This window comes from Panthera tigris, chromosome B2 (assembly GCF_018350195.1).
Source record: "Panthera tigris isolate Pti1 chromosome B2, P.tigris_Pti1_mat1.1, whole genome shotgun sequence".
Classification (NCBI taxonomy): Eukaryota; Metazoa; Chordata; class Mammalia; order Carnivora; family Felidae; genus Panthera; species Panthera tigris.
This window is the reverse complement of record NC_056664.1, coordinates 11,023,266-11,259,196: the sequence shown is the minus strand read 5'-3', so window position 1 is coordinate 11,259,196 and position 235,931 is coordinate 11,023,266. Positions and strand designations below refer to the sequence as shown.

The 235,931-nt window shown below is 43.1% G+C and overlaps 4 protein-coding genes and 1 pseudogene across 18 annotated transcripts; 1 reads left to right on the top strand and 4 right to left on the bottom strand.

Moving 5' to 3' along the window:
- Positions 1–16,837: 16,837 nt before the first annotated feature.
- On the bottom strand, positions 16,838–18,125 carry NHLRC1 (NHL repeat containing E3 ubiquitin protein ligase 1). The gene has a single exon (XM_007089781.3). It carries the CDS (start codon positions 18,123–18,125, stop codon positions 16,938–16,940), a length of 1,188 nt encoding a protein of 395 aa, XP_007089843.2. The 3' UTR covers positions 16,838–16,937.
- An 8,840-nt stretch (positions 18,126–26,965) lies between these two features.
- On the bottom strand, positions 26,966–52,597 carry TPMT (thiopurine S-methyltransferase). Of its 3 annotated transcripts, XM_042985640.1 has the most exons (9): positions 52,521–52,597; positions 47,753–47,936; positions 46,421–46,513; positions 41,793–41,925; positions 37,504–37,556; positions 36,599–36,673; positions 30,421–30,506; positions 28,067–28,111; positions 26,966–27,416 (listed from the first exon to the last, which is right to left on the bottom strand). In XM_042985640.1, the coding sequence occupies exons 2-9, from the start codon at positions 47,890–47,892 to the stop codon at positions 27,304–27,306; spliced, it is 738 nt and encodes a 245-aa protein (XP_042841574.1). In that variant the 5' UTR covers positions 47,893–47,936; positions 52,521–52,597; the 3' UTR covers positions 26,966–27,303. The 3 variants fall into 3 exon arrangements, with proteins under 3 accessions (XP_042841574.1, XP_042841575.1, XP_042841576.1); XM_042985641.1 differs by lacking the exons at positions 26,966–27,416; positions 28,067–28,111 and adding an exon at positions 30,099–30,196; XM_042985642.1 differs by lacking the exons at positions 26,966–27,416; positions 28,067–28,111; positions 30,421–30,506 and adding an exon at positions 36,141–36,484.
- Positions 52,598–52,814: 217 nt separating this feature from the next.
- Positions 52,815–121,300, top strand: KDM1B (lysine demethylase 1B). 8 transcript variants are annotated; one of them, XM_042985633.1, is made up of 23 exons: positions 52,815–52,920; positions 53,237–53,589; positions 56,397–56,496; positions 57,737–57,864; positions 58,892–58,981; positions 59,541–59,652; positions 65,308–65,427; positions 81,106–81,144; positions 85,141–85,345; positions 87,611–87,795; positions 91,101–91,277; positions 91,673–91,747; positions 94,939–95,076; positions 96,046–96,217; positions 99,073–99,200; positions 100,176–100,307; positions 100,851–100,925; positions 105,180–105,296; positions 106,029–106,154; positions 107,466–107,588; positions 109,450–109,602; positions 113,553–113,678; positions 121,282–121,300. In XM_042985633.1, the coding sequence occupies exons 3-22, from the start codon at positions 56,410–56,412 to the stop codon at positions 113,634–113,636; spliced, it is 2,466 nt and encodes an 821-aa protein (XP_042841567.1). In that variant the 5' UTR covers positions 52,815–52,920; positions 53,237–53,589; positions 56,397–56,409; the 3' UTR covers positions 113,637–113,678; positions 121,282–121,300. The 8 variants fall into 8 exon arrangements, with proteins under 8 accessions (XP_042841567.1, XP_042841564.1, XP_042841565.1 ...); XM_042985630.1 differs by lacking the exon at positions 121,282–121,300 and adding an exon at positions 118,214–118,408; XM_042985631.1 differs by lacking the exon at positions 121,282–121,300 and having other exon boundaries at positions 53,237–53,281; positions 113,553–115,407.
- Positions 115,962–146,376, bottom strand: DEK (DEK proto-oncogene). Of its 6 annotated transcripts, none has more exons than XM_042985635.1 (12): positions 146,192–146,376; positions 145,622–145,781; positions 142,312–142,413; positions 141,954–142,063; positions 140,881–140,975; positions 138,978–139,098; positions 134,382–134,570; positions 130,744–130,788; positions 122,158–122,293; positions 121,754–121,902; positions 117,864–117,932; positions 115,962–117,415 (listed from the first exon to the last, which is right to left on the bottom strand). In XM_042985635.1, exons 2-12 carry the CDS (start codon positions 145,770–145,772, stop codon positions 117,404–117,406), a joined length of 1,179 nt encoding a protein of 392 aa, XP_042841569.1. In that variant the 5' UTR covers positions 145,773–145,781; positions 146,192–146,376; the 3' UTR covers positions 115,962–117,403. The 6 variants fall into 6 exon arrangements, 5 of the variants coding, with proteins under 5 accessions (XP_042841569.1, XP_042841570.1, XP_042841571.1 ...); XM_042985636.1 differs by lacking the exon at positions 146,192–146,376 and adding an exon at positions 145,906–146,003; XR_006217477.1 differs by lacking the exon at positions 115,962–117,415 and adding an exon at positions 119,648–119,830 and having other exon boundaries at positions 117,865–117,932.
- Positions 146,377–157,941: 11,565 nt separating this feature from the next.
- Positions 157,942–158,045, bottom strand: LOC122238974 (annotated as a pseudogene).
- Positions 158,046–235,931: the final 77,886 nt, after the last annotated feature.

Sequence of the window (235,931 nt, the reverse complement as noted above, 5' to 3'; positions counted from 1 at the left end):
CACAAAAGGGTAAATATAGAAAAACCGGAACACTCTGGAAAGATGAAAGAATCCTACTCCGTGACCGTAGCTACACATCTTAATAAGGAAGGTGGATTCTTTTCGGTCCAAATACAAATGCCATCTTGGACAGAATGTCAGCTTGTCAGGAGAGAAAAGGCTAAACACTGAGCTGGAAAGGACTTGACTGTGAGGTTCTAGAAGTCAGGAGAGAAGTTTCTGATGACTGGGGAATGTGCAGAGATGTTTCACTGCCATCCTTGTGCCTGGGAAGAAGAGTGGGCTCAACAAGGGGGCAGAAGGTTTTGTGGCACTTCTGGGCAAGCCTTTGAAGGCATCTGTATGGGCGACTCTTTCCCACAAGCCCACCTTGGAGTGCGGGAATACTGAGCTAAAACTAAGTCAGGGGAGTGAGTCCACGCTGGTCAGTCTTCCTTAAATCCACCAGAGACATGGCCCCATGATATACCTCTTTATCCCCCAAATAAAGCCACACACAAAGAGACTGAGAAAGAGAACTAGCCACAGAGAAGCAGCCAAACATAGAAATTTGCACGAAAGTCAAGGGGGGAGGGTACGTCTAGCTGGATCAGTGGACGGAGCGTGTAACTCTTGATCTCGGGGTCATGAGTTCGAGCTCCACGTTGAGTGGTAGAGGTTACTTAATTTTTTTTAAATAAAAATTTGCAGAATTGCAAGGATGGGAGGAAGGATGCGAATTGAAGGAAAGATTTAAAAACCGGGGACTAGAAAGAAGAACACCAAAGAAAAGGGCAGAACTGAACCACGCAGAAGGGCAGCTGTTCAGCCTCGGGGGGAGCAATGTGAAAATTCATGTCTCTAATACAGCATTTCCCAAAATACTTAGACCTGTGAGCAGATGAGTTTGGAAAATTCATCCTATCTAACTGTATCCTATCTAACCACCCCCCCCCCTGGATTTTGCAATTTATAATGCAAAATAGCTTATTAATGGTTCTGAGAAGGGCTCCAATGAAGACACCCATTTAACTTATACATTTTTCTTTAAACACAGATCCTCTTTTTCCATATACCCCACGCTGGTAACATCCTCTAGGGCTAGAATCCTACTACGCCTTTGTTATATGCTGCTATGGTAGCTTCAGTAAATGTAGCAGCCGCACGTAAAGCATTTACTTTCCAGAAGGAAGGAGCGTGCTATGTTGGGAAAACCAAACTAGGTTAGGAGTCAGGAGAGCTGACATCAGCTGATGGCTGTCTCCAGTTTCTGCATATCTATGGAGGAAAAAAAATATGCTGTGTGCAGCTTATATTGCTGAAAATCCAGACTCAGGGAGAATTCAAATGGCAGCAAAATTCAGAATTCTGGCTTTTCTCCTAAGAAGATCAATCACTTGTCCACATTACTTGACATCTTCAGGTGTCCATTTACTCATTTAGAAAGTAGAAGAGCTGAGGGGCACCTGGGTGGCTCAGTCGGTTAAGCGTCCAGTTTCAGCCCAGGTCATGATCTCACAGTTCGTGGGTTCGAGCCCCGTGTCGGGCTCTGTGCTGACAGCTCGGAGCCTGGAGCCTGCTTCGGATTCTGTGTCTCCCTCTCTCTCTGCTCCTCCCCTGCTCTCACTCCCTCTCTCTCTCTCTCTCTCAAAAATAAATAAATATTTAAAAAATTTTTTTAAAAAAAGAAAGTGAAAGAGCTGGACATCAAGGTCTCTGTGATGCCACCAGACTTTAGAACCTTATGCATCAAAGGAGCTCTGATAATCCAAAAAACCCTTTCAACTGGTACCAGATGACTCTCCTCCCAGTTGTCAAAAAAGTCAAATGACTTATTAGTAGTTGGGTGTCCCATTCAAAACTCAGGGAACAAATTATTTTCTTCTGTTATGGAACTGAGTACGGACTGAAAACCAGCTTCATGCTGCCTTGACAGAAGTGTGAGGTTTTCTAGATACATCTGCCTTAGATTCTCTTAAGGCTCCTTTAGGTGAAAGTCACAGACACCTAGCTCGAACTTATTTAAAGAGAAAGAGGAATTTATCAGCTTAGATAACTAGGACATCCAGGGTCACATCTAGCAGTGGGGACGAAAAGTTGTGGGACCTGTCAATGTTACACAGATGCTGTATTCTTCCATCCCTCAACTCTGCTTTCTTTTCTGTGGGTTTTGTTGTCAGGCAGTCTCTCTCCCCCTGGGAACAAAGATGGCTTCCTGCAGGTCTAAGCTTCCTGATCATTAACTTCTTTGCTTAAAAAAAAAAAAAAAGAAGTATTGCCTTACCACAAATAGTTCAAACAAAACAATAACTGCTGTGGAAAACAGTATGGATGGTCCTCAAAAAATTAGAAATAGAAATGCCATGTGATCCAGTAATTTCACTACTGGGTATTTACCCAAGAACATGGAAACACTAATTTGAAAAGATGTATGCACACCTATATTTATTGAAGCATTATTTACAATAGCCAAGATGTGAAAGCAATCTAAGTGTTCATCAGTGGACTAATGGATAAGGAAGATTGTGTGTGTGTGTGTGTGTGTGTGTGTGTGTGTGCGCGCGTGTGTGCAGGTATATGTATGAATACTCTGTGGCCATAGAAAGGGATTTAGGATCTTGCTGTTTGCAACAACGTGGATGGACCTAGAGGGTATTGTGCTAAGTGAAATAAGTCAGAGAAAGACAAATACCGTACGATTTCACTCATACATGGGATCTAGAAAACAAAAAAAATGTGTAAACAAAAAGCAGAATCAGACCTATAAATTCAGAGAACAAAACTGACGGTTGCCAGAAGAAAGGGGGCTGGTGGGGGGGGGTGATGGGCAAAATGGGTGAAGGAGGGTGAGAGATACAGGCTTCCAGTTATGAAGTGAATAAGTCACAGGAATAACAGTCACAGCACAGGGAATATAGTCAATGACACTGTACTAGCTTTGTATGTGACAGATGGTAGCCTACACTTGCGGTAAGCATAACATAATGTATAGAGAAGTCCAATCACTATGCTGTGCACCTGAAACTAATGTTACATTGTGTGTCAACTATGCTCAAATTTAAAAATAGGACTATCTCAACAAAAGGGGGCACCTGGGTGGCTCCGTCGGTTAAGCATCTGACTTTGGCTGAGGTCATGATCTCACGGTTCGTGAGTTCAAGCCCCAAGTGGAGCTCTGCACTGTCAGTGTAGAGCCTGCTTGGGATTCTCAATCTCTCTCTCCCTCCCTGCCTCCCCCTCCCTCTCCCTCCCTCCCTCACTTATGAGTGTGTGCTTTCTCCCTCTCTCTCAAAAGAAAAGAAGAAAAAAGGGGAGCCTGGCTGGCTCTGTCTGTACAGCATGCAACTCTTAATCTTGGGGTTGTACATTCGAGCCCCACATTGGCCACAGAGATTACTTCGAAATAAAATCTTAAAAGAAAAAGAACATAATCTATAATGGTGATTTTTAAAATACCACCACTGCATGTTGCTTAAAACCATTTAAGATGAAACATATTAAAACTTAAACTTTCAGAATATTTTAACAAATAATAACGATTGCTAAGAATTATTGAGCACTTAACCTGTGTCAGGTACTATTCTAATGCACATGTATAAACTTATTTAGGCCTCACAACAACTCTAGAAAGTGGCTACTATGAAATCTCCATTCCACAGACAAGGACACTAAGGCTCAAGGCTCAGAGAGATTAGTTTGCCTACTTTCTGTATGTGTGGTCTTGGGCAAATTATTTGACCTCTCTGTGCCTCAGTTTCCTCATCTGTAAAAATGTCAGCAGCAACTATTTCCTAGGCTATAGTGAGGGTGAGATAAGGGTACACACTAGAACGGAAGGATAGTACCCAACATGGAGTCACTACAGTCAACAAGAAGCCAATCACTCTTGGCATCATTTCCACTTGCCCTTCTCTTACTCCATGACTCTTTCCCTGTAATGTCCAAAAAAATTCAACTTCATGCATGCCAAGATCACTAACAGCATTAGATAAGGTAGAAAGTGTCGTGATGGATCACACCCATGGAGATAAGGAAGGACACCCAAAGCCACAGAGCTAGACAAAGCTGAAAACCAGGATGTAGTATCCATGTTGGGATGATGGAGCTGGGGGAAAGAACAAAGTCAAGGCTGCCAATCTAGCCTAGGAGGGAGCCATTAACAAGGCCTATACCCTGGACGCCGGACCCCAGGGCACCAGACAGAAAAACCTTTAACTGGAAGCTTCTTATACCGCCCCTGCTGGGGCAGAAGCAGCTTCAGAGTGTGCCAGCGGGAGAGCTGCAGGTGGGAGCCCCTTCTCCCCACGTGTGAGATGGTAATGAGTTAGCTTGGCTCGAAGAGAGAGTATGGAACCCAAGGGAAGGTCATATCCTGACAGGAAGCCTTTCATTGATGGTGATTACATGAAGAGATGGGGCTAAATATTATTCATAAATTATTTGGCAAGTTTCACAAAGAAGATAGGATCTTATAGACACTTTCACATACATCCTGGCAAAGGATACTTCTTAACTCAGTTGTGAAATATCCCCTCAACATATTAGTGAAGGTGGTTTCCATTGGAGCGGAAGAAGCTGGTCTGGATTTCCTCACCATGTGATGGGTGCCTGGAGTCAAAACTATTGTAAGGCTCCATATTTCTCTGATGTTGTTCTTCAAAACGAATGTTTCTGACCTTGTTTTTTTTTCTTAAGTTTATTTATTTATTTTTGAGAGGGGAGGGGCAGACAGAGAGAGAGAGAGAGAGAGAGAGAGAGATCGAGAATTCCAAACAGCCTCTGTGCTATCAGTGCAGAGCTCAATGTGGGGCTCAATCTCAGGAACCGTGAGATCATGACCTGAGCCAAGGTCAAGAGTCAGACGCTCAACCACCTGAGCCACCCAGGTGCCCCCTGACCTCTTCCAACCTACAGTTTGCAATCTGTTGGGCAGAGCCACCAGGTGAAACCTTGACATCTCTTTGTCGTGAATATTTTGCCTCTACTTGGTCCCTTGGTCAGTCTGCGGGAGATATGCCATCTGAGTTGCTGAAGCTCGGTCAGGAGAGGACTCAAGTGATGCCCTTGGTGCCGAGCAAAGTCCCGGTTCCTCGGTGCCCATCGGCAGGTGTCAGGCATCAAGAGATGTGCAGAGCACAGGAGGGGATAGGAGGACACCTCCAACACACATCTCTGAATTGGGGAAGTATGTATGTCATTTTGACTCCTCCTCCCACAAAATCTGTGGTTGCCATGGTGATGGGAAAGGACTAACCATGGGAGAGGGTTATAAAATATTTCACTGTGGGAAGTACTTTATAGGAATGTAAATCAGCTTTGTTCAAAAGGGCACTTTCTTTTTTTACCCCTTCCCCCACCCTGTGGTAACCATCTGTTTGTTATATAGTTAAGAGTTAAGGGAACTTTTGACCTAGACGGATATTAATAAATTAGCTAGTATGATGTTTAGCTAAATGGGAAAATATCAGTAAATACCTTCAGAGGCTCTGACATAGCTATCATCTTGTCTTTTTTTATGTAGTCCCAGAGACCAGACTGGCTACAGATACAGATTCCAATGTTGGTAACACAGAGAATCGGTGCAGGCTTAAACACCACTGTTCACTTTTATATTTCTTAAAGCTTATTTATTTTGGTGGGGAGAAGGGCAGAGAGAGAGAGGGAGAGAGAGAATTCCAGGCAGGTTCCCCACTATCAGTGCAGATCCCCATGTGGGGCTTGAACTCACTAACTGTGAGATCATGACCTGAACTGAATTTGGAGGCTTAACCACGTGAGCCACCCAGGAGCCCCTACTTTTAATTTGTTTGGGATAAAGCAACCAGTATTTAGGACATTGGTCAGTCTGGAATTCTTTTTTTTTTTTTTTTTAACAGCTTTTTTTAAAAATCTATTTTTGAGAGAGAGCGAGAGACAGAGCATGAATTGGGGGGAGGGGCAGAGAGAGGGAGACAGAATCTGAAGCAGGCACCAGGCTCTGAGCTGTCAGCACAGAGCCCGATGCGGGGCTCAAACTGACAAACCGTGAGATCATGGCTTGAACTGAAGTTAGATGCTCACTCGACTGAGCCACCCAGGTGCCCCGATCAATCTGGAATTCTAGGGTGACATCATGACTTCCAACATGCTTTGGTAACCATTTGGGGTTATTTCTCCTTCTTCATAGTGCCCAAGCATATCCTCACATCGCACTAACCATTCAGTCCAGAATGCTGATTATCTTGCCCATCTCCGCACCAGATGATTAGTGCCTGAGGGCATAATCCTTATATCCCCACTGCTTAGTACATTGCTTAACAGAGAGTGAGCACAAAGGAAATATTTATTGAGTAAATTCTTGCCAAAAAAGAAAAATCAAAGAAATTTAAAAGGTTTTTTTGTTTGTTTTTTTGTTTTTTTCCTCTAATTGATAGACTTCCTTTTCCAGCATGGTTGAGTAAGCTCCAACCGGCCAATCTTTCTAGAGAAAACAGCTCTAATCTGGACACATACACCAACACCAAGAAACCTTGCTGGCCACAAGATTTCATTGGTAAATTCTACCAAACGTTTAAGAAGAAATAACATCAATATTATATCAAGTCTTTCAGAAAATAAAAGCAGAAGGAACATTTCCCAACTTGTTTTATGAGGCTAGCCCAACCCCGGGGCCAGAAACTGCCAAAGACATGACAAAAAAAAAAAAAAAAAAAAAAAAAAAAAGATAAACTCATAAACTTCGTACCTAATCAAAATGCATTTAAAGATTTATTTATTTTTGAGAATGAGAGCGCGAGTGGGGAAGGGGAGACGGTGGGGGTGGGTGGGGAACAGAGGGTCTGAAGCAGGCTCTGCACTGACAGGATTGACAGCAGGGAGCTCAATGTGGGACTTGAACTCACGAGCCGTGACATCGTGACCTGAGCTGACGTTGGACCCTCAACTGACTGAGCCACCCAGGTGCACCCAAAATGCATTTAGATAGCCTCATGTGTACTTGTACAGACAGTGCTTTAGCAAATTTAGTAAATTCATAGAAAGTATTTGTTGAATGTTTATTTATTTATTTTGAGAGAGAGAGAGCAGGGGAGGGGCAGAGAGAGAGAGGGTGAGAGAGAATCCCAAACAGGCTCTGCACTGTCACCACAGAGCCCGACTCAAGGCTCCAACTCACGAGCAGTAAAACCATGACCTGAGCCGAACTCAAGAGTCAGAGGCTTAACTGACTGAGCCACCTAGGTGCCCCCATATAAAATATTTCTTACTGATGTACCAGAAAATAAAAGGTGCCGACTTATACTTTAGTGTCTTCCAGGGGTGATAGAACCTTGTGGAAATTAACTCCAAAATGTAATGGAGTTGGCCCCTTGTATCATCAGTTTCACGGTTAGTCCAGATACATCCATCAGTGGTTTGAAAATGGAAATGAATTGCAGGGAGTCGTACATCTGGGGAGAAAGGTCATTTGGCTGAAGCCTATTTTGGAACACTTTGCTCATCAGAGTGCAAAAATGGCTAAAGAAATTGGAGCCAGAAGTCTCTCTGATTCTACCATGTGTCACCACACAACTCACAGCTCTGCTAATGTTGATTTCACATATTAATAGCAGCCCTTCTCGTCTGTTAAGCAGTGGGGCCGAATTGCCCTCATGATTGGCAGAAAAATGTATCCCGAAAACGTATGCTAACCTGAACTTTCCTAGTGCTAATGCAAACTTCGATATGACTGAAAACATTAGGTGCTGAATCAGAACCCACCTAAATTTTACTCTATCAAATCTAAGTGCAGTCTTTTAACTCTGTAAATGACAATACTTTCGTTATGAAACCTGAGACCTCTGCTTTACCTCAATGTACCTGTATCCTTATTTTTCCTTTGTTCTCAGCTCACAGAGAGTGAACTGCTTGCTCCTGGGTTCTGCTCACAGCTAGAGCTAGTCAGTCACGTGATCATACTGAACCGCACAGGCTGGGAAACATGGAGGATCCATGGAATATTTGGTGAGTACCCTTCTTTCTCCCTCTACCATGTAGTTTTCTCATGTTTTGGGATCTCCAAAATGGAACTTCAGTTGAATGCCACTACAGTTTACTTTGCAGAAGGGCTTGCAATTTACGTGATATGTTCCCTGTTTTGCAAAATCAGGGTCTCTGAAGTGATTTCCGGGAATACTGATTCCATAGTGATGAGTCAGCTCAATTCAAACATGCTAATAGTAATTTTCTCTAATTAAAAGTGATTAGATATCTTTTTAAAAAATGTTTTTTTATCATTTTTGAAAAAGACGGCACAAGCAGGGGAGGGGCAGAGAGAGGGAGACAGAGGATCCCAAGCCAGCTCTGTGCTAATAGCACAGAACCCGATGCAGGGCTCAAACTCATGAACCACGAGCTCATGACCTGAGCTGAAGTCGGACACTTAACCGACTGAGCCACCCAGGTGTCCCAAAAGTGATGAAATATCTGCATGCTTATTTGTACTTTTGAATTCTACTATGAATGTCATGTTACTTGTACAATTGGTGGGCCTAGTGGGGAGTGACAACAGCCACGAAAGAGGCACATGGCAGGAGGGAGAAATGAAAGAGAACATTGGGCCTCAGTGTTTGGAAGGTGTGGTCTTTGATAGGCCACGCCTCTGCCACCCACACTTGGCTTTGGAAGTTCCTCCCCCACTTAACAGTGAAGGTCTACATGGCACTCCACGTTGGAGCAGAGAGCTCCTGGCACGGTGGGCAGGCGGCTAAAGAATTATATCCTCTAACTTCTAAAACTAATGAGCACATTCATATTTCTCTAACAAATAAGTCTAAGGGAAACACTGAACTTGACTTCCTTCACTCAGGAGTCCTCCTAGGACCCAGTCAGAACTCTTGTTCTTGTCGTGTAAACAGGCCTCTCTCCACAGCACTTCAGAGAGGTCACCACCATGTGGATCGTGGGGCCCTCGGGAATCGACAGGACCCATTCGCATTAGAGGCTGGAGGTCTGAAACTCAGGAGGGTGGCAACGTTTCCCCCCAAAGAACTTGACCTAGTGCTGATACAAGTTGATGTGAACGGTAGATGTGAGCCCACCAAGGGACGGCTGGGCTTTGTTAGTTCTCTAGAGCAGTGGGACCCAACCCTGGCTGCACAGAGAGTCACCTGAGGGAGATTTAGAGGAAACACTTGTTCTTGCCCAACCCCAAACACAACAGGCTTTGGTGATGGAATCATGGTGTGACTTCATCTCTGTTAGTCTCTGCTTCTTTACTAGTAAAGTCTCCCTAACAATACCTGCCCTGTCTACCTCAGAGACATGGGGCGGGTCATGTAAATGAACAGCTTTGTGAAGCAATTTTCAAGTATTATGAAAATGTTAGTTATGTTTCAGTTTTTTAATTATGCTCCCTTGCAACCAAAGACTCCTTTTTATAACAAAGACCATGAAATATTTGGTGACCATGAAATACAGTGAAGCTATTTGGCCCCTTTGGGGCAGAGTCTCATGACTGTGGACTTATTAGGGCCTACTTAGGCAATGATAAAGAGACTGGCCTCATAGTTATGGTCTCATAGGTAATTTGGAATTACCGTGCTGTTTTCTTGGGCCAGCACACGCTCAAACCTGGGCGCTATTTGAGAAAGAAACAGTTCGAAATCCCAGTAGATACAGTGAAACAATAAAATACAAGCTGAGTTTAAAAAATACAATCTGACTTAAAGAAAGTTGGGGTAAAAAGGCCTATTTGTAAAGAACGTAAGAACTTTGCCAGGAAAAGATGTAGCACGGCACATAGATGCATGTGTGTGTAGCCCCAATCCTTGACCTTCCCATCTTTTCCTACAAGAAGGGTGGAGATGGAATATGGAAGGTCCCGTTTCTGTCCCAGATCTACCATTAATCACCCGTGTGACCTAAAGCAGCCCATTTTCAACTCTGTAGGCCTCCGGTGTTATTTGAGTCATTTTCAACTTTTTTCCCGGTCCTAAAACTCTATGGTTCGAAGCAGATTTCCTACAGTCATCCTGTAAGTGATTTTAGATTTTTGTTGTGGCTACCTTTAAGACATGGGTAGGCAAACCATTGACCGATTTGACCAGAGTCCTTTCTTAGGAAATCAGCCTCCTCTCGTATCATTATTTCTGAGGGAAAATACGAGCTGTTCTCCAGCTACCGTAATGGATATACCATATGTTATAATCTTCAGCCAGTCAGTCAACAAAAGTCAGTGGTTGGGCCGCCCATGCTGTGTGAGTGGTTCTTGGAAGTTAGATTCATTATTAGCCGCATTAACCCCGAGATGACTTCAACAGTGTCCCAAGCCCACCACCAGGTGAGGCGAAGAGGGGCACTTTTGGTTCCTTCACTCTGGGAGTTGATAGCATTGTTGGATATCAGAAAACCAGCACACTGGGGCTGTCTCTGCTCTTCATGACCTGACAAGAGATGTGAGTCAGGCAACTCCATACCTCAAAGTCCCGTGTGCTTGATGAAATTGGAAATGTGGTGACTGAGAACACCAAGTTCTTCACCCAATCGTAACCAAGGCTACCGCAATGGCACCATAAGGCTTTGTGACTCTCTACAAGTTACTCGGCAAATTCACCCCAAGTTGTTGTAATTCTAGACCAACTTCCCCAAACTACCCAGCTACTAACAGCACTTCCCTTTTATGGTGAAAGGAATACAGGGCCTAGAAAAATCCCTTTGGAAAAACATATATTAATTTGACAAATATTTTTGAGTGTTTACAATGTGTCAGGCAGTGTTCTGGGCACGAGGGATACAGCTATGAACACAAACAACTTTGCTTCCTGGAGTTTATATTCTAGCTGTTAGAGGCTGACAAAAAAACATGCTGTTTAGATTCTTCTTCAGAACTTTAATTTTTGTTTTAAGTTTATTTATCTTTTGTAATCGCTACACCCAATATGAGGCTTGAACTCATGACCCCGAGATCAAGAATCACATGCTCAGGGCACCTGGGTGGCTCAGTCGGGTAAGTGTCCGACTTTGGCTCAGGTCATGATATCGAGATTTGCGAGTTAAAGCCCCGCATCTGGCTCCATGCTGTCAGCACAGAGCCCACTTCAGATCGTCTTTCCCCCTCTCTCTCTCTGCCCCTCCCCTCTTGTGTTATCTCTCTTTCTCTCAAAAATAAGCATGAAAAGAGGCACCTAGGTGGCTCAGTCGATTAAGCGATTAAGCGTCCAACTTCAACTCAGGTCATGATGTGACATCCATGAGTCCGAGCCCTGCACCAGGCTCTGTGCTGACAGCTCAGAGCCTGGAGCCTGCTTCCGATTTGGGTCTCCCTCACTCTCAGCTCCTTCTCCACTCACAGTCTATCTCTGAAAAATGAGTAAGTGTTAAAAAAATTTTTTTAAAGAAACATTAAAAAAAAGAGAGAGTCACATGTTCTTCCAATGGAGCCACCCAGGCGCCCCTTCAGATCTTTTAAATATACTCTTATCATGATCTTTCTTTAAAATGTGGCACCCCAAAATTGAGCATAAACTTCAAGTATTCTAAAATGGAAGCTGGCTTTCCAGAGTGTAATGAAAGTGCATTTAAAAATGTTTTTCTTAATGTTTATTCATTTTTAAGAGAGAGAGAGAAAGAGATAGAACATGAGCGGAGGAGGGGCAGAGAGAGAGGGAAACACAGAATCTGAAGCAGGCTCCAGGCTCTGAGCTGTCAGCACAGAGCCCGACGCAGGGCTCAAACCCACGAACCACGAGATCATCTGAGCCAAAGTTGGATGCTTAACTGACTGAGCCACCCAGGTGCCCCTGAAAGTTTATTTTAAACATTTATATTTACCTTTGTCAAAGGAGGAGGATCGGATCTATTTTATTTAACAGTCTTTGGCTCGATTTGTAACTCAAATATTTAGGCCTGTGGCCCATGGGGCTCCACTTGAACTATGGTCTCAGGACCCACCAGTGTCAGAGGTGGGGGTGCTGATGAGAGTGTGGCCCCCTCACAAATCATTCCCTACTCTTGGCATCAATATTAGTAGGTTCAAGTTGTTTTTTCCAAACAAATCAACCACACGGTATAATTTTTGTTAGGTGTTTTCTGTTGCAGAAAACGAACCCGCACACATTAGCTTCTCTGGGTGCCTTTTCCCCCCTCAACTGCTACCTGGATTCCTCACCCTTGTGTCTTTTCTCTCCTCCCCCGCCCCTGCTGCCCCCAGCTGCTTCTCACTTGGGATTCCGGCTTGCTCACTGCTGCTCTGTGTTTGTCTCCCAAGGAGTATGTGCTTAGCATCCCCCAAGGCTTCCACCTGCCTGATTTGGTCCATACTTCTCAATTTATAACTTCAAGGACAAACTTCTAATCAGATCTTCTTGCCCCATTTTGGGAAAACTTGTTCATCCCAGGCCAGTTCACAGGCCAGTTTCCTGGTCCAGTCAATACATTTGGTGGGACATTGATAGATAGGCTGTGCTTTGTTGAGATGTGCAGCCTATCCAACCAGCTATTGTGGGAGAGGGTCATGCAGTGAACGCACAGTGGCCAAGGGCTGGCTCATCAGCAGGGCAGTGGGAGGGGGCACAGCAGATGCCAGGACAGTTCAGTGTGGTAGTTGTGGTGAGTCTCGGCAGCCTCCCTATCATATTTTTTTTTTCATTAGTAAAGATTTTTTTTAATGTTTTATTTTTGAGAGAGAGAGGGACAGAGCATGAGTGGGGGAGGGGCAGAGAGAGAGGGAGACACAGAATCCAAAGCAGGCTCCAGGCTCTGAGCTGTCAGCACAGAGCCCGACGTGGGGCTCGAACTCACAGATCGTGAGATCAGGACCTGAGCCGAAGTTAGACTCTTAACCAACTGAGCCACCCAGATGCCCCCTGCCTATCATATTTTCTACATATTCTTTTTTTTTTTTTTTAAGTTTCTTTATTTTGAGAGAGACAGACACAGCACAAGATGGGGAGGGGCAGAGAGAGAGGGAGAAAGAGAATCCCAAGCAGGTTCTGCACGGTCAGTACAGAGCCCGACGTGGGGCTAGAACCCATGAACCATGAGATCATGACCTGAGCCGAAACCAAGAGTCAGATGCTTAACTGACTGAGCCCAGGTGCCCCCCCCCCACTTTTTCCCCTACATATTCTTCGAGAAAAGAGTTCATGTCCCTTGTAACCATGGTTCACCACCATAGTGGCTCAGTATTAGTGGAACACTGACCACCAGTATGCATTTCTTCTTCTCCCTGTGGCTGGTGGTGTAAGGATGATTAAATCTTCATTCACCCGGGGTTTTCCTCACTTTTCTGAGATATACGGAGTACTGCTTCTTCCACAAAAGAGGCATCATTCACTAAGCGGGGTGCAGACCCCAACTTGGTGAGGAGCTGGGAAAGGGCTACGTAAGGCACTAGCAAATGGGTGATGGCTTGGGTTCTGGGGTCCAGAGTGAGATCCGCTAGGGAGGAGGTTTATACATCTGAACTCAAGTTCTTAGAAAATGCCAAGGAAAAAGACTGAGAAAACAAGTCCAGGTGGTAAGTCAGAGCAAGGTCAAAAACAGGAGACAATTCAAGGATCAGGAAATGGGCAAAACTAGAACAGATGGAAGATGATGTCACAACCGCTGAGACCAGAGCCAAAGTGTCTGTGCTTGCTTTTAGGGACTCACCAGGTGGCACAGAGGACGTGGGGCTGGCCTAAACGGACATGGTGGAGGGGGACATTCAGGAAGAGACTGTTATCCCCTACGTTTACTCCTGGTCACATTCTTTTGTCTCCAGTCTCTGGAGGGTCATTCCAGTTCTCCTCCATCACCTCTGAACCTTTTACTTCTTGCTGCAATCATTTCTTCCTGCCGGTCTCAGAGGCTCCAATCTCTTTAATAGCCTGGAGTTGGGTGGGGCAATACGGCAAGCCTTTTAACCAGCTTGCTTTAAGGAATGCAGTCCTGAAGATGAATATAGCTGCTGCGTTGCAGGTCACTGAGGCTGTTCCCTTAGCAGGTGCAGCCTGGAGACCCAAGAACAGCAAGCTTTGTGTCTTCCCCAGGAAACCCTGCTCCCCCATGATGCCACTCCTGGGAAGAGCGCCTTTCTCTTTAAGATTACTTGGTAATCGGGGCACCTGTGTGGCTCAGTCGGTTGAGCGTCCGACTTCGGCTCAGGTCACGATCTCACGGTCTGTGAGTTCGAGCCCCGAGTCGGGCTCTGGGCTGACAGCTCAGAGCCTGGAGCCTGCTTCGGATTCTGCGTCTCCCTCTCTCTCTGCCCCTCCCCTGTTCATGCTCTGTCTCTCTCTGTCTCAAAAATAAATAAACGTTAAAAAAAATTAGAAAAAAAAGATTACTTGGTAATCTACCAAGTAGAGGTATTACCAAGGTCATTCACTAGCACCTTGTGGTGTGATTTGCTCCCACACCATCTCAAGCACTCACACCCCATACTTCCGGTAGCGTAATGACAAGGTAACAAGTAATACCTTGACCACATACCTCCACACCTGCTGCACATCCTACACTTGTCCTACCATTGCTGTCTAAACCAGACACAAGCACAGCTCTCTAGTCAAAGATGATGCCACCAATAATTCCAAATAGGAGAAAGTCCCTTGAATTGTCTCCACTGACCCTGAGGTCATTAAAATGTCATTGTTCCTGCGGTGCCCGGATGGCTCAGTCAGTTGAGGGTCCAACTCTTGATTTCAGCTCAGGGCATGATCTCACAGTTTGTGGGTTCGAGCCTCACATTGGACTCTGTGCTGACAGGGCAGAGCTTGCTTGGAATTCTCGGTCTCCCTCTCTCTCTGCCCCTCTCCTTCTTCCTCTCTCTTTCTCTTTCAAAAATGAATAACTACACCTTAACAAAAATCATTGTTCCTGAGGAAAACTTTTTAAAGGTCAATCCACAGTTGTCCCACTTGCAAATGATCAAGCCTGAACATTTATCTCTGCCTGAGACAGCTTTTCTTGCTACACAACTGAGGGTATCAGTGAGGTCACTGACCTAAAGATGACTTCCAAATGTGGGGGGAAGGGGTCGTTATGAGAATCCGTGCTTGGAATGCACTTCCGAACGGTGGTCCAGTGTGCCTGAAATCTTAGTGTGGTGCATCGGAAGCAGTGAAAACACAATGGGCTTTTGTGGACTGGCACGGACCAGGCTCTCTCTTTTAGCTCCAACGGACAAATTGAACCTTCTGGAACAATTTAGGAGCTATCTCCGGTATCTACGTTGTATCTATTAAAACTGTATAATAAGGGCACCTGGGTGGCTCAGTCGTTTAAGCGTCCGACTCTTGATTTGGGGTCAGGTCATGACCTCAGAGTCCTGAGATCCAGCCCTGCACTGGGCTCCGTGCTGAATGTGGAGCCTGCTTAGGATTCTCTCTCTCTCTCTCTCTCTCTCTCTCTCTCTCTCTCTCTCTCTTCTCCTTTGTTCCTCCCCTACTCTCTCTCTCTCAAAAACAAAACAAAACCAACACTGTTTGTATAATAGAAACCTGTTGATAACATCAGCTATAACCTGAAGCAAACCCTCACCTTTCAGAACCAATACTTCCTCCCTGTGAAAAAAATGTATTTTGCTGCTGCTTCTAAGATGCCACTGATTTGGTACTATTCCAGCAGCCCTAAACCCTGAAATGTTTACACTAGCTTAAAACACATGGTTTATAATGAACCGGCCGCCTCACCTGAAATTTCCCCGTGTGCTCAATCGATTGTGCCACGAAAGCAGGTGTTATCTTGGTCAAAGCTAATTCAAGAAGTATTTAAGCGTTGACCAGTGGCCTGAAGGCTGTTGGAGCCTCAAGGGAGCTGGTTCCTGAGTATACAGTGTGTGCAATGGGACAAATTTAAATGGCACAGATAAAATCTCTATCACAAAAGTGACCAGGTTACCACTGATTAGGAAAAGCAAGGCAAATTCATTTCTGCCACCAACCGGCTGTGGTGACTTAGCTCTTTATTAACACAAACAGGTAGCAAGACTGCCCTTTAGCCTTCCAACCACTGGTATGAATGTAGAATGTTCTGTGGTCCTTTAGAACTTATGCCCAGGGGTGCCTGTGTGGCTATCAGTTAAGCATCTGACTTCAACTCAGGTCATGGATTTAAGAGTTCAAGCCCTGCATCGGGTTCTCTGCTGTCAGCACAGAGCCTGCTTCAGATCCCTCTGTCTCCCTCTCTCTCTGCCCTTCCCCGCTTACACTCTCTCTTTCAAAAAAACAAAAAACAAAAAACAAAAAAAAAACCCCACAAAACTTAGGCCCACACAGGCTTTTCTCCACCAGCCAACTGGTATTTCCTGAGTGCCTGTGGTGGGGGAGACACAGATATTAACAGACACGCTTGCCTTTTAAACGGGCAGTTCAACTGTTCTTCTTACTCAAGTAACTCAGGATCTATAGTTATCCCATCTAACGTGCCATCAAAGAAGCTGCATGTTGAACGACACCGATGCACATCACACAATCCTTTTTCTCTTGAACTCTCTAAAAAAAAGTCTCCTTTCTCTGCACATCCAACCAAAAGAAATAGCTACCTGTAAATAGAGTACACATAGTAACAGTATACATTCACGTATTCTCCCCTGCCCCCCTCCCCCCTCATCTGTTATCTTATTTAGGAGCAAGGGATTTGGGAGTCAGAACTCAGTTCCCATTGTGACTATCACAGTAAGTAAATGTGACCTTGGTAAAGTCTTTAAACTCTCTGGGTCTCAGTTTTCTCATCTCTAAAATGGGATTAATAATAGACATTACCTCCCCGGGTAGAGCTGTAAGGATAAAATGAGCTAATATTTGCAAATTTCTTAGCACAGGGAGTACAAACTCGATAAATGGTAGATTTAACTTTTATTCTTTAATAATTACCTCAACCTTTATAAGTTTGCCAGGCAGTTATAATTATCCCTGCTGGATAGATGAGATTAACTTATCCAGGGTTCAGCAATTCATTAGCGGAAGTTCCAGGCCTTCAGATTCCAGGTCCCAGAGCGCCCCCCTCCCCCCCATACCCTATTACCCCCAGTCAGCCTTGTAGACTTTTATAGAATGGGCTGCACTGTCCAGCACAAGAAGAGAGTTCTCCTTGGTGAAGGTCAGTGCCACAGGATGGGAAAGACCATGGGTGATCATGGGCTTCAGGACTGGAAACTCCTCAGGTTTTCCTAAGCATAGGACAGCCTGACTAGAAGTATCTGCAACAATCACATTCCCCTGGTGATCAAAGGTCACAGCGGAGGCAGTTATTCTCGAGGGGAAAAAGAGGCTCAGCCCAAAGGTATCCACCTGGCCCACGAGCTGCATGCTGGGGCTGAACACCTTCACCGTGGTGCCGCAGGCTCCGGTCCCCAGGCCGGGAGGGTGCTCTAGGACTGCAATGGCCCCGGTGAGCCACGACACGGCCACCCCTCTGGGATTGCTCAGATGAACTTGCAACTTCTCGGTCCTCCTGAGGACCCCTTCTGGAAAGTCGACTTCCAGCAGGTACAGGGACCCTGCCTCCGCATCAGTTACCACGACCCCATTCTGAGGGGTCGTCTCCACACCCCAAGGTAAGGAGAACTGGCCTCCAATGACAAGCTTGACCTGGCCAAAAAAATCAAACACTTTGATGGAGCGGTCGCCGGCGTCGGTGACAACCACATGACAGTCGTTGGTGACGGTGACATCAAGTGGGTACCTAATGTCCTGAGCGCCCTCCCCCTTCTCTCCAAACTGATGAGCACATCCTCCCCCGGAATCAAAGATCTTGACCCGCCTCCTGCCGTCGTGCGCCACCACGACCCGCCCGGTCTTGGGACACAGCGCCAGCCCCGTGGGGTTGACCAGGGTCCCCCAACCTCCGAAAACGTGATGGCAGGTGAAGGCCCCGGGGGCGCTGGGGGCGGCGCGGTGGGCGGCGGGGGCTGGGCGGAGCGCCGAGCCCAGGAGCTCCAGGAGGTGAAGCACCGGCAGGCAGTCGCTGGTGTCGCAGCCCCGGCAGGCTCGGCGGCAGAAGGGGCACTCGAGGGCCAGCGTCCGCGGGTGCGCCAGCGCAGCCACGCAGGCCAGGCACACCACGTGGCCGCAGGGCAGGTTGCGCGGGCGCCGCTGCTGGCGGTGGCCGAACCTCTCAAAGCACACCTTGCACTCGAGCAGGCTGATCTCGGCCTCGCGCACGAGCTCCTGCAGCGCCGGCCCGCTCCCCGACGCCTCGGTCCCCATCGCGTTCCAGCTGCGCGGCCAGCCGGCGGGGACCGACGCTGCCGCGGCGCCGCGCTCGGTCACGGTCACGGGGCGGGGCGCTGGTCCTGACGTCGCCGGTCCAGCGCGCAGCCGCTGGGCCGCCGCCTGCTGTTCCCCCTGGTGGGCGCGCGCGGCACTGACTCGGGAGGGCCCTATCGTGGACGCTTAACAAGCTGTAACCACCGCGCGTGGGCAGACCTGTCGCCTTCACGACAGTCGTGGGTGGGTCATCCCCACTTTACGCACGAGGAAGCACACCTATTGAAGAGGCACGAGCGGGTTGCTCCCGATCACCCAGGCTGTAGGTGGCAGAGCAAGTGGAACATAGCCTTCCATCCCCGGTACCCTGCACTTTCCAATCCGCAGCGCGGGGCGCTGGATCCCGCGGCTGGCCAGGCATGACGCGTGGTCCCACAGCTCCGGGCGCTTGAGATCTGACTGGGAAACACGCATGAGGGCATTTAAACTTCAAGGGGGTGAGGCCGGTATGCCTGTTTCTTCCATCACACCAGTAGTGAAGTAGATGCTTAGTGAATACTTGTAAAAGTGAATTCCTGTATGAACAAAGGAATGTTACAGGAAAATACAAGAAACCCGATCGGTGAGTTTCAGATCGGGGAACGATGGCTGGGAATGTCTTCCAGAGGAATATGAAATAAGAAAGCTGCTAATGAGGGGCGCCTGGGTGGTTCAGTTGGTAAGCATGGGACTTTGATTTTGGTTCAGGTGGTGATCTGCAGGGTAAGTGAGTTCGAGCCCTGGGTAGGGTCTGCACTGACAGCGCAGCCTGCTTGGGGTTCACTTTCTGCCCCCACCTTTGCTTGCCTGTGTGCGTGCGCTCTCGCTTTAAAAATAAGTCAGGGGCGCCTAGGTGGCTCAGTCGGTTAAGCGTCGGACTTAGACGCAAGTCATGATCTCACGCTCCGTGAGTTTGAGCCCCGCGTCGGGCTCTGTGCTGACAGCTCAGAGCCTGGAGCCTGTTTCAGATTCTGTGTCTCCCTCTCTCTCTGTCCCTCCCCTGTTCACGCTCTGTCTCCGTCTCAAGAATAAATAAACATTAAAAAAAATTTTTTTTAAAATAAGTAGGCAAACTGAAAAAAAAGAAAAAGAAAATAGCTGTTAGTCATAATCACTAGAGAACCTGATCAACGCCTACCTTCTTTTAAGTGGTTCACATAGATTACCTTATTTAAACCACATGACAATCCCATAAGGGCATGTTTTCCAGCCCCCCTCCCCCCTTTTCTGCAATAGAGTTCATAAAGGCTAAGTATCTTGCCCAGGGACACATGGCTAGCTAATGTCTGGGCGGTGATTTGAAGCCAGTTTGCACAGCCCACGCTCTTAACTATCCCAGAAATTCTCAAACTTGATAAATTTGGCACATGGTAAACACCTGAGTCTCATCTGGAGGTTTCTTTCATTCAGAGTGTGGTCTGGGCAGCTGGATTTTTTTTTTTTTTTTAATGCTCCAGGTGATTATAATGTACAGTCAAGTTTGAAAACCACTGCATTACAATCCTTTCACATCATCACCAGGTTCAATTCTTCCAACTTCAGTCAAAACTGAAAACAAACACCATGTACCATATGTTGGAAATTTTTCAAACAGGAGATAACACCATCTCTCTCAGGAATCCATTGTGCTACTACAATTTCTCATTTTTAGGAGTCCTCCTCACCCCCCCCCCCCAATGTCTTACATGGACATTGTCTTCGTAAGACCATATATCAGATCACTTCCCTTCACTTAAATCATCATTTTTTTTCATTTAGATCATTATTATGGTCATTCATCCTCTTATTTGCTAGACTTTTGCAAAAATGGGATTTTTATCCCCTGTTAAAACCCCTGAAGGGAGCTTTAATGTAACTGAAGTCATATCAAATAGAAATTATTTCCTGAAGTAATCTTTGAGTTAAGAAATACATTCAGGGGGTTCCTGGCTGGCTCACTCCGTACAGCATGTGACTCTACATTTCAGGGTGGTGAGTTGTAGCCCCATGTTGGGCATGGAGCCCACTAAAAAAGGGAAAAAGAAACAAAAAAGGAAGAAATACACTCTGGACACCAAAAATGGAATGTTTTTAGAACTAATATTGTCTAATAGAAATACAAGAGCCACATATATAATAGAATTATTAATTATCAATTAAAATTTCTAGGAACCACATTTTTAAAAAGTAAAAAGAAATGACTGAAAATTATTTAATACATATTTTGTTTAACCCCAAATACCATTTTGACATGAAATCACTATAAAAATTAATGAAATATTTTACAGCCATTATCTTTAGTACTACATAAAATCTAGTGTATATTTTACACTCACAGCACATCCTAATTCAGACTAACCCCAAGATGGGGGGCACCTGGGTGGCTCAGTCAGCTAAGCCTCTGACTTTGACTCAGGTCATGATCATACATTCGTGAATTTGAGCCCCACATCGGGCTCTCTGTTGTCAGCACAGAGCCCGCTTCGGATCCTCTGTCTCCCTCTCTCTTACAAAACAGAACAAAACAAAAAACAAAGACAAAAACAGACAATGTCAAATGCTCAGGATCCACATGTGACTGGCGGCTACTTCATGGAACAGTACAGATGTAGAGGAAGTCTATGCTGCAATAGATTGCCTTCCCAAGATGCTTTCCGGACTGATTTCATTGATCTGTGACTTTCTTCTAACTTGTCTCTACTCCAATGTTGTTTTAAGATGGACCCAAAGACCCCAACTCATTTCAAAGCTTCTACGGACCCTTCAGTGATATTCTGCCAGACTGTGTGGGACTCTCAGGCTGCCTTATAATCCTACTTTCTTTATCTTTTTATCCTTTGCTGCCCCTGCGGGGCAACCAGTCAAACTGCACCAAGAGGCCAAGGTGTTCGGTGAGGTAAACCAGAGAAAGCTTCAACACCATGTGACATATTTAAGAATGTGAACAGTAGTCGCTCTTCACTTGGTGGTTAGGCAGCGTGGCGGTTCTGGAAAACCCCGGGGCGCACACACAGACCATCCCTCCCAGCGACTCATACCGTCAAGTCTTTAATGGTAAATTTAAAGCATGGAAACCTAAGTTTGTGGCGTTTGATCGAGAGGGTTTTCTCAATGATACAAGGCTTCTGAACTAAGAATTGAGGCTCTCCCCATTCTAGCTGGGCGTCCCTAGACATCGTTTTCTTCATTGTTCTCTGGCTCTCCATGGAAAGAATCACAAACTATTCCAGCATCCCTACTGACCCAACCCAGTCATCCCTCCCTCCCCACCTGTCCCTTTTCTGCTTCACCAAGTACATGGAGTCCAATTTTGCTTTTTGTACGGTCTCAGAGTTACTCTTTATCTTCATCCCCTCTTTCTTCTGCTCTTATCTCTGGAAAAGAAAAACTATAAGCTCCAGGAGGGCGGGAAGCACGTCTTTTTTTTTTTTTTTTTTTTTTTTTGGCTAGACACTATTATCCCCCCATGTGCAGCATATACCTGACACACAGGAGGAGCCCAACAAATGTTTTTTTCGGATGGATGATTGGATGAATACTTAAAAGGATACAACTTACAGGGATTCAACCCAGATGTTCTATTCGTTCATAATTCTCTAGTATTACAGGAAGCGTTGTTTAAAAGGTAGCATTTATCCAGGACCCAGGCTGAGCATTTTGCTTCTCTCTAGAGGCAATGCTGATAGGTTTCTCAAATACCTTATCGGGTATAATCGTCGTACATACATACACAGGTTGATTAATAAAAGAAATGCCCTGAGTCCGGCTCTGACATTTTGAGCTTGCTCTGATGGATGTGGCCTTTCCTGTGGCCGAGTCTCCGTGGATTTCCTCTGTGCTTCTCTCTGACACTCCTCACTTACAAGGTCCTGGAATAGCCTGCCGGCACCTTCCTGCTTCCACCTAGAACAAGCCTTGAGGGTTGTGGGGGCAAACGATTTGAAGAGAAGAACTTGTGGTCAGTAGGTGACCTACGTGCAAAGTACCACATGGCAGAGGAGGGGAAACAGAGACCCAGCTCCGTCCGGGTGGTTACCGCAGAGGCGGGGCTGAGGAACCTGAGGAGGGGGAGTTAGTGCCCAGGCATGTGGACTCCTGGACACTTCCACGCGGTTTTGAAGGAATCCCAGAATGATTCCAATGACACTGCTACATCCCAGAATGTACTGACAGTGATTCAAGAGACAGGAAGAGAGGAAAGCCCATTGAAAAGAAGCATCTCTGGACACCTGAATGGCTCAGTCGGTTGAGTGTCTGACTTCAGCTCAGGTCATGATCTCGCGGTTCGTGGGTTCAAGCCCCACATCGGGCTCTGTGCTGACAGCTCAGAGCCTGGAGCCTCCTTCAGATTCCGTGTCTTCCTCTCTCTCTGCCTCTCCCCTCTTCATGCTCTGTCTCTCTCTCTCTCTCTCTCTCAAAAATAAATAAAATCAATTAAAAAAAGTTAAAAAATAAAAGAGGAGCAAAGACAGTGGGACCTTTTAGCAAGGGCTCGTGAGCCCACAAGAGCGAAAACATGCTCCCTTTGCCAACCTGAATCTCTTCTGCGCTGGTCAGGTTTGAGTTTCAGGCCAGCCTGTGATTCCTTGGACTCTATCCTCGGTTGTGGTGAAGGGGCCTGGCTTTGCCCTTCCCCAGGGCATCTTGTCTTCGAGCACCCACTCTGAGCACCTGTCTAATTTTGCAACTCATGTCCCATGTGTGTGGCTTCCCAGGGGTGAGGGATTTGGCGAAGTGGGGAAAGGGTTGGGTATCTTGAGCGGCTGCAGAGAAATGAGCTGGGGGATGTATGCTTGGAAATGAAAATCTGGAGATTTTAATTCTCAATTTGAAAATGTGTTTCTCAGGGTGAAAATGTGTTTCTCTTCTCCGCCCACCTGCTTTCCCTGAGCAGTGTCATCCTTGCTCTTGGTGTGAGTGGCCATTTCACAGCCCTAATGCAGCCTTACCACACTCTGTAGTAACATTCAATGTGCTGTCTCTTCACCTGGAGTCTATGATTCCTCAGAACAGGACTGCCTTCAATCATCAGTGGATTTCATCTCCTAGCACTTTCAAGAGTTTTCAAGGGTACTTACATTTGCGGACTAAATCTAATAATGGAAAAGATTACATAACCATGGTACCACCATATGGGAGAACATTTATGTAGCTATGAAAACATCTTGTTTTTAAAGAATACTTAGTGACATGAGAAACGGCTGATGAAATACCAGAGAAGATAGTAAAGATACAAGAATGTCTCCTTAATCGATCTCAATTTGCAGAAACATACACATATGTTTCATATGTGAATAGACAGAGAAAACACATTGCCGTTGTAGCACTAACTCTCTCTAGAGATAGGATTTGGTTGTTCTGGTCTTTCTCTTTAGACTCTCTTATGCTTTCTGAGTTTGCAGTGTGAAAGTATTATTTTATTATTATTTCAGTATAAATAAGTGTTAATATTTTATGGTGTATTTTATTTCTAAATACTTCCCTTGACTATTTTTCTTCTATCTCCTAGAGTTAACACCAATATTGAAACAAGTTTCTGTTAATATTCAGTGGTTGAGGATCATGGGTTTTAAGATACGTATTTTCAATTCACGCATTAAAGCTACACCCAATAAACAAATTGGGATGTGATTATTTGCTGCAAACCAGCAGGGTAACTGCCTTAAGGCACATATGGCATTCTATCCTGTCCCCATCAACTTAGCCACTCTGGTGAATTTGTAATGTAATGTTTGATAAGACATAAATCACATTGGCTAAGAAGTGAGGGAAAGTCAGAGGTGTAAGGATGAAAGACAATTAAAAAAATTTTTTTAAGCGGTTGTTTTTTTAAAAAGACCTTTAAAAGGTGTGTGCCATACACATAATACATGTTTGCATAAACATACTTTTAAATTCTCCTTCTTATTAAAATAAGTGACAGGTATACACTACAATGGAGTAGGAGGAAAATTATTTGGATTACTTTTTCTATGGGTCTTTTTTTTTTTATTTGTCCCTTCATTCTTTTGTCCAGAAATCCCCCTTATGTGATAGTATCTCTCACAACATACGTCTTTCAGGCAACCTTCTGTGGTGCCTGTACCATTAACCCTTTAGAGAACCAGATCTCCAGCTGGCCACAGGAGTGTAAAAGCTTTGGTTATATGCCTTTGTGTTTTTTTTTCCACATCCACCCAAATGGACTATTACACACTTTTCTTGTCTCGGCCTGCCTGCCACTGAGAACACGGAGCTTGTATACTCCTGTATTCATGCCTGCTACTTAGGCAGGGCAGGGCATTTCATAAATCACTGTTTTATAGAGGCTCAGGAAATCTATTATTTAAAACACAAAATTATGGGGCACCTGGGTGGCTCAGTCAGTTAAGTGTCCGACTTTGGCTCAGGTCATGATCTTGCGGTTGGTGAGTTTGAGCCCTGCATCCGGCTCTGTGCTGACAGCTCACAGCCAGGAGCCTGCTTCCGATTCTGTATCCCCCTCTCTCTCTGCCCTTCCCCCGCTCGCAATCTTTCTCTCATAAAAAAAATTTTTTTAAATACAAAATTAAAGGCATTTTTAGAAAACTCTGAGGACAATTCAATAGCTCTAAAATAATCTATATGTAATTTATCTCCCATCTTGAGACTTTTTATTTATTTAAAAAAATATTTTATTTTTGAAAGAGAGAGAGAGCGTGAGTAGGGGAGGGGCAGAGAGAGGAGAGACACAGAATCCGAAGCAGGCTCCAGGCTTCGAGCTGTCAGGTCAGAGCCCCACTCAGGGCTTGAACCCACGAACCATGAGATCACCATCTGAGCCAAAGTCAGACACTTAACCGACTGAGCCACCCAGGTGTCCCTTGAGACTTTTTAAAAAGTCAGTACAGAATATGTAAGAAAATCAACTACCTGAGGATATCTCAACTTTACTGTTTAAGATTCTTTGTGTGTGAGTTACAGAAATCAACCCTAGCCAGAGAAAAGAGGTATCACAGGGGCACAGGCGTTCTCCGCCCATGTGCAGCTGGGTTTCGGGACACCCAGAACACCTGGGGCCTCTCTCCAGCTCCCATCTCTGCTTCGCTTTCGCAGATCAGCAGTGTCTGGTTCTCATACCTGCATGATGGAATGTGGCCGCTCCACAGTTCTTGGGGTCACAGTTCACTTAGATACTCTAAGTATCTAACTTGCTTTTCTTGCCACAGTCCTAAAAATCCCTGAAGAGAACCGGATTGGCCCCATTCAGGTCAGTTGTCCATCCTTGGTTCATTCCACCAGCCACAGGGGTGGAGTCAGGCAGGCATGGCCTCTGGAAGCCCACACTCGGGACTGGGGCAGGTCTCAGAGAAGCAAGGACCACTGTGAGCCAGCAGACTCCAAATCAATAGCCTGATAAGTACTAGAATCAGACCAGGGCCCGAGAGCATCTAGGGTAGCAGTTCCTACATGGAGCAAAACATGTGGGGAGGTCAATTCTGAAGTCCAAGTAAGTTTTCAGTGTTCTGCCTATGACGTATTTCAGGGGAGAGTATCTACAGATTTCATCAATACTGAAGGGGTTTATAAACTTCTGCATTAACACCCTTTAATCCTGCGTATACACACGTACTGTCACACACAGAATCACACAATCTACTTTTTATAATATACACTATCCTATTAGCATGAGCTGACCACTCCAAATCATTTAGGTATTAGGTTGTATGGTCAGGGAGGAAAGTCTGACTTAACAAAGTGTGGTTGCGTATGAAAAACTGCGAGGCTTTGAATCATAATGAACAGCCAGGAATCCAGCCCTAAAATACACTGTGTTCGTAAGAGTTATCATTTAAATAAGATTAAATTAAGAGAAACAAAAAACTGCCAAACTCGGAGAAAAATCTTCTTAACTTTATTTTCACAGTTTGAGAAAAATGTTCTTTTCCATGTAAGTTGGCTTATTTAATAAATTTTAAAATATGCTTAATTTTTTTTTATTAAAAAAGTTTTTTTTTTTTAACGTTTATTTATTTTTGAGACAGATACAGAGCATGAATGGGGGAGGGTCAGAGAGAGGGAGACACAGAATCTGAAACAGGCTCCAGGCTCTGAGCTGTCAGCACAGAGCCGGACGCAGGGCTCGAACTCATGGACCGCGAGATCATGACCTGAGCCAAAGTCGGACGCTTAACTGACTGAGCCACCCAGACGCCCAAAATATGCTTAATTTTTTTTTAATGTTTATTTATTTTTGACAGAGAGAGCACGAGTTGGGGAGGGGCAGAGAGAGAGCGAGACACAGAATCTGAAGGAGGCTCCAGGCTCCTAGCTGTCAGCACAGAGCCCGACGCAGGGCTCGAACCCACAGACTATGAGATCATGACCTGAGCCAAGTCGGACATTCAACCGACAGCCACCCAGGCGCCCCATAAACTATGCTTCTTGATTCTGTTATATATATAAAATTGTAGAAGGAGAAAAAAAATGTGAAAAGGGCTGCTAGGATTGAGGATAATATGAGGGCTTCCAGTAAAGCTACATTTCATATAATTTCTTGGGCCACTATCTTTTACCTTGAACCCTATTAAAGTGTTACATGGCCTCAATGGTTCTAAATTTTCATAAAGAGGGTCAATTTTTAGAAAACTCTGGAAACAATTCAATTGCTCTAAAATAATCTATATATCCTTATTCTATTTAAGCTAACATGCATTGCATTTATTTTATTTAAAAATTACTTGTTATTTTTAATTTTACGTTTATAGAATTGTTTTTTAATTTTAATTAATTTATTTTTTTAAAGATTTTATTTTTAAGTAATCTCCACGCCCAACGTGGGGCTCAAATTTACAACCCCAAGATCAAGAGTCGTGTGCTCCACTGACTGAGCAGCAGGTACCCCTTTAAAACTTTTAATTTTTAAAATTATATAAGACATGCCGATTGTAAAAAATTCTTGTAATTTCTAAGCAAAACAGGTATATTCTTTCAACATCTCATCACACTCTCCTGTATAGCTACTTTACCAGCTTATTTATATGATTTTTTTCTACAAAGTTATACATACTTCTGAGCAAAGCTCTGTTATGTGATTTGTGAACAGCTTTTTCTCAAGAGCCATCCAGTATATTTTCGTGCCTTAGCATAACTATCAATTGCCCAAAAACATGTTGATATTACTTGTTTTTACTGGTCTCATTTACTTTTCCGTAAGTAGATACAACTTTTCAACAATGTAGTCAATTCCCCAACTTTTATGTCGTTCTTCAAAAACATCAACCTTCTCAAGGCAATGAATGTTGCATGTTGAACCTGAAACAAGAAAGGGGAATGAGTTTCTAAGTTGATGAAGAATGCGATAGGGAATCTTCTAAAAACACATCAAATGATTTAAAAGAAGTACTGAAGACGTTTCTTAGCCTTTGAATGACAATGGGGAAATGCTAAGAGCAAACTCTGGACTCTGAATCACCATCACTACTTACAACTCCTAAGACCTAAATTAAACTACCATCTCTCGGAAAGAATTCAATGCCTTTAACATAACACGCCGCTTAGCTAAAAAGGCATATCACAGAGATCTGTCCCTTTTCTAGGATAAAATAGTGTTCAATAAAATGGTTTGACTTTGATTTTATACACTTCTAGACACTAATTTGGGGCGCCTGGGTGGCTCAGTGGGTTAAGCGTCTGACTCTTAATTTTGGCTCAGGTCATGATCACACAGTTGTGAGATGGAGCCCCACATCGGGCTCTGTGCTGACGAGCCAGAGCCTGCTTGGGATTCTCTCTTTGCCTGTCGCTCTCTGCCCCTCCCTCTGCTCGCATGCTCTCACAAAATAAATAAATAAATAAATAAATAAATAAATAAATAAATAAATAAATATTAAAAAAATTACTAGACACTAATAGTTACCAGGTCAAAACAGATATTGATTTTATTTAAAATATAAGTAACTTACCAAACAAGTTTTTAATTTCAGCATCTGGAACATAAAACGGTGGGCCTAGGTGAAAGAGAAACATGGTAAAGAATAATTTCCATAGATCTAATTCTAAAGAGAAATTCTCAGGGCCCGCTTCTCAGTCTGTTTCCAGTGACCTGGGTACACTTATTCTATACACAACGTAATTTCCCTTACATATTAACACCCAGTGCTCATCACTACAAGTGTACTCCTTACTCCCTATCACCAATTAAACCCATTCCCCCACCCACCCCCCATCCAACAACCCTCAGTTTGTTCTCTATAGTTAAGAGTCTGTTTCCTGGCTTGCCTCTCTTTTTTTTGCCCCATATGTTTATCTGTTTTGTTTCTTAAATTCATATATAAGTGAAATCATATGGTATTTATCTTTCTCTTACTGACTTATTTCACTTAGCATAATACTCTCTGGCTCCATCCATGTTGATGCAAATGGCAAGATTTCATTCTTTTTCGCAGCTGATTAATATTCCATGTGTGTGTGCGTATTCCACATCTTCTTTATCCATTCATTAGTCAATGAACATTTGGGCTATTTCTATAATTTGGCTGTTGTTGATAATGCTGCTAGAAACAACACCGTGCACGTATCCCTCGAATCTGTATTTTTATATCCTTTGGGTAAATACCTAGTTGTGCAATTGCTGGATTACAGGGCTATTTTTAGTTTTTTAAGGAACTTCCATACTCTTTTCCAGAGTGGCTGCACCACTCTCATCAACAGTGCAAGAGGGTTCCCCTTTCTCTGCATCCTCGCTGACACCAGTTGTTTCTTTTTATTAATTTTAGCCATTTCTGACAGGTGTGAGGTGATACCGCATCATGGTTTTGACTTGTATTTCTCTGAGGAAGAGTGATGTTGAGCACCTTTTCATGTGTCTGTTGGCCATCTGGATGTCTTTGGCAAAGTGTCTATTCATGTCTTCTGCCCATTTCTTAATTGGATTATACGTATTTTGGGTGTTAAGTTGTATCAGTTCTTTATATATTTTGTATACTAACGTTTTATCCAGTAGGTCATTTGCAAATATTTTCTCCCATTCCATAAGCCGCCTTTTGGTTTTGTTGATTGTTTCCTTCTCTGTGGTCCAGTTTCATTCTTTTGCATCCTGTCGTCCAGTTTTCGGGACTTGGGAACTTTTAAATCAGAATGAAGCTGAGGAACAAATTCCTTAGTGTTTCCTTCATCTTCTGAGTATTGATTTTCCTTGACTCCAACGCTCACTCACACTGTACACATCCCTTCCACTTTGCTGCAGGCCATTTACTTTTAAGGAAATTGAGCTGCTGCCCCTTTCTGAGGTGTTGTGAGTCCCACCCTCAGATAGAGCCTGTGGTGTTCTGTGCCCAGAGGCCTGGCCTTAAGCCTCCTATTCAGGAATGGAATTTAAATCAGATTAGTAGCGCTGAGGTCTGTCTCCAATAATTTCTATTTCTATCTGATTGTTCCAGACTTAATTATGGACCCTAGGTCTCATTTTTTATATTATTATTTTTTTACATTTATTTATTTTTGAGAGACAGAGCACAAGTGGGGGAAGGGCAGAGAGAGAATGAGACGCAGAATCCGAAGCAGGTTCCAGGCTCTGAGCTGTCAGCACAGAGGCCGATGCGGGGCTCGAGCTCACAAACCATGAGATCATGACCTGAGCCAAAGTCGGATGCTTAACTGACTGAGCCACCCAGGTGCCCCCCAGGTCTCATTTTTTAAATGAGGTTTTAAGATCTGATTTACTCAAATAGAAAAAAAATACTAGCATATGTAAATATTTATAAAACGTCACACTTAAAACATCACTTTTCTAAGTTTAAAACAAAGATTGTTATTCAAGAATGCAATAAATTATAAAATTTTAGAAATTAAAAAATATAGTTTAGAGATTTTTCTGCACACCTCCGACCCCCCCCCCCCCCTCCCAGTATCCTCATCCTGCCCATCTTCCTGTGAGGATGTGTCTGGGCCCCTAACCCATCCCTACCACCAGGGATGACCCACATATGCTCTACCCAAAGCAGGGCAACCAATCTCTCTTCCTTCTACTCCAGAGCTCATGAGATTTCTTTTACATTAGGGCCATCCGTTCCTCCTCTCCTCTACAGTCTGAGCTGTGAATGGCAAACAAAATGGAATATGAGCGAGAAAACTTGTGGGAAGTGGAAAAAAACATTTACTGTTTCCATTAGCCCAAAGCAGACTTTTCTTCATGTATAAAAGACAGTATTCTTCCTGTGATCTAAATCAGGAGCATATAATGCTATCCATGTCATAGAATTAAATCAGGAAAAGAGGCAACATCTTTGAAAAAAAGAAAAACAACAAAAAACTTTACCTGGATGTTTAGTGGGATCATAAGAAAGAACAGCCAAGAGGTAGCGAAACCCTTTCCTCGTTAGGGACAGCATTATATCTGTATAGCTAAAAAGAACACAGCAGAGTAAGGTGTTACATTTCTCTTGTTTTTTTTTTCAAGTTTATTTATTTATTTTGAGAGAGAGAGAGAGAGAGAATGAATCAGCAGGCAAGAGGCAGAGAGAGAGAGAGGGAGAGAGAATCCCAAGCAGGCTCTGAACTGTCAGCACAGAGCCCAATGTGGGGCTCGATCCCATGAACCACGAGATCACGACCTGAGCCAAAATCCAGAGTCAGACACTCAAGTGACTGAGCCACATTTCTCTACAAAGGCAAAGCCTGCAGGGGGGTGAGAGGCAGGGAGGGAAATCAGGTTCACTTCCACCTACATTACTGAGTTAAATTCTTGTAAGGACTATCTGCAGTCGATTCGCATTCTAAATGTCAGAAACCGGGTCTGCAAATTACGTCACCCACCTAAGCTGGGAAACAGTGAAGCTAGGAATCAAAAGGAGGCCGGCTTCCAGGGCTCACCCGATCAGAAGATGTCACATAGAAGTGAGCAGAGGCTCTTTCTGGCCTGATGGGGTACTCGGAGGCCTGTCGATTTGGAACACATACTACGGAAGCGCTGTCAGCTCTGGGGCAGGGCCTCCCAGACCAGCTGGGTATCAGTCACCTGAGCACTTGCTGAAAAAAAGGCTGCTTGCACTCCATCCTTGGAGCCTGATCCGGTAGAGGTGGGGCTAGTGGGGGCCGGGAAGGCTGTAGTTTAACAATATTCCAGGTGACTGGGTCCTCTCCAGGGGCATAATATGTAAGACTGTGTACAAGACAAGACAATCCCTTTCCTCTACTGAGTTGGAGAGGGACAAGACTCACAAAGAGGCAAAAATTCAAGGGAGGGTGAAATCAGAGCCCTGCAGGTACAGCATGAATGATGGGTGCTATGGGCACAGTCCTTGCCATACATGTCCCGCCCGGCGAGCAGGGGATGCCACTACCCAGCCGCGTCTGGTCGGTTCAGAAAGGGGGCCTGACTCGGATGGGCCCCATCAGCAGAGTGACCGCAGTACAGCATGCTGAGTTGGGGCATCACGTGACTGCACTGGGGACCGGAATCGAGACACCCACAAAGGAGGTGCTGGTTAGCTGTCGTCATTGTACGGAAAGCTGGAGCTTTGGGGGGCTGTGCTGCGGTGCTGGTGCTGGGGGTTGTGGGAAGTCAGACATGTGGGAGCAGAAATGGAGGAAGCAGAGGAAGCTGAGGTCAGGTTAGGAGCACAGAGCAGAGGGGCACAGGGAGGTAGAGACACTGTGAGGGACAGGCAGACAGAGACAGACTGTGCAGCTCTAAGAGAGGCCCCCTGACTCTTGGTACAGCGGTTTCTACTGGGCTTGGATATACTGTAATCCCTGTGCACAGTTCTGGGAGTATCTGGGGAGGGGATCAGCATGGGGATAAGGAGCATGCACTTTGCCAGGTGTGTGAGCATGAAGCCCAGTTCCTGCACTTAGCGGCTAGGAAAGCTTGACAAGCTCTCAATCTCCCTATGCCTCAGTTTTGTCCTCAGTAAAATGGGGATAAGACTAGTAACTGACTCAGGGTTTTCCGAGTAGTCAGTGAGTTTATACACATGAAATGCTTGCAACATTGCCTGGGGTGTGGTAAGCACCCAGGTTAGCTTCCGTTATTCTCTTTAGTACACTCCCCCAGTTAGGGCGGGCTTGAGTGGGTTGTATGTCCTTGTAAGGAAAGCATGGGACCAAAGCAAACTTTTTTCTTTTAAAATTTTTTAAGGTTTTTATTTATTTTTGAGACAGAGAGAGAGAGAGAGAAAGAGAGAGAGAGAAAGCGAGCAGGGCAGAGAGAGGGAGACACAGAATCTGAAGCAGGCTCCAGGCTCCTAGCTGTCAGCACAGAGCCCGACGTGGGGCTCAAACTCACAAACTGAGATCATGACCTGAGCCCAAGTCGGACACTTAACTGAGCCACGCATGTGCCCCACTAACAGATCTTTACTTAACTTTCTGATTCTTGGTCTTAGGAAGGAAGAATTAACTTGTCATCCCCAAGAAGGGGATCAGTCAGACTGGTTTGGCAGGGTTTCTTAGGACTGACATACTTCATTCCTTTTGGAATGTGGACTTTCTCAGCCACTTTCAAGAAATTCAGAAAAATGACAGAGAGGTACACCCCGCTGATTCATGTTAGGCAGGAGACCTGGGAGCAGCCAACATCTCAGGACTTGCCTGTATGCGGTCAAAGCAGAAAGATGCCCAGTTTAATGACAAGAATGAGATAAGGTATTAACATGTTAAGTACAAGGACCAAGATAAAGAAAAAGATCTTTCTATTGGCTGAAAGTAAGTTGTTATTCTGGTAAGAGAGGCCAGCATGTTCTCAGGTGTACTTGGAGCTGTGATATCTCTCTCTCTCTCTCTCTCTCTCTCTCTCACACACACACACACACACACACACACACACACACGGCTGGGCTCGGAGGAAAGACAGCAGGGGAATCAGGGAACCCAAGCTAGGACTGGATTCCCTACTCAAGACTTCTAGATGGGGATCTCACTACTCTTTATTAACCATGAAATAACAGTCCAGAGGCCACTTAGATGGTCTTTAAAAAAATTTTTTTTTAACGTTTTTTATTTATTTTTGAGACAGAGAGAGACAGAGCATGAACGGGGGAGGGACAGAGAGAGAGGGAGACACAGAATCGGAAGCAGGCTTCAGGCTCTGAGCCATCAGCCCAGAGCCCGACGCGGGGCTCGAACTCACGGACCGCGAGATCGTGACCTAAGCCGAAGTCGGATGCCCAACCGACTGAGCCACCCAGGCACCCCAAGATGGTCTTTATATCTAGCACAGAGGAGGTGATAGTGGCTGGTAGGAAACAGTGTATTTTCTTTGCTCTGCATCTAGTTTGCTTTCATTTGTTTATTTTACAAGTATTTATTAAGCTCTGACTATGTGCTAAATATATACTCTGCCAGCCTGCGGGAAAATAACACAATGTGCATCATCTGTGCCCTCATAGTGAGCTCTGTGACTCCCAGTTTGCTCCCCACTGCCTTATGGATTTTAACCACACAAACCAAAGCCCCGAGAAGGGGAACCTCAGAGACGATGAACATCCTCAGGGCATAGGAAACACATACAAAGGCAGATGCTTAGCAGAATCGGGGTCAGTATACATATGTGGTGTATTATAAACAAAGAGGCTTCATGTGGTACTTTAAGTTGATAAAGCACACTGATGTCCCACAAGAAATGCAATGCAAACACTGGAATGTGATGCAGATGTTTGAGAGAAAGAACAGAGCTAGGAATATAAAAACGGTGAGGGCAAATACCATGTATGATTTTTTCCGTGATTTCCCCATATATATTTAGAACACAGTAGGAACTCTGCGCATTTGTTGAATAACTGAATGACAGTAAAAAAATTGATGTGCTCAGTAAAGACCAAGGGTAAGAGATAGGCAGCCACAAGCAAATGCTAACGATGGTCCCTTAGGGAATTACAACTTTTAGGTACATGAGGAAGGGGAAGGTTCCAGAAAAGAGGTGAAGGAGAAGGAGTGGCAAAGAAAGAGAGAGGGGAACAGACGTGAGAATTATCGCCTAATGGGGCGCCTGGGTGGCTCAATTGGTTCAGGCCATGATTTCGCAGTGCGTGAGTTCAAGTCCTGCATCAGGCTCTGTGCTGACAGCTCAGAGCCTCAAGCCTGCTTCAGATTCTGTGTTTCCCTCTCTCTCTGCCCCTCCCTCAGTCATGCTCTGTCTCTGTAAATAAACATTATCACTGAAGGAAAATATATATTAAGAAAATGTGGCATGGTTGGGGGGCTGGCTGGCTCAGTCAGTGGAGCATGTGACTCTTGATCTCGAGATTGTGAGTTTGAACCCCATGATGGGTGTAGAGATTACTTGAAAATAAAATCTTTGCAGTTACGCGGATGGAACTGGAGGGTATTATGCTAAGTGAAATTAGTCAGAGAAAGACAAATATCATATGACCTCACTCATATGAGGACTTTAAGAGACAAAACAGGGGCGCCTGGGTGGCTTGGTCGGTTAAGCGTCCGACTTTGGCTCAGGTCATGATCTCACGGTCTGTGAGTTCGAGCCCCGCGTCGGGCTCTGTGCTGACAGCTCAGAGCCTGGAGCCTGTTTCGGATTCTGTGTCTCCCTCTCTCTCTGCCCCTCCCCTGTTCATGCTCTGTCTCTCTCTGTCTCAAAAATACATAAACGTTAAAAAAAAAAATTAAAAAAAAAAAAAGGGACAAAACAGAGGCACATAAGGGAAGGGAAGCAAAAATAATATAAAAACAGGGAGGGGGAAAAAACCTCACAGGCTCTTAACTATGGAGAACAAACAGAGGATTACTGGAGGAGGTGTGTGTGTGTGTGGGGGGTGGGCTAAATGGGTAAGGGGCACTAAGGAATCTACTCCTGAAATCATTGTTGCACAATATGCTAACTAATTTGGATGTAAATTTAAAAAAAATTAATAAAAAAATAATTAAAAAAAAAAAAGAAAATGTGGCATGGTCTACTTAAAGGAGATTAGGTTTGGGGCGCCTGGGTGGCTCAGTCGGTTAAGTGTCTGACTTCGGCTCAGGTCATGATCTCGCGGTCCGTGAGTTCAAGCCCTGCGTCGGGCTCTGTGCTGACCACTCAGAGCCTGGAGCCTGTTTCAGATTCTGTGTCTCCCTCTCTCTGACCCTCCCCCATTCATGCTCTGTCTCTGTCTCAAAAATAAATAAACGTTAAAAAAATTTTTTTTAAATAAATTATTTTATTTCACTGATGTGCATGGAATCCTAGTCTGCCTCTAGGGGCACCTGGGGGGGCTCAGTCGGTTGGGTGTTCGACTCTTGATTTCAGCAGGGTTGTGATCTCATGGCTCCTGAACCCAGCCCTGGCACGGGGCTTCCTGTTGACAGAGCCTGCTTGGGATTCTCTCTCTCCTTCTCTCTCTGCCCCTCCTCTGTTTATGCTCTGTCTCTCTCAAAACAAATAAACTTAAAAAAAAAAAAAAAAGAGTCTGCCTCTACAGGACTAAATAATTCAACATTTATATGCTATCTCCAAGTAAGCATGTGAATGATATTTGAATTGGAAAGTACATAGGAGAGCCCATTACATAGTGTGCTTTCTCATATTTTATTTTCTAATAAGACGAGGTGCGATAAGAATGGGCAATAACAAAATCTCTGACATAATAGCAGCTAATATTTAGCAGTTATGGAGAGCAGACAGGCACTTCCCACATATGTCTTTCCTTTTAACCCCCACAAGCACCCTTGCAGATAGAATAACGTAGGGATCACGAGCGTGGGCTTTGACCAAACTCCCTCGGTCAGAATTTCAATTCTGTTGTGTTTTAGCTGCCTAACTTTGCCCAAGCAACTTAATCTCTTTGTTTGTTTTTTTAATTTTTTGTAATGTTTATTTTTTCCATTTTTGAGAGAGAGAGAGAGAGGGAGAGCGAGCGAGCGAGCAAGCGAGCATGAGTGGGGGAGGGGCAGAGAGAGGGAGAAGCAGGCTCCGGGCTCCGAGCTGTCAGCACAGAGCCTGATGCGGGGTTTGAACCCACAAACTGTGAGATCATGACCTGAGCTGAAGTCGGTTGCTTCACCGACGGAGCCACCCAGGCGCCCCAAAAAAGTTAATCTCTTTGACCATAATCTCATCTGTAAAATGGGAATAATGGTAGCATATACCCCACAGGATTGTTTGGTAGATTCCAAGTGTTGATAGAACGTTTCCAGCAATGGCTGGCGCAGCAAGTGCCAGACAGCGGCCACCTGGTGATGTCAGTGGAGGCGGACGGGGTGGTGTCAGCAGGTGAGCTGCTCTTGTGCAGAGTAAACTGAAACCTGGTGAAGGTGAATCCTTTGATCAAGGCAACACAGCTCAGAAGGGACGGTGCCACAAGACTTGCCCCAGGCCTGCAGGGCCAAATCCTACCCTTTCACACAAAGGGGGTTTTGGACGTAGGTCTTCTGATGCCGGACACAGTAAGCTATTTCAAAATAGTAAAAGTCTAATTTTCTGGAGCTCAGAAAAAGTACAGCGTATTAAATTAAGAAGGCCAAAAAGGAAACGCCAACATAATTAAAGAAACCAAATTACTAACCATTTACGATCGCCTGGGTTAACAGCAACTAATGCTCCTCTATCCCAGATCCTGTCGAATTTGCCAATGTTCACTCTGTCAGGAAGAAAAAGAAAGAATACAACAGCTTAAATAAGAAAAATCAAGTCTTGAACAAGATGAACAGCGCCCCCCGTGGTGCATGCTGGTACTTCGCCGGCTGTTAAGGATCTCCTGTCTGCTTTTTCAGAGCCTCCAGGGACGTGTTGATGCGGGTATGGGGAGCTCCTTCCAGTCGTAGGGGCCGGTGGCAGGAGCCTCCCCCTTCCACTCTGACCTGGGAGCACGAAGGAGGCCCCGAGAACTATGTGCGACAACAAATATCCGGGACTTTCCGGAGATGGGATGTCACCACCTTCTGCACTTCGAAATTCCTTTCTGTTACAGACCAGGTGTGAAGCGTAGACATTGTCTTGCTCTCCCTTCCTTTTCCCCTACCTGCCTAGAGTTGTAAGACTGTTTTCCATGTTCTGGAAGCTATCCAGGGACAAAGATGATCTAGTGTGCAGACACGTAGGCTGTAGCAAAAAGAATGGCAGAGCACAGATTCAAATCAATGCTACTGCAAGTAAATGGGAGGAATACAAAGACCTTCCCCCACCCAGTGCTGCCTGGCAAGCACTCAAGTTACTAAAGGTGCAGAGGTGCTGGGGCGCCTGGGTGGCTCAGTGGGTTGAGCGTCTGACTTTGGCTCAGGTCTTGATCTCATGATCCGTGAGTTCAAGCCCCGCGTCGGGCTCTGTGCTGACAGCTCAGAGCCTGGAGCCTGCTTCGGATTCTGTGTCTCCCTCTCTCTCTGACCCTCCCCCATTCATGTTCTCTCAAATGTAAATAAACATTAAAAAGGAAATTTAGAAAAAAAGTGCAGAGGTGGTATTCGGTCCTACCTGGGAAGATCAAAAAGGTTGCAACAGTACAGTGAAATGTTCCCTGAAGAACTCTGTAATGAAAGTCAAGGAAAAAAAAATCGGTTTAGTTAGGAGATAACTGAATGCTGAAGGAAGACAAGAGGGGCAAAGTAAAAGTGGTAGGGAGAGAATATGTAGTTAAATATGAATGTGGGGAGCCTGGGTGGCTCAATCAGTTGGATGTCTGTCTGCCTTTGGCTTGGGTCATGATCTCATGGTTCATGAGTGTAAGCCCTATATCAGGCTCACTGCTGTCAGCATAGAGCCTGCTTCAGATCCGCTGTCCCCTTCTCTCTCTCTGCCCCTCCCCCACTCTCCTTTTCCCCCTTTCCCTCTGTCCCCTCCCCCAAAAGTAAATAAACATTAAAAAAAAAAAAACATGAAGAATGTGGGGCTCCTGGGTGGCTCCGTGAGTTAAGCATCCAACTCTTGATTTCGGCTCAGGTCATGATCTCAGGGTTTGTGGGATTGAGCCCCTCATTGGGCTCTGCACTTATAGCGCAAAGCCTGCTTGGGACTCTCTCCCCCCCACCCTTCCCCTGCTTGTGCTCAAGCTCTCTCTCTCTCTCTCTCTCAATAAATAAATAAACATTAAAAAAATGAACATGAGGGGTGCCTGGGTGGCTCAGTTGGTTAAGTGACTGACTTCAGCTCAGGTCATGATCTCATAGCTCGTGAGTTCGAGCCCTGTGTTGGGCTCTGTGCCAACAGCTCAGAGCCTGGAACCTGCTTTGGATTCTGTGTCTCCCTCTCTCTCTGCCCCTCCCCCACTCACACTCTGTGTCTCTCTCTCTCTCTGTCTCTCTCAGAAATAAACATTAAAAAATAATAAACAGGAAGAATGGAATTGAACTGCAAATAATTTTTTTAATGGTGCTCTCATTAAAAAATGGTGCTCTCATGGTGCTTTTGTTTTTTTTTTTAAGACCTATATGGGTTCTTTTGGATCAACTCTAAGAGAAAAATCAGAGAGAAGTTAACCCTGAAGAATTAGTTAGCTATTATACTTTTCAGAGCTTGTTCAATCTAAACAGTATTTACTTTAGCAGACCCCTGATATTTTGACACTGTTAAAGATAAGTAAACAGGCCAACCGACTACCAGGAAGGCAGATAGAGAAAGGCCAGATTTAAAAAAAATTTTTTTAATGTTTATTTATTTTTGAGGGAGAGAGAGGGAGAGACAGAGTATGAGCAGGGGAGGGGCAGAGAGAGAGAGAGAGAGAGAGAGGGAGACACAGAATCCGAAGCAGGCTCCAGGCTCCGAGCTGTCAGCACAGAGCCCGACGCGGGGCTCGAACTCGCGGACTGTGAGATCACGACCTGAGCCAAAGTTGGACGCTTCACCGACTGAGCCATCCAGGTGCCCAGGTCAGGTATTTTTAACATCATTTCATGCAAAGTGCAGTTGTGTGGACTGACCTCGCCTTCCTCGCCCTTCACCCTCACCCCCACCCCCCGAGGCTTCTCACATCCCTGAAAAGCGGAGTCCACGGCATGTTACTCCCCCCTGGGCCACACCCCCAGCCCGCTCCCCTGTAATGTGAGCAGAGACATCCAGACACCGTTTCAGAGGCTGCCTCTCATTGGCCTTTCCCCGGGGCTGTCAGGCAGCTCCCTGTTGTGTCTTCTGGGTTCTCACGTTCTCAGGCACACAACCAGAACAGTACAGGCCATCCTGTATTCAGTGTTTAGACCCGCGAGGCTCTGCTCCACCAGCCTGTCCTCACTGCGGTCAGAGGCTGTGCCAAATTCACACCCGCTCTCTAGAACCCGGGATAGTTCTGTCCACAAGGTGCTCAGGCAATGAGCTGATGAATGAAAGAGAGAAAAACCAGGGGTCCACAGGCAACTGTCGGATTTTATTCTGAAATGACGCACCAACGGAGGCTTACAAATAGACAAGGGTCTCTAAAGACCAGTCTGGAAGCACCGTGGGGGGCAACCCAGAGGGGTGGGTGTGTCAGCAGGGAGGACAGCCAGTGAGTCTCAACTTTGGGAAGCTTTGAATAGTACTACTGATCCCCAGCCCCACCCTTAGAGTTTCGGATTTAACTGAGCTGGGCTGAACCCTCAGATGGGGAATTTTGAAAGATCCACAGACCTTTGCAAATGTGCCCCCGGGGCTGAGAACCACTCCAAGACTAGTCTCTGAACTGAGTAAACCCTGGGATTCTTAGATGACTTGAGAATGGGGGTGGGGGGCAGGGAGTGGGGAGGAAGCTGTAAAATGAAGTACTATCAAGCCTCCTACTAACCCACAATTAGTTTCAGTATTTAGAAAAGAGAGTACTTTGTGAGAGACTGAATGTAACAGTGGACAATGGCCAGACCATGTAGGACTAGAGAACTTGGACCCGTGACTTCTGTGGCCGCTAGCCTGGGAAACCAAAGCACAGCCTTTGCTGCGACGATGTGTCATTGGGTTCTAGGGGTGCCTGGGTGGCTCAGTCAGTTAAGTGTCTGACTCTTGATTTTGGCTCAGGTCGTGATCTCAGGGTCGTGGGATGGAGCCCTGTGTCAGGCTCTGTGCTGAAAGCATGGAGCCTGCTCGGGATTCTGTGTGTCTCTCTTTTTCTCCCTCAGCCCTTCCTTGCTTACATGCTTTCTCTCTCTCTCTAAAAAAGTAAAACAGGGGTGCCTGGATGCCTCAGTTGCTTAAGCGTCCGACTTCAGCTCAGGTCATGATCTTATGGTCCGTGGGTTCAAGCCCCACATCGGGCTCTGTACTGACAGCTCAGAGCCTGGAGCCTGCTTCAGATTCTGTGTCTTCCTCTCTCTCTCTGCCCCTCCCCACTTGCACTCTGTCTCTCTCTCTCTCAAGAATAAACATTAAAAAATTAAAAAACCAAAAAACCAAAAACCAAAAAACAGCCTCACTCATTCCCATTTGGGTGGTCTTTTATTCCCACATTATTATCCCAAGCAGACGAAGCTTTCTACTTGGCTCACTGTGGTCAGAGGACAAAGACCACTCCCAAATCCGTCATTTCCAGCCCAAACGTCGCCCGGAGACATAGAGCCATTTGCCAGCTACACCTTCACCATCGCGCAGGCCTCTTAAACTCACTTTTTTAAAAAAAGTAATCTCTAACAACCCGGAGATTAAGAGTCGAACGTTCTACCAACTGAGCCAGGCAGGGGCCCCAAACTCATCATCCTGAGAGGAAAACTCATTTGCTCTGCCCTTTGAGCTTGTTTCTCGTTTATTCTCTGCCATCCATTCCAGTCATCTGGGCTGAAAGGGCAAACTCAGCTCCCCCCTGATTCCCACTCAGTTAATCTTAAATCCTGCCAGTGTAACATCCTAAACACTGCTTTGAGCCGCCTGTTCCTCTATATGCCCTGTGGCTTTCCCGGCGCCAGCCTTCAGGAGCTCTTCCCTGGACCTCCGCACGCGGCCTCCCAGCTGGTCTCTCTGCCGGGAGGCCGCTTCCCTGACGCCACAAGGGTGGTTCGTCTCAAAAGAAAATCTGGCCGCATCAGGCTCCAACTTAAAACCCTTCCTGCACAGGATGAAGGACCAGCTTCACGGGGCATCTGAGAATGTGTACTAGACTGCCTGACCGTCACCACGCTTCAGCGAGCCCTGCGAGGCTGGGTTAGGGGACTCTCCTGTCTATTCCCTTTATACCCTGTGTCGTTACACTTAGCTCTGTGTGTGACAAACAGCTTCCTCTGTGTTTCTCTTGTCAGCTGACAGATTCTTTAGGGCAGGGACTATGTTTTGATCTCTTCAATGTCCTTTGCAGGGAGTGGCACAAGAAATTCTCAGGAATGCCTGTTTATAAATAAAACTAACAAACCCAAATCAAAATCATGATTATAGATAGGCTTTGACATCAGCTATTAAAAAAAAATTTTTTTTGTGTGTGTTTGTTTTCTTGAAAGAGAGAAACAGAGCACAAGCGGGGAGGGGCAGAGAGAGAGGGAGACACAGAATCCAAAGCAGGCTCCAGGCTCTGAGCTGTCAGCACAGAGCCTGATGTGGGGCTCAAACTCACAAACTGTGAGGTCACGACCTGAGCCAAAGTTGGTCACTTAACCAACTGAGCCACCCAGGCACCCCAACATCAGCTCTTTAATACATTTGTGCACATCTAGCTATCACCTTTCAAGCCCTAGTTCTTTAAACGCTATAGTGTCCTGGTGAATCTGATAAAGTGGGGTCACGTGACATCTGTACAGTAACTTAACTTTCTCTAAGAAAAACCTTTTCCTGGGGGTGGGGCGGTACGGAAATACTTATTTACCAAAAACAAAATATACCTTGAATACTTTGGCTCCAGGAATTTCCATGATGGGCTCTTCTGAGTAAGAAAGATTCTGCTCTGTAAAAAATTCCCGAATCCCAAGCTCACTGATTTCCACACCCACTACACAGTGTCCTCGGTCCGCAAACCTGCATGAAATCATGTTATTCACACTTAAAATTTTTATTTCGGATACATTACTAAATAAAAGAGCATACGCCAATAAACATTCAGTTCCCTTAATTTTAAGGGATTAGCATAAACTCAGGTTCACAGGGTTTCACAGAACTTGTAGGGAAGTGCATCTATGTATTCTCAAGCTTAGTGGTACCTGGAATTCTGAATAATTGATTTATATGACCTTAGGAAAAAATTAAAAATTTGAAAACCTATACCTTAAAACATTGGTCTGTTACAAATGGATCTGATTAGAAGAGTTTCTTATTTAAAAGCATTCTGTGGATTAGAAATGCTTTTTAATTTCTCTAAATTAGCCCTGTCCATTAAAACTTTCTGTGATGACAAAGGGGTCTGTACCTGTATTGTCCAATCCACTGGCCACTAAGCACATTGGCTACTGGGCATTGGAGATGTGGCTAGTGTGATTTAAATTCAAATCGTCACACGTGGCTAGGAGCCATGGTACTGGGCACAGGGCTCTGTGACGTTAGCGTCCATTTCTATAATCTTACAATTTCCATTTACTTACCATCAACACTATCCAGAAACGTATCGAATTGCCATATACAAATAACTAGTGTTTTCCTTCTAAGTTGTGTAATTACAGAATTCACAGCTGTGGGATCTTGACTCCGGGGGAAACAGCCCTAGTAGCACAAATATCTAGGCACAGTACTGATTCATGTCAAATTAAACAAACACATACAGTCAGTTCTGCTATAATGCAACATAGGCATCCCTAAAAATCACTGTGCAATGCAAAATTATGCAATAAAAATCGAAAGGCTTATGGGGAAAGTGCGGGTTGGGGCACAAATAAAAAAACTTTGTCACAGTGGAACATTATTCAGCCATTTGGCACGGAGCCTGCTTGGGATTCTCTCTCTGCCCTTCCCCTGCTCATGCTGTCTCTGCCTCTCTTAAAAATAAATAAATAAACTTAAAAAAAAAAAAAGAAATCTTGCCATTTGTGACTACATGAATGGACCTTAAGGGCATTGTGTTAAATGAATTAAGTTTAACAGAGAAAAACAAATACAGTATGGCCTCACTTATATGTAGAATCTAAAAAAAAAGAAAGAAAAAAAGGCTCATAGATTCAGGGAACAGACAGGTGGTTGCCAGAGGCAGGGGCAGAATGTAGTCAAAATGAGTGAAAGGGTCAAAATTCCCAGTTAGAAAATAAGTAAGCCATGGGGATGTAATGCATAGCATGTTATACAGTATTATAGTTAATGCCATACTGAATATTTGAAAGTTGCTGAAAGAGTGGATCTTAAAAGTCCTCATCACAAGAAAAAAAAATTCTCCCACTATGTATGGTGAGGGATGTTAACTACACTTATTGTGGAGATCATTTTGCAATATATACGAATATCAAATCATTATACACCTAAAACTAGTGCCATGTTATATGTCAATCAGACCTTAGTTTTTTTTTTTTTTGAAAAGCTGTTACACATTTGCCATAACTTAACTCTGTGACTCCGGATTTTCTCAAAAATATACAGTGAAAATTTAGAAACAAACTGCATAAATAATACATAAGAAAAAAAACAATTCTCGTCAGTGCCACACTATTAAAAAGACAAACAGAGGGTGCCTGGCCATCTCAGTCAGTAGAGCATGTGACTCTTGACCTTGGGGTTGTGAGTTTGAGCCCCACGTTGGGTGTAGAGATCTCCTAAAAAATAAATAACATCTTACCAAGAAAGAGAGAAAAAGAAGAAAGACAGGAACCTGATAGAAATGGTGGCACAGTTTTACGCCTGTTATATGGTTACAAAATATATAAATACTAGCGTGTGGCAATGTGACATGGAGAAAGACCTGAAGCTTACTCATAGAAGTGAATGTTGGAAGGGAGGCAACTTGTAAGTTATTGTGCACTGATACAATGGGGGTGACCGGAAAGTTCTAACGACAGCTGTGGATAGGAGTGGCTCACAGCACACAGGTGAACTGAGGTGTCCAGGAACTGTGTGGGGTGTGTGCATGGGTGTGTTTTGTCCCTTCACACACAGCTGCCTGTAGTTTTCCGCTCTTCCTTCATGTTTCTTGTAGAGGAAATTACACGTAAGTGAAGGTGAAATTCACGTCACGCTCAAATCGTCCCCTGATTTATCAGTGGAGTTAGAGTGAAAACAGCATTTTCGAAACGAGGTACAGCAGAACGGATTGTACCTATCGTCCACACAAGACTACCACTTTCAATGAGGTCAGAGAGTGAACTGTTTTACAGCTCTAAGATAAACATATGAATAACTGGTCTTTCATATTTCCTCCTAAATTCATAAGTTAATATACAGGGAATATTTTATTTTATTATTTGTTTATATATTAAACAATTGGAAAAAAAAAAGTTTTTTTACTTTTATTAAGTAGGTTCCATGCCCAATGTGGGGCTTGGACTCACTACCCTGAGATCAAGAGGTGCATGCTCTACTAACTGAGCCAGAGAATTCCCAGGTGTCTCCAGGGAATTTTTTTTTTTTTTAATTCTTCCTACAAAGTTATCCAAACTGGCTGTGAAGATTTTTATTTATATTTGACATATGGAAAACAAAATATAGCCTATTATAGACTGGCATAGGCTGGATTATATTGGAATATACCATCCTTAAAAAAACCTAAGAAAATGTCTTAAACATTTTATTTTAACACTTTTGGGCCTCGCCTCATAGTTATCTATTCACATCTGGTATCTGTACAGACCCTAATACACAAATTAGATACATAAATGAAAAATCTTCTAATATAATAACTTACTCGCAATTCTAACAGCTTAGTTGTGGTATTTTTTTTAATGTTTATTTATTTATTTTGGGGGGGGGTGTGTGCTAACATGAGTGAGGGGAGGGGCAGAGAGAGAAGAGGACGGAATCCTAAGCAGGCTCCGCGTGGTCAGTGCAGAGCCCCACATGGGGCTTGAACTCACGGACCGTGAGATCATGACCTGAGCCAAGATCAAGAGTCAGATGCTTAACCAACTGAGCCGCCCAGGCACCCCAGTTCTGGTATTTTTGTTACACATGACTTTGGATCCAAATATCTGACAATCACATTTAATTGTCTATTTACTCATTCCATTTCCTAATCTTGTCTCAAAACCTCTGCTAGTGCTAGATGGTTAGTACTTAACCACGGGGCAATAAGACCGTCTGTTTCTAGAGTTAATGCTTTTCTTGTAAGGAGTTTCCAAAGCAACTCTTCTGGTTTAGTGAGTTGGTTGGGGATATGTCTAGTAATACAGTTTAAATATTCTCAATGTCATGGCCACACTAGAATTTTAAGCCATGTCAGCCATGTCACAGGTGCTCAGCTACTACAAGTTGAGCCTGTGGGTGTGCTGGCTGCAAGAACGCCACATCTGTACTTGAAAATCAGCTCCAAACGCATTCATGTTTTGTGGGTCAGCCACCTACATTTTTATAGGAAATGGAGCATCTTCAAGTCACTAAATTTTTCATTTACTAATCTTTTTAATACTTTAAAATTTTCTTTCCTGCCTAATGATCAAAATTCTCAACATTCAAGGTTGTAAATTAAAAAAAATTTTTTTTAATGTTTATTTATTTTTGAGAGAGAGAGAGCAGAGCGTAAGCAGGGGAGGGGCAGAGAGAGAGGGAGACATAGAATCCGAAGTAGGCTCCAGGCTCTGAGCTGTCAGCGCAGAACCCGACCTGGGGCTCGAACCCACAAACCGTCAGACCGTGACCTGAGCTGAAGTCAGACACTCAACCGACTGAGCCACCCAGGCACCCCTCAAGGTAATAAATTAATGGTACTTCTTAGCAGGTCTGTGCATGATTACCGCAACTGAGTCATATATAGAAGACGATTGCCAGGTTTGTGTTTTTGGATAATCTACAGTAATAGTGGCTTGCTAATTAAAGTGAGTTCTCTCCACAGAGAATTACTTACAAGAAATACTTTCCTCATCAACAGTTTTGTAACAGATCCTTGAAAACAATTGCCTATGTGCTTGTAGTGGGAGGGGAGAGCGGAGTTGAACCGTGGGCTACATGTTGCATTGCCCAAGAGATGTAATTTGTTTTGAATTTTTCTGACCACCTCTAATCAAACTATCTAAAATTAACTCAGCCAAATTCCTAAACCACCTACAAAAATGAAACTGCACAAAGATGTCGCAGACCTAAGAGAAAAGGTTAGCCGCCTGCACGCCTTGAGACCCCACCACTGGTTCCAAATTATAATTATATTTATAGGATTATAAATAAATGATAATTTTTCTTAGAAACCCAATAAAGGCCACACCTCTGTTTCTGCTGTGTCTTACAGAGAATATTATCTCTACGAACCCAGCAGTAATAATCCACCAAAAATAAAGGATCCCTGTATATTTCCTGAGAGTGGAGCTTTTAAACCTGTATCTTTTAAAACATTCACCTAAAGTATTTGTCATCAAGTCAAGAAAGTGTGTTAATGCCCATCTGCTCTTACCATTTCATCTCAACTGCTTTTCCACAAAGAGGAAAAAATACTCTCAGAACATTCTCGCCTTTAAGGAAAGTATCCAAATGCTTCTTTAATAATCTGGGGAGAAAAAAAAAGATTTGTTTTCTTTAGCCTAATGCACAGAGGAAAGGATTACAATCACATGATGCTAAGTACTTTTCATGCACCATCTCACTTAATATTCCCTACGACTTTACAAAATAGGTAACATTCATTGTTACACTCTCCAGTTTACATAAGAAGAAAAAGAAGGTTAAATAACTTGTTTAGTCAACAGCTAGTAAGTCATCTGACATCTGACTTAACCCTGGAACTTTCCTCATTTGTAATTAAAAGTTATTTTTCTTGGTTGATAGGTTTTAAAAATTCTTTATTAATTCCCCAATGTATGCGTGTGTGTGTGTGTGTGTGTGTGTGTGTGTGTGTGAGAGAGAGAGAGAGAGAGAGTGAGAGTGAGTGAGAGAGAGAGAGAGAGAGAGAGAGAGAGATGGGGAGCCGCTGGACCCACTGAATTTTTCAACATTCATTTTATGAGAAGCTATCTAAATGTGTACTCACGTCTGAGACTCTGGAAAGTTTGATTCTGTAGTTAATTCCCTCTGTAGAGATGTGGCTCTTCTAAGGCCACCCACATGACAAAGATAACCCATATAATGGCTCTGGGAAGATGCCCCAACTACCACTCAGTGTACAAATACAGTGATAGTGATGATGATGATGATGATGTCGTCATCCCCTGGGAAGTCAGAGTAGCTGCCTAGAACAAGTCTGACCACTTTACTTAGCACTGGCCCATGATACATTGCTACTGCTTCAAAGCTTACCACTACTAACACATTGCTCAGCATCCTATTTCATGTATTAATTTTTCTCAGCTTCTTTTCCTACATACAGGAAGAAAAAGTATTATATAGATAACACTTTACATTTGAACACATGCTATTGGAAAGCAAAGTCAGAACATTGCCACCTTTCAGTATAAAGAGATACACGCGTTAATGTGGGCATCTGCCATATATATAAATGTGTATGACCAACATGCAGATGCTACAGGGGCTTAAAAAAAAGATATATTTCATAAATCTCAGATGCCTTCAATTGTAAGACACCATTATCTATACCCCCGGGAAGAGCTAACATTGCTGATAAACCTAAGACATGCCAGAGATGCGCTGTATTTCAGAGATGATAAAAGGTGAAAAATTAAAAACGTACACTTTATAATCAGTCATATATTGTGTACCTATATTATTATTTCTATTTCCAAACTCAGTTTCTGATGGAGCATTTCTCTGTTATATACCAAACATTTCTTACTGATGTCCTTGTTCTTGATGAAATCCAATTTTGCCGTCCACCCACTTTTCTCGCCATTCTTCCAGAGTTAGTACTCGGTTTTTCTGTACCTCGGTATCGGAGTACTCTTTAACATCAATTAAAGTGCTTGCATCATCCATAGTTTCATGCACACCTTTGCCTTACAAACAGATGCCTTAAATGCCTGCAAGGAAAATATTCACAATGTTGTCATTTAAGGGCATCGCAATTCTATCGATAAATGAAATAAAAACCCATTATCCTTATTCTCTGTCTCTCTGTCTCTGCACCTCCCCTACTCACAAGCACATGGCAGTGTTCTCTCTCTCAAAATAAACTTAAAAAAAGAAAACCTATTATCGTTAGCAATATGGCTTTTAAAAATATTTCAACATCCAAGGAAAAGCCATCCAAAAGATTACTTCTCAGTGAGCCTAATTGTAGAAGCATACCTCATATTGCTTATTAGGAAGGATCTTTAAATAAACTGAATCACATCTTTAAAAAAATGCTTATTTATTTTTGAGAGAGAGAGAGAGAGAGAGCATGCATGCAACCACACGCATGCAGGGGAGGGACAGAGGTAGAGAGAGAGAGAATCCCAAGTAGGTTCTGTACTGTCAGCATAGAGCCAGATGCAGGGCTCAAACCCATGAAACATGAGATCATGACCTAAGCCCAAACTGGGAGCTGGATTCTTAATCGACTAAGCTACCCAGATGCCCCAATAGACATGGCCTATTTTTGATCAAACATTTGGAGTGAACATTATTATGACTAGTTAAATACTATTCACAGCTGAACCACATAGTATTCTATGATTACTTTTCTGTACAACTTTTTATTTTCTAGTTAATAGCTGTCTTACTTTTTCATTTATATAAAATCCCTATGTACCTGTTACTAGTTCAACTCTAAGCTCTACCAATTGTCCCAATCTCCTATCAGTACACTCTCAATCTCTTATCAGATATTCTACCAATAGCATCATCTTGGAGGGGACTCTCTGGGAGCCTTCTGGCCTGAATGTTCCCTGTTCCCACTGCATAGCTAGCATTCTGGGATCACTCTTGTTCATCACCCTGAAGATCTCCTTCTCTTTTAATGATTCCCTTTCTTTTATCCTTTCTTTTCCTCTTTTTTTGGTTATTCACCCAAAAGGGTGAAGCACAACTTTCAACAGCTTTCTAAGAAAGGGTGCACAGGAGAAAAGGTTTTTGTGATTCTGCATGTACGACATGTCTTCATACTATTCCAGATCCTTGATGCATATAGTTTTGCTGGGTATAGAATTCTTGGTTAGAAATCTTTTCCTCTCACAATTTTGAAAAAAGTAGTTCCATTGTCTTCTAGCTTCCAGGGGTATTGCTTAAGTTCAAAGACATTCTGATCCTGATATTTTCCAGAAGGTCAATGTTTTGCTCTCTCTCAAGGCTCTTCTTTGACCCTAGTTTTTCCGATTTCATAATTCTGTGCCTTCTTTTGAATCTGCTTTCAACAATTTGGTTGAGTTTTTCAATCTGGAAATGTCATATCCCTCAATGCTGGAAACATTCTTGAATTATTCAGATAATAATTTATGTCCCTCTTTTGATTCTCTTTCTCTTTCTCAGACCTCTTTTATTTGGCTGTAGAGCCTCCTGACCTAGTATTGTAAATTTCTAGTATTTTTGTTCCCATTTTCCAGCTGTTCATCTTTTTGCTCTATTTTCTGAGAGACTGCCTTAATTTTTATCCTTCTACCTTTCTATTTAGTTTTTAAACAAAATTTTTTATTTGGTTTTTCTTTCCTGCTATCAAGTCTTTAATTTTCAATAGCTCATTTTTTGTTTCTGATGTTCTTTTTATATTACTTTGTTATTTCATATATAGAATAGATGTAATATTTTCTCTTATTTATCTGCATAGTCTGCTGCTTATGAGTCACTTTTTCTGTTTTTTTGTCTTCTGTCTTTCCAACTAGTGACTTTCCTTAAATGCCTAGCAATTCTTTTTATCTGCTCATATTTAAGAGCAGTACCAAAAAGCTGATTAGATGTTTAAGTATGTGGGTGGGTTCACTGACTGTAAGCTGCACCTTAAGGATGATGTGAGTGGATTTCATTTGGAAACCTAGATGTCACTATCTTTGTCTTTTTTTGACTGGGCAGACTTTCCATAGATGGATCTGTCAGTCCCTGTGATAAGGATCAAGTTCTTGGAAGCCATGGTTCTATACTCACATAAGAAAAGGACAGAAGTGAGAGGGCCCCAGCATTCAGTTTGCTTGTGTTCAATTAATCTCCATTCTCAATATGGCACTCAAATCCCCAACTGTGTATTTGTATCTCCCTAGTGCAGAGACTCCTTACCTTCTGCAGGGAATAAACTCCCCAAGTCTGCTGGTGTGGCAAGAGACAGACACCTTGTTGCAGGGAGTTGGTAAAGGGATCTGGAGATTTAGTCTTTTCTGAACCAGAATTTCAAGTAATGCTCCTAGTTTCAACCACACTCTCCCACGTCCCAGAGGAACCTGGTGCTGCTAATTCCTGAGCATTTGGGGGATTCTATAATTCGAATGGGGTTGCTTATTGGCTTTCCCCAACACTGGTTTATAGCTTAGCTTTCTTGAGGGGTGCGTGGCTGGCTCAGCTGGTAGAACATGTGACTCTTGATCTTAGGGTCATGAGTTCAAGCCCCATGTTGGGCATGGAGCTTACTTTAAAAAAAAAAAAAAAAGAATTTAGCTTTCCTCAGTCTGCAAAATCCTTTACCACTTGTCCATCTGCAGTTTTATGGTTTTTGTCTCACCTGTCCTCCCTACCCTATTGCTGTTTTGGTGGGGTTTTAGGAAGGCGCAAAATTAGATATGTGGGTTTGATATCCCATCTCTATTCCATAAGTTGGTGTTTTCAAATAATTTTTCTTGCAGTTTCTTTTTTGCACGGGAAAAGGCACACAATGGAACTGGGGGAAAAAAAAGACACTTGAATATAGCTGCAAGTCCCTCTGAACATATGAGGAAAATGCCTGTCCTTTCAATGTGAACGTTGTTATACTAAGGACAATGTAACACCAATAATTCTAACATTCTAACATAATTATTTGAATCATTAGTGAAACTATTTTAGTTTGGAGTATACTCACATGCTACTATTGGCGGGTTTAATTTAATGATTTATCAATGAGAATAGTAAACATTACATAAGAGCAGGTGTTTTTGGAAAAGTTCCCTTTACTGCAAAGTTTGGTTCTAGGGTGCTTAGGATTTACGGAGAAGGCACCTCCCTTGCAACTGGGAACATAAATTCACTTCTCAGCCAATATTTGTTAACAAATGCTTTTGCAAGGTCCTGCTGATGTCAGGAGGTGACTTTCAGTTTTCTGAGAGGTCGGGGGAAGTATCTGATTACATTGGGTACAGAAAAGCAAAAAAGAGGAGCAGTGTTGCCATCTACATTTTCAGCAAGAAACTCTGGAACCTCAGCTTGAGCTCTCATAAAGCAGTTCTCTATTTAAAACAAAAAGGAAACAGAATTTTATCATAAAACCAGGGCAATCTGGAATTGTACACTTTTATTCCTTTCACACAAACTTGAAACAAAAGTTAACATCATGTATATAACTTAACCACCTCTTAGCTGTTCTATGAGCATCTCAGTGGATACTTGCCCACATGCTTTTTTAGAGAAGTAAAACGTTTCTTTTTATAATAAGATAAAAGTGTGAATTATAGGGTTGCCTGGGTGACTCAGTCAGTTAAGCATCCAGAGTCTTGATTTTGGGTCAGAGCATGAACGGGGGAGGGTCAGAGAGAGAGGGAGACCCAGAATCTGAAACAGGCTCCAGGCTCCGAGTGGTCAGCACAGAGCCTGACGCGGGGCTCGAACTCATGGACCGCAAGATCATGACCTGAGCCGAAGTCGGCTGCTCAACCAACTGAGCCGCCCAGGCGCCCCTCAAAAATTTTTTTTAAGAAAAGTGCAAATTATAACAGTCAGGAAAGGCAAAATTCACAATTACTCCTACCCATACACAGAAACAGATGTGCTAGTTTGGCCCCCAAGTCCTCCGTGGGTGGACTCTCAAGTCTGGTTTCCTCTCTCACCTCTTCAAAAAAAAATCTTTCTACTTTCGATTTATTTTTATTATTTTTACAGAGAGAGCTCGCATATGAGCAGGGGAGAGGGGGCAGAGGCGGAGAGAATCTTAAGCAGGCTCCAGGCTCCTGACCCGGATGCCAGGTTTCATCTCACAACCCTGGGATCATGACCTGAGCGTTAATCAAAAGTGGGCCACTCAACCCCCCTGAACCACACGGGCGCCCCCTAGATTTATTTTTAAATGTTGCTAAGTTGAAGAATAACTTCTCTAAGGTGCAAAATTTTAAGAGTATGGCTCTTAAAACATGCATACAACGGTATAACAGCCTTGGAGCAAGACAAAATCTTTACGGCACCCCAGTTCCCACCCCCCTACCCCTACCCTCACCCCTGCCCTCGCCCCCAGAGCATCACTGACCATTAAACGAGTATTTCCCTTTTCTTAAAAACTACTAATAGAGGACGATGCTTTAGGGGCACTTTAAATCCTGGACTCAGAAAGGTCATTCACGGCGCGACCTCGTTATTCCCCAGATCCCACTCTGCTTCCTGATCCCGTTTCAGGGCGTACATTGCTGGGCTGCCCACGGTCGTCAGGATGCCCCATTCCGGAATCCGACCACAGGCTCGCACCCAGCAAGGCTAGCCATTTCTCCCGCACCCTCTCCGCGCGCAACAGAGCCTACCTCGCGCGCAGCTCGCAGCCGGGACCCCGCAGCTGGCTCCCGCGCCGCCTTGTGCCCGAAGGGCCGGGACTGCGCGTCCCGCCCCCGGGCCCGCCCCCTCCCCGGAGTTCAGACCCCGCCCCCCGCCCCAGGCGCCCCGGCTTGCGCAGCGGCGGAAATGGCCAGGGCGGGGCCAGCGCCGCGGCAAAGGCGAAGGCGGGGACCCTACTCCTCCCTGGTCCCGCCGGCTCCTCCCACTCCGGGTCACGCCGTGACAGGGGCGGAAGCGGCGGCGGCGGCGGCGGCCGAGCGGGGGCTGCGGCTCGCGGCGCGGATCGTGCTGTCCTGTGCGCGCAGCGCGCGGCTCCGGAGAGGCGCCGGCAGCCCGGGCCGGCGTGCGGCGTCTCGCCTGCGCTCCCAGGTGTGGGGCACGCGGCTCCGGGGGCGGGCGCGGGGGCGGCGGCGGATTTCGGGTGACAGCTCCGCACAAAGCGTTTTGGCTGGGGTGCAAGCTGCCTTTCTCCCCTCGTGCAGCGCCCCTCGCCCCGGTGGGAGGTGGACGGGTGCGCCGGGGGCTGCCGGCGCCCTCCCCGGATTGGAAAGGGCGTGCGGGGTCCGAGGACGGGGTGGGGGGGGGGATTCCCGGGCTGGAGTGTTGCAGCGACCGGGTTCCCGGATCCGTCGCGGGGTTGAGGGTCTCACCTAATCCCCCCCTACAACGCTTCCTTTCTGTGCAGCGGTGCCTTCTCCCCCCCGACTCCTTGCACCTTTCCGGCGCAAAGGTGAGCCCCGGAGGCTGTTGCTTCTCCGACTTTGGAGAAGAGACGAGAAAGCTTTTCGGAAAGCGAGGCGGCTGCAGCTGGCGCCGGGAACGTTGGGGGTCTCTCCTGGGGACTGTCAGAGCCCTGTCACCTGGGGAGCGTCTGCCGCCGGCGGCGAGCCCACACTCCGGGGGTAGGAGCTCCCTGGCTCGTCCTTCCCAGCCGAGGTGTGGCGGCGGGGCGCCCTCACAGCCCTGCAGGTGTTGTAGGAATCTTCCCGGCGCAGCCACCACGCGTTCAGACACGAGCGGCATTGCCAGGTTGCTGGGGTAACTGCTCCGGGCCCGGGGACCCGGTGGGGGCGGCCGGGGTTGGGGTAGCTGTTAGTCAACAGCCTGGCAGCTGGCAGGTGAAAGAGGAAGGAAGAGAGGCAGGCCCAGCTGTAGAAAGTTAGGGTTCCGTACTATGGAATCTAGCCAGCTGGAGGCCCAGCCCTCCCCGGGGTGGGGTGCGGGAGTCCCCAGACCACTCCATTTGGGGAGCTCCGTCACTCCACAGGTATGCACACCCAGGGCTTCTGCGTTTTGTTTGGTGGCTTTAAAAAAAAACAAAAACCAAAACTCTATTGTAGTGGAAGAAAGGGGGCGGGAAGAAGGTATCTTCAGGAGGTACACGAGAAAATGACTACCAGTAATTAAATGGTCTTTCAGGCGGTGAAAGTAGTCCCTAAAGCATTCAGGCAACTGGACTGGATCCATATTTCGGAAAATTTGATTGGCGTGGGTGCAGTAAGGTGCTAGGCCTACCTTGTTTTAAATGACCCTGAGGGCAGTTCTTGTTTCTGTTGCCTCTGAAGAAGTTTCTGGTAGTTTATCTTATTTTTAGAAATTGTGCTGATGCCGCTGTAAATTTTTATTTCAATCAAAAGTCTTTTGGATTCAGATTTTTGTGAATCCTGTGGGTTTTTTTTTTTTTAAATATTCAATAGACTACTTCAGAAAAAAACCTTGGGAATTTTTAAAATAGAAATCTAGACACTGATAGATATATCCATTTATTTATCCCTGCAAAAGCCCCTCACTTTTTTTCATCCTTTTGTCATGTTAAAAGAAAACCAAAGCAATAAATTTAAATTTAGAAATATATGCTTATGTAATTATATTAAACATGAAACAGATTGATAAAGTTAGATGTGTTTATCAGTTTGAAAAACCAGGTGAGAGCACTTTCAGCGTACTAATTCGTTAGCACTTGCGATCACTATTTCTAACATTATATTTAAAGCACAAAAGCTGTAGCCTTTCCAACTTAAAAAATTTTCCCTTCATCTTAAGCCTCAAGAATCCAGTAACAGTGAAGACACAGAGCTGACCATGTCAGAAAAGGACGAGGGTGTATCACTGTTAATTCTGTGATTAAAGTTGAAAATGTAGTAACACTAAAAAATCATCACTTATGTTTTTTTCTCGACAACAGACTTAACAATGGCTTTTATAGCCAGTGTTTTCATTTCCTCTTAACCATTTCTTGTATAATTTTTCATTGCAACTAAATACATATTTTCCAGTACACAGTTGGATTAAAATGTTTGTTGAAGTTTCCAGAAACTATACTTACTTTGGAGAATGCTGGTATTTCTAGGTGATAGAGCCAAATGCTGCATGGAACTAGGCTGATGATACTGATGTTCCTAAACCCGACATTAGACTCCCAATATTTTTGCTGTAATCCTTACATGTTCCATACGTTTATATATTCTATGTACATATTTACAAGTGCTTTATCTGTGGCTTTTTTTATGAATAACATAGGATGTACGTATTACATAAAGAGATTTATTAGCGTGGACAGCCTTTTGAAAATATAAACGTGATCCAGAAAGCTTTTGGGTATAAGAATTACAGGTAGACAGTAGTTCTTCTAACATTATTAGGGCGTTATCCAGTGGTATAACGAGTGGTGTAGAACCAAAAGGCAACTTATTTGATGCTTAACTGTAATGCATTTCAGAATATGTATAGAGATTATGTGTTCATAACTAATGGTTTTGAGAAAGTGAAGACCGAGTCAGAGGAAAGTCATCTGTAACACTGACGTCAAGATTCTTGAGAGTTGGTGTTGTCACACATGATGTTAGTAATCTGTGAAAAATGCTCTTATGAATGTTAGTATAATTCCCGGATACAAAACAGTAGGATTACAAGGCCCTCAAAGCTTTTATCCAAGATGAAGATTATGTTTGAGGAATTTGTATCTTATGATAACACTTTTCCACTTTCAAATTTCTTACCCATAGATATGTCCTATTTTTCATACTATTATTGTGTGTGTGTGTGTGTGTGTGTGTGTTAATATGATGGATCAGGGAAGGAATTGTGTGTTAATTGTAGAATATGTTATTGAGTACTTTAAGCATTTTTCATTATTTAATTAAAAATACTAATTTGATAATTCTTAATCTTTCATGATGACTATGCATTGTTTTTCTTAGAGACTTTTGTTCTTAGTGCTTGTTTAACCATGCTGTTATTAGACTAGTTTGAGAGCTCATAAATTTTTCTAGTAGAAGATACCAGTGACTGTTTAACCCAGATTCCTAAATGCAGTAATGACTGGACAGCGTGCCTGAGATTTTACTGAGAGGGAACCAATGAGTTTTCTTTGTGAAGTATAAGATCAAAATTCAGGAATTACTAAGAAGATATATAGTAAGGGAGAGAGGAATGGAACAGACAAAGTTCAGGTGGTTTTACTCACTGAATTTTACAAACAGTAGTGTAATTGGTTTATTGGTCATTGGTGTGTTTCTTATTTTTATACTTTGAAATGTATATGTTAGTAACGGACAACATTTATCGAGTACAGTACTTACAATATGCCAGGTCAGGTGCTTTAATAGATTATCTTAACTGCTCGCACCACTTCTGTGGGGTACACTCTTGCTGTGCCCATTTTATATACGGGAACACCGAGGCTAGGTCTTAGATTAAGTAGTTTGAAAGCAGTGGCTTCACACCAGGGCAGTCTAACTGCGGAGCGTATGCTCTTACCTAGTAAACTAGATAATAAATTTGCTCCGGAGGGTCAAAAGCGTTACTATTTACTCATTTAATTTTTTTTTTTTTTTTTTTGGAAGATTTTCTGAAACAATGGCGACCCCTCGGAGGAGGACAAAGAAAAAGGCATCTTTTGATCATTCTCCAGATAGCCTGCCTTTGAGGAGCTCCGGTAGGCAGGTACCGCTCATTTGTTCACTCAGTGCACCTGTTTGGTTGTAAGTACTCTCCACACCCGGCGTGGGGCTTAAAGTCACAGCTGCACGCTCTGCCAACTGAGCCATCCTGGCACCCCACGATGCACCTGTTTTGAGCACACGCGATTGTGACGATTTGGGCTGAAGTATTAGAGAGGAAAAGATGTCTTTTCAGTACTCAAGGAACTTGAAGCCTAGTGGAGAAATTCCCCTCGGAACGATCACAGCACAGTGTGATAAAGGGCTAGCGTGTAGAAAAACGGTACATCTGGCGGAGGAACTGCAAAGACAAAGGGGTAGAGTGTGAATCAGCATGGGCTGTTCAGAGAATCGCAGCTGTGTGGTTGCTCCCAGGATATGAGCTGCGGCCAGATCATGCTTGGCGTGGTGTCGTTCACAGGAACTTGGACTTCAGCTTGGAGCTGGTTGGGTGCCGTTGGCGGGTTCCTTGCAGCCATCTCTTTTCTACGGTCTTGTTTTGTCTTTAAAGAAAAATATTGAGTGATGCAATTCTTTTTCTAAAATTACTCAATTTTGGGGGGCTGGCTCAGTTGGAAGAGCATGTGACTCTTGATCTCGGGGTTGTGAGTTCGAGCCCTATGTTAGGTGTACAGATTACTTAAATACAAAAACTTAAAAAAGATAATACAATTATTCAATTTTTTTTTTATTGGCAGTGCTGAGGGTATATAACTGCTCTAATTAAAGAAAGCCTGAGAGTGGCTTTTATTTTGACCAGTACAGCTTTTCTTGAGAAAGGCTCACGTGTTTTATTTATTGTCTTATTTTCTTAAAATATTTATTTATCTTGAGAAAGAAAAAAAGAGAGCAGGGGAGGGGCAGATAGAGGGAGAGTGAGAATCCCAAGCAGGCTCTGCCCAACACGGGGCTCGATCTCATGAACCTCGAGATCACGACCTGAGCCCAAATCAAGAGTCGGCCGCTTAACCCACTGAGCCACCCAGGTGCTCCGGCTCGCGTGTGTTTTAGTTTTCTCCTCAGAGACCTGTCGTTCAAGTGCTCCTTGTGTATTTCTAGCCTGTCCGTGAATTACTTGCACTCTGCTGTCTCAGGGAAGTTGCTGTCTTATCAGCCCTTCCCCTGCTGCCAGGACGTTGTTGATTTTCATAAGGTGGAAGTTATTTCAGTAGTAAAAGCCTTCTACCTCCTTCACTCCTCGCCCTTCTGGGGAAATTGTAACCTCACAGCTGGTTCTTCTTCAGGCCAAGAAGAAAGCAACAGAGACAACAGACGAGGATGAAGACGGCAGTTCAGAGAAGAAATACAGGAGATGTGAAAAGTCAGGCTGCACAGTAGCGTGTCCCGTGTGCTTTGCAAGTGCTTCTGAAAGGTCGGTGTGGATGGGGTGTGTCAGCCTCCCATTCCTGCTCAGGAGAGCATTCTTGGTGGGAACATCATCTTCCAAGATGGTTTTCCTAAAGATAGAGATAGGTAGCATAAGTCCTTTAAGAATAGAGACAGTCCCCCTGTACGCTTCCTCTGCTCGACCTAGATGTAGAAGCTCTACGCAGTGGCCAGTGTCCTCGGGTCCCATGCACCATGGCCGTATTGCTCCTGGGGGTTGAGGGTGGGGTGGGGACCCTGGAGGGCAGACCATGGGCTCCCCTGGGAGCCCAGCACATGGTTACTTTCCCTGTGCTTCCTCTCCTCCTCAGATAACCTGTCTCCTCTTCCAGCAGACATATACGGGTCTCACTGAAACCATGAAGCCACCAGCACTCTTGCCATTTTTATTAGGATGACCCAAGCATGACCTTTTACTTCCAGAGAAGAGTCTTCAGATAAGGCTTCAGATTCCATAAAACCTGGCAAACAAATCCCCATTTTTATTTTCTAGTCACACAGAGGTGCTGGTGTTAGCGTTCACTGCAGCATTGTATTTCATTCTTTGGCGACATTATTGGCTGTTTGACAGGTTACGTTTGCCAGATACGTTTGCTTGATGGTCAGATTCCAGCTGGCCGGATTTGTTCACTACTCGGTATTGGGGCCATATGTTATTGCCAGAGACTGCACTTGTCTCCTTCATACACGTGAAGCTTGCAGGAAGCACAGTGACACCCCTTGTATCATGTCATAAAACTCTATCATTGCTCCGGGGAGTCTTGGTAAAACTTCGGAGCCCCGGCTCCTTCTGGGGTCTGGGTTAGGTAACTGTGAATCTGAGCCCCTATGCCCTCACCGTGTATCATGGATGAAACATCCTTTCAGTTTCCCCTGTCATCAACTCTTGGTTGTTAGGATTCTAAGTGGAGATCGCACAAAATGGGCTTGTAGAATGTGCTTAATACACGTGTTTAAAAAGGGAGAAGAAATGCTTACTCATCACCAAAGCTGTGCGTCTTTGCTATTTTCAGATGTGCCAAAAATGGTTACACGTCCCGATGGTATCACCTCTCCTGTGGGGAACATTTCTGTAATGAATGCTTTGACCATTACTACAGAAGGTTTGTTCACTAATTGTTGGAGGTTTCCATGGTGGAGGGCACGGTGGTGGGAGTGGTGGTGATGGGGGAGGCAGAAGGGGTCAGGCAGTTAAGACGGAGCCCACAGGCTTACTGAGTTACTCCCCCGTTCCAACCATGCCAACTACAGCCGTGCCAGAATTTCGATGCAGTAGTTTGCTGTGTGCGTGCTTATGTGCATGCACACTCAGGGCTCAGAAAGTATCTGCTGTGAGATAGTCATTGTTTTCACTCTGCAAGTTGTGAAAAATGTGGGCACTGCTTTGCTATTCTGTGACCGGGCATGGGTGCAGAGATTTTGGGGAGGATGCTGACGACTACAAGGTGCTGGACAGTCATCCCTTCTTAATAGTGTTCGATACTAAACTGGAAGGACCTCACCCTTCCCGACAGCCTGTTTGAAGGGCACCAAGGTAACTTTCCCCCTTCTTAATGACAGGGCTAGTTAAATCCTTTACGTAAGACTTCCTAACCTGCTTCCTGTTTTTGAAAACCTGGTGAACTTCTAGCTTGATATATTTATTTTTATTTATTTTTTCAGCCATAAGGATGGATATGACAAATATACTACCTGGAAAAAAATATGGACTAGCAACGGGAAAACCGAACCTAGCCCCAAAGCTTTCATGGCAGACCAGCAGCTCCCGTACTGGGTAAAAAAAATATAATGCTTTATTGTGCTGGAAAACGTTTGTGGAGCCAAAGGCAAGAATGGATGAAAATACTGATTTTTTAGGAAATCTTTGTATTATTACACTTACTCTTCTTTCTGTGTCTTAAGGCATATCACATTTTCTTTTTAAATTTTTTTTTTTAATGTTTGTTTATTTTTGAGACAGAGAGAGACAGAGCATGAATGGGGGAGGGTCAGAGAGAGAGGGAGACACAGAATCCGAAACAGGCTCCAGGCTCTGAGCTGTCAGCACAGAGCCCGACGCGGGGCTCGAACTCACGAACCGTGAGATCATGACCTGAGCTGAAGTCGGCCACTTAAGCGACTGAGCCACCCAGGCGCCCCAAAGCATATCACATTTTTTGTTTTTGTAGAAAACTTAGGTATTTCACTTACTATAAAGAAGAAACTAAACTAAAACTGCCACCAGTTGATACACATCTCTCAAATCTTTTTTTCTGTTCATATTTTTATGTGTATGTTGAAGCACAGTTGCATACTTTTATACACAAATCCTAATTAGGTTAAAAATCATACTTTGTGTATAATTTTTTGTAGTATTTAGTTTATTAACTTTATATTACTTTTCCATGTAGCCATGCTTGAAGATATATTTTAATGATTGTGTATATTATTAGGTAAATACACCATCATTTAATAAATGGCTAAATTTTAAAATATAGGTAACTCTGAGTTTCTCTTGTACTCAGATTTATTAATTAATTTTTTACGTTTATTTATTTATTTTGAGAGAGAGGGAGAGAGAGAGAATCCCAAGCAGGCTCTGTCAGCACAGAGCCTGATGTGGGGCTCCAACCCACGAGCCATGAGATGATGAGCTGGACGCCCAACTGACTCAGCCACCCAGGCGCCCCTAAAAGTTTTTTTATTGATGCAAAGCTCACATAACAAACTTAACTATTCTTTCATTAAGTTTTATTTAAGTAACCTCTATACCCAACATGCGGCTCGAACTCACAACCCAGGAACCGGGAGTCGCATGCTGTTCCACTGAGCCAAGCAGGCGTCCCAAAACTATTTTAAAGTGCACAGTGTAGAGGCATCTATTACACTGACAGTGCTGTGCAACCAAATACTAATTGCAAAGCCTCTTCATCGTTCACAGAAGAAACCTGTGCCCATCAAGCAGTCCCCTTCCATTTCCGCTCCCGCAGCTCCTGACAGCCCCTGATCTTTATGGATTACCTCTTTAGGATGTTTTACGTAAAGGAATCATGCAGCACGTGACCTTTCGTGACTGGCTTCTTTCTCAGAGCATAACGTTTTTGAGGTTTGTCTATGTTGTACTTCATTCCTTTTCATGGGTGATGTTCCATAGTGTGGGGTGGTCAGATTCTGTTTATCCGTTTATCTGATGACATTTGGGTTGTTGTCACCTTTTTGTTATTGCAAGTAGTTGCTGCTGTGGACATTTGTGTGTGAATATTTGAATTACCTGCTTTCAGTTCTGTTTGGTACATATATACCTTGGAATAAAATTGCTGGGTCATATGGTAATTCTATGTTTTACTCTTTGAGGGACTTGTAGACTCTTCTCCGTAGCAGATTGCTGTACTGTCTTCGTTCCCAGCGGTAGTGCATGAGGCTTCAGATTTCACCATATCCTCACTAACTCTCGTTTCCCATTAATTTGGTTCTACGTATCGTAGTGGGTGTGAGTGACAGATACCCCTCGCAGGGTGTCTTGCTGTGGTTTTGATTTCTGTAACGACTAATGCATTTTTTGTGTGTGTGCTTGTTGGTCATTTATTTATCATCTTTGGAGAAATAACTGTAAGTCTTGTGTCCATTTTGAAATATTATTGATTCCCTATGCTGTACATTTCGTTTCTGTGACTTAACTAATAATTGGAAGTTTGTAGGTCTTAGTTGCCTTCACCTATTTCGCCCATCCCTGTATCCACCTCCCTCTGGCGACCAGAAGTTCTCTGTATTTGAATCTCTTTTTGTTGTTGTTGTGATTCATTTATTTTTTAGGTTCCATGTATAAGCAAGATCATACGGTATTTGTCTTTCTCTGACTTATTTCACTTAGCACAACACTGAGTTCATCCATGTTGTTACAAATAGCAGAGACTCATTGTTTTCTGTGACTGTGTTCTATTGTATATATATATCCCCACATCATCATCTTTTTTATTTTGAGAGTGTGCAAGCATGTGAGAGTGGGGGAGGGGCAGAGAGAGAGAGAGAGAGAGAGAGAAAATCCCAAGCAGGCTCCACGCTGCCACTGCAAAACCTGATGTGGGGCTTGATCTCACGAACCGTGAGATCATGACCTAAGCTAAAATCAAGAGACGCTTAACCAACTCAGCCACCCAGGCGCCCCCTACACCACATCTTCTTTCTCCATTCATCTATTGATTGACACTTGGGTTGCTGTCATAATTTGGTTATTGTAAACAAGGCTGCAGTAAACATAGGGGTGCATGTATCTTTTCAAATTAATGTTTTCATTTTCTTTGGGTAAATACCTAGTAGTGGAATTATTGGATCATATGGTATTTTGATTTTTTATTTTTTGAGGAAACTTCATATATTTTCCACAGTGGTTGCCCCAATTTACGTTCCTACCAACAGTGCATGAGTGTTCCCTTTTCTCCACATCCTCACCAACACTTACTATTTACATTATTTTTGATTTTTTTTTTTTTTTTTATTTCTTTTGAGGGAGTGGGAGTGGAAGGGGCAGAGAGAGAATCCCAGGCAGGCTCCACACTGTCAGCATAGAGCCTGATGTGGGGCTCGAACTCACAAACCATGAGATCATGACCTGAGCCCAGATCAAGAGCCGGATGCTTAATTGACTGAGCCACCCAGGTGCCCCTATTTCTTGACTTAATACTAGTCTTCCTCATAGGCTTAAGGTGATATCATTATGGTTTGGATTTGTATTTCCCTGATGATGAGTGATGTTGAGCATCATTTCATGGGTCTGTTGGTCATCTGTATGTCATCTGTGGAAAAATGTCTGTTCAGGTTCTCTGCCCATTTTTAAAAAAAAAAAAATTTTTTTTTTTAACGTTTATTTATTTTTGAGACAGAGGGAGACAGAGCATGAACAGGGGAGGGGCAGAGAGAGAGGGAGACACAGAATCTGAAACAGGCTCCAGGCTCTGAGCTGTCAGCACAGAGCCCGACGTGGGGCTCGAACTCACAGACTGTGAGATCATGACCTGAGCCGAAGTCGGACGCTTAACCGACCGAGCCACCCAGGCACCCCTATCTCTGCCCATTTTTAATCAGGTTATTTGTTTTCTTGGTGTTGAGTCGTAAAAGTTCTTTATATATAGTTTGGATATTAACTCTTTATTGGATGTATCACTTGCACATCTTCTCCTATTCACTGGATTGCCTTTGGGTTTTGTTGATGGTTTCTTCACTGTGCAAACTTTTTATTTTGATGTGTTCCCAGTAGTTTATTTTTGCTTTTGTTTCCCTTGCCTTAGGAGACCTATCCATAAATAATGTTACTAAGGCCAATGTCCATGAAATTACTGCCTATGTTTTCTTTTAGTAGTTTTATGGTTTCAGGTCTCACATTTAGATCTCTAACCCATTTTGAGTTTATTTTTGTGTATGGTGAGAGAAAGTGGTCTGGTTTCATTCTTTTGTAGGTAGCTGTCCAGTTTTCTCAGCACATTTATTGAAGAGACTGTGTTTCCCCCATTGTATATTCTTGTCTATTGTAGATTAATTGATCATATAAACATGGGTTTATTTCTGGGCTCTCTATCTTGTTCCATTGACCTGTGTGTCTGTTTTTGTGCCAGTACCGTAGTGTTTTGATTACTACAGCTTTGTGGTATATCTTGAAATCTGGGATTGTGATACCTCCAGTTCTTTTCTTTCTCAAGATTGCTTTGGATTCAAGGTCTTTTGTGGCTTCATACAAATTTTAGGATTATTCTAGTTCTGTGAAAAATGCTGTTGGTATTTTGGTAGAGATTCCACTAAATCTGTAGATTGCTTTGGGTAGAATGGACATTTTGACAATATTCTTTCAATCCGTGAGCATGATATATCTTTCCATTTGTGTCATCTTCAGTTTTTTCCATTAATATCTTCGTTTTCAGAGTACAGATCTTTCACTTCCTTGGTTAACTTTATTCCTAGGTATTTTTATTTTTGGTGTAATTGTAAATTGGGATTGTTTTTTTTTTTAATTTCTCTTTCTGCTACTTCGTTAATTAGCATATAGAAAGGCAACAGATTTCTGTATGTTAATCTTATATTTTGCAACTTTACTGAATTTGTTTATTCTAATAGTTTTTTGGTGGAGTTTTTAGAGTTTTCTATATATGGTATCATGTCATCTGCCAGTAGTAACAGTTTTACTTCTCCCTTACCAATTTGGATGCCTTTTATTTCTTCTTTTAAATGCTTATTTACTTTTTTGAGAGAGAGAGAGAGAGAGCAAGAGTGAGAGAGAGCGAGAGCGAGCACAAGCGGGGGAGGGGCAGAGAGAGATGGAGACATAGGATCCAAAGCAGGCTCCAGGCTCTGTGCTGCCAGCACAGAACCCAGCACGGGACTTGACCTCTCGAATTGCAAGATCATGACCCGAGCTGAAGGCAGACGCTTAACCGACTGGGCCACTTAGGCTCCCCCATGCTTTTTATTTCTTTATGCAGCAATCAGACAAAAAAAAAAAAAAAAGGCATCTTTTTCCCATTTTTAATTGGGTTGTTTATCTTTTGTTGTTGAATTGTAAGAGTTCTTTATATATTTTGGATCCTAAGCCCTCATGATATACGACTTGCAAATATTTTCTCCTATAGGTTGCCTTTTTACTTCTTGATAGTGTCTTTTGATGCATAAAAGTTTTTAATTTTGAAGTTCAGTTTATCCATTTTTTCTTTTGTTGCTTGTGTTTCTGGTGTCATATCCAAGAATCCATTGCCAAATCTGAGGTCCTTAAGATTGACTTCTGTGTTTTCTTCTAAGAGTTTTATCACTTTAGCTCTTCATTTAGGTATTTGATCCATTTTGAATTTTTGTATGTATGTGAAGGAGGTGTTCGACTTTATGGATAGCTGCACACTCAAAAAATAAACCTTTTACTTTGGAATAATTTTAAATGTATGGAAAAGTTGCAAGGATAGTAACAGAATTCCAATGTGTCCTTTATCCAGTTTCTCCTGATGTTATCACCCAACAGCCATGATATTGAGCTCAGAAAATAACATTCGTATAGTACCAATAACTATATTACAGAATTTATTTGGATTTCATTGTTTTTTCTTTTCACTAGTGTCTTTTTTTTTTTTTTTTTAAAGCTGTTCCAGGATCCAGTTCTGTTTAATGTCCATACTTTTTGACTAAATTTAGCTCTGATTATTTCTTTGGGTTAAAGCTGTAAAGCCTTTATTACAACAGTACTTAGATCTCCTTTGTGCTTTCTTCGTGCCTGAGCTGGTATTGAATCAGTATTTACTTTATGCGGTAAAAGCGGATTATATGGGTGCTGGTCATGCAAGGAGGCGAAAAAGTACTTAGTGCAAAAAGGTTGGTCAGATCGGGTGGAAAAGATGGCAGACTGAGTGGTAGAGGATGGAAATGCTAGCATAAGATTAGCCAACTCATTGACCTTGACATGTTACTTTCCATGTAGGTTCAATGTACAAAACCTGAGTGTAGAAAATGGAGACAACTTACCAAGGAAATCCATCTTACTCCACAGATAGCAAGGACCTACCGATGTGGTATGAAATTGAATTCTACTACTGTTAAGGTATGATCTCTGTTGGTTTTCCTTTTGAATTAATGGATGGGTTAATTTAGTTGTAAGTAGTGATGGTGTGTATTTTTCATTTACTGTATTTTTTTCCTCATCTTTTTTGAAAGTTTATTTTGAGAGAGAAAGAGTGAGTGGGGGCGGGGCAGAGAGAGAGAATCCCAAACAGGGCTCGATCCCATGACCTGATCATGACCTGAGCCAAAGTCAGACACTTAACTGAGTGAGCCACCCCGGCGCCCCAGTTTTTCATTTATTGTATTGATGATCGTATTGGTCCATGAATAACAGAACCCTAACTACAATGGCTTAACTGAGGATTTTATTTTTTTCTCATTATAATCAGTTCGGAAACCGTGTGTCCAGGCTTGGTGTGGCTGTCCAGGTTCGGTCTCCCTTCTAGTTTCTAGTCCCATCAGGAGATGGTTGTGGTACCATCAGCCATTGTATCCAGATTCTAAGCAGAGAAGATGAGAAAGGCAAAGAGCAAGAGGGGTGTGCCAGCTGAGCTTCACCCTTTTTTACTGGTGTAATAGTGGCTTTCCAGAAAGTTCCGACAGTAGATTTCTCTTTACATTTCATTGGCTGGAACAGGATCATGCAGCTACTCTGAACAACAGTAGAGATAAAAGAAGAAAGTATTTTAAAACTGAGCATGTTGAAATAGCAAACAAAAGCAGGATCCTTTTAGCAAGGTAGAAGGGATGGATGGATAGGTTTGGGCAATTAGGAATCTGATATAGTTGGTACAGGGTCTTTTTGTTTGTTTTTGTTTTTTGACAAGTGGCAATTAGTGTTTAAAAGTGTCATTTTTGTTAGTGTTTTATTTATTTTGTATGTTAGGTTCAGGTATATAATATAGTGATTCAGTAATTCTATACAGTACTCAGTGTTCATCATGATAAATGTACTCTTAATCCCCATCCCCCCACTTACCTCCTCTTTGGTGATCATCTATTTGTTCTTTACATTTAAGAGTCTGTTTCTTGGTTTGTGTCTTTTTTTCCTTGATTGTTTTCTTAAATTTCACATATGTGTGGCATCATATGGTATCTGTCTTTCTCTGACTTATTTTGCTTAGCATTATATGCTAAAGCTCTGTGTTGTGCACATGGCAAGAGTTCATTTTTTATGGCTGAGTACTAATCCATTGTGTGTGTGTATGTGTGTGTGTGTGTGTGTGTGTGTGTGTATGTGTATGTGTATATATACATGTATATACCACTGCTTCTTTATCCATTCATCTATTGATGGACACTGGGCTGCTTCCATTCTTTGGCTGTTGTAAATAATACTGCAATAAACATATGGGTGCATGTATCCCTTTGCATTAGTGTTATGGTATTTTTGGGGTGAATACCCAGTAGTGCAATTACTGGATGATAAGGCACTTCTATTTTTAACTTTTTGAGGAACCTCCATACTGTTTTCCACAGTGGTTGCACCAGTTTGCATTCCCACCAACAGTACAAGAGGGTCCTTTTTCTCCACATCATTGCCAACACTTGTTTCTTGTGTTGTCGATTTTAGCCATTCTGGCAGGAGTGCCTCATTGTAGTTTTGATTTGCATTTCCCTGAGGATGAGTGATGTTGGGCATCTTGTCATGTGCCTGTTGGCCATGTGTATGTCGTCTTTAGAAAAACGTCTATTCGTGTCTTCCCCATTTTTGATTGGATTATTCATTTTTTGGGTGTTGAGTTGTATCAGTTATTTATATAGTTTGGGATCTAGCTGTTTATCAGATATGCTATTTGCAAATATGATCTCCCATTCATTAGGTGGCTTTGTAGTTTTGTTGATTGTTTCCTTCATCGTGCAGAAGCTTTTTATTTTGATGTAGTCCCAATAGTTTATTTTTGCTTTTGTTTCCCTTGCTTCTGGAGACATATCTAGAAAAATGTTGCTTTTGCCAGTGTCAAAGAAGTTACTGCCTGTGTTCTCTTCAAGGATTTTTATGGCTTGCGGTGTTACATTTAGGTTTTTAATGCACTTCGAGGTGTGTGTGTGTGTGTGTGTATGATGTAAGAAAGTGGTCTAGTTTCTTTCTTTTGCATGTAGCTGTCCACTTTTTTTTTAAGCACCATTTGTCGAAGAGATTGTCTTTTTCCCATTGGATATTCTTAACTGCTTTGTCAAAGATTAATTGACCATATAATTGTGCGTTCATTTCTGGCTTTTATATTCTGTTCTGTTGATCCATGTGTCTGTTTTTGTGCCAGTACCATACTGCCTGGATCACTACAGCTTTGTAGTGTAATTTGAAGTCTGGAAGTATGATGCTTCCAGCCTTTGCTTTACTTTTTCAAGATCGCTTTGGCTGTTTGGGGTCTTTTGTGGTTCCATGCAAATTTAGGGTTGTTTGTTCTAGCTCTGTAAAAAATGCTGGTGGTATTTTGGTAGAGATTGCATTAAATCTGTAGATTGCTTTTGGTGGTATGGACATTTTAACAATTTTGTTTTTCTTTTTAATATTTGTTTTTATTTTTGAGAGACAGAACGTGAGTGGGGGAGGGGCAGAGAGAAAGGGAGTCACAGAATCCGAAGCAGGTTCCAGGCTTTGAGTTGTCAGCACAGAACCTGACGCAGGGCTCGAACTCCTGAGCCGTGAGATCATGACCTGAGCTGAAGTCGGACATTCAACCAACTGAGCCTCCCAGGGTGCCCCCAGTATTTGGTTTTCTAATCCATGGGCATGGGATGTCTTTCCATTTCTTTATGTCATCTTCAATTTCTTTCATCAGTAGTTTATATTTTCAGAGTACAGGTCTTTTTCTTCTTAGGTTTATTCCTAGGCATCTTATTGTTTTTTGGTGCAGTTGTAAATGGGATTGTTTTCTTAATTTTTCTTTCTGCTGCTTCGTTATTGATATATAGAAATGTAACAGGTTTCTGTAGATTGATTTTGTATCCTATGATTCTAATGAATTTATCAGTTATAGCAGTTTTTTGGTAGAGTATTTTGAGTTTCCTGTGTATAGTATCATGTCGTCTGCCAGTAGTGAAAGTTTTACTTCTTCCTTACTGATTTGGATGCCATTTCTTTTTGTTGTCTGATTGCTGAGGCTAGGACTTTGAGTACTGTGTTGATCAAAAGTGGTGAGAGTGGACATCCTTGTCTTGTTTCTGACGTTAGGGGAAAAGCTCTGTTTTTTTCCCATTGAGGATGATGTTAGCTGTGGGTTTTTCATACATGGCCTTTGTTATGTTGTGTTCCCTCTAAACCAGCTTTGTTATGGGTTTTTATCATGAGTTGATGTTGTACTTTGTCAGATGATTTTTCTGCATCTGTTGAAATGATAATATAGTTCTTACCCTTTTTCTTACTGGTGTGATTTATTGTGTTGATTAGTTTACACATACTGAACCACCCTTGCAACCCAGGAATAGATCCCACTTAATCATGGTGAATGGTTTGGTTTTTTTTTAATGTTTTATTTTTGAGAGAGAGAAAGACCGAGCATGAGCGGGGGAGGGGCAGAGAGAAACGGAGACACAGAATCTGAAGTAGGCTCCAGGCTCTGAGCTGTCAGCACAGAGCCCAATGCAGGGCTTGAACCCACAAGCTGTGAGATCATGACCTGAGCCAAATTCGGATGCTTAACTGACTGAGCCACCCAGGTGCACTGAATGATTTTTTAAATGTATTGTTGGATTTGGTTTGCTAGCATTTTGTTGAGGATTTTTGCATCTTTGTTCATCACAGATACTGGTCTGTAGTTGTCTTTTTTTGTAGTGTCTTCATCTGGTTTTGGAATCCAGGTAAAGCTGGCCTCATAGAATGAATTTGGAAGTTTTCCTTCCTCTTCTATTTTTTGGAATAATTTGAGAAGAATAGGTGTTAACTTTTCTTTAAATGTTGGTAGAATTCCTCTGTGAAGCCATCTAGTCCTAGACTTTTATTTATTGGGAGTTTTTTGATTACTGATTAAATTTCTTTGCTTGATTACTGATTCAACCAGTCTGTTCAAATTTTGTATTTCTTCCTGGATCTGTTTTGGTAGGTTATATGTTTCTAGGAATTTATCCATTTCTTTGAGGTTGTCCAATTTGTTGGCATGTAGTTTTCCATAATATATTTTGCAATTGTTTATATTTCTAAGATGTTGGTTGTTTCCCCTCTCTCATTTATGATTTCTTTCTTCGAGTCCTTTCTCTTTTTTTCTTGATGAGTTTGGCTGGAGGTTTATCAATTGTATTGTTTTTTGTTTTTTTCAAAGAACCAGCTCCTGGTTTCGTTGATCTGTTATAGTGTTTTTTAGTTTCTGTAGCATTTATTTCTGCTCTGATCTTTTTTTTTTTTTTCTTTCCTTCCTTTTGCTGTCTTTGGGCTTCATTTGTTGTTCCTTTTCTAGCTCTCTTAGGTGCAAGGTTAGGTTGTTTAGTTGAGATTTTTCTTGCTTTTTGAAGTAAGCCTGCATTGCTATAAACTTCCCTTTTATAACTGCTTTTGTTGTGTCCCAAAGGTTTTGAACCATTGTATGTTCATTTTCATTTGTTTCCATGTACTTTTTCATTGTGTAATAGCATGTTATTTAACCTTCATGTATTTGTGCTCTTTCCAGATTTTTTCTTGTGGTTGACTTCAAGGTTCATAGTGTTCTGGTCCGAAAAGATGCATGGTATAGGACTTTGATCATTTTAAATTTGTTGAGGCTTGTTTTGTGGCCCAATATGTGATCTCTTCTGGGGAGAGCTCAATGTGTACTTGAACATGTATTCGGCTTTTGTTTAAAAAGTTTTTTTTTTTAATGTTTATTTCTTTTAGAGAGAGAAAGCGCGCAAGTGTGCGCGTGAGTGGGAGAGGGGCAGAGAGAGGAAGACAGAGAATCTGAAGCTGTCAGCACAGAGCCCAACGTGGGGCTTCTTCCCACCAATGATGAGATCATGACCTGAGCCAAAGTCAGACACTTAACTGACTGAGCCACCCCAGCACCCTGAATGTGTATTCTGTTTTAGGATGGAATGTTCTGAATATATCTCTCAAACCCATCTGTTCAGTTTGTCATTCAAAGCCATTGTTTCCTTGTTGATTTTCTGTTTAGATAATCTGTCCTTTGGTGTAAGTCAGGTGTTAAAGTCCCCTATTATTTTTGCATTATCGATCAGTTCCTTTCTATTTGTTAAATATTTTATGTATTTGGGTGTTTCTATGTTGAGTGCATAAATATTTATAATTGTTAGATTTTCTTGTTGGATTATTTGCTTTGCTATAAGTGTCCTTCTTTGTCTCTTTTCTTTTAAAGTCTATTTCATCTAAGTATTGCTACTCTGGCTTTCTTTTGACATCCATTTGCGTGATGTTTCTTCATCCCCTCACTTTAAATCTGCAGGTGTTTTTAGGTCTAAAATGAGTATCTTGTGGGCAGCATATACATGGGTCTCGTTTTTTAATCCATTTTGTAAACTCGTCTTTTTTTTTTTTTTTAATTTATTTATTTTGAGAGAGAGTGCATGCATGTGTGAGAGGGGCAGAGAGAGAGAGAGAGAGGGAGAGAGAATCCCAAGCAGGCTCCATGCTTTCAGCATAGAGCCGGATGCGGGGCTTGATCTCTCGAACTAGGAGATCATGATCTGAGCCCCAGTCAACTGCTTGGCTGACGGAGCCACCCAGGCGCCCCAACCTATGTCTTTTGCTTAGAGCGTTTAGTTCATTTACATTCAATGTTGTTATTGATGGCCATATATTTATTGTCATTTTATTACTTGTTTTGTGACTGTTGCTGAAGATTTTCTCTGATCCTTTCTTGTCTTTCTTTCATGGTTTGCTGGTTTTCTTTAGCTCTCTATTTGGATTTCTTTTTATCCTTTGTGTATTTGTTAGTGATTTTTGATTTGTGGTTACTATCAGGTTTGTGTATAGCCTCTTCTGCATATAGCAGTCTGTATTAAGCTGATGGTCATTTAGGTTTGAACCATTCTTTTTTCCTATCTTCGCCATGTTTTAGGTATAGTGTGTTTATTTTATATCCTTTTGTGTGTTTCTTGGCTTTTTTTTTTTTTTTTAAATAGAAATACTCATTTTAACTGCATTTCTGTTTTCTACCCTCATACAGTCATTTTTGGTCTCTCCTTTCCACTTAAAGAGTCCCCTTTAATATTATTTGCAGGACTGGATTAGTGGTCACGTACTCTTTTGGTTTTTGTCTGGGAAACTTTCTATCTTTCCTTCCATTCTTGATAGTCTTTCTGGATAGAGGATTCTTGGCTACAGGTGTTTCCCATTCAGCACTTTGAATATAACATGCCACTCCTTTCTGCCTTGGAAAGTTTCTGCTGATAGCCTTATGGAGTTTCTTTTTTTCTTTCTTTCTTTCTTTTTTTTTTTTTTAATTAAAAAAAATTTTTAGATAGCGCAAGTTAGGGAGGGGGCAGAGGAAGGAAGAGAGAGAATCCCAAGCAGACTCTATGCCTAGTGCAGAGCTGGACGCCTGGCTATATCCCATGACCCTGGGATCATGAACCTGAGCTGAAATCAAGAGTCAGGTGCTCAACAGACTAAGCCACCAAGGCACCTCTGGGATTTCTTTTGTATGTAACAGTCTTCTTTTGTATTGCTACTTTTAATATTTTTTCCTTATCACTATGTTTTGCTATGTTAATTACAGTGTGTTTTAGTGTGGATCTGCTTTTGTTGATTTTATTGGAGGTTCTCTGTGTCTCCTGGATCGGAGTATCTGCTTCCTTGCCTAGATAAGGGAAGTTTTCAGCTATCATTTCTTCAAGTAAATGCTCTTCCCCCTTTTGTCTCACTCCTTCTTCTGGGACTCCTATAATAAAATTTTACTATGTTTGATGGAATCACTGAGTTCCTTAAATCTATTCTCGCTTTGCATAATTCCTTTTCGTCTCTTTTGTTCAGCTTGATTACTTTCCATTACTCTGTTAATTCGTTCCTCTGCCTCTTCCACAGTACTGTTCATTCCATCAAGTGTGTTTCTCATTTTATTGAGCCCTTTATCTTTGCTATGTTCTTCTTTTTCTTAGTGTTAAGGATCTCACTGTTGTTCTCTTTTCTCAAGTCCTTTGAGTATCCTTATGATCATTGCTTTAAATTCTCCATCAGACATGTTGCTTGTATCTGTTTTGCTTAGATCTCTGACTGTGGCATTGTCCTGTTCTTCCATTTGGGGCAAATTCCTCTGTCTTCTCATCTTATGTAAGTCTGTATTCCTGTTTCTGTGTATTAGGAAAGCCAGCTACATCTGTTCTTGAGGGTAATGGTCTTATGAAGAGGAGGTCCTGTAGTGCCCTGCCATGTAGCTCCTCCTGTACCCCAGGGCCTGGAACTTCTGGGAATATCTCCAATGTGTGTTGTGAGTGCTCTGCTGTTGTGTCCTGGCCACTGTATCCTTTAGGCTCATCATCTGCAGAGGCTCTCTTTGCCTTTTGTGGGCCGTGTTTGGTTCATGGCCTGTGTGTGCTCTAGTTTGCTTGTGAAATGGGACCTGTCACCACTGCCACTGAAACTGAGGCTTTGCAAAACTCCCAGGTGGGGAGACGTGATATGGATAAAGGTTTGCACCCGTCTTCTGGGAGACAGGGCCTGCCATGCTGGGATCGAGGCAAGCGTGACTGCGGAGGGCAAGCATGAACATGGGTGGGGGAGGCTTGGCGTAAGCAAGTTAGGTAGCAGGTGTTGGCGCTGGGTTGGTTCCTGCAGGTGGCTCTGTGTTTATGCTGAGGGGTGGGAGAGAAGTGATGCCTGACAGTTCCTTTGTTCCCAGAGGGGTCTCTCTGTGATGGCTGTCTCTCTGGGACGTGCTCTGAGATGAGCAGCGAACCTCCCCACTTTGTGCCCTGGGTGCTCTTCAGATTGCAGTTTTCATGCTGTATGTCTGAGGGCTGTTTTCCCTGCCTTCTCTCCAAGAGTAGCCCCGATGCCCTCTGGGCTCTATCCCTGCCAAGCCCACTGACCTTTCGAACTCTAGGCTTTAACTCTTGTTGGTTGCAAGAACTCACAGAATTTGTCCCTTCTTACTTTCCAAGCCATTTACTGTGGGGATATGTTTTCCCCGTGCACTCCCGTGTGCCAGTCTGTCCTTTTCCTTTCCCACTATAGTTGCTCCCTCCCTACCACAGTGGCCACGATCCATTTCTTTCCCAAGCTTCATCTCAGCACTCATACCTTCTTTAATGCGTGTGGCCTTTTCTTCATCTTTAGTTGTGGAGTTTCTTCTGCCAGTCTTCAGATCAATTTCTCAGGTAGTTAGGGTGATTTGATAGTTCACCTAGTTTTATTCGTGGGACAAGGCAAGCCTAGGGTCCTTCTACTCCACCTCCGCCTTCCCCTCTGAAAATAAAGTTTTATTGGACACAGCCGCGCTCATTCATTATTGGCTATGGTTGCTTTCATGCTACAATGGCAGAGGGGTTGTGATGTAGAAAATACGATACACAGAATTTAAAATATTTACTATCTGGCCCTTTACAGAAAATGTTTCCTGATCTCTGTTCTGACCCATGAGCATGGTATATCTCTCCATCTCTTCAGGGTCTTTAATTTCTCTCAAGAAATTGTTGAGAAATTTGTTGAGAAACAAAAAATTGTTGAGAAAAAAAAAAGTGTTTTTCTCATTTCCACTGAGGGTGTCTTTTGTTAAATTTATTTCTAGATATTCTGCTTTTTCTAATTATATGTAGGATTTATTTTTAATTTCATTGTCAGGTTGTTAAAATTATATAGAAATGCTATTTACTTCATATGTTGATTTTATACCTAGAGACTTTCTTGAATTCACTTATTAAATTTCAAAGATCGTTTATAGGTTCCTTTGGGTTTTCTACAATCACATCAACTGTGAATAAAGACTGTTTTACTCTTTTTTTTAATGTTTATTATTGAGAGAACGAGACAGAGCATGAGCGTGGGAGGGGCAGAGAGAGGAGGAGACACAGAATTTGAAGCAGGCTTCAGGCTCTGAGCTGTCTCAGCACAGAGCCTGACGTGGGGCTCGAACCCACCAACTGTGAGAACATGACCTGAGCGGAAGTTGGACGCCCAACCAACTGAGCCACCCAGGAGCCCGTTTTACTGTTTTTTAAAAACTCAACGTTTGGGGTGCCTGGGCGGCTCAGTCGGCTAAGCGTCCGACTTCAGCTCAGGTCACGATCTTGCAGTTCATGGGTTCGAGCCCCGCGTCGGGCTCTGTGCTGACCGCTCAGAGCCTGGAGCCCGTTTCAGATTCTGTGTCTCCCTCTCTCTCTGACCCATCCCGTTCACGCTCTGTCTCTCTCTGTCTCAAAAATAAATAAACGTTAAAAAAAAAAATTGAAAACTCAGTGTTTGGGGCACCTGGGTGGCTCAGTCGATTAAGCGTCCAACTCTTGGTTTTGGCTCAGGTCATGATCTCACACATGGGCTGGAGCCACTCGTTGGTCTCTGCATTGCTGGCGGTGTGGAGCCTGCTTGGGATCCTGTCTCTCCCTCTCTCTCTGCTCCTCTCTCACTTGCTCTGTCTCTCTCTCAAAATAAATAAATTAAAAAAAAACTAAAAATACAATGTTTTGGGACACCTGGGGGGCTCAGTCAATTACGTGTCTGACTCTTGATTTTGGCTCAGGTCATGATCTCACCATCATGAGATCGAGCCCCTCCTCACACTCCACGCAGGGTGTGGAGCCTGCTTGAGATCCTCCCTCCCTCCACCCCTTCCCTGCTTATGCACGCATGCTCTCTCTCTCTCTCAAAAAAACAAACGTATATATATATATATATATATATATATATATATATATATATATATATATATATATATATATATACATATATATAAATAAATAAAATCTCGGTTGTTTTCTCTTTCTTCTTGTCTTATTACATTGGTCAGGACCACCAGTACAGGGTTGAGTAGAAGTTGGAAAACAGACATCTTTGTCTTGTTACTGACCTGAGAAGGAATGTGTTCGGTATTTTTTTCATTATGTATAGCGTTGGGTGTAGTTTTTCTTGGACGTCTTTTATCAGACCGAGAAGGTTCCTTTCTATTCCTAGGTTTCTGAGAACTTTTTATTATGAACAGATGTTGGATTTGTTTTTAATTCTTTTTAATGTTTATTAATTTTTGAGAGAGAGAGAAGCACGAGCGCGGAAGGGGCAGAGAGAGAGAGAGAGAGACACAGAATCCAAAATGGGCTCCAGGCTCTGAGCTGTCAGCACGGAGCCCGATGTGGGGCTTGAACCCAAGAACTGGGAGATCATGCCCGGAGCTAAAGTCAGACACTTAGCCGACTGAGCCGCCCAGGAGCCCCACAGATGTTGGATTTTGTGAAAAACTTTCTCTGCATTTTTTATGATGATCATATTGGTTTTTCACCTTTAATCTGTTAATGTAGTGAATCACCCAGATTCTGGCATGTTGAAACAGCCTTGCGTTCCTGGGGGAAAAAATCCCACTTGTGCTTAATATGTTATCCTTTTAATGTATTGTTGGATTCGGTTTGCTGATGCCTTGTTTTGGAATTCTGCACCTGTGTTCATGATGAATACTATCTGTCATTTTCTTATAATATCCTTGCCAAGTTAGTTCTGGTATCCAAGTTATGCTGGCTCCATAAGACAATTGAGAAGTATATCCTCCTCCTCTAAAGAGTTTGTGTAAGATTGATATAATTTCTTTCTTACTGTTTATTGTGATCGGTTGTGAGGACATTAGGCCAGTTTTCTTTGTGAGAAGTTTTGAAATTACAAATTCAATGTTTTTAACAGATGCATGGTTTATTCTACGTGTTTTACACGGTTGTATTTATTTATTTTTATTTTTAAGTAATCTCTATACCCGATGTAGGGCTCAGTCTCACAACCCTGAGATCAAGAGTCGCACGCTCCACTGCCTGAGCCTGCCAGATGCCCCTAGGTGGTTGTGGTTTTGAAGAAATTTGTTTATTTCATCTACATTGTCAAATTTGTTAGAGTTGTTTGTACTGTTCCCTCATTCCCCTTTTAATGTCAGTGGGATCTGTGGTGGTATCCCTGTTTTATTGATGTTGGTATGTGGGAGTGAAGGGTGGGAAGTACACATGTAAGCCTGGGATCAGGGTCCCGGGAAGTAGCCAGTCTTGTTCTGAAACCTTTCGATTTAGCCCTAAATTGGTGTGCAAGCTGAACCTTCAGACTAGAAAGTCTCTTAGTGGGATAGGAGAGAAAAATATGGGAGGGGGCTGATGTTCATTTTTTAGGCTGAGTGGGGACACGGACGGGAATTGGGGTTTGAGTAGTGAAGGCATGAGGAGCTTGTATGGCAAAGGGGAGCCTGTCCAGCCAGCAAAACAGTAACATGGCTGCACTGAACTAGCACCTGTGCCCCAGATGACTTCTCAAGTGAAAAGTCGCCTCAGTCACGTTTCATTATAATATTTAAAGGAGAGCTCAAGCCAGAGATCAGTCAAAAATAGACTATTTTTTTAGGCTTCGTGCCCAGTGCAGAGCCCAATGTGGGGCTCGAACTCTCAACCCTGAGAACAAGGCCTGAGCTGAGATCAGAGTCAGATGCTTAACTGATTGAGCCACCCAGGCACGCCCCAGCTATTTTAATAGACGCTAGCCTTTGGACCATTTTCACCCAGCCTATTTTTGTGAAGTTTCTAAATAGTTGTTCTAAACGATTAAAAAAAATATTTTGTTGTATGGAAACCAATTTGACAATAAATTTCGTATTTAAATAAATAAATAAAAATCTTTAAAAAAAATATATTTTGGATAACTTGCATAATAATGTTACTTACTAAATGCTAGGTGTGTTTTACACACAAAGTTTATGTGAAAATCACTTCATCCTGTCCTTCAACTGGCTGTGGTTTGGCTGTGGTTTAACTGTGGTTTGGAGTTACCCATGACCCCTCTTATCTTTTACATGTAATGATGGAAAATACAATTTTGACTTTGTTTCTACTGATGGTTCAGGTCATTTGTGTCCCTTTTCTCATTGAACTTGATTTTTCTTCGGGTGGTCTATGTCATTTTCACTTTCTTAAATTTAAGCCACTTTGAAAAGTCTAAGGTTTTCTTTAGAATGAGCTTGTTTTTAGAAAAATAGTATGTTTGTCATTGAAAAATTGAAGCAGTATAGAAAAGAACAAAGATGATAGCAAAAAACAAATTCATTGAGTCACCATCATGAAATAACCATTGTTAGATGAGGTTTATTCAAGAGTGTTCCCACATCTGTGCAAAGAGAAGGCCTGGTTGACAGATACCTTCATACTGAGGAAAAGTACTCTTGCTGGTTTTATGTTAAATGATTGCATTTCTTTATTCTTTAGTCTTTATTTTTTTAGATTTTGAAAAAAATTGTATTTTTAGGTAATCTCTACACCCAGTGTGTGGCTCAGACTCAACACCCCAAGATCAAGTGTTGGACGTTTCACTGACTGAGCCAGCCAGGCACCCCTAAGTGATTGTGTTTAATTCAACAAAACTTAAAAAAAAGAACAAGCCAAAGTGAAAGAAGTTGCTGAACATGGGATGATTATTTCTTCATCACAAGGGATAGTAGTTTCTAGAAACCCCCTAAACGGTTAAGATAACATACAATGAGAATGTTAGGAGGTTGGAATCGCTGTTGTTTGTTTATTTTTGAGAAAGAGAGAGAGAGAGCGCCCACGAGCACGAGTGGGGGAGGGGCAGAGAGAGAGAGACACACACACACACACACACACACACACACACAGAATCCTAAGCAGGCTCCAGGCTCTGAGCTGTCAGCACAGAACCCAGTGTGGGGCTTGAACTCACAAACTGTGAGCTCATGGCCTGAGCCAAAGTCAGACACTTAACCAACTGAGCCACCCAGACACCCCTCTTCTTAACCAACTGAGCCACCCAGGCTCGCCATTTTAATCATAAATGTCATAAAATGGCATATTTTAATCTTAGATGTTACAAGTTGACACCTGGCCATGAAAGGGGAGAAAAGCAAGTTACATCACACTTCAGTCCACCTCACCTTTTCCTTGCTCCTAATTCTTGTTAGTGTTTTCTTGTTTGGTTTTATTTTCTAGTTTGCCTTGTTGGAGTAGCTGTTGTGTTATTTATTTTCTGTAACCATAATTCCTCCGCTGTTTACTCTTGGTCCTGTGTTTCTGTGGCTTTACTGCTCTCCATGATTTCTTTTAGCACGGTTCCTTCTCTCCTCACATCTTTATTTTGATTCATCACATGGTTGGAAATATTTTAACACCAAGTCCTTTTTCTCAGTGGAGCTCAGAGGTGTCAGATTCCTTACGTTTTTGAAAATGTAATTGTCTTTCTCTCCTCCTGCTTTCCAGCGTCTTAAAGTTCAAGGTTTTATGGTCTTCTTAAATTCCAGCTTCTAACTATGGTATCGCATTTTCCCAATCTCCTTTTTCTCTCCAGAGATCTTCCTTTGAGACCCATTGCTGTAGTCTCAATTGATTGCCATCCATAGCCTGATCTTTTGAAATATTTATTTAAATGGTGTTTATTGACCCAAAGTCACTTTGGTCTTCAGCTCAGTATTCTGTCAAGGACAAAGTCTGGAAGGGTTTATTTGTAAAACAACATTAAACAGAATGGTAGCCAGCACCACATGCTGTTTTGGAGCTTGCTTTTGTCGGTTTATATCTCTTAAAGATGCTTCTGTATCAGTGGATAAAGATCTCTTTTTTCTTAAAGACGGCATAATACAGTCCACTGAATGCATGAATCCTGATGAATTTAGTTTGATTAAAGGGTATGTGGGTGACTTTTAAATGTTTACTGTTACTGACATGCTACAGTGAATAGCTTTGTATCTATGCTGTTTTCAGTATATTTGTAGACTCATTTCCCAGAAATGAAGTTTTTTTTTTCTTTTTTTAATGTTTATTTGAGAGAGAGAGAGAGAGTGTGAGGAAGGGTCAGAGAGAGAGAGGGAGACACAGAATCCTCAGCAGGCTCCAGGCTCCGAGCTGTCAGCAGCACAGAGTCCGACGTGGGGCTGGAACCCACAAACTGCGAGATCATGACTGGAGCTGAAGTTGGACGCTCAACCGACTGAGCCACCCAAGCGCCCCAAGTTTTGTGGGTTTTTTTTTTTTTTAATGTTTATTTTTGAAAGAGACAGAGCATGAGGGTCTGGGGGGGGGGGGGAGCGGCCAGAGAGAGAGGGAGACACAGAATCTGAAGCAGGTTCCAGACTCTGAGCTGTCAGCACAGAGCCCAACTTGGGGCTTGAACTCGAGAACTGGGAGATCATGACCTGAGCCGAAGTCGGAAGCTTAACCAACTGAGCCAAGTGTCCCTAGAAATGAAATTTCTGTGTCAAAGTATATACGGTCATTTTATTGTGAGCTAATGCATAGATATGAAAGAGGATTTATAATGTTATGTAAGGAACAAAAAAGCAAAGCAAGCACTCAGGTACCCAGCATCCAGTTTTAGAAACAGAGCCCTACCAAGGCCCCTGTAACTCCCTGGGTGCCCCTCGGTAGTTACCTTTCTCTTCTTCCCCTGCAAGTATTCTGCAGTATTCTGAATTCTGCATTTACTATTCCTCTGCTTTTTGTTGCAGAGTTAATTCGTATTTATGAAACTAAAACAACGTGTAAAGTGTTCTGTGTTTCTGTACTGGTTATAAATTATGTCGTATGGTTTGTATTCCTCTGCAACTTGCTTTTTCACATGCATCCATGTTGATGCTTAAGCTCTGGTTCATTAATTTTCCCTGCTGTGCGGTCTTGCCTTGCATAAATCTACCTACCACAGTGGATCTGTTCTCCTGTTTGTGGATGTGAGGATTGTTTCTCGTTTTGGGTCTGTTAGATACAGCGAGCATTCTTGCACATGTGCAAGAGTTTCTCTGGACTATATTCCAGGGGCCAGATTTGCCGGGCCATATGGGATGCCAATCTTCAGTTTATTTGGGTAACTTTCTTATTGAAGTATACCTTGCAAACAGGCAATGCCCAAATCCAAATGCATAGCTCACTGAACTTTCTCAGAGTCCCCCTTTAGCCAGCTCCCAGTGAAGAAATCCAACACTTCTCAACCCCTCAGAAGCCCCCCTGCACCCCCTTTCGCTCATACCCTCCATCCCAACTCACAGTCCTGGCTTACAACACTGGACCTGTTTTGCTGGCTTCTGAACCTTATGTAGATGGACTCCTACGGTATGTCCTCTTCTGGGCCTGGCTTCTTGGTTCCTGTTATGTGTGGGAGCGCGTCCATGTTGTAGCGTGTGCTTTGTGGCTCGTTCCTTCTGATCGCCGTGTAGTGGTCTGCTCTTTGAACGTAACACACTTTATTTATTCTACTCTTGATGGACTTCTGCGTTGTGTTTAGTTTTTTTCTATTACGGACAGTGCTCCTTTGAACATTTCTGCTACGTCTGTTGGTGCACATGTGTGAAGGTGCCTCTCGAAAATCTGGCGGGGTTTGAATCGCTGGGCATACAGCTTGTATGTCTTAAGCTGTGAGAGAGGGTGCCCAGTTATCACGCATTTAAGTGTTGCCTATTTTGTCAAATCGCTCTCTAGATCATTCTCTTCCTTTACCTTTCCACCTGGGGCATCTTTATGGGAGTGGCTGGGTCTCCCGCACTCTCACTCCTGCGGTGTTTTATCACACTTTTTGCTTGTGCTAATGGAGTAGGTGAAAAGGGGTGTCTTACGGAGGGCACATTCACACACCTGTATTTTGTAAGCAAATCTAGTTAACACTTGGTTTTCTCTTTTGCAGCCTGAGACCTCAGATCATTGTTGCCTTCCAGAGGATCTAGTGAGTATCTGTGCACGTCCTAGACTACAGTTCAGTGTGCCTTCGATGATAAGTACTGAATAAGTCAGTGACAATAACGGTTTTATGAATTTCTCTTTGGGTGCCGATCAAAGGCTTTTGATCTGACGTGACACCTGTATGATGGACATGTCAGCAGTAGTGGTAACATGGGTGCCCCCCCCCACCACCTTAAAGAAAGAGAAGTAATTCTGTTGCTCTGAGTTAAAAGGGAAGGAGCTGATGGCTTGCCTTAGTACAAGCATCAGCCTTGTTATACTGGTTTCTTGTGGGTGACTTTGTGACCTTATCTCCATGTGAATCCTTCCAGGGAAAGAACAAGAGGCCCGTAATTTGATGGTCTTGGCCCACATTCAGCCACGAGAGTATTCTTGTGTGTTCTGACCTCTGTGTAACTGCTCTGTCCTGTCCCTGCCCACATAGGGGAGGGAAGCAGCATTTCCTGCAGGCGAAGCCTCCTCATGTTTCAATTATGGATCCTTGCTACCCGAGCTGGCAGTCTCCGTGGCCCATACAGCCCGGTCCTATGGCTGTTTCAGAAAATGACTTTTTACATTTCTGAGTTTCTAAAATTCTGAGATCCTGAGTTATTCTGCATCTCAGGAATACAGGGGTGTTACTTTGCAGTTTTTCTACATGTCTGAAAGTCAGGAACTGTGACTGATTTTTAGACCAAGGGAGGATTGACACCTCTTAAATCTACTTGAAATCCATTCTGTTATATAAAGGGGTGTGTGAAGCACACGCCTATTTTTAATAATTAATTTTACCCTCAAGCATTTCCATAGGAAAGCAGTGGCCCAAATATTTTCTGGATTCAAGGTAGACAGGATGAGATTATAGATAGAAAGGAAAAAATGACTGCAAATATAGTTGCAGTACCTTATGGATCTGTCTCCTGACATCAGACCCTTTTGCATGCAGAACAATCTGAAACTTTAGGACAGAGGCCATATTCTTGGGATGTAAGAACTTTAAAAAGTTTGGAAGAGATTGGGCCACCTGGGTGGCTCAGTTAAACATCTGCCTCTTCAGCTCAGGTCATGATCTCAGGGTTTGTGAGTTTGCACCCCACGTTAGGCTCTGTGCTGAGTGTGGAGCCTGCTTGGGATTCTCCCTCCCTGCCTCTCTCCCTCGCTCCCTCCCCCTTTCCCTCTCCCTCGCTCCCTCCCCCTTTCCCTCTCCCTGTCTCTTCCTCCCCTCTCTTCCTCCCCCTCCCCTGCTTGCTCTCTGTTTCTTTCTCAAAATAAATAAAAATAAATTTAAAAATAAAAGTTGGGAAGAGTTCCCAGATTTGACCTGCCAGTTACTTGTGTTTGGCTAAGAGAGAGTCAGGAGCAGCTGCTTGACCCCGGTTCTATTCCTGTGGCTTTTAGGGTCACTTTGAAAGCAGGCTGTGAACTGTGAGTGCTGTATAAGCTTCTGAGAGCTGCTGTAACAAATGATCATAACCTGAGTGGCTGATGGCCACAGAAGCCTCTTGTCTCCTAGTTTCAGAGGCTGTGAGTCTGAGATGAAGGCCGCTGTCCCCCTGAAGGCTCCAGGGGAGCATTCATCCTGCGTCTTCCAGCTTCCAATGTTACAAGCCACCCTGGGCGTTCCTTGGCTTGTCCAAGTATCACTGCATTCTCTGCCTTGTGACCCTCTTCCTGTGTGTCTCCCCATCCCTGTGTCTCTTTTCCTCCCCCCTTTTTTTTTAAACTTTTTTTTTTTAAGTTTATTTATTTATTTATTTATTTTGAGAGAGAGAGAGAGAACAGGACAGGCAGAGAGAGGAGGTGAGAGAGAGAATCCCAAGCAGGCTCTGCACCGTCAGCACAGAGCCCAGTGCGGGGCTCTAACTCACGAACAGTGAGATCAAGACCTGAGCCAAAATTAAGAGTCGGAAGCTTAACTGAGCAACCCAGGCGCCCCTCTTCTCCTCCTCTTATGTGGCCGTTAGTTGCAGTGAGTTTAGGGCTCACTCTCCTCTAGTGTGACTGATTACGCTTGTCAAGACCCTGTTTCCAAATAAGGTCACATCCTGAGGTTCTGGGTGGACACAGACTTTGGGGGAGCACCATTTAACCCAGTGTAGTGGCTACTTCATTAACTGTGCTAATCGATTCACTATGTCAAGTACGATTTCTTCTATGGCATGTGTAGTGAAAGTGAGAGCTGGGTACTTGATGGTACCCAGTCGTCAAGGGTACATCAGCCGAATGGTGATGGTGCATCAGCTGAATTCTTGCCGCATGTCCAGGAGTGGCCACTGTGCCGAGTGGATGCTCTCGGAACGGCAGGATGGGGTGCTGGTGCATCAGTTGCTGTTGGAGCGGCTCACATCCCAGGGCAGAGGCTGGTTGGAGCACCTTCACGTCAGCTTCAGGGGGAAGAAGGATTGGGAGCAGGTATCAGGGTGGCAGGGCCCCTCTTGGGTCCTCAGTTCACCAACAGCTGCAAGACCCAGGAAGCAGAAGAGATCGGGAAGAGCTTGGGTTCATGTTTGCTGGGGCACTTCCATTCTGACCTCTGCGCGGTCCGTGTGGATGGACTGTCAGGGTCTGAACGCTCCGTGTCCTTTCTCCTTGGGGTTACGCTGGGAAGGAGTCCCCAGAGGCCGCCCTGGTGTGTCAGGGAAGGAACTGAAGTTTCTGTGCTTTTTCAGTGCAGCACAGGCAGGCCGCAAGGGTAGCCTTGAGAACAGATTGCAAATTGAAATGCCTGCAGGGGCTGAGCTGGTACAGCCAATGTGTGAAGCAGCTGGGAATAATTTATAGGGGGTGTTGGGGCCCTTAGTAAACTGAAAAATGCTTGTCCCACGCTTGGACCCTGTGAAAGGTGAGGGGCGAGCAAAAGGCATCCGCGGACCGCGTTCGCCTTCTGGACCTCGAGTTCACAAACCCCCACTTGATGGCAGGTAGCATCTGCTCAGAGCCTGGAGAGCTGACAGCAGAGGGTCCCTGAGCTCAAGGTTCTCCTGTGTCAGATTCTTAGAATTCTTGGAACATACATTCAAGATCATGTTTAGAAAAGGCCGTCTGACACAGGATTGGAGGCAGTGTCGCTTTAGAAGCCAAGTAAATGTGATTTTTAGTGCAATAGTCATCCTGCAGATGCTTCGATCCGATGACTCCATATGTTAAATCAGCTCTGGAATGCGATCACATATTTTAAGGCCAAAAATAGCTGCTTTTTTCATTTCTACATTTAGCATCTTATTTTGATAGTTGTAGTGTACTCCTCCCTCTGAAAGTTTTCAGTACCTTCTAGCAAAAAGGAGTAATGCTTGGCTGCTTCTCAGGAGAGCTGTTTTTTTCTGCCTAGTTTCGTAATTTCCATTATCTTCCGATCCTAAGTAAAAGGGGGCGGGGGGTAGATCATGAATGATTACTGACCAGAGAGAAGTTTCTTGTGTCAGACTGAAACCTGAGCTTGCAGCGTAGTGGACTGTACTGACTCTTACGTTACGTGTAATTATGCTGCACAGATAATAACGTACTGGACGCAGCTTTATTTGGTGTTGGCGGTTGGGGGTGTTGGTGTTTGAGGGGCACAGGAGGAGGCTGTTGCTGTGCTTCTGAAAGAATTCTGTTAGGAAACGCTCTCTCCGCGGACCCTTGGCTATTTTTTCTTTTTTTTTTAATGTTTGTTTTTGAGAGAGAGTGTGAGCCGGGGAGGGGCAGAAAGAGAGAGGGGACTGAGGATCCAAAGCAGGCTCTATGCCGACAGCAGCCAGCTGATGTGGGGCTCGAACTCACAAGCTGTGAGGTCATGACCTGAGCCGAAGTCGGATGCCCAGGTGACTAAGCCACCCAGGCGCCCCGACCCTCGGCTCTTTTTGTTTCTAAATCGGAGTGTGCGGAACTCTGGTGTAGGGTGGTTGAGTGTGAGAGGGCCGTGGGTGAATGACGCACAGCGTCCTCTGTCCTTGGCTGGGTCTGCACGTACGGTTCTTGTCTGCCATTGCGCCTCTCTGTCTTGTCTGCCCCGTTTCAGAGGGTGTCGGAAGTTTCCAACCACTGGTGGTACTCCATGCTCATCCTCCCTCCTCTGCTGAAAGACAGCGTGGCGGCACCCCTGCTCTCTGCCTACTACCCCGACTGCGTGGGCATGAGCCCCTCCTGCGCCAGCACGCACCGCGCGGCCGGCAGCACCAGCCCCGGGAAGCTGGAGCCCTCCAAGGCGGCCCCCTCTGCGCCGGGTGAGAGCCGGTCGTGGCCCTCCCTGCTTCCCCTTCCCCTCTTTCCCCGGGCACGTGTGGGCGAGCAGAACGCAAAAGACATTTTCTTAATGTGTGTGGCCTGATAGAAGGCCCCTCATTATTTCATGCATTTAGTTATGCCGTGGCTCAGTTGTATCATTTGTGTAGATCGTGCAGTTAATTTCCCCTCCATAGTGTGAAGTCTGTAACACCCGTCCAGGAATTGTGTCTACGGAGTTGAAGGAGTAATTTTTATTTATTTTTTTAACAACATTTTCTTTTTATTTCTTTTTTTTTTTTTTTTCCTTTTTTACATTTATTTGTTTTTGAGAAACAGAGTGAGACAAAGTGTGAGCGGGGGAGGGGCAGAGAGAGAAGGAGACACAGAATCTGCAGCAGGCTCCAGGCTCTGAGCTGTCAGCACAGAGCCTGATGAGGGGCTCAAACCCACAAACTGTGAGATCATGACCTGAGCCTTAGTTGGACACTTAACCGACTGAGCCACCCAGGTGCCCCATCTTTTTTTTTTTTTTTTAACGTTTATTTATTTTTGACAGAGAGAGAACGAGTGGGGGAGAGACAGAGAATCCCAAGCAGTCTCTATGCTGTCAGCACAGAGCCCGATGTGGGGCCCAACCTCATGAACTGTGAGATCATGACCTGTGCCAAAGTCAGCTGCTTAACTGACTGAGCCACCCAGTCACTCCAAGGAGTTTTTTATTTGAAATTTAGGTGGCTACATAATTTGAAGATAATGCAAACTCGGACATACTGGAAGACAGTTTTAACTGTATGAGTCGCCCTTCTTTTTTTTTTTTTTTTTCTTTTTCCTCTGTCCCCAGTCTCTCTGCTTCTAATGAAGCCATTGAAAATCTCAGCTAAGTGATCCACTCTTGAAAATAATCCAAAACATCAGGTCAGGCCAGACCTGCTGTTGACCGTTTACTTTAAATGGATCTTTAAAATTCTCTACTGGAATTCTTAGTGTACAAGGAACAATTTTAGACCTTCCTCTGTCTGGACACTAACAAACTTCATGTTTGGTGGTGCAAATAGATTTTGACCTGGAAGCATTTTTTTAAAGTTTTTAACCAAATAACACTGGGCCCTCTAAAAATGTGGAGGTGGTCAGAATCAAAGCTGAAGTGATAAATCCCAGGGTTAATGAAGGTCCAATGAAACAGGCTTGCAAATGCTATATGTGGGTATGGGCATTTGTGAGGGACAGTTTGTGAATTGAAAACCTTAAAATAGACAGACACCCTTTATTCTAGGAATTTATCCTAAATTAATTATCGAAGTAAATTATCAAATGTGAGTCCAAAGATTTATATTGCATTGTTGATAATAGTGAAATAATTAGATGAAAATTCAATGTGCAGCAATGGGGGAGTGGTTAAATCATGGGAAAATACTCTCTGTCCATTGAAGTCATGTTTAATGACATAGGGACAATGTTCTTGAAAGGCAGATTAGGAAAAAGCATTTTTTTCTGGCTTTAGAAAAAACTAAGTACCTGTTATATTAATAGTCTCTGTTCATAGAAACAGCACTGAGGATAGATTATCCCCTTAAATGTTACCCCACTGTTCAAGGATTCTTAGAGGAGTCAGGGATTGATACGTACCTCTATGAACCTATTCATTGTTTTAAAATTTTTTAATGTTTTATTTATTTTTCAGAGAGAGAGAGAGTGGGGGAGGGGCAGAGAGAGAGAGGGGGAGACAGAAGCCAAAGCAGTTTCAGGCTCTGAGCCATCAGCACAATACCTGACGTGAGGCTTGAACTTACAAGCCGTGAGATCATGACCTGAGCCGTTCAAACCGCCTGAGGCACCCAGGCGCCCCATTTTTTAATCAGAAAAATTCCAATGAGTTAACATCTATTTCCATGGGGAGTTCACGTTCACAGAGTTTCAGTCTTACAAGATAAAGAATTTCGGGGGATTTGTTGCACAGCAATGTGAACGTGCTCAACCTGGCTGCACGCAACACCTGAACTCGGTGAAGGTGGTCGATTTTATGGCGGGTGTTGTTACCCCAGTTAAAACTTAAAAAAAATTTTCCATGCCATGGAAATTAAATTTGTGAGGAAAGAATGGGGAAAATAGGTAGTTCGTGTGTATTTCATCGGCTGGACAGAGGAAGCAGGAAATTTATCATAGGACAGACCATGACGCTTGCGGTTTGGTCTTGCCCTGGCGTTTCCCTGGTTTGGGTTTGGAAGTTACGGCCGTGGGATTTGCCCATCTGTGTCTTCTGTCAGCTCCAGGCATGAACCGGTACTTCCAGCCTTTCTATCAGCCCAACGAGTGCGGTAAAGCCCTGTGCGTGAGGCCAGACGTGATGGAGCTGGACGAGCTCTATGAGTTCCCGGAGTATTCCCGAGACCCCACCATGTACCTGGCCTTGAGGAACCTCATCCTCGCGCTGTGGTACACTAACTGCAAAGTAAGTGAAGGGACGTGAGCTGACGCGTGCGGGCGGAGGCCGCCCTGGGAAGAGAGGGGCTGCGATAGCCGTGGGGCGGGGCGGGGGGCCCTTCTAGATCGGGGATTCTCCACCTGCGCACTGCGGACATTTGGGTGGATGGTCTTTGTGTGGGGGGCTGTCCCGGGCACCGTAGGATGTTGCGCGGCATCCCTGGCCTCTGCCTTCTAGATGCCACTAGCTCACCCCTGGTCGTGACCATCAGAGGTGTCTCCAAGTATTACCCAAGGGGTGCTAAGTCTCTGTATCCTGAGAACCACCACTTCAGATCATATCAGAACTCTTGACTCTAGTGAGTGCGTGTATGGCGCAGAGTTGGTTCCGAGCGCGTTCCGCTGTGAATGCCAAGAGGAAGAGAAGTAAAACATTAAAGATTGTATCATAAACCCCCGGAGGCAGAGTCTTAACATCGTATTATTCTCCAACACGGAGTGCTTTGCTGTTTGCTGGGACTGAAGAGATGTCAGGGGCCTCACGCAGCACCTACCTGGAAAGGGGTGAGGCTAAATGAGAAGGGAATATGAGCTTCAAAACAGCAACAACAACAACAACAAAGGGTTTCCTAACCCTAATATTTTTCTGATTAATTTCTTCAATTGTTTGAGGAACTGCTGAATCCAGAACCTTTGGCAAGACTGCCAAATTAATCTTGATTAAAGAAAGATATTCCAGGGTCGCCTGGGTGGCTCAGTCGGTTAAGTGTCCGACTTCGGCTCAGGTCATGATCTCACTGTTGGTGAATTCGAGTCCCACGTCCAACTCTGTGCTGACAGCTCAGAGCTTGCTTTGGATCCTCTTGTCTCCCTCACTCTCTGCCCCTCCCCTGCTCCTTCACACTCCCTCCCTCCCTGTCTGTCTGTCGCAAATATTTAAAAGAATAGATACTCCAATTCCACCCTGGTATCTCACTGGGTTAGAATCCAGTATGAGATGGCCTGATTAGGTTATGGCTGTTACTACAACTTATATGAATTATGTAAGTGGGTTAGACAAGGCAGACTTGTTCATTTCCTCCCCAGCAGGCCTGAGGTAGATGCTCAATAAACATTTGCTGAACTGAACAAAATTGTGGTCAGAATTTCCTGTAAATAAGTTGCAAAGATACACTTTTCAGAAAAACAGTCTTGGATTCATTTTTCTTCACGTTTCTTTTCATTTGACTTTGAAAATCAATTGATACAGGTGAAGAAGCTTACAGAAAAAAATCCTGAACTTATCAGCCTGGATCTATTTTAATATTTAATAAAATAGTATGTATTACCTATGTTTAATATTTTAGTGGGAAAACACATATATAGAGGCTATGAGTCAAAGATTTTGAAATCATTTTTATTTTCATGAAAACAAATTTCTTTATCTTCAGCATCGCAAGCCAATGTTATTTCTTGAATACTTTGAGCATGCACTTGACCCTTGAACAGTCTGAGGGTTAGAGGCATTGACTCTATCCCCTACCCACTCAAAAATCCACATACAACTTTTGGGTCCCCTAAAACTTCTAATAGCCTACTGTTGACTGGAAGCCTTACCAGTAACGTAAGCAGTTGATTCACACATGTTTTGTATGTTGTGTGTATTGCATAGTATATTCTTAAAGTCAGCTATAGAAAATATTATTAACAAAATTGTAAGGGGACGCCTGGGTGGCTCAGTCCGTTAAGTGTCTGACTCTTGATTTCAGCTCAACTCACGATCTCGTGGTTTGTGAGGTTGAGCCCCGAATCTGGCTCTGTGCTGACAGTGTGGCGCCTGCTTGGGATTCTCGCTCTCTCCGCCCCTTCCCCCACTCGCTCTCTCTGTGTGTCATGACACTGGGTCAAGGCTACGTTAATCTTGAATCTTTGAAATGTTCCGAGACCTTGCCAAAGTTGGGATGAGTAGGGAAAGGCAGTGTCTTTTGTTCTTGTTTATTTATTTTGAGGGAGAGAAAGGGGACATGTGTGCGGGGGAGGGGCAGAGAGGGGGAGAGAAAGAATCCCAAGCAGGCTCCAGGCCGTCAGCACAGAGCCTGACATAAGGTTCGATCTTACGAACCTTGAGATCATGATTTGAGCCAAGATCATGAGTCAGACGCTCAACCTACTGAGTCATCCAGGCGCCACTCTCCCCTTTTTAAACAAGTTCCTAAATCTGTCTCCTCATATCAGTGATGAGAATCCAGCTTTTCTGCCAGTACCAGTGGCAGTGTGGGCTTCAGCAGTGGCCCTTGCTGTGTGGTTTATTGAGTCAAGAATGTATTTACGATGTGGTCAGCCCACGCTCCCTCTAGCTGTCCTTCTGTGGGACGGGAGAGGATTAGGAGAGAAAATGCAAATTGCTGTATCTTCCTTTTGTCCCTTTCTTCTTTTTGTCCTTCACAAGGCAAACCTCCCTCTGATCTTACTATATCTTAGTGATACCTGATGGACTCATATACCCTGAAAGGTGGTTTTTTTTTTTTTTAATTGTAAAATGCAATGTAAAATTTACCATTTTTACCTTTGAAAATGTACAGTTCAGTGGCATTAAGTAAATAGTGTTATATGATTGTCTCCATATCTAGTTCTAGAACTTTTTTGTTACCCCAAGAGGAAAGCCCACGCCCATTAAGCAGTGACTCTCCATTCCTCCCTTCCCCCAGTACTAGTCTGGCAACCACTAGTCTACTTCCTGTCTCTGTAGACTTGCCCAGTGCGGTAGTTTATATAAATGGAATCGTGCAACATGTGGCCTTCTGTCAGTTGCTTCTTCATTTAACATCACGTTTTCGGGGTTCATCCATGTGGTAGCAGTCATCAGAACTTCATATCATTTTTTTTAATGTTTTATTTATTTTTGAGAGAGGGTGCATGAGAGGGGGAGGGGCAGAAAGCGAGGAAGACAGAGGATCCGAAGCAGGCTCGTTGCTGACAGCGGTGAGCCCAACATGAGACTTGAACTCACAAACTGTAAGATTATGACCTGAGCCGAGATCAGAGGTTTAACCGACTGAGCCACTCAGGCACCCCAGAACTTTCATTTCTTTTTATGGCCAGATAATATTCCATGTATGGGTATACCCCTTTTGGCTTATCCATTCATCCGTTGATGGACACTTGGATGGTTCCCACCGTTTTGGTAGTTTGAATAGTGCTGCTGTGAGTTTTGTTGGAACCTACGTTGTCAGTTCTTTTCAGTGTATATGAGTGGAATTGCTGGGTCATATAGTCATTCTGTTTAACTTTTGGAGGAAGCAAGAGTTACGTGTTGTATTTGTTTTAACAGCTTGGTTTTGTTTTCAAACACAGGAAGCTCTTACACCTCAGAAATGTATTCCTCACATCATCGTTCGGGGTCTCGTGCGCATCCGATGCGTTCAGGAAGTGGAGAGGATACTTTATTTTATGACGAGAAAAGGGCTCATCAACACGGGGGTTCTTAACGTCGGCACCGACCAGCATCTTCTTCCTAAAGATTACCACAACGTAGGTGACTGTTGCCTTAACGGGGACACCATCCACCACCATGATCAGTGCTAGCATGCAGATGCTAGTGAATGCTAGTTAATGATACTAGTAACAGCCACATCATCACCACAGAAGTTATAAAGCAAGACGTTTGTAGAACGTGTGTTGCTCTGGGGAAGAGTGTCAGGAACTGTAAGGAGGAGGGGACTCCTTAAGACCAGTACTTCCGGGTTCTTTAGGAAAATAGCTTTCTGTGAACATCAAAGAAATGTAGATGAGCTAACATGGCTTGGTGGTTAGTACCTTCTAGAACAACTAACACGGTATATTGTTTTATTGTTTTCATTTCTCTAATTGGATCCTTCCCCCTCCCTCCATTTTTTAAATTTTTTTAATTTTTTTTATTTTTAAAGAAATCAGTCATCATTATCGGGGCTGGTCCAGCAGGATTAGCAGCTGCTAGGCAACTGCATAACTTTGGAATTAAGGTAAGATTTTGGGACATGAAGTTGATAACAGATGGTTAACCATTCCTTTGGTCCAGATTTTCTAAGATTTAGAAACCAGTTTCTGATTTTAGTGGGCAATTCTAAATGCACTGTATCTTTGTATCTTTTTTTTTTTTTTTTACTTTATTTTTTAAAATTTTATTTATTTTTTAACGTTTATTTTTATTTTTTTTTATTTATTTTATTTATGTATCTTTAAAATCTTTGCAATTGGTTCTAGAAAAGATAAAAAAATTTTTAGAATTGGTTTAATAAAAGAAAGAGTTTAGACAGCTTTACACAGGGTTTTAGACTCCTAATGAGCAAGTCAGAAGAGATTCTGTGCAGGTATGAAAGCAGAAATTTTTCCCAGGTGTTATTGACACTATAGAGGGGACATTGGGAAAAAGTCTTTGTTTTTGCAATAGCTTGAGACAGCTAATAGCAGCTTAGAAGTTCACCATTTCTTGTATAAAAGTTTCTGAAACACACAATGAAATTTGCATATATTTTTTTTTTTTCGAGTAACCTCTGTCCTCTGTGCCCAACATGGGGCTTGAACCCACAACCCTGAGAATGGAGAGTTGCATGCTCTACCAACAGCCAGCCAGGTGCCCCTCAAAGGCACACTTTGACTCTCACTCTGAGAAACAAAAATCCCTGCTTTTGGAAGCAAGATTGGATTAATCTGTTGTTGAGACAGAATTGCATGACTTTAAAGTGTGCTCCACCTGTTTGAGGCAGCTTGCTTCTCCAAGGTAGGGTAGTTTTTACTTAGTATGTGGCCATATTCCAATTCAAAATTAGCCAAAATAGAGACTGTTAGAAAAAAAATTATGCAATTTAGAATCTAATTTCTATTAGGTTCATTCAAATTAGCCATCCCCTTGATTTCTGTGACTTTTTAGGTCTGACACATTTCCCCTTTTTAAACACTTATTTTTCAAGGACTTTGGTTTTCAGTAAACCAGATATGAAAATCATCTTGGTAGAATTGAATTAATCTTCACTTTTCTCTGGCTGAAAGAAATGACAGCTTTTTTTTTTTTTTTTTTTTTTTTTTTTAATGTTTATTTATTTTTGAGAGATGGAGACAGAGTGTGAGTGGGGGAGGAGCAGAGAGAGAGGGAGACACAGGATCCGAAGCAGGCTCCAGGCTCCGAGCCGTCAGCACAGAGCCCGACACGGGGCTCAAACTCATGAACCGTGAGGTCATAACCTGAGCTGAGGTCAGATGCTCAACCAACTGAGCTACCCAGGCGCCCCAAGAAATGACAGCTTCTTTTCCATGGTGTCTCTTCTGCTGGAAGAGTTTCTGAGATGAGAAAAGTTTTCAGTAGCCATGTCTAAGAGCCGTTTCCCTCAGTTGAATGGAAGACGTTAAGTCTTGGATTACATTATGTTGCTAACGAAACAGAAGAACCTGAGTTGGATTTATAGGAAGTGTGTTTGCATTTCAAAATCTTCTTTTTTTTTAAAAAAAATGTTTTATTTAGTTTTGAGAGAGACGGAACATGAACTGGGGAGGTGCAGAGAGTAGGGGCGACAGAGGATCCAAAGCAAGCTCTGAGCTGAGAGCAGACAGCCGGATGCAAGGCTTGAACTCACAAACTGTGAGATCATTACCTGAGCCGAAGTTGGACGGTCAACAGACTGAGCCACCCAGGCGCCCCTCAAAATATTTTCTTAATGGCGTGAAGCTAGGAAGTGTTTTAATTGATCATTTATTCCAGCATCAGATATTAGGGCCAAGATTTCTTGTTTTTACTTAGAAAACTTACAGATTATGTTACAGGGGAGATTATTAACATCGAAAGTCTAGGGTGCCGTCTTTAATGTCCTGCCTTCCTCTTATACTGAAAAAGAATCTAGAAATGGGTGGGTCTGTGTTAATCTGAATGAAATCCAAGAAAGAGGGTGGGGAGGGTAGAAATTTGGCTATAGCCTTGCTTGTTGAAGAAAATGAGGAATAAAATATTCAGAGGACTCCACCTGTTCTCTCCTTTCTTTTGCCGGGTGATAAGACAGACTCTACAGAGACCACCCATCCTTCTCATGGTCAGGAAAGAGAGTCTCCTGAGTAACCTAGGAGATGGCTAACTTGGGGAACCTCCTTGAGCAATTTGAAAGAGTGCTTTCCGGGATCCAGAAGTGGAATGGGTGGCCTTGAACTGCATAGGATTCCCATTTGCCCTGGGTCACTGCAGCCCAGAGAAGTGTAGCACTTACAGCCACAGGGCTGTCACCCACAGCCCCTCCTGCCCTCAGAAATTTGGGGGAAGTAGAGGCACCTGGCTGGCTCAGTCAGTAGAGCACACGACTCTTAATCTCAGAGTTGTAAGTTCAAGCCCCACATTGGGTCTAAAGATTACTTAAAAATAATTTTTAAAAAGTTAAAAAACGCAGATTCATCTAAGCCCTTAAAAAGAAGAAAAAAAGAAAGAAATCTGGGGGGAGGTAAAATCGTCTGGGTGTGGGGCCAGCCTGCTTAGATCAAGCCCACGAGGTCATCGTTGGGTAGAATGACATATGATAAAAAAAAAAAAATAATGTTTATATTTTGAGAAAGAGCACAAGGAGGGAAGGGCAGAGAGAGAGAGAGGGAGACACAGAATCTGAAGCAGGCTTCAGGCTCCGATCCCGATGTGGGGCTTCCACTCACGAACCATGAGATCATGGCCTGAGCTGAAGTCAGACGCTTAACCTACTGAGCCACCCTGGTGCCCTTGTTTTTTGTTTTTTTTTTTTAATAGTCACATCTCAGGGACATTAAAGCCCATTTGCAATGCTAAAGGAATTTTGCTACATACGTAGATGTTTCATAGGACAAAATCACTGCATTAACCTAGTTTCTTTTAGTGCTTTTTAATTTGTGGGATAGTATTTCATAAAAGCTCTTAGTGCATCTCACGTGCTGGCTCAGCAAATCTTCTCATTGTGGGGTTGGAGGAGGGACAGTTGAAGGCATTCCTCCAGCAGGCTACTCACTCCTTGCTGAAAGCGGGATTGTGTGTTTTAACATCTACTTTGGCTTCTGCTCACACCACCCTCTTTTTAAACTTCTGTTCGCAAGCGATCTAATAATTTACTACGTATGGAACTTACCTAACTGTGTCATTTTGCCTTTGTAGTACTGTATTTAAATGGCTACTCTATTCCTGTGTAGCTTCCCTGATTGCCTATCTTTTTAGGTGACTGTCCTGGAAGCCAAAGACAGAATCGGAGGCCGAGTATGGGATGATAAATCTTTCAAAGGCGTCACAGTGGGAAGAGGGGCGCAGATTGTCAATGGCTGTATCAACAACCCGGTAGCTCTCATGTGTGAACAAGTGGGTTTCTTGATGATTCGTCTCGTAGATAAGCAGAAGAAAAAACTGTCTCATTTTGTTTTCGTATAGTATTAATACGCTTCTGGATGATAAATAACAACCCCCAAATGGTTTCTTGCCCCCTCATTCCCGATAAAAACAGTTACAGTTCTTCCTTTCTGAGAAAGTGGAGCGAGAGCACAGAGAAGATTTTTTCCTGAGATCTATAATTCTATTTGTGTGTTATTTGCAGGCCACTTGATAAGCTTGTCATTTTAAGGTTTGCTGGGTGAAGCAAATAAAAACACAGCATGCCCAGCTAAATTTGACCTTTTGGATACATAAGTAAATTTTTTTAGGATAAGTATATCCCAAGTACCACGTGGGCTATTTTGCATGCTATGTTTGGGATATACTTATACTAAAAAAACAATAACAAAAAACACCCCCCCCCCCCAAACCCAAACCACTCGTTATTTATCTGAGAGTCCAGTTTTAAGAGGGCATGCTGTCTTTTATCGGGCAACCCTACATAGTTTCTTTGAAGACCTAGTAGGCCCAAGGTTTTTTTCTGAACTGCTTATTTGCCGTAAATTCGGCATCAGCTTCTGTGAGTGTTGGTGTGGTTGCGTGCTCATTCCTGTGAGGGTCCACGCAGGGGACAGGACGTCAGAGCGAGGGGAGGCCATGTGCAGCTGTAGCACCTGAAGCATTAACAGACCCTGGCCACTGGCCACAAGGCTGTAGGGTGCGTGGCATAGAAGCTGCCTGCTGTTACCTCACGTTTTCCTGAGAGAAGCGCTCCTCGATTTCCTGCTCTTTCCTCACTGCCTGACTTGGCTGCCACTCCCCAGGAGGCATGTGTAGCTTTACTTTTGGGATCTGTTAGACCATTTTCTCCATGAGAGAGCTCTGTCTGATTTCAGCTTAGAACCTGTAAGTGTTTTTTCCAGGGAAAATTTTCACCTTCTTATTCTTATTATTTTGAAGCTTGGCATCAGCATGCATAAATTTGGAGAGAGATGTGACTTAATTCAGGAAGGTGGAAGAATAACTGACCCCACTATTGACAAGCGCATGGATTTTCATTTTAATGCTCTCTTGGATGTTGTCTCTGAGTGGAGAAAGGATAAGACTCAGCTCCAAGATGTTCCCTTAGGAGGTATGGGAGAATGGGGTTCTGACTGTTCCTTGGGAGTCTCTCTGTAACCCAAAGCTGGATTAGCAGGAGCAGAGGAGTCCTCTGGAGGGGTGCCCGGCTGCCTCGGTCAGTGAAGCATGTGACTCTTGATCTCGGAGTCGTGAGTTCCGGCCCCCACGTTGGGTATAGAGCCTACTTTAAAAAAAAAAAAAAATGGAGTCCTTTGAACCTTCGTTTTGGACTGGTGAATTCTCCAGACTGTCCCACTCTGGAAAGCAGATCTTCCTCAGGGACCTTTAGATGCCCGTGTTCACGAGCACTCGTGGATCTTATGTTGCATAAAATAGCTGGTGTTTAAAATGATCATTTAAATGTTTAATTTGCAGTTGCCCCTAGGAGCTTACTTTTAAGGAAACTGTGGTAAGCGCCTTGTGAATGGTCAATGACATAACGCCCTTTCTAGGTAAGAGAGTTTCTGTATGCCAGGATTTCCTTTCCCTGTTTTGGGCAGTAGGTTGAGATTTTTTTTTCAGTACGTTTTAAGAATTCAAGAATGTGTATTACAGTTTAAAATTTTAAATTCAGAATCGTTAGGCTTTGGTACTAAATGGACCAAAACGTACTAAGTGTACTCTTTTCGAAAACTTGACTGTCTGTAAGAACTCATTTCCGTGAGGGTGCCAGCGGAGATGTTACCATACTGCTTCTTAAATTGATATTTATTTAACCTACAATTTTTATGCCCTGAATGTATTGACTTGTAGTTCTCGGCGAATGTCTGGGTTTCTTAAAGTATGATTCTGTTCGCAAGATGTTAATTTGTTTCAGCTGTATGTTCCCTTATAAGGGTTTTTACTTCATCTTGATAGATGCTGCATCACTGTTTGGAGTAAACGTCTCCGTGACAGGGACCGTCCCTTCTCTTTACTCCCCTTTTCCTCTCCTGCCCTGAGACCCACCATGTTGAGCCGCCCTAACTAGTTAAGTGTTCACTGGCAGAGTCTAGCAGAACATTTTCAGAAATTTCCTGGGATGCACGGGGATCATTTAATCAAATGTAGGTAGTGTCCAGACCCAGTAGTGGGCCGTTGAATTTTCTGAAACTGGGGACAGTTACTAAGCTGACATTGTGCGGCATGTTCTCAGAGTTTGGTTAGCATTCTGCACGTGTGTGGTAGTCACTGGACGGGGTTTTCTTCACCCTCCTTTCAGGACTACCACATAAAAACATTAATAGTACTGCTTTGTCTTGGCCTTACTTAAGAAAAGTTATCAGGCCAGGATCAGCAACGCCGTGTGAGTTGGTGTTTCGTCTTATAGATGTTTTTTTGGAAAGCTTGAATAATGGCGCACACATCTCCACTTGGGGAAGGTTGCGGTTACATCCTGCCTGGTAGTATGTGAGCTGAGATTTCACCTAATTAGCACTTAGCCCAAAACACCCAAATATAAATAGTGAGAAGCTAGAGTTAATTTCACAAAGCATATGTACTAGAGCTTTTAAATGTAATTTACATAAAAGTCACATTAAGCCTTCTCCCAATCTGTTCATACTTAATTTCACATACTGTTCCAGCAGTCTTGGTTCTCCCCGAACCTCTACAAAACCTAAAGGAAAATAGAAAGTACATGGCAGGATGCAGGAATGGGACTGCAGGGTGGTAGTGAAAGTGGCAGGAAAGCCCTGTGGTCTGGGGGGGGAGAAAGCCCGGCACAAATCCAGAGGTGCTGCGAGCATCCCCGGATTAACCATCTAGCACGAGGGTGGAAAATTTTGATGAGAACCCGGAGCTGCCAAAACAAATTTTTTTAAAATTCACTTTCAGTTCGTGTCTAGCTAAGCAAGTGCACAGGACTTGATAGAAAGAAGCCTGGAGTCTGTGGTGTACATGTAGGGTGGTGGTTCTTTCTCACTGGAAAGGTGATGAAGAAGGGCCCGTGCTAAGATTCTTACCATGTGTCAGGCGTGAGCCTCCCTCGCCCCCACATCCCCACAATAAAGGGAGTCGAAGAGCAGAATTGGAACGATTCCACAGGGCTGTGTATGTGTAGTTGAAAGTTCCGGTTGTGTGACGTGGCTGAATGCTGGGGTTGCTAGCAAGCAGGATTCCCAAGGTGCGTGGCGGCCGGGTGACGCTGGCCCGAAGGGGCGATGGGCCGGGCTGGAGGGTGCTGGCAGGGAGGCCAGTGGGGGCAGCTGCCTCCCGGGGTCGGAATTTACCGGGAAGAGACCAGGCTGCAACTTAGCAGAGCGTGAGAGCGGGCGGGTAGCAGTTGCTGTCTTTGGAAAGGCTGGAAAGGTGCTAGCAAGCGTCTGGCTGTGGGTTTTGGAATTTATTACGTAGGCGGTGAAACACCGGTAATTGGAAGGTATCAAGGCAGCAGACTGAGGTGACGAAAGGCCATAACGGAGTATTCTTGTTTTGGAGAGAATATAGCCGATAGTCTGTTGTAGGTCTCTTAGTTAAGGTGAGAGGTCCTCAGAACGTGACTTCAGGTGATTCGCACTAGGACCAGAAAGGGAAGAGGATTTTCCTCTGGGTGTGTGTCTTTGTATATGCGGGGGGTGGACGGGGGTGGGGGGCGGGGGTACTTTTTTCTCCATCTTGAGCCAAAAAGGAAAGTTTTTGCAACTGGGCAGAAATGAAACGTGGTTGAAGGTAGCCTCCTGACCTTGTTTCCAGTTGAGATAAGCTTTTCCTTTGTGAGTGAAACCAACCTTCTCAACATATCCTCCCTCATGCCCCGAGTTGGCTTGGGAAGGGACCTGAGTTTAGCAGATTTTGCAGGTAGCAGGAGTTTGGGAACATAAGATAAGGAATTAGACAATAGTGTGACAGCCGTTCTTTTTCTGCTTTGCCCCCTTCCCCTTACAGAAAAGATCGAGGAGATCTACAAAGCCTTTATTCAGGAGTCGGGGATCCAGTTCAGTGAACTTGAACAACAGGTGCTTCACTTCCACCTGAGTAACCTGGAGTACGCCTGCGGGAGCAGCCTCCATCAGGTGTGGCTGGCTTCTGTGAAGCGCGCGCGCGCGCGTGTGTGTGTGTGTGTGTGTGCGCGCGCGCGCGCGCTCACCCGCACCTCGCATCTAAGCACTGAACTCCCGACCAGTTTGGGTAAACAGGAAACAATGGTTCTGCTGTTGAAAAGGTCAAAAACCATGACTTCAGAGCATATTAACCCCACAGTGGTTTAGACTTTTTTTTTTTTTTTTTTTTTAAGTGAGAGAAACCTTCCTTCCGATAATGTGTGCGAAGACTCAGTATGTGAACCAAGTGCAGGACGGCCACTGGGCTGGACCCGGGAGGGGCCCAGAGCCTTGTCCGTTCACTGCCGGTCTTCCCTTGTGCTCCACGGAGTCCCTGAAGGCATTTCTGTGGAACCGTCGTGGTCTGAGAACACTGCTCTCGGGAGACCAAAATAGAGTAGCCTTGCAGTTACGGTCTGCCTGTCTCGCTGGAATAAATTTACACTTGCCTCCGTCAGTCACTTGACCACTGTGGTCTTGATACTCAGACCCTCTGTATTTTGAATAGAGGCTCCACGGCTGACCCCGACCTCTTGTCCAACTCCGCACCTCCCTGCATCCGACTCCATTGTGGTTGGAGTAACCCTGTTTTCCAAAACTGTGCCGGGTTTTGGCCTCTGCACAGATGCCACGGTGAAGACACGTGGATGGCATATTTATAGCTGGAGTTGCTCAAACGCAGTTTTACTCATAGAGTTCTCCTTTTCCAGAATTACTGATATGTAACACACCGAGTGTGTTTATCAAGGAGTGGTGCCCGTGCCCAAATCATGTCTACCTTTTGTTCTAAGATCCGCTTTCCTGGGGCGTGTGGCCGGCTCAGTCGGTGGAGTGTGCCACTCTTGATCTTGGGGTCATGAGTTCAAGCCCTATGTTGGGAGTAGAGTTGACTTTAAAAAAAAAAAAAAAAGAATAACATAAGCTTTCCTGCCCATTATCATTTCCCAGGTGTCTGCTCGCTCCTGGGACCACAACGAATTCTTTGCTCAGTTTGCTGGTGACCACACTCTGCTAACGCCTGGCTACTCTGTAATCATTGAAAAACTGGCAGAAGGACTAGACATTCGGCTGGAGTCTCCAGTGAGTCTCCACAGCGGCCGGGAGGGGCGGCTCTGGTTTGACCTTGGGTTTGGAGGATGGCAAGTGCGGGACACGTGGATTACACAGGAGACAGGTGCTTGCTGTGAGCCTGTTCGTCAGGCACCTCCACCCTCTGGAAGCAACAGTGGCTCAGATGCATTTTCATTGCTAATGAAGTGTTCAAGTGTCTCATGACCTCCCTGACACAATGCAGCCATTTTCACTCTTGAGTGTTCCCTTCGAGTCTTTGTCCTGCTGCATTGTATTGTGCATTGCTCTAATCATAGAGGCCCCCGTTTACCTGTATACTTCACTCTAGACTGTGTTGTAAAGATTTTCCACTTTCTGACAAAGTGTTTATAAGTTGTAATGACTGAGCGATAGTTCCCTGAAGTCAGCTGTAAATGTCACTTAGATCTCTGAGTGCCGGGAAGTGATTCTCTGGAGTCTTGGAGGTCTAAACTCACGTGATAGAATTGGGGGAGGATCCTGGATCGTATGGGTCCGTCCCTCCTGGTTTTCATGGTGGTTTTTCTTGCGCAGGTGCAGAGCATTGATTATTCTGGAGATGAGGTGCAGGTTACCATGACGGATGGGACAGGATGTACAGCACAGAAGGTAGGTGCTAGCATTTCACGAGGTGTAGCCAGGGGCCTGGGGGTGGGGAAAACAGTGTTTTCCACCCGGAAGTTGGCCTTTGGCAGTCTGCCCGGAGCCTTGTTTGATTCCTGAAGAGTTCCCTGTCTCCACTCAGTTCTGTGTGGATGCACAAGTCTCATTGACCTGATCTAACGCTGTATGCATTCATGGTAGACAGAATTCTGAATAGTGCTTATTGATTTACTTTTAATGGTTATTTTTGACAGAGACAGAGCCGGGGTGAGGGAGGGGCAGAGGGAGGGGGAGACACAGAATCCGAAGCAGGCTCCGGGCTCTGAGCTATGAGCACAGAGCCCAATGCGGGGCTCGAACCCACGAACCATGAGATCATGATCTGAGCCGAAGTCAGACCCTTAACCAACTGGGCCACCCAGGTGCCCCGAGTAGTGTTTCTTAAAGTAGGTTCTGTGGTACATCAGTCCTGAGAGTTGAACAAGAAGAGAAATTCTTTGGGCAAATAAGTTTGAAAGTGTTGTATATTGCAGTCTACTTTTTGAGTTAAATATGAGTGTATTAAAGGCTCTGAGAAGTCACGCATTCCAGAAAACTCAGTTTGCTTAATTCAGTACATACAAAGGTGGTGGGTTGGTTTGTTTGTTTAGTAGGTTTCTTTTGCCATGGAATCATTTTTCAGTCCAAGACAGCTCCATGTTTTCGTTTTGAAACTGGCAGAAGTACTTTTATGTTACTGGAAGTGTTTGTAAAGCACGTTAGTAGGTGGACACTGGAAGAGTGCTGTAATGTGCAAAATCACACAGAGATTTCTAAGGCGTTGGAGAGCAAAGATGCTTACTTGGGGCGGAGGGGAAGTAATAAATCCTGTAAGTTTATTTCAGTTTAGCTATTTCTGACATGACCAGAATGTATAAATGACAGATCATCACTGGATTCCTAGATTAGCTGTGCTCTGCCCGTTTCAGTTCCCTAGAAGTATTTCAGAGTGCATGATACTCCTCCTGAACTAAAGGATCTCACGTCAAATGAAGAGACAGGGTCCGGTGTGTGAGCCCAGGGGGTGGGTCCTCATATTATTCCTGCCATTGGCTAGCGGGGTAGTTAGGAATGGTAGTGTAGCCTTTGGACTCAGAGTGGGTCTTTAAAAATTTCTTTTTTATGTTTTATTTATTTTTGAGAGCAAGAGAGAGCGTGAGTGGGGGAGGGGCAGAGAGAGAGGGAAACACAGAATCCAAAACAGTCCCCAGGCTCCGAGCTGTCAGCACAGAGCCCGATGCAGGGCTCGAACTCACAGACCGTGAGAGCATGAGCTGAGCCGAAGTCAGACACTTAACCGACTGAGCCACCCAGGGACCCCATGGACTGGTAGTGGTTCTCAATCCTGGCTCACGTTAGGACCACCTGGGAGGGGCCTAAAAAGAAAGGCTGCAGCACCCCCACCCCGAGATTCTCCGGGATTCAGTCTGGTCACGTTTGTGAAACTGCTCAGGTGAGTCCGATGTGTGGCTAGTGTCAGACCACTGAGCAGCCCTGCCCTTATGTGGGAGCCCCAAGCTGAGAATTTAAATTTAAAGCTCCTCGTGGTGGTAAAAATTGTTTTTAAATACCTCTCTTTAAAACTGTAAGTCAGCCGGAACGCCTGGGTGGCCAACTTGGGCTCAGGTCATGATCTCGCGGTGCGTGAGTTCGAGCCCCGCGTCGGGTTCTGCACTCACAGCTTGGAGCCAGGAGCCTGCTTCGGATCCTCTTTCTCTGCCCCTGCCTCGCTCCCACATTGTCTCTCTCTCTCTCTCTCCCTCTGTAATACACACAAACATTTAAAAAAAATTTTTAAATTGCCAGTCAGCTGATGGCTCAACCTGTGGTATTTTGTGACTCTGCCTGTCGACGGCTCTCGCTGGGTCCCCCTCTGCCTGACCCTAACCACGCACCTTTGCTCTTCTCTCTTGATGGCCAGCTCTCCGGGGTTATTAGGGCATAGCCGCAGGCTGTGTTCTCAAGTCTCTTCTGGAATGTTTACAGGAAGTATTTTTATAGTAGTCTGCAGAGATGGCATGGTTTGAGTTGGAAGCTTCCCGGACTTAGAGGTGAAAGACTTGCACCCCGGCGTGACCCACCAATAAACATCTGACACACTGTAATGCAGTTTAGGCTGGTTCCACCCAGGTCTGGCCTCAGTCCCTGACCAGAGCGGGCTCGTCCCTTTGGCCTGTTTGTTTACCTAAGTTCGTGTGCTTTTTTTTTTCCTTTTTGCTTTTTTTTTTTTTTAATGTTTATTTTTGAGGGAGAGAGTGAGCCGGAGAGGGGCAGAGAGAGAGAGAGAGGGTCAGAGGATCCGAAGCAGGCTCCATGCTGACAGCAGAGAGCCTGATGCAGGGCTCGAACCCACGAGCCTCAAGATCATGATCTGAGCCGAAGTCAGACCCTTAACCGACTGAACCCCCCAGGTGCCCAGCTTCATGGGCTTTTGAGAGCGTTTTTGTTGTTAAGAAGATATCTAGATCTTATTTCCTTGAAGTTCTTCTGCATCCAAGAGAATAATTGTTCTCTTTTTTTTTTTTTTTGGCTTGCTTGACGATGACCGAGAAAATGTTTTATATTTTATAAAAAGTTCCATGTGGCAGAAAATAGCGACAAAATCACAAGAAGAACTCTGGCCTTTCTGTGCTCCTGGAGTTGGGGTTCAAGCCACGTACGCTACATCTTTGCTGAGGGCTGTGGTGGATGTGGTGCTCGGCATCCAGTTCCATGGGATGCTCCTCCGGCCATGCTGCCTGCAGTGTGGACGGAAATGGACACACACACACACACACACACACACACACACACACACACGCATGCTTCCTAGACTCCCTTGAAGCTGAGGTTCTAAATAGGAAATGTTGCAGCCACTCAGATGCACTGGCGTGAGATTTGGAAGGTATGGCATGGCTTTTCCTTCACTTCTGACCAGCATCGTGGTCAAGGTGTTAGGTTTTTCCGCAGAGGGGCCAGTCGAGGCTCCAGGGTCCGCTCATTAACTACAAGGGAGGCGTGAGGCAAGCACGAGGAACCCATTTCACAGTTTGTTCTAGAAGTGGTGTGCTTCTGGAGCTGGTAGCAGTGGTAATGGCTCCTCATCGTGACTGTGGTAACAGGGTTCTGGAGCCAGAAATTTTCTGATTGTGTGGAGAGACAGCAGCTGTGTTTGATGCAGGGTTTTGTGATGGGACCTCGAGAGTCGTTCTTGAAGGCTCTTAGCATCGGCACCTTCAACTCTCCTAAAGGATTGTGTAAGCCGTTGGGAGACCCTGCAATGAGTTGCTTCCTTCTTGGGGCTCCTGGGTGGCTCCGTCGGTTGAGCGCCTGACTTCGGCTCAGATCATGATCTCACAGTCGATGAGTTTGAGCCCCGCGTCCGGCTCTGTGGTGACAGCTCAGAGCCTGGAGCCTGCTTCAGATTCTGTGTCTCCCTCTCTCTCTGCCCTTCCCCTGCTAGTGCTGTCTTTCTCCCTCCCTCTCACTCACTCAAAAATAAATAAAACATTAAAAAAATAAAAATAATAAACCAATTTAAAAAAAAAAGTTGCTTCCTTCTTAATAGCCCATAATGTTTTGAAGAAAATGTTTTTAAGTTTATTTATTTTGAGAGAGAGCATGAGCAGGGGAGGATCAGAGAGAGAGGGAGAGAGAGAATCAGAAGCAGGCCCCATGCTGTCTCACGGTTTGTGAGATCATGACCTGAGCCAAAATCAAGAGTCGGACACTCAACCAACTGAGCCACCCGGGCACTCCAGTAATCCATAATGTTTTTGATGGACTTTACCATTTATGAAGCATATTGATGTGTATTGTATGACTTTTAAGCATTATCCCGATTCTTTGGGGTTTGTAGGGCAGGTTTTACCTTGGCCACGTATTAGAAAGTGTTAGTAACGATACACAAATGTAGTTCTTCTGATTCCATATTTAGGGCCATTTCCTCTTACAGTACTGCTTTTCATAATTGGCATCTACTGACTCTTCTCACCCAGGGTTATTGTAAACCATCTAGACTTTTCTGCGAGTTCTTCCACGTGGATGCCGCTTCTGCTCGGCCAGGCGCCCTTGTGCACCGAACCGCCATGGCGGCTCTGGCTCTTCGCAGTAGAACATGGGACATTGACAGTCTCGTGATTGGCGATAGAGAGGAACGTCCTTTGGGCGTTGAGATTTTCCTGGTCATGAACCCACTGGGTAGTTGTGCTTTTGTGTGTGAACTGTTCGTTTTCCCCCCAGGTGTTAGTCACTGTACCCCTGGCCTTACTGCAGAAAGGTGCCATTCACTTCAACCCACCGTTGTCGGACAAGAAGATGAAGGCTATCAACAGCTTAGGCGCGGGCATCATTGAAAAGGTGACCAAGTTACTGTAGCCTCAAAACCAAAGAGATGAATGTTGGGTGCCAAGGGTTCCTTACCTTCTGGTACTGGCTGAGTAGCGGATCATTTTTTCATCCAAATAAAATTCAAAGGTTTTCTTTTCATTTGAGTAATTGTTGATGAAGAATACAAAAGGCTATTATCGGAACAGAAGGAGGAGAGCTGGCTGAGATCTCAGTTTTGCTTGACGTTTGGAAAATGAGTGTTGTTATTCAAGATTTGAACTTGGCATATAAATATATAAGTAAAGTGGGGTTTTTGTTTTTTTGTTTTTTTGTTTTTGGCTGCCTTCCAAGCCTACCCTCCATTAATTAATTGGTCTCAGTGAGGAGAATGTGTCACTTCCTCTGCCTTTAAATAAAATCTTCTCTGAGCAGAACGTGCCAGTGCTGGTGGCCCTAGGGGTAGGTGAGACTTTATCTTCAGAACATCTGCTTCAAGACCAGGTCTCGGGACTGCTTGGCATCTTCGGATTAGCCCAGGGTTTGTCAGTGGGTCCCGCCCACCCCACCCACGCTATCGGTGGGGGGATGGGACTGAATGGCCCCCAAAGCCAGATGCTCATGAGAGAACAGACGAGACAGGAGCACGGAAGGGGAGCGTTTAGGACTTTTTTGTGTATCGCTTTAGTTAACCGTAGATTGTGTCTTAGAGATTACTTCTGATTCTAGAAACTCTTAACCATCTTTCTCTTCCTCGTTTTCCAGATTGCCTTGCAGTTTCCATACAGATTTTGGGACAGTAAAGTTCAAGGGGCTGACTTTTTCGGTCACGTCCCGCCTAGTGCCGGCAAGCGGGGGCTTTTTGCTGTGTTCTATGACATGGATCCCCAGGTAAAATCGGTGGTGACACGCGGTTTGAATTCCCTTACTGCAGTTTAGAATCTGGATTGGTAATGACTCCTGCGTCAAGCTCAGGAGCTAATGGACGGGGCGGATGCTGTAGATACGTACCTATATGCTGGCAGGGTACTCGGACTGGGATATTTTCCTACCGGAAAAGCCCGACATGTGCCATATTCTTTTCAAGTACTAATGTTGCCCCCTGGGAAGGGGATTCGTTCTTTGTGGAAACAGATATTTCGGGCTGATGGGGAGTCCTCTTAGGGAGAGTCAGCTCAGCACAGCACAGTAATGACTGGTGCCTGAACACTGCTCTCCCGGGTCCTGTGAGCACGGACGAAGGGCAGGGTATGGTTGGCCCCGAGGAGGACGAGGGCAGGCTCCGTGTTGGCAGATGTGACCGGTCGGGGAGCAGAGGGAGGGAGGGGCGTCCCTGGGACTTGGTAATACTAATGTCATGCAAAAGAATCACCTTTGGTGTTTTGTTCCCCCTTCTTCTCCCTTCCAAGACACTTTCTTAATTGTTTTGTAATGTTTGTTTGTTTATTTTGAGAGAGAGTGAGCAGCACAGGGGCAGAGAGAGACCGAGGAAGAATCCCAAGCAGGCTCCGCGCCGTCAGCGCAGAGCCCGATGTGAGGCTTGATCTCACGAAGCATGAGATCATGACCTGAGCTGAAATCAAGTGTCAGATACTTAACTGACTGAGCCATCCAGGCCCCTTAGTTTTTTTTTTTAATGTTTATTTTTGAGAGAGAGAGAGAACAAGTAGGGGAGGGGCAGAGAAAGAAGGGTCAGACAGAGGATCTGAAGCTGGCTCCATGCTGTCAGCACAGAGCCCAATGTGGGCCTTGAACTCATGAACTGAGATCATGACCTGAGCCAAAGTCAGAGGCTTAACTGACTGAGCCACCCTGGCGCCCCATCCCAAGAAACTTTGTTAAAAGGTTGCACTTGGGCAAAATTTCTTTACTGTTTGAGAAAGATTTTTTTCCCCTTATTTTATCTGCTGATCTCCCTTCTCCACCTTCTTCTATTTCTTCTAGAACAAGTAAGGGAAAAAGCCAAGAGAACCCTGAATTTGATATTGACACTTCTTCCCGAGTTGTTCAGCCACGAAGAGCAAAATGTAGAGATGAATACTGAGTTTTGTGAGGGAGACAGACCGGTGGTTGAAATGGGGCTGAGGGGCAGGGGGAAATCCTGAGATGTGTAGGACGAGGGCCTTCCCCAGTCGGAGCCGTGCATTCAGGGACCTCTGTACTGGAAGCAGGAAGTGTGAACTGTCCCTTCCGCGTCTGCAGAAGAAGCAGAGCGTGCTGATGTCGGTGGTCGCCGGGGAGGCCGTGGCGTCCGTCAGGACCCTGGATGACAAGCAGGTGCTCCAGCAGTGCATGGCCGCCCTCCGGGAGCTGTTCAAGGAGCAGGTCAGAGCCGCCTCCGGGACGGGGGAGAAGGCGGACGGCCGCGTCGGTCCCTCTCCCGTTGTCCGGCTGCCCGCTAAGTCCCCCGGCTGGCCTGCCAGGGCTGCCGTAACAAAATACCCCAATCTGGGTGGTTTCAACGATGGACATTTACGTTGTCGCAGTTCTGAGGCTGGAAGGTCCGAGATCAAGGTGCAGGCAGGTTTGTTTGGCTTCTTCCCAGGCCTCTCTCCTTGGTCTGCAGATGACCGCCTTCCCCCCGCGACCCCACATCGTCTTCCCGTTGTGCTTGGCTGTGTCCTAATTGCCTCTTCTTAGGACACCAGTCAGACTGGATTAAAGCCCACCCTCGGGACCTCATGGGAACTGAATTACCTTGTGAGAGGCCCTTTCTCAGATATGGTGATATTATGAGGTTCTGGGGGTTTAGGGTTCTGACACACGAATTTGAGGGGGCCGCAATTGAGTCTATAGCAATATTCCATACCGCCTTTCACGCCATTGTCTTCCTTTTGCTCACATCATCCGCACACCTCTTTCTTTTCCTTTTCCTTTCCCATTCCCCTTCCCTTCCCTTCCCTTTCCTTCTTCCTTCTTCCTTCTTTTCCTCCCCCCACCCCCTTCCTTTCGTGCTAATCTGCAAAGGGTGGCAGTGCGCTGGGGCACAGACAGCCTTCAGGAATCTGCATGTCACGTTTGCTCAGGGGCGACGCGGAGCTTCCGTGTACCGTTCCTATTTTAGTACACGTGCTGCTGAAGCGAGCACCACATCCCCTTCCTTTCCTAAGGATGTAACAAGCTCAGCATTTTCCCTACATCCTGTATTAACCCAAACCCTAGTGAGCTTTGAGAGCAACCTTCCTTTCAAAGGGATGTTGTCCAGAATATTCTCATACCCTACAGATGCAGCTAGTCTCATTTCTGTCTTTTTCCAGAGGGGCTCAGCGTACTTCATATTTGCCAGTTGAGTACATCTCACAGTCTCTGCAGATTGGGGAATGGCGTAGCTGTCATCTTTTTCAAATAAAGGAGTGGAAGTAGAAAGAAATGAAATGAGAGAAAAGTTACATAAAGTAGAGACAGAGACACCCGGGGGTGTTATTTTACGCGACGTGATTACATCTCACAGTAATCCCTAGTTTGTGGGTTTTTGTCCAAAAACTCATTTTCACATTCGTTGTTTGGAATTTAGCACGTGGTTTCCATAGAACTATTTTTGTTTATTTTTTAAACGTTTATTTTTGAGAGGAGAGCACACGAGCAGGAAGGGGCAGAGAGAGGGGACAGAGGATCCGAAGCGGGCTCTGCACTGACAGCAGGGAACCTGTCTCGGGGCTCGAACTCACAAACCGTGAGATCGTGACCTCAGCCCAAGTCGGACACTGAACCAACTGAGCCACCCCGGCGCCCTCCGTGGAACTGTTTTTCATGGTGGTGCTCGTCAGGGGCACAGAATGACTCGAAACTTAGTGAACGTGAAACATGGCCTCGTCTGGCCGTTCCTTTGGAGCAGCCTGCTGAGAATTGAGGTCCCAGCACCGCCCCTTCCACTCTGGCCCAGACACCCCTCCGCCACCGTCCCCCCGGGCACACGCCGGTCACTGGCGACGATAAGTCTCCGGCAGGATGAAGGGTGGAAGTGAGCCGTGGGGGAAGCTGCACGGTTGGGGCGGGAGATGGAGGAAGCTGCACAAATGGGGGTGGGGGGGGCCCGGGGGGAGCTGCAGGGGGCAGAGGGGCCACAGCAGAGTCTAAGAGGATTAACTCCGTCTCCAGAGGAGGCGGGAGTGTAGATTTGTGCTCTGGCTGCGCACGTCCAGGCCCCTCTTTGATCCCGGCTCCTGGTTCCCTCCGCCCCACACAGGAGGTCCCCGACCCCACGAAGTATTTCGTCACTCGGTGGAGCACGGACCCCTGGATCCAGATGGCGTACAGCTTCGTGAAGACGGGAGGGAGCGGAGAAGCCTACGATATCCTCGCTGAGGAGATACAGGGGATGGTCTTCTTTGCTGGCGAGGTGCGTGTGGCCATCCTGAACCCGCTCGCTGTTGTTTTCGTGACTTTCTTTTAATGAGAGTGATGTACGTCCGGCGTTTAAAAGCAGAGTCGGATACGGTCAAAAGTATTAGGACCCTAAGACAGCAGACAGATGCCCCCTCAGCATCCTCCTCCCACCCCCAGGGCGGCCATTTGTAATGCTTTCTGTTGTTTCTTCAGGAATTTACTTCATGTTTTCAAATATTTGTATCGTTGACTTCTGGTTCGACAAAGTAGACATTGGAGCACCTGGGCCGCTCAGTCGGTTAAGCGTCTCTGGTTTTAGCTCAGGTCACGATCTCACGGTTTGTGGGTTCGAGCCCCACGTCGGGTTCTGTGCTGTGGGCGAGGAGACTGCCTGGGATTCTCTCACTACCTCTCTCTGCCTCTTCCTCTCTCTCTTTCTCAAAATAAACTTAAAGCAATTAAAACAAAAGTAGACATTGCTGACTTATCAGGTGAAAGATTTAGCCTGTTTAGTGTGGTTATTTCACACTTGAAATGGTGCTCCTGTGATGTGGCTTCCTGCTGAGCCACGAAGCCCTTCATTGACTTCGTTTTTACACAGCTTCCTGTTTTCTTGACAGTCTCACTGGCCCCTTTTTTCATTAGCTTAATTCTTTCTGTGCTTCTCCTCGGGCCCCTCCGCCCTTCAGGCTTCCCTCAGTCACAGCTGAATCCCTGTGAGCTGGTGTGTTAGCTCCATTTTTGAAACCCCCTTCCTGGGGTCCTCTTGCCTATGTTCTGGTCTATACTGGCTGATCTCTGGGACTCCTCCTCACCATTTTCCAGGTTTTTATTTTCTAGATACCTTTCTCCTTTTTTGTGTGTGTGTGTGTGTGTATTTTTTTTAATTGTGGTAAACTATACATATCATTTACCACCTTAACTATTTTTTTAAGTTTTTAAATATTTAAGGAATTTCACATGTGATTCCTTCCACTGCCAATCGATCACCGGAGTTCCTCCAAAGTCAGAATCATAATCTTCAAAATAGCTTTTATTTTTTTAATTTTTAAAATTATTTTAAAAATGTTTGTTTTGAGAGAGAGAGTGTGTACGGGTGGGGGAGGGACAGAGAGAGAATGGGGGAGGGAAAATCCCAAGCAGGCTCTGCAGTCTCAACAAAGAGCCTGACCTGGGGCTTGAACTCGTGAACCTGTGAGATCATGACCCGAGCCGAAAGCAAGAGTCAGGTGTTCAACCGACTGAGCCACCCAGGCGCCCACAAAGGTTCCAGTTTCTGCACATCCTCACCAGCAGTGTGCTGTTTTCTGGCTTTTGGTAACAGCCATCCTAATGGGTGGGAAGTGGCCTGGCTCCTTTCTTGGTTTACTTCTGTTGAGAAATGTTTTGCTGTTTTGATTACTGATTTTTTTCGGTGCCTGTTTTTCGCTTGCTTGTAATCTGGAAGCTCATATCCTTCCGTCCTTGATTTCTTACTTCTGACCATTTTCTCCTCACGTTTTTTATTTCTCTTATTTCTACATCTTCCATTACATAAATTGGAACTCCTAAACTGATTTTCTGATCTTCTTTTCTTTGCTGTTACTCGTGTGTCTTACCCTGTTTGTTTGTCTCCTTGAACTGACTTTGGGAATTTTGGCTCTTTTGTGAGCACTTTCTTGCCCTCGGGTTCTTCTTTTGGTAGCATCCTCTTCTTGCTTAGTGACTCCTCGGAGTTCTAGTTTGTTTCCGTCAGCCTCCTCTTCCCACACATCCAGATATCCCATCGTTGACTGCTCAGACTGGAGGGAGGCATTTTTACAAAAGCCTGTTGAGAACGCCCACGAGCTTGCCACGGGGTGGTTGGATCCCCAAACAGTCTATCTGCAGCTCTTTGGGAACATGCTGGGTGCCGGCAGCCTTGCTCTTAGTTATGAAGACCTGACTTAATCCCCACGTTCTTTGGTGCCTCACCCCCACCGCTGCGTCTGGTCTCCAGGGGGTCGTGGCCATGGGGGTAGGGAAGCTGGTGAGGAACCAGATTGCTTGCTCTTCCAGTCCTGTTTTCACCGGTGCCCCGCCTCTGCCTCTGCCGCTGCCGCTGCCGCTGCCGCTGCCGCTGCCGCTGCCGCTGCCGCTGCCGCTGCCGCTGCCGCTGCCGCTGCCTCTGCCTCTGCCTCTGCCTCTGCCTCTGCCTCTGCCTCTGCCTCTGCCTCTGCCTCTGCCTCTGCCTCTGCCTCTGCCTCTGCCTCTGCCTCTGCCTCTGCCTCTGCCTCTGCCTCTGCCTCTGCCTCTGCCTCTGCCTCCGTCCTTCCCGACACCTCCAGTGGCTGAGATGGTTAAAAGGTTCTTTGGGGTGAATCGGCTTGCTTTGGATCACCTCCCCCGCCCCCCGCCCCCCTCCCCAAACTTCACCCAGTGAAGAGAATCCTCAGAGCTCTTTCATCTGCTTTCATCCTTTGTGGATTATAGTTTGGGACCGCCCAGGTCTTCTAGTGCCATCTAAAATAGAGTTATCTTTTCTCTCTCTGATTTTTGGATGATTACAAAAGAACGTCATTTAAAAACTGGCCGTGTGGTTTGTCCTTGGCCTGCAAAGCTTTGTGGGAACAGAGCGTGACTGCACGCCAGGCCGCAACTGTCCGCTGCTCCCAAGAGAAGCTGCATTAGGCTCGTGTGATACAGTTGTTACTTCACACTGAAAACATTAAAGAAAACATTTTTTATTAAAAAAATTTTTTTTAATGTTTATTTTTGAGACCGAGACCACGTGAGTGGGGGAGGGGCAGAGAGAGAGGGAGACACAGAATCTGAAGCAGGCTCTAGGCCCTGAGCTATCAGCACAGAGCCCGACATGGGGCTCGAACCCATGAAGTGTGAGATCGTGACCTGAGTCGAAGTCGGACGCTTAACTGACTGAGCCACCCAGGCGCCCCTAAAAAATTTTTAAAGCCATTTCTCTGAGGTTTCTGCCATTTTTTGCCCCCTTCTAGTAATTGTATTTTTTCTAATGTTATGTATTTAGTTTTTAAGTTTATTTTGAGAGAGACCCAGGGGGAGGGACAGAGAGAGGGAGACAGAATCCCAAGCAGGCTCTGTGCCATCAGCACAGAGCCCAGCACGGGGCTTGAACCCACGAACCATGAGATTGTAACCTGAGCCAAGACCAAGAGTCAGACGCTTAGCCGACTGGAACCACTCCGGCACCCCGGTAATTGTATTCTTACCTCCTGACCATTCCTCTCCATTTACTGAAGTGTTTGGCACTGGCTGTGGTCCCTTGCGTCCAGCCGTAAATCCAGGTGACATGGAACATACCTCAGTTCACGTGGAACTTCCTGCGTTTCCTATCCTCCTCCATCTTCTGAGATCGGCTCACCCCCGCTTCAGTGACTCTTTCCCATAGCTACATCCCAGACCTTGTCGCCGTCCCCACCGACCCCCAAGCCACAGATCGATCTGCTGCTTGCCCTGGTTTGCCGATTCCGTTCCCACTCCGACCTCCTGGAGAGCGGTCTTCTCCCACGGACAGTCCTCACCTTTCTGTCCCCTCCCCGTTGACGGACTCCTCTCTGTCCTGTGGCAGTCCTCTAGCAAAACTCCAGCCGTGGGTGAATTGGTTCGCTTTCTGTGCTCATCACTGATTCCGACAGCGGGACTACTTGTCTGGGGGGCAGCGGCGGGGACGGGCAGGGATTGTATCGTCTTCGTTCTTCTTAATTCCGGGACACGGTGTGTATGTGAGTAATATCCTAAGGAGTGCCACTCAGTCCTTCACGGGAGTGGTGAAGCAGGGTGGCACAGCCAGAGAACAGCAGGTGCAGGGTGGGGGTGGGGGGAGGTAGAGTGTTAACGTGAGCACAGAGGAGAGCGCCTGCCGGCAGTCTCGATTCGAGGATCAGAGAGTGTACGCTTGTATTATGTTTCGGTGATCGCCTGAGTTCCTTATATGTGATTTCCAATTATGCAATTTTTTTCTTACAGGCAACAAACAGGCATTTCCCACAAACTGTTACAGGGGCATATTTGAGTGGTGTTCGAGAAGCAAGTAAGATTGCAGCATTCTGAATAGAATTTGTCTGGACCCAGCTTGCTTCTGTGCTCCAAATGGTAAAGTTTGAAACACATGTTAAACCTCACTTTCATAAAATCAAGACAAAAAAAACCTCCTCCTGAGAGCATTAGCCCCAAGAATCCTTTTGTAAGCACTTATATTTAATTGCATTTTCCACAGGTGTGACTAGGGCTGTCTTCTGTATTTCAGAACAAAGCAGAATATAACTTTACATTAAGACAGGATTTCTTCCACGGTTGGAGATTCCCTTTGAATTTTGACACCTTGTTTGGCTCATCAGTTTTCAAACATTGAGAAACCATTGTTTTCAAACATCAAGAAACCAAGCAGCAATCATTAAAAAGGCAGATAAAGCCACGGGTTTTTCTTCTGTCACAGTTCATCAGTATCTTTGCCAATGAGCCTTAAGATTTTTATATAGCTCCAAAATTGAGCTTTTACTTAAAATTTAGATAGAAATCTTTCCCTTTCAGATACAGCACAAACTCTTCAGTTAAAAGTAAATGAAGCTTCTAGACTATTTTATATTGTACATATTTCTTTCCATTGGGTATTCAAAAGAAATTTAAATTTGGGTCTCTTTTGTGATAAAACATTTCAGATTTGTGCACTCATTGGCAAACAGCAAAATTTTCAGTTCCTCAAACAGTATAGGCGTTCTGTGATTTTCGATGGGGTAGAGATAGTATAGTCTTCATACTTGAGACCATGTAGAGTAGGGCTATTTTTCTTAGAGCCAAGTTTGGTCCGATGGCACACTTTAGCCTTAATTTTGGCAACCACTGGCAAAAAGATCTTGTCAGAATACTTTAATAAAACTCCCTCTACTGCCTCTTTTTAAAACAACTGATCCAGTCTGTTTTTTGCAGCATGATGTTTTCAGTATTCCATAGGCAGGTCCACCGGAAAACTGCAGAAAATGTGAGATTTCCTGGTAAATATTTCACATTTAAAGCCATATCTTAAAAGCTGGAGAACATGGCACATATTCACTTTTTCCTTTTTTTCTCCTCCTGACAAAAGAATTCAATTAAACTCTGGTTTCAGGGACTTCAGGATGCTTATCTTGCCAAGAAGTTAGAAAAGCGGATGGTAACTTAAATGCTTTTGTTTTAAAAAGTCTGAACAGTTCTTTCAATTATGTTAGTCTGCATTGAAAAAAGGACTCAAAAGGACATTTTTCAGAACATTAGGTATTTTTAAAATTTAGAGTTAGCTTGTAAGTAGAAATAGAATTTTATGGAAACGTTAGACGGTTTAGACCCCTCCCTCCTCAGCAAAGTATGATACAAACACAAGAAGGCAAACAGCAGTAAATTGGTTTCAAAGTTGGGTTAACATAGGAAAATGTTGATAGACTATCTGATGAGACTCATTGGTACTGGGAAGTATTCTGTTTTAAAAATGTTATGTGTTAAACTGTTTAAAGAATAGCATGTATTTAGTGATAAATGCAAAATATTTTAAGTTTGAAATGGTTCACGGTTAGTCTCTGGGCTCTTAAACTTGTACTGTGCTACAAGCAAACTAAGGAAAACCCTAGTTAGCTCAAGCGCAGTAAATGTGTATTTAAAAAGTTTCCTGTCCCAAGTGACATCATTTGACATTTTGTTAAGGAACCACGGTACTTTTGAGTTTTTGACTGTTTTTCACAGTTTGAAGATTTTGTAATTGAAGAGCAGTGACTACACAATGTTTTAACTGCAGATTGTGAACAGCTGGTTGTGTAAAACTGCTTAATAAAAATTAGACTTGTTTTTCAAATACCGTGCACTGTAGTGGTGAGCACTGGGTACACCTTCCCCACGACCTTTCACGCACACCACCCGTCTCCTCTCCTGCAAGCCGCCTTCAGACTTGTTTAGCTCCTGGGTCTTACACCCTTTCAAGTAAATGGTCATAAAACAAACAGTTGTGAACCGTAATCCCTTAGTTTTGTGAGGTCACTTTCAAGTTTTCCTTCAGGATTTCCTCAGAGTTTGTGTTCAGCAATCACTGAACGACTCCAAATTAAATGGGTCATGGGGCTAAATCCATTAAAATCCCCGTCCAGGGGCGCCTGGGTGGCTCAGTCGCTTAAGAGTCTGACTCTTGGTTTCGGCTCAGGTCATGATCTCTCTCATGGGTTCGTGAGTTTGAGCCCTGCGTCAGGCTCTGCGCTGACAGTGCAGAACCTGCCTGGGATTCTCTCTCTCCCTGCCCTGCCACTATGTGCTTTTTCTCTCTCAAAATCAACAACAAAAATCCCTGTTCTGAAATCCTCAGCTAGGGGGGAAATGCTACAGAAACGGAAGACATTAATACAAGAGACAAGAGCATGGATTTATTAGTTTTATTGACAAGGTTTATAGGAACAAATTAAATATTTAAAATCAACGGCCAATTTTTAGGTCTCATTTAGTTGTTTATTCATTTGTATTTATCAAGAAATACGTCAGACCTGTGAAAGTACCTGCTAACGGCCAACATTTATCATTTTTATGTATTTCATGTGCTCCGTTTAAACACGCAACTGGTTTATCAAAGGCCTAATTCTCTCATAAGCAGTTATGTTTTTAAAATTCAGAAATTATTCAATAAACTGATTACGACAATGTAAAAGATGAAACAATCTAATTCAGGAGTGGTCTGTGTGTTGATCACCCAGAATCCTGATTGGCCAAAGTTTAAAGCCTAAAAGTCCTGATCCCACGAATACATTAAACTTCTTTAATGTTAAAAATAAGTCTTTTTATCACTTTTGAGAAATACTTTGTCGGAGATACCCACTATTGCCTACACGTTATCTTCTAGCATTATACTTGGTACATTTACCATAATTATAAAGGTGGCCAGGTTTCCTGTAAATATCCGCATTTTACATGGGCAAAAGCAGTTAATAAAAATCAGTTCATTTATTAGAAGCCAAATGTGCTTGTACTTAATCCCCTCCCCCCAGTTTTGAAGTTCTGATGTGTTGGTCTGGTCTACCCTTAACATAAAATGTTATCTACAGACACTTGCAGAGTTAACACTAAAACTACAAATTGACACTTGTGAGGCAAAGCGGAGAACGACCTGTTCCTTCAGTGTTTTCTCCACTGAATTCTGATTTCGCTGCTCCGTCACATACCATCTGGCCGAACACTGACATTTCATAGTTTATAACTGTAAAGATACCTACCTATAGGAGTTTAAAAATTGATCTGCACAAAAGAAATAAAAAAACTTTATATACAACAAAGTTGTTTTTAAAAATACAAAAATAACATCTGTCACTTTTGTCATGCTGACGATTTGACATATATACACATGCAGCAGAAATTTTCCAATTTAATCATCTGGATAGCTGAAGCCTGTATATTTTTAATATGATGAACACACTGCCACTGTCAGATGTGTATTCAAAATATTTCATCTAAATACTGCCATAGTCTCTGCATGTATAAATGTCAATAATAGTTTCTTCTACTTCGTTAAAAGTATGTCTGAAACAAGCGAATACTAAGCACGCTAAAACTACGATCTCATATAAAGAAATCCAAAATGTACAAAATACAGCTATAAAAGCAAGGAACAATTACTGCCATGCAAAATTTTAAACTAAAAACTGCATAGAAATGCAATTTAAAACAACAAACTCAAATTTACTTAAAAAGATCAGCGACAGGTTCTACTAACACAACGCTTGCAAGGGGTAGAAAAGGAAATACATTCTCTTTGCTGGTATAACGGTATAAATCAGATCCTGACGTCCACGGGACAAGTTATCTCCTCTGCCTCAAGAGATCAGCTGCAACGAGAGAGAAACGTCATTTTCCTCTACCTAAAATATAGTATTAAGAACACAAAAATCATACCCCACCCTCCCTTTAAAACTTCTGTTTTACTACTGTGACCTTGGGAAATCTGTTGGGACCGATATAAAAATATAGCTACTGCTGATCTTCTGACTTCGGTGGAAAGGAATTACGCTCCAGTAGTTGGGTGAGCACCTGTGTTGAGCCTGGCCGCCCATGTATGCTGTGAGCTGGAGGTCAAGTTTTGTCACTAAGATTCAGACTTTATTTTTTTAAACTCTATAATGAGAATGAAAAATACTTTGCCCATCTATTTTGAGAAAATCTGAGGGTCAAATGTGATACAGTGACATGAACATTTTGAAAAATACACAGTATTTGATATATAATTTGTCTTATACATTCAAAATGACCAAAATCAGAAAAGGTGGATGTATTTACCTCTTTAACAGTTGTTTTTATGAAATCTTTTCTTTCAGTTAAATCATAAGCAGGATAATTTTCATATACCTATAGTGAAAATTAAAAGTAGATTTAAAAATACAGTAGTAACACAGTTTACCTCTGGATACGGAAGAAATGTAGGCCGCGTACAAATAGCGGCACGTCTGTTCTAAGAATTCTGGTTCACCATATGCAACTACTGCAAACGAGCAGAAACTAAACTAGGACGCAGCCATTCTCAGTGTCCTCTCTACTACTGGGAGTATCAGCTGAATTAACACACACAGGCGAGGAAAACACCTACACAGAGATGGTAGGTAAGTGGACTGAATTCATTATACCGGCAGGCTGTCGGCCAGATGTTCCGTGGAGGTAGCCTTACGTTCTTCCTTCCGTCATCCAACACTGACAGTTCCTCGACCTGAACTCGAATGAACTTCAGCCTCCGCTGCACTGCTCCACCCCGTCCCCTAAGTTAAATCACTGAGATCCAGGTGGTCTCAGGGGTCCTCTACCCCTACAGCTTTACTCTCTAAACGGCCCCTCTCTTTGGTCAACTTGCCACCTGCTTGACTTCACAATCACTCCCCGGCCTGACTCCACACAAGCCTGCCTGCTTCGCTCCTAAGGACTAGTTAAGGTAAGCAAACTTTTTCAGTTAAGGGCCAGACAGTAAGTGGTTTCAGCTTTTCCAGGAACACAGTTTGTCACAACTACTCAACTGTGCCACTGTAGCATGAAAGCTGCCGCAGACAACACTTGAATGAATGCACGTGGCTGTTGTCACATTAAACTATTTACAAAACCAGATGGTAAGAGGGATTTGGCCCACAGGCTGCGGTCTGCCAAGTCCTGCAAACAGAGTCGATCATTTACATCACTCCTGTCATTCACCCCTTGTTACTTCCCTGCAAAACTCCGTCCCTGAACTGGTCTAACTACCACTTTTTCTATGATTGATCCGGAGGAAAGACCACTGTGGGAACACAGAACTTTTAAAAGACCGGTCCCATGCCAAGTTCATGGTATCCGATGTCCGAACCTTCCCGGGGTTAACCCGACTCTCTCTCAGCAGGTCCTCCTGTGCTATCAATGGCATTTTCATCCCTTCCTCCCTCTTGCTCTTGGCCAAGAATTCCTTCAATGTTGACCTATCTTCCCCTCCAGTTTACTGTATGTGGATCCATCAATATCCCCCATTTCCGTTACCTCTGCAGGGACCCTTTCTGGAACTCTCCTGTACATCAGCTTCTCCTCCTTCCCCAGCACTAGTCCCTCAGCCTAACATAAGCATGTGCTTTCTCTCCCTGACCTTAAGTATTTTATCAACTTGTATCCTCACCCCCCATTTACGATTTCCCTTCTACAGCAAGATGTTTAAAACAGCTTTATTCACTTTCCTCACTATTAATTCTTGATCCAAGGGTAATTAATCCCTGCATTTATCATCCGTGGAACTGCTCTTATTACGTGAACAATCATCTTCTAATTGCGGAGTCCAAAAAACCACACAAGTCTTTCTCACTGGACCTCTCCCTGTTAAATAATCCCCTTAAAAAATTATGTAAGTGTATTCACGAAAATCAAACGCATAGGACTCCTCCCCCTTTACTCTTCCCTCGTCTCTCCCCTCAGAGGAAACCAGTTATCAGTTTGCTGTGCATTCTTCCAGACCTTTAAAAATGAGTTTCTACACAAACTCATAGATACATCAATGGCAATATGGTTTTCCCGTATTTACTTAGGATAATATTCTAGGTTTTTCAAAAAGTTGACAATACCTGGAACGTTTTTCCGTGTTCTTTTGAACTCCTACATAGCATTCCAAAAATACAGACGTACCATGTTAAACATTTCCCTATCGATGGCCATTTAGGTTGTTTCTGATTTTTCAATATTACAGACAAGCTGAACATTACTGTAATCATTTTGTGCAGATGTGACTATGTCTTTAGCATAGAGACCTAGAAATGGAATTTGCTAGGTTAAAGGGCATTTGCAATTTAAATTTTAAGCTACTACTTAATTGTTCTCCAAAGCTGTTACAACTTCATGCATGAGTATGTCTCCCTATACCTTTGCCAAGCATGAAGACTCGCTTAATCTTTATAAAGATTCTGTCAAGCTAAGAAGCACAAATATTTCCTTTCAATTTCTATCTTCCTCATTAGTAGGGAAAGTGTGTCTTCATGTTTACAGGGCATTTTATGTTATTCCCCCTGTGAGCTGCTTTCCATAACCATTGCCCATTGTCTCAGGTAAGGTCATGACCTTTTCTTAGCTGGCACTACCCCCTCCCGACCATTCTGGAAACTGTCTCGTCTCTTCGCTTTGACAGCACCCCTCTCTCTACGATTTTTTATATTTTGTAGAAATTACTTCTCAACTCAGAGTCTCCAGGACTCTCTGTCCTTTGCTTTTCTCACCCTTTTTCTTCTTCCCTGGGCCACCTTATCTAGACTTTTGGTTTTAACTCCCAGCAGTAGCCCAGTTTGGCTCTCTCTCCAAACCTGGGAGAATTACAATGATCACAGTTTCTCCCACTGGGATGTTCTAAGCACCTCATCTCACGATGTCTAGAACGAAACTCCTCTTTTCCTCAGAGGGTACCCTCTGTTGTTTTCCATCGGAAGGTTAATGCTACCGCGCCCGAACACCCACACTGAGCAACCTCTGACCAAGCTCTCCCGGCTCGCCTTGGATTACGGCCACCCTGTAACTTAGATTATGACAAACTTGGCTTTCTTGCCTCGCATCCCATTCTTCATCCTGTCTTCTCAGTGTGTCCATGAGGGCTCTTGAAAATTGGACTGCGTATGCCCCTATCAATCAGCTCCCAATATCCTACCCAGCTTCCCAATTCTCCCATCAGTTTCAGGGAAAAAACTAAACTCTGCAACAAGGCATATACGAGATCTGCAAAAGTTCTCCTTTTCTTACCTAACATCTATGAAGACTTCCTTCCAACTCTAGTCTTCACCCAAATGAAATTACTATTCCTCGCAGTCACTGTCCCATCTGACAGGCATGTGTCAGTACCGCTCCCCTGTATGGAACAGCTGAGGCTCCAGGACGTCTTCCCTCCTCCCAGGCTCCTTCCCTGGTGGTGCGGTGCCCTCCACACTTCCAGCCCAACCCCCACCGACTGCCCCCAACTCACTACAATAGCCATCTCCTCCCATCTCACTGACCAGTAAGCCCCCAACAGCCAAGTTAACAGATCCCCAGCTCTACCCCCAAATCTATCCCGGTGTCTGGTACACAGGAGAGGCTCAGTGAATGCTGAATGAATAAACAAAACAATAATCAAGGTCTTAACAAAAGTACAGACTATGTCACCTTAGGTACATTTGAAATTTTAATTTGGTTTTACCATCAGAAACCAGATTGTAAAATCTCCCAATTTTGATTTCAGGTATAGAATCTCTAAGGAATCCTCTTCAAGACTAGGCCATTTTATTTTCTGAGTATCAAGAAAACTTTACAGAAGTCTGAACTAAGTACCTGATACAGCATCTTAGTACAACAGTAATGCTGAAAATACGGTGGTCCGTGAGATTCTGCTTTTTACAACTAACGCAATCTAAGGATCCATCAATAAAAAGTGTCCCGATCAGGAAGAGAGTGTTCTCCCTCAAGTCTGGAATCTATCGCCTTCACTGTATTCACTGGATACATCCCACTGTTGTTTACGAAGCAGGTCCAACAGGGCAGAGACTGACTCATTTAAAGCAGTATCCCAGCACCCGCAGGAATGCCGGGCACAGAACAGTTCCACAGACATTTGTTCGCTAACGAATGCACATACAAATCTCGCACTGAACTGAGGGAAGAGTGAAAGAATTTTTCAAATAAAAGCAAAATGATCCAAGTATTTGTCCAATTACCTCCTTGCAAATCTGCTTCATTGTGACCTCCTCCAAGTTGGCACTGGCCAGTAATTTCTTCACTGTTTCCTTTAACTCTTCATCTGTAGGAGGTTTCTTCAATTTTTTAATTAAAGGTTCATCATCTGAACTGTCCTCAGATTCACTTTCTGAAAGTAAGACAAGCATTCATTAGATTTTCAAAGGAGTATTACGTAAAATTATAAATCACTACTCAATAAATTACTTATAAAACATGCATTGAAATTTCTGTCAATTCTGAAAAACTGTAACCATAAAAAACCGGTATACCACTTTCTCCAATTTTCTTTGCAGTTTATCTAATTTCCAAACACACTTCAAAACGCTTATATCATATGAATTAGATCTTTAGAGCTGTTGAAAAGGTGTCATTTCTAACCTACCTTTTTTGGAACTGTTTTGATTCTTCTTGGTGGTGCTGCTATCTGCCTTCTTAACATTAGCGCTTTTTACAGTTTTCTTACTTTTGGAAGTGGCTTTCTGTTTAGGTTTTTCTCTTTTAGAGGTCTTTTTTGGTGGCTGTTGGAAAGGAAAGCAAAGAACATATATTGATGCCATCTCTCTAAATCCTTTGTACCCAGCAAAATTAGAGAAAATTAATGTACTCAGCATCTCCAATGAAAAATTATTAATTATCAATTTTTTAGATAACCAATACACTCAACAAACTTCACTGTATCCCAACATGAAACCAGTCATGAGAAGAATCAAACACCAAATATAAGATGCCCTGATTTATCACACAGTATAGATAGGAAACTTTATATGCATTGCCTTAATCTTAAAAAACAACACAAAACAAAAAACCTTTAGAATATAAATGTTATTATTTTATTGTCTCTCCCAGCTAGAATGGAAGTTCCATGAGGACAGAACTTTTTTTTTGACACTCTTAAGTGCACTGTTAATATCCCTAACCCCTAAATATCACTGTGCAGTTGTTGCTCAGTTAACTATTTCATGAATATATGAGGAAACTAAGGCTCAAGAGGTATTCTGTTCACAGCCACATAACAAAATAGTGAGATTCAAATAGATCTAACTCCAGAACCTGTTTTCTTATACACTAACTCACAGCTGATAAAACAAAAGCAAAGTATATACACATGGATAGATTAAAATGACACAATTATAATTTATACTTTGTCTCAAACAGGGTCTTTGAAATTAGGGAACATTAAGTCATTTAATTAACTTTCCCAAAGTAAAAGCAACTTATATAAAGCAAATGCCTCAAGATAACCTAAAATCTCATCTTTACATACCCAAAATACCGCAAATCACTTTTGACAGAATGTCTCTCCAAATGTTTTACAATTTGATTATCATAATTCCTTTTTAAAAAAACGATAAAGTGTATAGACCAATCTAAGATTAAAGTGGGCTCAAGCTATTTCTAAGTGCAGTTTGGATTTGAGTATTTGTCTTTCCTCTTGCCACACTGCCATTACTACATATTCATATCGGCCCACCATCATTATCGCCCTGTCCCACCTCAATAACATACTGTTGGCTGGGGCTGGGAGCTTGCCAATCTGTCTGGTTTAAGTACCACTTAAAAAATGCATGAGAGGTGACAAGGGGCTAAAATGCCTTTTTTTCCCCCTCTTTTTCAAAGCTCATTATTTTGAGAGAGAACAAGTAGGGGAGGGACAGAGAGGGAGAAAGAAGTCCAAGAAGGCTCTGTGAGGTCAGCATAGAGCTTGACACGGGGTTCAATCTCATGAGCTGGGAGATCATGACCTGAGCCAAAATCAAAAGTCTGATGCTTAACTGACTGAATCACCTAGGCGCCCCTGCAATGCTTTATGTAAGTAAAGTATATAAGTTCTACCTATGGATGTTTGCTACTTAAGGCCATTTTTGCTTACTTCCTAATTCTTCGAGGAATTAAGAATTAGTGGAGGTTGCTGGAAAGGTATCACTAGGTCATCAATTCTCTAACTTAAACTAAGTTTTATTCAGCGTCTACCCAATTCATAAGAACCACATTAGGCTCTGAAAGGGAATACTAAAACTTTGTAAGATCTGGTGATACACTTAATACACAGAATAAAAGAATCATCACTGTGATGTATCACTCTTTAGTCAAAATTTAATAAAATCTGGATCTGTAGATGATTAAAAGATTTTATAAGAAAGTTATTACAGAAAGGGTTGAGGAAAATGAGCAAGGGGTAACCATGTTAGAAGCATTATTACTTCATCCTCATCCAAATCAGATAATTAGAAGCAGGTACTTAAAATACTTCCAGAGCCTTTTCAGGCCAGGATTTACAGCTATCATTACAACTTCAAATACTTTTAGATAATATGGCACCATTTTAAAACCTGCAACCTTGGAGTAGTGATAGTTTGAAAAGCATGAGAATTTAGAGTGATAAATAAAGGGTAATCAAGCCATCTCCACAAGATGTTACCACTGGACAAACATGATTAAAACAATGCTTCTTTCTATATTTAACATCATCATCTAGCAGGGATGGTGTCCACAGTTTTTTAAGTGGACAACTAGCCTATTAAGTTAAGAGAAAAACTGCAAACATACTGTCACAAGCACTATAGAAACCTAACAGAGGAGAGAGTGTGGGCTCTGAGGGCGAGCATCCTGATTTCAAATTCTGGCCCCAATGTATCTTTGGGCCCTAGTTTCCTCATTTACAAAATAAGGGAAATATGATCATACTTCATGTCTTTGGGGGAGTAAATGTATTAATACATGTAGAACACTTTTAATGTACCAGGCTCACAGGAAATGGATAATAAATATTAGCTATTATTACTATTATGAGAGCTTCCTTTTGTAAAGAAATTCTTTCATTAAGTAAATGCAGTAACTTGGAAGTTTTAAAGTTTTCTTTAAAAGCAAGGTCAATACAAAGAATAGATAAATAGAACAAAAGCAGTAAGACAGTCTCAATGACACCCGTGTTAACTAACCATGATGCATCATGCTTATTTCAGTGCATTCTGGTAGACATGACTGGACCCCACAAACATCCATCCCTGTAATAACAAACTATGTTATTTACAACGGATTTCACTTATCTTTGGTAACCAGTTACAAGTTTTTCTGTGGCAAACTGAAGGTAGGAATTCAGTAAAACATCTTCCTTAGACCAGTAAATGTTGACATGGGGAAACAGCGGAGGCAGAGAAACTCACATGTGTATGTTAGCCTTGTAGATGTTAACAATCATTCACCTCAGCTGCTCTGGTAAGTTTTAGGTATGAATAGGAGGAAGTTAACTTTTAAAAATGGGGCATCTTAGGAGCACCTGGGTGGCTCAGTCGGTTAAGCATCCGACTTCGGCTCAGGTCATGATCTCACGGTCCGTGGGTTCGAGCCCTGCGTCGGGCTCTGTGCTGACAGCTCGGAGCCTGGAGCCTGTTTTGGATTCTGTGCCTCCCTCTCTCTCTGCCCCTCCCCCACTTGCACTCTGTCTGTCTCCGTCTCTCTCTCTCTCAAAAATAAATAAAATTACAAAAAAAATTTTTTTTTTTAAATGGGGTATCTCAGAGGACCTGGGTACGGGGACACAATGGACGATTTTTGGCAGGTAAGGTTAACTGTGGATAACCTGGTATTTTGGAGGTAAAGGAAAGAGGCCCTGGGTGAGCTGAGAGGAGAGGAGAGTGAGAGCGTGCCCATTTACACCTTACAGGAAGCTTCAAGTCCTCATTACTTTCACCCCCTCCTCTCTATAGGAAACTCTCACCTATGAGTCTAAATCCAGCTTAACAGTCCCCTCTGAATCTCTCCCTGCACCACCACCAATTGATTCATCTGTGGTCCCACACTACTTGGCCTATAGTTTATGTATCCCTACTTCATGTGAAGCAGTACACAGGTTTCAGAGCCAAACTTCCTGGTTCAAATCCGGACTCCACTACTGACCAATTTTGTATTCTCAAACAAATCACTTACCTTCCTTCCCTGTGCCTGTTTCCTCATCTGTAAAATGGAGGTAGTAATACCAGACTTTGCTGAATTTACCACTTTTTTTTCATGTTTTCTCATCTCCGATATTGGGGTGCATTTTGTAATTTACATTAAAATGATGCCTTATAGGCATCGGAGATTTGATGAACTGTGGCTATATCTGTAGAATTGTTCTAAAGATCAAGTAAGTAAACAAATATAAGGTAGCAGAGAAAACATTTAATATACAGATTTATTAACCTAGTTACTTACAGTCTTTTCCCACCACATCACAAGTTTCTTAAAGTTGTATTTGACAATTTCCATGAGAAAAGACACCTGGCTACCTTAAAAATGTTTGGTGCAGGGGCGCACAGTCATTTAAGCATCCGACTCTTAATTTTGGCTCAGGTCACTATCTCATGGTTCACGGGATCAAGCCCCACATGGAGCTCTGTGCTGACAGCACAGAGCCTGTTTGGGATTTTTTCTCCCTCTCTCAAAATAAATAAATAAACTTAAAAAAAAGTTTGACATAAAGCAGCCATTTAAGTATTTGTCACATTCATCTCTGTATTGTTTACAGGATCTAGTTTACTACTTCTACTCTGAACCCAGGATGTGGTTAAAACATAATTAAAAGGAAAAAGAAAAAGAAAAATTTGTATGGTACTGCTCCACATACACGGTCTTATATGAGCTTAAAAAAAAAAAAGCAAAAAAAAAATTCAAATACAAAACAGTTTATTTTATTACAAATGAGGAAAATGTATCTGAGTAATTAAGAGAGCCAGTGCCTTATAACTAGTTAAGGAGCAAGAGGCACATTAAGCCCAGTGTGCCTCCTACTAGATTACTTGCTTACAGAAACGAGTAATGTACCTATGCATCTAAGCCAGAGTTGATATGACAAAAATAAGCCGGCGAGATCATAACCTATTTATACTGTTAAATTTAACTTTTTCCATTACATACAAATGTTACCAATGAGAACAAAGAGTAAGAAATGTTGGCAGAAAATGCAAAATGACAACAAAGGCTCACAGAATCTGTACTAGGGCTTTCTCTGGCCTTTACCCTCCAAACTTAGTGGGGACTCCAGGATCATTTCTTTAGATTGTTTCAAAGCTAAGATGGGTCTGGGGATAATCCGATGTTGTGCAAATAGTTTCTACCAAATCTTTCTTTAACTCTGCCAACCTCCCTTGTTCATCCTTTAAAGGGTCAGATCAAATTGTTACCTCCTGTGAAGCTTTCCTGTCTGGATCTTTGCTCCCCACATGTCCCTACAAAGAGGTAAATGCTCTTTTAAAATCTTCTGAGCTTCCACATGATCTTGTCCGTCTCTCTTTCCTGGCTCTTAAGTTATACTCTATGGACTTTTTTCCTCCTCATCTTTGACCTCTCCCTTTCTACCAGCTGATGAACAGAGACCCTGTCTTATTTGTTTCTTGATCTCCAGCGCGGGGCTTAGGACTGGCACTTAGTAGGTGCTACACAATTTACTTTGAAGATTAAGATGGGAAAAGGTCTCTGGAAATTAGGTAACTGTTAAAGATCTATTCCAGCCCTGAGACTGTTTCACTAGCATTGCTATGCCTGCCACATGCTTGCTACTAATAGCAGTTAGCCAAACTTCTTGATTTTTTTTAATATAACGGTCTTCTGGCACTATTTACGTATACAGGTTGTATATGAAAGAGAGGAAAAGAGACCAATAGATAAACCCATCAAGGGTGAGGCCTATGCACTTATGTTTTCTTAAAGCCTCTCAGCAGACTCACCTAGTGATGTTTCTTTTTTTTTTTTTTTTAAATGCTTATTTTTGAGAGAGAAAGAGAGAGCTAGAACATGAGTAGAGGAGGGGCAGAGAGAAAGGGAGGGACACAAAATCTGAAGCAGGCTCCAGGCCATCAGCACAGAGCCTGATGTGGGACTCGAACTCACAAACTGCAAGATCTGACTTGAGCCAAAGTCGGGTACTTGACCAACTGAGCCACCCAGGCGCCCCTAGTTATAAATTTCTAAGATAAAAGATACATTTATAGTCTGAATGCACCAAGCTTTCTCTATAAAGTGCCAGAGAATAAGTAATTTAGGCTTTGCTGGCTAAATGTGCTTACTGTTCCAACTTTCATTTTTTGTTTTAACAAATTTTAAAAATGGAAAAAACCATCCTCAGTTTCTAGGCTGTACAAAACCAGGCCACAGGCTGGATCTGGTGTATAGGCCATACACAGATTGCCATTCCTAGTCTAGATTATACATGACTGGAGATATGTAGGGAAAAGGCAGGAACTACATAAATTAATCAAGAGGATAATTTCTCAAGTTCTATATTTATGTCAATAGTTTTTAGTTCAGTTTTTATAAGCAGAAGTGGATATATACTTATCTAAAGCTATTGCTTAAATTCAAATTTGAATCTAAATCAGTAGTTCTCTACAGACAACTCTGAAGACAGACGCATATAAACTAGCAGCCCTGGAAAGAGTAGTATGGACAATACATTAAAAAACCTTAAGAGTACTTCTGAAACGAACGTAATACTGTGTGTCAGGAGTACCTGAATACTAACAAAATACATAGGACATGTTTATTCTAACCCTGAGGTATACAAAAATGAGGATATATCATCCTCTCTCTTGGAGTCAAGACTCACGTAGATGCACGACGTGAAGTACACGGCACACAGCTGACTCTCAGTAAGTTTCCTTATATTTGCCAATAAACATTTATTGAACAAGGGGTACCTCTCCTCAGGCAGACTGTTCTGGAAGACAGAGGCCAGGTCTCTCTTTCTTCCCCCCTACTCAGCCAAACACTTGGCAAAATTCCGGTAGAATAAGGCAATCATTTTGAATGAGCGAGAATGATTCATCAATTACTCATACGAAAACGCCCAAGCTCACAGGCTCTCCAGTCTGGCTTCTGTGTGCCCTGCTCTGGCTTCTGCTCTCATTGCTCTACTTCTGGACACACCACCCAACCACAAACAAGTGTGTATGTCACAGGTACCCTGGACTTTCTTGCTCCCCATCTTTGTTCACAACTTTCCTTTCTATTCCCAAAGGTCAATTTCAACAGGCATTTCTGCCATTTCTCTCCAAAGCTTTCCCTCGGCAATAGACAGGGACACTTTCTTTTGGAATCCTACATCATGTACCATTCAAATGGCATTTGGGTAGAAAATATTTTCTGGAACCTCAACAGCACTTAGTGCACTCCCAATTTATTAAATTGAGTAATATAAGTGATAACATGAGAAACCCTTACTTTGAAATCTCTCTTAAAATATTTTGAAAATAAGGGGCACCTGGGTGGCTCAGTCAGTTGAGCGTCCGACTTTGGCTCAGGTCACCATCTCACAGTTTATGAGTTCGAGTCCCGCATAGGGCTCTGTGCTGACAGCTCAGAGCCTGGAGCCTGCTTCAGACTCTATGTCCCCCTCTCTCTCCGCCCCACCCCTGCTTGGGCTCTGTCTCTGTCTTCCAAAAATGAATAAACAAAGTTTTTTTGAAAATTTTAGTAATTATAACAAAACACATTATATGTCATTACAAAGGAAAAATGTTGGAGGTACTCAGAGTTAACATTTAGTTATTTAATCAAATAGGAGCCAAAACTTGAATTTTTTATTCAAAATATATGGGAAAAAATTAGGTGGTTAAATTTTTAAAAAAATGAAGGCTAGGGGCGCCTGGGTGGCGCAGTCGGTTGAGCGTCCGACTTCAGCCAGGTCACGATCTCGCGGTCCGTGAGTTCGAGCCCCGCGTCGGGCTCTGGGCTGATGGCTCGGAGCCTGGAGCCTGTTTCCGATTCTGTGTCTCCCTCTCTCTCTGCCCCTCCCCCGTTCATGCTCTGTCTCTCTCTGTCCCAAAAATAAATAAAAAATGTTGAAAAAAAAAAAAAAATGAAGGCTAGTGTCCAAGTTGTCACGGGATTTATTAAGATTCTGGCTTGCTATTTTGAATCTGCTGTGAGTAGTTCAATCAGAGCCATCTAGCATTGTAGGAAGTTTCGATGTGCTAATGGGAAACATAAAAATTGACAGCTGCCATTAATTTCAGATAGTACCATTTACTGTAATCTAAATTTGTAAAAGATTAATAATATAAATTTTTAAAAATCTGAAGAGGATTTTCCATGATCTCTGGTAACCATGAAGGTATAGAATCAGAGGAATGACACAAGCACTTTTTGAAGGAAGGCAAAAAAAAAAAAAATCTTGGGAGAAAAGGCTTACCTATCTTTTATAGGCAGCAGGGCTCTTGAAGGAGGGTCTCCAAAAAAGACGCCTGTCACAGAGCCAGAATCCTGTCCTCACAGCAGAAAGGTTGTACTGGGTGAACAGATGAACAAAATAAAAATTAGCTTAAAATACACTATTCTTTTAACAACTTGGCTGAGAAAACTCAAGAGTGCCAAGAGTAAAGAATGTGCAAGCCTTAATATAGTTCACAAAAGATTATGAAAGCAAGTTCAAGATTTTATCATGATGATTATTAACTTTGCCTTCCAATGAAAGATTTCAATAGTTTATATGGTTTTGTAATTCCTCTGATCAAATTATTATGGGGGGGGGGGAGTTCTTATTTTTTAGAACATAATTAAGGACTAACAAAACTTTTACATTCACCCTCCCACTACCACCAAATAATTCCCTGAATGGTACAAATATAGAAGTTTACCAAACACTAGAATTCAAAGTGTCTCTGATCTGGCTGACACTGCAGGATGCCTCCTTCCCCCACAGACTCAGGAAAGCTAACACGTGGATCTCACAGCTTCCCCTGCAGTTAGAGGTAGAGAAGTAACAAAGTTCTGGCCAAGGCAATGTACACGGAGATGTCTGATAAAAGGAATCCCTTCTGGGGCAAAAAACAACAAAGTGAAACATTACTGGAAGAAAGCTCTTTGCTCTTCTCTCTCTGCCACAGGGATTCAGTGCCTTAAGGTAAAAGCACCATCTTGTGATCATGAGGTTAAGTGCCCCTTATGAAGATGGTGGCTCAGGAAGAAAGAGGATACTCAAATTCTTGACAACCTTTCTTGAGCTGTTGTACTGGCCCCAAATTGCCCGTCTGTGGATCTGTCATGGAAGAAAAAGGAATTCCTGTTTTGGACATTACTAGTAAGGTTTTTAAGTGTTCACAACTGGAGACATTCCTGATACGTATGGGAAGGTTCAGATAAATTCTAAATACTAAGTAATAATTCAGTTTGTTGTATACATTTCTAGCAATAAGAAGGTGTTATAAAAACACTAATAAGCCAAAACTGAAGATGTACTACAATAAAACTTTACAAAATCAAGTATGCTTTTAAGGGTCTAAGAGATCATGAGAACTGTTTTCTCCAATGGGAAGCACTGCTTCTTTTTCTGTACTCTCCAATAACTTCTCTGTGCCTAAGGTCTAACGCTTATGGTAAATGGCATACCTAAGCATGGTTTAAGCTCACTGGCTCATTTTAGCAATCTTCCCTGAAAGGAGCTAATCCAGTATGGGAGCCACATGATTTTCAGAGTCAGTTTATAGAAAATAACTAAACCTGTCATTTTTCTTATTCCCTCATTTTTAAGAAACTTCATCTACAAATTTTCTAATTCTAGAATTAAGCAACTCTCCTTCTACTGACCTAATTAAGCAAATTTCCAAGAACCAAAATGATAAAGAAGTTTAAAGTGGCTCTTTTATAAACGAATTACTACCCAAGTCACTCTTGGAAAGAAAGAGCAACTTATTTGAATTACTTCTCAAGAAAAGGAGGATTAAAAACTGCTGTGAACCAGGAACTACCTATCACAAAAATAGAGCTACAGGTAGGTACAGAGAACTTCCAACAAAATTTTTTAGCAATTATTGGCTAACAAGATTAAGTGTGACACGTTTTCCTATAGAAGACTTTTTAAAAAACCTGCCAATTCTGTTTCAACCATGTGGTTTTCAGTGACTTCAATCCTACAGTGAAGAAATAATAAATTTACTTTTAAATATCCTAGTCTTCCACACAGCTAACTATGAGTCACGAGCAGGTGACTAACACTCAACCTCACATAACTGGTCAATAGACAACTGTAACTTGAACTGGATTTCTGCTTGAGTAAGAGTTCTGACTTTAGCAATATGATCTAGATTATAAATAGTCCAAAGCCCTCAATTTACAGAGGAAACAAAAGATTAATCTACCCACATTCATAGTTACTTATTCCAAGAATCTAATGTTAATGGGGGAGAAATCTTTTATTTATAAAAGAAAAATCTGTCTCAAAAAATAAGAATAAGTAATATTAATTTAGTAATCTTCTATGAAAAGAATCTGCAAAATAATTCTATCTACAGGTAGTCCACAACTTTTCCAATCAACCTATCAATCTTCTTTATGACCTCTTAAAAAAAGAGGTCCTTTCATAATAATAATCAAAAATACTGCCACTTATGAAGTCCCTAACAAGGTTGCCACTTATCTCAGTCCTCGAAAAAATGAAAGAGTAAGGGAAAACACAGTTACCAGAGAAATACTGCTCCTGTTGCTAGTACTTACCTTTCAAAGGCAATCAGAGCCTTTCACAGGAACAGAATCAGTAATAAAGTTTTTGAGGAGTATAGTCCTAAATTTGAAATATCCTTTAGAGCAATGAATAATTGTATGGTTGTTGGAGGGAGACTTACCAGAAAATGAAAAAAATTAAAAAAAAAAGCAATTCTCAGTCCAGATTCTATTAGATTGTATTTTATGAAGTTTGTTAGTTTTCTTTTTCTCCTACATGGCTTTTCACCATTTAACCTGGGTTTCTAGCACAAAATCCTTTTTTAATGACACTGTAGAAAGGCTTTGATTTAAAATTAGGACAAGTTCCACTTGTGATCATTATCCAGGAACCAATATGATTACAAATCAATCAGGGGTCATTTATATTCACAAGATTCAAAGAATTCTATTTGGAACAATGGGACAGTAACCTGGAAAACAAGTGAAAATGAGTATAAAATACCCTCACTTTTTAACCTACACCTTAGTCTTTAAATGGCAGGAAAATTAAATTTAGGAATATTACATATGACAAAAGTAATAGTAGCAGCTAATACTTACATACAGTACCTGTGCCAAGCACTGCTCTTAAGTGCTTTAAATAAAGTCATTTAATACAGCCCTTTAAGACTGGTACTGCCATAAACCCCATATTATAAATGAGAAGCTGAGGTATAGACTTTATAAGTAATCTGCCCAAAATCATTCTCGAAGGTACAGCTGGAATTTGTACCTAGATTGTTTCCAAAGCTCATGCTCATGCTGACCACTCAGAGCCTGGAGTCTGCTTCAGAGTCTGTGTCTCCCTCTCTCTCTCTGCCCCTCTGCCACTTGTGCTCTGTCTCTCTTAAAAACCAAATAAACATAAAAAAAATTAAAAAAAAAATTTTTTTTAAAGGTTTTAGGAAGCATAGTGAATACATGTAGTCGTAACCCAAAATTTGTTGAAGAATATTACTGCAAAATTGCTATTATTATAGATCCACATATAAACATGCTTCCCTCCTAATGTCCTTAAAATCATTCCATAAAAACCTTAGGGCTAAGATTATTCATCTTCCTTCACACCAAAAATATATTATGAAACACCTGCTAGATTTGTAATATTCTTTTTTAAGTTATGAAGCACTTTATACTTAGCTTTATAGAAATCTTTAAAAATTTGACATTAAAATAATCATGGATTTAAAGTACCTAAAAACAAATACACACTCAGTTCATCACATCTTTATTCCTTCTAATCCAGTAGTTATCAACTGGAGGTGATTCCCCCCCTGCCCCACCGGGACATTTGGCAATGTCTACAGATATTTCTGATTTTCATAACTAGAAGTTGGGGCGGGGGTGCTACTGTCCTCTAGTGGGCAAACATACTATAATGCACCAGATAGCCCTCCACAAAAAAGAATCATCTTGGTCCAAAAAGTCAAGCCAATTAATCAAGTCCCTAAATAAGACAAAGGAGATGACCCAACTTACAGAGCAAATTCTGACCACTGAAGGGGACACCAAAACAAAGTAAAAAAGAGTCTCTATCAAAACATTATTAGCAATAATAAGAAGTCACTTCCTTGACTGAAGCTACATACCAAGGAAAGGGTATAAGCTAACTCTTTAAATGGTTCAGAGCTCTCCTTTTCCTAAAGTTTCACTTGGGAAACTTAATGCTCTCAAAATTTTACTGATATTCCCAAGTAAAAGAAAATGGCAGGGATTCCTAAGTGGTACAAAACTTGCCCACCCACCAAATAAAACTCAAATGCTATTATGATCATTAAATCATCCCCAATGAGTTGAGAAAAACTGGTGGTTCTTAAACCCCTTGCTTTCTACATAAAACAGAATAAAATGGCTCCGTGCACGCACTCTTCCACTTCCCACTGATCTACTCTAATCTTCAAGGTCCAGTTCAAGTCCAGCCCACACCAACCTCACTCTTCCAACTCCCAAGCTCTCACATGGCCATAAAACCAAAAGCTCCAAAAGGGAAAGAATTTATACTTAACTATTTCTCTGTCTTTGTAACTAAAAACAACCAATATGGTAGATAGTTTCTAGAATCTGTTTTCTGGCTATACCTGTCATAAGACAGGAATATTTAACTCTCCCATGGAAAGAAACGAGAAAACCCACAAACACCCAACATTTTACCTCTTCTTCGCTTTCTTTATCTTCTTCATCTGAAGACTCTTCCTTGTTTTTCTTTTCATCTTCATCGCTGCTGGATTCATCTGTCAGAATTTCAGGACATTTGGTTCGCTTAGCTTTCCTTGCCATTCCAGAACTGTTCCGTTCCTTTTTGTTGCCTTTGCTAGAAGTTTTCTTAGATTTTGGCAATGGCTGTGTACAATAAAGATAACAACAATGGGCTATTATATTTCCAAGTGAATCATTTTTGGTAACTACTTCTCAACTCAGTTATTCTTCTTGTTCCTATCTCAGGGGATATTGCCAAACTTAGCAGCTTTACAGACAACAATTCATCTTTAATGTATCAAGTAAATCTTTCTGTCTGAACTACCAATACCCCTTCATTTGTGTTCTCACACCTAGGCAAGACTCTTTCCAAATGCTGAAATACATACTCTGTGTTCTGACTAGGATTAGATGCCCAAGTACACACTAGATTAAGCTCAGAGAGTTACTTACATGTGGTCAAGGGCAATATCTTGAGTTAGACTTAGAATTCATTTCATTCCTTGTAAGCATTAATGGCTATGCCAGAGGAGCTTCTTGCTTTAGGGGATGCTCTAATCAAAGACTAGAACCATCCATAAAGGAAATAAAACCTCACTTTACACATCCTGAATTTATGAACTATATAGTTTGTATTCATATTACCTCTGGGCTCTACTTTTGCTAATGTCAGGTTTATATTCTCATTGACTCTAAATATGCAATTAGTGTTGGGTATGTTAATTATGAAACTAATTAAGAAACACAAAATACATGTACTGCTATTACTTTGATATTCAATTAAAGCACGCATATTTAAAAAGCAGAGACCATGTGAAGAAACAATTTGATCATATTAACCAGCAAATTTAATTCTTAAATGCTTTCTTGGGGGAGTATTTGCTAACTTCTGAAATTGAAAACCATAAAATCTTGCATAAAAGATCTGAAAAGATATACACTGAGGAATTAAAATTATTTCCGAAATTATAGGTATCTACTATTTTTATTTTTTCCTGTTATTTTCTGCAATAAGCAGAAATTGTAAGGAAAATCCCAGAACATAACCTTATGATATACAGTTATATAAATGTTAGTGGTAACTGTAGGCACTGTCTTTCATGAAGTTGGCAGAACCGCAGGTTCTTTCTCTCCTAGAAACTTCCAGTCTAGGGGTCACTGTCACCTACACAAAAATTAAGAATAAGGTGGCTGTTTTGTGTATGTTCTGTTCTCAGGTTATGTACAATTCATAAGATAGCCTCTAGCTGCCCAAACAACCTATTCTTCCGAGAGGCTGACTGGCCTACAGCCAATCTACGTCAGTTCAGAAATTTTAAGTTAGTATGGAGTGATTATGTGTCTCAGTTGGTTAAGCATCTGACTTCGGCTCAGGTGCTGACAGCTCAGAGCCTAGAGCCTGCTTCAGATTCTGTGCCTCGCTCTCTCTCTGCCTCTCCCCTAAATCACACTCTCTCTCTCTCTCTCTCAAAAATAAATACACATTAAAAAAAAAAAAAAAATTAAGTTAGTAGACCAATGATATTTCTCAGAGGGGGTTCTCTGTAAGTTTCTATAAAGAAACTTCCTTGAACGTATATGGATATCCTTGTTATACAACCTGTTACAATTACCAGCTAGTACCAGGAACCAAATCCATTTGGATAAATTCTGGAGAAAAGGTGACTCTGACTGTCCAAACTCCCTATTCAATCAATATATGAAATCCAGGACTCAAATATATTAGAAAAGTGTGGTATCCCTTACTATCTCAGTTCAGGAACCAGATACAGGCAGTAAGAATATAATCTATATAAGGAATTAGTAAAGGAGAAGACTGGATGGGTGCAGAATAATCTACACAGGAAAGTGAAAGAATGTTAAACCGTTCAAGTAACCAATCAAGAAAATGCAACTTCCAAAGATAAATAAAGAAGCAGCAATATATAAATATTTTAGAGCCCTCCTGTACTGGTCCTAAAAACAGTTAAACCTTAACCAGAACCCAGTGTCAACAGCATCATCACTTGTTGGAAACAAAATCTGAAAAATAATCAAACTAGAAGTATAACAAAAAAAAGATAGTAAAACAATGTTAATTCAATAATTTTACTACTATGGGGACAAAAATTAGTTACTAATGAGTTTGTAGTGTTTTTATTAAATGACAAAAATGTAGGTAGTACAGAAAATAACTTGAGATTGATATCAATAGATTAAGAAGTAATCATCGCAGAAGCAGATATGAAAAGTGGATACAAGAGTTAGATTCCATAAGAAAGACTGAAAGAGTGGTTCTCAAAATACGGTTCATGGATCATAGGGTTTCCTGAGACCCTTTTAGAAGCCCACAGTATCAAAATTATTTTCATGATAACATCAAGACATTATTTTCTCTCTTCACTGTGTTGATATTTGTACTGACTGCAAAAGCAAAGATGGTTGTAAAATTGCTGGCACTTTAGTACTAATCAAGGCAGAGGCAGCAAACTGCTAGGAGTCATTATATTCCTCATAACCACACACTAGAAGTGAAAAGAAAAAGGTGTTTTAGAATGTCCTTGATGAATCAATAAATACTAGTGATGTTAACTCTCAACCTCTAAGTACGTGACTTTATGACATCTGGGTAACAAAATGGGAGGTACACCTCAAACACGTTTGCCACATACTGAACTTCACTGGTTTTCTCAAGAAAAAGCACTTGCACAATTGAGCTGGGAGCTGAGCCAGCCACCTTTTTCATGAAACACCATTTGTAAAAGAACCGTCAAAGTATGCCTTTTCAGACTTAGGTATTTAAAAGACGTTCTCAAAATGAACGTGAGCCTGTCCCTTTAAAGAAAATAACTGATGATATTTATTGCCAATAATAAATTTCAAAACTTCATATGGAAAATTCACGTCCATAACCATGAACTTAACAGCCTCCTAATACCTAAAGGTTTTTCTGATGAGACAGTGATTTTATTAATGACTTTTTGACAGTGTTTAATGGAAACATGCCAACATTTGGAAGATCTGCACAATTGAAAAAACCAATAATTTCCACCTGGTGAATGTTGGTTTCAGAGACCACATTACAACTAACCTTTAATAAACTACCACTGTGGAGTTCTGGTGGTCTGTCAGAGAATATCCATAATTATGTCAAAGTTTTTAAAGACACTCTTTTTTTCTAACTACATACTGGGTAAGGCTGGATTTTCTTTACATACTTCAAGCAAAACAATGTGCGATAGATTGAAATCCAGAGCAAATAACAATATAGCGGTCTTTTAAGACAGACATGAAGAGACTTGGAAAAATATAAAACAATGCCATTCTTCTAGTTTTGTTGAAAGTGTATTTTTCATATAATACATTACTTTTGTTAACATGTAGTGGGCTTACTGGTATTTAAAATTTTTTCAAAAAAATAAATAAAATTTTTTCAGTTTTACTTTATAACATAGTAAATATCAAAATAACCCACATAAACAAAAGCTTCTGGAGTCCTCATTAATTTTTAAGAGGGTAATTGGGTCTTAAAACCAACACATTCAAAATCACTGATTAAAAGAATGTAAACATATCCCTCAAAACCTAAACAACTTCTGAATGGCTTCTGGGAAAATGGTATTCAATTTGTCACATGAAATTCTTAAGTAGTACAGGTCTGTCCATAGTAAAAGTTTAAAAAATAGGGAATCTCTCATTTTTAACCAAATTCAAAACACATAAAAAACCCCAAAACCAAACCAAAAAAAACCCCCACCATAGCCCTTGGATTTATAGCTATATGACAAAAATATTCTTTATCTGTCTTTCTCCAGCTAATGGTAAATCATACCAAGAGCAAATAATACCAAAGTTCCAGAGCTATTTTCTGGTTCCTAATCCTTATGCCCTCTCCTCTCCCTCACCGATGGTTTTCCCCTAAACTCCTAGGTCCTCTAGAATTTTCCACAATTTCTTTGCTATCAAAATGAGGAAGATTATGAAAATATTTACTGACAGACTTAAACTGAAAGTGCAAAGTCAGGTAAGTAATACTTTAATAGACATTTGAAGTCAGTAACGAGTCCTATGTTAAACAATTAAGGCAAACCTAATCTGAATTTTAGGAAGAGTGGGGGAAAGTATAAGGCCATTTTACTTCCAACCATTATTCCAGTGTCTAGAAAATACCCAGTTCTATATGCCCATCTTATCTTTCCTCACCTGGTTGAAGGTTGCATATGTTCCCCATCCAGCCTAACACCTCACCCTCAATTCAACCTGTTTCTGTTCTTCCAGTTCCTTCTAGATATAAAACCCTGAATACTTAGTTTGTATTTTTGTCCATTTGACATTAACTTAGTTAATAATTATTTTTCTTAATCTTCTATCTTCTGTATCTGATAAGAAGACAAATCTATATGCCTCCTATGTTATTTCTATCATGAAACTGGTGCATGTTCTTTGAAAGCAGAAGACACTACTGAATGTTGAGAAGCAATGCTGCTAACAAACTAAACTGTTCCATAAAAAAAGAAAGGAAGGACAGACTATAACTGACTCATTACTGAAATAGTAAAAATTGGTCCTCACTTTGCCAGAAGGCTTTGGATGCATTAAGAAATTCAAGATCCTCTTCACCAGTTCGCTATTTACACCTGATCTCTCCAAATCAAGAACCTCGCAGATGCTCTTTAACATGGCATTTCTAAACCTAAAACAGAAAATGAAAGAAACCAAGTTTGTTATGTAGCAAAGTTTATAAACATTCTCCACAACATAAAGGCAATAGCTAACCACAGTCGCTCAGGTACAAACATTAAAAAAAGCATGGGGGTAGGGGGGAGGCGCCTGGGTGGCTCAGTCAGTCAAGTCAGACTTCAGCTCCCGTCATGATCTTACGGTTATGGGTTCAAGCCCCACCATCGGGCCCTGTGCTGACAGCTCAGAGTGTGGAGCCTGCTTCAGATTCTGTCTCCCTCTCTCTCTGTCTCCCACCCACTTATGCTCTCTCTCAAACATTAAAAAAAAAAAAAAAAAAAAAAAAAAAGACATCCAACCCAGGGGGCACCTGGGTGGCTCAGCTGGTTAAGTATCTGACTCTTGATTTCAGCTCAGGTCATGATCTCACGGTCCTGATATCTGCACTGACAGTACGGAGACTGCTTGGGATTCTCTCTCATTCTGTCTGCCCCTCCCGTGCTATCAAAATAAGTAAGTTAAAAATAAGTCCTTCCTTTAAAAAAAAAAAAAAGCATCTAATGTTTCCTAATAATCTTGATTAATGTATAAAATACAACCAGATAGGATTATTAATAAATTGAAAACACTATTTACCAGTTAAGCTTTTTAAATTAAAAAAAAAAATTTTTTTTAAACATTTCTATTTATTTTTGAGAGACAGAGAGAGACAGAGCACAAGTGGGAGGAGGGGCAGAGAGAGGAGACACAGAATCTGAAGCAGGTTCCAGGCTCCGAGCTGTCAGCACAGAGCCTGACATGGGGCTTGAACGACAAACTGTGAGATCATGACCCGAGCTGAAGTCAGATGCTTAACTGGCTGAGCCACCCAGGCACCCCTTTAAAGTTTATTTATTAAGAGACAGAGAGAATGAGCACGTGCTTGCAAGCAGGGGAGGGGCAGAGACAGAGAGAGGGAGAGGAGAGAGCCTCAAGTAGGCTCCGAGATACCAGTGCAGAGCCCAACTCAGGGCTCAAACCCATGAACCAGGAGTTCATGACCTGAGATGAAATCAAGAGTTGGACACTTAACCGAATGAGCCACCCAGGTGCCCCTACCAATTAAGTTTTAAAGGTAGTAAAGGAATAAACTAAGTCAATTCACTAGAAAATAACGTAAGAAGTTTTCAATACTATAAAATTCATGGACTTAATTTTTCTGGTTGGTGATTATAAGACCAGTGCTCTAACCCCTGAGCTATGGAGCCAAACATAGTTAGTGATTAAACACTAGATTTTCCCCTCAGCACCCCTACTGTGATGAAGGAATAATCATCTCTATTATTTACTATTTTTAAACTATGAAGGATTTAATAAACAAAAGCTCTTAAGAATATATCATCTTGCTTGCATTGTGGCAAAGAACATGTTTTCATCAAATTGATTATTTTCAAAATAGTTTAAATGGTACCTACAAGCTGGGGGAACAGAAAGGCTGGCGGGAGATAAAGGAGGGTGGTGGATTTTTCACTCTATTCCCAAGACTTGAATTTTGAACTGTCTGAATGACTTATTTGCGTATGCTTCTAAGAAATAGAAGCATTTTTTAATGTGAGTTTTCAATAATCTTAACAGTAACTACTTATGGGAAACTAATGAATATCCCAAGTTAATAGCTACAAAGAATGTTAAGATCTTGGCATTAAAAGCAAAGAATTAGCAGTCCGCTAAAAATGTTTGGATGGTCTTATTTAAAGGTTTAAAAATTAACTCAAAATACATTGATCAAAACACAATACATGTAAAAATAACTTACTTTTTCAACATTTCTTCCTTCTTTTTATATTGGACACTTCCTTTTTCAAATGGAAAGCCACTGAACTGACCCACATTCTTCTTTAATGAGGACACCTGAAAATGTTTCCTTTATTATTAATGCTATTTATTACCCAGTAATGTACATAAGAAAAATTCAAAGCCAACATTTGTATTTTCAAATCTGTTTCCCAGTTATAGTATTGGTTTATTCAACATTTCTTAACTCACAACTGAAAATAGTATTTGTCACTCAAATATTAACGTTATAAAAGGCTTAAAAATTTAATTCTTTAAAAATAACAATTTGAATTGAACAAATTTCCATCTGGGAATTTTTATTGACAATTAGAGAACTACAACTAAATGTTATCTGACAGTATTAGGGGATGTGGAAAGTCACTTCTTAAAAAAAGATCCTTTCCCCAAGTAATACACATTACTAGTAATATTTATTTCTTATATGAGAGAGTCATGGATTTTATTTTTTGAAAAGAACAGAAGACCTCCAAAATCCAAAAGTTATCCGATTTAACAGTAATGAGACTTGTGTAAATTAGATTGTAGTGAGATCAAATGAGATAACACACAAGATTCTAACATCAAACTTCACTTTGTCCTTGCAAAACCGAAAGCAGTTTCCTCAATTATATGAAATAGATTTGTTTTAACAAATCCCCAAAGAATTACCACCTAATTTATCAGATATTTGCTCAAAATGAGATACAATTACACTTTATCATTTTTTCTGAATAGCTGGAAACCTTCCCAAAATAAATTTCTTCTAATACATTTAAAGATCACTAAAATCACCACAATTAAAAAAATTCAGTTTGGCATAAAAACTATACTACAAAGCCTGGATATTACAATCCTAACTGCTAATATCCAACTATGTATTCTGTGATAAATCATTTAATAAATGTGTGTTTCAGTTTGTTCATTTGTATGGTACAGAAACTGAACTAGTTGATTGCTGAAGTCCTTTCCAGAACTAAAATTATATGCTTCTATCGCACAGTATTGCAATACATAAATATGTTACTAGATTAAAGACATAAAAAAGGTCTTAACTGTGCCAGGTCTGTTGTAAAGTAGTTTATGCAGATTTCTAAGTTCATCCGTTTTCTTTTTACTCAGGAAGAAATGTATCCTTTCAATTTCACAAAGTTTCTGTCCTTTTCCTAGGAAAAAACACACCGTGATAATTAAAGTTAAGCACTATTATGTGTTAATAGATTTACAGTTATTTTAATGATGGTTATTTTTACAGCATAATTTATTTATAGCATTTGCTCAATAGGGCAAACTAAATGAAATTATACCATTAATACATAACTACTTAGTAAACACTAAAAACTGAGCACTGCTGACCATAATTTTGATATTTAAACATTTTTAGTGTAAAGTGAAAAGAACAGAATAAACTTACCTTGTGCAATTGTAAATGGCTCTCTCTGTAAGGAAGAGACTTGCATGGTCAATCTCTCCACTTTTTTCTTTTCCCTCTTGCCTTCCACGATCAGACTCTTTTCTAGAAATTAATTTAATACTTCTTAAATAACCAGAGGCTTAAAGAACATACTAATTTTATTGGATAAACATATAAGGAAAAACTGCAGAAATCTCTAATACTTTACTCTTCTCCTGAGCATGGTTTTGAGAAGCAAATGAGAGATGAAAAATAGTAAGTTAACAACATCACTGAAATCTTTTTTTAGAGTAACATTTTATTTGCCTGGCAAGTCACAAGGGATCCAGTTTAAAAAAAAGATCAGAAAGCAAAAAACTTTTATTCAACTACAATCATTGCTAATGGAAGTCCAGTCACTTTGTGAACTATCACCAAGGCCGACTCTTTAATTAGACCTAATTCTGTTGATTGCAATTTAGTTTATGGTACATCATCAAATAGCTAGCTTGGGCTGAGTTTATAAGAACTTCAAAAAACATACAAAGAAAGCAATAATTCAGCAAGCTGACGAAAGAAAAACAAGGACCTTAGCTAAGGCAGAGCAGCCTAATGTTGCTATAAATAGGGCAAAATTCTACAAGTTCACATTTACTGCAACTGACTGGGAGGACACTATTTTGTAGTTCAGTAAATGTTTATAACAGTGGTCATAAATCATTCTAAAAAAAGTTAAACTGTTTATGGTGTGGACTGCTTTAAAAAAAAAAAAAAAAAGGCTACAGGGGCACTTGGGTGGCTCAGTTGGTTAAGCGTCTGACTCTTGATTTTGGCTCAGGTCATAATCTCATGGTTCCTGGGATCGAACCCCAAGTAGGGCTCATCAGCAGAGGGCCTGCTTGCGATTCTCTCTCACCCTTTCTCTTTGTGCATGCATTCTCTCTCTCAAAATAAACATTAAAAAAAAATGCATAAACATTTAAAAACATTAAAAAAGACATATAACATATACTTAAAAACTTAAACCTTTAAACTTAAATTTCTAAAATGATTTACACCCACTGACACAAATTCAGATAAAAAAGAGAACACTCTATCACTGAACGTCCTTTCATTCATTCAGCTGAATGCTTGTTTTGTGCAAAGCCTCACTAGATACTAAGGGGCGGGGGGATGAACAGATGATGAAGATACTGAATATCCTGAAAGACATCACGTCTACTGATGGTGTTTAGTCACAAATATACTCCAAGGAGAAGGCGATACACACCTTAGGAAAGATACAAATAAAAGTTCTCCGAGTTGAAGACGGTACTTATTTTTGGATTAAGGAAAAACGATCAAAACATTTGGAGGTGGCTTTGAAAGATTTGGAGACGTAAGGATTCGCGCAGAAAAAACGAGTAAGGATAAAGGGATTCCGGCAGGTATATTCTGGCAATGGTGTGCAGAGGGAAGAAAACACACTCTAAAGCAATCCCTGTTATCCTGCTGCTGAAACCCTGACAGACTTAAACCATTTGCTTGCCTCCGATTACCATCTATGAGCTAATGACTCTCCCGACCTGCATCCAGTCAAGAGCTTTCTAAGCTTCACATCAGCTGTCAGAGCCGCCAGTGGACAGCTCCCCTTCGTGTCCTCCAGGCACCGAACTCCCTGCGCTCAAACAGAACTCCGAATCCTCTCCACACTTGCTCACCTGTGTGAATTACGTTTTCCAGAAAATGGTAATATAGTCAGCTCGGCTGCCAAAGACACAAAGCTAAGAGTCATCTTTCATACTAGCCCCTCCCCACCCAAGTCAAGTCCACCCTTCTTTGGCAGACTGCGCTGTCCTGTTTCTGAGATGCCCCAGGAGTACAGTCAAATTTTCAGGGCTGACTGGGATAAAAACCTTCACAATTTTAGTTGCTCCACAAACACGTCAAAGGAAGGAAACAATAATCAATTAGAACAACTACAGAACTCCTTGGGGGTAATTCTGGAGGAAAAAAAAAAAAATCGCATTCTGAACGATCATCTGGCCCCTAAGCATTACTGTATCAGCCACAGGTAGTATTTTTTCACGATTTCTGTAATTTTTTTCCTGACAGAGGAGTCCATCATCCCTGTGGTATAGAAACTTGGTCTTTAAAAAGAGACTAAACAACAAACAAAAAATCGGAGGTAAAAACACTCAGAAAATTCTGGACTAATAGTTGAGATACTGCAGCCAATTTTTAGTTATTGTATTGTGAATAACTTGAAAATAATTTATAATTTTCTCCAACCGCTTCAGTACTTAAATGTGGAAATGCTCCGATCTCAGAGCACCTACCACTTCTAACAAACAAAAAGGCATGCCGTGTAATCTCAACCCAGATCGTAGGTATAAAATGCTGACCTGGGGCTGGCTGAGGCTTAAAAGAAATGGGACACTTAAACCCGGGTCTGGAAAGAACACTTCAAACTTCTTCCCAAGTTTGGCTGGAGCCACATACTAAACCAACCTAGACTGGCCTAATATCATCAAAGGACGCTAAGAGGACCGTGATACAGATTTTTTTAAGCGACTGGAAAACATTTTAGGAACCTGGCATACCCGGAAGTGGTAGTGCCCCGTGCATGTTGGAGAAAGTGATGCTCTATCAGTCCCGCATCCGGTAAGGTCCTCCTGCTTCAGGCCTCCAGGCAAATAATGGTTAACAGTGCACTCCTGCAACTCCAAAACTGAGACCGGTTTCGGAGCTCTTTCACAGTTCACCGCTTTCGTATTTAACTACTTTCTCGAGCAGCAACAGCTTTCGCTGGTGTTTCCCCGTGAGAGTGAACTCCCCCGAACCTCTGCAAAGGGCCTCTGCTGAAGTTCAGCAGATGCATGAAAAGTTGTCAAAATATTTCCAGGACTAGCATGAATAACGTCTTCACGTCTGCATGTGTGGTTTCATGAAAGACCTCGCAAGAACTTCAAAGGGCAAAACACCTGTCCTTAAATTAGCAGAAGATGAAATTAAAAACAGCAACCCTAGCGACTTCAAAAGCCAACAAACAAGTCTTAAAAACAGATCTGAAACTTAGAAACGTCCTGTCAAATGACGAAAACGTTACGAACGCCGATTGCTGGCCACAAGTCAACCGCAACTCCCAAATGCGTAAATAACAACGCCAACAGCTATTTTCTACCAACCGGAATTCACCAATTCTCTGCCACTGCTCAACACCAAAAAGGGATAAATCTCGCCAACATTCTCGCCAGAGATCCCTCCGATTCAGCGTCTCCAGGCGCAAAAAAGGAGGCAAGAAAACGGTTTTCTGTGAAATCCATCACCAGAGACGCGACTTTTCTCCCACCTTTTTCTTCCTCCTCCTCCTCTTCCTCCTCCTCGTCGTCCTCGTCCTCCTCTTCACTTTCCTCTCTCGGGCCGGGCATCTCGGGCTCTTTCTCGGACGAGGGCTGGGCGGGGGTTCCCTCTCCCTCTGCAGCTGGGCCCGAGGAGGACATGCTGTCGACCTGCGGGCGGGCAGAAAGCCACACGTCTCGGTCCCCTCGGCCCCGGCGGCAGGGACGGGGCGGCCACCGAGACCTGCCCGACCCTTCACGGCCCCAGGACGCCGGGGGCCGCGGGAAACCCGACCTCAAAGTTGCCTCCTCCCGCGGCCGGGACAGCAGCGCTTACTCCCCGGGGACGGCTTCCCTCCGGCTGTGGGCATTCCCGAGGCGGGAAACCGCGGGCGCCGAGCCGCCCCTCCCTCCGCCGGGCCCGCGCCGCCCCCCGCCCGCTCGCGCCGGCCCGCGCCGCCGCCGCCGCCGGCCGCCCCGCGTCCCCTCCCCCCGCCCCAGGCCGCCGTCCAAATGGCCGCGGCGGTGCGGGCGGGCCCGCGGCGCCCTCTCGGCCTCCTCTGCCCCGACAAAGCCCTCACCGCCGGTGCCGGCCGCCGCGGGCCTGGCGCGCGAAGGCACGAAGAGGCTCCGGGAGGCGGCGGCGAGCGCCGAGGAGGAGGCGCGCGGGCCGCTCTCTGGCGTGACGCTCGCGCCGCGCTCTCGGCTCCCCCGAATCAACAAGATTTTCAAAATGGCGGTTCGGGAAGGAAAGCGGGAATGCGGCGGCCAATCAGGGCCGCGAGCTGGGAGTTGGCGCGCGCGGGTGGGGGAGGCGGGGCAGCCGGGCGCCTCCGCGGGGAGCCCGGGCCGGGGTGGGGCGGGGCCGCGAGGGGTCGCCCCGGTGGCGGGCGGAGGGACGGCGCGCTCCCGGGCCGCGCGGGCCGCCGCGCGGGCTCTCCGCTGGGGAGGCGTGCGGGCCGCGCGTCCCGGCCGGCCGGCCGGCCGGCCGACCGGCCGACCTGGCGGGGCTGGCCGCGAGAACGCTAGGGGGCCTGCCAGGGCATTGTCTCCTCGGTTCCTGCCCGGAAAAGGGGGGCAGCCTGCGCCCGGGAGGGGCGGGCGGCTGGTGGTAGAGAAGTTTCCATCTCAGGAAGTCGCCACCTGCAGTATTTCACAGAGGTTGAAGGGATTGCTAAATGAGTGATCTCCATTAGGGTCCAGAGATCGTGCTGGGGGTGAGCCCTGAAACCGCTGTATTTCGGAGGACCCCATGCCTTGTTTAAGTTGCGCCCTAGGGAAAAAGACCCAACCACGTTCGAAGTTCATGTCACCAGAGACAAGTCGATTTCCAGATCTGTAAATGTAGCGAGTGTGTTTGTGCGCGCGATTTCCAGACCTGTAAATGTAGGGGTGTGTGTGTGTGTGTGTGTGTGTGTGTGTGTGTGAGAGAGAGAGAGAAAAAGAGAAAGATACTAGAGGAAATACGGTATTGCCCAGTAACACCCGTGAATGTAGGGTGTGTGTGTGACAGAGATAATAGAGGATGTCCAGGATTGCCCAGTCCAGACCCATAAATATGGGGGAGATAATAGAGGACATACGGTATTGCCCAATCCACGCTCGTAAATGTAGGGGAATTGTGTGTGAGATAATACAGGAAGTACGGTATTGCCCATTCTAGGCCCCTAAAAGTAGTGTGTGTGTGTGTGTGTGTGTGTGTGTGTGTGAGAGAGAGAGAGAGAGAGAGAGAGAGAGAGAGAAAGAGAGAGGGAGATAACAGGAAATACGGTATCGGCCACTCCAGACCCTCCTCCCAGAGTTCTAGGCCAGCTCCGCAGACACCTTTGAAAACTCATCGTTACCAAAACCGAATGTAGTATTTCTGCCCCTTTCTGTATGTGATGCCCTTCGTTTCTTCCCCCTACTCAACCACAGCTGTCCAAAGGATCCTATTACTCAATGGACTTCATGGAAATAGGATGAGTTAAATTTGCCTGAATGGACTCCAGATTGCAGGGCATAAATGAGACGTTTTCTTGGAATCCTCTCTTTTCCTTTTGTGCCCCTAACGAGAACAAACCAATTCAGTCGTTTCTACCCTCCAATCTTATACTATTTTCCCCACTTTACTGATGCCACTCAAATTCTGTTCACTCTTTTGCTTGGATTTCCACACAGCCTCACTGTTCAGGTGGCTTCCACATTACCACCCCCACCCCCCTGCTAGTCACACAGCAGCCAAGGTGACTTTTTTTTTTTTTTAATCTCAGATTGGGTACTCCCTTGCTTAAAACTCTTCAGTGGTTTCTTACCATACTTGGAAGAAAATTCAAAATACTTATGGTTCAGGGCGGGGGGTGGGGGGCGCCTGGGTGGCTCAGCCGGTTAAGCGACCAACTCTTGGTTTCAGCTCAGGTCATGATCTCATGGTTCGTGAGTTCAAGCCCCACATGGGGCTGTGTGCTGACAATGCAGATCCTGCTTGGGATCTCTCTCTCCCTCCCTCTCTCTCTCTCTCTCTGTCCCTCCCCTGCTTGCTCTGTCTCTCTCAAAATAAATAAACTTAAAAATATACTTACGGTTCACAAAGTCCTATGTAATCTAGTTGTTGACATTTCACCTTTCTGAGACCTTTGGCTGTTGCAACCACACAAGCCTTCTTTGATGTTCCCCCAGAAAGCCTGGCTCATTCCTACCTTTGAGCTTTCTACTTTTTTTCCTGCCAGGATCGTTTCTCCCTCCATCTTCAAATGGTTTGCACCTTCACATCATTTAGCTTTATGCCCATGTGCTTCTGCTACCCCTACGCCATCACTGTTCCCTTTCCATCCTTTTCCATTCCTTCATGTATCATTCAGAAGTATTTGCTGAGCACCTGCCTCCTGCCCATCACTGGGAGCTAGGGATCAGGACTAAGCCCCTGCAGTCTTCAAGCTTGCATTCTGGTTGAGACGATGAACAAATAAGTGACTGTATTGAGTGACTAATTTTGTTAAAGGTAAAGCAGGCTAAAGAAGATAGGAAGTACCAGTAAGGTGGACGGGACTTTATTTTGCATATTTGATAACTGTTAATAAGATGACATTTGAAAAGAGACCTTAAATAAATGAGAGTGCTGGAGAAAGACTGGAGATTCTCAAGAATCCTCTCACGTAGTGAATGTAGGGTATAAGAAGCAGAGAGGAGTCGATGATGACTTTTGTTTTCTGGTTCAATAACTAGAAGAATGGAGTAGCTAGTTACCTAGATGAGGAAGACCTCTGGTTGAGGGGTGGGGGACAGGGCTTCCTTTTTCTTTGATGGGGGAGGTGGGGAAGGGAATCAGTTGTTTTGTTTCGGACCTACTAGGTTTGAGATTCTTATTAATCTAAATGGAGATTCAGAATAGGCAGTTGGATGTGAGAGTCTGGCATTCAGGGGAAGAAGCTCTAGTCAAGATATAAATTTAGCACTTGTCAACATGTAGATGGTATTTAAAGCCCCGGGACTGGCTGATATTATTAACAGAGTGAATATGGTAAAGATGAGGAGAGGGTCAGGATTGTACCCTGGAGCTCTCCAGTGTTTAGAAATTCAGGAGAGAAAGGAGAACCAGCAAAGGAGAGGGAGCTACTGCAGCCAGGAAAGGAGGAGGAAAATCGTGGAAAGCTGTGTCTCGGAAAGAAGCCAGATGATTGTCTAAGAGGGAGAAAGTGATCACTTGGGTCAGAAGCTGCTAAACGATCAGGTGACAAGAGAACTGAGCATTGTCCATTGGCTATCACGATGATGCGTTATCAGTGACAACAGCTGTTTCTGTAGGGCTGATATTCGTGAAGGTGCCAGGAGTGAGGCTATAGTGAGACAGGTAGGCAAGAAATGGATTTAGACACTTTCTAGGAATTTTCCTGTTCAGTGGAGCGGAGAAATGGAGCAGGAGCTCAAAAGGAGTTTGGTTTTTAAGAAGGGAGAGGGGCACCTGGGTGGCTCAGTCCATTGAGCATCCCACTCTTGATTTCAGCTCAGGTCATGATGTCATGGTGGTGAGATTGAGCCCTGCGTTGGGCTCTGCACTGGGCACGGAGACTGCTTGGAATTCTCTTCTTCCCTCTCCCTCTGCCCCTCTCCCCTGCTCATGTGTGCTCTCTTTCTCGAAGAAGGAGAAGAAGAAGGAGGAGGAGGAGGAGGAGATTACTGAATGTTCATATGATGATAGGAATGAATCAGTAGAGAGGGGGAAAGTTCATGGTGAAAGAGAGGGAGGGGACAGGAGCTGGAGCTGATCTAAGGTAGGTACGGTAGGGATATCAAGTTGGCTTCTCTGTAAGTGGATACTGAACCAGAAGTTGGGGTGCAGATAGTTATGGGAGATCAATACCTGTGAAAGGAAGGGAGGGATGCAAGATTGGGCAGAAGAAGAGGTCACACCTAGGCAGAACTGATGAAGCCTCTGCCAATCCCGTGGGGAGCTCTCGAGGAGTGCTCTTCAGAGTGTCCTTCCTGGTCGGACTTTCAGAACCCCGTCTTGCTTAGCCACTGCGTGCACGCCACCCCAGAAAGGGCATGACTTCAGGCCAAGTGACTCCATGGCTGCAGCAGACCTGGAGGGAGCTGATAGATGGGCTCTCTGTGGCTGCGCAGCAGGTACTGCCTTGACGGGGGATCTGGGTGGCACATCTCCATGTAGACCACAAATGAGAGGTTGTCCTTGGATGGGACAGTGGACATTTTCTACACAGTAACGAGAGAAAGTAGAGCCTATGGGTCCAGGCGCTGGGTGGGGTTTGGCACACGAAGTGGGAGTTTTAGAAGTTATTCCTTTACGTTTCTCAGTGAAAGCAGGAGCAGAATCACTGACAGCGAGCGTGGGAGGAGATCGTGGGAGGTTTCAGGAGAGAGGAAATGCGAGCTAGTCCTGGAGAATGGGGATGAGTGGATTAGGGAAGGTAGTGTGGTTGCCAGGATGCTTCAAGAAGGACCCAGTGACATTGGTGTTCATGAGGTCAAAGCACCAGTTAGGCTTATGGTTTTCCTCCAGCTATATTCATCTACTTGGGAGTAGCTGGGAATATGGCAAAGGTTTGGGTACAACCAGGTTGGGATTTTGCCAGGCAAGTACGAAGAAAGGAGAGAGGGAGGAGCGAGTTGAGGGTATGGACAGGACACTGGATATAATGATGGAGCACAGAATCTGAGCTGAGCAGGGAAGAAGGTCAGGCAATGAAAGGGGTGAGACTTAGTGAAAATGGGTCAAGATCCAGGATTTCACTACCCAAAAGTTTTACTGTCTGTCTTCCCCACTAAAACGTAAGCTCCTTGTAGCCGCAGGCACTTTGGTTTATTCATCGCAGTATTCTCACCCTCTGAAGCAGCCCCCCCCCCCCCCCGCCCGCGCATAGTTAGCGGTTAATGAATATTTGCCAAAGGAATGCACACCTAATTCTTATTACTCGCTCATCACGAAGGTTCAGAACGCTTTTCGTTTAACGTGACGAGATGATGTGTTAGGACTGGGCAGGTTAATTCGGCAAAAGTTCACTTTACAGCAGTTTAGCGGCTTTGTTTAACCTCAAAAGTTTATTTCTTATGCTATAAAGCTTTCCATCAGTTGAGGCAACTCCCAGGGCTTCTATTCAAGTGGTTTACTCATTGCTCTAGGCTACTTTGATCTTGTTGAACCGCCATCTCTGCACAAGTGCTTGGAGTTCACGGGGCTAGGGGAATAGACCAGGAGGAGGACTCATTCCTGCTCTTCTAGGGTTCTGCTCACTGGCCAGTGGCCAGATTAGTCATAAGACCCCACGGAACTGCAAGGAATCCAGGCAACATGGGGGCACATGTGGAATAATTGGTGAGCGTTGCTGTCTCTGCACATAAGGGTCTGATAATTGCAACCAGATAAGGCACAGTTGAGATGAACAGTGCTTGTGTGTTGGTTTTATTTTGGAAATACTAACAACGCTGATTCTTAAAACTTTTTTTTTCTCATTTTGGCTTGAGAAAGTTTTTACATACACTGCACACATATATCTATCTTTCTCATACACATATCTAACTCTTACATGCACATATCTATCTTTCCCAGACCATAAGCTTCGCGGGCAGAGACATGTCCATGCTATTTATTATTCTCTCCCAGTTCCTGGATCAGTGCCTGATTCATAGTAGATACTTTAAAAATATTTGTTTAATTGAAATGAACCCTTTCGGTTCTTAGTGGCATGAGTCTATTGTTTGGATGCTATTTAAAGACCTTCCAGCAATATATCAACTCAGTAAATTAACATGGCTTGAATAAACTGATGACCAGATTCTTATTTAAACCTCGTCATAAATATAAATATAGTGACCCATTTGGTCCTTCTAAAAACAAGATATCATACTCTATTTTGGTAGAAAGAAGCTGGCCAAAGTACACAGTTTAGTAATTTGAGATTAGGTTTGAAAATACGTGACTGCAACAATATCCAGTTGGTTGATAGACTGGATATTCTTGCTGTGACAATGGCCAGGGAAGGCTGTTCAAGGTAAGCAGTAGGAGAAGTCGAGGGAAATAGTGGTGTGATTATAAAAGTTGGAGGACCAAGGATAAGTGGTTACCAGATTTTGGCCCTGGTATGTAATTTTGCTCTATATTTAGCAAGTATTGTTTGTAACATAGTTCATGAGTATATCCTTATCAGCTGTTCCATTGAATGAGACCAAAGAAATAGCGAAGCATGGAGCTTTGGTATTATTTCCCTTGTTGACTGTCAACTAAGATCATCTGTGGCGAAGGGGGCTTTTGTACCTATGGACTAATATTCAGTGCTTAGATTATATTTAGTGCCATCTCTGTTGGCCAGGTCATAACATCAGAGGCAGTGAAGTGTTTTCTACTACAAGTTGGCTAGAAATCATCAACATTGTCACAAGAGTATCCAAATGGGGTGTTGTCTTAGGCAATAGATATATCTAGATCACACCCATGTTTACCATTCTCAGTTGGCTTCCCATATTACACACAGGACAGAATTCAAACCTGCAACAAAATGTATGACACTCCGAGCCTTTACTTGCCCAGCTTTATCACCTACTCTTCCTTGCCATTCATACAGGCAACCTATCTTTTTTTCTCCTTCTTTCCTCCCTCATTCCTTCCTTCCTTCTTTCCTCTCTCTCTCTCTCTCTCTCTCTCTCTCTCTCTGTCTCTCTCCTTACATTTTATATGAGATATAATTGGCATGAAATAAAATGTACATAAAATATCCTAGGGGAACCTGGCTGGCTCAGTTGGTACAACATGAGTCTCTTGATCTCAGGGTTGTGAGTTTGAGCCGCACAGCAGGGGCAGGGTTTACTTAAAAAAATAATAATAAAAAGAAGGTATCCTATCAGATGAGTTTTGACATATGTTTACAGCATGGAACCATGACCACAGTCAAGACTGGGAACATATCCACCACCTCCAAGTTTTTTTGTGCCCCTTTGTTATCCTTCCTGTCACCTGTCCAATCCCTACCCCTGGATAATGACTGATCTTCTTTCTGCCACTATAGAAAAAAAATACACCTAACTCTAAAATAGTCCTATAAATTTTGTTTTGAGTATAGCCTTTTATGAACTTATTCTCTAAGTGAACTAGAGAAGGCTTGGGTGAGTATTTATCCCGTAGGCATTTTGGGTTTATAAAATTAAATTTAGAATAAACACATATTTGCAAATTAGGAAAAGAAAATTGTCCCATCCACATCTCAAGTTAATGCAGTTGTTCTCAAGTGGGATGGGTGTGGGAATTTTGCCCCCAAGGGATTTCACATTGTCTGGAGACATTTCCGGTTGTCACAACTTGGGGAGGTGCTACTGGCATCTAGTGGGTGGAGGCCCAGGATGCTGCTAAATGTCCTCTAATACACAAGACAGCCCTCTCAACAAGAATTATCTGGTTCAAAACAGCAGCATTGCTGAGACTGAGAAACCCTGATGAAATGCAATGTACTTTCTTTAACTTGTGCTCCCCAAAACTGCTCTCATAAAGACCCAACAATCATCCCCAAATAGGCAATTGAAAGGCTTCTTCTGAGTGCTCCTAGAATAGTATTTAGCTTCTCTACAGCATTTGACACTCTTTACCATCCTCTTCTGTCTTTTAAAGTTTATTTCATTTATGTTAATAATCTCTACACCCAGTATGGGGCTTGCACTCATGACCCAGAGATCCAGAGTCTCATGCTCTACTGACTGAGCTAGGCAGGCACCCCATCATCCCCTTCTTTCAAAACCCCTTTCTCTTGCATGACAGTGTCTCACATGGCATTGCTTTCTCTTGGTTCTCCTCCTCTGTTAGCTATCCCGCCTCTGTTGATGTTGATGTCCTTCAGGGATCCCCATAGGCTCTTGGTTCTTATTTTACACGTGATTTTTCTGGGTGCTCTCTTCCACATCCATAGTATGAATGATCTCTAGGTTGATAAAGTCCAAATCAATGCATTTAGCAACTTTCTCTTTGAGTACCCTACTCTTATCCACTATTAGATTTCTTCACTCAGTATCCTGTCGATATCTGAAACTCAATAAATCAAAAACGAAACCCATTCTCTTCTCCAGCAAATCTCTCCCCTTTGTACTGATTCATCTCATCTCTTTGTTGTCCACCTTGTTGCTCAGACTTGAATATTTGAAGTTATCTTTGGCTTTTCCCTTTTCCCCAACTCCCCACATCAAGTTTTCTGGATTCTAAATCTCTAGATCTTTCTAACACACCTTATCTTTCAGGCCATATTAGCTCTCTCCCTAAATGCTGTAATAGAATCCTTCCTGGTCTCTGCCTGAAGCCTCATCCTTACTGAAAACCAAACAAGGAGTAATCTTGCAAGTTCTACAGACTAACTATTGCGTTTGTTTAGCAAACACAGGTTAAGCTTTCAAAACTCAAAACATTGCCTTCTCTGTGAAACATTCCTTGTGTCTCTGTGAAGTTGAGATTCCTCCTCCCCCTGCTGTATGTTCCTCTACTGCTTCCTTCCTATCATTATTACAGTACTTATGAAATTACATTGTAATTACTTATGTGCCTACCTTTATAATAAACTTTTATTAAGTTGTCTGCCTAGAGCTTTTTCTGAAGAGCTGCCTTACCCCCAACTCCACAAATACCCTTCCCTCTTCATCCCCAGTTCTGTGCTGGCCACCATCTCTATAGTCACACGAAGAACTCTTGTGGGCATGTGTTTACATCATGACCCTGACACCTTCTCTTCCTTGACCTGGGCATCTGACCCAGGTAAGGCTGGTTAATTCCCTCCCTGAAAATTTGGAATTGAGAGAGAGAGAGAGAGAGGGGGGGTGGGGGGTGGGGGGAGAGAGAGAATATGAAGATGAAAGTGAATTAGGATAAAGGAGGAACAAAGAATCATGATTATATTCAATTTGCAGCTCCAGATTGCTGAGAAAGCCCGTCTGTATCCATGCATGCAGTTTCCAGGTGAGAGCCCTGCTACCTTTTAAGCAATTCCCTTTTCCCCCTTTGTTGTCTCCACTGCATTTCTGTTACTGGCAACCATAGTATCCTAATTCATATATCTACCTACTGTGAAATTCAAGGACAAAGACTCGCCCTTGGTTATCTTTGTATATCCAGTATTTACTATCAAGATACAAAACACAGTAGCTACAAAAATATCTGTGGAATGAATCAAGGAAGGAAGCAAGGAGGAAAGGAAGAAAGCAGAAAGAAATGAAGAGAAAGTAAAAGGAGAAACAAATGAAAAAATATGACGGAAAATTGAGGAGAATACAATTCTAATGAGAGAGAGAGAAGGCAGTACATCACCTTGAAACAACAAAACAAAGAAAAATGAAGAGAGTGCTCTAGGGGTAAAATATTTGGCTGTCTTGGGGCACCTGGCTGGCTCAGTTGCAAGAGCATGCAACTCTTGATCTCGGGGTTGTGAGTTCTGGCCTCACGTTTGGGGGCAGAGATTACTTAAAAATGTTTGGCTGTGCTCTGTTCTCCTGTCCTAAGGTCAGCCTGCTTCCCCCTACCCCCACTGCTTTCACCTGTGCCCATTTGCTCTCAGAGGCTGGTGAGAGGACCCAGCAAGAGCCCCGGTGCCTCCCGGCACCCCAGCCCTGGCACTCATGCTTTCCTTTAGATCTGATTACAGCCCACAATGGTTGCAGCAAGGTAGCTGAGCTCCCAGCCATACGTGTCTGCAAGCATGGCATCATAGAAGCACAGTGAACTTGGATTTCAGACAGATGGGTTCAGATTGAAGAACGTCAATAACTGTTGGTAAACAACATTTTCTCTCTAATTTCTATTTACTTCCATTGTTTCTCAGTGTTTACCACCACTGACCCTCCTCTGCCTCCACGCGTCCCTTCAGGGAAAGTTTGTCTCTCTAGGGACTTGTCATAGGACTGAACTTAGATGCCACAAAGGCAGGAGGATCTGCACACTGGTATGCACCGAGTAGTGCCCGTTCTAGAGTTCTCCGCGTCCGTCTCATCCCTACCTCCCCTCCTCATTTGTTTTCTGCTTGCAGCCAGCAGTCTTTCTCAAGCAAAAATCCGATCTTGTTACCTTGCCTGTGACGTTTCAATGCCTCCCCATGATCTGTGGAATCAAGTGCAATTTTAAAGCACGGCCAGCAGGGGCGCCTGGGTAGCTCAGTCGGTTAAGCAGCCAGGCTGTTTCCGCTCAGGTCATCATCTCACAGTTTGTGAGTTTGAGCCTTGCGTCAGGTTCTGTGCTGACAGTGTGGAGCCTGCTTGGGATTCTCCCTCTCTCTCCCTCTCTCTCTGCCCCTCCCCTACTCTCTCTATCTCTCTCCCTCAAAAAATAAAGCTAAAAAAAATTGTTTTTTAAAACATGGCCTAGCAGACTCTACATAATCTGGCCTCTGCTTACCTCTCCAGTTGTGTCTCTCCAGCCTTCCTCCGAACCACTGGCACTCCCTCACCCAAGAAAGAATCCAACAGCCATCATGAGCTTCTTGAAATTCACTGAATTGCCCTGTTCTTTCATACCTTTGGCTTTCCTCCACGCTTTTCCGCTACTGGAAAACTCTTTCTCCTGCTACTCTCCTGTCCCTGGCCAAGTTACATTCATTCTTCAGGTCTCAGCTTAAAAGCCACTGCCTCTGGGCTTGTTGTAGACTACCCTCCAGGTGCACCAGAATCATGCATCAGCATCGGAGCATCTACTTAGTTTTTTGTTTTGTTTTGTGTACTTATTTATTTTGAGAGCGAGAGAGAGAATGTGGGGGAGGTGCAGGAAGAGAGAGAATCCCAGGGAGGCTCTGCACCTTCAAGCATAGAGCCCGATGCGGGGCTTGAATGCAGGAACCATGAGATCATGACCTGAGCTGAAGTTGGATGCTTAACTGAGCCACCCAGGCACCCCGAGCATCTAATTTTAACAGCTGTTCACTGTGTATCCCTCTATTCAGCTCTGTGAGGTTAGGGATGTTGCTGTTCTTTTATTTTTTTATTTTTTAATGGTTATTCATTTTTGAGAGACAGAGTGCAGGCAGAGGAGGGGCAGAGAGAGAAGGAGACACAGAATCCAAAGCTGGCTCCAGGCTCCAAGCTGTCAGCACAGAGCCCCACACAGGGCTCGAAGTCACGGACTGTGAGATCATGACCTGAGCCGAAGTTGGTGACTCAACCGACTGAGCCACTCAGGCACACCATGTTGCTGTTCTTATTAATTCTTCTACCCCTAGCACCCAGCAGTGTCTTGAACTAGCAAGCTTTCAATAAATGTTGGCAGAATTAAAAAAAAAAAAAAAAACAAAACACCGGAGTCTCTTTAATAGCCATTTGCATTGTCCAGGGCTCTGTTACAAACTTGTTGTTTCTTCAGTTGATTCCTGGCATCCTTAAAGTTATGAGTGACATGACTGGCTATGAATGAATAATGTTGTGATGCCTCTAACCTATCCCATAAGTATACATCACATTGATAGGTAAATGAATGAATGAATAAATGGAGTGCCAGTTAACAAATCACCTTCCACATTCCCAGTAGGGATTATGTCACCACTCCCAGCTCCTGCATGTTAATGATACAGTGATGTTTCCACAGATCCCTTCCCGTCGTTCTTATCTTTTATATTATTCAGTATGCTCTGCCCATTGCTGCTTCGTTGGCCTTAGAACTCTCCTTCAATACATCCACCTGCTCCCTCCCAGAACTTTGGCTTCAGAACTGCCTCTCTCCTGAGAAACGGAGGCTCCAGACATGCTCAGTAACCAAAGCCAGGTATAATTAAATGCTTTCGCCTCGACTTGGGGCCCTGACAGGTGGCAGGTGTGGACAGTGCTGGCAAAAGAGACCTGACCTGTCTTGTCTTGCATAGCTGAACATACCCTTCTCGAGGCCAATCTAAAGTCCTGGCAACCCAAGTTTAAGTAGTGGGGACGTCTACATTTTTAAACTGATAAGAACAGATACTACACTTGATCTTAGCCAAAAGGCCGAGAAGCGATACATTTTTAAAACAGTAAGATGGAAGGAGTTATTTTGGAAACATTAAGATGACTGGCAGGCGATTCTCAGACACAATCAAGCGTTAAGTGATGTGGTTAAGGCTAGGGAGGACGGAGGAGGCAGGGACGAATGGAAGTGGTGCCCGCCCTGAACCTCGCTGGGTAGATGGAAGATTTTAAAAGGGGTTTTCCGAAGTCGCCCAGCCCCAGAATTTCAAGGACCACAGTCGCTGCCCCTTCCGAAAGAGAGCGCATTTCTGGGGGAGGTGTGTGCGTGCACGCGCCGGGGGAGGGAGGGCTCGGGAGAGGGGCCACCGCTCTCCGGAATAAACAGCAGGGGGAGAAGGGGAGCGCGGCGGAGGGCGACGTGCGGGCGGGCGCCGGGGGCGCGGGCCGGAGGAGGGGGGCCCCGGGGCGCGCGGGGCGGCTGGGAGCCGGCAGACCCGCGCGCCTCTGATACCTGAAGCGTCGCCCGCAGGAGCTGACAGCGGACCCTCCCGGTGTCCCTGCTCCGGACTCGGACCTCGCGCGCAAGGTAAGCAGGGGCGCGGGGTGCGCCCTCCCCGGAGCGCAGCCGGGCCGGCCGCACCAGGTGCCGGTCGGCCCCCCTCGTTGCGCCCTCCGCGGTCTCCTGCGCACCGCGCCAGCCCCGGGCTGGGGGGTGGGGTGGGGGGGGAGAGATACGGGATCCTCCGCCTGCTGCGCTGCTACCCCGCGGCCCGCCGGACCCTCATCCGCCTTCCCCGGGGCAGCCCCCGAAACCCCGCACCGGGCTCGGCGGCGGGGGGTGGGGTGGGGGACCGGGTGGGCTCGCAGGCGGGAGGTCGTCCACCCTCTCCAGGTGTATGGCGCAAGCTCCGGCGCGCCGTTCTCCCCTGGACTCCGCAGTAATTTCCAGGTTGAAATATCGCAGCTGCTGTCCTTCCAAAACATAACCCCCCCCCCCCCCCGCCCCCACCTTCTGTTTCTATTCCTAACTTTGAGGTGGGGGTGGGGGTGGTAATAACCCTCGGTCGAGGTAGGTGAACCGTCTTATCGTCCCTGTCTGCACGAAACAATAGGCGGAGGCGCTTTGGGGGTTATTTTCCCCGAAAATTAAATACTGTGATGAGTTTACAAGGTTTTCTGGGTGACTGCGGTGCCCCTAGAACTTGATCGCAGCCTAAAGCAGTAGGTCCCGCTGGAGCGCGGAGATCCTGATTCCGAAATGGGAGGAAGGCTGTGTGCGCGCGCGCCCGCGAGCTTCTGGGTCTTGAAAAATCAATCCAGGTGATGGAGACGTGCTCTTCTCCCCCCGTAATCACTTCAAAGTGTCCGAAAGGTCGGCACACGAGGGACAGGGGGCACCCAATTGATGATAAGCATCACCTGGAAATGGTAGCGTGCCCGGAGAATAAAAACCGTGAAGGCTAGTTTCCTTCAAGTTGATGAATTTGGTGGGGTGGTGGGTTTTGAGTTGGCAATTTTGGGAAGGGAGGGTTAACGTGCATTTGAAATTCAAATAGAGGGTGGAGAGAAATACCATACTTCTGAGGGCCCTTGTTAAAGAGTTAGCTTTGAAACCTCACATTTTTAAATGTGAGAATTCCTTCAAAAGTACTCTGGCGATTAGAAAGGACTGAGGCCTATTCCGTGGAAATCAGAAAATCTTCCCCTACTGTGCTTACATTGCCTGACTTTCTGCCAGTGGCCCCTGGAATTTTTACATGTTGGTTCCTTTAAAGCTGAACATCCAAATGCACTCTATCTCTAGGAACCGGAAGGAAGAATTATCATGTATGTTAATTTAGATTCTGTTTACATTCCTAATTATTTGAACCAAGCTCTTCTACCCTGAATTGGTTGAGTGTCTGTAAGTTATATTGTATTTGAACTTGCACAAAATACTAAATGTTTCTCTGTCTTGCACTTTGTCATAGATGTACCTCTATTGCTTTTCATATATATCTGTATCTGAGCCATTCTAAGTACTTACCAAACACTCAGAGTTACCTCCCAGGGAAAATATTTTTATTTTGTCTGTCTTTGGAAAATTGAGGTAAAGGGCTAATTTTTTAAAAATACCATTCAGTAGGTATCCTATGAAATCCTCCAACTTTTTATGGAATGAGATGCTCATTATGAAATGGGGCTGGAATTGGGTACCTGCTTTCAAGGATATTAAGGACAAGTAGGAGACTTGAAGCGTTTTGAACTTTTAAGAAAAGAGTCACTGTCTAGGTATTGAGCCAATGTGATTGTTTTCCTGGCAAAGTTTTTCTCCTTTCTAAAATTAACTTTCCCCTAGGAAAAATAGTGCAGATTCACACGATTCAGCCAACCAAGCCGAGAAAGTACTATTTGAATTTTAAAAGTGACCTTAATTCATCCCTATGGATCTCGTGTTTGCAACCTATGCCACAAAATATGCAGAAATAGTCATCGCTTGCTGACCTTTTCAAAGCATTGGCTTAATGAGGGGTGTTATGGACAGAGTACAATATGATGTTATGACTTGCGTTGGCTTAGGCAAAACTACTATCATTATTTTCCTAAGGTTTTTGTATAGATATGTGTACGCTGGGTCTGGGACTTACATAATTATGTATATATATGTAACACATGTTTTTAATAGGAACAAAAACCCACAATATTTTTCTTTGTGGCAGAACACTGTAAGCATTAGGTTTTGATTACTTTTTCATGGAAATTTTTAATATGACAGAACTAAAAACTTGAAGGAAATAATTCCATAAAGATCTATTTGGAACTGAAGGCCTTTTTAATAAAAGATGGTTGGAGCCCTTAGCTGTATGCTTAGCATACGTGGAACAGTCCTTTGTGAGTGAGGAAGGGTGATGGGTCCCATTCTGGCAGCCTCAGACAGTAGATGATTAGACCCTGCCACTCTCTTTCAGACCTTTAATTTGCTCTGTAACTTGATGCTTCACTGACCCCACACACTCCCTGCCACGCTAGCTCACAGAGGAATTGCTGGCGCTCTGGACTGAATTAAAAAAAATTTTTTTTTTCTAAGTATTTATTTTTGAGAGAGAGAGCACGTGCACGGGGGAGGGGCAGAGAGAGAGGGAGACGCAGAATCCCAAGCAGGCTCCAGGCTCTGAGCTGTCAGCACAGAGCATGATGCAGAGCTCGACCCATAAAGTGTGAGATCATGACCTGAGCTGAAGTCGAAGCTTAACCGACTCAGCCACACAGATACCCCGCGTTGAATTTTTTTTTCTTCTCCCTCCGATCAATTAGAACATGTTTGCATTGGTTGCAGAATGCAGTTACATGTTTAGCACTGTATTCTAAGAAATACCTTTAGCCACAAAGAGAGTAACCTCAGTGTAGCCTAGATCACAAATTGCCTTATTTAGTCATGCTGTATTAATTTCCCTTGATTCAACGATGTAGAAATAATAGAGTCCTGGAGTATTAAAATTGGAAGGCATTTTAGAAATCATCTAGTTTCTAATAATTTCTTTCTACAGATGAATATTAAAGCACTCCTAGCCATAATCCAGACTTTGAAGGAAGACATTAAATTTTATATTCTTTCCAGTTCTTCTAGTAATGAGGAATTTGCTCATTTGAAATGAATTTATACATGAGTTCACTAAAGTAGGAATGGCAGCAAAGTAAGTTGCAAACCTCAGCTAGATTTCCAATGAATCTCAAAGTGTGACCTTAAACGGCATTTAAAAAAATGTTTATTTATTTTTGAGACAGACCGAGCATGAGCGGGGAGGGGGCAGAAAGAGGGAGACACAGAATCCGAAGCAGGCTCCAGGCTCTGAGCTGTCAGCACAGAGCCCAATGCGGGGCTCGAACTCATGAAATGCGAGATCATGACCTGAGCCGAAGTGGGACGCTTAACTGACTGAGCCACTGAGGTGCCCCTTAAAGTGTGACCTTAAAGGCAATTGTCGGTCATTTACAAAGGCGGTGAAGTACTTTAAAGTAGCATCCTGGGTTTTTCATTGTGCTGGGTGGGGACTGCTTCCACTGGCAGATGGAAAGGAAAGGAGTATCCGAGAAAGGATGAGTGTATAGATAGAAGAGTAGGTTGGTGGTGTACGTGGTGGGGGCTTACTGAGTCAGTGTATCATTCAGGAATGGTTAGCCTTCAGACCCCACCCCAGAGATTGCAGTCTGAAATAATGGAATCAACCACTGGAGTTTCTAGACTTCAAAACCCTACTTAATTAAGGCTTGACTTTCAGAATTCCCACTTCTTGATGTCTGTGTCTTTCAAGATCATCTGTCTTAAAAATCTATCTTCCCACGCTCCTAGTGTTGAGACATTTTTCTTTTGTGACTTGTAAAAGAATTTGTCCTGATACGTAGGCACCAATCTTAAGAAATCCTATGGAATCTGGGGAAGCATTCTTACAAGGGCTGTATCTCACTGCCAATTATTTATTGAGTTGCTTTACCCACATTAAGAAAATTCCACAGCCTTCAGAGGTAGTTGTTTTTATCCCCTTTATATAGATCTATGATTCAGAGAAGTTAAGTATCTTGATCCAGGACACCTATCACTATCAACACCCACACTGCTTCCCCTAATGAGTCCAAGCTGTTGATTGAATCTATAGATGGTAGTATGCTCATTTTGGCATTTCATTTGGAATTTCCCAATTCTTTTTTTTTTTTTAATTTTTCATTTTTTGAGAGACAGAGAGAGACAGTGTGTGAGCAGGGGAGGGACAGAGAGATACACAAACAGAATCCAAAGCAGGCTCCAGGCTCTGAGCTGTCAGCACAGAGCCAGACGTGGGGCTCGAACCCACGAGCTGTGAGATCATGACCTGAGCCGAAGTCAGATGCTTAACTGACGGAGCCACCCAGGGCCCCCTAATTAAGATTTTTTTTCTATGCACTGTTTACTTTTTTTTTTTTATTTTTTTTAAATTAAAAAAATTTTTTTTTAATGTTCATTTATTTTTGAGACAGAGAGAGACAGAGCATGAACGGGGGGAGGGGCAGAGAGAGTGGGAGACACAGAATCGGAAGCAGGCTCCAGGCTCTGAGCCATCAGCCCAGAGCCTGATGCGGGGCTCGAACTCACGAACCGTGAGATGGTGACCTGAGCTGAAGTCGGACGCTCAACCGACTGAGCCACCCAGGCACCCCGTGTTTACTTTTTTTTTAATTAACAATGTAAGAATTGCCTGAGCTATTTAACATATTTCCTTTGGCTGTCTGGACTATATTTTATTTGCTCATTTTTCTTTGGTAACTTAAAAGGTATAGATTATCTCTTTAAAAAAACCCAACTATTGATGCCTTTAAGGCTTTTGCTTGTTTTTTAATATAGGCATGATCTCATTTTTCTTAATGCCAGGAAGAAATGATATTTGACAGTTTTCTTTCTGTAAGGTGAGAAATAGGACACATATACTATTTCTCTTTGTCCAACTCCTCTATGTTCTAGTTTTTTGTTGACATAATTTGGGGTTATTAAAATCAAATTATTCATAAATGCTAAAATTATTTTTTTATTTGAAGAATTGTTTTTAACATTTTATTTAAGGTTTATGCCCACATTGACCAAGTTTATTTAGACTTCATTCTGTTTAATTAATGCCTATACCCACTTAAAATTATTACTGTTCCTCCACTCTTAAATTCATATCGTGACAAATTTAAGTATAGACCCAGTAAATTTTTTAGGAGGCTGTGTGTAGCTGAGGATGTTTTTAAGAAATTGCTTTCAGAAAGCCTGGTACAGATGAGACTACTTTCTGTTTTTCTTCATAGAAAACGTTTGGTGGGGGAGGGAGGGCAGCACATCGGTGACTCAGTTGGTTGGTTAAGTGTCTGACTTCGGCTCAGGTCGTGATCTCATGGCTCGTGAGTTCAACCCCATGTTGGGCTCTGTGCTGACAGCTCAGAGCCTGGAGCCTGCTTCGGATTCTGTGTCTCTGTCTCTCTCTGCCCCTCCCGCATTCGTGTTCTGTCTCTCTCTCTCTCTCTCAAAAGTAAATAAACATAAAAATTTTCTTAAAAAAATACTTGGGTCATAGTCTTTATCTCAAGGCTCTCTAGATTGAATTCTAGCAATGAGGGTTGTGGAAGTCTGAGGTCTGATTGCTGTTCTTTTATAGGTAATCTGTTTTTCTGTCTGGATGCTTAAAGCATTGTTTTCATTTCTCTAATACTAAAAAAGATTTTTTTTTTTTTTTACCAGACTATATCATAATGATAGTCTGTTTTATTTTTTCCTGGTACTCTTTGACCAGTATTGATTTGAAGACTTAAAATCTGTTTTTTGTCTCGGTATTCAATTATTTTCTTCTGATTTCTTTATTGATCTTTTTCTTTTTGGAGTTATGCATACATTTATGTATTCATCTCTCATATCATTGTTTATTTAATAAATGTGATCTTTTTGTTTTTTTTCTCTGAATACTGGCAGAATTTCTCAAGCCTATCATCTACTCTGTTGAGATTATCGGTTATTTCCAGTATGCTACTGTGTCCGTTGCAACTTTTGATTTGGCCGTAGTATTTTTGGTTGTCTTTTCTAATCTCCGATCCTTCCTGCTTTGTGGTTTTTTACCTTGGCTTCATAGCTGAGATGCCCTTTGCTTCTTACTGGGTCCATTACACAGAAGACCTATCCAAATTTCTACCGTACAGCAACTTTATTCCAGTTCATACCATTTATGGTGATTTTTTTAGAAGAGTCTTCTTTTGAAATAGTCTTTTCACAGATGCCTGGGTGGCTCAGTTGGTTATCTGACTTCACCTTAGGTCATGATCTCATGGTTTGTGAGTTCGGCCCCCCACATTGGGCTCGCTGCTGTCAGCCCAGTCCACTTAGGATCCTCTCCCCCTCTCTCTGCCCCTCCTCTTCTCACTCTCTCTCAAAAATAAATAAAACATTAAAAATAAGAAATACAGTCCTTCCAGACACCTAGTATTTTCAGTTTGCTCTGCCTTGGAGAAGTATTCTCTCTTGGTTGAGAATCAGGAGTTAAGATGGGTCCTGTACATCCAGAGTAGAGCCCTGGCTGACTGCATGGACAGCAAAAGGAGAAGAAGTTGAAATGTACTGTGATTTACTTTAGCTCCTCAGAGAGATGGGAGAGAGCAAGAGACAGATGGTATTAAAGAAAAGAAATTTAGCTCTTCACTAAATGTTTTTTATTATACAGTGCCTGAACTTGATTAAAATGGAACACTTTGGGGATGCCTGGCTGGCTTAGTCAGTGGAGCATGGGATTCTTGAGCTTGGGGTCATGAGTTTGAGTCCAGTATTGGATGTAGAGATTACTTAAAGAAAAATAAGATAGAAGTGTTTGTCTCAGTTTTCAAACACTTTTCGACATTATCTTATTTTATCCTTAAAACAGTTGTTACAGAGTCCCAGCGCCATGGCCTTTGGAGATTGTGGGTTGAATACATTCCTTAACATTAGTAATGGAAGCTTTGCATATTAGTTTTCTTAGCCTCATTTCTTCACCTAGAAGAAGTAATGTTTACCTCAGAGAGTGGCACAGGGTACAGGGAATAATTATATAGGAATTGCCAGAATATAGTTTGTGGTAGAAGGCATGAATGAGATGGCCCCCGGAGGGCACAGAACAAGAAGAGGCCCCTGAGGGCACAGAGGAAAAAGCCAACAAAGGAGACCAAGCGGAGTGGCCAGAGCCAAGAACAAAGATCAGAAGAGTGGAATCCGGGAATCAAAGGGAATTTAGAAATTCCAGATGAAAAGAACTCTCATCAGCATCCTGAACATTGGGTTTGGCGGTTGGCTAACGTGACCTCAGCCACAGACCCCGTGAGTAGAGATGCAGGGAGAGAGTTAACACGTGTAGAAAAGAAGATAGGAAGTGGAAGCAGCCAGTGAGAAGATGTTTCTCCCTTAGAAGAAAGGGATAAGCTAGGAAAGAAGAGAGAGAAGTCAGTAGCTAGACAGATACTCAAGACTGCAGATTTGGATTTGAAGGAATGTCACAATTTCAGAGGTGAAGAAAAAATTAGGAACTGAACATTTGCCAAGTAAAAAAAAATTTTTTTTTCAAGCAAGGACATTAAATATGGTACCATCTACTATTAACTTATTTCCGAAAAGAGAGAAAATACTAATGTGAAAACATGGAATAAATTTAGCTTTGTGAGAAAGTATCTCCGTTGGTAAAGTTTTTCTTTTCCTGTCCAACTCAGGCTTTTCTCCCTGGGTTCAAGGTTCTATCTCTTCTTTAGAGATCTGGCTTCACCAGTGGTCTTCTCTCTCAAATATTTTCAGTCTCTTCTCTGTTGACTCTTTTCCATGATCATATGAGTGCGTTCCATTCCATCTTAAAACAAACATGACCTACATGAAAACATGGGAGGACCTACATGGAAACAGTGGCAGAGAGGATGGGCTGAGAGGCCAGACAGGAGGGAGGTCTTATAAATAGCATTAGTAGGACTTGGTGACTGATTGGAGGTGGCAGGTGGGAGAGTGAGAGGAACCTAACGTGATGTCCAGCTTGCAGAATGGCTGTGCTACGTGGTGCTGTCATAAAGGAGGAAGAGGGCTGGGACGACAAAAACTCATGGGCTCAGTGCAGTATACAGTAGGCTGTACAAGTTGGGAACTCTGTATCTTTGACTCTTCCCCTGCATCCTCCAACTAGGCCCCACCTCACCCAGCCACCCCACCTCTGCCATTGTCTTTTCATCCTTCATCGGTTGGTGCCTAAACCTTGGCGTCTACAATTATTTAACTCTTGGGAGTCCAAACCCTGCATGCAGGAGTTTGCAAGCTAACAGACTACGTGTATTTTCTACAGAAAAAAGTAAAAATGAACCAGATGATAGAAATAGAAGTCCCCCGTAACAGGATGTCAAGATGGAACCTTTTGAGTTTTCAGTTTTAAGCTGTGACTCCAGACCGTTAAGGCCGTATTCCAAAGTCAGGTCTAAGACTACAAGGCAGACTTTGTGGTTAGCTCACTGGCCACTTGCAGCTGATAAAACAGGCTGGAGAGGCTATGGAAATAATGATCAGAAGATAGTTTTTAGAGAGTTTGTAGTGAGTTTGAGTCCCCGCTCCTGAGAGAGGAGTGTGAGGTAATGCCTCTGCAACTCAAGTCTAGAGAAAGGGTTGTTATTTTTTTTTTTTTTAAATTTTAACGTTTATTTATTTTTGAGACAGAGAGAGACAGAGCATGAACGGGGGAGGGACAGAGAGAGAGGGAGACACAGAATCTGAAACAGGCTCCAGGCTCTGAGCGGTCAGCACAGAGCCCGACGCGGGGCTCGAACTCACGGACCTTGAGATCATGACCTGAGCCGAAGTCGGATGCTTAACCGACCGAGCCACCCAGGCGCCCCGGGTTGTTATTTTTTTTAATGTTTGTTTATGTATTTTGAGAGAGAGAGAATCTCTTTTTTTTAATGTTTATTTATTTTTGAGAGACAGAGAGAGACAGAGCTTGAGAGGGGAAGGGCCAGAGAGAGAGGGAGACACAGAATCCAAAGCAGGCTCCAGGCTCCAAGCTGTCAGCACAGAGCCCAATGCGGGGCTCGAACTCACGGACCGTTAGATCATGACCTGAGCCGAAGTCGGATGCTCAACCAACTGAGCCACCCAGGCGCCCTGAGAATCTCTCTTTTAGGCCTCGAACCCACAACCCTGGGAACATAACCTGAGCTGAAGTCAAGAGACACTTAACCAACTGAGCCACCCAGGTGCCCCCATGTGGACTGTTTAATGATTGGGAGGCATAGTAGATGAGAGATCTAAAAGGCAAGAGACTGGCTAGTTCCACTACTGATAGATGAAAGAGATGTGGCTGCATTGTGCTATAATTTGATACAGCACTAGCAGTCGGGTTGTTCCCCAAGAACCTAGGGTAGACTATTCTGGAGAGTTAGCTAGCCTAGCCTGGAGTCATCTCAGGCCATGTGCAAGAGGGCCACCTGGACCCTAGCAAGGTAAACTGAGGAAATGGCCCTCAGTAGCCATTTTCACCAGGGGATCTGTAGGTTGTAGGTGAACCCCCCCCCCCTCAAGTGATGAAGGTAGAGTTGGGATTCTCTGCCTCACAGCCCCTTGTTCCTCTCACCATCATCCCAACGCTGGCTCAAGAGGAAAAAGTAAGCTTTAAATACCCACTAAGCTCACACATCACCAGCATTAGATTATTATTCAAGGGAGACCTTTCCTTCTGCCTCTCTTCCCCCCTCCCCCGCCCATCCCACCCCTACTTTGGTATCAGAAAGTGGCATAACCTCTATATATTAGTGATCTGGCTCAAGAGAGAAGAATCTTTCCCTGTCCACCTTCTCTGGTACGAGGGGAAAATGTTCATTGAAGGTGTTCAGTGGGGCCAGAGCCGAAGGAAGAAGTTTAACTTTGCATGAAGTTGGAAGACTTGGCATGCTGCAGATGATTGGGTGTATTAATTACAGAATGGTGATCGATTATTTTTTTTTTTTTTTTTTTGATTTAGAGTGACTTGAAGTGTCTTCATTATTTATGAGGACCTGGAAAAGTCATGACAACTGTCCTGAATTTCACCCAAGGACAAGGGAAGAACAAGCCTCACATACTAAAAGAGGCAATGGAGAAAACAGATAAAGTCATCTTCTGATTATATCCCATGAGTCCTGCTTATTCACTGTAAGGGTCATACAGACAAAACCGTCTGCAGTTTTTAAAGGATACGTAATTGACAAGAGGATGGGAAGGAAATGCAGGTTATTACAGGGATTAAACAGAAATGTCATGATAACTATTTTCATTTCTTAAAAGGATGCTAGGAGAATTTTAATTAGTTGGTTAAAATATATATCAGGTAATTTAAGAATAAGGTTTGCAATCTGTTCCACAGCTGGGGAAGTGATCTGAGTTATTGCCTTTGTGAAACAGGCCCATAAGACATTTGCTCCTTTCTGTTTCCAAAGAATCACAGAAGCCATAAATGGCTAAGATTAATTGTTCACTATTTGCATTCTGCCATTGATCAATTAAAAAAAAAGTGTGTTTTCCTGTAAAACAATAAAGATGATGCCCATAAACCAATAAACTCCAGAATAAACAAAAATGCTAATGGATTTCTCCTTTTAGCTTTTGGGAATTTTAAAAGGGCTTTAAACTATTAGCCTCCATATTATCTTCCCTGAATTTGCGAAGTTATTCAATCGAAATCTTTAATTTTTTTTTTATGTTTATTTTTGAGAGAGAGAGAGAGAGAGAGCATGAGACACAGAATCCAAAGCAGGCTCCAGGCTCTTAAGCTGTCATCACAGAGCCCAATGCAGGGCTCGAACTCACGAACCCCGGAATCATGACCTGACCCGAAGTCAGACGCTTCACTGATTGAGCCACCCAGGTGCCCCTCAGTCGAAGTCTTTAATTGTAAAGGAGTGCCAAGGGAACAATCTAAATAACATTTCTATTAATGTGTTCCTAAAAGTGGAAAAGACGACTTGAAAAATGCAAAGGAGTCACCCGTAAAGTACTTACACTGACCGAGAACGAGTGCAGTTTATTCCGTAGAAGTGGAATTTTGGATCCAGAAGTTGGATAGTGGATTGACCTGACTTAGCACAGCGATGTGAGTCAGTGTCCTGTGGGTCTGGAGGAAACCGTGCTGTGCCCTCAGGGTTCTGAGGGCAGTGCCGCATTGTTCTAGTGCTCTGCTAAAGGCTATGTGCAGCTCTTTTAGCTCAGTGGTAAGGGCAAAACTAGCGGTAGCATGACTTGGGCATATTACATGTCCTAGTATTGCTATTTTGCTGCGATAGGCACAATTTTAAGCTGTCTCCCAAGATCTTTGTACACCCCTGTAAATCCCTTCCCCTCGAGTGTGGTTGGAGCCCTTGAGTGTGGTTGGAGGAGGATCTAGTTGCTTCCATGATTATATTCCATTATCCACATTATCAAGACTGGAGAGAACTGTAGGTATTGTATACCTGAAACTAATATAACACTGTGTGTTAACTATGGAATTAAAAGAAAAAAAAGACTGGAGACAGGTTCACCTGCTGGCTTTGAGGAAGCAAGCTGCCATGTTGTGAAAGGGTCATGTGACTAGGACTCTCGAACAGCTGCTAAGTTTGTGGTGAGTTGCTTCATGGCTACAGAAAACTAACACTCCCCCCCCCCCCCCCCAATTTTCTCTAGTCTGTCCTCTGGGAGTTAATACGAGCACAGGCTGGAAATTCTTCGTCTATTCTCGTGTCTCTCAACTTCCTGTATTTTCCATTAAATTTCTCTGTATTGTGTCCCGGGCTTTCTTCGGATTTGTCTTGAATTTCACTGATTCTCTCTTCAGCTGGCCGTATTGATTGGCTTTGCTTTAATAACACAGTAGAACAGACAACCTTCAAACCGCATGGCACGTGGTGTCAAGTCAGGGGCACCATCTTTGCTCCAGACGGAGGGTCAGGTTCAGCCCACCCCGTTGTGAGACCACGCAGTGTGAGTTTCTCGTGCTGGGCATGAGGGCTGGTGGGCTTGCAGCGTCCCCGAAAGCCTCTGCCCACAACTTGCAGCGTCACTTAGCCCGTCGACCGAAACAAGTCAGTGGCCAAGCCCATGACTGACATGGAGAACTAGACCCTTCCCCAGGGGAAGATGAAAAGAAAAACTGTAAACACTACCACATCTGAAAATGGTGTACTTTGATCTTTCCCTTCACCGTATTTTAAATTCTAGATCTCTACGTGGTTCTTTTTTAAGTCTCATTCCTTTACTTCATGATATCTTGGTCTTGACTTACACGTGCTGGCTATGCCAGCCTTGATCTGGTGAAACCTTTTAAAAACTTTCACATTCCTAGGGTGCCCTCCTGCCTGTACGTTTGGTGGAGTAAATTGTCCTGATTCCTCAGTCAGTTCCCTGTCTCGCGGTGGCGTGCTCGCCGTGTGCCTTCTCAGCTTTGCCGGTGAGTGCGTCACATGAGTTCCACGTGCCCTGGGTGATGGAGGTGTTCCTCTGAGCCAGCTTTCCATTTCTTCTGTTGAGGTCTGCCTGCTTCCTCAGTCTGGGATCTGGTTTCCAGGCCTGTGTCGTGACGGGGCACTTGAACTCCTTCCTTGTGCCTTGAGCAGGCTAACATCTCTGATTTCTCACTGCCGATCCTTCTCCCATCTGTAGCCCGGGGCCAGTGCCCTGCTTTTGTACTGCCTCCCCACGGGGAGGATGGAGTTTTGTAGTCCTCCACCCTCCTGACTCGATGGGAGGGGCTCACCTCCAGCTCCGCAGGGTAGGGAGGCCCCATACTCCAAGGTGAATGTCTGTTCTCGCTCTCCTCCTGGGTCTTCATTTCTCAATCACGTTTGCGGGGTTTGAATTTCTTTTTCGTTTCTGGAAGATTTCCCTTTCTTGCTTTCTACTCAGCTACTCGCTTAAAAATAATTAGTTATACTTTATCCAGAACATAGAAGTGTTAGTGGAAAAGGAATTGGGATGGGAGACGGAAAGAGTTGGGGGGTGGAGTGGGCTTCTCAAGTCACCTTGGCGTGCCCTAGAGACTGGTCCTGACATGCATCTTGTGACCTGCCTCCCCCAAATTCCATTTTACTTTTTACTGGAATTACACTGAATCTATAGATTAATTTGGAAAGAATTTATGTATTTACAATATTGAGTCCTTCCGCCTATGAATCTGGTTTATACCTCATCATTCATTTGAGACTTCTCTTTAATGTCCTGCTGAAATTATGCAATTAAAAAAATGAGTATTATATACATATTGTTAAATTTACTTCTAGATTTTATGCTTTGTTCCTAGGTATTATTCCTGGCTTGTTGAATAACCACAAGCAAATTATCTAATCATTATAGTTTTAATTTGGTTTGAATGGTTTAGTCGCTCTTATTTAACTCAGACACTTACTGAATATAAAGTGACAAACTTATGGGATAATTCAGTTTAACATTTTCATTCATGAGTTTAGTCTTACTATGTTGTAGTTCAGAGACTGTAAATATGTATTTATCAAAATCACTCAGAATATCTGTAAGTAAAACTTTTTGACGTGTAAGTAAAACTAGAAACTACCAGCAGTCAACTAAATGAATATGTATGGTTTTGTTACTTAATGCATGCCAGAGTCAGGATTTGTAAAACCATTGGCTGAAAGATGGAAATTGTGGAGGTCGGCTCTGTTGCTAGACTGGGGAGCTCGGCTTTCGGCATCAGACAGTAAGTGAGTGGTGTGGTCTTTGTTGCTAGGATGTGGTAAAAGGCAGCTCAGACACAAGAGGAATGTTATGGTCCTAGAGACGCCTCTTACAGTCATCAGTGCTAACTCTGGGACAGCCCTCTCTGTTGGCAGGTTTATAACTGTCTGCCGTGGTTTCAGTGACCTTCAGTTTTAAAGGATTTTGTGGGGCACCTGCCTGGGTGGCTCAGTCAGTTGAGCATCCAACTCTTGATTTCAGCTCAGGTCATGATCCCAGGGTTGTGGGATCGAGCTCCGTGTCAGGCTCTGTGCTGAGCGTGGAGTCTGCTTAAGATTCATATTCTCTCTCTCTCTCTCTCTCTCTCTCTCTCTCTCTCTCTCTTCCCCCCCCTTTCCCCCACCCCTCTCCCCCCCGCCCCTCTCCCCTGCTACTGCTCTCTCTCTCTCAAATAAAATAAAATAAAGCCTTCTGCAAAATTGTTGTGAAAATTTATCATTTCTTTTAATTAAAGAACAGATGTAGGGCACTATAGGTCAGGGGATCTAAGATCCTAAGGAGGCACCCCCAAATCAACCAGGACTAAATGGGCAAATCATAAAATACAGTAGGGATTTCTGTGCTGCAATATTCTGTTATCTTTAGTTATTCTGGCATGCCGAGATAGCACCCTATATTAAAATTTGCTCATTTTAGAAAATTGTACCTTTGCTATTTACTTTTATTATTGTTTTCAAGTTACTGGAAAACATTTAAAATATAGAATCTTAAATAGGCATATTTAATTGTGATTCTACAAAACTATTCTGAGAGCAGCATTAGGGTGTAGTGGGAAATAAAAAAACCTCAGTACCTGATACACTAAAGCAAAATATATGTACATGAAAAGCACATCAGATATGCATTATTGAGGCTAGAACTTGTATACGGTATTATGGTCACAAATCAACGATTCCTTGGATAAATATACTTTCTTCACATTACGTTGGTTGGTTTGGTTTTTTACTGAATTCCTTGTAATATGGGGATGGAAGAAGAGAGAAAACAAGTCAAACAAGTTGCCTCTGTCGTATCTGAAAAGCCTGGCCGAAAGCTGGTAAGACCTGCTATGTAATAGCCCCCGTTTATATTTTCGTAATGTTAAATGTGCCTTAAATCACTTTGATACACAGGATCTCACTGGGCTCCCTCAGATGCTCTGAGGCAGATGTGGACAATATTAGCCCTCCTACTTGGTGCAATGAAAGCCCCTGAGAAAAGTGTCTTGCCCGAGGCCTTCTATTTAGAAAACTGGAGGGTTTGACCCAAAAGAGAAGTGACTCAAGTGAGGTGTGGGGTTTGGGAAATAGTAATCAGTAAACTGAGGCTTGTGGATTATTGAGTGTAGTATTTCATCTCCCTGTAATACACCTTTCCGTCCTTGGTAATAATTAAGACTTTATAGTTTTTTCTCTTCAAGTCAGAATGTTTCCGTTGGCTTTACAATGGAGAAAAGGCTTAGTTTTAGCAAAATGAGCCACAAGTAGGAGGTGTGTTACCTTTAGAAATTACATTCAGCCACGCTGAATGTGGCTCAGTCGGTTAAGCGTCCGTCTTCGGCTCAGGTCACAATCTTGTGGTTCTTGAGATGGAGGCCCGCGTCGGGCTTTGTGCTGACAATTCGGAGCCTGGAACCTGCTTCGGATTCTGTGTCTTCCTCTCCCTCTGCCCCTAACCCACTCGCATCACATTCTGTCTCTGACTCTCTCAAAAGTAAATAAACATTAAAACAAATTTTTTAAAACCCACTTATTTAAAAAAAAAATCAGGGTGCCTGGGTGGCTCTGTCAGTTAAGCGTCCGATTTCGGCTCAGGTCATGATCTCACGGTCCGTGAGTTCGAGCCTGGATCCTTCTTCGGATTCTGTGTCTCCCCCTCTCTCTGCCCCTCCCCTGTTCACACTCTGTGTGTGTGTGTCTCTCAAAAATAAACATTAAAAATACTTAAAAAAAATTACATTCAGCCAGAACCTGTTCTATGTCAAGCTGTGTGTGAGGCCCTGTGCACAAGTGAGAGATATTCTTAAAAAAAATTTTTTTTTAAATGTTTGTTTATTTTTCGAGAGAGACCGAGTATGAGCAGGGGAGGGGCAGAGAGAGGAGGAGACACAGAATCCGAAGCAGGCTCCAGGCTCCGAGCCATCAGCACAGAGCCCGATGCAGAGCTCGAGCAAGTGAGAGATATTCTTGTTCCTATTTTATATACCACAAAACTGAGGCTCAAAAAGGTTTATTTTTTAAATTTTTATTATTTTTTTTAAAACAATTTTTTAATGCTTTTATATTTTTGAGAGAGGGACAGAGACAGACAGCATCCGAAGCAGGCTCTAGGCACCCAACTGTCAGCACAGAGCCTGACACAGGGCTCAAACTCACGAGCTGTGAGATCATGACCTGAGCCGAAGTCGGACGCTTAACCAACTGAGGTGCCCCATAAATTTTTATTATTTTTCTAAAGTTTTATTTATTAAAGTAATCCCCACACCCGACAGGGAGCTCGAACTCACAACCCCAGAGCAAGAGTCACACTCTCCTCCAGCTCAGCTGACCAGGTGCCCTGAGGTTTAAGTTTACTAATCAGTGCAGGGGTAGTTGCCCAGCTACTAATGAAGAAGCAAGAATTTGCACTTGGGCCAGAGTGTATTCCCCTTGTCTACTCAGGCTATCAGTGAAATGCAAATCTAGCATCAGAACCTTTGCTGTAAGGGCAGCTCAACATGGAGACCAGGTGGAGTTTCTCTTTCCCAGCGATGCCACCAGGTAATCAATAAATCATGATTGCTTGCAGAGCCTTATTGATTCAACTCTGTGGAGCTCTTTCCTCATTGGCTCTGCTTATTCACATAGAGTTTAGAGCTAGCTGCAAGGGACTGTGGAGGTTAGAATTTACAGACCAAAGGCGTATATCTGAATCCTTTTGTGGAACATTTTCAGAACCTACGTGCTGCCTTCTGATTTCGTAGGTCTGAGTTGTGGATGGGTTTGTGTGTTTGGAGCGTTTCCTGGGGTAATCCGATGTACTTTTCTGGTTAAGAAATCCTTTCTCTGGTCTAACCCCTTAATTGTGGCGATGAGAGAGTTTTCTTGGAAGGGAGACAAATGCTTCTAATTTAAGATTGTCTCGGTTAATGTAGGTAGTTAGAAAATGTGAGCCTCACTGATTTCATTTCTCCAGTTCTTTCTGAGTTCGTATTTCACCACCAACAACTTGCAGTTCTCCCATCCAAGTACTAACCAGGCCCGACCCTGCTTAGCTTCCGAGATCAGACGAGATCGGGCGCGTTCAGGGTGGTTTGGCCGTAGACCCAACAACTTGCAATTCTGATTTAATGACTTGGGGCTTTAGGTAGACTTTTATTTTCAAAACAAATCTCTGTTTTTCCGTAACGTAGATGAATGAACAATGCTGCGCACTGTGCTTTGGGTTCAGAAATCGTGAGAAGCGCTTTAATGATAATAATTCAAGTTGGTTGCAAACAGCTGCAGGAGGGGGAGACAGAGCGAGCTGCAGGGTCCAATGCCGGGAGGCACACTGAAGTCTGTATGGTGTCTGTGGGACCAAGACTTTGCTCCAGCAGGAAGAGAATTTCTTTAGACCCTCTATATTTATCTTACATTCGTATATGTCCCAAGTGATTACCAGCATGTACGATTTATGACTTGCCATCATGTCCCCCTGGGGTCATCTTTAGTGACTGTGAAACATGATTTCACAAATCTTGAGGTTTATGGGAATATAAAAGTTTATTTTTGCTGGTAGATAAAGCAGGCTCCTGGAGACAAAGGGGAAGCAAGGATATCTTTTGCTTACATTGGATAGTTGGAAAAAAGCACATGGAAGAATCTATCATTTGTGGAAGAGAAAAGAGCATAGCTGATTATAATGTTCGTTGAGACCATCCTCCTTAGTTGATCAGTAGCTTACCAGGGCTCTGTTTTCATTCATTAGGCTGCGAATCCAGCTTTCTTAAAATTTTTTTTTTAATGTTTGTTTTTGAGAGAGGGAGACAGACAGACAGAAAGGGAGGGAGACACAGAATCCAAAGCAGGCTCCAGGCTCTGAGCTGTCAGCCCAGAGCCTGATGCAGGGCTTGAACCCACCAACCCCAAGATCATGATCTGAGCCGAAGTCGGACGCTTCACTGACCGAGTCACCCAGGCACCCCCCCAAACCCAGCTTTCTTAACGGCAGACATCAAGATATTTAATAATGTGGGATTCAAATGAAGTATTATGGTTTCAGTGGCTTGCTTTATAATCTGCCTTTTATTAAAACAGATTCACTTTCTAAAGGGAGTTATATTTCTGATTTTACATTTTCCTTTCACAAAGAGGAGTTTATACTCCTCTTTCTGTATTATGTAAAACGAATTTTTTTTTCTGTTAATATTCTTAATGACAGGGAGTAAATATGAATGTCTATCTCCTCAACTCGTTGAACAGAGTGACCTTGGTTCAGGTAAAATGTTGCCAGCTGAAGTATAATGCTACATTGTTGCCTTGTAGAATTTAGAATTTTCTCAACCCTGTAGGAAAAGGCACAAATATAAGCAGGGAGAAGTAACAAGAAGAAAGTGCATTTAAGCATAGTATAGTCAGCTCTTGAATGAACAGAAAACTTTTGCTTTGGTTACTGAAACTATTCCTAAATGTTGGTGTAGGATCCTTGGGGCAAATGCTACGCAAGGTACATGCCATAATTCCTTGAGCAAAGTGAGATTTTCTTTTTTTTTTTTATTATTATTAATTTTTTTAAATTTTTTTTTAACGTTTATTTATTTTTGAGACAGAGACAGAGCATGAACGGGGGAGGGTCAGAGAGAGAGGGAGACACAGAATCTGAAACAGGCTCCAGGCTCTGAGTGGTCAGCACAGAGCCCTATGCGGGGCTCGAACTCACGGACTGTGAGATCGTGACCTGAGCCGAAGTCGGCCGCTCAACCGACTGAGCCACCCAGGCGCCCCAAAGTGAGATTTTCTACTTCTGTGACTATTTGAAAAAGACAACAAAACAAAGCCAAAAAAAAAAAAAAAAAAAGTAAAAGCAACCAAGTGATCACCGTTTTTGTATGGTTTTTTGAAACAGGCTTCTGTGTTTGAATGTTGGATCTTCAGGAGAATAGATCTTGATTTTAGTATTGCTAATGCAACCAGTGAACAGTCTTCCTGTACATTCTCATTAACTTAATCAGCATTGTGGGTTGCATAAGGCTGGATGAGACCTCTGAAATCACCTTTTCCCATCTGCTTATTTTACAAGTCAGCAAACTGATGTGGCTTTCCAGGGTCATTGGTTATGGGGGGCGCGTGTTGAACAAAGGCCATTGCTGAAGGTTTGTGATGCTTAGTGACATTCTTTGTAGCTTCTTTCTGCTTTTGATTAAAAAATTTAGGTACTTAATAAATTCGTATATTCAGAGATCAGTCTCCAGTTTTTCACTTTTCAGAAATACAGAATGTGGGGGCACCCGGGTGGCTCAGTCGGTTAAGTGTCTGACTCTGGCTCAGGTCATGATCTCATGGTTTGTGAGTTTGAGCCCCGCATCAGGTTCTCTCTTGTCAGTGCAGAGGCCGCTTCAGATCCTCTGTCCCCCTGTCTCTCTGCCCCTACCCCCCCGGGTGCTCCCTCTCTCTCAAAAATAAACAAACATAAAAAAAAAATGGAGTGTGGTAGTCATGCTCTTCTCCAAATATTTCTGGCTTTCTGCCTTCAATATTGCATTTCCTGAGCCCTCCCCCGGCCCCCCCTCATGGTTGGGTGCGTTCATGTGACCAGTGTCACCAATGATTTGCCAGCAGAATTGCATATCGCTTCTGGGAGGGAGCATTTAATCCGTGGTATAAAACCCTGTGGAAATGGGTCTGTGGTAGCAGTCCGATTGGTCTGTGTCCCTGAGTGATAATGATGTGCAGCACCCCCACTGCTGAACGGGAGTGGTCATTTCGCATGAGTGGGAAAACCTTTTAAAAAAATTACTTTTATCTGAGTATAATTGACACACAAGGTTACATTAGTTTGAAGAATGCAACATAGTGATTCCGCAAGTCAACACACTATGCGCTGCTCACCACGGTGTAGCTACCCTCTGTCACCATAGAACAGGATTACAAGACCCTTGCTGACTGTGTTCTCTGTGCTGTACCTTTTATTCCTGTGACCTAATGTAAAAACCCTTTTTGTTTTAAGCCACTGAGGTTGGGGGCTTATTTGGAAACCCTGGGTAAAAACCTCCTAAGGGGTGTCTTCTTTTAAGGAAGACAATGCTTCTAGTTTAGGATATAGCATTAAAGGGGAATGAAGAATTTAGGCAACACATGTGACACTTTAGGGCAAAAACAGTGAAATGATTTTTTTGCTTGTCAAGGGTTTCTTTCTTTCTTTCTTTCTTTCCCTTTCTTTCCCTTTCTTTCTTTCTTTCTTTCTTTCTTTCTTTCTTTCTTTTCTTTCTTTCTTTCTTTCTTTCATGGATGGTTGTTTCTGTAGCATTATCTTGATTTACCAGTTTGGTTGTTTGAATCACTTGGGTAGCAATCTATGCAGGGAATGACAGCTGCAACCAATCTCAAAGTTTTTTGAATAATTGTCACTTTAAGTCACAATGAAGATTCAGTAAATTAAACCAAGAATCAGGAAATCTGGGTCCTAGTTTTCATATTGTCACTGCATGACCTTTATCTTGTTTGGGTCTCAGGACACTCATCTATAAATAGATGTTGAACTATATCATCTTGAACATCTTTCTAGCTCTGTTGATCTGTGATTCCAGGAAATCAGTAACATGCTGGCTAACTATTTTGGGTTAGGGATTTTTTAAAAAAATTTTCTTAAAGTTTATTTATTTTGAGAGAGCAAAGGCACAAGTGGGGAAGGGGCGGAGAGAGGGAGAGAGAGAATCCTAAGTAGGCTCTGCACAGTCAGCACAGAGCCTGATGCGGGACTGGAACTCACAAACCGTGAGAGCATGACCTGAGCCGAAATCAAGAGTCAGATGCTAAACCGACTGAGCCACCCGGGTGTCCCTTGGGCTAGGAATCTTAAACAAAGTTTTAAAACATAAGAATGAGATCTAAGTATATCTCAAAATAACAACAATTCAAGGAGTAAATGATGCTTAGATCATCCAAATCTTGAACCATTTTGGAATATGCTATATTGTGTTTTCAGAGCCCTACTTCCTTCTTTTGTAAGTGCCACCCATGTTTTTTCAAAAATGCATTTTCCAGGTTTTTCTGATATTTAAATTACTTTCCTTGTATTTAAGAACCTTTTTCTTCTTTGACACTCAAGAAAAAGTTTCCCAGGGTATAATGCAACTATATGTCTATCTGGCCTGATTTGTTTTCTCAGTCTCTCCAATTTCTTATAGAGACGTCATGAGATCTGTCAACTTTATCCAATTTGCCTTGCTTTCCCTTAGTTCTAGGACTTTGGGAAATTATTGGTAGGTGAGCATTACCCTCTCATTTCGATGGGAGTGCAACAGTGGGTCCATCTAAAGGTTCAGCTCTCAAATCTTCAGGTAGCTCTGCAGTCAGTTTGGATGGAAGGCTCACATGACAAAGCCTTCAGGATCAGTTGCCAGGCTCCTTAATGATGGAAACCGTCACTGGTTTCTTGCTCTCACTTTTGACTTTTGTTTTCCCAGAGCCAAAAGTAGGTGGGTCACAGAACCATAAAGCCATAGCCGCTGGCCTCTGGGAGGTGCCCAAGATATGTTGATTTCATTGCTGTACTTCTGGATTGGTAAAGGGTCGAAGGGATCTATGAAAGCCAGTTTGTGGTTTTCTTTCATATATGCAATGTTCTGGTTTGTTCATTTTTATTTATTATTTTTGTGTGTGTTGCAAGTGAGTATACTTGTAACACAAGTGAGTATACTAAGTATACTTAGTATTGTCACATGATATTCTTTGATCTCAGGGACATATAATAACGAAGAAAGTTACTCACAATGACTGTCATTCTTTTAGTTGTAAAATATACTTCTAAGAATCAGAAATTGCCTAAAAATGTAAGCCAACGGAATCGCACAGAGCTCCTGGCACTTTTTTCAATTCAATGGCAAATAAAATGCTCTTTACGCAAAACTCAATTTTGAAGAAAGCAGAGGTGTGACGTTTTGACTAGTGTTACCTGTTTTGTATTCCTAAACCACTTTCATTTTTTGCTTTTATCTGAATCTTAAATATGTAGCTCAGCGCATTAAATATCTTAGCTCCGTGCATTTACTCAAAGAAATAAAAAGAACACATATACAAACATTACTCAGTCACAAGAACGCATACTGAGCTTTAAGTCTCATGTACAAAAGCACCATTCAGTGCTTTTAAAAGCTGGAGAAGACTGATTTTAGTAGCATGGTATCATCTTTGGTCAGTCCTCTTACCTGACCTTAACCATTAGATACAGTGAGGTGCAGGGTTAGCAAGGCGATTCAGTGCCTTCAGATTTCAGTGGACTCTAAGGAATGCATCAGCCCCCAAGTCCAAGGCAATGCACTGTAAGTTTTCTGTATGTTTATGAGCCACAATCTTGGGGTCTCTCCATAAGTATGAAAAGTATGCAAGGGTGAGGTATTTTACTGACTCTTCTCTGCCACCGGGCTCACAGCACTCAACTCAGCTAAGCCAGAATCCACATGTCACAACTTGGGTGGCTTAACTGGAGAGGAGAGTAAACTGGATGGAATGCAATGCACAGAAGATGTCCTGAAATATGTTCAGATTTGATGGCATGAGAGATATGTGCATTTTGCATCATTATTTTTGGTGGAACACTTGCTGTTTTAGACGTGCTTTCTTAGCCTTCTGAAAGCAAGTACTGTTGTTTGCTTGACTTGTGATCAGCCGTGTTCTCCAAGTCCAATGGATAATATTAGGAGACGATGGATGTGACTGAATCTACTGTGGTAATCATTTCATAATATATGTAAATCAAACCATGATGCTGTCTACCTTCAACTTATTCAGTGAGGTATGTCAGCTACTTCTCTATAAAATGTGGAGAAAAGGAAAATCCTAACAATTACATTACTCCGGACTTCCAGTTAATAGACCTCTGTGATTTCTCTTAGCTCACCAACTCTTCACAAGGGAATGAGCTACATTCTTACGGCATTTAGCGTCTGAGGTAAGTGCAGGTTTATTTTTCATTCACACCGGAGAGGTTCCGCAACGCACTTAAGTAACTGTACCTCCGTACCCTCAGGGGAGGTTGATAATAAGAGGTTTGATACTTGGGAGAAAAATGTTTGGGTTCCTCAAAATGAAAGCAAATTCGAAGAGCAAGGAAGCAGTAATTGTTGCATGCGTGATCTGTAAAAAAACGTGTCTCTGTTGGGTTCTGAGGTCAAGAGTGAGCCGTTGCTCCTGGGTGAGCGTCGGGTGCCCAGCTCGAATCAGCTGCTGCCGCGAAGTGTCAGTTATGTGGGGCCCCTGACCCCCTTTCCACTTTCAGAACAAGAATAGAACTAATTGTAGCATCAGGATGCAAGGCATTCCAAAATACATTTACCCTGAACCAGTGATCTCTTCCACGTCCTGCAGAGCCATCAAGGACGTATTTTTTTTGTCACTCAGAATTTTTTTTTTTTTTTTTTGACATCGGATTTGAAATTCTAAACCTCAAATACTGAAAAAACCTAGTACACATAATCCAACTTGTATATCATCCAGATCCTTTAGTAACGAACTTTATGAAGCCATCCACGTTCTTTTACTATGTTGGAATTGTGGTAAGCTTCACTTAACATAAGGCTAATTTTAGAGAGCATCTTTTGGCGATGGTATTTGCCGTAAGGGCATGGGGTCTGCGTTCACATCTAACCCTAGCCTAAATCGTAAGTTGGCAAAGTTCGCATCTCTTTTCTTCCTTTTCTTTGTTCTTTAAACTTTATCTCTTCTTGGAAGCCCTCACCCTCATTGCAAATAAACTCCCAATATTGGACAAAGTCCCTCCTTAAACAGTAAGCAAGTCTGATCTTCAGAAGACCTGTAAAACTAATGCACACAAAAGTATAATGAACCAATAAAAATGAGCAGAAATAGGAAACCTCTAACTTTGCCCCGGGACTAATTGTATCAAACAATGGGGATATTTTTTGTAGCTTCTGCTGTGCCTGGAGCCAGAAGTCCTGTGTCTGAGCTTGGCTGAGTTTCTCTCTCAGCCCTTCATCTTTCTCTGCCTCCAATTTGTGTGTATTATTTTCATATATACTTGAACTTGGATTACCATTTATTTTCTTTTTCTTTAAAAATTTTTTAATGTTTATTTTTGAGAGAGAGTGTGAGCGGGAGAGGGCAGAGAGAGAGGGAGACACAGAATCTGAAGCAGGCTCCAGGCTGTCAGCACAGAGCCCTATGTGGGGCTCGGACCCACGGACTGTGAGATCATGACCTGAACCGAAGTCGGATGCTTAACCAACTGAGCCACCCAGGTGCCCCTCTTTTTACGTTTTAAAGTTTATTTATTTTTCTTTTAGTAATCTCTATGCCCAATATGGGGCTAGAACACAGGACCCCGACATCAAGGGTCACATGCTTTTCTGACTGAGCCAGCCAGGCACCCCTGGATTGCCATTTGTATCTATTACTTGGATATACAGTATTCACACTTGGATGACCGTTTATTTCTATTACTAATGATTCTATAAGGTGGGTGTACAGAAGCGTTCCGTGAAACATGAAGCACTTGCCAAGTGTTCCTTTTGTAAAAAAATGCTTTGAAATCCTGTAAGGAACTCTAAGTAAGAAGTCAGAAATCCTAGGGGCATCTGGCTGGCTCCGTCGGTTGAGTGTCTGACTTTGGCTCAGGTCATGATCTCACGGTTTGTGAGTTCAAGCCCCACATCGGGCTCGCTGCTTTCAGCGCAGAGCCTGAAGCCTGCTTGGGATCCTCTGTACCCCTCTTTCTCTGTCTCCCCCTCCACCCCCCACCCTCGCTCATATTCTGTCTCAAAAATAAATAAACATTAAAAAAAAAAAATCAGAAATCCTAACCTTTGAGACCTTGGAAAAGTCTTTTAATTATAGCAGGCTTGTTTCCTTGTCCTAAAAACCTGCAGGTTGAAATTGAGTATTTCTAAAGTCCTTTTCAACCCCAGTATTTTATAATCCATGAAATAAGATTATTTGCAGAGAAAACACTGTGGCACACCTAGTGCCGGGCATATGGAATGTGGCATGAGTTTGGACTAGGAGGTAAGTAGAGGAATAAAGAAGGTAGTGATTATGGGAGTGCCTGGGTGGCTCCATCGGTTAAGTGTCTGACTCCGGATTTCAGCTCAGGTCCTGATCTCAAGTTTGTGGGATCCAGCCCCACATCAGGCTCTATGCTGACAGCATAGAGCCTGCTTGGGATTCTCTCTCTCTCTCTCTCTCTCTCTGTCTCTCTCTCTCTCTCTCTCTCAAAATAAAATTAAAAAAAAAAAAAGAAAAGGAGGATAGTGATTACAGGGGAGTTGGGCTTCATCCTGCTGGAGGAGAGCACATGGTTGCTACAGGGCAGGAGGTAAGAGAGGCCCGTGTGTCTGGACCCCTAGAAACTGGGGCCATTGATTTGGATGGGTTCATGGGTTTGGGCTGACGATTGCGGGGATGTCTGGGAGCTGTGAATAGGATTATTACACTTTTGGGGGGCAGTGTTGCCTGGTGGGTAGTGTCTAAGGCTGCCGGGAATTTTGGTAGGGGGCAAATGCAGGGGTGAAAGTGGCATTAGTCCTCCCAATACAACAGCAACGGGCCTCTTGTCTCCCATCCAGTCCACGGGGCAGTGAGAACAGCCAATTTCAAATGTAAACCAGGGGCCTCTGGGTGGCTCAGTCAGTTAAGCACCTGACTCTTGATCTCAGCTCAGGTCTTATCTCAGGGTTGTGAGTGGGCTGAAGATAAAATGTGACCGGAAGCCTTCTCTCCCCTGCTTCAAATCCTTTAATGGCTTTCTCTGTATTGACATTAAAATACAAATTCCTTATCGTGGGCTTTCAGGTGCCTGAGGGGATTGGTGCTTGCTTCTTTCTCTCATCTGCCCCCTCCATTCACTGTGCCTCTTTCTTCTGAATTTCAGCCCCACCCGTCAGCCAGGGGTCACCAAGGTTTTCCTGCACCAGAAACCTATTTCCCCACTATTTTTCACAGGGTTAGCTTTGATTCTTTGGGAGCTTAGCTTAAGCGTTTTCTTTTCTTTTCTTTCTTCTTCTTCTTTTTTTTTTTAATGTTTGTTTATTTTTTGAGAGGGAGTGCAAGTGGGAAAGGGGCAGAGAGAGGGACAGAGGATCTGAAGCAGGCTCTGCACTGACCCCAGAGGTCCTGATGTGGGGCTTGAACTCAACAAACTGTGGGATGGTGACCTGAGCCAAAGTTGGATGCTCAACCAACTGAGCCACCCAGACACCCCTCATATTCCTTCAGACAGGCTTTCTTTCACTATTCCACGTGTAGCACGGTCTGCCCCTGGTCTTAGCACCCGACTTGTTTCCTAACGACCACAACCACAATCTGTAGTTGCCGTGCCCTAGCATGGCGTCTGACTAAAGAATTCTTTGTCGAATGAATGGAGGAGGTGTTCACATCCCTTCTCCTCCTTTTTTCTCTTCTCCCATCTCTTGTCTCTACTTATTTTGTCTTTTCCTCATTTTTTTCTAAGTCAGTATAGCTTACATAATTTTTTCCTGACTGTAAAAGTCAAAAAGTTAAGTGATACTTAAGTATGCAAGGAAGAACATGAAAACCACTGAAATTCCATCACCAGGAAAAACCCAGAGCTAACATTTTATTGTATACACTTAAAATCTAGTTCTTAATTTTATTTTTTTTTCAATTTATTTATTTTGAGAGAGAGAGAGAGAGAATGAACGAACGAACAGCGGAGGGGCAGAGGGAGAGGGAGAGAGAGAATCCCAAGCAGGCTCCATGCACAGTATAGAGCCCTATTCAGGGCTCGATGTCACAAACTGTGAGATCATGACCTGAGCCGAAATCAAGAGTCAGACACTTAACTGACTGAGCCAGCCAGGCGCCCCCCCTAGTTCTGAATTTTAAAAAGAAGTGGAAATCAATACTTTTCTTTCCAAAATGTTAACAGAACCACGTTGTTTCCCCTTTAAAAGGCCTTCAATTAGTCAAATCTGTGCATCCTTCCCAGAAACCGGTTCCTTCCGTTGACATTGGTGCTATTCTCTGCCGAAGAGTTAGGCTGACCCTGGCTTTTTCAGGCATAATATGGCATTTATCTTTGGTTAAAAAAAAAGTAACCGTTATTCTTGTCTCTCACTGCCAGCACTGCAGACTGGGCATTTAAATGCCTTGGACTGTGTATTTGGAGAAGCTAACAGCTGCATGTGCTATTTGCAATACTCTTTGAGATCCACCCAGGATGTGACCATGGGAATGCTTGTCGTTTTTTTGCAAGGGGGTTGGGGGGAAGGATGTAAAATGGTGAGTGATATGCAGCGGTGAAAATTAGGTGAGAAATTCTTCAACGCATTGTAGACTTGCCATCTGGTATCTAGAGACAAGTACATTCCTTCAAGTGGCACTCAGAATGCTCATCTGCCTGGATGTGGATGCTTTAGAGACTCCGTTAATATCAGTGTGCTTCCCAGAGAAACATACTCTGTTCACTACTGTGTGTGTGTGTGTGTGTGTGTGTGTGTGTGTGTGTGTGTTTGAGTATAGCACTGTTGTAAATTACCAATCAACCAACAAACCAAATGAAAGACCCTGATTTTTCTCTTTAAAAAGGAGATTAAAAAAAAACACACGGGCAAGTACTTCCCTTCTTTGCAGCGTTGAAATACACAGCCGAATTGTGTTTCTAGTTGTTTACATTCACCTCCAGCTCAATCAATAAGTGATTCATTGACACTGGTTTGGGATCTGACTAGGCTGAGAAATCCTTGTTCTATACTGGTAGGGCCGATTTCCTGGATCTTCTGAAAATCTTTTGCAACTACAAAGCCCAATAGAAGTTTAAATTAAATCTTTATTTCTGTTCCTTTCACATAATAATATTAAATTATTTGATAATCTAAGAATTTTTGTTTGTTTGGGAAAAGATGTTTAAAATTAGAACTATGGTATTTTCCTTGGCTATAAATGCTTAGAAACCCATCACTGTTAGATTTTGAATGTTTGTTTTGGTGTGGGGAGGGGGCAGGCAGTTAGCGTGTTTGTATTTGCCTAATTACTTGATGTGAGAATATATTTTATGTTGGCAAGGCTATGGCAGACATTGTCAGCTCCCTGCCCACTTCCTTTAAGACCTTATCATTTACTTCACTGGCTTCAGACTTTCACCTGCAGGTATCTGGAAATGCTGAGGAATTTATACCAACACCCAGAAACCCTGAACCAATAGCTGATGGCAGTTAGGGTACAGCTCCTTCACCCTTTGAGTCAGATGGTTGTGAGACTGTGTTTGTCTCTGAGTTTCCTGGTGGAGTAAACTTCTAGTCATGACTTAACCTGCCTTTATTATGTTTTCTGCTGCTGTACAATTCTGTACCTCCCTAATAAACTATTTGCAATCAAACCTTTGTCTCTTTGGGGTATACCTAATCTACATCAAATCTCTTGCTTTAGGCAACATTTTAATCTCTTATCCTTGGTAGGTTAAAAAAATTCTTAGCTTAATCCACTCAATAGGTACTTTCTATATTTTCATTATCTGGTAGCACATATTGTTAATTGTCTACTAAATGATGTCTTTATTATTATTTTTCTTTGTAAAGAGAAAGTTTTGTGCCTTTAAAACATGATTAAGACAATTAAAATACAATGAAAGCATCAGAAAAATAAGTACCTTGGTTAAACACAAACCTATTTGAAGAGTTTTCCAGTCTCAATAGTGACCCATAAAGAGAGCAGAATATGTAACACGTGATAAATTTAATGACTAAACTCATAATTAAACTTTTATTGCTTTTCATAGCATCTTCTATATTATAGGATAGCTAGGGTCTTATAAGGAATTTGTAATTTGGGGACACCTGGGCGGCTCAGTTGGTTAAATACCTGACTTTTTTTTTTTTTTTAATGAAAACAATTCATTTTAATTAGTTATTGAATAAAGGCAAAGTGAAACAAGTGAGATACCATTTTCACCTCCTAACTTACTACAATTTTAAAATATTAGTGCTTCATTCAGTAAATATCTGTTCAAATTTTCTACATACAGGATCCATATATACCCCTGGGAGTTGGAATCTGGAAGTGAACTGACAGTCTCTGTCCTTAAGTGTCCGACTCTTGATTTCAGCTCAGGTCATGATCTCACAGTTTGTGGGTTGAACCCCGCATGAGATTCTCTCTCTCCCCCTCTCTCTGTGCCCCTCCCCCACTTGCTCTCTATCTCTCTCTCAAAATAAATTTAAAAAATAAACTTAAAAAAAAAAAGAGGGGTGCCTGGGTGGCTCAGTTGGTTAAGCGGCCGACTTCAGCTCAGGTCATGATCTTGCGGTCTGTGAGTTCGAGCCCCACGTCGGGCTCTGTGCTGACAGCTCAGAGCCTGGAGCCTGTTTCAGATTCTGTGTCTCCCTCTCTCTGACCTTCCCCTGTTCATGCTCTGTCTCTCCCTGTCTCAGAAATAAATAAACGTTAAAAAAAAAAAAAAAGAATTTGTAATTTTAGTGACTGTAAAGTCTGAGGTCAAATACCATTTAATTCACATTAATATAAGAGTCCTACATTATAGTTTTCCCCTTTAGTGTCTAGGATATCACTGAAGGCAGAACTGAGGATCATATGTTCAGACGTCACTAGCACCTTGAAAGACATGGGGTAAGTGACTCTCCTAGGTTCCTTGGGAACAGTTAATTGCTTGGGTTTTCAGCTGGAGTCTGGGCTCCTAAATGTAGCTGCTATGCTGAAAATGCATAGCCTTGGCCACATGGCTGATGGGTTCAGAGGTCAAAGTGGAACCCAGTTCATACTCACTGGCTGGAAGCATGTTCTGTGTGGGCCAGCACTGTGTCCCATAATATGGGGAGACAGGCAGTAGAACGAGGTACCTGGAGGTCCAGGGCAAAACATAGTGGAGACTTAAGAATGCAGGTAAAATGCAGTAATCCCTCTCCTTCAGTGTTTGTAAAGATTAAAGTGATAAAGTGATAAAGCACGGTGACTGATAAATAATAAGCTCTTGGTTAATGCTAGCTGTGTTTAGGGTAGCTTATTGTCAGTACACTTCCAAATATGAAAGGAGGTGCTAAAATGATACATATTGTATAACTGATGTATATGTTGTATGTAGTTTACAAGTTTTTTATATACTGACCAATAAATTAGTCTTATATGGATAGGCCTCTAGAGTAGTTCTATTTATAAACTTTTTAAAATGCAATTCTTTCCAAAAAATAAAAATAAATATTCAGGTGCAGTAAAGCAAAATAAAAAAATAAAACCTTCATATGATCTTATTTGAACATGAAAAATAAGTGGAATGATTATTTTTGTTACGTATTCACTTAAACAGTTTTTTAGTCCTATCTGGCTTTAATGTGCAGGTCACTGGCATTTTTGTGAAGAATGATCATTTTTTACTATGGACATACTATTTTTAATTATTCTTAATGTCTGCAATATTTCTTGAAGTACGTTGTTAATAAAGTTGAAAATTGTTGACACCTTCATTTCACTCTTACCTGTAAACCATAACGTTTTTATTTAAGCAACATAATCTCTTGGGCACCTGGCTGGCTCAGTTGGAGGAGTGAGTGATTCTTGATCTTGGGGCTGTGGGTTCAAGTCCCATGTTGGGTATAGAGATTACTTAAAAACAATCTTAAAAAAAACCCATAATCTCTCTAGGAGAACTGAGTTATCTGGTAAAAACTAAGTGAATTCTACTAAATGGAGAGTATTCCCATTTGTAAGATTTTTGTATTAAAATGTGTAAGTAATCTGATACAATGTGATTTTTGATACTGATTTTTTGGCCTCCACTTGGAGTACCTTTTTATTAAGTTTTTAATTTTAATTCTTATATAGTTAACCTACAGTGTTGTATTAGTTTCAACGTGTACAATACAGTGATTCAACAATTTGGTACGTTAACTCAGGGCTCGTTGTAAATGTACTCTTAATCCTGGTCACCTATTTTGCCCATCCCCCACCCATCTCTCTAGAGTCCTTTTTCTTGACAAGTATTTCTAGAAGACAAAATCATCAAGTAAGTTGTGTGCAGATATGATTTCTTTTAATGTTTCCCCAAACGGAGATGCTATAAAATCATATGAAATCATAGGCCCTCTTGATTTTGTTCCATTCCAGTGGACATTATAAAAATTTCTCTCCACAAGTGGATTTATTCGAAAGAGCAATGATGGAGTTTTAACATAACATCTTGGGCATGATTTGAATGCTCATCATTTAATCTCTTCACTTATTTCTTTCCTGGGATTGAGAGGTTTCAGAGTCTTTTTTTTTTTTTTTAACATTTTTTTATTTATTTCTGAGACAGGGAGAGACAGAGCATGAACAGGGGAGGGTCAGACAAATGTTTCTAGAAGACAAAATCATCAAGTAAGTTGTGTGCAGATATGATTTCTTTTAATGTTTCCCCAAACGGAGATGCCATAAAATCGTATGAAATCATAGGCCCTCTTGATTTTGTTCCATTCCAGTAGACATTATAAAAATTTCTCTCCACAAGTGGATTTATTCGAAAGAGCAATGATGGAGTTTTAACATAACATCTTGGGCATGCTTTGAATGCTCATCATTTAATCTCTTCACTTATTTCTTTCCTGGGATTGAGAGGTTTCAGAGTCTTTTTTTTTTTTAAATTTTTTTTTAAACATTTTTTTATTTATTTCTGAGACAGGGAGAAACAGAGCATGAACAGGGGAGGCTCCAACTCACGGACCGCGAGATCATGACCTGAGCTGAAGTCGGATGCTTAACCAACTGAGCCACCCAGGCGCCCCTTGAGTCTTTTTTGTTTTTGGCCCGTTTTGTTCTTCAATAATTATAATTCTCCAAAAGCTTAAGAAGCCAAAGATTTTGGGTACTCCTTGAATTCTTTGATGAAAAGTTCTAGCCTTGAACAAAGTGCACCCCAAAACTAGAGGGTTCATTTACAAAAAAAATTCAGTACCATCAGGACATTGCAGATGGATTTACTGCCGAATTCCACTTGATGATAGCAGCAAGGAGAGAAGTCTCATTACTGCTGTGGTGAAGTGTTTGTTTTTCCCCCGCTTTTACTGAGAGACGATCGACGTGCATCACAGTATAAACTTAAAGTGCACAGCAGGAGGTTTGATTTACCGTATGTTGTGAAATGATTACAGTAGTTCCAGCTAACATCCATCTTCTAATATAGGTACAATAAAAAGAAAGAAAAAAAAAAGGAAAAAAATGTCTCCTTTGATGAGAACACAATTTATTTTCTTATCTTCTGTGTGCCATACAGCAGTTATGTTAGTCATCATGTTGTATGTTACATCCCTAGTACTTCCTTATCTTATAACTGGAAGTTTGTATCTTTGACCACTTCCCTCCATGTTTTGTTTTCCTCCTACCATCTGCCTCTGGTAACCACAGGTCTGATCTCTTTTTCTACGAGTTTCTTTCTTCCTCCCTCCCTCCCTCCTTTCCTTCTTTCCTTTCTTCCTTCCTCTCTCCCTCCCTCCCTCCCTGTCTTCCTTCCTTCCTTCCCTCCTTCCTTCCTTCCTTTCCTTCCTTCCTTCCTTCCTTCCTTCCTTCCTTCCTTCCTTCCTTCCTTCCTTCCTTCCTTCCTTCCTTATTCTTTTCTCCTCTCCCTTCTCTTCCCCTCCTGCACTGACAGCGCAAAGCCTGCTTGGGACTCTCCCCTCCCCCCCCACCCCTCCCCTGCTTGTGCTCAAGCTCTTTCTCTCTCTCAATAAATAAATAAACATTAAAAAAATAGACATGAGGGGCGCCTGGGTGGCTCAGTCGGTTAAGTGTCTGACTTTGGCCCAGGTCATGATCTTGCAGTTTGTGAGTTCAAGCCCCACGTCGGGCTCTGTGCTGACAGCCTGTTTCGGATTCTGTGTCTCCCTCTCTCTCTCCCCCTCCCCCACTCACACTCTGTCTGTCTCTCTCTCTCTCAGAAATAAAAAATAATAAACACGAAGAATGGAATTGTACTGCAAATAATCCTTCCTTCCTTCCTTCCTTCCAAGATTCCACACTTAAGTGATATCATACAGTATTTGTCTTTCTCTGACTGACTTCTTTCATTTAGCATAATGCTCTCAGGGTCTATACATGTTTTCACAAATGACAGGATTTCCTCTTTTTATGGCTGAATAATATTCTCTTGCACATGTATACCACATCTTCTTTATTCATCCATCGTCTGATGGACACTTAGGTTGTTTCCCTGTCTTGGCTCTTGTAAACGCTGCTGCTGTGAACACAGGGGTGCGGATATCTTTTCAAGTTAGCATTTTCATTTTCTTTGGGTATATTCTGGGAGGTGGAATTGCTGGATCATCTGGTACTGTTTTTGTTTTTTGTTTTTTTAATTTGACAGCCACTTCATCACAAAAATTATGTAGTTTAATTACTCAGCATATTCAAAACTTGTAAATTTTGACAAATAGAGTTTCTGTTTGCAACTTCTTTGGCTGAAATTATGACTTAGGTTTGCAATGGTAGCCAATTCCAATGATAATTCTCCATATCTTAAGTTTTTAAATGAGATAATTTAGTAAAATATTGATTTTACCATGGACAACATTCTCCACTAAAATTATTTAGGTTATCACTTCAGAAACACTTTTATTTTATTTTATTTTTTTATTTTTGAGAGAGCAAGCGTGAGTGGGGGAGGAAGAGAGGGGGGACAGAGGATCCAAAGTGGGCTCCATGCTGACAGCAGTGAGCCCGATGCGGGGCTTGAACTCACAAACTGCAGGATCATGACCTGAGCCACAGTCGGGCACTCAACCGACTTAGCCACTCAGGTGCCCCAAAAAACACTTTTATTTTTTAATTTTTTTTTTACATTTATTTATTTTTGATAGAGGTAGAGCACAAGTGGGGAAGGGGCAGAGAGAGAGACAGACACAGAATCTGAAGAAGGCTCTAGGCTCTGAGCTGTCAGCACAGAGCCCAACACGGGACTCGAACCCACAAACCACGAGATCGTGACCTGAGCCGAAGTCGGACGCTTAAACGACTGAGCCCCCCAGGCGCTCCAACACTTTTATTTTTTAATGTTGAACTTTTAAAACAAATCTACAGGAAGATTCACAATGTCAGATGTTTCACCTTAAACACACTAAATTTCCAAAAGCTTTACTTAGATTCCATGATAAAAAATTCAAACCGTTAGAATTAATTGATCTTTCTAGGCGAAGCCACCCTGATGACACTGATAATAAAGTTAGCAACATTGAACTGTTGATAAAAATCTTCTGTTTTCACTATCAACACATTATAGCTTTTGCTTCATTTTTGTACATGAACACAAAAACTTGGAATAAAAGTATAAGCATAGTTGGGGCGCCCGGGTGACTCAGTTGGTTAAGCATCTGACTTTGGCTCGAGTCATGATCTCGCAGTTTGTGAGTTTGAACTCTGCATTGGGCTCTCTGCTGTCAGCACAAAGCCCCCTTCAGATCCTCTGTCCTCTCTCTCTGCCCCCTCTCCCATGCTTTTTCTCTCTCTCTCCCTCTCTCTCTCAAAAGTAAACACACAAAATTATTGGTAAAGTCAATTTAGCAGAACATTCCCCGGATCTGTATGTTATGCAAGCACCTTTTATAGCTGTATGTGATAAATCATAAACTACAAGAACAAGGTTCTTAAGATGGCTACTAACTTTTGATGTCCGGTATAATGCTTCTTCAGATTTACGTTTTTGGGTTTTCACCCAGTTATTGATTGTACTTTGTCCCCATGCTGTGTGGGGTGTCGATGATGATATTTTGTTCAGTTTCTTTTTCTTCATCCCTTTTTTTCTTCCAAGATTTTAATTAAATTCAAGTTAACATATAGTGTACTATTGGTTTCAAGAGTAGAATTTAGTGATTCATCACTTACATGTAACACCCAGTGCTCAGCCCGACAAGGGCCCCCTTAATGCCCATCCCCCATCTAGCCCGTTCCCTCCACCCAACACCCCTCCAGCAACCCTCAGTTTGTTCTCTGTATTTAAGAGTCCCTTATGGTTTGCCTCCCTCTCTGTCTTTATCTTATTTTATTTTTTGCTTCCCTTCCCCTATGTTCCTCTGTTTTGTTTCTTAAACTCCACAAATGAGTGAAATCATATGGTATTTGTCTTTCTCTAATGGACATATTTCGTTTAGCATAATACTCTCTAGTTCCAACCATGTCATTGCCAATGGCAAGATTTCATTCTTTTTTTTTTTTTTTTTTTTAATTTTTTTTTTCAACGTTTTTTATTTATTTTTGGGACAGAGAGAGACAGAGCATGAACGGGGGAGGGGCAGAGAGAGAAGGAGACACAGAATCGGAAACAGGCTCCAGGTTCCGAGCCATCAGCCCAGAGCCTGACGCGGGGCTCGAACTCACGGGCCGCGAGATCGTGACCTGGCTGAAGTCGGACGCTTAACCGACTGCGCCACCCAGGCGCCCCAAGATTTCATTCTTTTTGATGGCTGAGTAATACTCCATTGTATGTATGTACATGTATACACACACACACACACACACACACACACACACACCACATCTTCTTTATCCATTCATCTATTGATGGACATTTGGGCTCTTTCCAAATGTTTATAGCACTGCTATAAACATTGGGGTGCATGTGTCCCTTCGAAACAGCACACCTGTATCCCTTGGATAAATACCTAGTAGTGCAGTTGCTGGGTCGTAGGGTAGTTCTATTTTTAATTTTGGGGGGAACCTCCACACTGTTTTCCAGAGTGGCTGCACCAGCTTGCATTCCCACCAACAATGCAAAAGAGATCCTCTTTCTCCGCATCCTCGACAACACCTGTTGTTGCCCGAGTTGTTAATTTTAGCCATTCTGACAGGTGTGAGGTGGTATCTCACTGTGGTTTTGATTTGTATTTCCCTGATGATGAGTGATGTAGAGTATTTTTTTCATGTGTCTGTTAGCCATTCGTATGTCGTCTTTGGAGAAATGTCTGTTCATGTCTTCTACCTGTTTCTCAACTGGATTATATATTTGGGGGTGTTGAGTTTGATAAGGTCCTCGTAGATTTTGCATTCCAGCCCTTTATCCAATATGTCATTTGCAAATATCTTCTCCCATTCCGTAGGCTGCCTCTTAGTTGTGTTGATTGTTTCTTTTGCTGTGCAGAAGCCTTTTTATCTTGATGACGTTCCAGTAGTTCATGTTTGCTTTTGTTTCCTTTGCCTCTGGAGATGTGTCTAGTAAGAAGTTGCTCTGGCCAAGGTCAAGGAGGTTGCTGCCTGTGTTCTCTTCTAGGATTTTGATAGTTTCCTTCTTCACATTTAGGCCTTTCACCCCCTTTGAGTTTATTTTTGTGTATGGCATAAGAAAATAGTCCAGTTTCGTGCTTCTGCATGTCGCTGTCCAGTTTTCCTAACACCATTTGTTGAAGAGACTGTCTTCTTTCCATTGGATATACTTTGCTGCTTTGTCGAAGATGAATTGACCATAGAGTAGGTTCATTTCCGGCATCTCTTTGCTGTTCCATTGACCTGTGTGTCTGTTTTTGTGCCGGTACCATACTGTTTCGAGTTTTGTGCAATTTCGCATCCATCATTAACTTACTTGAGAATAAGAAGCTTAACACTTCATATTTTACTAAATGTAAGCTTCCGTTTTTGAGCTTAATGCTTCTCAAAGAGCTGGTTGCAACGTAAAGCGTCACCAAACAAGAACACAATTACTTGTAGACCTGCATCACCTAAGAAATGACCACATCGTCACGGCAGGAGCGTCCGGATTGGTCTCTGTGCTCTAAGGCAGCGTGCTCGTCCTCTTTTCCCTGCAAGCATCTCACACACCCGTAAACCGTAATTTCCCGCCTTCACGCGGGCCCCGCCAGCCGTGCCCTGGCAGTTCATGTGTCTTGCACACGTCAGCGTGGGCATGTCACACCCGCCTGCCAGACCCAAACGGCACGGGAAAGCAGTGATCACACTTCTCTTGCTGCTGCCAGAGACCAGCCGGGTCAGCGGTCCCCGGCCGCTCCATTTTGAATGTGTTTTCTTTTGTGAGCAAATGCCCCGTGTTCTGAAAAGGAAGTGTTTGTTCCGCTGTGTTTGGGAGAGATCGGGGAAAATGGAGATGGGTCATTGCTGGTCTAACCACATGTCAGAGTGACCTCTCTGTTCGCTGCTGGTCTCAGGCAGCTCGGGGTGCTACAACGCAATACCCTAGACCTGGTGGCTTAAACAATAAAAAACGTATTTCTCACAGTTCTAAAGACTGGGAAGTCCGAAACCAAGGTGCCAGCAGATTCCGCATCTGGTGAGAGCTCATTTCCTGGTTTGCAGATGGCCATCTTCTCGTGATGTCCTCGCATGGCCTTTCCTTGATGTGTGGAAGCAGGGAGAAGGAGAGGGGGTGAGAGGAGAGCCGGAGCGTGCTCTGATCTCCTTCTGTAAGGGCACTAATCCCATCGTGAGGGCTCTACTCTCATGACCTCATCTAAACCTGATTCCCTCCCTCAAGGTCCACCTCCAAATACCATCACACTGGGGATTAGGACTTCAACATAAGACTTTTGGGAGGACACAAACATTCAGTTCAAAGCAATACTCGTGTGCCTCACACAGTACTGACCAAGACCATGAGGAAGCTTGGAAATACAAACTTGAGGGCTGCTCAGCCAATTTCAGCTTCTTTTAATGTAGCTATTAGTAGTAATTCTCTATTAAAGTGAAAATATCCAAACAGGATGGCAGGACAATAAATAGGCCTAAACCAGGATCCCCTCTCCCACCCCTTCCCAAAAAGGGACCCTAGGCGTTATTAGGTAGATTGGCACCTTATCTGAAAAGAAATTTTTACACAGGAACACTAGAGGGCGCTTTAGACTAATTAAGAATCTTGCTTTAATTTACACAAGGAAGCACTCTTCCAGAATGAGGTTATACATTTCAGTAGTGAATGACGTGTAAAAACTTAGATAAATCAATATGAGGCAGTTTTGATATTCCAAAACCATAAACAAACTCATTACAAATGTTATGGTATGTTTTCTCCCTTCCCTGGATGCTGGTGGTTGTGCATAGGATTTTTGTTTTACTTCAGAATATTCTTTTTTTTTTTTTCTCCAGAATGTTCTTTAAAAGAAAATCAAGGTTAAAGATAGGGTTGCAATTTGCCCTCACGAACTGAGAGTTTGTTTTTTCTTGGGGTGGGGTAGGAAAGGAAGTGGTACATAGCTATTGAAAACAGCTATAGCATTGTCCTTCTTTATGGATGAACCTAATGTGACTGTCTGAGATACGCGGGGCACCTATTGTTCTAATCATGTGTTGATAAGTGAGGGTGGATTATTAAGGCAAATCCTGTGGTCTTCAGGGAAGCAGTGAAAACAGAAAACATTTGACCTGACATCTGGTCTCGCGCCTGGGGGTCTGTCCCCATGTCTGTGACTTTGGGCAAATTTTACAATCTTTCTGGGTCTGTTTCTTAGTAAAGTGATGGGCTTGAACTAAATAACTCCAAAGCCTCTTTCTTTCTTTTTAAAATTTTATTTAATGATTAAAAAAAAGTTTTCTTTTTTATTTGAGAGAGAAATGGTGCACAAGTGGGAGAGGGGCAGAGAGAGAGGGAGAGAGAGAGAGAGAGAGAGAGAGAGAGAGAGAGAGAGAGAGAATCCCAAGCAGGCTCTGTGCTATCAGCACAGAACCCAATGTGGGGCTCAAACTCCTAAACCTTAAGATCATGACCTGAATCAAAACCAAGAGTCAGATGCTTTACTGACTGAGCCAACCAGGTGCCAGACAGATCCTCTGTCCCCTTATCTTTCTGCCCCTCCCAGCTTGTTCTCTCTCTAATAAATAATACAAAATTTAAGAAAGTTAAAACATGTTGAATGGTGTCCTCATTGCATGGAAAGATGAAATGTTAGCAACGTGCATCTCTGTTGGCAGGAAAATAATTTGGTGGGTGGAGTAGTACCACTCCTGTCTTCTACGGAAAGAAAAAAGCGACCCCTAGCATGTTTCTAAATTTGTACAATTGTCAGTAATCTTTTGCGTGTGTTGGTGTGTGTCTTTGGGCTCATGCTTCACGTGTACGGTCATTTACCATCAGTAACTCCTGGATGATAACTCGTTTTAGATCTTCAAAGTTTCCCTACCTTTCATGGTTCTGGGATGGTGAACGCAAAATTAAGGAGATCCCAAAGGGAACTTGCATCGCTGGACAATTTCTTGATGACTCGTAATGTGTGAACGCCTTGGGAGCAAAAGCAGAGTGGGGGAGGAAAGGACAGAGAGGCTGAGCCAGAGAGCGGGGCGAGGCGGGGCCGTGGTGGTGTCCCTCCACAGACCTGGGGCACGTAGGTGAATAAGTGGCGGACTGTTCGGGGAGGCCACCAGGGGAAGCTGACGAGGTCAGTGTCAGGAAGCCTCAGCCCATCCGTTCATCAGCCCTGTCTGGAGCACCTGGTTTGTGCCCGGTGCTGCGAACAGGGGAATGAATGTGGAAGTTTCTTCCCTCAAGCACTTTAAGGAATAGTGGGTAGAACAGGCATACAAATCAACCACGATGAAAATCAGAAATGCTAAGAGGATGCCGTGGGAACCCCAGGAGTTTGGGCTATGAGCGGGAGAAGACCTCACCGAAGAGGTCATGCCTGATGTCTTCCAAGGAAAGACAAGTACCCCAGATGGACAGCCGTCTTTCCCAGGTGTGAGTGGAGGCAGCCTGAGCCCCTTTGTGCAGGGTGGCCGAGGGAAGGGTACACGTTAAGGAATGGCTGAAGTGCCTGTAGGGGACAAACTCTTAGTTCTTCTAACATTTCATAGTCTGATGAACATGCTGGCTTCAGTTCAAGATATGCTTTCTTTCCATTTTTTAAAATATATTTTTAAAAATTTTTGGTAGGCTCTATACCCAAAGCGGGGCTTGAGCTCACAACCCTGACATCAAGAGTCGCATGCTCTACTGACGGAGCCAGCCAGGTGCCCCTCAAGATGTGCTTTCGAAGGAGTGCAACTATTTCCTTGGCATTTATCCCCAAGTTAACCATGTTGGTCTTCATGGAAAATATGTCAGAAATAATACCAGGGGAAGAGAGAAATCAAATGGATATCAGTATTTCCACTGTCATTTTTTTTTTAAGTTTATTTTGAGAGAGAGAGAGAGCACACATGTGAGAAGGGGGGGGGGCAGAGAGAGAGATAGAATCTCTGACAAGGGGCTTGTTTGAACCCACGAACCACGAGATCATGACCTGAGCCGAAATCAGGATTGGGATGCTTAACTGACTGAGCCACCCAGGTGCCCCTCCACTGTCATGTTTAATAGGATCATTTTTGTCCAAACTGTATGCAGAAAAGGGAATTTCGAAGCTCACAGAACTGGGAAGCGTAAAGGGGTGGAGACAGAAATAGCTGGGCCAGAGTTTCGAATGTTGCCACAGAACACTTCCTCTGTGGCCCTCATCTCCACTCACCTCTGCTTACGGTTTTGGATCCTACAGGTTTTTTTGTTTGTTTGTTTGTTTGTTTGTTTTTAACAGTGGAGCCCAAGCTTTTATTGGTGATCAGCAGATACTGCTTTACTGCATGGTACATCTCTTCTGATGGTTGGTCTTTTTTTTTTTTTTTTAATTTTATTTTTTAAAATTTACATCTAAATTTGTTAGCATAGAGTGCAACAATAATTTCAGGAGTAGATTCCTTAGTGCCCCTTACCCATTTAGCCCACCCCCCCCTCCGGTAACCCTCAGTTTGTTCTCTAGATTTATGACTCTCTTCTGTTTTGTCCCCCTCCCTGTTTTTATATTATTTTTGTTTCCCTTCCCTTATGTTCATCTGTTTTGTCTCTTAAAGTCCTCATAGGAGTGAAGTCATATGATTTTTGTCCTTCTCTAATTTCACTTAGCATAATACCCTCCAGTTCCATCCACCTAGTTGCAGATGTCAAGATTTCATTCTTTTGGATTGCCCAGTAATACTCCATTGTATATATATATATATATACCACATCTTCTTTATCCATTCATCCATCGATGGACATTTGGGCTCTTTCCATACTTTGGCTATTGTTGATAGTGCTGCTCTAAACATGCGGGTGCATGTGTCCCTTTGAAACAGCACAACAGGGTTTTTTTTTTTTAATTAAAAATTTGTTTTTGAATTTTACTTTAGAGCACAAGCGGAGGGATGGGAGCAGAGGGGGAGAGAGAGACTCTCAAGCGGGCCCCACACCCAGCATGGAGACCGACGTGGGGCTCAAGCCCACGAACCGTCAGATCACGACCTGAGCTGAACTCAAGAGTTGGATGCTTAAGGGACTGAGCCACCCAGGCACCACTCCCTCCCCCCCCCCCATTTATTTAAAAATAAGGGTCTTTCTGGAGAACTTAGAGAAGTGGCCGAGTTCAGTTAAATGAGATGGGCCAGATGGCTGGCTGAAGTTTTGGCCACGACAGGACCAGTGATGAAAACACCTTAGAGAAATGGATTCACTGTCAGTTCATCCTCTTGCATCCTGTTCCTCTACTTTTGTAGAAGAGAAAGGTGTTTAATGTTGGGAACAAAACTTGTCACGTGTCAGCAATGAGCAATGAGAATTGAGGGTGAGAAAGTGATTCAGATAACTGGAACAGTGACTTACTTTGCTTGATGTGTCCTAGGTAGTCTTCCTCATCCTTTTACGTGTAGCACATTTAATGATCACAGTGCTGTGACATAGCCAAGACTATCATCTCCACTGCACGGATGGGGAAACTTGAGGCTCCGGGAGTTGAGGAGACTGCCCAGGGTCACACGTTTAGTGCCTAGGAGCTTATCTTTGGACATGTTGTCTTAACCGTTACAGCTACACAGCGTAGTAATTAGTGAGTAATGTCTCACAAGCGATTAAATACTGTGTTACAAAGATAACAAGCACATGGTAAAGAAGGAAAGAGGAAAACTCACTTCCTACTTTTTCTCAGCACCTAGCCCAATTTTTTTTGAGTTAGTTTATTTTGAGCAAGCAAGAGAGACAGAGAGCGTGTGTGCACGTGAGTTGGGGAGGGGCAGAGAGGGAGGGAGAGAGAATCCCAAGCAGGTTCCATGCTGTTAGCACAGAGCCTGTTGTGGGGCTTGATCTCACGAAACTGTGAGATCATGACCTGAGCCAAAACCAAGAGTTGGATGCTTAATCAGCTGAGTTACCCAGGCGCCCCTAGCCCAAGGGAGTCCCAACCCTGGCCCCCAAGTCTAGTGGAGTACACTCAGGGTTGAGGATGGGTTTTCCTGGGTCCTGTCAAGGCTTACCTGAAAACGTGAATGTGGGTTCCAGGTTACCCACTAACTTAGTCCTCGGGAATTTGCTTCAGGGTTGGGATCAAGGAGCATGGGGAACCAGAATGGGGTCCACTGCACTGCACATAGGAGACACTGCTTGAACTCCCGGCACAGCTCTGCCCTGACACCAAGTCAGGAAACAGTAGAGCCTCTCCGCGTCTCTCTGCGTGTTGTTCTGCAGCCCAACCTCCTTGGATTGACAAATGTGGCCACCCCTAGTGGAGCCAGAGAAGACAAACGGACTGAGACTGGTTTCAGTGAGGGATGGGTGAGGTGGGCAGTGGGGGGAGGTATGTGTGAGGTTGTCTTGTCTCCCTTTGTTAATCTTTTTCCTTTTTTTGTTCTAAATTTTCGGTGTGGTTAGATACGCGTAACATCAGATTGACCATTTTTAAGTGCAAAATTTGATGGCATTAGGTATATTCACTATTTCCAGACCTTTAAAAACATTTACTTTTAATTTTTTTTTTATTTTAGAGAGAGAGAGAGTGGGTGGAGGGGCAGGGGAGGGGAAGAGAGAGAATCTTAAGCAGGCTTCATACTCAGTGCAGAGCCCAACGTGGGGCTTGATCCCATGAACCGTGAGCCCAAACCAAGAGTTGGACGCTTAACCGACTGATCCACCCAGGTGCCCCTATTTCCAGAACTTTTCAATCATCCGAAATAGAAACTCCTCGTCCCCTCTTCTCCCCAGCCCCTGGTAGAAACTTCCGTTCTACTTTCTCATGGATTTGCCTGTTTCGGGTGACTCGCAGAGGTGGGACCGTACCATATTGACCCTTTTGCGCTTGGCTTCTTACATTTAGCGTCATGTGCTCAAGGTTCATCCTTGTGGAAGGCTGTGTCAGAACTGCATTTCTTTGTGACAAGTAGAAGCCTGACAAGGAGGTGGCATGAGGGGGTCTGAGCTTGCCCACCCTGGGTGGCCGTGGGAGACAGCAGAGCAAAGGGGCACTTGCCCTTCACGAAGTTCCAAGCCCTCGTCCGGTGCTTCCTCGCCATGTCCTGAGGCCAGCAAGTGGTGTGATAGATCCGGCATCAGGGACACAAGTCGCACCCCCACCTGTCCCCCAAATCCTTCTCTTTACTGCCTAGAAGCCAGAGTCCAGCAGATCGACTCAATTTGACCGAGAGAGAGAGAGAGCTGGCAGTCAAGGTGGGGAAAACTGATGCAGAGCAGCGTCCCCCGCCACTGAAGTCTGCAGAGGGGAGTTGGTGGGGAGAAGAGTAAGACTGACGTTGGGGAGCATGTGGATGGCAGCTTTGTTCCCGCACCATCAAAGCCCTGGGCCCCTGGAGGGAAGGAAGCTAGAGAAGAGGAACCTGGACTTGGGAAGAACAAGCCTTACTCTTGCTAGTCTTAACCAGGACCAGATGGGACATGGCCCCGTCCCCTCGGTAGCTGTCACGCAAAGCAGCAGATGTCCCTGGGCCACCTGGAGTCCTGAAAGGGCCTGGGAAGAGCTGGAGTTTTCAACCTCCCTCCCTCCTCTGCAGACTCTCTGGTGATGGAGACACGGAAGAATTTCCAAGGCTGGCTCTGGGTCACGGGCAATGCAGAACAGAAGGTCTTTGTGGGGACGTTGACGTTCTGTTCAACTGTACTCACATGCTCACTGCCGGCTCGAAATTTCTACAGCCGTGACTTTGAAAAGGCTCCTGCAGAGGTTGCATACTTGGACAGCTTTTTTTTTTTTTAATGTTTATTTATTTTTGAGAGACAGAGTGCAAGCTGGGGAGGGGCAGAGAGAGAGAAGGAGACACAGAATCTGAAGCAGGCTCCAGGCTCTGAGCTGTCAGCACAGAGCCCGATGCGGGCCTCGAACTCACAAACTATGAAATCATGACCTGAGCCGGAGTCGGACACTCAACCGACTGTGCCACTACGTACTTGGACACTCTTGTAGGAGTGGGGGACCTCCTCTCCCCTCGGTGTGGTTCTTTCTTAGCTTTTTAGCACTGGGTTGGCAAGTGAAAAGGTAGCCAGCATTGACTGAGGGATGTGGGGAGACAGGAAGGAGGTTTCTAGGTCTGTGTCGCTGACCTAATTCTGCATTATGTTTTCATTGAATGAGTTGATTATTTTTATATCATTTCCTGGTAAGTGAATTACCTTCACCGCTTTCAGTTTTTCCACGTCCCAACTTCCAGCTCCTTACCACATTTTATATGCACTTGAAAATCCCCTTCTTAAGCTCTTTCTCATTCTTTTTAACCCTGCAGGAGCAATAGTCCCTGTAAATGTTTGAACAGCAGAATTGCTGTTGCTATTACGAACACCCTGGTCTTACCCGTAATTTGTATGAGGCATAAGTTACTATTTATTGTCAAGGCTTTGAAAGAACTGTGTTCTTGGGGTAGCGTGTTAGTATTTAATGTACCAATGGAATCTTCCTTGAGTGATTAAATATGTGTCACTAGAGCCTTCCTTTCACTGACTGAAAAGTGGTTTCTTGTTAAACAAGTTAGTTGTTCCCTTAAGTTGTATTCACCATGTACTGTAATTATTGGCGTTGCTTTTTGTGTTTCGATTTTTTAAAAAAAATTTTTTTAGTGTTTATTTTTGAGAGAGAAAGAGACAGAGCCCGAGCAGGGGAGGGGCAGAGAGGGAGAGAGGGAGACACAGAATCCGAAGCAGGCTCCAGGCTCTGAGCTGTCAGCACAGAGCCCGACGCGGGGCTCGAACTCCTGAAACATGAGATCACGACCTGAGCCGAAGTCAGACGCTCAACAGACTGAGCCACCCAGGCACCCCTTGTGTTTTGATTTTGATGAGCACATGAAAACAAATCACTTTAAAAAATATATGTTCTCTTCATATTTTGAAACAATGATTTGTTTTTATTTATTTATTTTGAGAGACTGAGCAAGTGGGGGAGGGGCAGAGAAGGCGAGAGAGAGTCCCAAGCAGGCTCTGTGCTGACAGCACAGCAGAGTCTGACTCCAGGCAGGAAACCATGAACCGTGAGATCGTGACCTGAGCCGAAGTCAAGAATTGGGCTCTTAACCTGCTGGGCCACCCAGGTGCCCCTGAAACAGTGACTCTTGTGTTATCTTGACGTTAGTTTGAGTATTGGAGAGATGTTCTAAGTTTGAATTCAAACTCATGGGCATCAGGACTTTCTTGTTTCTAAAACTTGCTCAGGTATGCCCAATTTCTGCTGGTATGACCTGCGAAAAAGACTCTCGTGTTATGTGTATGTGATTTTTGTACCCTCCACCTTGCTCCTTTGTAAACTTGCGATTCTTTTCAGACCAAAAACCTTAGTGGAGATAGTAATTGGATTAGGCATGGCTTTTAAAAATGTTTAATAAGGAAGACATCGTTACTTAATAATTATTTGAAAAGGTCAGGACATTTAAAAAAGATGACTCTTAAATCAGTCTTAAGAATTCCTCCCTGTTACATGTCCTGTGACTGTGATTGGTTTATGTGTGTGAAACCTCTGTTGAATGTAAATCACTTCATTTCGTAACGCTCTAAGGAACAATTTTCCTTCTCCCCTAAAGAAGGTAAATTTATTTTGCAATGAGTGATAACATTTACATCTGGTAAGAAATGTAATTTTATTTTATTTATTTATTTATTTATTTATTTATTTATTTATTTATTTTTTAACGTTTATTTTTGAGACAGAGAGAGACAGAGCATGAACAGGGGAGGGGCAGAGAGAGAGGGAGACACAGAATCTGAAACAGACTCCAGGCTCTGAGCTGTCAGCACAGAGCCCGACGCGGGGCTCGAACTCACGGACCATGAGATCATGACCTGAGCCGAAGTCGGACGCTCAACCAACCAAGCCACCCAGGCGCCCCAAGAAATGTAATTTTAAAACTAATGACAGGTTTGCATATTAAATGTGCAATATAGTATTTATGTTTTCTCTTCCTGTTGGCAAAGAGAAAAATGACATTAGTGGAGAAAGCAGAGAAAAGCTTTCAGGTCTCTGTCCTTCACTCTGTTTCCCTCTGCTGGAGCTCCGTTAACTGGTTTGCAGTAACTTTGACTAATTTAGTTTAAAATCAGATTAAATTCTTGTGCACCCAAATCCTTAGACTGTTCTGAACTTTAAAAAGAATGCTTAGCCATTTTTTGTCTCCAACCACAATTTGAGATACTTTCCTTAAAAAGCAAGGAAGTTGTGCCACCTTCCCAGACCCCAGACTTTGTTGTTTAGGGGCCATTTCTGACGGTCGGAGAAATGAAATGGCCTGCCATATACAATTTCCTTTTATCCACGGTGGAGAGAAGCAGGGCTGGGACCTGAGGGCTGAGTCTCAGTCAACGTAGAGGAAGAGTTGGCAAGAGCGGGATCCGCCATCTTTGATTTGAGCATTTCCTTGGATCTTGGCTTTTATATGGTCTCTTCCTCCTACCCCATTTCCTCCCCATCTTTTCTTTATACAGACTTTTTTTTCTTTAATTTGGTGATGTTTGGGTGCACTCTGAACTTTGGAGAGACATTTTCTTTGGGTTCAGTCCGTTGGGTCCATTCAGTTCTCTGTTTTCATACTGTGTTCATCAGAAAAACCTGAAGTAGAGTGAAGCACGGAAAAGGATTAAATTATCTCAGGTTCCTTCTTGAGTCCTTTCAGCTGTAGTTTCTCTTCCTTTTGCTGCTTAGAGAACTGCGGGTGGGACTCGATGTGGGACTCCCCAAGCCACGAAATCTCTACTGCAATTCCAAGTCCTGTAAACCAGACAACTTCCCCATTGAATTCTAGCATTTGCCTTATCGAAGGAGGGGCTCTGGCTTAAGCAGTCATGAGAAGGAATCAGCTCCAGTCCCACAGCATGGCAAACAGAGAACAAAACCATGTCATGTTATCAGATAAAGAAGCAAGGGCCTCTAAGCCCTGCTCTTCATCACCTTCCCTGATCCTCGAGAGGACAAGCTCCCGTTCCTTTGTGTTTCCATTGTACCAGAGCCACTATTCTGTTGTCATCTTTTTTTGTTGTTAATTTTTTTTACATTTATTTATTTTTGATAGAGACAGAGCACAAGTGGGGGAGGGGCAGAGAGAGAGGGAGACACAGAAACTGAAACAGGCTCCAGGCTCCGAGCTGTCAGCACAGAGCCCGACGCGGGGCTCGAACTCACAAACTGCGAGATCATGACCTGAGCAGAAGCCGGACGCCCAACCGACTGAGCCACTCAGGTGCTTGTCTGTTGTCATCTTTATCTTTACGGTCTTCCCTTTTGGGCTGTGAACATTTTAAACAGGGATTGTTTCACTCATATTTAGCCCCCAGCCCAGCCCCCCTACTGTCTAGCACAGGACCTGCACAGAGGTAACTGTTACTCAGGTTCACATGGATTGAATGTCATTAAATCGAATACCTGTCTAGGAAACAGGGCCATGCAAAAATACTTGGGGCTCACAAGACTACTACCTAAGTCTGTGAGGTGTCTTCTTTTACAGCCTTGCTTTTGATTCTAGGATCCCAGTCTTAGCACCTCATATTTGATGGCACTCAGGTCTATGAGTGTGAGAGCAGACAGACAGTGTGGCATGATCCAGCTGCCAGCAGATGTCAGGTTTCTTGAAGCTTTACGATGGATTGGGTCTTCTTTAGGATAGGGGCAGTCATACAGGTCAGTCTACTGGAATTAAGAAAAGATGGCCAGTGTCATAATAGGGAGTAAAGAGTCCAGTACAAGCTCAGGAACTGTGTTCCTGGGGATACTGTCTGAAAGGATTGAATGCATTGTCTATATAATTAGAAAAGAATAAAAAGACCAACTAAAAGTTGGTCCGCTTTTTAATATCCCCATGTAATGGCAATTCTAAATGTCAGTGATAACATATACTTTCCTGACAAAGCTCTTTTATTAGCCTAAGTTCTTCTTTTTAAATTTTTTGAAATTTATTTATGAGAGAGAGAGAGAAAGAGAGACAAAGAGAGACAGAGGGTGAGGGGGAAGGGGCAGGAGAGAGGGAGACCAAATTTGAAGCAGGGTGTGGGGCTCGAACTCAGGAGCCGCAAGATCATGATCTGAGCTGAAGTCAGATGCTCAACCAACTGAGCCACCAGGTGCCCCCGTGGGCCTAAGTTCTAAACAATTACTGTGGTTATCATTGAATTTGAATAATATTTATGTAAATTGAAAATTAGTGTATTTGTATTATTTTTTTAATAAACATTATTTCTATGTAGAAGTTAATTTGGAGAACTCCTACTTAAACACTGAGCTACCTGCATCCCGCATCACTTTTTTTTTTTGAAGATTTTTTTTAATGTTTATTTATTTTGAGAGAGAGAGAGAGTGAGCACAAGTGGGGGAGGGGCAGAGAGAGGGAGAGAGAGAGTCCCAAGCAGGCTCCATGCTGTCAGTGCAGAGCCCCCTGTGGGCCTCAAACTCACAAACCATGAGATCATGACCTGAGCTGAGATCAACAGTTGGATGCTTAACTGACTATGCCACCCAGGTGCCCCTGGACACTTCATTTTTATTGAAATTAGCTTGTTTGGTTGCTGTAATATTATGCATAGGTAAATTAATATTCATTATTTTTCATATATAAAGATAAGCGTATGTATAAATATAAGCTTTTCCCTTTTTATTCCAAACTACATTAAAATAATGAAAGGGCATTGGCCCATTACTTTTCTCCCTTATCTTTCTTTTCCTTTTTATTCTTTATTTTTGGGGGGCATGATTACACACATTGAGCGAAGTACAATAAGAGTGTTCCTGTCTATGCTTCTTTTCTGGCCATCACTTTTATTTGCTTCCTTTTGCAATTATTACTGAAAATAGTTTTGTCGTATAGAGAAAGGTGGTGTTGGGTGATTTACTCCTGGTCAAATCTGCTAGGTATGTCATTGCTTCTGGGATAATTTTCCACCTAAACTTTACCATCTCTGATAGGAATTTTCTTTGTACTTAGTTAAATAAGCATGTCCTGCTTCTGTATAACAGTACTTTCTTGAAAAGCCCGTGTGAAATCATAATCTTTGGGAAACTGAGATATTAAACATCTGTTCTTTCGAATGTACATGTTACCCATTTTTTTTCCCAGCATGCTTCTATACCCCATTTACATGTTTTCTTCTTTTACTCTTACAAACAAAGCGGGAAGCAGCTCTGAAGGAATATTCTGTGTTCTGAGCGAAAACATTAGATGCTTTTCTCACCCACCCTACTTCTTGCTCAGACTAAGAGAGACAGCTCCTCCTCTCAGCCCTGAAACAACTTTGCGTCAGCCTCATGGGTCCTCTCTGGGCTTAAAGACTCTGCTTCCCTTAACCCTGAAGTCACAGGCCATCCATCATCTTACCCAGCTTGAACCAAAACAGCAAAACGTTCCCTCCCAAAGACAGTCCATGAACTATTCCGGCCAAAGAGGAAGACGTTTCCGGTTTCCCTGACGGAGTCCGGGGACGTGGTAGATGGAATCATATCTGGCCACAGGCACATAATATGCACTTGAATATATTGCTGAAATGGATGAGCTCCTCAGACTTAATGTTAAAACTCAACCAGGAACTTCTGAATGTTCCTTAACTAATCCTTAAGGATCAGCAGCAACTTCTGCGGGTCTCTTCACATCCATACCCTTGGATATATTCACTTGTGAGTTGCCCCAAATGTATTTACAGAAGAGTTCTTTTCATAGAATGGCTTGGACCAAACCTGTCCGTAATTCATTCTGTTAATTCAAATACGAAAAAGACACCTATGATGGGGTGGCTTGCCATCTGGAAATCGTGGTCGTGCTGTTGGAGGCCAGCCAGCTCCCCAAAACTTTAAATTTCCCCGCTTTCTTTGGCACAGGCGAAACCTCCCTGTCCTGTGGCATCTTCTTACAGGTCCTCTTTCTGTTGGATGACAGCAGTTGTTGGTCCGATATGCTCATCTGAGTGCATTAGCCAGAGAGCGTATCATTGCCTCAGATAAAACCAAAGACATTTTCTGGAGATGTCTGATGAGCACAAAGTCGTAAGTTTCAGGCTAGTGGGAGAGAAAAGTCACATGATGTTTCTGGAGAGGAGAAGGAATTCTGGCTTCAGCATCAGAAAGAGCAGGGTATAGAAATCCTGGCTCCTTAATCTATTAGCTCGGTGATTTGGGGCACATGACTGACCTCTTCGAGACTGTCATCTCAAAAGTGGGGGGCATGATAATTGCAGTTGGCAGGGTTAGCATTTGGGTTAGTGGGATAACAAATGGTAGGATGCTTAGCACATACTAGGCTCTGTTCGTTGGCAGGTGTCATTGTGATAGTTGGGGCCAGTTTAGGCTTCTCTGAAGCCTCGTCCTGTGGGTGAGTTTCTTCCCGGAGAACTGGTACAGAGCACTGATTTTCCTCAGAGTTAGTAGGAAAACTCTTAATTGAAAATGGTATATGAACACTTGGGAATTATCACTCTGGATGTTAGTTTTATCGTTTGCTTCCTGTAGGTTGTTATATTATTCTTTTTTTCTTTTTAATTTTTTATGTTTTTTTTTTTTTAATTTTTGATAGAGCAAGAGAGACAGAGTGTGCTTGGGGGAGGGGCAGAGAGAGAGGGAGACACAGAATCCGAAGCAGGCTCCAGGCTCCGGGCTCCGGGCTGTCAGCACAGAGCCCAACGTGGGGCTTGAACCCATGAACCGTGAGATCATGACCTGAGCCGAAGTCATATGCTCAATTGACTGAGCCATCCAGGTGTCCCTGGAATTTTCCTTAAAAAAAAAAAATTTTTTTTTAATGTTTATTTTTGAGAGAGAGAGAGAGAGCGAGCGAGCGGAGGAGGTGCAGAGAGAGAGGAAGACACAGAATCTGAAGCAGGCTCCAGGCTCTGAGCTGTCAGCACAGAGCCCAATGCAGGGCTCGAACCCACAGACGGTGAGATCATGACCTGTGCTGAAGTCAGACGCCCAATCAGCTGAGCCACCCAGGTGCCCCATGGTTGTTTTACTACTGTTAAATCATCTTCCTTTGAATGTATTGGCATTTCTTCCAGTATATGTGATGCTGATCACTGAATGATTTGAAGGTTAAACAGATAATGCATTCAGTTTTGAAGCAGGAATATCTCTCCAAAAGAGGGTCAAAGTTTGCCATTTCAAGATGGGGGTGGTTTTATGTATGGTCACAATAAAGGTAAGAAAATATTGTTTCGGATGAGTCTCTTACATTTACATATACAGGGTCTAGTGGCAACCCCAAGGGAGATGTACAATCATAACTTAATATATGTTAAAGTAGAAGCCTCTGGATTTTCAACTTGTGAAGGAGAAAAAGTCTATTCCTTCCCCTCATAATGAAAAACCCTGACTGAAATAGTAAGGAGCTTTAGAAGCCTCTGATGAAAAACCCTAAGAAGGTAATCCAGTTTATTTATTTAACCCTTTAATCCAGTGTTTTAATTCTTTTGGGCTAAAGAGGAAAATGATTTTTTCCTCAAGAAAGTAATTTCCACATTAAATGAAATAGAGTCTGGTGTCCATTTGTAAGGAATGAACATGGGAGCCAACAAAACCATTTAACTTGCTTGTATCAGTTTCTTTTTTTTTAAGTTTATTTCTCTTTGGGACAGAGAGAGACAGAGCATGAACGGGGGAGGGGCAGAGAGAGAGGGAGACACAGATTCGGACGCAGGCTCCAGGCTCCGAGCCATCAGCCCAGAGCCCGACGTGGGGCTCGAACTCACGGACCATGAGATCGTGACCTGAGCTGAAGTCGGCCGCTTAACCGACTGAGCCACCCAGGGGCCCCTTGTATCAGTTTCTTTATAAAGTGAGGGAGTTGTGCAGGCACACAGATCTCAGTCTCACAGGCCCTGCTTTTATAAGGCAAAACATAAAGGATTTAATTATGGTTGAACATCTGTCAGTTCCTCCATACCCTTTAAAGGAAGGTTGACTGGCTTCTAGAAGATTGTATACTTATTATTATTTTAAAAATTTCCTTAAGTAATCTCTGAGACCAATGTGGGGCTAGAACTCACGACCCTGAGATCACAAGCCACATACTACATCAATTGAGCCAGCCAGGTGCCCGCCCCAAGATTGTATACTTTTAACATTCCAAGGGTAAAAAAGGCAGCAAGAAAACTTCGATTTTTTTAACGTTTATTTGTTTGAGAGAGAGAGAGTGCATGTGTGTGCTAGTGGGGGAGGGGCAGGGAGAGAGAATCCCAAGCAGACTCCTTGCTATTGGTGCAGAGCCCAATGCTGGGCTTGATCCCATGAACAGTGAGATCACGACCTGAGCTGAAATCAGTATTCCAGAGCTCAACCTACCCAGGTGCCCTGAGAATTTAGATTTTTCATTCATTTTTATTTTATCAACAAACAAGTGATGCTTCTTCACTGAAGTTCAGTAAATGCTTGTTTCCACTGGGTTTTTGTCTGAGTGGCTTCTGGAGGTTGTTATGACTTGCTCTGATAGAATGTGCTCTGTTAAAAAAAAAACGTGCTATCTTAAAAACTTTTTTTCCCCTTGCTGGAATTAAAAAAAATTTTTTTATGTTTGTTTACTTTTGAGAGAAAGAGAGAGAGACAGACAGCACAAGTGGGTAGGGATTAGAGACAAAGGGAGACACAGAATCCAAAGCAGGCTCCGGGCTCTGAGGTGTCAGTACAGAGCCCGGCACTGGGCTCAAAGTCATGAACCACGAGATCATGATCTGAGCCGAAGTCAGACGCTTAATTGACTGAGCTACCCAGGTGCCCCTCGTTTTTTTTTTTTTTTTTTTTTTTTAAGTAGGCTTCATGCCCAGTGCAGACCCCAACACGACCTTGAACCTTGAACTCACGACCCTGAGGTCAAGACCTGAGCTGAGATCAAGAGTCAGATATTTAACCCACTGAGCCACCCAGGCACCTCTCTCTCATCTGCAAATTCTTAATTTGTGCCTTTTGGCAGCCACACTGCACTATTTTCTTTAGATTTTGTTACTTTGCTTTGGAATCCTTAAAAATGCAAAGCCCAGGGACTTGACATTAGTTGTTTAAGTGACATTTTAAGTTTATATTTTCTATCAAATTTGACTTTTTGTTCTATTCTTTAAATTTCACTTAATTTTTACTGTTTTGGTGGTAAGGTGGAGAGGAATGTTTCTTTATGTTACATTTACTTAGCACATATAATATATTTTAACAGTTTACCAATTTACTGAGCACATACATTACATTTTAACCGCTTACCAATTTTCTGAGCACATATATTACATTTTAACAGTTTACCAAGGGCTTAGCTCATACCTAAACTTACCCTCACTGAAACCAATGTAAGCCTCACAACATGTTTATAAGTTAAGCACTGTTACAATTACCAACTTTTTATTGGTTAAGAAGCTTGGGTGTGGGATGGTTAAGGAACTTGCCGGACAGGTTGGCACGGAGACCCACAGTCTGAATTCAGCTTCTGTGGATTTCCCCTTCTACCAGCTCCCTTCAAATCAGCTGTGACACATCCCTTTTTCCAGTTTAAAAGAGCTTTGGAAGAGAAACCCCAAAGAATGAATTTGTAGACGTTGTGACACTTTGGACTTTCTTAAAATTCTATGTAGGTCAGTCCTCACTCTTTGTTGAAGCTAGCCCCGTAAAATAAATGTGATATGTACTTAAATTAAGAATTTCAAAATGTTAGGGGCGCCTGGGTGGCTCAGTTGGTTAAGCATCTGACTTTGGATTTGGGCTCAGGTCATGATCTCACAGTTTGTGGGATCAAGCCCCATATGGGCCTCTGCACTCACAGTGTGGAGCCTGCTTGGGATTCTGTCTCCCTCTCTCTCTGTGTATCTCCTGCTTGTGCATTCCCTTTCCCTCTCAAAGCAAATAAACTTAAAAAAAAAAAAAGGAATTTCAAAATGTTCAACACAGGAAGAGTCCACGGGCCGCAGTCAATTTTTTCATTTAACAATTAAATGAAGGTCTACCTATCTTACTCTTCTCAGAGCAGGGGAAATAGCAATGAACTGAGGAGACAAAAATCCCGGCTCTCAGGGAGCTGACCTTCTAAGGGTCTGGGTTGGGAGACAGACAATAGAATAAATATGTAAAAACAGAATGTGTCATCAGATGGGGATCTGTGCTATGGGGACAAGATAAAGGGATTGCAGTTTTTTAAAGAGTGTGATTGAGATGATACTTGAGCGTGGACCTGAAGGAGGCAGGTGAGGGAGGAGCCTCTGAATAAACAGGAGAGGAAGGGTCCTGGCAGGGAAAATGGCAAGTGCAAAGGCCCTGCGTGGGATGCCCTCCTGGCACAGTCAGTGAAACCTTTGTGAGTGGAAAACAAGAGGCCTGAAGAATCAATGCAATGACTATATTAGAAACTTCAGCGTGTTTTAAGCAGGCTCCTGGGTGGGCCTTTGTGTGATTGTAAGACTTCATAATGCTTTAAGTTTTAAATTGTGGAAAGGACACTCCCCTCTTTACATAAGGGATAGTATTATTACTGATTTTTGTCGACTCTTGTACCAATTTTAGTGTTCAAAAAACCTCTTTTTAGTATATTATTTTTCTGAACAGGGAATATATTCATAAAGTATAAAGTTCAAGGAACACATAAGGGTATATAAGTTAAAAATTATCTTTGGGGCTCCTGAGTGACTCAGTCAGTTAAGCATCCGACCTTGGCTCAGGTCATGATCTCGTTGTTTGTGAGTTCGAGGCCCACGTTGGGCTGTCTGCTGTCAGCATGGAGCCTGCTTTGGATCCTCTGTCCCCCTCTCTCTCCCTCCCCTGCTCACACTTTCTCTCTCAAAAATAAACAAACATTAAAAAAAAAAAATATCCCTTTCATACTCCAGACACCCAGCTCATCTCCTGTGGGGTAAGAACGAATATTGCCACTTTATCTTCTGGGCCTAGAGAACATCCAGGCCCATATGCATGTATGGCAGAGTGGCCGGGGCACTGGCTTTGGGCCCAGACTACCTGCATTTCCGTCCTGGTTTTGCTGGTTGCTACATGTGACCTGGACCAACTAGCTAATTGTCTAGATGTCTTCATCCGTAGAATGGAATCAATAATCACAGGGTTGTTGGGGGGGTTAGATGAGATTATATATGTATATGACATAAATATAGGAAAGATGTACATATCATTTAGTGCGGTTCTGGCAAATAATAAATAATCAATAAGCGTTAGCTATTGCCAACCATATTTAGTTTCCATAGGAATTAAAAAAAAATTTTTTTTAACATTTATTCATTTTTGAGAGACAGAGAGCATGAACGGGGGAGGGGTAGAGAGAGAGGGAGACACAGAATCCGAAGCAGGCTCCAGGCTCCGAGCTGTCAGCCCAGAGCCCGACGCGGGGCTCGAACCCACGGACCGCGAGATCGTGACCTGAGCCGAAGTCGGTCGCTCAACCAACTGAGCCCGCCCCTCCATACGAAGTTTTTAAGGTAATCCTGTCACATTGATGAGAGACACGAGTCTTAGAAAGGCCAAGACATTTCCTAGGAGACTGTGCCTTATGACTCCGTGATACTGGGTGGGAGTTCCAACACCACGCTGGGCCGCAGAGCTTCCTAGATGAGCGTCGGTGTGGTTAAGTCAGATGGCTGTCTACGTGTCTTCCTTTCAGCCAAGTACGGGGTCAGTGCCAGGTGAATGTGAATGTAGAGGGACATGTAAGTGTTTGCTTGACAGCCTAATCAAAGTCGAATCTTCATTTGCGGTTTTAGGCAAGGACGGTTCACAAATGCACATAAATCCTGTTTCTACTTCAGGCGACTTCCGTTCTTCTCACCAGCGTTTACGGAGGCTTTGTGATATTCCATGCAGAACATGAGGCATAGCGGGTGAGAACACTAGACAGAGTCCCCCTGCCCCCACGATAGCCGGTGCAGTTTGCTCTCGTAGGCTTTTGTCCAGTGTGCCGTTTCCTTACGCTGATAGGTGTTTACGAAACATTTTTTGGCGGGGGTGGGGGGAATTCACTTCATTTGTGCTCACGGGCATGCACAAATAATTCTTAGAAACAACAGGCTTGGCTTTCATTGGGTGTGTCTGAGAACGTGCTACACATTTGGTGGTGTGGCCAGCTTTGAAGGCTTTGTGGGTTGCAAGCAGGCTGTGCGTGGTTTGCCCATAAAGAAGTCATTCTCAGGACAGCGCATAAAGGAGATTATGACCTTAACGATGTACAAAGAGAAAACAATAGGTATGGATTTTATTTTACTACTATTTTTTAAATCTTTATTTATTTTTGACAGAGAGAGACAAATCATGAACGGGGGAGGGACAGAGAAAGAGGGAGACACAGAATCTGAAGCAGGCTCCAGGCTCTGAGCAGTCAGCACAGAGCCCGACGTGGGGCTCGAACCCACAAACTGTGAGATCAAGACCCGAGCCAAAGTCAGATGCTCAACCGACTGAGCCACCCAGGCTCCCCAGTAGGTATGGATTTTAAATGGAACATATTAAAGATGGGAAATGTGGGTGCAGTCTGCCTTGAAACAATGTTAAATTATAGATGTCCTCAGCTACTATTTCTTGGATCCGGGAAGTAAAAATACAAGAAAACTTGAACCATTAATTCTGGTTTGCTTGACACATGTGGTCTGCTCAGCTTTACTTGCCCAGGGCAAATAAAACACATAGTGGAAGTTTCCAAAAATGATAAACTCCTCAATCAGTCAATCAGGCTTTTTTTCCCTTTTTTCTTTTCCTATTGGTAATGCTTGTTTTGCAAACTTGCTGACAAATCATGGTGGGAGCTCAATGAAGCAGGAATGAAGGATAGCATAGCTTAAATGTTCATTTATTCGTGTGATTTATTGCCTTCAATGAAAATCATTGCATTGCTTTTTTTGTCCTTTGGACCTTCTTGTAGACTTTATTACACTTTGTCTCCTTATCTACTCTCCTCACTCCTGGGATTCTGTGACTGTCTTGTACCTAACTCGCTTGTTCTTGGCCTTGAATGGGAACACATCTTTCATGGAAACCCTAGCATTTCCATCCCTGCTGCAGTTAAGGGTGGGATTCATTCACCTGCAGAAGTTTGCCTGCCTTTTTCAGTTCCAGTTAATGTCTTTGGGCTCAGGGCTGTCCATAGCCCACATAAAAAGACTGCGTAGCTCATATTCTAGAATCAGAGCCGTGTATCTGGAATGCTCATGCCATTGGGTACGTTCTTTACCAGACCTCCTGGACCTCTCATTGGAATTTGTCTGTGTGTCTGAGTCCCGGTGTCTTTTAGACCCTTTCTGTTCAGCTGTTCACAGAGTTCCAAGACCTCACTCAGTGTGTGCCCTGTGACCTGGCAGGTAGCACTGGATGTCTGGAACCCTGGAGGCCAGGCAGATTTCCTCGTGGCTCTTCTTAGATGTGCTGCTTGGGACTGGCATCATGTGATATCCCCAAACAGAGGTCGGAAAAAGGTGGTGCTTCGCAGCCCCTTGCCACTGTTTTCCCTCAAGAAACATGCAACGTGTGCCACTTGCCAAATCCTTAAAGTTCTTGGGGTTAAAGGCGCTGGATTTGCACCCCTTTCTCCCTCCTGTACCGCTTGCTACGCAGGGAGAAGTCTCAGGCAGGACAGAAGAAATCGCCTCTGTGTTTCCTCGCAGTAGTTGGAGGCATCGGCTCCTCTTTAAAGGCAGTGTTGTGTCATGTTATTTCTGAGTGGATGGACCTCACCGTTTGTCCTGACTTGTTAAGATCTGCCCTGAGAAGCAGAATGTCTGAATGAAACTCTTCTCCCTTCCCAGGACCTCAGGCAGCCCCGTCCTTTCTCTGAACCAAAGCTCCCCACGCCTCCTCCTTCCACAGCCAGTCCTGGTCACCCTGCGCTCAGCTTCCTCTAGCCCAACACCTCCCACTCCCTCCCATGGCTCATTCTTCGGTGTCCAGCCTGCCAAATCCCTTTGAAGCGTTCTTTGGCTGCTTTATATGTTTTTTTGTTTTTGTTTTTTTTTGTTGTTGTTTTTGCACAATGCTATTCAAGTGTTAACTTCCCACTATTGAGTAAGGTAGTATACCTAGTGTGCCCATGACAGTAGGGATGATATCTGAGTCTTGGACTAGATGCAGTGACATGCATGAAGCTCTTAGCCTAGCCCTTGGAACACAGGTGGGGATTCAATAAACATTAGCTTCCCTGATTTGATCCTTTCTGTGCTCTTTTTCTGGCAGCAAGTGATGTGCAAGTAGGCTCTCCAACTCTTGTTTGGTGAGCGCCATTACAGCATTGTGGATGGGAGAGTGGACCTTGGTTCTCAGCTATTTGGGTCCAAACTCGTCCTCCAGGTGACTTTGGGAGCTTACGTGATCTGCTTAACCTCTATGCCTCAATTTCCTGACTCTTAGATTAGCACTAAGAAGAGTTCCTTTTCGTAACGTTGTCATGAACATTAAATTAGTTACTGTATTAGGTGCTGTTAAGACCACGTGCCTGGTACATAGTCTAAGTAAGTGGGAGAAACATCCTGCTATATTGGTAAGAAGTGAGGCTAACGAGGTCACTGTGGTATAAAGCAGTGGGCTTTCATTACTAGGAAGCATCAAGTAAGATGAATTCCTCTCTCTCTACCTTTGGGAAAACCCAGGCCAATAGATGCATGGAATGAGGGCTCCAAAACCGTACTCAAAAGCTCCATTGGAGCAGCCTTCCCGGGAGCTGAGAGTTTCTGACTCAGCTAAGACAGATTCATTTCCAAACCCCAGTATAAAAATCACCCGGAGGGCACTTGTTAGACATACAGACTCAGGGTCTTGCCCCAGACAGACCTGCTGAATCAGAATCTTCAGGGAGGGACTTGGAATCTGATATCAAACAACCCAGACATACAGTATCACCTGGAAACACTAAATAATCACCCAAAAGTTTGAGGAAACATCGATGGCTGTGTCTCATACACTTGACTTTCTGATTTGATTGTTTTGGGGTCTTGGTGTACAGGCCTGAGGCATGAGGCATGAGGACTCTTCTTTTTTCTTTTTAAATCCTCTCACAGAAATCGAATGTGAACCACGGTTGAAATCCACTAACATCGAGAATCAAACTCAAGTCACTATTTCTCAGAATCTTTGGGGGTGTGTGTTGAAGATGTGGATTTATTTTTGTATTAAATTTTTTTTTATGTTTTATATTTGAAAGAGAAAGACAGAGCATGAGCAGAGGAGGGGCAGAGAGATGGGGACAGAAGCCGAAGCAGGCTCCAAGCTCCGAGCTGGCAGCACAGAGACCGCTGCGGAGCTCAAACTCCTGAACAGTGAGATCATGACTTAAGCCAAAGTCACACAGTTAACCGACTGAGCCACCTAGGTGCTCCCAAAATGCAGATTTATAAGCCTTAGCCCAGCCTGCTGAATCCGACCATGGGACTCTAGTACGAGGAGGTGGGGTGAGAGGGGAATAGGGGGAGTGAGACCCTAGAATTTGCATTAGAAACAGACCTTCCAGATGATTCTTTTGCATGCTGGACTTTGAGAACCACCCACTGAGCAGGGTTTTCCCTTGGTAGGCATGTGTCGAAGTGGCTGAATGAACGAAATGGAATCATTACTTCCTTGCTAGAGCAATCTGTTAGAAACTTGCTTATTCATAAGCTGTAAGTGGTTACATGAGTTTTCATTGCCTGCTCTCCTTTGATTGGTATAGCGTTTCTGGATGGTTGTCTCTTCCAATATGCTTTGATTTGACCTGGCAGAAATTGATGGGAGGTTATTTTGGGATTTTTGCATGGCTACGTGGATGTAACAGGCCAGACCACGGAACCAGGGAAGATGCTGTTGAATGCAGTTTGTAGTATGGCATGGAGTGCCTGTTAAAACCAAGGGTCTGAAGAGATTGAAGCTGGCCAAAAGGAGAAAGTAGAAGTTTGTAAGATGAAACGTTTTGTGTAGCTGTTCTAATGACGGGAAGCCCACTGCTTTCCTCAGAGGACCACCTGGCATGAGGGCTGGAATCTGGTCTGCTTTTGCTCACCACTGTGTCCCTGGGGCCTAACGTGTGCTTGGCACGCAATTGTGGCTCCATAAATAGCTGAGGAATGAGAATCCTTTCTATTGTGGCCACAGGGTAAGTGTGGTGTTTCCCCTTTTCCATTAAGACGAAGAGAAGTAACATTTCTTTAGAGAGAGAACTAGGAAATTGATACATACGAGATCAGTGCAAAGATTTATCAAGTTCCTTTGGAGGGAATGGCTCCTAGGTCTGCAAAACCAGCTGAGAAATGAATGGCAGGCATGTCATTTGCGTCTGTCAAGAATCTGTTCCTCCCACCGGAGGTAGGAGGAGAGGATTAAGTGTGGAAATGTAGATAAGAAGGGTCTCTGGAGCTGTAAATAGGTGGTACTTATGCAGACCCCATCAGGGGAAAGGCCGAATTGCCAAGGATAATGAACAACCACTGGGCATCACAGTGGGTTTCTCTCTATCATGGAAGTGGACACATCAGGCAGCCGAAGCCTGATGGCCTTAAGGAGTTAAGTGGTCAACTTCTCCCATGATCTGATTTATTCATATTCAGCTCACCAATAAAATCTGATGCTTTGGTTTCCTATGTAGCTTGTATACACCCTTGCTATTCAGAATGTGGTCCATGGGCCAAGAGAATTGACATACTTGGGAGCTTATTAGAAACACAGACTGTTGGGGCATCCGGGTGGCTCAGTCGGTTGAGTGTCTGACTCTTAATCTTGGCTCACGTCATTATCTCACAGTTTGTGATCTCAAGCCCTGTGTTGGGCTCTGTGCTGACCATGTGGAGCCTGCTTGGGATTCTGTCTCTCCCTCTCCCTCTCTCTCTCTTTTTCTGCCCATCCCCCGCTCACACACTCTCTCTCAAAATAAATAAAGTTTAAAAAAATGCAGACTCCCAGGCCACACCCCATCAAGCCCAGCATGTTGGGTTTGCCTGACAACGTGGCATTTTGTTTTTCTATATCATATTCACTGATGTTTAGTTGGGATGACTCAGCATCCCTGAGTTTGACTTCAAGATACTGATGGAGTAGTTGCCGAACCTGTAAGGCTGAGAGCTGACCCAGGGCAGAGGAGAATTCACCAAGGGAATGACGCTGAATGGGTGGCCAGTGGGCCTTCTTTGGGTGACCTGCCTTTGTGTTGTATGCTGTTGTTTAATTTCAGCACTGATGCCCACCATGCTGTTGCCTCGGATAACCGTGTGGGGCTGATCTCCGTTCTGGCACATAGACTGCAGTGCTCTCTCCTCCTTTATAACTGCCTGAGCTGCCTTCCTCCACCTGCTCTGCAGTCAGCCAGGACTCCAGCAGGTCCTGAGGATCTCCGAGATGGTGAAGAAAGGAATTGGACTTGTGGAAAGTCTATAGGGCACATTTGTCTATAGGTTAGTATTTTTTTTTTTAATTACCTGAAGTTTATACTTTATTCAGCCTTCCTTAGCTTTTACCTACCGTCCTCTTTTCTGTTCTAGGATCTCATCCAAGATACACATTATATTTTGTGTTCACCTCTCCTTAGGCTCCTCTTGGCACAGTTTCTCAGATTTATCTTGTTTTTAAGGTTAATTTTTTAATTTTTAAATTTTTGATAGAGCGAGCATGGGAGAGGCAGAGAGTGAGAATCCCAAGCAGGCTTTGTGCTGTCAGCACTGAGCCTGATGTGGGGCTTGAACTCACGAATTGTGAGATCATGACCTGAGCTGAAATCAAGAGTCAGATGCTCAACTGACTAAGCCACCTAGGCACCCCAGACTTTCATTGGTTTTGATGACCTTGACAGTTTTGAAGACTATCAGGTATTTTTTTTTTTTTAATGTTTATTTGTGAGACGAGACAGAGTGCAAGCAGGTGAGGGGCAGAGAGAGAGGGAGACGCAGAATCCGAAGCAGGCTCCAGGCTCTGAGCTGTCAGCACAGAGCCCGACACGGGGCTTGAACTCATGAAATCATGACCTGAGCCGAAGTCGGATGTTTAATCTACTGAGCCCCAAGGTCTATCAGGTATTTTTACATCACCTTCAATTGGGATTTGGGGGTTGTCGGATATTTTTCTCATACATCAACTGGCATTATGGGTTTTTAGGCGGGTGACGACAGAAGTAAGGTATCATTCTCATCATATCCTGTCAGTGGTGCATAAGATAACCATGGCTTTTCACTGTTGACATGGGCCTTGATTACCAGGCTGAGGTAGTGTTTGCGAGGTTTCTCCACTTGGAAGTTATTCTCTTCTTCCCCTTTCCCTAAAGTACTCTTGGAAGGAAGTTATTATGCAGTATCCACAATTAAGGACTACAGGGTCATGCTCCATTTCCTTGAGGGCAGAGTATCTACCTCAATTATCTAGAATTCTTCTGTATGGGAGATTGGACTATTCTCCATTGTTCATTCATTCAGCCATTTATTTCTCTCTGTATGAACTCATGAGTGACTATTTTATGCTTTGTGCTAGAACATAGTACTGCTTTCTTTTGTTGTTCAAATTATAGGTTGTTTTTAAGTTTATTTATTTATTTTTCAGAGAGGTAAAGGGAGAGAGAGAGAATCCCAAGCAGGCTCTGCACCACTGCGTGGAGCCGACGTGGGGCTCAAACCCACAAACCACAAGATCATGACCTGAACCGAAGTCAGGAGTTGGATACTTACCTGACTGAGCCAGCCGGGCACCCCTCGAATTATAGATTGTTTTCTTGAAGTCAACTCTAGGGGCACCTGGTGGCTCAGTTGGTTAAGCATCCGACTTCGGCTCAGGTCATGTTCTTGTGGTTCAGAAGTTTGAGTTCCACATCGGGCTCTGTGCTGACAGCTCAGAGCCTGGATCCTGCTTCGGATTCTGTGTCTCCCTCTCTCTCTGCCCCTCCCCTGCTCACACTCTGTCTCTTTCTCTGTCTCAGAAATGAATAAACATAGGGGCGCCTGGGTGGCTCAGTCGGTTGAGCGCCTGACTTTGGCTCAGGTCATGATCTCGCGGTTTGTGAGTTCGGACCCCGCGTCGGGCTCTGTGCTGACAGCTCAGAGCCTGGAGCTCTTTCAGATTCCGTGTCTCCCTCTCTCTCGGCTCCTGCCCTGCTCACGCTCAGTCTCTCTCTGTCTCTCAATAATAAATAAATGTTAAGAAAAAAATAAAAAAAAAGAATAAACATGAAAAATAAATTAAAGTCAACTCTACTGCCCAACATGGGGCTTAAACTCATTACCCTGAGATCAAGAGTTACATGCTTTACCAACTGAGCCAGGCAGGTGCTCCATTTTTTTTTTTTTTTAAGGTCCATTGGAAATATAAGACTTTGTAGTTGATAGTATAGGCCTGCCTGCATGCAAAGGAGATAACTGGTAACTGGTATGATTTCAGTGGGTCTTAACACCAATCCAAAAATTGGTGCCATTTGAAAAACTTAGTCACCCTCATATTTGTTTGCTAGACCTGCCATGACAGAGTTCATGGCTTAAACAATGGAAATTAATCTTCTCAGTTCTGGAAGCTAGAAGTCTGAAATTAAGGTGTCAGCAGGGTTGATTTATTTTTGAAGCTTCTCTCCTCAGTCCATGGATGGCCATCTTCTCCCTGTGTCTTTACGTGGTCTTCTGTCTGTACCTATGTATGCCTTAATCTTGTCTTATAAGGACACTAATTATATTTAATTAGGGCCCACCCTAATGACCTCGTTTCAACTTAATTACCTTTTTCAAGATCCTGTCTTCAAACGTCACATTCGAGGTACTGGGGGGGTTAAGACACCAACATATGAGTTGGGGGTGGGGGGACACAATTCAGCTCATTATACTCCTTAAAGGAGTCTCAAATAGATACACATTTCCTGCAGGCATCACCTAGAAGGGGCACCACTGGATATGCTCTCCCGTTTGTCTTACTAACACTGTCATTGTCACCAAGAAGCAATAGTGTACGTCCTCTAGGACGGTCTGAAAAATTGGCAGTTGGGGGTGGGGGATTTGGAGTCAGCCGGTTTGCAATGAGGATGCTATGATTTGGGACCCTAGGCTGTGGGCAGCATGAGGCCACGGGGGGCCTAGGTGGTTATGGGATAAGGAGAGAAGTTCAGGGCAAGCTGCATAAAGTAGGTAGTGGGACCCTAAAATAGGAAGTTTGCGGTGACCTACTTTCTGTGCAACATGGTTCTGCCCATTATTGAAAAGCATCTTGCTTTAGCTGCTCGATCACACACAAAGTCTATAAGAATGGCCTCAAGGTCAAATATATGTAAGAAAATTGGGTGATTTATATTTCAAGAGTGTCTGCGTCTTTGTATACCTGCTATTCAATGTGATGTAAAAGAACCTCGGTGTCTATTTTTAGCCTAGGCTTGGGTTAAAAAAACCCGACTTGATGTGTACCTTACCCAGAAGGGGATGGGTATTGTGCACTGAATGTATGTCCCTTGATCTTAAACCCAGTCTCTGAAGCTAACTGATTCCATTGTGACATCGTAGACAACAGACCCCGCTGGTGCATGTGGTTTGGTGTCTTCAGTTGATTCAACCATGGCGGAAGATAATGGAGTGTTAGAGCTTCGTGTTTCCTGTCGCTTTCATCTTCTGAGGCCGGTAACAATTTGGGGCGCCGTACAACAATGAGGTTGATTTAAGCAAAAGGGAGCAAGATGGAATGTAGGCAGCCTGAGCTGTGTTGTTGATTTATTCAGCTGTGCCAGAGTCTACAAGTTGCCTTCCCAAATTCCATTTGCAACTTCTTTTTTAGCAACAGAATCTTTAGTCCTTAACTAATTTGGATTTAAATAAAATAAAATAAAACACCTTTAGTCCTGTTAAAAATTACACTTGGGACACCGGGGTGGCTCAGTCAGTTGGGCATCCAACTTCGGCTCAGGTCATGATCTCATAGTTGTGAGTTCAAGCCCCGCATCGGGCTCTGTACTGACCGCTCAGAGCCTGGAGCCTGCTTCAGATTCTGTGTCTCCCTCTCTCTGCCCCTCCCCCACTCACATTCTGTTTCTCTCTGTCTCAAAAATAAACATAAAAAAAACAAACAAAAAAACCCCACAAAAAACTATGCTTGCCTGCCTCCATTCCAGCCAAGTGTGGCCACATGATGATGATATCCTACCCATAGAGTGTAAGTGTTTGGAAAATTCCAGAAAGGCCATTCAAAAAGGGGGGCACACATTCTTTTGCTCTTTCTCCTTCCCTCCCCCTTCTAGTCTTGAATGTGATGGCTGGAGTGCCAGCAGCCATCTTGGACCAGGAAGTGATCTTGAAAGCAGAAGCCCAACCTAGGATTATAGAGCAAGAAGACAGATTGAGCACAAGCCCTGGAGAACCCAAGGAGCTGTTATACATGTACTAGTATGGGCAGACTTTCAAAAAACCCATTTTTAATACAGAAGAAAACAAGCACTTCTGTCTTAAGATACTGCTATTTTTTTCTTTTATATGCTGTCAAACTGAATTCTTTTTTTAAAAAATATTTATTTATTTTTGGTGAAGCACAAATGGGGGAGGGGCAGAGAGAGGGGGACAGAGGATCTGAAGGGGGCTATGCGCTGACAGGCTGACAGCAGCGAGCCCAATGTGGCACTTGAACTCACGACCTGCACGAGATCATGACCTGAGTTGAAGTCGGATGCTCAACCGACTGAACCGCTCAGGTGCCCCAAACCTGATTCTTAATGAAGCTTGGGTACCCATTAAAATTGTCTAGGGAATGTATTTAAATATACTACTGCCTGGGCCCTACCCCCTGAGATTCTGATTTTATTGGTCTGGCAAAAAAGACAGACAAGTGTTGTTCTTAAAAAGCGCCCTTAGGTGATTCTAATGTGTGACCTGGGGTTGGGAACCACTGTCTTCACTTACACTCTGTCTCTCTAAGTAACTACTGTGTTTTAAGAATTGTGATATCTTTCTCTTTTTTTAAAAATGTTTATTTTTGAGAGACAGAGCACCAGGTGGGGAGGGACAGAGGGAGAGGGGGACAGAGGATCCAAGCCTGATGTGGGGCTTGAACTCACAAACTGTGAGATCTTGACCTGAGCCGAAGTCGGACATGCCACCGACTGAGCCACCCAGGCGCCCCAAGAATTGTGATTTCTGATATCACTGGGGCAGTTGTTCTATTTCTGTAGCTCTGTTAGGGAAAGGAACAATACTAGGGATAATCTGAAAGAGAACTAATTTGAAACAATTTTGGGGACTGGGATGATAATGCAGATATGGACATACTCCGAGAGCCCATAAAGCATCATCACAATGCAGTATCTGTGATGGCTACACAATGTGCCTTTATTTCTGAGGAAAGAGTGAAACTCTAGCCCTCCACACTTCCTTTCCTTTTACCAAATCTAACCATGCTTCCCCTGGGGATTACGAGGAATTTAGCAACAGAGTGTAGGGAGGTAAATACATTCCTTTAAAGCTGAGCTGGATTGAGGGAGAACAAGGGCAGCTTTCGATTTTTATTTTCCATTAATACTATTGATGCTTAGGTCTCTGAGGGGAATTAATGGGGATAAAATCCCAACCTAATTTCTCAGAATATCAGTTACAACTATTTGACAATGAATTCTCCCTTGTTATAGTGTTTAGTTCCGATCCTTTTTTCAAGGTCATAAGACTGCTGACCCCTAGTTTTATTTCACAATTCATACCATAAAGATAGTGATTTATATAGATCACTGATATTCCTGACTTTGTGTTTGTCAACGGCAAGATCAGTTTTTGTCTTGTGGTAAGAGAAGTTTCAGGGGCGAAGAGGATGTCAAAACTCCCCTTCCTCCCAGTTTCTTCTGAGTTATTTGCTATAACTCTTCAACAAGAAATTCAAGAGTGAGAAGTGAATAACCAAGCAGTGTGTGTGATCAATTTGACTGTGAATGATGAAGAAAGTTAACATACTGTGTTTTATTCTTTTTTTTAAGTTTATTTCCTTTGAGTGAGAGAGAGAGACACAGAGCAAGTGGGGGAGGGGCAGAGAGAGAGAGAGAGAGGGAGAGAGAGAGACACAGAGCAAGTGGGGGAGGGGCAGAGAGAGAGAGGGAGAGAGAGAGAGAATTCCAAGCAGGTTCTGTACTGTCAGCATGGAGCCCGATGTGGGGTTTAACCTCATGAACTGTGAGATCGTGACCTGAGCCAAAACTAAGAGTCGGATGCTTAACCAGCTGAGCCACCCAGACACCCCTGTGTTTTATTCTTTTGATAGCAGTTTCCATCTGAGCCTCTTAGTATTTTAGAAATAATGATCATTATATGACCTATGTATTATTACGTTAAAAATAACCAGTAGGTTAGCAATGTAGTGAGAAACAAAAGTGCCTTTGTGGGGACCATGGGATTCAGCATCATAGGCCAAGGGAACCAGGAGGAATTTTGACACCATGCACATCAGATTACAGGCATATAAACCTTGGTGCAGTGGTCTGTGAACCAGCTCCAGCCCCTCTCAGCCATGGTCTCTCTGGAAAACACTGTCTTAGACAATCACCCATAGATGGGGAAGCTTTTGTGAAAGTTCCGTGTTCAGAGGAAAAATTTCAGCCCGTTGTTGGGGCAAAAACATAGGAGTTTGGACATATTATATAATGATAAAGGGGTCATTTATCAAGAAGATATAACAGTCGTAAATATATATGCATCCAACATCAGAGCACCTAAATATGTTTAAGCAAATACTAACAGATCTGAAGGAAGAAATAGACAACAGTACAATAATAGTAGGGGATTCCCACATCCCACGTTACAATGGATAGATCAGCGAGACGGAAATCAACAAGGAAACGTTGGACTTAAACCATACTTTAGACCAAATGCACCTAACAAACGTATAAATAGGATATTCTGTCCAACAGATGGCACACATACTCTCAAGTGCACGTGGAACAGTGCCCAGGATAGATCATCCGACAGGTCACACAACGAGTCTCAGCCAATTTAAGAAGATTGAAATCATACCAACTATCTTTTCCAACCACAATGGTATGAAACTAGAAATCAGTAACAGAAGGAAAGCTGGAACATTCACAGACATGTGGAAGTTAAACAATGTATTTCTGAACACTGATGGGTAAAAAAAAAAAAGGAAAATATAAAAATATTAAAATGTAGGAAAATGGAGACATATCATACCAAAACCTATAGGATGCAGCAAAAGCAGCTCTACAAGGCAACTTTATAGCAATCAGTGCCTACATGAGGGTGAAAGATCACAGAGGGGTGCCTGGTGGCTCAGTCGGTTAAGCCCACGTCATGATCTCATGGTTCATGAGTTCGAGCCCCGCGTCAGGCTCTGTGCGGACAGCTCAGAGCTTGGAGTCTGCTTCAGATTCTGTGTCTCCCTCTCTCTTTGCTCCTCCCCCACTCACACTCTGTCTCTCTCTCTCTCTCTCTCAAAAATAAACATTAAAAAAATTAAAGAAAAAAGGTCGCAAATAATTTTATGTCTCAAGAAACAAGGGGGAAAAAAGGAACAGCCTAAGCTTAAAGTGAGCAAAAGGAAGAAATAACAAAGATCAAAGCAGAAATAAATGAAATAGAGGCCAGAAACACCATGAAAAACATTAATAAAACTAGGAGCTGGTTTTTTGAAAGGGTAAATAAAATTGACAAACTTTTAGCTAGACTAAAAGAAAAACAAGACTCGGGGCACCTGGGTGGCTCACTTGGTTAAGTGTCCAACTCTTGACCTCGGCTCAGGTCATGATCTCACGGTTTGTGAGTTCGAGTCCCACAACAGGCTCTGCACTCACAGTGTGGAGCCTGCTTGGGATTCTGTCTCTCCTTCTCTCTGCCCCTTCCCCACTTTCTCTCTCTCTCTCTCTCTCTCTCTCAAATAAATAAACTTAAAAAAAAGAAGACTCATGTAAATAAACTCAGGAATGAAAGAGAAGACATTGTAACAGATAAAACGGACATGTAAAGGATGAGAAAAGATTATTATGAACAGTTATGTGCAAACAAATTGGAAAACCTAGAAGAAATGGATAAATTCCTAGACACATACATGGTGCCAAACTAAATTATGAAGAAATAGAAAATCTGAACAGACCCATAAGGACATTGAATTAGTAATCAAAAACCTCCCAGCAAAGGAAAGTCCAAGATGAGAAGGTTTCACTGGAGAATTCTACCAAACATTTAAAGAGGAATTAACACCATTTCTTTTCAAACTTTTTCAAGAATTGAGGAGTGAACACTTCCAAACTCATTTTTTAAAGATTTTATTTTTTTATTTTTATTAAAGAAAATTTTTTTGCATAGTTGTTTTATTTTTTTTTCAATATATGAAATTTATGGTCAAATTGGTTTCCATACAACGCCCAGTGCTCATCCCAAAAGGTGCCCTCCTCAATACCCATCACCCACCCTCCCCTCCCTCCCACCCCCCATCAACCCTCAGTTTGTTCTCAGTTTTTAAGAGTCTCTTATGCTTTGGCTCTCTCCCGCTCTAACCTCTTTTTTTTTTTCCTTCCCCTCCCCCATGGGTTTCTGTTAAGTTTCTCAGGATCCACATAAGAGTGAAAACATATGGTATCTAGACAGATACCTGTCTCTGTATGGCTTATTTCACTTAGCATCACACTCTCCAGTTCCATCCATGTTGCTACAAAGGGCCATATTTCATTCTTTCTCATTGCCACGTAGTACTCCATTGTGTATATAAACCACAATTTCTTTATCCATGCATCAGTTGATGGACATTTAGGCTCTTTCCATAATTTGGCTATTGTTGAGAGTGCTGCTATAAACATTGGGGTACAAGTGCCCCTATGCATCAGTACTCCTGTATCCCTTGGGTAAATTCCTAGCAGTGCTACTGCTGGGTCATAGGGTAGGTCTATTTTTAATTTTTTGAGGAACCTCCACACTGTTTTCCAGAGTGGCTGCACCAATTTGCATTCCCACCAACAGTGCAAGAGGGTTCCCGTTTCTCCACATCCTCTCCAGCAACTATAGTCTCTTGATTTGTTCATTTTGGCCACTCTGACTGGCATGAGGTGATATCTGAGTATGTTTTTGATTTGTATTTCCCTGATGAGGAATGACGTTGAGCATCTTTTCATGTGCCTGTTGGCTATCCGGATGTCTTCTTTAGAGAAGTGTCTATTCATGTTTTCTGCCCATTTCTTCACTGGGTTATTTTTCGGGTGTGGAGTTTGGTGAGCTCTTTATAGATTTTGGAGACTAGCCCTTTGTCTGATATGTCATTTGCAAATATCTTTTCCCATTCCGTTGATTGCCTTTTAGTTTTGTTGGTTGTTTCCTTTGCTGTGCAGAAGCTTTTTATCTTCATGAGGTCCAGTAGTTCATTTTTGCTTTTAATTCCCTTGCCTTTGGGGATGTGTCAAGTAAGAAATTGCTATGACTGAGGTCAGAGAGGTCTTTTCCTGCTTTCTCCTCTAGGGTTTTGATGGTTTCCTGCCTCACATTCAGGTCCTTTATCCATTTTGAGTTTATTTTTGTGAATGGTGTGAGAAAGTGTTAAAGAAATTTTTTAATGTTTATTTTTGAGAGAGAGAGAGAGAGACAGACAGACAGAGTGTGAGTGGGGGAGGGGCAGAGAGAGAGGGCGATAAGAGAATCCGAAGCAGGTTCCAGGCTCTGAGCTGTCAGCACAGAGCCCCATGTGGAGCTCAAACCCACAGACCACGAGATCATGACCTGAGCTGAAGTCAGACGCTTAACCGACTGAGCCACCCAGGGGCCTTAAAGATTTTATTTTTAAGTCATTTGTACACCCACCGTTGAGATCGAACTCACAACCCTGAGACCAGGAGTCACATGCTCTACCGATTGAGCTAGTCAGTCACGTCCCAAACTCATTTTATGAGGCCAGTATTACCCTGCTACCAAAGGCAGGTAAGGACACTACAAGAAAAAAAAACACAGGCCCAAATCCTTGATGAATATAGATGCATAAATCATCAACAAAATATGAGCAGACTGAATTCAGCAGTGCATTAAAAGCCACATGAACAAGTGGGATTTATTCCTGGGATGCAGGGATGTTTCAACATACAGAAATCAATCAATGTGATACACCACAGTAATAGAATGAAAGACAAAAATCAATTATAATCTCAATACACAGAAATTGACAAAATGCAACATCCTTTCATTATAAAGACTCTCACCAAATTAGGTATAGAAGGAATGTGCTTCAACATAATAAAGGCCATATATGACGGCTTCACAGGTAACATCATACTCAAATATGAAAAGCTGATAGCTTTTCCTCTAAGCTCAGTAATGTAACAATGACATTCATTCTTAACACTTCTATTTAACATAGTTGGAAGTCCTAGCCAGAGCAATCAGGCAAAAAAATAAAAATAAATCAATAAAAATTCTTGGATAGGAAGAAATAAAATTATCTATGCAGAAAATCATAAAGAGTCCATCAAAAAATAGGACTAGCAACAAATTCAGTAAAGTTGCTGGATACAAAATCAGCATACAGAAATCAGTTGCATTTCTATACACTAACCATAAGCTATGAAAAGAAATAAAACAATCTCATTCTCAAGAGCACCAAAAACAATAAAATACTTAGGAATAAATTTAACTGAGAGGTGAAAGATCTTCACACTGAAAACTTTAAGACTTCGATGAAAGAAATTGAAGAAGACACAGCTAACTGGAAAGATATCCTATGTTCAGGGATCGGAAGAATTAATACTATTAAAATGTCCATCCTCTTCAAAGCCATCTATAGATTCAACTCAAATCCCTGTCAAAATTCCAATGACATTTTTCACTGAAATTAAAAAAAAAATCCTGAAATTTGTATGAAACTGCAAAAGACCTGAATAGCCAAAGCAATCCTGAGAAAGCGGAACAAGACCAGTGGCATCACACCCCCTTGCTTCACACCTTTACTACAAACCATGTGGTCTGGGCTTTATAAAAACAGACACATCGATCAGTGGAAGAGAATAGCCCAGAGATAAACCTTCACATGTACAGTCAACATTTGACAAGGGAGTCAATAATACTCAATTGGAAAATAATAGGGTTTTCAATAAGGGACTTGGGAAAACAGGATATCCATGTGCAGAGGAATGAAATTGGACCCCTGTCTTACATGCTTGAAATAGATTAAAGATTTAAACCCAAGACCTAAAACCCGCAAAGTCCTAGAAGAAAACATAGGAGAAAAGTTGTCACTGGTCATGGCAATGACTTTCTGGATATGATACCAGAAGCACAAGCAACAAAAACAAAAATTAGTAAGTGGAGCTGTACCAAACTGGGAAGCTGCTTCTTCATGGCAAAAAAAAAAAAAAAAAAAAAAAAAAAAAAAAGGCAACCTATGGGAGAAAATATTTGCAAACGAGGCATCTGATAAGAGCTCATACAAAAACCAAAAAAAAAAAAAAACAAAAAACAAAAAACAAAAAAACCCACAACCCTAAAAACAGTCTGATTAAAAAATGGGCAGAGGAACTGAATAGACATTTCTCCAAAGAAGACGTACAAATGGGCAACAGATACATGAAAAGGCGCTCAACGTCACTCATTGTCAGGGAAAAGCAAATCAGAACCACAAGGAATGTCACCTCACACTAGTTAGAAGGGCTGAGCTCACACAGATAAATAACAAGTGTTGGTGAGGATGTGGAGAAAAGGCAACCCTCGTGCCCTGTTGGTGGGAATATAAATTGGTGCAGGCACTATGGAAACAGTATGGAGTTTCCTCAAAAAATTAAAAATAGAACTACCGTATAATTCCACAATCCCACTCTTGGGTGCCTATTGAAAAGAATGAAAACAGTATATCAAAGAGATATTTGCATTGCCATGTAGCCTCATTGACAATAGCCAAGCTACGGAAACAACCTCACGGCCTATTCATGGATAAATGAATAGAGATGTGAGGTGCACGCGTGCGCGCGCGCACACACACACACACATACACACACACACATAATGAATGTGTTTGGGGGATCTGATATACAGTATGGTGATTATAGTTAATAATATTGTATTATATACTTGAAAGTTGTTAAGAGAGTAGATCTTTAATGCTCTTGCCATAAAAAAAGGAATGGTTATGTAAATTAGAGGAGATGTTAGCAGAAGCTACATGGTAATCATTTAGAAATATGTAAGTGTATCAAATCAACACATTATGCACCTTAAACTTATACAATATTATATGTCATATACTTAATAAAGCTGGAAAAATGGAAATATATTACTTTAGAAATCTCACTACATTAGTACTTCCAAAAAGCACTACGTTTTGTACATAATAGTCTCTCCTCTTCAGACTTATTTTGTGGTGAATTGTCATTTAGCAGTTTATTTTAAATGTATGAATTTAGCAATTTATAATTGTAAAAGCGTCCTAATTTTAGCTAATTATTTTTAGGCTGGATTATCCTAATGTAGTTCTGCTCTCTTATTTATTTATTTATTTATTTATTTAATGTTTATTTATTTTTGAGACAGAGAGAGACAGAGCATGAACGGGGGAGGGCCAGAGAGAGAGGGAGACACAGAATCTGAAACAGGCTCCAGGCTCTGAGCTGTCAGCCCAGAGCCCGACGCGGGGCTCGAACTCATGGACCGTGAGATCATGACCTGAGCCAAAGTCGGACGCTTCACCGACTGAGCCACCCAGGCGCCCCTCTGCTCTCTTATTTAAAATGCTCTGGTATCTTATCCCATCACCCAGCAATCATTAGGTTTATTAGTAGCCTAACTTTATGGCTCCTTCAAGATTATATTGTGTACTGTAATAAAAATGCTGAATCATCCTCATATTTGCGTATTTATGTATCTAATGTAATTTATTCCTCCAGAGTCTATCCAGTTAGCAAAACGAGCAAACATTTGAATTATTAAGGGCTGAATAAAATACTTTCTTTCTGCTGTGGATCAATTTTTATTTTTTTTACTTTGCATTGAATCATCACTTAGTTTTCTTAAAAGGGCAAAAAATCCCAGCAGATCCATAAGCTGGACTTGTACTCCAGGGCATTGCACATTCTTACAGAACGAGATCAGAAATAGACCAAAGGAATTATGTCATTAGCATTGCCTCTTACAGGGTCTACAAAGGGAATAAAAAGGAGTACGTATTCTTTACCCTGTAAGCAGCAAACTCAGATGTAATTTGGGTTAAAAATATAAATAGGTAAGTTTGATAATTTATTGTTTGAGAGGCTTATTGACTTATTATGGAGAAGTAACATATTGCTAACATTCAAACAGGTCTAGTTTGATCGATTGTTCCAGTTTGCTGGGACTGGGAAGTTTTCCGGGACACAGGAATTTCGGTACTAAAACAGAGAAAGTCCTGGGCAAACTTGGGCCAAGTCGATCACTATCTGGCTGGTCTGACCCGGGTACCGGCTCTGACATTTCTCTGAGTTCTAAATTAGACCTGTTCTCAGCAACTCCCATCATAATTGTAACCAATAGTATTTGCTAATACTCCAGGGTTTGTAATCGCTTTCCTGATGAGCACCTGGAATCAAAGTGAGGACAGATGTGCATGCCCCACTGCAGAATCTCACCTGGTGGTCAGAGTTTAAGGAACAGGTGCCCCTTCTTACCTAAGGCTAGTTCTACTCTTGGACTCGTGTCCAGTCCCTTCCTATCTCCTCAGTGGCCTTTTTCTGTAACTTATCCTACACTCTTCAGGATCTTCTCTTTCACATTTGCTCTTGAACATGCATTTAAAAAAGTATTTGACGAATTCCACATGCCTCTCTGGGTACCAATTTATCTCATCTTTATAATCAGATAACTTGACCATGCTGCCTCCTTGCTACCTCCATTTCCTAACCTCTTGCTTGCTTTCCAGCCGATTCCAAGCAGCATTCATTCCTTCCACTTTCTGAAACTTGTCTTATTGAAGTCAATATTGACTTTTAATGTTACTGATCCAGTGGAACCATCTGGTCTTTTCCTTGCTTCAGCTTTTACCAGCATTTGATTCTGTAGTCTTCTCTTGGTTTCTCAGGACTTTCTCTTACTGTGGCTTTCAGGTACTACATTTGCTTGGTTCCTTGGTTTTCCTCCTACCTCTCTGGCTATTTCTTTTTTTATCTTTCACTATTTTTTTTTCTTTGTTATCTCTTTTTCCTTTATTCACTAGTGCCCCCAAGGGGTTAGGTTCTAAGTCCTTTTCACCTCAGACTTGAATTACTCTGTAGATTATACCGTTACCATCCATGGCTTCAATAAATAAGCAGACACTCCTAAATTGGTATTTTCATACACCTCTTGTCAAGAGCCTACTAGTTGTTTTCACTTGTATATCCTACCTTGAATTCATTGTGCTTAAATATGAACTTGGCTTTATCCACCCAATTGCTCTTATCAGAAACATGGAGGTCAGCACTGAGTACTTGAACTTTCATTACTCTTAACAGATATAAGAAACAACAAGTTCAAGTACTGAGTTCAGAACTTTCAGTTCTATTAATCCCCTAGTTCTGTCAATTCTATTTTTTTTAAATGTTTATTTTTGAGAGGGAGAGAGAGAGAGAGAGAGCGAGCAGGGGAGGAGCAGAGAGAGAGGGAGACAAAGAATCTGAAGTAGGCTCCAGGCTCCGAACTGTCAGCACAAAGCCTAATGCAGGGCTCGGACTCATGAACCATGAGATCATGAACTGAGCCAAAGTCAGATGCTTAACCAACTGAGCCACCCAAGCACCCCAGTCAATCGTATTTCTTAATAATGGCGAAGCTGTTTACTTTTCTCCAACCCCATTGCTACCACCAGTCTCATTTCTCACCTGGACTACTGAAACAGATTCTTACCTAGAAGCACCTATATTAAATTTCGCTTCTGTTCAACCAATTTCTACATTGCAGTCGGGGTGCTATTTAAAAAGTAAAGATCTGGTGAAGTGAAGCTGTTTACAAAGGCTTCCCATGGGTTTTTAGTTCAACGTTTAAGCCTGCAAATTCCTTCTCAATCATCTGGTCTAATCTCAAAGCACTCTTCCTTAACTTCTCTATAATCCAGCCCCATTGAATAATTCTATACATTCTTCAAATGCATCAGGGTTTTTTTTTGCCCTCTGCCCTTTAAATATGCAGTTTTCTCTACCTTGAAACACTTTTTTCATTGTATAACTCTACTTACTTTAGTATTTATTTCCTGGCTCTTATTTATATCTAGGTCCCAGTTTAAAGGTCATTTCCATAGGGAGGTCTCTCCTCACCCCCATGGACCAGTATCTCAACTGTGGCTCCACAATAGAATCACCTGGGGACATGTTAAACTATCAATGATCCGCTTTACCTGTGCTGGGATAGGGTGTGAATCAGAATTACCTAGAGGTCTTGTTAAAACCACCAGGTAGCTCTGATGCTGCCTTTATGAGAAACACACTTGGAAACCATTGCTCCAAATTAGACTAAATTTGGGCTCCAGCCAAGTGCTTCTGTAGTATCTGTGCATCTCTTAGCATGGCACTCAAATGTTTTATTATTATCACTTTTAAGAAATGATCTTTTCTGCTAGAAAGGAAAGACAGTTCTCTCTTTGTGAAGTGAAGCTCTCTGGCTTTCTTGTTTACCTTTGTATCCCTAGGTCTAGCACTGTGCCCGCCACACAAGGATTTGCTCAGTATTTGTTGAATGAATGAATAAAAGGCTATGTTTGAGTAAGAAGGTGGTATCTAGATGATCTACAACTCAAGGCAATAATAATATAGAGATAAAGCTGACGTTTTCTATTACCTATCTTTAACTTGTTTCTAGTTTATTTTTGGTTTTCATCCAAGATCTTATTGAGGGCAGTGCCTTGAGATGTCTGTATTCTAATTCTTCTTTCTTAAAAAGCTTATTCATTTATTTTACAAGGGGGGGAGAGGGAGAGGGAGAGGGAGAGACAGAGAGAGAGGGAGGGAGGGAGGGAGGGAGGGAGAGAGAGAGAGAGAGAGAGAGAGAGAGAGAGAGAGAGAGAGAGAGAGAGAATGAATCCCAGGCAGGCTCCACACTGTTAGCACAGTGCCTCATGTGTGGCTCGAACTCACTAACCGTGAGAGCATGATCTGAGCCAAAAGCATGAGTCAGATGCTTAGTCGACTGAGGCACTCACGTGCCCCTATTCTAATTCTCCTTCTTATTGCTACCGCTACATTACTCTTAACAGATATAAGAAACAACAAGTGAATATATTTTGGCTGATTGGGGTGCAGGACAATTCCATGAAGATCCAACACTTAATTGTGCTGTGTACATGTGTGTGCTCACATGTTTGTGTGTATGATGGTATATAATTTACAAATGACTTAGAGTAGAAGAGAAAGAAGACCAGAAATTGTGCCTTGGGTAGAGCTCCACTGCCAAAAATTTAATTCTCTAGACTCGACCCAGCAGAAACTTTCTTCAGCCCCAGTAGGGTTGTAGAAATGATGTTTTGGGGAATGTTCTGAACTGGATTCAAGTCCTTTTACTGCTTGCACACTATCTCGAATTTTGTTTCAAGTTTGATTTAT

Bases quoted from the DNA above. Each gene is read 5' to 3' on its own strand.
- NHLRC1 (XM_007089781.3), bottom strand. From the start codon at position 18,125: ATGGGGACCGAGGCGTCGGGGAGCGGGCCGGCGCTGCAGGAGCTCGTG.
- TPMT (XM_042985640.1), bottom strand. From the start codon at position 47,892: ATGGATGATGCAAGCACTTTAATTGATGTTAAAGAGTACTCCGATACC. The intron at 46,514-47,752 runs GTAAGAAATGTT...TTTTCTCCCCAG, and splicing joins CATCAAGAACAAGGACATCA to ATTATTAAAGAAGCATTTGG. The intron at 28,112-30,420 runs GTAAAGTTTTTT...TCTTTCACCTAG, and splicing joins TGATCCCACTAAACATCCAG to GCCCACCGTTTTATGTTCCA.
- KDM1B (XM_042985633.1), top strand. From the start codon at position 56,410: ATGGCGACCCCTCGGAGGAGGACAAAGAAAAAGGCATCTTTTGATCAT. The intron at 91,278-91,672 runs GTAGGTGACTGT...TTATTTTTAAAG, and splicing joins TTCCTAAAGATTACCACAAC to AAATCAGTCATCATTATCGG. The intron at 106,155-107,465 runs GTAAAATCGGTG...CCGCGTCTGCAG, and splicing joins TCTATGACATGGATCCCCAG to AAGAAGCAGAGCGTGCTGAT.
- DEK (XM_042985635.1), bottom strand. From the start codon at position 145,772: ATGTCCTCCTCGGGCCCAGCTGCAGAGGGAGAGGGAACCCCCGCCCAG. The intron at 139,099-140,880 runs GTAAGTTATTTT...TTTCTGTTTTAG, and splicing joins AAGGAAGAAATGTTGAAAAA to GTTTAGAAATGCCATGTTAA. The intron at 134,571-138,977 runs GTGAGGACCAAT...TATTGTACACAG, and splicing joins ATCCAAAGCCTTCTGGCAAA to CCATTGCCAAAATCTAAGAA.